The 288358-nt window shown below is 29.9% G+C and overlaps 4 protein-coding genes and 1 long non-coding RNA gene across 10 annotated transcripts; 2 read left to right on the top strand and 3 right to left on the bottom strand.

The window, feature by feature from the left end:
• Positions 1–11043: 11043 nt before the first annotated feature.
• SsRbeta (signal sequence receptor beta) lies at positions 11044–29319 on the bottom strand. Of its 2 annotated transcripts, none has more exons than XM_075361465.1 (5): positions 29161–29319; positions 24909–25056; positions 22266–22496; positions 18720–18803; positions 11044–11315 (listed from the first exon to the last, which is right to left on the bottom strand). In XM_075361465.1, exons 1-5 carry the CDS (start codon positions 29187–29189, stop codon positions 11187–11189), a joined length of 621 nt encoding a protein of 206 aa, XP_075217580.1. In that variant the 5' UTR covers positions 29190–29319; the 3' UTR covers positions 11044–11186. The 2 variants fall into 2 exon arrangements, with proteins under 2 accessions (XP_075217580.1, XP_075217581.1); XM_075361466.1 differs by lacking the exon at positions 29161–29319 and adding an exon at positions 28921–29072.
• A 325-nt stretch (positions 29320–29644) lies between these two features.
• On the top strand, positions 29645–139732 carry LOC142322412 (electron transfer flavoprotein beta subunit lysine methyltransferase-like). Of its 3 annotated transcripts, none has more exons than XM_075361468.1 (5): positions 29645–29840; positions 103155–103247; positions 118130–118363; positions 125884–126014; positions 139265–139732. In XM_075361468.1, the coding sequence occupies exons 3-5, from the start codon at positions 118134–118136 to the stop codon at positions 139606–139608; spliced, it is 705 nt and encodes a 234-aa protein (XP_075217583.1). In that variant the 5' UTR covers positions 29645–29840; positions 103155–103247; positions 118130–118133; the 3' UTR covers positions 139609–139732. The 3 variants fall into 3 exon arrangements, with proteins under 3 accessions (XP_075217583.1, XP_075217584.1, XP_075217582.1); XM_075361469.1 differs by lacking the exon at positions 103155–103247 and adding an exon at positions 105558–105754; XM_075361467.1 differs by lacking the exon at positions 103155–103247.
• Gadd45 (Growth arrest and DNA damage-inducible 45) lies at positions 35731–90121 on the bottom strand. Of its 3 annotated transcripts, none has more exons than XM_075361470.1 (4): positions 89906–90121; positions 38967–39198; positions 37186–37389; positions 35731–36089 (listed from the first exon to the last, which is right to left on the bottom strand). In XM_075361470.1, the coding sequence occupies exons 1-3, from the start codon at positions 89980–89982 to the stop codon at positions 37210–37212; spliced, it is 489 nt and encodes a 162-aa protein (XP_075217585.1). In that variant the 5' UTR covers positions 89983–90121; the 3' UTR covers positions 35731–36089; positions 37186–37209. The 3 variants fall into 3 exon arrangements, with proteins under 3 accessions (XP_075217585.1, XP_075217588.1, XP_075217586.1); XM_075361473.1 differs by lacking the exon at positions 89906–90121 and adding an exon at positions 66940–67126; XM_075361471.1 differs by lacking the exon at positions 89906–90121 and adding an exon at positions 46511–46832.
• Positions 139733–238452: 98720 nt separating the features above from the next.
• Positions 238453–254495, top strand: LOC142321087 (uncharacterized). The gene is made up of 3 exons (XR_012755574.1): positions 238453–238623; positions 251918–252030; positions 254365–254495. It is a non-coding gene; the product is annotated as an uncharacterized LOC142321087 (long non-coding RNA).
• Positions 253764–255979, bottom strand: LOC142321086 (dehydrogenase/reductase SDR family member 12-like). Its single transcript, XM_075359089.1, has 2 exons — positions 255691–255979; positions 253764–254453 (listed from the first exon to the last, which is right to left on the bottom strand). The coding sequence occupies exons 1-2, from the start codon at positions 255965–255967 to the stop codon at positions 254338–254340; spliced, it is 393 nt and encodes a 130-aa protein (XP_075215204.1). The 5' UTR covers positions 255968–255979; the 3' UTR covers positions 253764–254337.
• Positions 255980–288358: the final 32379 nt, after the last annotated feature.

Below are 288358 nucleotides of genomic sequence, written 5' to 3' on the forward strand. Positions count from 1 at the left end.
GCAGTGAGTATACTTCACAGAAATTTAGACATACCTCCAAATAGAAGGTATTAAATTGGTAACTAAGCAATTAATATGATGACTTAATATGATAAGCAAATCATACATATCGATATGTACCTCAAAAGTAACATTTGTCTGATAGCAAAACAAACCAAGAGAAAATAATTTATACATATCCTATTCTATTTTTCTATGCAGTAGAAAAATATTTCACTTTTTATGAAAAGTCTAATTACTTTTCATAAAGAGGAATAATGCTTTCTATATCCTTTGCATAATACCCCAGTCAAAGTACACCTAATTCAACAGTACATTTCTTTCCTTTGAGCCCAAGATTCAGCACCAGGTGAAGGAATAGTTGAAAGTCGTTAAGTTCAAGGTCTGAAGTTAGAAATAATGCTTTGTTTTTTCGTTATGACAAGTGAAATTTTGCCTTGATTTCTGCTCCCAAGAGTAAAATGAAGGCCATACTGAAATTCTTAGGATCCAAAATAGATTTTAGGATTTTTCACCTGCAAAATCTAATCGAACAGGTCTTAAAACTGTGTTTCTATCAGTTACCGAGAAAACTATTGCAAAACCCAAAATATTTAGTAGAAAGAAAAATTTTTTTAAGTTTTCCATAATTAAATTTGTTAAATTTCCAGTTAACAAAAAAAAATCTTTTTTACAAAATTGTATGTATGAGATGTATTCAAAAAGTAACAAGAATATTTGTTTTTTTTTTAAATTATTCTAAAAAGTCACACAGGGCTATGTCTGGTGAATATGGTGACTGGGGTATAATTACAGTGTTGTTTGGCTAAAAACTGACGAACGAGCAGTGAAGTGTGAGCAGGCACATTATCATGGAGCAAAAGCCATGAGTTGTTTCACCACAAATCCAGACATTTTTTTCGGATTGCTTCACGCATATGGCATTGAACTTGTAAGTAATACGCCTTATTGACCTTGTGGCAAGAACTCATGATGCACTATGTCGTTAAAATCGAAGAACCACGGTGAGCATAACCTTTACATTCGACCGTACTTGAGATTTTTTCGGTCTTGGTGATCCAGAATGCTTCTACTGGGATGGTTAAGCCTTAGTTTCAACATCATATCCGTAAACCCATGTTTCATCACCTGTTATGACACGTTTCAGTAGTTCTGCATCATTCTTGACTTCATTTAGCGACATCTGAGCAACTTCCATTCGCTGCTGTTTTTGTTCGAAATTTAACAGTTTTGGAACAAATTTTGCTTTCACAAATTTCATACCCAAAACAGCCGAAAAAATACATTTCTTACACAAAACAGCCGAAAAAATTTTCATGGCTTGAGCCAATTGATATCCCAACATCATCAGTGACCTCTGATTGTGATTTTGTGATCATTCATAATAATTTCTTTCACTTTTTCCACATTTTCATCGGTTGATGATGTGCTGGGGTGTTAGGGTGCTCGTCATCTTCAATTTCTTCACGACCTTCACATTTGGAAACACTTACACCACTCATAAACCTTTTACTCAAAGCAGACTCACCAAAAGCAATATTTAACATTTTTAAAACATTGCTATACTTTATTTCATTTTTATAGCAAAATCTAATACAAATTCTTTGATCCATTATTTATACAAATAAAAAATTGCCAATTTTACCAAAACATGTATTATTCTTTTAACAGACTAAGCATCCAATATGGCTAAAAATGTACAGATACTTTCAGATGTGTTTTTCCAATACAACAAAAAAATCCTGAGAATCAAACTAATACAAACTGCAAAATTCCAAAATTCTTGTTAATTTTTGAACACACCTCATGAAAATTGGCAAAAAAATTCAACTTAACAAACACAAATTACAGAAGGTTTATTTCAGTTTAAAACAAAACAGGCCAAAGTATTAGAATTTTAAATAAAACAGAAATATTCTCTGTAATGCTAAAACTGCAAATAAAAAGAAAAAAATAATTTCTAATACAATTAAATAATTAGATAATACTAAAAAAAAAGGCGGGCCTACAGCCTCCCATGAAAATGTTACATGGTTTATGTTTTGTTTAATTACACATGAATTAAATGTTTTTGCTAACTGTAACTAAAATAGTGTTTATGAATTTAGTGTACTAACAACTACAAAAAGCTTCAAAATCCTGAACAGTTTTAGCTGTTTCTTGAGTAGTGATTTTTTAATATAGCTCCAACCCCAATGTTTTCCTGTTTTATCTCCCAAAACACAAATATAATTTTAGATAAATTGTTCATATAAAGAAGTATAAATCATTCGAACCAATGAATGATTTGAGAATTATAAATCGTTTATGTGCTGTGCGCAGCTGCCTTGCACACCATATATTCTGCTGTGCCAATAGCAGGCAAAATAAAAATGTGAGCACATACATCAAACAAACAAATCCTCACGCCAACCTTTTTTATGAGAAAGAAAATGTTTATTTATGAATTGGCAGTAACAGCTGATCAGTCTAATTTTGTGTGTTTGTGAATAATTTTGAGCGATTTCATAGTTAAATTTAAACAAAATTGTTTAATATCTTATTATTCACAATGGGAGACATGAATACATTTACTGTATACATTTGGAGAGTTGATAGACTCTTTATTAGTTAATGTATGGTAAAATAAATAACAATGGTGTGGCTGTGGTTTAAGAATACTGACAAAAAATAAATCATGAATTTATAACATGAAGCTATGGGTAGACGTTTTAAGAGTAACAAATGTTACTCTAAAATGTTAACCAGTAGCTAGCCAAATCAAACTAGTCAATACCAGTAGACAACCATTTTTAAGAAATGCAGATACTGAAGAAGAAATACTTGATGCTATACAGCAGAAAGTTATTGTGCCATTTAAATGTTTTACAAACAAGCATGTAGCAAATAATAATGGAGCAACAACTGTACCTATTGCATATAATGCATGTGTAGACATTTTATAGCCAGATTATAATTAAAGGAATATTCTGTAGATGGTTAATCAGAAAATGCAGTTTACTTAGTATTTCTTTCATCTTTTATGACCGTATAGGATCACTTTAGTCTGTCCATTATCCAAGTCTCTTTGAAGGGACTCCGTGCCCTTTCTGGTGTGAGTTTCTTTCTTTTGAGTATTTTTTCCTTGGATTTTTTTGTTTAAAAATTTTTTCTGTGGTGTATGGTCAATTTCCTTCAGATCCTCTCTTATTTATCTGATCCATTTGCATTTTTCAAGCAGAGATTGCATTTTACCAGCTGTTTCAGAATCTTAGTCTCCTCTTATGCATAGCATCAGTGATTGGTTCTAACTCTTTGTACATGACGTTGTTGGGCACGATCCACCACTGCGCATAGTTCTCGGACTTCTTGTTGATGCAGGTTCTTCCAATTTTTCCGATTTTCTGGAGTCTGTTGGTCTTTGATTGTCAGGTGGAAGAATGTTTGTGCTGCATATGTGGCTTCCAGTTTTATAACTGTATTGTAATATCTTATTTTTGTGTTTATTGATACACATTTTTTACTGTAGGTGTACCAGGTTAATTTTTATGCTTTAGTTTGTTTGGATTGAGGTTTTTTTCATTTAGATTATTAGTTATTTCTCTGAGGTATTAGAAATGATTTTATGAAGCTGGTCTTTTGATAACCATCAAATGACGACAGATAGTGTCTGTCAGCATGAGGTATTTTTACTCTTCTACTATAATAACAGTAAGCTGTTGGTTTTTTAATCTCTGTGATGAGTGGTTGGTGTTAGTGTGATTTATTTTGTTGTTATATTTTAATAAAAGTTCCTTTTTTACAGTATATAACCTTTATATTACATTTTCACACCTTTTTTTTTAATACTAAAATTGATTGTCTTATTGGTATGTCTCAAGATGACGGTCAGAATAATTTTGATATGCATGAGGACTGGCTTCAAGAAAATAAATCTGTGATGAAAATGAATTTGAAGAGAGTGAACTTGACATAGCTTCTGATTTTCCATGTGATAAAGATGGGGAAGTAAGTGAAATTGTAAATTCAGGTACTGGTTTAGATTTTCATAACTAACAATTAAAGTGGTACAGAAATTCATTTTATGCTAAGACAACAAGAACTTCCATACACAATATCATTTTTCATCTACCAGGGGTCAAAAAGAGTGCTAATATTGTAAATTTAGCTGATCCAATGAATCTGGAAAAGACAATTTACTAATGAAATGATAGTAAGGATTACAAAATGCACAAATGTAAAATTGGAACGTAAAACTGCATATAAAAACATAAATTCTGATTTGTGTCGTGATGAAATTGAAATCATTGCATTCTTAGGACTCCTTTTTTTATGGCGATGTTCCAATCTAACCATGAAAATATTACATCAATTTTCGCTACAGATGGAACAGGCAGATATATTTCATTGTGTCTCTAGTAAAAACAGGTTTGCGTTTTGATAATCCTTAAGATGGGAAACGGAGGCAGAAACATCTCCTTTAGTTGCCATTGAAGATTTATTCCACAAATTACGTACACAATTGGTAAGTGTGCCACCATAGATGAAATGTTGGTCAGTTCAAAATGTACATGCCACTAAAACCAGCTAAATATAGGATAAAAGTCATGTGTTTATGCGATTAAAAAAAATAGCTATTTTTATAATGGTTTTATGTCGGTAAAGGATCAGATGGTGCCTCTCTGACCTCCAAAGAAATTTGATGTACCGTCACAAGCCCTGATTAGATTATCAATACCAATATTTCATTCAGGCCACAGTATTACCGCTGATAATTAATTTTCGCCAATTACAGGTAATGAATTTTTAGAAGAAAAAAAAAGGCCTAACGTATGTCGGCACTTTGAAGAAAAACAACTGAGAGGTACCCTAATCATTTCTTCAAAATAAAATATGACACGATCTTCTATGTATGGTTTTACTAAAGATCTCCCAATAAAGAATAAATATGTGTTTCTAGTTTCATCAATGAATAATGAGGCCAAAGTAAATGAAAAACCAGAAATTATTGAGTCTTGTAACTCCACAAAGAGTGGTGTCAATTCATTGGACCAAACGTGTGCTCAATTTTGTTTACGTGGAACAAGAAGGTGGCCCTATGGTGATATTTTTTTGCCTCTTAGACAGATGGAGTAAATTCATTTGTAATTTTCAATTCTTTGAAAAGTAACAAAGTAATCTGTGACAGAGGCCATTTCCTGACTTTTTTAGCAATATCTTTGGAGATGGAAGAAATGAAAAGGCATTTATACAGTAAGTTTATTTCAAGGGAAATAAAAATGGGTATTCGAAGAATCCTACAAATAAAAGAAGTGAAAACTGTAGAAAAACATAATGAAAAATTATCGAAGCGGAAAATGTGCAGGGTTTGTCTATCTAATGTGTCTTGAGTGTAGTACAAAAGTATTTAAAGACTGAGCCAATAGAGCAGAATAAATAAATCGAAATATTTTGTTGGTAGTTTTTTTATCATGTAACCTTTTATAATTATAAAAATGATTTTAATAATTTTTTTATTATAACTTTTCTAAATATTGTATATAATCTTGAATAAAATGTGATGAATGCTTGTGAAGATGGCTATATGAATAATAAAAGAAATGATACACTAAAAATATCATTTATAAGTTTTTTATTATTTTTAATTTATTGTGTATTATATTATTAATCTTTTAACCCTTTGACTGTGGTTGCGATGTTGCAATATGGTGCGGGCAGAGTATACAGTGTCTGCATGATCTTTTTTTGTAAAACAGTACTTTTGTAAAATTCCGCTCACTTTACATAGTTGTATTTTTGTTGGTTCTACGCTTCATTTAGTGTTTGATTTGTGTTCTTTTTACATCGTTCTGGTGCTCAACCATTTTTTACCAGACCAGACAGTTGATTTCGAAGTGTATACTCAAGGTAAGTTTTATCATTTTATAAAATTAGTTTAAGTTTATTATTTTATAACATATATATTATTATTATTTATTATTATGCTTTTACGGCCAACATGGGACCACTTAAGTCAATTTTAGTTGGATCTTTTCTGAGAAAAGCGTGTTATTTTACTCTTCCGAGCTGCCCAGTATTTCTTCATCCGTTCAGCTTTTCTTCATCCGTAAACACCCTCTTCGTTGTATTTTGTCGTTTGTCTGTCTTTTGTTTAAATCTAATGCTTTTATCTTTGTAATTTTTCCAGTTTTATTCTGTAGGTCAGTCAGGGAAATTCCCAATTCTTTCATATCTTCGCCAATTTCTTTGATCCATCCTACTTCTAGCTTTTGGAACCAGAGCTTTTCAATGATATTTCTTGACAGTCTTGTTTCCGGTGTCCTTATGAGATGACCAAGGAAAGAGATTCTTTTTTTCCACATAGTATCAGTAACAGGCTCTATTTCTCGATACACCACCTCATTTGGCACAATCCACCATTGGCCTTCTTTTTGGTGTTTTTTATTGTTACACGTTCTGACAATTCTCCTCTCTATTTTCAGAATTTTTTCAATTCGGTTTTTCTGAGTGATTTTGAAAAGGGTCTCGCTTCCGTAGGTGACTTCTGGCTGTACTACAGTTTTATAATGTTTAAGTTTTGTTTTAGCAGAAAGGCATTTTTTGTTATATGTTGACCAAGTTAATTTTTGGGATTTAATCATTTTATTTGTCCTGTTTTGCCATGTCACTTTTTCATTTAAATTATAAGTTATTATTTCCCCTAGATATTTAAATTGTTTTACTATTTTAATTTTCTGATTGTTTACCGTAATGTGCTCTATTACCAGAGGAACTATGGCCATTAGTTCAGTTTTTTCGAAAGAGATATGAAGCCCTATCTTTTGTGCTAGGTTTTGTAGGCTCATGATTTGTGTTTTGGCTTCTTGAATATTATTTGCTAAAAGAGCGAGGTCATCTGCAAATCCTAGGCAATTGAGTGTGATGGAGTTTTTCTTAGTACCCATTTTTATATTTTTGGGATTTATTTCATACCATTTTCTCATGACAAATTCGAGGGCGCAGTTAAAAAGGAGTGGTGAGAGGCCGTCTCCTTGCCTCAATCCAGTTTTTATGTAGAAGGGTTGAGAGAGTTCAGCTGTGAATTTCACTCTGGATTGGGTATTGGTTAAAGTTAATTTTATCATGTTTACGAGTTTAGGGTGAAGGCCCAGGTTTCTCAGAATATTCAGCATGGATGGTTGGTGTATACAATCATAGGCCCTTTTAAAGTCGACGAAGGTGATTATTAGTTGTTTTTTCCGTCTTTTATATAAGTCCATCATAAGTTTTAGGGATATTATTTGCTCCGGGCAACCTCTCCATTGCCTAAATCCCCCTTGGTCTTTGCATCGGTTGTATATGATTCTCGACAGGGTTTTGTATGTGCAATCCAGGAGAGATATGCCTCTGTAGTTTTCCGGATTAGTTTTATCCCCTTTTTTATGTAATGGATGAATGAGGGCTGTGGTCCAGTGTTCTGGAAGTTTTTCTTCGTTCCATATTTTCACGAGGCATAGATGTAGGGAAGTTTTGACTGAATAAACTGATGAGTGTTTCCAGAGTTCTGCGAAAAGCTGGTCTTCTACGCTTGCTTTGTAGTTTTTTATTTCATTTAAGGCTGCGAGAACTTCTTGAATTGTTGGCGGGTTGATATTTACTGGTGAAGTTTTAACTGGAGTTTCAGTGTCAGTCTCAAAAAGCTCTGGGGGGGTCGTCACAGTTGAGGAGTCTATTGAAGGTTTCTGCCAAAATTTCAGCATTTTCTTTATTGGTGTGGGCCATATTTCCTTTTTTTCCTCTCAGCATAAGGGTGGGTGGTTCATATCTTTGAAGAGCCTGACCAAAAATTTTATAATAGTCTCGGAAGTTAGTTTTCTTGGAACTTTCTTCTATTTGCATAACATATATATATATTTTCTGATTGCAGTATTAATTCATAAGTTCTAGCAGATATATATATTGTTTTATATGACTTAATTTTTTTATACTGTACATACATAAAAATATACTCTGTGTGTTCATACTTAATATTTTAAAAATATGCATAAATATTCAATTCTTTAATATTCTTCAATTTTAGATTTAATTTTGAGGAATTTATAATAAATTCACTATGATGAACAGAAAAGTTTTGTATTTTATTATATATAATGTTGACAAATAATTGATTTTTAATATTTTATAAAAAAATGTTTAGATTTTAACTTTTTAATATGTTTTACTATGTAAAACATATTTAAGTTGTAAATTATACTAATAATTGCAAATTAAAAAAAAAAAATAGTAAAAATGAATTTTATTATCATATTTTATGAACAGCAAAAAATATTCATAAAATATGTTATACTTACTTATTATAACCTTATTTTCACAGATGAATTTACGTACATGTGATGTATGGTTGCCTACACTGCTGGAGTAAAATCACTTTGTGAGCCATGCAACAGGTGTGTGGTGAAAGGTTTCCCAAATTTTCAGTTTTTATAGTCAGGTTTACCAAGAAATCAAGTCAATGCATAATCAAAAACACTGATTTAACAAAAAAAAGAATTCCCGCTCTTAAATTTAGAATTTGATTACAAGTCCTGTAGTCAAACGGTTAATAAAAAATAAAATAAAAATACACATTTCTTAATTATATTATATTTCATCTTGAATAAAATATTTAGTTGAAACAAATATTGTGCTAATTGAAATTAAGGGGGTCTTTCTAAAAAATTTTCTAAATATGATTGATTTCAATGTAAAAATATATACTTAACATTATTTAGAAACAAGTTTCTGTAAGTTTTGAGCTAAAATACAGATGTTCACATAAAAATAGTAAGTAGTCTCAGAGACTACATGTCTGCATTTATGGCATATCCACTGGTGTAGTTAGTTACAGGTTAAACTGGTTTACTATGTTGATTTGTTATCGTTTGTGTACTTTTTTAATTGTGTTGGTTTTTGGGGCATAATTTCTGTCTTTTCAAATGATATTTTAAAACCAATTTTATTTGCAATGTTTTGAAGTTCTGTGCTTTAGCTCTGTCACTGTCGTTTGGTAGCAGTGCCAAGTTGTCGATGAAACCAAGGCAGTTTGTTTTGATTTTTTGGCCTATTTTTATTTTTGGGGACATCTTTTGATCCATTTCCTCATTACAATTTCCAGGGCACATTGAATAGTAGTGGTGAGAGTCCATCACTTTGGTACAGTCCTGTTTTGATCTCAAATGGTTCAGAGATTTTGCCTCTGAATTTCACTTTTGACTTAGTGTTTGTGAGGGTCAGTTTTATCATGTTTACTAGTTTGGGATGTAGTCTGAGGTGTCTTAGAATTTTTAGTAGGGATTCTCTGTGGATGCAATCATGCTTTCTTGAAGTCTACAAACGTTGTCGCTATGTTGTCTCTGCTTCTTTTTCTGTTGTAATCCATTAACTTGAGACTTAAGATCTGGTCTGAACAGCTCCTCCAGGGTCTGAAACCTCCTCAGTATTCTACTTCTTTCTCAAGTTGTAAACTGATCCTGTTGAGGATGATTCTTGAAAGAATTTTATATGTTTTGTTTTTCATGTAGTTCTTAGTTTGTTTTATCTACTTGTTTGTGTAGCAGGTGAATGAAGGCTGTTGTCCAGTATTCTGGTAGTTCTTTTTTGATCCAGATGTTGACAAGCTGTTGATTAAGGATGATTTTTGCTGGTCTTCCTGCACGTTTCCAGATCTTTACAAAGGTCTGATCTTGTCATGCCACCTTGTAACTCTTCATCTCCCCAACAGTGCTTGATACACTTATTTAATTGTGGGAGGGTTATGTTTTCCAGTGTTGTTGTTATTGGGATGCTGGTATCAAAATTTAGGAGTTCTGTTGAATCTTCACAATTAGAAGTTTAGCTAAGATTTCCATGATGTCTTTATTGTTAAGGGCTAGATTATGGTTTTCATCTTTCATTAGTATAGTTGGGAGTTTGTATTTTTGGAGATGTTTTTGAAGGTTTTGTGGCAGTCTCTAGACTGCATTTTTTTGAATTCTATTGATTCAGTGTGTTTTGTCTTATTTTTTTTAGGGTTCAGGTGGTTTCTTTTCTTTATTTTACTAGATTTTGGAAGGATGTTTCTGATTTTTAGGATTGGTGCAATAGACTTTGTTATGCTTGACGTTTTTTCACTGTTTCATTACATTTGCTTTTCCACAATTGATGTTTATTATGGATTTTTACTGGGGCCATTCTAATGCAATTTGTTTAGGTTAACCAACCTAAAAAAGCATTTTTTTTTTATTCCAGCTTTGGGGTTTTGCAACAGTTTTCTCAGAAACTACTAGCTATATTTCTGGAACCTGTACATTACTGTCCCAAAAATGTTAAGTGGATGCAATTAAACTTGGCAGTGATAAACTGTATAAAATTTTACAGTAAAATGTTTTATAAAATCCTACTTCAAAATATTTTTAGTTACTACTTTGTCCATCCTCAGTGAGAGGTGCTGCTGTTCTCATAGTGGTGTCAGCTGATGGTTTTTTAATGCTGACGTACTTAGAATATGGTCAAAAAGTATGTTGACATCTTGTATTTCAATTTGTATTTTATATGGCTGTTTCAGAGTCGAGTGTGATTTTCATTGTCTACTCATTTGTTCTGTTGCACAAATTATATTTAAGTTCTTTGTTTATTTTCATTTCATCATTTGTGAATGTCATGTTTGTTTTAATTATTCATTCAAATAATGTTGGTCTGATGTTTAAGTAACTTAATACGTACATAAAGGATACTATATAAAACATACAAAAAGACATCACATTAATTTGTATAAAAGACTACAAGAAAAAATAATACCTTCATAAATTTGAAAATTTAACCATTGTAACATTCACAAATAAAGAATGACAATCATAAACAGACAATGAAAATCATCCGTAACTATGATTTTTTCCTCAAAATAGCAGATAGAAAAAATACTACAGTCTTCAAGAAAAATATCACATGCTTAAATTTAACTATATAGCAAGTGACAAAATAGCCAATTTTTATGTTTTTTAAAGTTAGGTTGATACCTAAATAACAATATTTCTTTTCAAGAGAATGACAACATATAAATAATACAAATTTAATTTATAAAAAATATCTGTTTAATTCTAACAAAACACAAGAATTCAATACAAATGATGTGGGACACAAAAATAGTGATAATGTTGACATGGATGACAAATATGAAAATGATCGGGAAAAACACAAATGAAATGATGTTTTTATTCTTTAGCACCCTTTTCTTTTTTATGCTTGCTGATTTTTTCATAGTTTGATTTGCTTGACCACCATAATAAGAAAGGAATTAGAAGTGAAGGAAGTGTCATAACAGCAAATGCTCCCCAATCCAACTGCAAAAAAATTTTCATTTATGAAATAATGACAAATTAAAAGCATAACATATTGAAATCAAATTTTACAGTTCTTAGATTAGTTTACTAAAAAAAGAAAACAAAAAACCCTTATTGACAAGTATTGTATGAGACTATGTCAACCGCACCTCCAGCACATATAAATTAGCTTGAAGCAGTGTGGTAAACTAAGCTATAAAAAAAAAAATCAAATGCACCATAAAACAAAGCTCGTTATAGATTACATATACTGTGTGCACTATTTTTGCCAGAAATTCACCTTAAAAAATTAGGATGCATTTCTTACACTGGGATTTCTTATCAGCAAACTTTAATACTCGTACATGAAATTATGAATACATAAAAATTACCCAGGTAAGTGTAAATACAGTCTTATATGTAACACTTCAGTAAATGACTCATACGTTTGATAAATGTGAATGATACCAAATATTAATCTAATAGTCTACAATTGAAGCTTAATTTGGTAAACAATATTTATACCACATTAGTTATATCTCAATATGAAAATTCAGTGTCAGACAAAATTTAAAAATCTGTAAAACTGAAAAATTGAATGAAAGAAATAAGGTTATTAATATAAAATTACAAATTAGTGATGAAGATTACAGAAAGGAAGACTTTTATGAGTAATAGAAAAAAGCTATATTTCATAGTTTCATGATGGAATATGCTTTTTCACAGATCCTATCATCCTACATCCAAGATACTTGGTAGAAAGAGTTTACTACGTCAGTGTAGATTTCACAGTTAAAGCCTGTGGAAATTGCAAAGGATCTCCGAATACCATACAATTCAAACTAGGCTGAGATCGAGTTGTATTCATGAATACATAGGTTGTTTGTAAGGATATGTATCAATAAATGCCAATAGCTGCAGGATGCTTACTAGAAGCATCTGTAGTAACAATCATAATATTTGATTTTGTATATAGAACATCTCAAAGACTATGATGCAAAAAACATTCAATGAACAAAAAGATTGCCATTGCTTATGTATACTGCAATAAATGAACCCTCTCTGTGTCCATATAAAGCATCCCACCAATTTTTATTTGACTGATTAATCAGCATTAAATTTTAACATAATCAATTTTGAAGCATTGTTATAGTTTTATTCCAACAGTTCTTGGCCCTGGAAGTGACAACTGTCAATTTTTCAAAACATACTTTGCTATTAATAAACTGACATTTGTTTACTTCAGGTCATGGCATATTCTTTATCATTTTCAGTCTCATCATTATACATAAATGTGGATTTTTATGAAATAAAGGATGTTTGAAAATTTTATAAGTAATAACTGTTGATTGTAAAAAATAACTTCAATTTTGTATGCATAGTCATACTAACCTTTATATTTACGTCGTATAAATTACGTTTTGTAAGAATAATCATTAAGAAAGTGATATATTTGTATTACAAAGTCTTTAGAAAAAATGGTAGATATGTAAAATTATGTATTGAATATACTTTTAATATCCAATTTATTTTAGATTACACTGATAAACATCATTTTTGTTTCCTAACACGTGATATATGATTTTACTCTGTTTCTTGATGCTAAAAACAAATATGAACTCAGAATATTTCTATCGCCCACCATTTTTGAAAAAATTTTTAATTTTAATTAATGGATTTTTTTCATTTTTCAACATATGAATGAAATCATATAATGAGCTAACAAAATAAATTTGTTAGCTCATTTTTTATTGTTTAACGTTCTTAATTTGTAAGCTATAAATAAACAATACTAGACAGAAAATTAATCATATCATAGTCACATATTATGACATCATATCTATCTAATACTGAAGAGTGAGCCTTCACGGACAAGATTAATCATATCATAGTCACATATTATGACATCATATCTATCTAATACTGAAGAGTGAGCCTTCACGGACAAGATTAATCATGTCTGTGCAGGTCAAAATACAGCTGTGTTGTATTAAGTACTGGATTTAGGAATGAATAAATTTTTGTTCAGTCTTATTGCTGTCTTAAGTTTGTTAAAAGTGTAGTGTCATGCCTTGAAATTGTGTAAATGATGTGGATGCCTTTTGTTATGTATGTGGTGAGTTTATTGTAAAATTAAATTAAAAAAACATTACACCTATAATTAAAAAGGCATATCATTTGTAGTTTCAGTATTGGTGATCAGGATAAAAGATATGGGCTCCTTATATAGTATGCAGTAATTGTTCTGTATATTTAAGAGGATGGCCGAAAGGTACACGGAAGGCTTTGCCGTTTGGTGTATCTATGGTTTGGCTTGAACCAAAGGATCATGTGATCGATTGTTACTTTTGTTTAACAAGTGTATCTGGAATTTCTAAAAAATTTAAACATACTGTAAAATATCTTTCATTGCAATCAGGCCTATACCTCACAGTGAAATTATTTCAGTTCCTGAGTCACCTGTGAATGTATGTTTCGAAAGCGGCGATGAAGAATCAGGCATTGCTGAAGAAGACAAAAATGATTCTCAATTATCTTCCAATCAGCTACATCTTATATCACAAGGTGAATTAAATGACTTGGTTAAAAATTTAAATTTATCAAAAAATCAAGCTGCACTGTTAGGATCAAGGCTGCAAGGTTGCAATTTAGTTCAAAAAAATACAAAAATTTCAGGCTTTTGAAGCTGACAAAAAGAACTTTCTCAGTACTTTATTAATGAAAATAATTTGGTTTATTTCACAAATATTGATGAGCTTATATTGCACCTAGGACAAGTTCGTAAACGTGAGGGCTGTCACCGTTTATAAATTCGTTCAAGTATAGTTTAAAAGTGGTTCTACTACACAACGGTAACAAACATCCTTTGATACCAATCACTTTTGGTATTAATTTGAAAGAGAGATATGATGTGATGAAAGACGTTCTTGAGAAAATAAATTATAAAAAATGTAGCTGGAACATATGTGGTGATTTGAAAGTTATAGTTATTTTGTTAGGCATGCAGTTAGGCTATACTCAGTACATGTGTTTTCTTTGTGAATGGGACAGCCGAGCTAGGGATAAACACTATGTTATCAATGAGTGGAAGAAATGAAACTTAACTCCAAATGGTAAAATACTATTCATGAGCCTTTAGTTGAACCCAAAAAATATTTTTACCCCCTCTCCATATCATTTATAACTAATGAAAAATTTTGTAAAAACAATGAAGGTTAGTCCTGGATTTTTGTACAGGCAGAAATTTCCGAATGTAAGTGAAGGAAAAATTAAAAAAGGAATAATTGTTGGTCCTCAAATAAGAGAGTTGGTCAAAGATGATGTATTTATTAACTCAGTGTTAAATAATGCAGAAAGTGCAACTTGGGGGCTTCATTTCAAGACGTTTGCAAAAATCTACTCAGCAAACAAAAATCTGACAATTACCACGATATTGTTAATCAACTTTTTATTTCATACAGAGCTATGGGATGTAATACATCTTTGAAAATATATTTCCTCCACTCACATCTGGATTTTTTCCTGGATAACCTCAGAGACATAACTGATGAATACTGATTGTTTCCACCAAGGCATTTCAATGATGGAAAGCCGCTATAAAGGAAAATTGAATACTAACTTGCTAGCCGATTAATGTTGGACATAAATTTGGGATGTACTTGAGGCTATTTATAAAAGGAAAGCATCAGCGAAATCATTCTAACACAGGTATGGCCATGCAAAATTATAAATTTTAGAGATTTTAAATATATTTTCCCTTAATAATTTTTGAGGCATAATTTATTTAAAACTAAGGGTGATAGAAAAATTGTATTTACAGATCTGTAATGTACGCCAAAAAGCAATTCAAGAAATGGTATCACACTTAGTGAATCATTAAAAATTTTTTTTTGTCTATCAGTGTTATCTATCAGCCAATAGTAAGGATTTACATAATAGTTACAGTAAATGTGCTTTAAAAACTTTTGAAAAAATTATCCTACTTAAAAAGTCTTAGGTTTTAGTGCTAAGATATGCACTAATATTTTTCGGGGCATAAGTTGATCCTACCAAAATTGCCACCATGGAACTTCTGTCCTATTATATCCTACTTGCTGCTTTTTATACATCAAAACTTTTTGAAGTTTTAGATAGTTAACTACAAAAAAGATTTCTCTACAGTGTTTTCACCATGTATTTTGTAATAACTTTTTGAAGTTTCAGGTTATATTGATTTTTGTGACTGGGTTAAAAATGATTTTATGCACAAAGAACAATACTGTTGCAGGTCAAAATTTGAACATTGTTCTAAAGTGCTATTGATGGAACAACTAAAAAATTTATTACAAGAAAGAAATTTTTAAAACTGATAATGTTAAAAATCTTTCCACATGGGATAACTCTTTCTGTATAGATAAGGAGCAATGGTAATCAAAATTAATACTGCTGAATATCAGTGAGTAGCACACATCCACAAGATCTTTTGAATAATTAAAACAAAAATTGATGAAATGCTAAGAATTACATAAATAAATAAAAAAAATTATAACCATGTTAACATATTAACTCACCTACTGAATGAGAGACATTGGTTGAGTTGATTCAGCAAATAAACTGAATATTATTACATTGAATGATGAGTGATTTATTTTATGAATGAGTTATTATCGAATCATCATAGCACTATTATGGTACCATACCTGTTGCTATTTAAGTAATGCAATAAAATGATAAGCACAGTTCAGTCTATTCAGTTCATCAGTATGCATGACTGTTCTATTGGTTTTCCACAAGTTTAAAAAAAAATGTGCAATTGGTTTACATAACGACATAACTTATACAATATTGGTGTGACAGTAATCCTCTGGTATATCAACAGTAAGGAGCAAGGAGCTGATCGCATCATGGTTTGTGGAAAGACTGGATCATTGGCCCCTACTTCTTTAACGGAACAGTTAACAGCAAAACTTAGTTGGCAATGTTAGGAAATGAATTACTGCCTGATTTGGATTTGCTGGGTTCTGGAAAACCAGAATGGTTCATATTATGTATACCCCTATGCTGCGTGACTTTTAGGACACTTGTACATTCCTTGTATTTAGGATAACATAAATCAATTATTTGTACCTGAAGTACAGTACATGGTTGCTATAATGGACTAATTGGGGGAGACTGTTGTTCATTGTTGGACAAGTCTGTTATATTGAATTTCAAGTACATTATTACATCACATCTATATTTAATGTACATCTCCAGGCCTACACAGTACATTTTTTCACATTTCATTATTAAATATCTTATATTAATACTGTACTTAAATTAATAAGTTTGAATTAATATTTTTTATTGAACGTGTAATACATAGTCCAAGCCCAGATTGGAAGCCAAGATGAAAATAGTAATTTAAGAGAAAAAAACAAAAATATGTAAATACAAAGAAAAACTAATTTTATTTTATTACACACTACACTACACAATGACAGTTCTAAAATATTGATTATGGTAGATTGAAAAAAATATTAGTTATGTACAGTGTTTGATTTAGCCTATTGACACAAAGTTGACAGAAATGGGGAGTACAATTTTTAATTACTTACATGACTGGGTTTGCTTCTTTATAATTTTACTTTACCATTTTATTTTACTTTATATATAATTTCTTTAAATTGTCTAAAATTTTCATAATACAGTGGCATGTCTTGTCCCTGCAATAAATCAATGAATGAAATTATTGTATCAACCACATACCATGAACACTAGAAAGGCTGGATTTTTATTAATTACTTTCTCTTTTTTTGCCACATCTTCAGAATCATTTTCAGTCTGCTAGAAGACTTCATCAATTATTTCTTTGTCATTCATAATTCTGTACACAGGATAGTAATGCCATCTTCTAATATTTCTTGCCCATCATTTTCAGTAATTTTTTAAACTGTCAGAAATTCACCCACTTCACAAAAATATTTTTTGAAATCTTTTTCAACATTTTCATTATTTAAGCAACAATGTTTTTCCAAGTATGTGTGAGGGTTGTCTTTTTCAATGACTGCCAAGCATCATTTAAATTAAATATTGCTGAATTTATAGAATATCTTTTTATATTGTTTACAATTTTCCCCTGATATTTATCTTCAATTAAATCATCTTCCTCTTCAAGTACGGTTAAGTACTTCATCTAAATATCTCACTTGGTTAACCTTTTGCATCCACAATCACACCGTGATCCATAAACTGTATTAAAGAGGTTATGTTGGGTGGTAAAAACAAGCATATAATTTTGCCTTCATAACTAACCAACTTTTCTGGTATAGGATGTGCCAGAGCATTATCTAAAATTAAAACAGCCTTTACTGTATCAGCAGGTATTTTGAGGATGTTTTCTTAATACTGTTTCACAGCAGGAATGAATTTGTGAAAAACCAGTCTTCAAAAATTGTTAAGTTAAACCAAGCTTTTTTGGAAGAATAGTAATGTACAGGAATATTTTGCATGATATCTTTTAAAGCATGCGGACGAGCAGCTTTACCAATAACAACCAACTTCAGTCGATATGTGCCAACAGCATTTGCATAAAATAAGGCTGAAAATCTATCTAGACTAATCTATATACCCTAGTAAATACACTTATAAAAGTACTATGTATGTGTAGATTTAACTAAACAAGAAAAATTATCACACAAATGAGTTTCTTTTCAATCACAACATCACTGTACTGTAATAGAAATACTGTACAATGTGTCATCTGGTGCATACTGTTGCCATAATTCTGACATGATGTAGGAAAGTTGGTGCTATTTTTTTTCTTACAGAGTGGCTAACTTGACTTAGTCTGTTATGTTGAAAATCTGCTGTATTGAGGTCTGTTATAGTGAGCACTTAATGTAATGTATTTTATGATATAAATAAAAGGCAGTAATGATGATCTGCCTAAAAGAAAATCTTAATTTGGTAAAATTATAGCAGTACACTTGAATTTATGAAACAGCTCAGATCTAATGAGAATGCAGATTAATTTCTAAAAGCTTGGTTGGCTTGATATAATTTTAATGCAAATTTTACTCTTCAGAAAGCATGAAAAGCTGATGTATGTGCACTTTACTGAATCTTAGAAAGTAAACTAAGTGTTGAGATAAAAATTTATTCTTCTTTAAGAACAAATCAAGAATGTAGTTAATGTTGATAATTATTGAATGTATTCCTTATATATTAAATATGTTTTACACAGTGTAATAAAGATATGGTATACTATGTAGGTAACCAACCTAACTATTTACATTTTATTATTACAAGAACATGTTTCATTTAAAAGATTCAATCTTTTCCTAATTTATTGAGGTACAAAATACTGATTGAAAATTTAGAATTAGTTTTTAATAAATCATAGAATAAAAAACAAACAGAAAGGGTAATTATTAATGTAATAAATTTAATAGAAAATTTACTAACCAAATGTGGTGAAAATTTCTTGTCAAAATCTTTATAAGCTATGATAAGTCCTTCTCCAGGTTCACTTGTAACAGCAATCTGGACCTAAAAACACATTAATTAAAATTACAATTGTTGAATACTATTTTTCCCTCTGACAATATATACTGCCTCCAAACGAAATTGTAACTATTACAATAAATATTTACTTTAAATAATTTTTTCAACTGAAATGGAATGTGGATATGCCAAATTAGACAACAGCTGACTATGCTAACAATCTAATCAAATGTAACACTATCTGGTTACATCTAAGGTAATATAACAGTAACTACACATAAAATTCTATATTTCAAAGAAATATTAATGATTTACAAAAGTATGAGGTCGATTAAAAATAGTACATTATGCAACAAGCCTATAATGATAGTCATCGATGCATGAGTGTTAAGTAAGTTCACACTCAAACTTCACAAGAGTGCATTAACGGCCATTATAGAAAGTTGTATACTGTATTTTTTCTATGGCTGAAAAAATATTAGGATTAATCAACGATAGAATAGATAGTTTATAGATTTTTTCAAAATGTACATAATACATTTCTGTGAAAATAGATTATTGGTCACGTAAATTTTACCTCGTATTTAATAATGATCATTGTTAAAGACATTTCTTCCTCAGAATCTGACATAATTAACAAAAGGATAAACAGTGTGATACAGCAACTTAGTTACCTATATTGGTGTACTTTAAAATTGATCCCTGTTTGCTAACTACTAAATTGAATTAAATCAAAGTAAAAAAAAAAAAAATGATACATTAAACAATACCCACTGCTTCTGACTGGTCAGTGGTTGAAAAGGGTAGGTTTTTGATTGGTTGACTAAGTGTATCATAATGAAAATCTGTTTTATATGACCTCATTATGATTGAGATTCCAGCAGCGTAATTCAAACATTATAATATAGCTGTAGAAAAGTTATTTTTTGCATTTAACTTATAGAACCTTGTTCCATTTTCTCCTCTTGGCTGCTACACCTTTTCCAATAGTGTTCATGAAATGCATTTTGGTATTGAATGCAGTTCCAATAAGGTTTTTTTACCTACTCTACTAACACAAACCCGTTTTCCTTTCAACAGAAATTTCAACTTTGGGAATAAAAATTTAGCCATGGAAACACGGTCAGGGGAATATAAAATATAAGGATAAATTTGTAAAAATCACAAATCAACAATGCTGTAGTAAGAAACAACTATGTTGTAGTAAAGGAACTATGTATGATTTGTACTTTGACAGTTAAGGCATCAAAGTAAAAATTTCTTCATCTTTGGGATATCTTGCTTCCAGAACATATCATTTATCAATAATTGATAACTCTGCCAAAAATGTATGATAGATAAACCCTGAACCTTTAAAAGTTAACAAATAAGGAATTACTTATACAACAAAAATATATGTAGTTTGATTTTTTACAACACTTACAAAAAATAAAACTGCATGCGATATGTAATAGGAAATAGAGTAGTTAGATAAGTTGAGGCATTATATATTAAAAATTAAGGAAAAAAAGTTGAACTTCTCCCCCATTCTAACTTATTTCTAGTTTTACTTAAAATAATATCAGTAAATTTTAACAATTTGAAATTTGTATCTTAGACTTATTCTCCAATTTATCCTTTAGTTCTATTATTACTTTTTTCTCTAATCACCAAGAAGCAAAGAAAAAAGACTGCATCCTTGTATTATTCCTTTCCCTTTCTGAGTTGAAGGTTGTCTTCTTTTTAAACACTATCTTATTCTGCATTTCTAAGATCTACAAATATCAAGTAGATAACTTTGATTTTCCTTCAGTGCCTATCCTTAGAGAATTACATTGCATTCCTATAATTTTCACATTTACCACTGCCTGATTTGTTTGATGTGATAAAATAATGAATTATTATCACAATTATTATTCATGAATTGAATAATTATCTGAACAACTTTGATGTTGGGTAAATAATTTATTTATTAAGATACAAAAACAGGCTATATGAATTTAAAAAATATTAAATCTGAAGTTTTTTTATTCATAATTAAAGACATTCAATGTGTGCACCATTAGTAATTTGCAAAATATCCAACTGGTAATAAATTCATATCATCTTCATTGTAGCTCTTCTAAAACCATTATCAATTTCTTTTTCCTCCTCCAGTATTTCAGATAACTTTTCCCCTCTGTACAGTCTTTCCATGTATTACTGACTTATACTACCTCTGTCTTCTCTTTCAAACAACTTCTATCTGAACATTAATATTATTATTTAGCTACATTTTTTCAAAATTTTCTCTGGTTTTTCTATAAAGTAAATCTACACACCTTATAATTATTGTTTTTTTCTAAATCTCTCCTTTAACCAATATTCTACGATTCACTTTGCAGTTTCTATTAATTTCAATTCTTATACATCAATAGAATTTTACCAACAACATTTGTGTTTTTGTATTTTCTCCATCCATCCATCACTGCTAAACTTTTATTAATCCCTTCTCCTCTGTCTTAATTACTTTCTTCATAAAACTTATAATGAATCTACTTTGTGTAATTTCTATTGAAACTATAATAATTTCTCAGTCCAAGTAGTTTTCTCTAAATTTTAACAAAATATAAGTCTTTCTTTTTGTCCGAAAATTAATTTTTTTAAACATTTTTATGTAGTTTCTTAAACTTCAACCTATTATCCAATTCAGTTTTTTTTGCATTCAGAATAAAAAAATTAATTGTACACCTAGTGCTTAAATAATCTTAGCATTTACATAAATTAAATTGATATTCTTATGCACAGTAAATAATTTATGTCACTTAAGCATCACCTCAGCACTATAATTTGGAAGTAGACAATAAAATTGCATTAGTTCATTAAGAGAGAAAGGGTCTAAAACAGCTATGCCCAATCCAAAATTGTTACTGGGCCAATAAAATATTTATTAGATGTGAAGTCAGCCACAGCACATAGACAATAGGTATATAGGGCCAGCTGCCTGTTATTATAATTTTATTATACAGTTCTCAGTGAAATAAGACAATTTTTTTCAAAAAATCAAAGTTTTAAATTTCAAAGGTTGTTTTAATATAATATAATGGTATATTTTAACAAATACCCCAAATCTAACTAAATGTGTTAATATTTTGTTTCTAACATAATTTTTTTTAAATTTCTTCTTAAAACATTATTTTATTTTTAAATCATATTATTTTAAAAATAAAAATCTTTTATAGTGTATCTTTAGCATCACAAGTTAAGACCATAGAGCCATCTGTAAAAGTTGTTAATAGTTTAATATAAAAAATAGCCATGAAAAGTGTATTATGCTGTTAAGCAGTCAAAACCAATATAAACAGATGTTCAATTACTTGTATACAAAGATTTTTGTTAGATTTTTTAATGCATAAAAAACATATCTATGTAAAATCTATAAGGGGAACAACTGGGCCATGGATTGGACATAGCTGTCTAAAATTATATTATTTATAAATGACTCCTAAAAGATTATTGTTAATAACTATGCCAATGAAGTGATCTAACCTGTTTTGCATTTTCTGTTGTTTTGTAATTAACTTCAGCAGCAGAAAAATTATAATAACCATACTTCCTAGGACGAATAACAACAACATGTGAAACATTGGTTGCTGGTGGAATGCGATCAATTTTAACGCTCAGCTGCCCACCTACAACTGAGAATGCTTCAGAAGGAAAACTGTTATCACTTAAAACAACACTCAGTGCTGCACTGCTCCCGATGTTGTATAATGTGTACTGAAAGCAAAACAGAAATTTATACATTTAATTATCAAATATTCACGGTATTAATATTTAAAATATTATAAAGTATATAGTTTTTTCTTTGTTGTTGATAAAATGCATGTTTATAGAAAAGAACTAAGGTAAGTAAAAACAACAACAAGAGAGCAGCAAAGATAAACAAATTTTATTTATATTATATAATTATATTTTTTTATTCATATCAGGTACTTTCTCATAGATCTCATTTTCATCAGAAACATTAAAACTACAAGAGGTATGTTTACTATCTCAGTTACTGAAATAGAATAAATTAACATCTATTCAAACACAAGAGTGTTCTCAGAGTAACTGTGCTGTGGTAGTGATAATCTAGTTAAACACACACACACACACACACACACACACACACACATCACTATAATAGCGTTGATACCAGATTGCTCCACAATAGCCCAATTTTCCAATGATGAACTTGCTGTCATAACTGTAATGCTTGATGGAGAAGAGGAAGAAAGCAGAAAAAAAAGAAAATGAGTACAAGATGCATGATTAAAAAGAAAAATGTGAGGAGTATGCTACACTTTATAAAACACTTATTTTTGATGAAGATAATTTTTCAAATACTTTAAAATGCCTTATTATACATTCAATTATATTATTAAATAAGGTAGCAGTGGGTGTCTGTTCTTATGGCAAGAATAATGAATATGAGGTTTTCACTCAATATATCAGTAAAGCACTTAAAAAGGTAGTTTGCCTATTCTGAAAATCATAGCTCTGCCAGGTACAACCAACAAAGCTCCATATATAATTGTAGGTAATGAAGTGTTTTCACTCATAACATATTTGATGAGACCTATGTAACAGTTAAATGACAATGACAAGTGCACATTTAATTATCACTTATGTCGTGTCACAAGAGTTGAAAATGTTTTCAGAATACTGATGCAGAAATTCAGAATATATCATTGCCGAATTCAAACAAAACCAGAAAATGTGGACAATATAAAAATATATAATGGAATTATGAATAAGTCTGGAACACTAGGTAATAAAAATGATACCAAGCAAAAAGTAGCTCTTAAAAAGCTTCCATTGGACAAGAGAAATTTATCAAAAAATACTTAAATTACTTTGTGAATTAATTTTACATATCTATGAATATATTGGTCTAAATTTGTTACTAAAATTAATAAAACTCAACATGTTATCATCATCAATTTTCAATTCATTATATATCTCATTCCAAGGATGGTATATTTACTGCTTCGCTAGGCATCAGAACTCAGAGCTTTTTCTTAGCTCTAAAGGTACAATTACCTCCAGTTCTTACTGTTGTTCAATGTTATTACCAATTTGATGTCTACAGGTATTAGAAAGAACTCTCAGCATATCTAACATTTTTTAGACATTTTACCTTCAAATGTGTTACCCACGTCAGTTGGCCAAATCACAATCCTAGAAATCTAACCTGCATGCATGCTTTAACTGGTTCACCACATAAAAACACTTGAGGGTCGTGTTCCCCAACCAGGAAAAGCAAATGCACTTTGTTTTTTCCTGGAAAAATGTGAATCGAGTCAACTTACACCAGGAATCTAAGTAGGTTATTGTTTTGAGGCAGCTTGATAAATCATCAACAAATAAAGAACACATAACGAGTTTTCGCACGCAGTTTATTATACTTTTTATGTCTACTGCAAACAAAGTAACACTTCCCTGTGGTATTCTGGATATCATCGTTCCAACTCGAACTGAAAAGGGTCGACTACTGAGGAAACCGCTGATAAATGCAAGGAGATTTCCTTGTTCACCCTGTTCATGAAGTGTATTTAGGATTCCTCTCCTCCACGATGTGTCATACATCTTTTACAAATAGAAAAATACAGCAACCAGGCATACACATCAGGTTGGAAACTGTAAATTACTCATGTTTGTACACTTCATACATGCATGTTCATACCCATCGCTGTCAACACAGCTAAATAATTTTAACTATGTTTTATTGGGTTGAGGGGTTGTGAAATAATCATCATAAATTTTTCTTTACTTTTTGTGGAGCAAAAACGATTGAGAATCATTGCTCTAATCTAATCATCACATTCAAATTTCAATTATTCATTAATTATACTTTCATTGCTGTTTTTAAAAAAAAAATAGAAATAAACATTTGGTTAAATCTTAATAATAACAAAAATATTTCAATTTCATCTGAAACTAGAAAACAAACAACCAAACTCTGTCAATCTCCATGGTGGGGTATAGTGTCTCAGCATTTTTCATTTTTCTTTAAAAATATGTCCATTTTCACATTACTATGCGCAAGCTTCAAGCTAATGTGATAAATTAATTTCATCAAGCCCAAAAAAAAAGGCAGAAATTAAATGACCATAATCCACAGTTTTGACACTAACAAGCATTTACCTGTATAACAATATCCATATCTTCAACAAGATATTTGTTTAATACTTGTTTTGATACTAGAAGTCGAGCACCAGATTCGGTTTCATCAGTAGAATGAACAAAAGTGATAAATCCCATAAACAACAATACTGAGAATTTTATGTCCATCCTGTAACACATTACAAAAAAAAAAGGTTCTTAATTAAGCAACTTATTTTAGCAAAGAACTTTGCAAATAAATAAGAGAAAGAAAAGAAATATACATATTTAGTTTAGTTGATAAATAATTTTGAAAAAAGATAAAAAACCACTGAATTTAAACTATTATCATGGTTAAATTACATTAATTGTTCAATAAAGCATGGTTATTTTCCAGACTGCTGTAACTTAGTATAGTTAGACCCCTTTATTAAGGTAGTAAGCAATGTAAATAATTATAATATCACATTTTTACAGTTACTTGAAAAATTTTAGGTTCTTTACAGGAAGATGCGTGCAGCCGATCTGTAGTTTAATCAGTTAGTTGTTAGATGGTGGCACTGAAAGGAGACAATAAATAAACAGTACATATTTTTTCTTTTTAATACATACACTGTACTGTAATTTCATTAAAATAATACAATGATACTGTAATAATAAAATAGAACAATAAAGTACAGTATTTTTTGCGTACAGTAATTTACATATATATATATATATATATCATTTACTGTATAACTTAACAAGAACCTAACCTGTATTTTTGCATTAAATGTTGAGTCTTAATTTATGCGATTCCATTATACGCAGAAATTTTCCAGAACATAATACCTATGTAAATTGAAGGTGCACTGTATAATAAATTTATTTAAATAAATAAAACACACACACATACACAGGGTGTTTCTAAAATGGAGGGCTGGCTATAATTTTTCAGATTCTACTGCAAAACTAAAAAAAAATATCCTGAGAAAAAATGGCAATTTCTCCTTCGTTCTACCCCTGTCTACGATTTTGTTATTTTTATATAAAAATTTATGATCGAATTGAATGTAAAGTGGAGGACATGAAAACAGACACAAAATTACATCTATTTTCTGCCATAATTTGGCTATTTGTTAACAGACTTAAAAAAATAAAATGTTGTGTTGTTCAAAATAAAAGACTTAATATTTTAGCAAATAACATAAATTTTGATAAAACTAATATTTACAGAGATATAATGGATTGAAAAATAAACATGGTTGCTATTTTGTAATTTGTGAAGGAATTTAATTCCTGATGTTTTCTAATTTTAAAACTTTATTACCAAGACAACAAATATTAATGTGATTCGTCTACTCGAGATATAAATTTCTATAACAAAATGGTGGACAGGGAGAGAACGAAGGAAAAATCCCTATTTTTCCTAAGAATAGTTTTTGTTTAGTTTTACAAGTAGAATCCAAAAAAGTATAGCCAGCCCATCATTTTGGAAAAACCTGTTCTATTTATATAATAAATAAATCTAATCTAATTAAACTTAACCTACACTCGCTTTGCATGCTACCTAAGGTTAGAAAGCAAAGTGAGTCTAGGTTAACTTAGGTTGGATTATATTTATAATTACATTTATTTATTATATAAAGTTATATAATTTTAATTTATTTTCTCCTTTCAGTGGTGCCATCTAACAACAGACTATCTACAGACTGGCTCGGTGCATCTTCTTTAAAAGCACCTAATTTTACCCATTATAATAAATTAATTTATTAACAGACAGCAAATTTTGGAAATATTTATCTACTACATCTACAGGGGTTGAACTTATTGATAAATTGGTAAATAAATTGGAAATAGGGGCAGGCTTGTAGTTGATTTACAAGGCATTTGATTAGCCTTATTAATTTGCTTTTAAAAAAACTTTAAAGAACTGATTTCAGAGGAACTCCTAATTATTGTTTTCTTGAATCGTCTTTTCTATCTAATTATTGTATCATAACAGTCAATGCTGAATCTCGTTTTCCAAGTGTCTTTCAATTGATGTATAAATGATTAATTTGTACTATTTGACCAAAAAATTAAATTTTTTATCTTGTGTATATTTGTTTCTCTCTGAAAAGGGCAAAACTAAAAAAAAATACAGCAATTTCAAATAAATAAAATAAATCTTCTATTGATCAGTACATAATAATACAATATATAAATCATGTCAGGAAATGTGAAGGTGTGCCTACTCCACAAATAAAAAAAGAATTACACCAGCAGTTCTGTGTGGGTGGATCAAGAAAAATGGGAAAATCTTGATCAACACAGCATCAAACAATAAACAATTAATTATAGTTTGTTATTACATATTAATTATTTAAAATATAAACTCATCTTTTTTCAAGCTATCTTTCTTTTTACATTTTTTCACATAATTCTAATTTGGTATGCCATTTCCATTAATGTGTTATTTACTCTTGGAAGAAATAACTTTTACAAAAAAAAAGTATAAGGATACATATTCTAACGATGGTGAAAACAGTCAACAATATTAGAAATCACTCTAGTTCACATCTGCCTGAAGAGTAATTGTAAATAATTCATGTAGTTATTTAAACATGCTATACTACCTTTATAACAGTGTTAATATTTCTATAAGAATTATATTTAAACAATATTCAATCTAATTATATCAAAGTAATCAAAGATAAAAAATATATGAAAGATTTTCAGCATTATTAACGCTTTGCACTCAAAAACAATTTTTCTAGTGTCCCCACAGTTCTAATGGCCTGCAACACATCCACTTGTCATATCAACGACAGCACACATCCTCAAACAAATTGGAGCTTACTTGCAGAACATGTGGCCTGCAATACAGGACACAGGAGTGCAAAGGGTTAAGAAATTAGGACCAGAAAATTTTTAATGCTTTATAGTTTTTTTATTTATTGAGAGGTCTTTAGAAATATTTTGTTGTACATACTGTGAAAAATTTATATTTTTTTAATGTTTGTTTTTTTTTCAACACAACTTTGCCTTATTTTATTTCCAAAATTACTCTAATTTATCTATGTAGTTAAACATTTTACTTTTAGAATTTTCAAAACTGAGTTTTTTTTAGAACTTTTAAATATTTTAACCAGAACGTTTTTCATGGTATCACTGTCCATATATCAATGCTGTAGCCACAACTATATTCTTATAAATAATTTATCTTGTTTATTTAGAAGTTATATTCATTATATCTGTCAAAATTAAACATTTCAGAAAAATGCAGCTTCAATTTTATTTCCTTTTAATTATTTCATTTCTAAACTGGGAGAGAGTAATTGAAACAGCTCTGAATTCACATTAAGTGCAAAAAAATCATTAGCCTAAAATTAATAATAGCCAACTTTGTAGAAAATAATGTAGATACAGTAGCAGGAATTTAGATATCTTAAAGAGATCTTTGAAAAAGATCGATTCCTCATACCTAAAAGTCTAAGGGCTGTTATGCATGAATTTATTTATGCAGTTATATAGAAGCTTGCAGCAGACTTTTTTTTTATTGATATTATACAAATAAAAATTTATTGTCAACTGTACAAATTATAGTTGAAAAAGACCATTGTTAGTAGGACCTGAGTAGTATTTTGAGTAAACTATTACCTTACAAGCTTTGGTGCTAAAAATCCCAATAAAAATGAGAAAGAATTTAATATAACACTTTCATACTATCTGTTAAATATTATGTGACCAATAACTGAATTTAAGTATAATTTTGATAGGATGTAGTGCTCAACAAGACTTCTGGAACTGAAATAATTATGTTTCCAGATAAAACTATTTCATATTCATCCAATGAGATCAGTGTTTATGGGACTATATAAATATTCTTAAATAATAATATATTATCTAAAGATTAAATATAAAGCAACTAAAGCAATTCACCTGTTACTGTAAACTGAACAAACCCAATTATGTGACAATCAATTATTATTAAAATTAAAGACTACCAATTTAGGTATGGTACATTTGTTCAATTTTCAAAGATAATAAAGTGAAATTAGCTCTAATAAGAAAGAAAAAAAATTTAACGCACCTTAAACTATTATTCATGATTGATTTTCTTAATTGTAATAATGTTGATTATAATAAATTCCTTGAAATTCAACACCAACTTAAGTTACTTAAAAATATCTAGAGAAATCCAACAAATGTTAGTTCGTATTATAACCTAAATATAAAACTGTTAAATTTACTTATAATACGAAGTATTCAAATTAGAAGTACGGTAATTATAGAATAAGCAATATAATAGAAGTCAAACACTGTACATTACCTGAGAGACTGTTTAAAATACCACCTCATCGCACCGAAACAACTTTCTGCCAACTCGATTCAATAACACAGGGGTAACCCACAAATGACCAGCTGAGTTTGTTCATCAACAACGTAGCCAACGTGGTTGTTATGGAGCCACGTGTGTGTGGACGACAGAAATTTAAAATAAAAATTAAAAAATGTGAATTATTTGACACTCAATAAAAGTTAAATGAATAGTATATACATTTATTGCGCGTTATGACTGTAAAACATAGAAATAATTATTTATTACTGTACGGCGAGCATTAACTCATCACATTTCATTGAAAGTATCAAGTTGTAGATTCTGTATTATATAATGTCTTTGAAAAAATATAAAAATTAAAGATGTATTTGACATACAGAATAAGAGGGATTTTGAGTTTTTGAAACCTAAAATTATCCGAAAACGTTTAACGTCAATAAAATATTTCAGTAATTTTATCTATATAACTCTTTGTAATGCTGGAAGTATGAATATAGTGAACGAATACCGCGTCTTCTGAAGTATAAATTTGCTTGCTGTATATGCTTTGTTATTCTACAAACTTCTGCATCTTTATCTCTCGCTATTATAATTCAGTTGATTAGTTCATTCTTTTATTACTTGGCCACTTCACCCAAAACTTTATGTTTTACAACAGTTTGGAAATTGAGGTTAGTTCAACTTAGACAAGAGGTGTTTATTTATTAATAATAATAGCGTAAAGATAATTTTAGACCCATGTACAATTATCAAAATATTTAGCTCCTTTGCAAAAATATATATGCTCCTTTTAAATTTGTTCTAACATTTCTGGTAACTATTACTAACCGGCAGTATGTTCTTATACTAAACTTTTCAATTAGTGTGTTATGTAGATAAATACATAAAAGAAAGAAGAGATTTTATTTCTTGTTATGTTTTTGATAAATTTTAACCTTCAAACTAGAATGTATTCTAAAGTTATGATTTTTTAATCCTTAAGTGTAAAGTAAAGGTAATTGTGTGTGGTTCTTTTCTTTTTTTTAGAATTATTTTACTCTTCTTTTTAGAATAGGTTTTAAATCATCTTCATCCTCAAGAATAACTTTTTCAGGAAAGAAATTAAGTTTAATTGAAAGGATATATGATTTATGGCAGTGTAGAGGACCAGCACTTGTTTTCCATCTGATAGGTAGACAGTTCCAGACCAGTTATATTTTAACTCTTATTCTTCTTAATATTATTCTGTTGGATTCATGGTAATGGTGATCTAAATTTATATCAAGCTACAAGTATATTTACTAAACGAACAGGGGATTTAGCTGCTTGGGCATTTCAGATCAGCAAAACTATTTAAGTTATCTGTAAACTTGTGGAATATCACACCACTCAATTATTTATCTTGAGTACAACCAACTTGTGAATTTGATTGTCAGAGAGGTTGGAACTATCTTACTATCATACAAGTAATAGATCTTTTGTTCCAACAAAGTACTTCCAACTGATCTGTTATGTACTTCGGTGACTAGTGGTGCTGCATTCTATTCTCTACTTTACTAGAAAATGTAAATTTTGTTGATGTATGAGGAATGTCCCTAAAGTAAGTGTACTGATTTTCCTACGGACGAATAAGTAATATAAAATGCCCTTGATGTATAACAGCACATAGGTAGTGACCTTGGCTACATTTGCATATTTGTTCAACAAATCAGTTTAATCAGTTCAACTGATCAATTTGATCAGTTGACTCAGTCGCAACTGCCAGTCTACAAGTCTGGCACAGAAACATTTAATTTTTTAACCAAAGTTTGTGGCGATGCCAATCTATCTGGTTTTAAAGTGGCACAAAGCTTTCAAAGAGGGCCGAGAAAATTCAGCTTTCAAAGACGACCCTTGTTCTGGAAGACCAACCTTATCAACAAACGATGAAAATGTGGAAACAGTGCAAGCTGTGTATTGTGTACAAAGAATTTGTATAGTGACTTTACCATAGATGTCTTGGAAAGACTTCGAAAACAGGTCTAGCGAGTCTGAATGGACATTGCACATGATTGGGTGCTGCACCACGATAACTCACCAGCTCACACTTTCCATTCAATTACCAATCACCAGATAATTTCTGGTGAAGATAAATATCGCCCTACTTCTGCAGTCTCCCTACAGCCCAGATCTAGCTCTGTGCAATTTCAATCTCTTCCCTAAGCTGAAGGGTCATGATTATAGGATGATGGAAAACATAAAAAAACTGTAACTGATGAGTTACACTAAGGAAAATCACTTCCAGTACTGCTATGAACAGTGGAAGAAACATTGGAACCACTGTACAACTTCCCAAGGGTCATACTTTGAACTTATAATTTCAGGTAAGTTCAATAGATAATTAAGTAAAAAATTAGTACACTTTCTTTTGGGACAAACCTCGTCAAAACTATTCATAACAACCCTCTTTGAATATATATAATATTGAACTATTTGATACATTTATTGTTAAATCAGTTATATTCTTTATCAATTGGGATGTTATTTTAAAAATTGGATATATACCTTTAGATCTCACACAAGCAGTGATGTTTGTCAGGACTTGTTCCCATATTACCTTATACTATTATTATACTGTGTCTAGCTAATTACTAATTAAAGAAGGAAAAAGTTATCTTTTAAATAAAGGATTGGCTCTAAAATACATTTCGCTAAATATTATTTTTTGTGTAGTGCATTATGTTATATTAATATTTAAGATATGATTATAAAATATTATATTAAAATGTAGATGACTATTCTTTATGAAAATAAATCAGAACATTATCTTAAAAAATTTGGATTTCCTGTTGGTTTAAGCTAGAGTTTTTCTTAATGATAATATTGTTAGAAGTGATAAAATGTTTTCAGATTGTGCGTTCTGGATGTCTTAATGTGATTTAGAACAAAACAATCTCTCTATTCATGCATTTGCCATTGGAAATTATAACAATAAAGCAGCCAAGTTTTTAAATTATGGAATTTCAGCGTGGTCCAGAAGTTATCAGTCATTAAGTTTATTATCAAGACACCTTTTAAGCTCTTCAGTCCTTTTCAATATATGCAATTTTTTTTGTAAAATATGACTGAGGTAAAATGGGACCTAACAGCAAAAGTACTAAATTGAAATCTAAATGCAGAATAATTTTTTTTTGCATTGTTATAGATATTATTATCCCATTTATATTTACTTTCCACAGCTGAATGAAGAGGTGCAAAAGATCATCGGTGTGGTCTACAACTGCAGAGATTGTATAATTATAATTCCACATTGTAGGGGTAATGAATGGAAATCTTTTGTTTACTTCTTCATAAAAAAATACAACATAAGAAATCCAACAAGTAGACTTGTAGAATGTTTAAAATGCAAGTCATCATACGCAAGATAAGGTGTTCATATGTTTTAAGTTTAACTTGTGACATATACTGTACTCAGTCCAGTTACCAGATGGAAAACACCATACTTTTATTCAGTTATTACTGGATCAGACTTCATGAAATCATGGATCTCCTTAACTCTGTTATTCTGCCCTGAAAATTTCCTTTACCTCATTCCTCTTTTTCAATGGTCCCGTGAACCGTTTACTGTAAACATAGTAATACATAAATCCTATTAGTTTATACTCAACACCTCCTTATCCAATTTATTACTAATTTTTCGATTGATCTTCCCATTCAAAGATATTTCATTATATAAATATTTTAAACTTTTGTCAATTTCCTGTGTTTCTTACTGTATTTGCAGTTTACCTCTTCAATTTTATTACTACCACTTTGCTTTTTTTTTTGATTTTTCCATTTATTTATATTACTTGATATGAAAACTGCATTTCTATATCATCCACCTAAGTGGTAAGGTAAGGTAAATTTAGAGTATGATCTTTTTTCCCAGAATAATGGTGTCCTCACCAAGTAACCATATTCTTGCCTACCTTTACCATTTATTTTCCTCTTCCACTTATTTGTAGTATCTTTTTTATAATGACTGGGATGATATTTAAAAAATATTCCAATAGAAACAAATTTGTGATGATATCCATGGCATCTTGGTAACCAGTACCATATAATAACACAGGTTTTGGAAGAACTGCAAGTGATTTTAGCATCTTTTTAACATTACTTGCATCATGTCTTGTTACTTATGGACATGAAGAGTATGCACTGACAAATAATCTGGCTGTACATAACTTGTTGTATATTCCTAGTATTCAGTGTATTTGCATCGGTTACCAGGAATTGGAAGCATTTACACTTACAAGATGTTCCTCACAAATGCCACAAAGTTAAGTAACATCCTTCCTACAAAATTAGATTCATAGTGGTTTTATAGTTGAAAACAGTGGTATAAGTGATTGAATAGTATTTGTTTATTTGTACACAGATTCGAAGCACAGGCTAGCAGGAAAGGACATTGAAATGTTAAAGTAATAATTACGCTTGTGTTTTTAAGTTATTTATTTTCGATTTATTAATATTAATAATTTATAATATAAAGCATATATTAATTAACAATATACTCGCAAAATCATAAGCTCTATTTATTACGTTTTATTCATATACAGTATTCATAATTTCTTAGCATTTAACTTTTGAATACATAATCAATTTTAAATAATATGTAAAAATGATATATTCTTCCTCAGGAAGTAAAAAAAAGATTATTTTCTTAATTTCAGAATACTAATTATACTTCTTATGTAGTTCTTAGAGAAGTACAGTGTAGCGTGATTTTTTTAAGCTGCATATTCTCTTTGTGGGTTTGACATATAATTGATTGATAATACATATTCATAATATAAAGTAGATCTTATATATAGATTTAAATCAACTACATTCATGTAATTCTTTAAATACAGAATCAATCTGAATGAATACATTTACATAATTATGTTAATTTTAAATTCCTTTAAAAGAATTAAATAGTTAAAGCAAAGTTTTTTAACATTTTATAAGTAGGCATCTAAAAACAGCTATGATGAAAACCAAAGTATACCCTATGTATTTAAAAATTCTATCAAAATATACCCTGTATATTTAAAAATTCTAAAAGTCACTGTACGTCTTTTTACAGTAAAACTAAACCCAAATGAAAATACTAAACTGGTAGTAAAATAAAACATAATTCAGTATTTTGCATTATAAAGGATCATATATATATATATATATATATATATATATATGCTTTACATTCTGAGCAATAAAGTATTGCTATTGTATAAACAATATATTATTATCACTAACTTTTCCTGTTAAATGTTTATAATAATTTCTCTTCTTGATTTTTTCTCCTTATAGTTTTTTGAAAATATGCTAAGGAGAAACAATCAGGAACAGAAATTATTATAAACATTTAACAGGAAGAGTTAGTGGTAATAGTATTGCAATGTTCATATATATATATATATATATACACATGCATGAGCCTTTATAATGCAAAGTACTGGCTACAAAAGAGTGCTCTTTCCAAATGTGCAAAATAGTAATAATTGCAAATGAACAAACCGATGATAATACACAGTTAATTTATACATTTATTTTAATATTTATGGATAATGGCTTATTTTCTACCACATAATTTGTTGTGGGAATCGAACTTAATATTTCCGTATATTATTGGAAATAAGCACACAAAATAATAATGGATGCATAACAAAGAAATTGTTGTGTGTAAATTAAAACAAAATTATTTAAATTTTTTACATTTTTGTTAACATTTTTTGTGACTGATATTTAAATTTCAAAATTTGACCACAAATAATGCAATATCTTTTTTAAATATTGTAGGAACAATATTTCTGTCATGGACACGTAGTTATGCAAGTTACAACTTTTTTTATTCTCTGTGTATACACTACTGTATATTGTAATACGAATTCATGAAAAATAATAATTTTTATGCAGCAAAATAATTTTTAATTCAACCATTATCATTTACTACTAATTATTTTCTACATTACTTAAAATTGTATTTGAATACAATTATTTAACAACTTTGTTAATTATTCAGCTCCATATGTAATTACTAAAAACATAATCCTTTAAACCTTTTATCTATAAATTATCTATATAAATTTATTTTTCAAACCTTTTTATTTATAAATTAACAAAGCCTTTTAAATAAATATATTTTTATACTATGAGTTTTAATTTTAAATGTATTGCTACTCTTTGTAATAAAATAATTTTTATGCAGTTGTATTTATATGCAATAATGTAAAATTGCATACTGTAATAACATTTAACATTTTAAAGCCATTACCATTTTTTTCATATACATAATTTTTATTCTTTTTTTATTAATATTATAAAAAGTAACATGGTCTAGTCATTTTTAATGCATTTTTACCCCATCTGTGTATTTCTATATAAACAGAACACAGTACATACATTTATTTATATTTTTGTATACTACCACATCTTTCTATTTTAAGCAATGGTGTATTTTGTGAAAACTGAATAAAGAAAACTTTTACTTTATATACAAATTAAATGAAATCACATTCAATATAATTGAGTAATAATAATGCATAAGTATTGGTATTTATGAAGCTCTTCAGGTCTAAAATAAATAAATAATCAATCATTTTAATAATGAACAAGAAATATTTTTAACTTAACAGACTTGCTTTTAACTTATACATTGATCATTATACAATCTTAATTTCAACATTCACCAATTTTATTTACTTCTTTGAACTCGATTTTACATTTTTTTTTTAAGCAAACAGTTTCTTAAATCATTCCTATAAACTTCGCACTTTTTTCACAGCTTAGTCTTGATCCCACACTATGAACACTTTATTTATGCAAACTCATTGCTGAATGATGTAGTTTGAATTTGATGATACAAAGACATCATATTGCTTCATTGTTGGTAAAGCAAAGTAGAAGTCCCCTTCTCAAATTGCCAGAAATTTCAATTTCTGTAATCAACCAATACATAACACTTAAAAAAATATTTAAACATATAGATATCTGTATTAGTTTACAGATTAATATAAAACAGAAAAATAACAATATTATAAGTTAGATAAAAATGTTAGATAAGAATGGGTTTTTATCACTTCTGAAACGGAGGTAGAAAAACTCCAAGGAGGTGGGCATGAAGCAAAACAGTTACACTGTAAATTTTGAAAAACATGGAACAAACATAATTTAATATGATACATGTAGTCAATAGACTTATCACATTTTACATTTGTACTAATTAATTAACAGTGCATTTTACTGTAGCATGGATGTTGTCTGTTGGAACTACTGATTTACAAAACTTACTTCCGAATACTAAAGAGATCATTATCACTGAGTTAATAAAAATTTCTTATGAACTTATTAACTATTTCAACACATCTGGGTGTAACAATGTTTTGCCATTTTGAATTGTATATGGTCAAAGGAACTGGTAGGTATCCAACCCAAATTACAGTTAAACTGGATGATTAATGCCTCCATTTTAATTAATAAAATTTTCCTGAATCCAATTGCAAAGATATTTTATTTTTCAAAACAAATCAAATTAAATATATATTTGTAAATATAATCCTGAAAAATATGCTGACCTTGTAATTGCTAAAAAGTGATTATTTTCCGTACTATAATTTTGTTTTGTACTATTGAAATAATACAGAAGTTCACATAAAATTACAATGCTGTTCTTAAAATACCTCAAGTAAATAATGTCTAAGTTATAATTATAAAACTAATTCATGTGTGAAGGTCAAAATAATATGCATAGCTTTTATTTCATTGCCATTTATCAATTATGTTTAATGGATTTATTTTAAAATAGAAAATTTTATGTACTTTTTTACATATTTTCTTCTTTTTTACTGAAATAAGTTGAACTTTATTAAGCATCATTCAGCTACAAGTAGCTTTAGTTGTCAGATTGTGAAGCAATTTGTGGTTAACAAATAAGAAAAATTTCATCTAGTAACTTAAAATTGTTCAGTATTTTAACTGAAGCGGCCGAATAGGTATTATTTTTAATTAATAATTTATGAAAACAAAAAAAATTACCATATTTTAATTTCCAATTAGTTTTCACTTTGCTGGCAATTTTATAACAGGCTGCACTGATTGAAAACATGAAAAATCATAAATTTTTCTAATTAATTCTTTTTCTGGGCTCATATCTTGATCTTTACCCCAAGGTTGTAACACTATTACACAACTACAGTCGCTTTCTTTTGTACACTGCTTCAATCTGTCTACGCTGTCAACCTGAAAAATATAAATTTTTATCTTAATATATTTATTTAATATAAATCAATACTTCAAAATTTATTACTTATGTATAAGAACATTTTGAAACATAAGAGTAAAAAAGAGAAAGAGCAGTAAATTGGACAGAAGGGAATAGAATAAGGAAAAAAATGTAATTAGAATTTTAACTGTTATTATATAATAGAATCCAAAGGTACTTTAGAATCATATATCATATTTCAGTGGATTCTTTATAACTGGAACATTCAGAAATGTAGAAAGATGTAAAGTTGGGATGAACAATTTTTAATAATGAATGCTATATTTTTACAAACTCATTTGTTAATATCACCAAAATTAAAAAAACGTTCTATTGGGTATTGTATGTTATTGTTATATACTAGCTAATGGTACAGATGCAACATAATGTCTATGTAAAAAAAAAAAAAATATTAAAACTGATATATTTTTCCATAAAATTCTTTCACAAATTATCCAAGGATGGAAAAACTAATTTAAAGAGAATTATAATAAGAAAATGTTATTTCACATCATTCTACCTACTAAAGGCATACACTCGATTATAGCTACCTACTTGCAAGCATTCAATAATTAAATTATTTACAAAAATTTGTTATTGAAAGCTCACAAGATAACTGCAAAACTGAACTGCAATTAAAATTATATTTAATAAACAAAAAAGCTTATACCATGAAAAACACCTTTGCAAATGTTTTTGTGCATAGGAATGAATTGTGTAAACACATCTTTGTGTTGTTATACTTTAAAATTAATCATCTTTACTGTCAAATAAAATTTCCAAATTTTTTTTGACCTACAAAAAGAAATTACTTATTTTCTATAAAAATTTACTTTCATTATAAGAACTGTGCTTAACAATATGATACAGAACCCACAATCTTAGCAATTTTTTAATTACACCAGCAAAGAAATATATTGGGATCTATACAACAGTGGAGAGGGATTGCTTGTGCTCCTGTGAGCACAAACTTGAAAGTAGCATGTTTGTATCTTCTGGGCAGCTTCACTGATCTTTTTGAAAGTTATTAAATAATTAATTTCAATTGTGCGAGTGGCAATGAGTACAAAGTGATTTGAAGAAAACAAGATGGTGAAAGATAAATACTAATTTTTCAAAGTTGAAAATCAAAACTTCTTCTTTTCTAAAGTTGAAAAACCAAAAGATAGAAAACAAATAAAAATGTCAAAGAATGTTGTCACTGTGACATTTTTTTTTTAAACAAATACTTTAAAAAATTTATTAATTTACAATATTAATATAATTAATAGAAAATATTAATTTCTTTTTTATACATTGCAATTTGAAAAAATGTTTGTATTCATATAGCCCTTAATTATTTCTAGGCTAGGAGATTCTGCCCTCACAAAACATGACCTTTCTTCTCCACTTCTTTCATAAATAAAAATTATTTATTCTCCTGAGAGCTGCACTGATATAATGCAGTAGTAAAGCCTGACTAAAATGAAGGTTTTTAGATTATTGGATTGTTTTGTTATTTTTAAATTTAATATAATTAGAGGTAATTTTAGAATAACAATAAAAAAATAATTACCTGAATGATGGCAATATTTTGTTCATAACAGAAGGCCTGTAATAACACTTTTTGGATGTGGCTTGCTGCTGTATCTTTGTTACCAGATTGTTGTGGTAACAAGCAAAATGCAATACGACATGGATCTAATTCCAGTTGCCTTACAGCAGCTAGTAGACCACATGTGACTCTCTGCTCCAAAATTGCCTTGTCAAGAATATTTATGACTGCTTTGCCGATGCGTCTGTTTTCCCTGTGAAAAACATATATTTAGAATTAATATTAAAACAAAAAAATGCACATTAAAACTAACTTAATTATTTACACAGTATACAAAAGTATTTGTAAAATATATTATAACAGCTAAATAATATACATAATCGATGTGTTAATTATAATTAAACTTTACTATGAATCATAAATAATTAAATATCTTGTTATTATTTTATAGCATGCATTCCTTTCATAGTTCACAGAAAGAGACATTTCTAAATAGTTTAAAAAAAATAATATTAATGATTTTTACCGTTTAAATTGATTTATTAAAGTTTTATTCAACACTTCAGCCCAATAGATTGGAGGTATTTTTTTATGTTTTTTAAAAATTATTATACTTTTTTATTGATGTTCTTGAATTAGCTGTAGGTAAATAGAATTAAAAAAATTAAATAGCTATTTAATAGATATCTGGTTGGCTGTATTGGTAATTAATGTAGTATTTCACAATATTGTGTGTTGAAGGATATAATTTTCTGTCATAAATACACATGGATATTTTTAATGAACTAGATAAATATATTAGAAGAAATATTCAAGCAGCTGTTATTTAATAGGTCAGCTGTAGAAACAATTTTAAGTACCGTTTCATAATATTGTACGTTAAATAGGATTTACAGTTTTCTGCCATAAATACTCGTATCAAACTGCGATAGTGAAAAACATAACAAGTTTATTTTGCAGAGTATGTAATGTGCAACTTGTTTTGTGATTTTATTAATGAAAAAAAGCAGATAAATTCCAAAAACAATAAAAAAACAGTGATTTAGATTATCAAAAAGAAAACAAAATTATCATTTGAATAATAGTATTGAGTTTAGTTTGAATTATCAAGAAACCTTGAAAGGCATTTTGATGTTTAATTAAATCGATAAAGAATGAATTTGCTGAAAAATTAATTATTGTGTAGTCATAAATGTCAGCTTCTGTTAATATTTTGTAATAATTATATATGACAATTTTAAAAAAATTACAATTTTTGAATTTTACTGAAGTAATTATGTAAAAATTAATAAAGTTTTTATTTTTATTTTGCCCAAAAAAATTGTTTTTAACAAAATTGCCTATATTAATTGTCTAACCGTAGATAAGTACACTAATAAAAAGAAAAAACAGAAAGCATTGTTTTTGATTTTGTATGTTTTTCCTTCAAGTACAACAAAATTATTTATTATCATGAGTGTACTCTGTTATTAATTTTTACATATATTTAATTTTAATAAATTAATCCTAATCATTTTAACTAACAACTATGATCTACGAGAAAAATACACAAGCAAGTTAATCGTTAGCAAGTTTAATTTATACCTATATTGCAAGTATTAGAAATTATCCTTGATAAAATATATTTTACGGTTTTTTTTTTATTTTGTGTAAATAAAATTTTATTATTTAAACATTTTTTTTTCTCTAAAAAAAGAAAAACGTTTAAGTAAAATAATTAATTCTTGTTTTGTTCTATAATTTCGAGTTTATTCTATGACTTTTATATCTTACTTTTTGCTAAGAAAAACTGAATATCTATTCATGTCTGTGTCTGATTTATAAATAAGTATTTTATGGGCAAGACCTCTTTATATAAATAGTGCTTATCAGTTTCTATTACGGTACAGATATTTTAACTACATTGTTATCATTAAACACTGCCTCCTCCATATGATAGACATGCTCATTTTTTTTTAATTTTAAGTACACACTGTTTCATTAGATAAAATATTAAATTAATAGATAAGATTCTTGTAAAAAACAAAAATTTAACACTTTTAATCTAGTTTATTGCATCATGAATTTGTTTTATTTTACAAGAAGTTGAAATTATTTCATCCCTGTAATAGTATTTTTATTTATAATTTGTTTAATGAATTCATTTTTATGTAATTAAAATTATCAAATTGTGAATAACTTTATTTCACGGTATTAAACATTTGATCTCACAGTACTTTAAATTAAATAAACAGTTCTTTGAGTCTGTTATTATTTTATGTACATCTGTTTAATAAGCCTTTTTCATAAAAAAAAGGCTTAAGGATCCCATATTTGAAAATCCGCTTGTGTAAGCACCATACAAAAATGATAATATATATTAATCGGTACTTTATGAAATTGTCTCTAAAATCTTTCTGCTACTTGATTAATGCAATAATAAAAATAATAATTTATATCAAACCAGTGACTGAGAATTAGGTAAAAATCAAAGTAAACATACACATAGTCATGGTCTTCAACTGTATACTGTTAATAATAATCATCAAAGGCTTAAATTAATTTTAAGAACTCAATGAAAATAAAAACTTATGTTTTTCTTCTTGGAATATATAAATAATGCTTTTTCATAAAAGCAGGTTTATGTCCTGCTATCATAAAGGAATTTGAAAATGTGACAGATTTAATGTTTTAAATGAAAATAAATATATGCAAACTATTTTATAAGAATATTTAACATTTTTAAACTTTTGCTCATTCCCCTCCAGTGATAGGATCTACCAGAAATGTATAGTTTTATCTACTTCCACATGGTAGATAGTACCAAGGATGGCTAAAGTCACATCATCAGTAGTAGATCTTAAGTACCAGATTTAAAATCCTTCTGTTATGAAATGTATTGAGCCAGTCTGTGCAAGATTGTGGGTAATGTAATTTTCTCATCTCTGGTAAAGATTTCCATATCTCCTGAGGGATTGTAAGTAGGGGATTGCCTGGAGGGTCCTTGCATTAAACATTTTGAAAATAGCAAAGAAATTTTTGATGCCTTTTTAACCAATCAATTACAAACAATTTAACATAAAAATGTATAAGTTTAAAAATTCTAGGTGTTCAGTGGGTCTTACCTGTATGCCCACTTGAGTCATTCTAAGAATTACTGCATCCATGTTATTTGTATTATGGACATCAAGAGTTGAACGAAAAGCCTGACCTGGGATTAAAGTGGCTAATGAATAAACTCTACCCTTGAGATCTATATTACATATAATACATAATACAAGAATTATACCCGATACAATATATAAATAGGTATAGTATGTTAGTGTTGAAAATATCATTATTGTTTTGGCCTTTTAGTCCTGGTATCATGATTACTCTAAAATGAACAAAGTTTTTTATTGGAAGGGGAGGGGATTTTCTGTAGAAGCAGGTTAACTGTGAAATAATTACGAACAAAAAGTAATTTCATAACTGTTTTATTGATGGCACTGCTTAACATTTTTACTGCTTTACTGTCATTACTGTGAATGAAATTTTGTTTTTGTAATGTTTAGAATCATTTCTCATAGAAATGGAAAGCTTATGTCTAAAAAAATTCATATATATATATATATATATATACATATTTCAAAAAATTAATAATAAAGAGATTTTTTTTGGAATTATTTATATATTCCAAGTAGAAAAACATAAGTTTTTATTTTCATTGAGTTCTTAAAATTAATTTAAGCCTTCGATGATTATTATTAACAGTATACAGTTGAAGACCATGACTATGTGTATGTTTAATTTGATTTTTACCTAATTCTCAGTCACTGATTTGATATAAATGATTATTTTTATTATTGCATTAATCAAGTAGCAGAAAGATCTTGGAGACAATTTCATAAGGTCCCGATTAATATTTATTATCATTTTTGTATGGTGCTTACACAAGCGGATTTTCAAATATGGGATCCTGGTTTAGTCTTAGGGTGAAGCATAAAACTAAAGTCTTATGCTTTAGTTTTATGGCGGTACCAATCAAATCATGTAAAAAAAGAGAGGAGCGTAATTTCTGCAAGTAAAATTAGAAGTCTGAATCCTCTTTTTTTTCTAATTATGAAAAATCACGCTGTTAGTTTTGCAGATCAAACAATCAGTCAGAGATTTCGTAGAATTTTTTTTATTGATAGCAGTTTTTCATAGAAAATTGCAAAAAAATTAATTCTACTGTTTGATTAATCATTATGTGTGGTTGAGTTTGAGGACAAACATCAGAAAACTTCTGTAAGACTTTTATAAAAAAAAGATTAAGTTTGTTCCAATTATATTTGAATTTGGGTATGAAATCCAAATTGATTTTAATGAAACTTGTTCAGGATACAATTAACTGAAAAAAAGTATAATTTTTTATTATAATTTATTTTTTTTTGTATAGGAAAATCTTTGTTTATCCTTTTTTACGATTCATTTGCTGATGCTAAATAAATGAAACTTCACACAGAAAAATCTCAGAAACAACTTTTATAAAGATTTTTTGGAAATGTTAAATAGGTAATAAAACATACATTAAATGACAATTAATGAAAAAGATATGTAAATTACCAATAGTTTTTTAAACTTAAATGCATGCTGAAAAAAATAAAAGAAATGCTTGGTTTATAAATGATGTAAATCATGTTGTAGAGGCAACTTGACGTGAGTCACAAGTACTGCTTCAACTCAGCCAGGCAAAGAAGCTGATAAGAAGTAACTAATCAGTATAAGTAAATAACTGAATTGTTTTTTTTTTATTTTTAGTTATTCTAGGAATTCTTACTTAAAAATTTATTTACATATTTTATTCAAATGTGATCTGTCTCTGGTTTTTTCTGTTAATTTCATCTTATCTTTCCTACTAGTGAAGTGTTCGGTTACTATACATTATGTAATTCACCTGTAAATGTTGTCAATGTTTAAACAGATAATATTAATCATATTATTTATTGATGAAATGATTTTTTTTTTAAATAATTTTAAAGTAAATGAGATGACAATGAAACTAATTTGCATTGGAGGTCTAAGCTAATACTTTTGCTTAACAATTTTTTTTAATAAAATAGAATTATGACCGTGTCATAAAAATCTTACCTGAAAACATTTTTCTGTCACGTGAACACATGTATATATGAATTTTTTTTAAATAACAAAATATATATTTGAAACATTTAATCGGAAACTGTAAACGTTTTATGAATTATATTAAAAAAAACAAGTTATTAAAAAATTTATAACTTGTGAAACTGTTTTTTCCTTATTATATTTTTATAACATAAAGTTTAGCAGCTATACAAAATGGAACAAATAAATATTGTACCAGTATGTATTTAAATTGAAAACATTTTGTCAATATAAAACCTAAATAGATTTTTTTTTTTTTTAAATTTTGATAAACTAATAATTCTAAGACTTAACAAACATTACATGGAATATTATTTTATTTCATGCAATATGTGTAACGCATAATTCAATTTGATCAGACACAGAATTGTACAAATTTTTCTATAAAATCACAGCGATGTATTTGTAAATTATGTGTCACTTTGTGCAATACTTAAAAAAGCTTATTTAAAATTTTTTTTTAACTGTAATTGATCTGAAATTAATGAAATGATCCAGTTAAATAGAAAGGTGTTGGAATTTATTTTAAATGCCTTTTCTTCTAAAATTTTGAAATTTCATACATTTTTTGTTTGAGTGTAAAGTTTTTGTAATATTTATGTTAAAATATGTAATTTTTACATGTTAAACTTTATTAACGAATTGACGGTTGTAATTTTTTTGTGGGGGCGATAAATGCTTTTGCGTTATGATCACCAAGGTAATTGTTTTTAGATTACTGCATAGATTAATACTAATTCAAATATATGAATCAATATCATTCACGGGACAGGTCCAGAAAGAAGTAGCAGGTTATAAACTATGAAATGTTTAACTACCGTACATGAAACATTCCAATACAGTACTTTGTAACAGTTTTTTGGAAGATTCCTATTTTCTACTAAAGGGTGAAGGTTATTGTTTGCCCCTTCCCTAGTTTTGTTGAGAATTTCCACCCTTCATTTAGCCTCCCCCTTCTAAGCTATATTATTTACTAGAAATACTACATTCCTCTTACATAGTTTATTGGCCATTTCAGTACTCAATAAAAACAAATACAAATGTTTACGTTTCTAAAATCTGTGCATACTTTACAATTAAACTTTTTATTTATATTTTTTGAAATTATTATATGCGGTAATTGATTTATGTCATACAGTGAATTTTTTTAAAAATTTCATAATTTCCTTAAAATAGTTGAAAAGTTAATGAATTTTGCTGGAACATTTCAGTTATTAATATTTTTTTTAAATATTTAGAATTAATGTTAATTCCAGCAATTGATAGCGTTTAATATATGTGTTTCCATTATACTTGTACTTCAACAAGTATAATTTGAAAACAAATGTTTAGCAAAGGATGAATCATTTTTATTATCAAGACTAAAAAAAATTATATAAATCATGTTAATAATGAACTGGCGTGACCCTCAGCAGTTAAAAATTTAACTTCCTTATATAGCATTTACCCAAAATAATTTCAAGGAAAACTTTTGATTAGAGAATCTCACAAAATATAAAAATAATAAGTTAAGAGAAAGTTTTGAAATTATTCATGCACATTTAATTGATGTACAAAAACAAAATAGGAAAATATTTAATTTTTGTAAAGAAATTAAGTTAATACTATTTTTAAAAAAATACACTAATATTGTTTTTTTTTAAAATAAGACCCTTTATTTAAATTCTAAATAATTTATTAAAAATGTAAAAGTAACCGTAAGATGGCTTCTTATAATATTTAATTTATTATAAAAACTAAGTAAAACTTGCAGCTCCGATAGTCTTAACAGTACCATAATATTTTAAAGAATAATCTCGTTAATTTTAATATAATACATAACACGTTTAGTTTCTCATTAAATATTTCGAATATTTATGATGTTTGTTTGTTAAATATTTATAACTACTCATATTATTTGTGTAACAATAAAATGATTTCTTTGCAATTACAAATAGAAAACAAAGATGTTTTGTTATACGTTAAAAAACGTTGTACCTTATTTATCAGATACTTTAAAGTTTTTTGTTTATTTATTCATTAATGCTTGGTATATTTTTTTTTTTGTAAATAATTTAAAGTTTTTAAAGTTTCAAGGACGTTTTTTTAAAAATTTTTTATCGAGTTTTTGAAAATGTATATTTAAAATGAACAATTTACCTAAATTCGAATCTTTATCGTTACGATTACAAACGTTTAATTATTAAAACGTGACTGTTAACTTTCATTCATATGGACTAACGATACGCGTATCTTATTTAACATTACAAAGATAAGTGATAAAATCGAGTAAAATTAAAGAGACACGTGTAAAAATAAACTGTTTTACTATTAGTAACTACATAGTAAAAAGTAGATGTATGAACGTAGTTTTGTTTACGTAATTTTAATAATTGATCGGTCACCATTGTTTACTATTTTAATACTAACTTACTAACTTTAATTTACTTGTACTCTATGTTTACCTGCTGACTTTCATTTTGACCGGTCGGAACGATTCAACTTCTGAATTATTTTTATTCAAACTTTTAAAGTCGACTCTTGATGGATTAATTTTAACTTTTAAAAAACAAAGCGGCGAAATGTGCTGCGAGTATAACGGAGGTGTTAAATATTCACTTGAAACTTTCTACTTTTATAAATGACTTTTTTTATAATATAAATTTAACGTTACGCAATATTACTGCGAATAAAAAGATCTTCCACAATTCGGTCACTGCACTCTTCAATACACAATTTTACGAAGTCACACGGTTACAGTCTCAACAGCAAATGACAATTTCACCGACCGGCGAACCGGCGTGTACAACACCGAGAGGCAGTAGCGCGCATGCGCCCTGCCCCACTTTGTGATTCCTAGAATCGTCGGACTTTCCCCTCGTTTAAGAATATTCTTGTTGGTGCATGCCAACGTTGGGTTTTCCTGTTGTAACTTGCATCGGCTAATCGTGTTTTTTTTTTTTTCTATTATGTAACTTTCAATGTACCGTGAAGAAACTAGAAATATTTCAGTAATGTATTCTACAGATCGAAAGATTCTTTTCAAGTAAAAGCCCGAAAAAATTTATTTTCCAGTTATCACTGCCGAAAATTAGTTCCAAAGTATATTTTAAATTTAAATTAATACCGTTCTCGCTCCAATCGCCAGCCGCGAGGAAAATGTTTTAACTGTAATTTTACTGGAAGAATTTAAAGAATCTGACCCGAAATCTTATCTTCATTATTATCGGACAATTTTTTTAAACTAAATTCTTTAAACACCTCTCGAAAAACATTTTATTATATCTCGAATAAACGAACGTATTTTAAAACTAAATAAATTTCGTTGGAACAGCAGGATGAAAAAGAGATAATACTTACAAATTATCCGTTACAGTAATAAAACAAATCTTTCAGGATAGTGGAATATTTTCTTCCAAAGAACTTTTCGAGTTAATTAGAGGCACCTTCTTTAGTAGCCACTATACTGAAGATAGGTGGATCCCTTACAGGAGGTTCTGCTAAGTAGCTCCGGAAAGTCCTTTGGATGAAAAGGTTCCTGTAATCCCTCCCGAAGTAAATAAAATTCAGCTCTTACGCGGTAGAATTTCATAGCTGATGTAGGAAATTAAAGCGGCAGTACAAAACCGCTTAGTGTATTATTCACGTACAACACACAAATTTAATTATTGATCTGGTGTTATTCACAACTCTGAAATAAATTTTCCAAACAATTTTTTATTGCCCTGTTTAAAACTTTAACGTTTTTGTTACACATTTTGGTCAGTTTTGTTTAAAAAATTTGAAGTTTTATAACTTATATTTGTTTTCTTTTGGTTTTATGTATATCTATTTTCTTAGAATAAAATTTATACAAATTTTGTATGAATTTCTATTTTTTTTTATTGGCAATCCTAAAAACGCGTTTTTCAGGCTCATTTTTTCTGCTTTGGATTAGATCCTGCCCGTAAGGATCATTAAACGTTGTGGTAGATTTTAAAGCGAGTATGGACTGTATTTGATGATGAAGAAATGAAATAACTCCTTGTTGCCTTTGAATTCTTATGTTTAATATGTTGTTACTCTTGAGATAATAACTAACATGACAAACTAAATTGACAATAATAAATGCTAACATAACTAGACTTGAACATTATCAAGTATACTTCAGAGTGATGTTTTAGTCCTGTTACCCAATTTTAAATGTAATTTAAGAAATGGAAATTTAGGTGGAATAAAGAAATGTATTTATTTCTTACAAAACAGATTTAATAAAAAGCTATTATTTACATAATTGTTTAAGAATATGCTCAAAATGCCCACCCCTTGCGGTTATACACGCACGGACTCTTTTCAGCATATTAGCAGAAACCTTTCTAAGAGTTGCATCGGAAATATTCGTGATTAAGTTTGTAATATTGACTTTAAGATCATCAATAGTGTAAGGATTGTTTTTGAAGGCCTCGGACTTACTATAGCCCCACAAAAAGTAGTCAGGAGATGTGAGGTCTGGGGACCTTGGAGGCCATAAGCCCTTGCTTATTATTCGATCATCAAAGAACTCTTGCAGAAAATCCACGGTTTCTCGAGACGTGTGGCATGTAGCGCCGTCTTTCTAAAACCAGCAATACCGTTCTTGAGGTTCCAGGAGGGACACAAATTGGCGCACACTATTCCTGTATACTTCACCATTTACTGTCTGTTCGAAGAATACGGGTCCGACTATACGATGACGAGATATCGCACACTACACCAATTTTTTCAGGATGCAAAGATTTGTCTTGTAAAGCTTTAGGATTTTCAACCGCCCAAATTCGACAGTTTTGACTATTCACATAACCGTCGAGATGGATCCAAGCTTCGTCATTAAAGAACCCCGTGTTTAAAAATTCGATTCCGTTATCGTTTACGAGAGACCTAAACCGACGGCAATATTGCAATCGCTTGTTTAAATCTGGAGGCTGAAGGTCTTGGACTAATCGTACGCGATTCGGATACAATTTCAATTTTTTTAGCAGCTTTCTGAACACTTCGAATATGACAAACCGACTTGCGTGGAAAGTTTTCGTTAACTTTTCCGTGGAGAATTGAGCAATCTTGTTTTCACATTCTGTAAAATGTCATCTGTCAAGCGAGTCGGTCGACCGCTACGTTTTCTGTCGCAAACACTACCTGTCTCTCGAAATCGGTTTGCTAGCCTAGAAATTGACATTTTTTCTGGCGGAGGAACACCAACAAATTTAATTTAAAATGATTCTTTTACGCTCGCGTACGATTTCATAGCAAAATATTATTCAAGAATGAAAACTCATTCTATGGTAAAAGACATTCTGTTCGTAACACAACCGGAAACGGCACAAAAGTTTACACAGCTCAAGGAGAATCAACTCACATTGCCGTATCTATACCGGTTGAGTAGCGCTACCAACTTCGTGTCACAAATCAAAATTTCCCTTAGAAAAAAATTACCAGATATTAACAATTGGGTAACAGGACTAAAAAATCACCCTGTACTAGTAACACTAATCGTCCATCCGGACGAAATGAAAAATGCGACTGTTCTTTGCAGGATTCGGGCGTCGAATGAGTACAGGTTACTTATACGATCATGACCGCTTCTTGCACATCATGACGTAAAACATCATATGATCAGAACTTGCCGGGAAGCTCTAGCTCTCGCTAGGTAGCAGCACCAGACGACTAAAAGTGGAACGGAACACTTTGCAACCATTTTCTTGTGAACTACTACACATAGAGTTCTGGAATATGTTTTATTAAACTTTTGAGGTCAAAAAACTTATAAAACTTTCGAATTTGCCCCTTAATTTGATTTCCAAGAATTTCATTACGGTTTCATTTTACCCTGGGACTAGGAATCAACATTCGCTATCTGTAATTTGAAAGTAAAGCGTTTTCGAACATCTGTTTATCGGAACCTTTTTGTTCATATTAATTTTCCTCTACCACAGATCCTCCTAAATTATTGGCATGTCATTTTGAATCATTCCGTGAAGTAAATGTTGAAAAAGTTGCGAATCCAAATTCCATTGTTTTCTAAGGATTGCTGTCGTGTCTGTTTAATTCATCATTAACACATCTTATAATTCAATACATTTTCATATCGCGACATATACTTTATTAAGAATTTATGGAAAATTAATTTTTGTTTTATGAAATTAGTTTATTCCAAAAATTAGTGCACGCGACACTGCACTTAGCCTTTGCGTTCCGCGTGTGTTTCGCCTATGCGATCGATACGATATTTTGTTTGATTATGAAAGTAGTATTCTAATAACGGTACAATAATATAAATAAACATTTTTACGTAATTTTAGTTAACAAATTACGATTATTAAAGATAATCTTGTTTGAGATTTGAAATTTAAATTTATCTACTGACGTTTGTTAATTTACATTTTGTTTACTATTTTAAAGTTTTATTATCCAAAAATAGCGTGCAACTATTACATTTTTATCCGTTGTATTTATTTTTCTCTTAGTCTTTGAACTTTTTAAGGCCTCTTTACAAAATAAAACGTAAATATTTTTTAACCGAGTTTTGTACAAAGTACGTCTAGTATGAATAAAAATACGCGCTGTAACATATTTAGAATTATGATTTCTTAAAGAAGGAGATTAATTTTGAAATATACCGCATATATAGATTTTTGTGTACGTTTTAAAAATCTTTCACGTTCTGTTTGACGTCAATATTTTTTGATGACGTATTAGTTTAATTAAATGCCTGCTTCAAGTTACATATTTTATTACGTTATTGCCGATTTCATTGACGCGATTTGGAAAGTTGATAGCCTTTACTTGTTGATAGGCACGGCACATTCATGAATGACTGTTAGCGCATATCTTTTTGTATGCTATTTTCATTCAGTATTAAAATCTCTGTGTGATAAAAATACTATTTTAATCGCTTGTTAATGTTGAATAATACATTTTTTAAATTGTAATTTTCGTTATACTGTTTGTTTATGTAGTGTTTTATTCGTATTTTAATGCTTTAATTTCTTATCTACGCGTGTATTAACATAAATTACAATTTACCCGATAAAAACCTCAACTGTAGGTATTATTTTTAAACCACTAGGATCCTTCTAGTACAATAATCATTCTCATTTTCTGATTCGATACGCCATAATCGAGTTCAAAATGTGGGTCACCCGGTAGTCACAGATATATTTTTTTGGTTTTATGATTTAACCACATAAGGTTGAAGCTTGTGCGTGGGATATGGAAATGGAATTTTTGTAGCGTATTAAAAATGCCGTGCCTGACCGGGATTCGAACCACCGGATGAAATGTTCAGACGCTAGCTACCACTCTGCCACGGAGATAGGCGTTTATTTATTTCCAAGTCGCTCGTTTAGTTCTACGAGTTTGCAATATGAAAATTTAATATTTTAATCTACAGTAGAAATTTTAATGTACTTCCGCAAAGACAATACCTTTTTACACATAGACTATCACGCTAATTCACTACATGTATGCTTAACTGCTGCACAGATAAGATAACTCCACCTTTGCTGAAAAATTGAAAAAAAAAAAATATTCGAAATTTAATAAACATTAATCATAGATTTTTAAGTTTTTTATTACACGTTAAATTTTTTTTAAGTATAAAAAAAAACTTTGGGATAACTTTATTTGCAATCAGATGTAAGATGGTGGCTCAGGTTTATTAAATATATATTCACGTTTATATTATACAGTATTTTGTAACGAGTTGTTTTATTTGTAAAATGATTTAAATGATTAGTAAGCTGCGTAGTTTTTGTACTCAAAGAAAGGTAGAATAATACAAAATTCGTGATGTTAAAATAATTCAGTAAATGATAAAAAGGTTAAATACAACCAATAAAAATGCCTTAATAATAAAATAAAATCATTTAAAAAAAATAAATTTTCTTTATTTTTAGTTTCTAGGCAAAGCATTAAAAAAAAATAATAATAATAATGAAAAATCATATCACGATGAAAATTTGTTTAAAATAATAAATTTTATAGATTAATGAAAAAGAGTTGCATTATACAGAGCGTTCGGAAAGTTGTGCGCTGAAATTACGGAAATGTAATGGCGAAACTTTCTTAATATGTTTTATTTCATTGTTTTATAGAAACGAATATTAAAATAACTGGAATAGTTTATAAAAGGTGTTGAAAAGTTTCAATTTATTTTCAAACTCTTTAATCAGTTGATGTACTGGAATTTCGCCTCGTACGTATGCCGTTATTGCGGTTTTTAGTTCGTCAATCGTGTATGTCTGTTACGATACACTGCTTGTTTCGGTACCCCCCCATAGAAAGTAATCTGGGGGAATCATATCGAGCGATCGTGTAGGCCACAACCCCTCGAAATGTTCGTTCACTAAAGACATTTCGTAAAAAAATTCATTGACCTGTTAGTTGTGGCGCTATCTGTTGTTGGAACCAATCGTGACTGATTTTCACTTCTGTTAGACGAATGAAGTTTGTTAAAACAGGAAAATCGTGATCACTATTAACTTCATTTTCAAAAAAAGATTGGACCCACTATGCGTGTTCTACTCACACCGACCCGGATTCCAATTTTCGCTTCATATAAAGATTTTTCGTGGTTGTTCATGGCGGTGGAGGTGGGGGGTTAGTTACCGAATACAGTCGTATATTTTGTGAATTAATATATTCTCCCAGATGAAACCATATTTCATCTGTAAAAAACGTAATCTCTAAGATACCTACAGAATTTTGGTCGATAAAAAGTTTAAACCGTTGATAATAATTAAGTCTTTTGGCACGATCTGTAGATTTAAGTTCTTGAACACACATTACTTTGTATGGGAAAAATTTCAGTTCTTTTCTTACAGCTTTATGTGAGGTAACAAGTCCGATATCTTGCTGCTGTGTTAACTTACGCGTCGACTTTGATGGACTTTTATCAAGCAGTTTCTGTTCGTTTAGTTTAGGCGGTATTTCACTTCGATCAGCGTCTTCAACAGAACTTGCCTGAAATTTATCGATAAGAATTCCAACTGCATTGCGGTGAGGAACAAGAGGTTATTTGGTAACTTTTCAGAAAACTTGTATTTCACTAAATAAGTATATTTTTTATCTTCACCAAAGACTGTTCAACGAGAAAAACGCGTCCTTCTAGCGATCGTTACGACCGTTACGTTTCTTGCAACTATTGATTTCGATAAACGAAACAACAGGAAATGAAACTAAGCACGTTCACTCATACAACTCGATAACTGGCATTTTGGTTTATTACTGAGCCCAACGAACCCACAGAAGAATTAACCTAACGCCGAAAGAACAGAATTTACCACGTAATTCTAAAGCATACTGTACAGCGACTTTCCGAACGCATTGTATCTTAAATTTAGACAAATTTAAATTTAATTAATTGTTGTCTGTTTTTTAAATTGATGGATGTATTTCAGCAGTAGTGGATTGCGAAACAAGTGAAACACTATAACAGTAGTCTCATGGCTTCAACCGGTTACGAGTCTCAGATTATTAAAATATATTTATCGCTGTTTTTTATCTCTTAACTAATTTTATTTGCTTTGATTGTAACAAGAAGAAATTTGTATTATATAAGAATCTCATTTTCATTTATTGAATTAGATCGTTGCAACCTGTTTTGATTTTGGTAATTTTTTTATTTTCGCCAAATTTATACATTTTATTTTTATTATTTGACATCTTTTTGTGAAATTTATTAATGGATGACGAATTTACCTGCTTTCATCTATTTTACGTAAAATTAATTTTTTCGCTCCTTCCTCCACGTTTTAATTTGAATTGCCGGTTCTTTTTCTATAGTTTAATAATTAAAAAAAAAACCATTAAAAAATAGTCTGCGTCACTTTTGTCCTTGATCTAAAATAAATCTACTGCCGTTGTAGCCAAGTTATATTTGAATACAGTAGTATTTTACTGAAAGTTCATTTTACTGGAAGCTGTCGCTCCGTATTAAGTAGATGAATATCTAATCATAATACGGTCGTTGTGTTAATTAAATAATACTTTTTACATCTACATAGTTACTCATTTAAAATAATGGTATATTTTAATCTGAATTAAATTAATATTCCCATTAAGATGACCCGTAATTTAAGATTCTCAGAATTTTCTTTGTTTATCGAATTCAATATTAATTGTTATTTCCACTGTATTAATAATATTAGTAACGATTAGTATTTGGAAAAGAATTATAAAATATAATAATTATAAGAGATTGTAAAATGCATCTAAAGATCGATTCTCAGTTCTGATTAAATTTTAGTTCTGTTAAAAGGTAACTAAGGTTAAAAAAATTAATTAAAAAAGGCAAACCAAGCGGATTCGGTATAAAATGAATGGATCAATAAAAAAATTGAAATTATTAAAGCATTAGATGGGACTTATTATAGTCCCTAATGCTATTGGATGAGGTGGGACTTATTAAAGCATTAGGATGAGATTATGTAATTTGGTCAGTATAATCAGTAATCAATATACGAAAAATTGTTTCTGATTAAAGCATATTGTTCAACCCGATTTTGGACTTTTAAATTTACACCTAAATCTTTCTTAAAGTAACCAAAAATATTATTCAACATAAATCAGAAGACCGTTTCAATTATAAAAAATACACTCCCTTATGAGGTTTTTTAACATTTCGATTTTGTATAACATTCGTTCGTTACGGAAAGTACGTCTCTGCTTAAAAGAGAGGAACCAATCTGAAACAGTAATTTTTTTAAATCGATTATACCTAGAGTACTGATCGCTCCTTTAAATCATGAAAAAACCCAAAAACAAAAGAGAATTAATTATCCCCCCCCCCGAATCGTGTAGCTCTTCTATTATGTAATTTACAATAGTGGTCTGCGAGAACAATATGAAACGTTAATAAAAAGTATTAAATTTTATCTCTTTTTCAGAAATTTACTGTGTTTTTTTCTAACTGCAAACCTCGCGTTAGGCCACAGGAGTATTAAATAATTGTACGGAACCTAACGGTAAATGAGAACACTGATTATTTTTTTTTATCGCGGCAACTTAAAATAAAGTGCCAATGCGAGTAATGCATAATTTTTAAGGATAAATTTATTCAAGGCAAGTTTTTAAAATAGTTTATTTAGTTATAAATCGAACGGAAAAAGTTTATTAAATCAATGTCATGATTAAAACAGCCATTATTTTTATTAACAGAAAAGTTTTGGTCCGGTTGTCTTTTAAGGCTAAGAAAAGAATTCTTCATCTAAATTTGCACCCGCTTGAAAATCATGTTCTGGTGCATACGAGGGTTGTCTGAAAAGTTTTGAGCCACAACATGAAGATGGCAGCACTCGTCAAAAGAAGTTTGGTAATATATTCGCGCATGCGTTGAAAGGTACTCGTTAAAATTTCAGCCATTTTGGACGCTCAATTGTTTGACAATTCTTTGAGTAAATCTTTGTAAGTGTTTTTGTGAAATGGAAAAAATCGAATATCGTGATTAAATACTTGCATTTGAAAGGGAATATGCCTACGCAAATTAAAATAGAGTTAAACGCTGTTTACGGGGGATTCTGTCCCATCATTTGCCACCGTGAAAAGATGGGCAGCTGAATTTAAGCACGGTCGTATCAGCTTGGTCGGCCAAAAACTGCAACTACCATCGATATCATCGAAAAAGTTCATCAAATGGACGACCGATGAATTAAGGTTAGAGAGATAACAGAGGCTACAGGCATATCGAAAGAACGTGTTTGTCATATATTAACTGAAGAATTGGATATGCGTAAGGTATCCACGCGTTGGGTGCCGCGTTTGCACCAAAAACGCATTCGAATAAACATTTTCAAGGCCCTGCTGAAGCAGTTTAAGCAAAACGAATCAGATTTTTTACGTCGATTCATGACTAGATGAAACGTGGATCCATTCCTACACTCCTGAGACGAAACAACAGTCAAAACAGTGGACTGCAAAGGGTGAACCTGCTCCGAAAAAGGCGAAGACTGTTCCATCGCTCGGGAAGGTGATGGCGACTGTTTTTTGGGATAGTAACGGAATTTTGTTTATCGATTATCTTCAAAAAGGTAAAACAATAAAGGGACAGTATTACGCATCGTTACTTGACATGCCGAAGGCAGAAATTTAAAAAAAAAAAACGACCGCATATGAAGAAGAAAGTCTTTCCATCAGATCAGGACAATGCGCCTGCTCACACTTCGACGGTCGCCATGGCTAAAATTCACGAATTGCATCTTGAATCGGATGACCACTCACCGTATTCACCAGATCTAGCCCTAAGCGACTTTTTCTTGTCTCCTAATTTTAAAAGTTTCGCTTTGAGGAAAGAAATTTTCATCGGACGAGGAGGTTATCGCATACGTAAACGCCTATTTTGCGGAGAAAGACGCCAGCTACTATTTGGAAGGATTATCGCTGGAAAAAGTGTATCGACTTGAAAGGAGACTGTTGAAAAAACTATTGACGGAAAAAATACGTTTTTCTATGTTAGGCTCAAAATGTTTCAGACATCCTTCGTATCTTACATCAATACCTGTAAAATTATGTCGTATTAAAATGGGCAAGCTGCTACTGGTAATTTTACATTTTAGGGAAAATTATATTAATTTCATTCGATAATTATTCCAGCTTTATGATAATTGTTTTCCCCTTGCTTCGATTACATCCGTTTCCGTTTTACAGCCGTGATGTATTTTTATCATCATGACGTACAAGTTAAATTGAAATTTCTGTTCGCTATAAATTCATAACAGTTTGATTTTATTATATATTTAAAATATAACAATTTTAATAAAAATAAGTGTCAGAAAGAAATTTATTTTTATTTTTTTAAGTAAAAATAAAGTAAGAAAAAAAGTAATAAAAGTTAAGAGACACATGTGTCTGTCTCTTTCAATTTAGAGCAAAATTGTAAGCATCTAACAAAGTTAGATAAAAGTTAAGAAAAAGAAAAGGAAAAAAGAAGTCTGATTCGAACCGATGTGCCTTCCCCTTGTAATATCCAAATATTTCATTAATTAAAAAATTTTATTTGGCTATAACTCTGGAACCGATGAAAATAAGTACCACTTACGATGTATCATTGAAAAGCTTTTAATGAGGACTTATTACTGCGGTTAAGAAAAAGGCCAAAATCCAAATATTTTGGATTTTGGTTTTTTTGGACACTTTTGGTCCAGTAGATTGCAATGAAAAGGGGAGGTGCACGAATAGATGTTACAACAGTCCTAGATCTATTATGTCAACATTCTACGGCTAATCGTTTTTGAGTTATGCAAAATACGTACGTACGTAGAGGTCACGCCGAACTAGTCAAAATGGATCCAGGGATGCTCAAAATGTATATTTTCGTTGAAATCTGAAAACCGAAATTTTTCGCGATTACAACACTTCCTTGTACGTAATAGTTATTAGTCATTTATCATAATTTTAGAATTTTTTTTATACGTTTAACGTGGGTGTAAGTTAAGTTAAAAAGTTACTAAACAAGGAAATTTCTTTAACTTTCTTCATTTTTTTGAAAATAAATTTCAGTAGTGAAATTAAATTATTAATGTTATCGAAAAAAGTAATTAGAGTGAAGTAAAACCGACCTTGACTTAAAAAAAGAAAACAAAAAAATATTTTCGTGGAAGTAGTTGAAGTTATTTGCACAGATTTAACATATTAACTTTCTGTATAAAAAATATTAATTAATCAGTGAATCTCCATTTTTAAAACTTTCATTTTATAAGCTATTGACTGGTTAATTTAAACATTATTTTATCCTAAATCTTCAGTCACCCGTTATTAAGCGTCATACGGAACTGAAAGTTATTGTTCTTGATAAATGTTATTTACGCATACTGGTAAAATATAGGTTTTTTCATATAATAATTTGTTTAGGTACGATAAAAATTTGTCTCTTTAATTTAATATAAGCTGACGTGTTTATAAATAATAATAATACGAGTAAATGATAGTTAAATGTTTTCACGTAACGTTATTAACGATTTCACGTTTCCGCTTTGTTTTTACTGGTTATCAGTAAATGAAAATATTTATCTATCTAGGTGACCTTATCCTTGTTCGCTGAAGGTCAAAATTTATGGATGTTCTTATTAATTATACGTTACGGCTCGATTTATTTTGAGAATTCATTAAATACCACCGAATATTGTATTGTGGGATCATTCTCCTGTTTAAAAAGTATTTTGAAACGTTTTTAAAGTATAGTTAAAGCCTTTAGATACGTAGCAATAATAATAAAATTAAAAACTTTTGACAGTCTTTTGAATAATTGTAACTGATGACTGCTGTTTATCGTATTCATTTATAAACAAATAATTAATTGTAGATTGACAAATTTAAAATAAATTTATTCGTACATAATTACTGACACAAAAAATGCCAAATTGTCTATGTGCTGCGATTCGTAGAACATTATTACAGCGTAAACCTTTTTATATTGGTATTAAAAATTAGATGTCAGATAAAGCATTCAAAAAAGATTTGTTTTCTGAAAAAATATTTTTATTTCATTGAATAGTTTTTCCTCCAATAAAATAAAGTTATTTGTAGGTTTATGATTACGTTTAGGTTTACTAATAAAAAACTGAACCTTTTATTAATTTCGGATTCAGTACTACTTGACAAGGTGAGGTGCATTTTCGGAGTTTACGAACTACTGCTGTGTACAGTCACGTTCTAGTGGTACTAGTAAAGTAATTGCGACTTCTGCCGTGAGATTAGACTAATGTTTTAAACATTATTGTCTCTGTGTATGGACGCAGACGCATATCATGATAATGTTACATAACATTATACAGAGTGTCCCGTATAAAACGCAACCCAACCTTATATTGGTAAATGTAATTTTTATTATTACCATCCATTACCTTACATTTAGAGTAAATGTTGGAAGTGGCCGCTATCTTCTTGAATACAAGCTTCAATTCTTTTTACAGCGTTTCTTGCAACTTTTTTCAAAGTTTGTGGCTGGATATTTAATACGGCTTGTTCAACATAGACTTTCAATCGTTCAAGTGTTCGTGGATTGTTGCTATAGGTTTTTTCTTTGAGGTAACCCCGTAGAAAAAAATCCGCCGCAGTCAAATCTGGAGATCTTGATGGCCACAAGCCTCGACCGATAACGATTACCAAAGAATTCCTCGACGAAATCAGAAGTTGAACTGCGTAGTGCGATGTCGCACTGTCATGTTGTAGCCAGCAGTATCTGTGTTCCTCTTCCAACAGTGCGATGAACTGAAATAATATATCCTGATATCGTTCTGTATTAATGGTGTACTCGAAAAAAATAGGACCGATTATTTTCTTCCGCGATATCGCGCACCACACGACCAACTTCTGCGGGTGTAATTGTTTTTTCGTGATAAACGTGGGGATTTTCAGCGCTCGAAATTATACTGTTTTGGCTATTTACGTAGCCATCCAAATGAAACCGTGCTTCATCTGTGAAAAATAACGAATCCATAACGTTAATTCCCTCGCGCAGAAATCGACGGAACCGTTGACAATATTGTAGCCGTTTTTCTTTGTCGGGCTCAAGAAGTCGATGAACCGTTTGAATGCAATAAGGTCGTAATTGTAATCGTTTGGTCGCCCGATTAACTGTTGATTTAGACAAATTAATCTCAGCAGACAAACGTCTGATCGATTTATTTGGCGAGGCTAGTATTCGGTCTTTGATTTCAGTGACTGTATCTGTATTCAACACTGACGCAGATCTTTTGTGTTCCTTGTTATTAACAGAACTAGTCTCTCTAACTTTTGCGACTAACCTTAATACTGATGTTTTGTTAGGAGCTGGTTTATCCGGGTACTTATGGCGAAACAAATCTTGCATTGCAACCACTGATTTCGTACTGAAGTACGACTCGACAATGATAACACGTTCATCTAGCGAAAACACCATCTTGTCTCTAGCAATACACTGAACGTTATGATTGCATTGTTGTTACTATCGGTAATGTTCTACTGCGTCGCCGCGATGTTCAGATGTTGGACGAGTCCATTTCAGTAACGAGTAAGGAAGTAGGCTTGACTTTTGAAATTTCATGGATGAGTGATTGATGGGTTGCGTTTTATATTGGACACTCTATATAATTTATATTAATTTTATATAAATGAGTTAATTGATGTCATTTTAATTTCAATGTTTAAAACATCAGTTTTTCTTCTGCTTAATTAGGTTTTTTTTTTGTATAAATAATGACTTTTATATTTTCCTGTTATTTTGTAATAAGAGCAATTGTTTTCTTTAGTCAATGTACTTTAAAACACAAGCATGAAGAAAACATAACGTACTAAAAAAAGTATATACAAATAAAGTAGAAATTTCTTACATTAATTGTTTTGGTTTAAGTTATATTATATTATGACGAACAGAGACGCGTGAGTCGTAGAATTGTGGATTGAAAGTTTAAAATAGTCGTGTAGTTATAAGCATTACGCAATTTTTGACGTGTTATTATTAACAAAAACAAATAGAAAAGTTTGCGTAATTAAATTATTGTAATTAATTACAGGTTAAACTTATTCATCTATGAATGTAAATTAATATTTTTAATCATGTTATTACCGTAATCAGAAAAAATCTCAGGTTCCAAAAAATACAGTAATCACCTATTTTAAGCAGGCAACATTTCTTGTTTAGAACGTATTGACAGGCATTTCAATTTGTTCAGTAGGACTAAGCCCAGACTGTACTATCGTGTTATATCTCAATGTCTGTCTATAGCCGAATAACATAATAGTGCTGCGGTTTTCCATGAATATGAAATTCGTCTTGCCGACTTGTATATGTTCAGCGGGTTTGTATTAATAAAAAAAAACTTCTTCCCAAATCAGCTGATTTGGAGGTTGAGAGTTCCAGCGTTCAAGTAATAGTAAAGGCTGTTACGTTTACACGGATTTGAGTACTAGATCGTGGATACCGGTGTTCTTTGGCGGTTGGGTTTCAATTAACCACACATCTCAGGAACGGTCGAACTGAGATTGTAGAAGACTACAATTTATTTACACTCATACATATCATCCTCTGAAGTAATACCTGGACGGTAATTCCCGGAGGCTAAACAAGAAAAATAAATAAATAAATAAAAACAAAACAAAATGTAGCGTAATCTTTTAATTGGAGATTTTGTGCAGAAGTTATAGTCATTGTACCCATCTACTTCAACTCTTCCACTTTAACGCATCACTTCCTAACACTTTTTTCACATTATAAACCGAACAAATTCAACAAATATTTTATAAAAATCCAGATACGGAATCTCTACATCGGTATAAAAACTTCTTACAATATGCATAGTCAGTATAAAAGAAATCATCAGTTCTGACGCGCGCTACCTACAGATGATCGTAACAATTGCGCAGTGATGAATTCCACACAGTCATCAAGTAGGTGTAGCAAACTTTTTTTTTCCTGTTTAGCCTCCGGGAATCGCCGTCAGGTATTACTTCAGAGGATAAATGAGGATGATATGTATGAGTATAGTCTTTTACAGTCTTAGGTCGACCATTTCTGAGATGTGTGGTTAATTGAAATCCCCAAAGAACACCGGTATTCACGATCTAGTATTTAAATCCGTATAAAAGTAACTGCCTTTACTAGGATTTGAACGTTGGAATTTGCGACTTCGAAATCAGATAATTTGCGAAGACGCGTTCACCACTAGACCAACCCGGTGGGTTAGGTGTAGCAAATCTAGCTTTCTTACAACATACTTAACGGGATATTTTTCTACTTATAGAGATTATGTTTTATTATATGACTGTTAAGTATTTATATAAAATTATTATAATTTTTATTGTATTTACATAGTATTTAAATGTAAGGAGCAAGGTCAAATCGCTCTCTTATCGCATTGCATTTCTCATTAAATTTACAAGGTTTATTTTTTGGTTTCTGTTTATTGATCTTTTTTTTAATTACACGACTTATATAAGTGTGTGTGTGTGTGTGTGTGTGTGTGTGTGTGTGTGTGTGTGTGTGTGTGTGTATATATATATATATATATATATTGCTAATATAATGATTTATAAGGTAAGACCTTATTCTACGAATTTGAACGATACAGCAAGGCCAAATCTCCACGTATGCTATTGATGTCTGCGGAATTATCACAAATTTCTGTTATGTTCAGAATAGTCGAAATTTATATGCGTATTTATATTCGCTTTTATGACCCAAATTCAATTTTTTCAGATGCCCTCTCAAATTTATTCATAGATAATTTTCCGCGTTTCTACCAGTTTTTAAAAACCGACAAAAAGTATTTTGAGAAAAATTAGTTATTAATTTTTGATTAATTTCATTTTTTGAAGGATAAAACAATTCTTTATCCTTTTCCTTTTCTTTATCTTTTGTTTATATTTCCAAAATACATGTTTAAATTTATTTTTTATTTTTATTAATTCATACAGTAATATATATAAAAAAAAAAAAATAATTTAAGAAAGAAAGTACCAGTTTGGTTGATCAGTTGCTTAGATCAATTTAAAAAAAAACAAAGTCTGATGTAGACACCATATGACTTCCCTGTACACCTAATAAATTACATACACATTTTTTTTTTATTTTAAATGAAAAATACGTAAAATCTTATTTCATTAATTACTTCCGATATTTTTTTATTATTGCTATTGAATTATTATTTATCGTAAAACTTTTTTTACAATCAGAGGTTAATAATTATTAATAAATCAATATATTTAAATTAAAAAAAAAGAAGATGAAGTCCGATATGCCTTCTCCTTCTAATATCCAAATATTTCATTAATTAAAATTTTATTTGGCTATAACTCTGGAACTAATGAAAATAAGTACCACTTATGATATATAGTTGAAAAGCTCTCAATGAGGGCTTATTACTGCAGTTAAGAAAGAGTCCAAAATTCAAATTTTTTTGAAAATGGAAAAAAGAAAAGAGGGGAAAAGAGAAAACTGGAAAAGAAAATGGAAAGGGAAAAGTAAGAAAAAGAAAAGGGAAAATAGGGAAAGAGGAAGAGGAAAGGGAAATAATAGAAAGAGGGGAAATATGGAAAATGAAAAGAGGAAAATGAGGAAGGGAATATGGTAAAAATGAAAATGGGAAAGGAAAATGTGGAAAGAGGAAGGGTGAAAGGGTAAAAGGGAAAGGTTAAATTTTGTGAAGTTCCGTAATGTTCATTTTGTTAATGTTATATCAAACTTTCAATTCTGTTCATTTAATATATATATATATTATACACACTGAAATCTAGCAATAGCGAAGCATTGCCGGGTCTGCTAGTTTATAATAAAATATCATTTATTTGTTTATCAGTAGATTTTTTTCAAACTAGAAATCTGTTTTGTGTTAAAGAAAAAAATCGTTTTGTGTTAAAATAATTCATAATTTAATTTTATCTTTATTTTTTGTTAATTATTGTGAAGGTCATATACAGCAATGTATTAAAGCTTATATTTTCCCGTGAATGGGTTTTCCAATTTATATTTATTTATTTTAATTCTGTAATAATCTGTGATCTTGGAAATTATATTTTCACATTTTAAGTAAATATCAAAATTCCCCATTGTATTATTTATTGAATAAGTGTTATATTTATTTCGTATCATTAAAGGAAAATTAACGATCTCTTAAAAATTGAATTCTGTAGTTTACAATGTAATTAATTATATTTTTTGTGTTCAAAGAAAAATTAACTAATTTTTCTTGGGTTATTCTATTGTTTAATTATTAAATTTTGTACGTAAATTATTTTTTATTTTTTTTTTTAACAGTTATACTACTTTTTATGTCTAGTTTTTTAAGTAATATCTGTACTGCTTTTTCCTTGCTATTATAAAAAATCTGATGTGGACACCACATGACTTCTTTGTACGCCTATAAATTACATATGCACTTGTTTTTTAAATGAAAAGTATATAAAATTTTATTTCATTAATAACTTCTCATATTTTTTTTTTAATTGTTGTTATTGAATTATTATTTATCGTAGATGTTTTTACAATCACAGGTTAATAATTATTAATAAATCAATATATTTAAATTAAAAAAAAAGGAGATGACGTCTGATTCGAACCGATGTGCTTTCCCCTTCCAAAATTCAAATATTCCATTAATTAAGATTTCATTTGGCTATAACTAAAACCAACGAAAATAAGTACCGCTTATGATATATCGTTGAAAAGCTCTTAATGAGGGGTTATTACTGAAGTTAAGAAAAAGTCCAAAATTCAAATTTTATTTTGGATTTTGGGCACTTTAGGTTTAGTCGATTGCAATCAAAATGGGAGCTGCACAACTAGATGTTGCAGCAGTCTTAAACACAAAATTTCAACATCGTACGTCTAATCCTTTTTGAGTTACGCGAGATACATACGTACATACAGACATCACGCCGAAGCTAGTCAAAATGGATTCAGGGATGATCAAAATGGATATTTCCGTTGAAATCTTAAAAATGAAATTTTTCGCGATCACAATACTTCCTTTACTTCGTACAAGGAAGTAAAAATGTACTTCTGTTAATATGGAGAACTCTGGTCTTCTAGATTAGGGGTGGCCAACTTTTCTGTATATAAGATCGACTTTTTATCTTAAAAGTGTGTCGCGATCGACTTGTCATAGGCGGAGTCTAAGGGTGAAGAAGGGGTGTGAAATGCATACTATGTTGTACACTTCGGTATAAGGTGCATTCCAGCGAGGTATAGGTAGATAAGTAAAATATATTATTTTTTAATTTACTTATTAAGTTTTCGAGATATACGCTCATGAAGAAAATAAATTTCCAGATCCAACTTTTGATAGCAGCATTCCGTACATGCGGTACCTAAAAATTCGATTTTCCGACGAGTTGTTAAATTGTTGTACTATTTGTTCGTAAATATGAAAAAGTTGAAAAAATCTTTTTCAAATTTTCTGGCTTGTAAGATTAAGTCAGTTTGTAAAATTATATTTTCATTTTCTAATGCCCTTTGATCCATATGAAATATGTCTTAAATTTTTTTGCTAATGCGTTTCACACTTTAATCTTTTTTAAAAGGAAAAGATATAAAAAATTCCACAATTTCTTTAATTTTTTCAAAATCCTGGAATCTTACCTCAAAATCTTCAATTACTTTTTGAATTTCCGCGACGTATTTTTCGATCTTATAATTAATATTTTTATATTTTTGTAGGTTATCTGCCATGTTTGGAAAACGATTCAGTTTATTTTGTTGCAGATCTTCTATTATCAAAATAAATTTTGTTTTATATGCGTCTATGCAGCTGATCATATCAATTACTGTTTTATTTTTACCTTGTAATTCTAAATTTAAATGACTATTAAGTCATTGAAGTAAAATCGGTAAGAAATGCTAAGTCACTAAGCCAAGTTTCATCATTTAAATTTTCAGTTTCCATCTTGTTCGTGAAGAAAATCTATAATTTCAGACAATAAATCACGAAATCGCTGCAGAAATTTACCTCTGCTTAGCCATCTGACATCGTTATGTAGTAATAATTCAGATTGGCCTTCATCGAGTTGCAGTTGGAAGAGACGCCGTTTGAGGGAATTTCCTCGAATTGAATTAACAATTTTAAATGCTATGTCCATTACCTCTTATGTGTTTAGTCTCTTGCTTGCTAACACTTGCAGGTGAATTATGCAGTGATAACTCAAAAAGGCTGGGAATTCATCTTCATTGACATAGGGCTATAAATCCATTTCTGCAACCTATCATTGCAGCTGCGCCATCCGTTGTTATTGAGACTAATTTAAAAAGTGGTACTTTCAAATCATTGAGCAAGTTTTTAAAGGCTTTGAATATGTCTACAACTCTAATCCTTTCCTTCAAAGAATCATACCCAACAATTCTTCATTAGATGTATAATCCTTAAAAACCATACGAACGAAAACAAGTAATTATGCTGTATCACTTATATCTGTCGATTCATCACACTGAAGGGAAAAACAAGAACATCTATTAATATCATTATGTAACTGCTCTCTTACATTCCCATTCATCCTTTCAATTCGTCGCATCACTGTGTTTCGAGACAATTGTAGATCTAGAATTGTAACAACAATTTCACTCTTGTTCTTAAAATCGTTAAAAAGTGAATCTGACATTTCCAAAAAAATTTCCTTTACAAATTCACCGTCGGAAAATGGCTAACATTTTTTTGCTAAGAGATAGCTTACTTTGAATGATGCAGTAATTACTGCTTGTGACTTCAACCTTGCCTTTTTAAAAACGCTTTGTTGATTTGTTAATTGAGTTTTAAGATCCCTAACTTTATGTTTTCTCAGTTCAGAATTTGGTGGATAAACTATTTGATACTTGTTATGTAAAGCTAAAAAATGTCTCTCCAGATTATCCTTTTTTAGCAATGGCTACCGAGGTAAGGCATATTAAACAACAACATTTATCATTCACCATTGTAAAATAGTAATCGAGTTCCCATTCTTCATTAAAGTGATAAGTTTTCGATTTTTTCGGTTTACTACTCATGTCCATGGGTATATTAGAATGCAAAGAAATATGAGAATTTAAAGAATAAATATTAAATTAAATTTTTTCCTAGAAAATTCAAAAACTCATGAACTGCGGCAATTTTCTCCGTTACATTGAGAGAAATAATAACAATACTGCATATTACGATCGGGGACAGCAAACAGCAATACAAGTATATTAAAATCTAATACAGATATATGCATATTTACAAGAAGTATGTTAAAGTTACAATATATTTAATACGGTTTACAATACTGACTTCTTAATTTAAATAGAATTATTGTTATTCCTAATATATTTGTAATACTGTCCCTTATTTTTCTCTCGGTGTAATGACCGCAGTTTAAGATCTGTTGCCGAGAATGCTCACTGATCAAGTAAATAGATAGGTAAGAAAAGCAATTTAATTTAAAACAAAGAAAAGGTACTTACATTTTAAACAGAAGAAAAATTGAAACTCAACGTGGTCACCGAGGATAAATAATATTGATTAATAATAATACTGTTAATACAAAAGAAAAGAAGCTACCCTATGACACTACCAAATATTCAGGCGAACTGACTGTGTTCTTTGATGAGTCCAGTCGATACTGTTGCGTCCGGTGACAAGTTTAACGCATAAGTAAAAATGTATTGTGCTGGATGGGTGGAGATCACAGTATCAGACTGTCAGAATTCTAGGAATTTATGACCTTGGCAAATTCCCAGAATGCATTAAACTATTGTTTGAAAGTTTTGTTTTCTGTAATCGCTTCAAAGTCCACGGTACACGGAATTCCACCCCAGACATTGCGAGCGATCGACTATCGACCAAAATTGGCCTCGCGATCGACTTGTTGGCCACCCCTGTTCTAGACGGATGTAACGCATACAGTCAGGTAATGATGCAACTAGAGCACCACTACTGAATAGAAACTAATTTTTTCTTCTTATTTCATCAGTAGTTTTTTTTAATTGACAAGATTTTTTGTAACAGCTCAACGTTTACTAGCACATCAAATATCTATAGAGATAAAACTACGTTTATGAGTATTATACAAAACAAAAAAAAATGAATTGTTTATACACTTTAGAGCTAGGTTATTCCAAATGTGTAAATTATTTATGCGAATAACACATACGATTCTACATTATATAATCTGTTAACATTGATTTGTTGTAAACAATTATGATTGTTGTTATCAATCGCTAAATAACTTTTACAGTTTTTTTAATTAATTATAATGTAAATAATGCGTTATGGATTAAAATTCTGCCTTACTAAATAAAGAATTAAATATACCATCAAGAGGTTTTCTCAAAATGTTTAATTGAACATTTCCCTGTTAAAACGTAATTTATTTCTGAATAGGAATTCGTTTAAACTCAGACTGTTATCGTTGTAATTAACAAATAATAAAGATAAGTTTTTGTTGTAGAATATATGAGCTAGTAATGTACTATTTTTAATATTATTAGGAATATATTGAAGAGTGTTCATCCGGACGGGTAGCGAGTTAACAAATGCGCACGCTGTTACCAACTTTATAAGTAATTTGATCGATCTGAACGTTCTTATTTTTATTTTAAAAAGTTTTTTAGAGATTAAAATTTATAAAAAAAAAAAACAACAAAAACTGCAATTATTCTACTCAAAAATGTATACAAACATTTTTCTTTATGATTACGCAGTTAAGGAAAATTGTTGCAGAATTGTTTTACGTAAATCATGTAAATAGATTAAAGCCATCATGTAAAATGCGGTCGAACGCTTTCTTTTAAGGTATGACTGTGGAAGAAAGAAATACTGTGGGTAAAGTACGTTATTAATGGTTAAAAAAAAAAAACACAAAAAAGACATTGTTTCGAACGTGTAAAAGAGAGCCCTTCTTTTTTTTAAACATTTGTCCCCAAGGGTCATATTTTTTCTGCTATGATGAAATTTATAAAAAATAGCGAGCATAAAATTTTTTACTCTGGAATTAATAGACTTAAGCGGCATATGTATTTACTACAAGTGACGTATCTCTTAGCCAGAAGTATATTTGTTTTATTATTTGTGATGAAGGAAAAACACCGTACTTTTAATGGAAACCCACCGGGTTGGTCTAGTGTCTTCCTAAATCAGCTGATTTGGAAGTCGAGAGTTACAGCGTTCAAGTCCTAGTAAAGCCAGTTATTTTTACATGGATTTGAATACAAGATCGTGGATACCGGTGTTCTTTGGTGGTTGGGTTTCAATTAACCACTCATCTCAGGAACGGTCGAACTGAGATTGTACAAGACTACACTTCATTTACACTCATACATATCAGCCTCATTCATCCTCTGAAGAATTATCTAAACGGTAGTTACCGGAGGCTAAACAGGAAAAAAGAAAAAAAAAGTACTTTTAATGGAAAGTAAGTGAATTTAGGTTAGTGTTTATTACTAGGTTCAATGATTCTATTTATCTTAAAAAAAAATTAATCTTGATTTTTTTTTGTTATATTATCGTCGGGTTTATATAAAATTATTATTTTTATTATTAGGTCATAACTACTAACACCATTTATTAATTAATTAGTTAATTAAGTCGAGTAAAAATAATATGTTAAAAAGAATGCTGACGGCTGTACTGCGTGCGTGTGTGTGTGTTAGTGTGTACATACGATCATAACATTTCGCAGAGGTTGCTGACTTTACATCATGTTATTACATTATTAGTTTTCAACAGAAGTCTGATGCAATAGCGTACGTTGTTTTAAACAACATATTCTGTAATTAAACTATAAGGCAGTTTTTAGACACGTTGTTCATAAAATGGAATTTTATTAACTTATATATTTTACATTAACATAACGATTATTAATTCCGTTTCCTGACATGTTTTATGTGTGACCTTGTTATATTACTTTTTCATTGAAGTTAATTTTGAATGTAATAGTAACAATAATATGATTTGCCAGCGGTCTTTTACCGGTTCTCTATCAACACAATAAATAAAAAAAAGCATTAAATATGTTTAGGTAATGCAGCCACGTAGCCAGAACGTTTTAGAGGTATCCGCAAATTCAAGTACCGTTTATACTCGTGTACCAATTTTGGAAAATTGAAAAAAAAATATAGACGTTGTTGCATTTTATTAACAAAATCATGGAAGATTAAAGTATAACGGTATTTATTACTCGCATAATGTCAATTAACATTATGCAAATTGCATATTATTTGCATAATGTTCTTTCGATCAAATCATCCGATATTTGAGACCAAGCCATAATAATTCTTTCAAAAATCTGTATCAACAACGGCGGTCTCTTAATTTTACCCGATGATTTAGTCTCATGTTGGCCATTCAGTTTGTATACTAGTAGTCAATTTGTATTTTTATTTGAAAATCCTTACCTACCGATTGATGTTTTTTTCATATGTTAGGGATGATGAAGGAAGCTTAACTCTCGATTTTTAACATCCCCCTCCCATAGATTTTTGAAATGCGTTTTTCTCTGAATCTATGCATTTTAGAGAAAAGTTTTTTCAAACAAAAAATGTAAATTACGTTCTCCTCTACAATTAATGTCTTTGCAGTTATGCCGTATAATTTGAAATTGAAATACTAGGTGGCGCTGAAGTTTTAAAAAAACGTGTTTTTTCGGTTTTTTCACCGGAAAAAAACTGTTTTTCGTTTGTATTGCATTTGGAAAAGTTAATCTCAAAAAAAAAAAATTTTTATTTAAACAATTTTCTTGTACGATTTACCGTTTTGGAGCTGTAGCTTGTCAAAGTGTGAAAATGTTGTGAATTGGGCACGTGTTCGAAACTTGTCTACTCGTTTACAACGTTTTTTACAACTTCAGCGCCACGTAGTATTTCAATTTCAAATTATACGGCATAACTTCAAGACATTAATTGTAAAGGAGAATGTTCTCTACATTTTTTGTTTGAAAAAACTTTTCTCTAAAATGCATAGATTCAGAGAAAAACGCATTTCAAAAATGTTTTGAGTTTTTCGAGTTTTTCAAAAATCTATGGGAGGGGGATGTTAAAAATCTGGAGTTAAGCTTCCCTCATCACCACTAACGCACGGACAAAAGATCAAACGGTAGATAAGGATTTTCAAATATAGCCTATTTTGATGACAAATTGCTTGTACTATACGGACAGTATAGTTTGTATACGAAGTTTGATTTTAAATGGTCGGTTTACGCAAGTATCTAGAGGTTGAAGAATATATGTCATTGCATCAGGAATAATAAACCTGATCACACTTTCCAGCTATCAATCTTTGCTTTATATCATCGGTCTTATACCCCCCCTAAAACTGTTCATGACAAGTACGGAAAGTTTTCGTAATAAAGCACCTTTTTTTCGGACCATTCTTACATATCCCCAAGGCAACCGGTCCTCGCAGTTAAGCAAAACTCAGTCACCTGAGAGTGTCGTGGCAGCAGTCTGCCCTTCCTGATTAACCTCATGTTGAGGTTTTCCCATCGGGGTCCTCCTTATTTCATTAAAGAATGCCGACTTCCCCTTCTGGTTAGCCGGCACCCCCTTCCATTAGGGGGCTACCCTTCCCGGCCATAACCTATCAGTTCCAGGCGTGCGTTTTACATGCTCTTCACTACACGCGGCCCTCATACACCTCGAGGGTGGTAATAAAGCACCTGATCAACATTTCCCGTACGCATTTAATCCGCTCCAGTACTAATTCATTAATCATCCGTCCCTTTTCTTGTGTTCGTACGACAATATCGGTTGGAAATTTTTCACCTTTCGGTAGTGTTTTTTTTTTTTTTTTTTCTAATTACATACAGATTAATCTTTTCTCGCCTGAAGGTATTGTCAGCATCACCGAACAACATTATTATTCGTAACCGGCAGTTCTTATGTGAATGCATTTACACCTGCGCTTTCAATTGTTGTTTATGGCGTTTTTTAAGTCGCCGGTATTTGATCTAGGGAATAGTTGTTCCTTTTTCATGAATTTACGGCATATCTTTGAAACTTTGTCGATTTGTCTTCTTGTGATTTTGGTAGCCGTTGTGCTATTGTCTTCTTTCATCGAATAGAAAGACTATGTCGGCAAAGAAATCGGCGTACCCAGTTAATATTAGCTTTAAATTCTTTTTTTATTGATATTTAATTCATCGGTGATTTACAGGGCTTTCATGTGTAACGTTTCAGTAGAAATCGCGTATTCAAACTGACACACCATATTACTACACGTTTTTCTTCTATTTCCGGGTATTTCACGTTTTTCCACCGAAAGCTCTCTTGTTTTTTTTCTTTCTTTTTTTTAGCTACGAGAAATTTTTTTTTCTTTCGCTACTCATAAATGCAGGACTCTGCGATGTTAAATTTTCCATGCTCCTTTGCGTGAGCTATAACACTTATCTGTAACAGTGAATGAACACAGTGTCTTTTTTATTCATTTTGTAATTCTATTGCACACGAAACCTTTACGTACCGAACGGTCTTAGTCACAATCAAAACTGATCGTAAAATGAGTACAAAATGATCGATAAAAATGTTTTCGTATGGTAAAAGTATATCATATGTAAGAGAAAAATGCAAAGGACAGCTTCCGGGTAGTCTAGAGCCATGTCCGTAGGTAAAAGTTTAATTTTCTGACACTGTAATTATTCAGGGCCAAGTTTTTTGTTTTATTTTATAGAAAAAAAACCAGTTTGTATTACAGTTTTGTATGGATTGATTAATAAATATATTAGTAATATTATCATTATCAATGTGAATAACTTATATAGTATTTATATCACTGTCTGTCATAATTATATTATCAGTCAAATTATGTTAAATATAAAATACTTTATTTTGATGTAAGTAGTCCTTATCATAATAATTAAATATTATTCAACATTTCCATGTACTATAGGTACATAAAACCAACCGGCGTTCTCGATCAACTACTATACTGATAATATTTTCCCCCGGGTATTTTATTGTAGAAAATATGGATATTTATTTTGATATGGAAAAAGGAAAAATGAAACAAATATGTCTTGAAATTTTTTTTCCAGTAATTTGAATGTTAAATTGAGTTAATTTGCGAGTTAATTTCCGTGGTGGAATGGTAACGACTTCTAGCATTTCATCCGGAACTCTCTGGGCTTGAATCCCGGTAAGACTAAGGATCTTTAAAATGCTTCAAAATTTGCTTACCGTGTTTCTGAATACAAGCTTTGAGCCTTAAAAATTAAAAACATGATAAACATGTCCCGCTCGGGACATTTTAAACATAACTTTTTTAAAATTTGATCTAGTTATGTGAACTAAGTAGAACGTTATGTAAAAAAGTAAATGTTACTAGATTACGCGTGTATAGTCTGTTGATTACGTTTGCGCGCGCGCGTTTTTGTATTACTTTACCGTCTAGCGCTATAGCTGTAGAAGGGAAAGTATTGTAATGAGTCCAATTTGGACATATGCGGTTTTCTCCAGATCTTGACACCTAAGGAACAAATAAAAACCGAATGGAAATTTTCTGGATGTTCGTATGTCCGTGTGTGCGTTTGCTATCTCATAATTTAAATTTCCAGAATTACTGGACCGATTTTGACCGACCTTGGTCAGATTACGTCTGTATATGGGGACATTGATGCCATTAAATTTTTAATTTAAAAGGTTAAAGGGGGTGAGGCTGTAGAGCAAGGTCACCCTCAGTATCTCAAGATTTCGCCTAATTGTCGTATTTTTCTTAGGCGCATTTGTTAAGAATTACAAAATAATAATATTTGAAAAAAAGAATCTTTTGAAATCACACCCCTACCCCAAAAAATGCTCTAGACTAGTAGCTAAATGGTATACTGTGTCAATAGTATTCCCTATCACCACAAGGACCGCTAGTGTATCACTGACGTATAGCTGTTGTAGAGAAATATTACATTTAAATAAAACGATAAATATTTTTAATTAAGTCGTGAGTGTATGTGTGTGTAAAGCCGTGAATCAGAAAAAACCGCGTGACCGGAAAGCCCTACAACTGAGTTGTCAGCTGTTTTTTTTGTTTTTAATTAAATTATTAATTTTAATCTGGCTAACTTTATTTTTTTTAAAAGTAATATTTACTTTAATAGCTTGAAATTTAATTTATAATAAAAAACGTGTGATTTAAAAAAAAAGTAATTTAAGTTTGATGATTCATTGCGGCTTGAAATGAATGCAGTTATCATAAGTGTTATTAATTGATGTAAGGAAGATCCGCGTCCGTAAAAGGTACTTAAAACTTGACAGGAATGTTCTTACGAAAAGTTTTTTTCATTATTTATTTCTAAAAACAGAAAAACTGATGACAGACTGATTTTTCAAAACCAGCGTATATCGCTTCAGTTGTGATTTAACACTGAATGTTTTCAGGAATATTTATTCCACTAGTACCAGAGAAATATTTACTTTGAGTCTAAGAATTTCCTTTAAATCTATTCTAAGAGAGTTAATTGTTATTAAGATTAAAGTTTTTGTCTTATTATGATAGAAGTGTCTTATTATGGGGAAGTTCCGTCAGACTTCAAAAAGAGTGTTATAGTCATGATACCGAAGAAAGCAGGAGCAGATAAATGTGAAGAATACACAACAATTAGCTTAACTAGCCTTGTATCAAAAATCTTAACTAGAATTCTGTACAGAAGAATTGAGAGGAGAGTGGAAGAAGTGTTAGAACACCAATTTGGTTTCTGGAAAAGTGTAGAGATAAGGGAAGCTATTTTAGCGCTCAGATTAATAGTAGAAGGAAGATTAAAGAAAAACAAATCAACATACTTGGCATTTATAGACCTAGAAAAGGTATTCGATAACGTAGGAATAAAATGTTCAACATTTAAAAAAAATGAGGGTCAAATACAGAGATAGAATAATGATTGCTAACATTTACAGGAACCAAACAGCAACATTAGTTATTGAAGAACATAAGAAAGAAGCCGTAATAAGAAAGGGAGTCCGACAAGGATGTTCCCTATCCCCGTTACTTTTTAATCTTTACATAGAACTATCAGAAAGATGTTAAAGAACAATTTAGATCCGGAGTAACAGTACAAGGTGAAAAGATAAAGATACTACGATTTGCTGATGATATAGTAATTCTAGCCGAGAGTAAAAAGGATTTAGGAACAATGAACGGCATGGATGAAGTCCTACACAAGAACTATCGCATGAAAATAAACAAGAACAAAACGAAAGTAATGAAATGTAGTAGAAATAACTAAGATGGATCACAATGTAAAAATAGGAAGAGGAAAGGTTATGGAGGTAGAAGAATTTTGTTATTTGGGAAGTAGAATTACTAAAGATGGACGAAACAAGAACGGTATAAAATACCGAATAGCACAGGCGAAACGAGTCTTCAGTCAGAAATATAGTTTGTTTACATCAAAAATTAATTTAAACGCCAGGAAAAGATTTTTAAAAGTACATGTTTGGACCGTAGCCTTATATGGAAGTGAAATTTGGACGATCGGAGTACCTGAGAAGAAAAGATTAGAAGCTTTTGAAATGCGGTGCTATAGGAGAATGTTAAAAATCAGATGGGTGGATAGTGACAAATGAAGAAGTGTTGCGGCAGATAGATGAAGAAAGAAGCATTTGGAAAAAATATAGTTAAAAGAAGAGACAGACTTATAGGCCCCATATTAAGGCATCCTGGAATAGTCGCTTTAATACTGGAGACAGTTGTGCAGGCAGGCAACGTTTGGAAGTATCTAAAACAAATTGTTAGTGATGTAGTATGTAGGGGGTGTACCGAAATGAAACGACTAGCACTAGATAGGGAATCTTGGAGAGCTGCATCAAAACAGTTAAATGAATGAAAAGAAAAATGATAGAAGTTAAATTCAATACAAAATGATAACTCCAACATTTTGTGAAAACATCTCCAGTTTTTTGTTTAAACCGTGAAGCAAGATCGATAGTAAATTTTTTAGTTTCCTACATTTTACGATCCAATGTTGATAAAAGCTAGATTTTAATTTTGAAAGTAATTTCAACAATAACTGAAAAAACGATTGGCTTCTATTTTACGAATTCTTAAAAAGGTAAAGAAAGATTAGGACGGGTTCCCTGATTTTATGCATCTGCTGATTATAACCGGTTGAAGTAAAACATAACATTTATCTTCCGTGTTATCCACGAAATTCTATGGATAAATATTCCAAAGCTTACATTTGAGTTTTTAATAAAAATTGAAATCGGATGATAGCGTTTCATATTTGTAGTCTCTACTAGGAAATTATCATACGAGTAGTGTATAATATTTAAAAAATACATCATGTTAAAGAAAAATTTACATATGAGATGGCCATTTTTATACAACTTGTTTTCAGTCAAATTTTTCACTTGGCTGTACAAATTGCTTATTTATTTGCAAATACAAAATTATTTTTTTCGGGATCCAAAAAAAAACTTAAATTTTTAATATTTGTTCATTTATGAGATATTTTTAATAACGGATTCACATTTGTTTACCGCTATTTGAAATTTGGTATCGTTAAGTGATACCAGATTTTTGTCCGGATTTTAGGGGGATTGAGATAAAAAGCCCGATGTTGCTATGAAATTATACTGACCTGGAAATGTCGTCGCATTTAATTTACTTTACATTTATTTTAAATATTTATAAATATAATTGTTTTTATAAATATATTGTTTTCCCTATTCGGTTTAAAAGTACTTTGGACTAATTAAAGTATTTAATGATTATTTTTAATAAATAATTTTTATCTTTCTTATCAATATAATTCGGTGAGATTATGAAATAGTAGAAAAAAAAATTATTGTTTAATTTTTGCTTATTTTGATGACGGATTTCAGTAATGAATGATATTATTATATTAACAGAACAGGTTTGAGAATAAAACAGTTAATTATTGTTTAATATTGTAAGGTATTAAGCCTCAAACTCATCAGCAGATATTTATCGTTATTGTTAAAATTTACAAATAAATTTTCCCGTTAAAGGGGAATATTTACAAAATTTCAAGAAGTATTCGATAGTGTTTATTTTATTGTACAATTGATGTATTTATTTAATTATTATTATACGCTTGATAACAATATATGAGTGGTTAATTGCCTGATTGTTCGACAAAATATTGCAACATTAACAGGAAAATAAATATAAATAACTATAGTTTTAATAATGTTTATAGTTTTAGCTTTGATGTGTTCTATGTAATTTTTTAAATTGGAATTCTAATTACGGTATTTTAATTTAAAAATGTATTTATCCTTAAATTATCAATCGCAAGTCAATTTGAGCCTCATAATGCTACGATCAACTGTAACACAAAGCCTAAATAGCACTGAATAGGCTTTCCAAACGGTTCAGAATTGTGAAGTTGTTGCTGCATGTTTCTTTTTCAGAATTCATATATCTCTGGATAATGTTTGACGCATTTGGTTATTACACTTTTTTTTTTCTTTTACGACCTCATAGGATCACTTAAGTTTAATTTCTGGGCCATTCCATTTTGTAATCGGTTCTTCTTATTCCCGAATCGTGTGAGTTGTTTTATTTTTGCTTCTTTTCTTTTTGCCCACATCTTTTTGAGGCGTTCTGATCTTTGGCGCCTGGCCTCATCTGAATACACCCTGTTAGATTTCTTTTTGATTTTAGGTTCAAATGTTATAATATTAATTTTAATTAGTTTGTCGTATTTTCCAGATTTTGTGGTTAGATCTTCTTTGGAGATTCTCAACTCTTCCGTATTTTTTCGGACTTCCTTTACCCATTTCGGTTTTGTTGTTCTTTCCCAGTATAAGTTAATTATTTGGTTTGCAATTCTGGTGTTTTCTGCTCTAAGTAGGTGCCCCAAGAATGAAATTCTTTTTTTCTGAAGAAATTTGTTAACGGGGTTATTATTTTATATACTTTCTCGTTTGGGATTATCCTCCACTGTCCTTCTACTATGTTTTTCTTGTTTATGCACTTTCTGACTATCTTCTTTTCGATCCTTTCTACTTCTCCAATTTTGTATGGGAAGAGAGTCTCGCTGGCGTACTGTATTTCTGGAAGAACTACTGTTTGGTAATGTCTGATTTTAGTTTTTGTCGATAGGCATTTTTTGTTGTATATGTTATGGGTATTAATGATTTTTAAGTTTCTCAGTTCTTGCTTGCCAGTTTATTTTCTCATTGATGTTACATGTTATGGTATCTCCTAGGTATTTAAATTTTCCCTCTAGTTCCATTTTTTCCGTTTACGTTTACATGATTAATGCATAGTGGATCCCCGACCGTAATTTTAGTTTTTTCGTATGATATTTTCAAACATATTTTTTCAGCAAGTTGTTCCGGTGTTTATATTTGGGTACTAGCTTCTTTTATGTTGTTTGAGAGGAGGGCTAGATTGTCTGCGAAACCCAGGCGGTTTACTTTAATTTTTGTTCCAATTTTTATTCTTTATTTTTCTCCGTTCTCTAATTATATATTCTAGTGCGCAGTTAAATAATAATGGGGATAATCCATCTCAATCCCGTTTTTACTTCAAATGCATCTGATTTATCTCTTCTGAATTTAACCTTTGACACTGTGTTTTTTAAAGTTAGGCTGATCACTTTGATTAGTTTTGGATGCAGACCAAAGTTGCTTAGTATTTTTAATAGGGATTCCCTATTTATGCAGTCATATGCCTTAAATCTATAAAGGATATTACTAGTTTTTTGTCTCTCGATTTATAATAATCGATTATGAGTTTTAGGTTTAGTATCTGTTCCGGGCAGCTTCTTCCGGGTCCAAACCCTCTTTGGTATTCCCCTAATTCATTTTCTAGTTGGTCTTTTATTCTGTTATAGATTATTCTAGATAATACTTTATACGTGCAATATAATAAGGATATCACTCTGTAATTATCCGGATTTGTTTTTTCTCCATTTTTGTGGATCGGGCATATTATTGCTATTGTCCATTTTTATGGGATTTCTTTATTTTCTCATATTTTTTGGATCGCTCCTTGTAGACTTATTATCGCTTTTTCTCCCGTGTTTTTCCATAATTCTGCAGTTGGTCTTTACCAATTGCTTTGTTGTTTTTTAGTTGTTTAATCGCACTTTCTAATTCTTCTTTTGTTGGTGTTTGTGTATTTTCTGTTGGGGTTTTTATCACTGTGTTTATATGGATATCAAATAGGGTGGTCGGGTTTACGCAATTCCAATTGCTTTGTTGTTTTTTAGTTGTTTAATCGAATTTTTTAATTCTTCTTTTGTTGGTGTATTTTCTGTTGGGGTTTTTATTACTGTGTTTATATGGATATCAAATAGGGTGGTCGGGTTTACGCAATTCAGTAGCTTTTTGAAAATTTCGGCCATTATTTCCGCGTTTTCTTTATCATTATGTGCCATTACTCTGTCTGTTTTTTAACATTAGTGTTGGTGGTGTATAAGTTTTGATCTCGTTTTTAAATATTTTGTAATATTGTCTGGAGTTATTTTTCGCGAAGTCATTTACACATTTTATATATATATGTATACTATTATTTAATAATCGGTTTTCAAGCAGGCGCATTGACTGATGATTTTATAATAACTTATATAAAAAAAACAAAAACAATCCGTTTTTCTCAGTTACCGATTAATCGTTGCCGATTATTCGTAAAAGCAATGTCAATATTCTATAAGAATGTTGACATTGCTTTCATCATTATTAAAAATCTATTTTTAATATTTAATATCTTTGTTTTGATATAACAAAAGTCTAGTTTTTAACCGCATATATTGAATTCATCTCAGCACTACGCGACAGCACTTACGATTTTTTTATAATTGATTTTTTATTCGCAAATTATTTCCGAAGAGTATAAAATTATAAAAATATAGTTCTTTGATAATTTTGATATTTCTTTGAGTCTTAAACACAACTAAGTTCGTTTAGGTAGAAAAGCTTGTTTCAGGTTATTTAATCATAAAGCACATTAGAGTAATAATTTTAATTATATAGATAAATCAAACATTGCGATAAAACAAAAATATGAATGTTTTAACTGCTACGTTAATTTTGTACAGTAAGTCGGTATAAATATTTGAGTGGTTTAGTCATCATTTAACTAGCATACATATAAAAGAAAGAATAATAAGGGTCCCTAGTTATTTAAAAATGAAAGTATGAGGCTTCACGCAAATCGATTAGTAAATTTCGTAGGCTTTGCGGACGATTTAGTCCTACTATCCCAAAATATAGAAGAGGCCAGATACCAACTATCAACACTGGAAGAGATTGGAGGAAAAATTGGTCTATAAATTTCATACGAAAAAAACAAAATTATGGTGAGAGACCCGCTATGCATAAGCAAAGTAAAAATAAACAATAATGACATAGAGCTAGTAGAAAACTAAATATTTGGGGGAAAACATCACGCACAACCTCCAAGAAAATTCAAACTGGAATGAAAGAATAAATAAACTCATCAAAGCCACAATAAAAACACAAAACATCTATAACAAAAAATCCATGTTCATAAACACAAAAATAAGACATTATAACTCAGTTATTCAATCGGAAATACTTTACGGATGCGAAACCATATTTGGACCGTACCAGAGGTTTACCGACAAACTGGAAAAGATTGAAAGACAGATTCTACGACGGTGCATCGGGAAAAACATTAAAAAAGACGGGATTTGGAGAATTATTCCAAACGAAGAGATTTACAAAACGATCATCCCGATAACTAATAAATTTAGAAAGAAGAGAATTTCCTTTCTAGGGCATATTTTCAGAACGGAAGAGACCAGACTTATCAGACGGATAATCAAACTTTTCTGGAACAAGAAAAGCAGATCGAACCGGTTATACGAAGTACAGAAAGACGTGGAGGAATTAGACATAACCCGTGAAAACCTAAAAACGAAAACCGGAAACTATGAGAAATTAAAAAATAAAGAAACAAGATTCCTATCAAAACCCAAGAAAACAATAAGCGGGTGTACTCTGAACAAGAAAGGGCAAGAAGATCTGAAACCCTTAGAAATTACTGGCAAAAAAGAAAAGCTGAAAAACTACAAATCAGCAAGAAAAGAAAGAACTTGCAAAAAAAAAATGAACTAAAGTGATCCATTATGGTCTTAAAAGTAATAAAAAAAAGAAAATAAAAAGTATAATATTCTCGAATTTATTTGTTCAACTAAACATTTGATATAATTAAAAATATAAATAAATAAAAACTGTGATTTCGAATTATTATTTTTAATAATATTTTTAGTTTATTTCACAAATGAGCTAATAAATCCATTGAATGAACGGCAATTTTAAATTACTTCCATTCCTTACATTTTGTGTGTTTACCATTGTTTTTTTTCCATAAAAATTCTTACGATAATCTCATTTAAATTCGTTATTGTCGTTTTCGGAAGATTTGCTCTCTGAGCCTCCATTTCAGAGTCAATTTCGTCTGTCAGCCAAAACATTACCTCTGTTTCTTTCGACGCATATATGTTTTTTTTATGCTTGTATTTAATGATATATCGAAAAAAACAACGGATATTTGCTCGGGATTATTAGTTCATACGATTTATGTTGTCAAATTTGAATTATGGGATGTCGAAAAGATCGATTTATTCGAGAAATTTTCCGTAGTCTTTGACAAAAAGATATTGATCTCAACGAAAAGTTATTACATTTCATTAATCTTGTTTATTCGCCTTTGCTTTATTATATATATTAAAGAATTTCCTATTATTACTATATATTTAAAGATCCGACCGCTTCAAAGCTCAGTACGAAAGAATGTTACGAGTGACGTAATTTCGTTTTGAACGTACTTTACAATTTACCTTTTCTAGTCTGGGATATTTTCCCCCGTTTTAAAGAAGAGGTTCTACGGAGGATCTCATTTAGTCGATGTAAAACCTGTTCATCGTTATTGCTGCTAAGATAAGGGGTCTTTTAGATTTTACCAATAAGAAAAAAGTTATTATTACACAGTATTTTCTTAAAGCAGGTCGACCCGTGTTTTTTCCGCGAATTTTATTACACGAACTTTTAACGCCATTTTTAAATTATTGTACTTATATTTATATAACTTAGATATCTGTTAATCCCTAAAACCTGTGTTTTAAACAAAACTGGACTAAGCTATTCTTTTTTTTTGTAATGTTAGTGTGAAGAGTAGGCCTACGTATTTATAAAGTGTATAAAATCCACTCTACTAGTAGTATGTTTAGATATAAGAAATTACATCTATTTTAAACCGTTTAAACTTACAGTCTTAAAATATACAGTAGTGTGATAGGAATTATATTTTTTATTCCAAAATATATAAAAATTTAGGGTATGTAAATTATGCGAGGGGGTAAATTACACGTGTGAATATTATATTACAAATATTAATTTTTGGGGAAAATTATGGAAAAAGAATTTTAAATTATGAAAACTTAAGTCATAAACCGTTATAAAAAAGTTTTTTATATAAAGTCTCGTTTGTAATGTATAACTTTTCAAACAAAAAACTTTTCTTGGTAGGTATCGTAGTGACATCTTAACACTGCACTGCTACAATGTACTGTATTAATACAGTTCAGTATACAAAACCTACTATGTTAGTTTGTAGTTTTGAATGAAATTTCATTCGATGAAAGAAAAAAAATTGTGTTTTTTTCGGTACCGCTGTTAGTGTTTATTATAATTTTAGCTTTTTTCAATGACTGCTGACCAATTTTCTTTATTATATGTACATTGACGTTCTGAATTAATTAAATATTATTTCAGCTTATGTATTTTTAACCTTTATTAAAACAATTTTTAAAATTAACAAAAATAATACTATACAAGGAAAAAGGTCATAGTAATATGAATTTATATTAATTTATTTTTCTCGGTAAAAATACAGACGTATCTACGTATATTAGTTCCAGTTACCATAGATGTAGTCTTGGAAAGAGGAATGAATTCCGTGAATCACTTATATTATTATTATTATTTGAACCGGTTTTGAATGTATGGAGAAAAAAATTCATTCACCTTCAGTTGTATTATAGTCGCCTTTTTTTTTTACATATTCTATTAATTCTTACTTTTTTAACATTTTATGAAATTTTAAATAAAACTAAACAAATTAAAGTTTAATGTCTAAATCGGCTCTCCATAAACCCCCTTTAACCGCATCATGAAAATCGTTAAAAAAACAAAGCAAATAAATAATAAGCGTGTCAAACACAGCCTTGCCGTACTCCATTGATGTCTGAAATAATTTCTAAAACCGTCTTTGGACCAAACGCAATATTTTTTTTTAAAACACCCAACTCGTTAAAAAATCTGTTTTACAAACTCATATTATATAATTTAAAAAAGGAGCTAATTTTTTATAAACATTATCGAAAGATGTTTTGAAATCGGTGAAAAAAAATAAATTTTCCATCCGGTTTTACGGAATTTTGAAGTAATAATGTTATAAAAGATAAACATTATCGATTGCGGGATATTCCTTGCGAAAGCCCATCTTACAGTTATTCAATGTATTATTATTTTTGAATACCCAGTCTTCTAATACTGACTCCATTTAAGGTTATTTTTGTGCACCGAAAAATTATTATATTTCGAAAAAGATCCTGAACTATTCCTAAATCTGTTATGTTATTGCATATTTTTAGTAATAATTCACGATATTCATCGGCGAATGACAGATTGTAAAATTCAAACTGGATTAATCCGAGCCTTATTGTTTTTCTGTTTAACGACGACGGAAAACGATTTAAACGATTTTATTCTATTGAAAACATATGTTACCAGATTATAATTGATAACTTACACTGTATAATCCATTTCTGTACCTTATTTGCTGAAATTTGAGATCAGACTTTAGCATTCCATTGAAAATAATATGCTTTTATATCTCGGCCTTGTATTGCTAATTCTAATGTGACAAATAATCACGTACGCAAATAATAATTTTATTATTATTATTATTATAATTGTTATTTGGATCCGTAATTATGTCGCTTACGTGACTTTTGTCGCCTACCTTCGATGTGTTAGCTAGTTGTCACGATTCTGCATCAAAAAAATTCCTGTTACAAAAAATGTAAAAAAAAAGGTTGATAGTTTTATTATAAATTTATTGAACGATAAATGAAATGCTTGGCGTTCCTTCAGTTATCTGTTCGTATCTATAAATAAATGGAGAACTTCCGTTCCAGATATAAGAAATACTTCCGACGAAATTTTTTCATTTTATTTAATTAAACTTTTGTTACTTAAATATTTTGCTAAAATCAGGCTGAGGCAAAATTATAGAAAAACAGTTCCCGTTAGAGAAAGATGGAAAGGAGTACAGTTTCCTTGCATTTTTGTATTTCTTGACTTTTTTGAATAAATACTAAAAATCTTACTAAAAATAATTCTAAATCTGTGCATTTACCGATTTTCGTGAACGGAGCTGAAAGATGCTGGATTTGAATCTTTGCGCTTTTCACTTAGTACAGAGTACTAGTAAGCGTCTAGTACTCTTAGTAGTATCTTGTAAGCCGCTGTATTACTCTATTGTAAAAACAATCTGTTGTGATTTTTGGTAAAGAAAAATAAATAACTGTATACAAATTTACGTTTACGTGTTGTAGATATTTTACTTTCGTACTCAGAGGTTTGACGTAAGACGTAACGTTTTGTGTGCTTGCGTATTAGAGGAATAGTATTAATTTATTGACAAATCGGATGAGGAAATGGGGAGATATTAATTTAGTGATGCACCTTTAAGGAATTAAATTTAATGTAAATTTTTCTTACGCATTTTTTAAAAAGAAGGTTCTCAGTTCGTACGTATTTTGTCAATTTTAATTATTTTTGCTAAATGTGGCGCATTTTCAAGTCACTCTTCTCTAAATGGATTGATTTCAGTGAATATTTTGTTTAATAGAGATTCCTTTGTAGCTTCATTGTATGTTTTCTCCTCACAATTTTTTGCCCAAAAATAAATCTGATATGGACATCATATGATTTCCTTGTACGCTTATTAAATTATATATACCCATTTAAAAAAATGAAAAGTATATAAAATTTTATTTCATTAATAATTTCTGATATATTTTCATTTATTTTTTATTGTTATTGAATTTATTGTAAATTTTTTTCCATCACAGGTTAATAATTATTAATAAATGTATATATTTAAATTTAAAAAAAAGTTAAAAAAAAGAAAAGGAGGTGAAGTCGGATTTGAACCGATGTGCCTTCTCCTAGTAAGATGGAAATACTTCATTAATTAGAATTTTATTTGGCTATAACTCTGGACCCAGTGAAAATAAGTACCACTTATGATATATCGTTGAAAGACTCTCAATGAGTGCTTATTACTGCAGTTAAGAAAAAATGCAGATTTTTTAGATTTTGGGTTTTTTTTGACACTTTTGGTCCAGTCGATTGCAATCAAAAGGGGAGATGAACAACTAGATATTACAACAGTCCTAAATCCAATATTTCAACATCCTACGGCTAATCGTTTTTTAGTTATGCGACATACTTAAATACGTACGTATAGACGCCACGCCGAAACTAGTCAAAATGAATTGAGGGCTGGTCAAAAGATATTTCCGTTGAAATAGGAAAACCGACATGTTACGTGATCACAATACTTCCTTTACTTCGTACAAGGAAGTAAAAAGAACAAAAAGTCCTTTTTTTATTAATTCACGACAGAAGCTTACAGGTAGATGCTTGTTCGCGGGAGTATTTAAATTAAATTTTGTAGCGTATGAAAAATATCATGTCTAACCGGGTTTCGAATTCGAGACCCGAGACGCTACTACTTCATGCAGATCGATGAACAAAGTTGTGAAATATTAAAAATAAATAATATTTATTTACATCTCTTGAAGCTATTAATAATATTTAATTTATGCAGATTTCTAGAAGTTGAAATTTAAAATGTAAAATGAAATTATTTCCATTTTTAGCGCGTTTTTTTTAAAATTTAGTTTTATTATTTTTTTAAATTTCTATTTAATTCTTTAAATTTATTATAATAAGTATTTTTTCATTTGCTTTATCAAAAAGCGGAGTCTTCGACAAAACCCCTATTGAATATTTATTGGGGTAATAAAATAATAGTTTTTATGGCTGTCCAATGATCTATCAATCTGCGTCTCTCCTTCTTCAAACAGACTTCCGATTATTAAGAATTTTGCTGAAAGTTTAATGGCCTTGGTTTAAATACCACTTAAGATTTATTAGAACAATTCGACAGTGAAATATCCTTTTCTCCCGAAAAGGATATAATTTGGCTGAAAGCGCGTGTGCAATTAGCTAGTAAATAAAATTAAACAAAAACAGCAAAGTATGCACAACATAATTTTGAGATGATCATATAGAAATTATATTTATCTACGTAATATAAGGTTACTTTCTGTAATTTGTTGATAAAATTCTACGTACTGTTGATTTTGTTTTATATATAAAAGAATTACAAATTCCGGGAAAGTTTCATTAAACTATTTTACTATCATCTATTTTTATCGGGTTGTGTATACAAATTTAAATGGTACATTGGACAATAGATAAATTAATTAAATAGATAACTGATGATTAAATATTTATGTATTAAATAAATAACATTGTGGTAGTTAGTTATGTGATTATAGTCTATTCTGTTATTTATAAATAAATACTTTTATGCAAATATTTACTTAATTTCTAAAAAAAAATAATAATAAATATTTTAGTTTTGGCCTTTTCGATTGAATTGGTGATGAGGTAGTAAATGTATTTGTACTATTCGCGGTTATCTTTTCTGATGAGTTTAAAGATTATTTACGTGCTTCATAATAATTATAAAATGTATAATTGATCTCGCTTTTTTTGTACCGAGTTAAAAGAAATTACGCTATTTATTTAATAAAGTAAAAATAAAAATTGCGGAAAGTTAAGACAGCGTCAAGAATAATTTTACTGAATCCTTTCTACGGAAATCGGAATTTAGTGGCTGATGGACTGTCGCGGAAGTACTTTCTTTTCATCCCCAAGGCCTTTAAAAATTTGTAATTTTTTTTTCGTAACTCTTGTATATTCAATAAGTACGCATGCGTTAATATTTATAAAGTAGGTGAACAAAGAGCACGCGCCTGATGATGACTCAGCGTTAGTTAAGAAACGGCGCTCTTCCTTCGTTCTCAGGTCCATTACCTTCAGATCAGCGATTTTTCGTAAAAAATTGGAGACTATCAGAGATGTAGATTATAATAGATATGTAGATTAAGTAGTTTTATAGAATATTTGATTTTACATTCTTGGCAACTTAGCTCTAGAGCTATGCTGCAAGAAGTATGGTAATCAGTCAAAAAATAGGATGCGGTTTTTTTTGTTGTATTTTCCACGTTTCATGACCCAGAGACCTCACAAGACAAACAAAAAAAAGGTGAAGGGCACCTTTTTTGGCAAGTTTTGACTGAATAAACCAATTTTAATGAAATTCTTTACAGAATTTTACAGTACTCATGTACTCGTATACGGGGCAGTTTGTTGGTAAATATTTGCCTCCTACTTTATATTAAACTCAGTACATGCATGCATGGTTATCTTACTATTTTTTTTTTAATTTTGCCTCAAAATTCCCTCCTTATCCAATAATCGAAAAAAGCTTTCGTTTTGTTTATTGCATATTTTTTAACAGATTTTTTTGTCTTCCTACGCATTGTAGTAGTGCAAGCGACCAAAAAAAAAAAAAAAAATACTTTGGGGGCAATATTGCGGGTGGATGAGATAATCTAAGTTTAAAAATATTGATTTTTTTAATTTTTCAATTTTTGTAGGGGATAATGTTTTTATGTAATTTTTACGTATTGGCGTGTTTGAAGCTTAAAAACATTTGACTTATAAACCGATTTTGTTGAAAATTGGAAGAGACTTGTATATGGGGCAATTTATTGGTAAAAGTTTGGCGTCAATGTCTCTAGAGGGTAGGGTAGATAGTTTCTTTGGGGTAAATTTTCTCAAAAGTTTGCAAAGATAATCTCACTTTATATTAAGCTCGTACTCTATATTAAGTTATTTTTTTTAAATGGTAAGATAAGCATCCACATGCGTGGATGCTTATCTTACCATTTAAAAAAAAAAATTTCTTCCGTATTCTCCCGCTTCCCCGAAAATCGAAAAAGTTGTTTTATTAATTGTATTTTTTTTATCCGATTTTTTATGTCTTCCTAAGCATAATATTACTGCAAGCGGTCCCAAAAAATACTTTGGAGGTGGGGGACCCGATCAAAGTTTAAAAATATGGATTATAGGAACTTTTTAAAATATTTTTATTTATTTAAACTGTTAATAAAGTACCTTCAAAAAATAAATCTTAAATAATCTTTTTTATTGGTTGTACATTTTTCAGTATATTTTTTTTAGTTTCTTCCATTTAACGAAGTAAACGTAGACAAATCAAAGAATTTTCTTGGGAGGTGATTTTAAGGATGTGGAGCAGAAAAAAGTAAAAGTATTTCGATTTTTTGAATATTTTTTCACGTAACATTATTTTTTTACTATATAAGAATAAATAAACAATGTAAGGAAAGTAAGACACAACTTTGTTGTCAGCTTTTTTAAACTGGAGGTGGGCTTCAAAAATTGATTAGATCATTCGCTAAGTTGTTAGTATTACAAGGACTAAACCTGTACTGATTGTTATTTTGAATTGGAAAATCGTTAAACGTACGTCCTTAACTTCTTTTGTTCTTTCTTTCTTTTTCCTGTTTAACCTCTGGTAATCACCGTTCAGATAATACTTCAGAGGATGATATGTATGATTGTAAATTAAGTGTAGGTCTTGTACAGTCTCAGTTCGACCGTTCCTGAGATGTGTTATTAATTGAAACCCAACAACCAAAGAACACTGGTATCTACGATCTAGTATTCAAATCCGTGTAAAAATAACTGACTTTAATGTAACTACGTGTATTAGTTAAAAATTAATATAACATTTTTTTTATTACTTAAACATCACTTCATCTTCGACGTAATAACGGTTACTTTTATCTATTATACACATTTTCATATTCAACAGAATAATTATTGGCTTTATATGAAAAAATATATTTGTATATAGATATAGTGATTCTTAATTTATTTAACAATGGTCAACGCTGTTATTACTGTTATCTTTATTAAGTAACCTACTTAATAAGTGTGAGAAAATTCCTTTAAAAATTTAATATATCTCATTTCTCCTTCAAAAATTCAGTGAGTTTTCAAAATTCAAAAATATTTTATTAGATCTTTTTTTAGTCCCGTTATATATGAATAAAATCTTTGGTAAATTAAAAATGTAACGTTTCTATATATTTATATTTATGTATTTGCTATCTAAAAGAAATTAATTTATTGATAAAAATTAACAACACCCACTTCATTCAATTAGATAATAGATAACAAACGTAGTATAACGTTTCAAGCTACGAAAAAGTGTGATATTTTCTCTTTCATTAAATACAAAATCATCCAACCGACTGAAATATTGTTCATCAGAATTATTTGAAATTAAATTAAAAAATCTCCTGTTAGATAAAAATATTACTGTATTGAGTAATTTTTTGGTAATACTGATTAAATAAACGTGAATTTTCTGGGTAGATTTAAACGTTTATATTTTTCAATTACGCCTTCAAAATTTCGCTTATCTGTGTCAATATTGTTTCATGTAATTATTATTTTATTTATTAGTTTAAGCTATATCAGTCCTTGTTTTTATTTATTTGTTAGCCCACATTTCTTACGTATAATTTGAAATTATGTACCTGGCTGAATAGAATTTTTACTTTCTTACTGATAATATACCCTAGGTGAATTATTTTACGAAGCTCTATCACTTCTTAGTGTTACTTAGGAAGTAGAATTACTAAAGATGGACGAAGCAGGAGCGATATAAAATGCCGAATAGTACTGGCAAAACAAGCCTTCAGTCACAAATATAATTTGTTTACATCAAAAATTAATTTAAACGTCAGGAAAACATTTTTAAAAGTATATGTTTGGAGCGTAGCTTTATATGGAAGTGAAACTTGGACGATCGGAGTACCTGAGAAGAAAAGATTAGAAGCTTTTTAAATGCGGTGCTATAGGAGAATTTTAAAAATCAGATGGGTGGATAAAGTGACAAATGAAGAGATGTGGCAAATTGATGAAGAAAGAAGCATTTGGAAGAATATAATTAAAAGAAGAGACAGACTTGTAGGCCACATATTAAGACATCCTGGAATAGTCCCTTCTTTAATATTGAAGGGACAGGTAGAAGGGAAAAATTGTGCAAGCAGGTAACATTTGGAATATGTAAAACAAATTGTTAGGGATGTAGGATGTAGGGGGTATACGAAATGAAACGACTTGTACTAGATAGGGAATCTTGGAGAGTTGCATCAAACCAGTCAAATGACTGAATACAAAAAAAAGAAGAAAATCACTTCTTAGCAAAGAGAAATAATAACTGTTTAATATCATTCATTAAAAAAAATAATGAAAGTAGATTTACCTCTCTAAATAATCAGCAAAATTTTCTTCGTTGTACACGGGGGCCGGTGTTTCGTCTTCAAGATTGTGCGGTGGCATGTTGGACGGTTGTTGTGGAGAGCTTGAATCGCTTGTGTACACTTAAAACAGGTTTAAATGAATGATAATGTTCTGTAGTATTCAGTTCTTTTAATACTTACTGTTCGTAAAACAATGCATAACATGGGAATTCCGACTCAAGGTTTACTAGAACTAGTTGCCTTTCTGATCGTATTATATATGTTATATTAACGTTAAAAAGATCCCCTCCTTATTCTACTTTTCTTACTATCTGTCAAAAATGCTATCTACGATCGTGTCTTATAAGATTAGTATTGGTCATTGAAACAACAATACACCTGGAATTCCCTCACCTTCGGTTCTCCCACCAGATGTTTTATAATGAATTTTTCCTTTGAACTACAAGTAGACGTCTACTAATGGGTTAATATCTTATGTGAGAAACATTTACTGATTGTGTTAAGCGTTGTTACTATTTATAAGTTTATATATACTAAGGAAAAAAAACAATTATTTTATTAAAGGCTTAACAGCTCATTATGAAATATAATTTAATCAATACCTGATGTTAATTGTTGTGTGAATAGTTTATTTTTAGAATTTAATTTTAAACTTTAACTTCTTTTTTTTTGAGTTCACAGCGGACCACTTTAATCAACTCAGGTTCATCTTTTCTTTTCTGTTTTTTTCTTGATTGCTTCCCAGTACTTCATTCTGTCAGATCTTGCTTTTTTGAGTTCTTATGAACAAACCCTTGTTGTTGTTTTCTTTTTTTAATTTTAAATCTGGAGTTTGCTTCTTTTAGTATTTTTGTATCGTCAGTTTCGTTTCGTAAATCTTCTATTGTGATTTCTAGTTCTTGCATATCTTGTTTAATTTTGGTTATCCAGGTCGGTGTTTGGACGTTTTCCAGTATTCTCGACCAGTTTCCTGACGAGCCTGTTCGGTTCTGTTCTTATTATGTATCCATCTTTTCTTTCTAAAGCAGTCTAGAGCCGGTTCTACGTTTTTATGTACCTCTTGGTTTGGTATGAGTCTTCATTCTCCCCCATCAGTAAATCGTCTTTTATTTATGCGTGTTCTTAGAAATCTTCTTTCTATTCTTTGCATCTCTGCTGACTGGGAAGTGTTGGATTTTAGTTTCAAGAGTTTTTCGCTCCCATATGATATTATAGGGTTGATTACAGTTTTTTAATATCTGAGTTTGGTATCTTTTGAGATGCATCTTTTGTTATATATTGTTTTGGAGGTATTTTGTGCAAAATTGAGTTTTTGTGTTCTTTCTTTCCAGTTTATTTTTTCTTTGAGGTCATGTGTGATATTTTCTCCTAAATATTTAAACCTCTTACGTACTTTTTTTTATTATACAATATATTTTAGTTAATTATTGCATTTTATAAATGTTTAAATGTCTGAGAGATAAGGATAGAAAATCGTTAAATTATTTGTTAAAAGAATTAGCGATTCCATTTTTACCTGATAAGCTCCTAACCCCCAATCTGGGCTTTTTTTTTTAGCAACCATCAGAAATGTAGTCTCCGGATAAGTCCGTAGGCAGAGCTAGCATGATATCAAACCGTACAACTTGTCTGTAAACCCCGGGGAAAGGCTATAGGGGATAACGCCACCGTATGAAAACAATTATCCGACTATTTCGCTCGATGACAATTCCGCATACTTTCTCTTTAAACGTACAGATAAGAGAGAGTTTTGACCTTGTTCAATCTTTTAGATAAAAGCTATATAAATATTGTAACGATATAATGTAATCATTTAAGTAAAGATATGCAAAACAAATGTGTACAGAAAAAAATTTCTATAAATAGAAAACATTGTAAATATTTCACAAAAGTTTGTTAAGGGACTCTGACTATGCTTATTGATTGAATCATTGCTACTTTATAAAAAATACTTAAATTTTTCAACAAATTGTCTCCATCTACCTTCCTGGTAAAGGACGCAATCTAATAACTTATTCCAGAAACATCTTTCTCAGCGGTTACTTTCAAATTTTATTGCATTTCTTACAAAACGGGTGTTTATAATTTTTCTAGACGAATGGTTGTTGTGAAACTGAGTTTTAAGATAAATATAATATCGTAAAAAATGAATTAAAATATTATATTTTTTTTATTTCTTTATACGAAGTACAGGAAATATTGTGGTCGCGACAAATTTAAGTTTTCAGATTTCAACGGAAATATCCATTTTGATCATTCCTGAATCCATTTTGACTAGTTTCGGTGTGACGTCTGTACGTATGTATGTATCTCTCATAACTCAAAAACAATTAGCCGTAAGATGTTGAAATTTTGGATTTAGGAGTGTTGTAACATCTATTTGTGCACCTCCCCTTCTGATTGCAATCGATTGGACCAAATGTGTCCAAATAAGACCAAAATTAAAAAATCTGGGGTTTGGGCTTTTTCTTAACTTCAGTAATAAGCCCTCATTGAGAAATTTTCAACGTTATATCACAAGTGGCACTTATTTTTATTGGTTCCAAAGCTATAGCCAAATAAAATGTTAAATAATGAAATATTTGGATCTTACAAGGGGAAGGCACATCAGTTCAAATCTGATTTCATCTCATTTTTTTTTAACTTTTTTTAATTTAAATACGTTGATTTATCAATAATTATTAACCTCGGGTTGTAAAAAAAATTTACAATGAATAATAATTCAACAATAACAAAAAAAAAAAAAAATATCAGAAATTATTAATGAAATAAAATTTTATGTTCTTTTCGTTAAAAAAAAAAAGGTGATATGTAATTTAATAGTCGTACAAGGAAGTCATATGGTGTCCACATCAGATTTTTCTAATTAAAGAATCTGAAGCTTAAATATTCTGTAAAGTGTGTATTGTAGTTGAAATCATAAACCTGTGAAAATAATGTAAAATGCCATATTATATGAGCGCAAATTTTAATAAAAGTCAACTTTGAATGTAAGATTTGTATTTTTTTCTGTATTTGTGTAAGAATATTTGTAACGTGGCATGACGTATAATGTATAACAATACGCATTCTATTCTGGATTTGATCTCGACAACAAAGAAAATAATAATTGTTTTTACAGTGTGCGGATGTGTATTGTACGCGATTGTAACGAAATAACTCCAGAAACAGCACAGTAGGGGCATTGTACTTAGGCCACCAGCCTTGTCAGTAGTCGTCTTTCTTTCTTAAAATATCTTTTTTCATTACCATATTAGCTGACCCTGGCTGTCATAGATAAACCCCTAATTTCTTAACCAGATACACCACCGAAATTTATTGCCACAAAGCAGGAAGAATAGAAATTAATCGGTAAGGTCGCCGATGGGATTCCTTATTTGGTATCTGTTGCAGAAAAAACAATCAAATTGCAGAAAATCCATTAAATCCCAGTGATCGTGTTAAATGAGGGGCTCTTTTCTACTTAAATGTTTCGCCTAGGATCAAATTCTGTAGCAAATCACTAAACATCACTGTAATTATGAATCCGTCGCTTCAGCACTCGGTTATGAAGTCATACAAATATCATTAACTAGGAACAAGCCCTCGCAACCTTAGCACGGGTTAATTGGATGTTTAACCAAAAATTAAATTATCGCCAGAAAGGAAGGTATTAAGGAGAAGTTGAATGAACGGTGAAAAGGGGACGATCTACCTACAAAGGGACTCAGAATTTAGTCAAATAACACCACTCAAAGACGTGCTTCAAGATCTTGGTGTAGAAAATCGATTTTGGTCAGAAGGACTGGCTGTTGATAAACGAATTTGCGTTGACCGGTTCACATATGTGCTGATAACAGATTCCTTTTCCTGCAGATATAAAAAGCCATCTGAGATGAGGTTCACTGTAAGAATAACTCTTTCAGTTCCCAGAATTGTGTGGTATGTCTCATCCAATTTCAATATAAACCGTTCAGACAGATTGGATTGTAGGATGATACTTCGCTAATAATTATATAAGAAGTTTATTAGCAATTAAAACAGCCTGTCCTTTGGAAATATAATTTTTTTGGGGTGTGTGAGAAAAGTAATGAAACTGACTTTTTACTTACCAAAGTTTTTATTTTTTTCAAACAACATTATTATCCCCTTCGAAGTAGTTCCCTTGGGCAGCTATACACCGGCGGAGTCGTTGATCCCACTCCTGGTAGCAGCGCTGGAAGGTTTCAACTGTAGGGCTTTTAACTGGTCGGTCACAGTCTTTTGAATGTTCTCCAGAGTTCTAAAATGACGTCCTTTTAAGACATATTTCGATTTCGGGAAAAGGAAAAAGTCACAAGGACTCAAGTCAGGTGAATAGGGGGGTTGAGGAACCGTAGGAATGTGTTTTGATATCAAAAATTCCCTGTTGGAAACGGCTGAGTGACACGAGGTATTTTTATGATGAAGCATACACTTGTCTGCAATATCTAGTCTCACGCAAATCACTCTTTTCCTGAGCCTTTCAAGGACACCTTTGTAAAACACTTGGTTGACAGTTTGTCCTGGAGGGACAAATTCTTTATGCACGATACCCCTACTGTCAAAAAAAAAGCAAATTAGCACGGTTTTGATCTTTGATTTGCTCATTCGACATCTTTTCGGTCGAGGAGATGACGGAGTGTGCCACTCTTTGCTTTGTTTGCCGCTTTGTTTCAGGATCGTACTCAGATATCCAGGATTCATCACCTGTGATCACACGATTAAAGAATTCTTGGTCTTTGTCAATCCTCTCAAGAAGATCAACGCACACGTTTCTTCGATTGTCCTTTTGTTCCGTTGTGAGGTTTTTTGGCACCAATTTCGCACAAACCTTTCGCATGTCCAAATCGTCTGTCAAAATTTGATGTACGGTGAAAGCGTTTAAATTTAACTGTTCACTCATCATCCTTATTGTTAATCGACGGTCTAATCTCACAAGAATCCTCACACGCTCAACGTTTTCGTCAGATTTTGAAGTTGAAGGTCTCCGTGCGTGAGGTTGATCTTCAATGTGTTCTCGGCCTTCCAAAAATGATTTGTGCCAGCGGAAAACTTGTGCTCTTGATAAGCAATCTTCCCCATAGGCCGGTTTCACCTTTTCAAAGGTCACACTCGCGGATTCTCCAAGTTTAATATAAAACTTGATTGCACAACTTTGCTCTAAATTCCGATGCTCCATTTTCGTAACATATAACAAAAATACAGCTTTACTGATGGCGCTGTCAAAAATAATGTGTTGGCTGAATGGAGTTGAAACTCGTACTGAGAATGTCGAAGGGATGAACAAACCGGTCTAGCACAGACCGATAGACACAGCGTTGCCAGATACCTCGCAGTGTTACCAACCGCATTAGTTTTCTCACACACGTCGTATTTTTTATATCGCGAATTTAAATAGTTTTCCAGTACTTTTTTAATCTCTCTTTACTTACTTTTTTCTGTTTACAACATTCTGATTTAGATAAAAGTGATGGGATGTCTAGCGGAAGAGGATTTTTTTTTATTAATCTCCAGCCCTTTAAAACAGCCAATGATATAGTATTTTCAGCGGAAAATGTTTTTTTAAATCAGTTATTAATAACAGATTAAAAGGTCAGACTAACGAAACGATCGCCTAATAAGACACACAACATTCCTTTATAGGCGGTGTCTTTATACAGTCATTTTGGAATAATGGTATCGTTTTACGGACTATTTGTAACTTACCTAAGGACTGATATATAATCTCTAATTTCTTTTAAAATTTAGTTATTAATTTACCTCGCCATTCGGTATGGTTTTACCGGGGATAGGTGGTTTGTAATCCGATATGTCTTTTGAGTTGAATTGTATCTGTATGTATGAATATGAAAATTTGTCTCTTTTTTGGGAGTTCCGAGAGCTTTTTCCATTGATTTAATTGTGACTCTGAAACGGGGTACGGCCTTTCTACGATCAGAAAAGAATTTTTCCATTTTCTTGCAATATGTGACTAGAAAAAGTGTAATGAATATAGAGGGATCACGAATATTAAATAATATTTAAAAAGTTTTTTTCGAGTAAATTTCTATTGATATAAACTTTTGTGTGTTCTTTTTTTTAAATTCATGGCTTATTTATGAAAGATAATCATTTTAAAATTTTTGTTGGATAACAATTGTTTCACGACAGAAAGAGATGCATTAATTTGGGCTTTACACTAAATGTCGCAGCCTTTCTTACTCTTGTGATGCACGTAAAGAATTTGAGGTACAGGATTTACCAGTCAGAATTGTTTTCTCTTAGAGTAATGATGTTTGTTGCACTTTAGTGTGAACAAAGTGAATGTGACTTATAGTACTGAATATTAACTACAATCCGGTGGGCGTGCCGATGTGAAACTCCATAAAAAAAAATTAAAAGAAAATTTGATGAATAATTCAAGTAGAAACGGTTTTACTGCTTCCTTTCCTGTAAATCTGACGTGAGTTAAGTATTATTTTTCAGAACGGTTTGTCAGTTTCGGGAGTGACTGAAAGTTCGTATCATATCACTAGCGATCATTATGGTACTTAATTCTTTTTTTATTGACTTATTTTAACTTATCTTAACTCATTTTTTATTTTGCTTTTTTCAATACTTTTCGAACTGCTGTTCGAAATACTTTCGAGTGACTCAATTTAAATTTATTTTAAATTTATTTTAAATTAATTTTTCTTTATTAATATTAAAATTATTAATTTATTTAATTAGAACTTTCTTTTTACTTCCTTGTACGAAATAAAGGAAATATTGTGATCGCGAAAAATTTCGGTTTTCAGATTTCAACAGAAATATCCATTTTGACCATCTTTGAATTCATTTTGACTATAGTTTCAGTGTGACGTCTGTACGTTATCTCGCGTAACTCAAAACCGATTAGCATAAGGCTGTAGAAATTTTGGATTTAGGACTGTTGTAACATCTAGTTGTGCACTTTCCCTTTTCATTGCAATCGACTGAATCTAAAGAGTCGAAAAAAGCCCAAAGTCCAAAAAATTGGATTTTGGACGTTTTCTTAACTTCAGTAATAAACCCTCATTGAGAGCTTTTCAGCGATATATCATGTGATACTTATTTTCATTAGTTTCAGAGTTATAGCCAAATAAAGTTTTGATAATGAAATATTTGGATCTTACAAAGAAAGGCACATTAGTTCGAATTAGACTTCATCTCCTTTTGTTTTTTTTTTTTTTAACTTTTTTTTAATTTAAATATAATGATTTATTAATAATTATTAACCCGTGATTGTAAAAAAAACTTTTACAATAAGTAATTATTCAATAATAAAAATAAAAAAAAAAATATGAAAAGAAAATCAGTAGTTTTTAGTGAAATAAAATTTTATGTACTTTTAAAAATGTGTGTATGTAATTTAATAGGGGCATTATTGCATATGTGTATATGTAATAATTTGGTGAAACATCTGATTTGAATCGTATTTTTTTCGGATTTTCTTGTTTAATTGTATTTAATTATCCTGGAATTTCTTTTAATTTTAACTACATTAAAGTTAACTTCAGAGTGACTGAAAAATAGACCCCCACAAGAACAACATGTACAGTGAGGTATACATGCTCGATCCTTGATAAATCGCAAAAAATTCTTATCTTTTATTCATTACTCCTCTGATATTGTCGGACAATATTTTCCCCAAGTCAAAGTTGATCATCTTTTCGTTTATTTTTTTTGTTGCCAATAATTTAATCGCTCTTTGGTTTGGTATAATTCTTCTGATCTTAATTTGTGTACACGTTCTCTAATTTTCAAATTTTCTCTCTTTATATTCAACATCTCTTAATCTATTTATTATTTCTTTGTTTTTTTGCAACATTTTCTTTTGCTTTTTTCATTTTCCTTTATCTTTTTAACTTTTTTTAATTTAAATATATTGATTTATTAATAATATTAACATGTAATTGTAAAAAAACTTACAATAAATAATACTTCAATAATAACAATCAAAAAGAAAAAATACCAGAAGTTATTAATGAAATAAAATGTTATGTACGTTTAAAAATGTGTATATGTAATTTAATAGGCGTAGAAGGAAGTTATGTAGTGTCCACATCGTTTTTTTTTTAACTTACAGTCTTTAATATTTTCATGATTATTTCAATTAAATGAATATGTATTTTCAACAAACAAAACAGTTCGTTATTGAATTTAATATTTATGTACGGGTGAAAAAACGGGTGTTTGAATCCTTTTTCTCTCGGATTTTGATTTTGATTCTGGATTGGGATTAAGCAAAAATACACGAATGGCTGTGATCGGCCTTCGGGTTCACCTCAAAATGGCCAAAAAATTAAAATTTTGTAGTAGTCATTACGCAATAAGCTTTGAAGTTGGTTCAAACGCAGTAATATAAGGTTTACTAAAATGCTTAAAAGATTTAAATATCAGTCTTATAAATTACGTGTAAGATTCCAAAATGGTGGGAAAACTATCTTTTTAATAATTAAAAAAAAAAAAAAAAATACTCGTATGCCATAATACCGCCAAAACACAAGATAATTAAATTATATTAACTTAGCGTATGTAGGACCCCAATAAAGATTTATTAAAACCGTAACGAACTCATTTACGCCAGATTTTTAATAAAACTTATTTAAAATTAGAAAATGTTTGTTCGGGAAAGTCTTACTAGACTTCGTTGATAACTTTTATATATGCTGAATTTATTCCCTTATTTGGGAATCTTATAAAAATGTACGTTTTTGATATCTTCATTTCAAGCGCTTTGTATTAACACTTTCATTTAACCCGTTACCTGATCAGGTTTTTTAATAAATATTTCACTCGATACACACTATACAATTGACTTGTAATTTTGCATATAAGTTCATTCACGATGATATCAGTTATTTATAACATCAATTATCTTTAGTTATTAATGATATTATATAATACAATTTTGAGCACAGCATAAAAAAATACTCTAGAAGTGTGTATGTTTAATAAATCATTTATTTAACACTTGTTTCTGCATGCTAATATAGCAGTATGTATTTTGGTAGCCTAATAGTTCAACACATCATAACAAAATTGAATCCGTTTACAATTCGATGAAAAAATCTGATGTTGACACCACATCACTTCCTTGTACGCCTATTAAATTACATATACACATTTTTTTACAATCAGAGGTTAATAAATCAATATATTTAAATTAAAAAAAGTTAAAAATAAAAAGGAGATGAGTCTGACTTGAACCGATGTGGGTTCCCCTTCTAAGATCCAAATATTTCATTAATTAAATTTTTATTTGGCTATTACTCTGGAACCAATGAATATAAGTACCATTTATGATATATCGTTGAAAAGCTCTCAATGAGGGCTTGTTATTACGGCAGTTAAGAAAAATTCCAAAATCCAAATTTTTTGGGTGTTGGGTTTATTGGACACTTTTGGTCCAGTCGATTGCAATCATAAGGGGAGGTGCAAAACTAGATGTTAGAACAGTCCTAAATCCAAATTTCAACGTCCTATGGCTAATCGTTTATAAGTTATGCGAGATACGTACGCACATACATACCTACGTACAGATGCCATGCTGAAACTGGTCAAAATGGATTCAGGGATGGTCAAAGTGGATATTTCTGTTGAAATATGAAAACCTAAATTTTTGCGACAATACTTCCTTTACTTCGTACAAGGAAGTAAAAATATCAAAGCCGTTCTCGCTATTTGTAACGGTGAACGCCTTACGATTTTAATTTTAATCATAAAAAACTAACATTATTATGATGGTTTGCACTTTTTTTTTGTAATTTTAAATAAATGTTTTTTTATATATATTTCTTTATTTTGTACTCCACCTGATTTTAAATCAATTTGGTTGTCCAATTACAGAAAAAAAAAATAATAAGTGGGGTTTACTATCAATCATTTTTAACAGCTGTTGAAATAGATGTTCTATATTTCGTAAAAATAGGGATATTTGTTTTAGAGTTACAAGAGAATAAATACACACACACTCGCACATTAAAAGTGGAGAGAGAGAGAGAGAGTGAGAGAGTGAGTGAGCGCGAGTGAAAGAGTGGAGAGGAGAGGAGAGAATCACCTAGCTCCCGCAGTCGTAAAAATAGATTATTACTAACTCGAGTAAAAATACTTCCTTATCCATTAGGTACACGATGGGAAGCTGTTATTTCTGCTACACTCTACTCGACGAAATTCTACTATAATCAACTGCTTAAATGAATTAATTATTTGTCTTTCCAATTATCTCTCAGTTAGTCTTTTTTCAATCCCTCCTTTTATTTCTTTCACGTATGAACGATTCATAACGAAATTCAAAAAATTGATGAAAAATTTATTTAATATTGTTTTTAACTTTTTGGCCTTTTTTTAATTAGAAAACGTTTTCAAAGATGCACAGGGAAAATTTCGAAAACGATTTACAAAACGTTCTACTTTTAAACTTTTATATAATTACCTTATATTGTGAAATTTTATTTTGTTTGAAGTAAAATTAAAAAATTTCAGACCTAGAAAAATAAAACTTTCTTTTTGGAAAAAGTATTATTTAGTTTCAGTAAATATAATGCATCCATATCATGCCACTTTGTATTTATTATTTATTATCTTTTACACCATTCCCCCTCAGTATCTGCTGATGATTGTTTAACAATCAAAATGTCCATTTTAGTTTTTGATTTTAGATTGATTTTTTGTGGTATGTTTTTGACAATTTTATTTTCAATTTATTTGAAGCCCGTGTGGTGGGCTTTTGGATGTAAAATAAATAGAACATTTTTTATAAAATGAAAAGATTTTTTTTTTTTTTTTTTTTATCAAAATTGTGCACTACTGTGATATAAATTTAAAAAAATTATCAAAAATAAAAAATATATAAAATATTTATCTTATTAATCATACATAATGATATTTATCATTTATTCATCCATAAGATCCTGGATTGGAATCCTCGTAAGGCTTGATATTTTTCATATGCTACAACTTTTATGTTCCACGATCTCATTTGAAACTTTTTAAATGATGAATAAAAAAAAAAAATAAATAAAACCAAGAGAGATATGATTGTAATTTATAAATCACTATCAAAAATTCAGTCTCTTTTTTTAATTAATTTTGGTTTTCACGCCTACTGAAACATTTATCATGTGATAATTACAGTATTATTGTTGTGCTAATAAGTAATATTTAATACTTTAAAACTTAGTGTAGAGAAGCATGTATTTTTATCTAAATTTAAAAATTATTATTTAATTGTGAATCATTTTATTCTTTTGTTATCATAAACTCTTTATATCATCATACTGGAATGAATCATTCGAACATATTGTTTTAAGATATGTCATTCTATTATCTATGCATAATTCAACAAATTCCTTGGCTTAAAATTATTATTACAATTTAATAAACAAAATTTACATAATATTTGCAAATTTTTTCTTTCAAAATATTAAATTTTACTATTATTACTTTTATTATCCGATTAACTGGTTTGGCTTATGAACTGTATTTAGTAGAATTTGTGAATTGTAAGAAATTACATGTGTTTATTACCAGTGATAATTAAGCCGTGTCTTTAATATCCCTAGATAGACTAATTAGATGTTAGAAATTAAAAAAAAAACACATCTACAAAAAAAACCATATTATATTAATATTTATTAAATTATGTCTTTATATTCATCAAAAGAGTAAATTTTTATAACAGAATTTCTGTTGGCATAAATCTTCAGAAAAATGGCTCATGAAGAAACATAAATATTGAATAACATTCTTAAAGTTATAATTTTTTTTCAAATTGATAAGAAAAAGATATTTTGACTGGTATCCATGAAAAAGAAAACAGCTATTTGAATTGACTTGGGCTCTCATTAGCATAATAAATTGCAGACTTTCATGCGGTTTTCAAATACGTGCTCAAACCATAACACATTATTCTTATGTTTCTTACAAAATATTGCATCATCAACAGTAATCATCATGTCATCCTAAACTTTTCATAGCATGTTACCACCATTGTATGAATGATCCTCGCCATTTTTTATTCATGAAATAATGTTTCAGAAATTGGTGAGATCCATTGAATTGATTGGTAAAGCTACCATTAGGAAGAGTGCTTATCTTTCTTGTCACGATTCTGATCTGTAACCATATTTTAAAACTACATATCTATTTTACTTACTTAATTTTGCCAATAATAACAAATATGAATTAATTAATATTAGTGATAAAAAATTATAAATCATTATGAAAATATAGTAAGTAATCTATGAATTATTCAAAACACTCTGAACAGTCTGGAAAATGGTATGGAATTTCTTTGTAACTCAGTCACTGATTCTTTTGCTGTTTTTCCTTGATAGATAATCATCTCTTTAGAGATCATATAATAAGGATGGATATTAAGGAAACATATTTTTTTCATATATACCAGTTTAATCCTGGGTAAGAAAATAAAGACAATAAACTATTCCAAACAAATGCAATCAGAGGGAGTCTTTCTCTGAAGATATCTCTCCCTTCCTCTTTTAACCCCTGGTCTTTGTCCTTTATTCCTTATTATTCTTTGAACAAAGTGGTGTGGAGTTGGGTCAGAATTTTGTTTTTCTGTGGGTTTTAAAACTCGTTTCCTAACCAGTAATTGGAAAAAAGCCAAACTGAGATTCCGAAAAAGCTAAGGATGAGGTGCTTATTGGATAATGACAGCCTCTTATTACTATTTATTGATCTATTTAGATACATAATATTTGGCATAAGAAAAACCAGTCACATAATTGCATGATAAAATTTCTCTGTTGATAAATAAAAAGGAATTAGAAGATTCTGAATTTTATATCAAGGATGCGATAAAAATTATTTATAGATTTCAAGATTGTTTCATCTCGGAATTAATTTACATTGATATGCATTTGGTGAAATATATGAAGATATTCTATAATTGAAAAAGATATACTTCATACTATGATGAATGATGAAATAGACAAAGTAGAAGCTTTGTTTAATGTTTGGACTGTCAGGATTATTATTCTTCACTTTCTTACATCTGTTGTGCTGAAGTTAATTTGTTATCAGATTTTAAAAAATGCAAAGATTTTCCTGCTAAATGACTTCTTCGTAATGACAATTTCATTGCAAATTATTAGGGCTGTGGAGCATAATGACTGGCAAAGAAAATAAGAACATAGCTACAACAAAAAGTCAATTTGATTATCAATTTCTACAGGTGTAAAAACAATGGTTTCAGATTTTTTTATTATTCTGATATTGTTTCAGGTATATGAGAAGTCTGGCAAGGCATTTTTAAAAGCTACAATATTTTCATTTCATTTTATCCTATGAAGCAGTACTGACAGTAAAGCTTACCAGGTTACTATTGAACTATAATTTTTATTAACTGATAATTTTGCTTGCTCAAATAACCCAAATAGTTGATGGATGTTCATTATGACATTTACTGTTGTAAACATATGTTTTTTCTTCAAAACTATTTAAATTAATCCAATTTATAATGGATAATAATAAAAAATTTCAGTAATAATTTTGAATTATTTAATTTAACAGATCATTTTAAATTTAAATTGCCTATTTCTATTAATTATCATATCTTATTGATTTATTAAATGATTTCAAATTTAATTATTTTTGTTAGCGTTTCATAACGTTAACTCTAATAAATGATTTATTTTAAATTTGTTTTAGAATTCTTAACTAATTTTCATGTATTGTAGAGTAACATATCATTATTATTATCGTATCAAATAGTTATCTGCCATAAGACAGTTCCTTGGAACACGTCTGATTTGATCTTCTTTATTAGCTGTTTTTGAGTTCCAGATAACTTCCATTTCCTTTCACATCATTTATAACGTTAACTGTTTTCCAGTTTCTTATTTTTGTATTTATTACTGATCCTATGGAAACCATTTAAAATATCCTTCTCCTTTTATGATATCTCCCAGACGATTAACCTTTCTATTTCTGAATTTCTCTGATTAAATCTCAGTTCCCATTTACTTTCATCATTATTTCTTCATTCTTCACTCTGGCCATTTAATGTTCTTCAGTCTTTTCGATTCCTACATTTTAAATACTTTAAGCCTTTCTTCTTCTCAGTATTCATTTTCATATTCTTATAAAAGTACAATCTAAACATAACACTTTACAAGGCATTTTTTCAAATCCAACTTTTTCTTATTAGTTAATAACTGTTTCTTTCCTTTATATGATACTCATTAGCTTATTTTGTACAGTATTGCTACAGAATACTGTAACATATATATATGTTACAGTATTCTGAAAAATGAATATATATATATATATATATATATATATATATATATATTCATTTATTTGGTACCCCACTTGATGAATTTTAAAGAAATTTTTTTTTTTGGGTCAGAAAACATGCATCTACCATTCATCATTTCATTTTATTCAAATTGACAGATATCCAGTGTCACTTATACTAAACATTATGGAGTTATAGGGTTGTAAACAAACAAAAATATCATCCAAATTCATTTCCTTCCTCTTAAAGATATATTGTAATAAATTGTCTTTTATTTAACTGTAGCAGCAGTAATTTTTCATCGATTGGATTGGTTGCTTCAGTAATGCTAAAGAATTTGATGTTAGAGCTGGATTGAGAATTAATTTAAATAAAAAAATAAAATCACTGTAGGAAATACACTACTGAAATTTTTTTTTAAGAAAAAGATAAAAAACCCTACCCCTAAAAATCTGAAGTTTTGCAAAATTTATAAACTTTAATAAGACATTAGGGAGGGGAACAGCTTTCAGTGCTAATAATGTAGGCAGTGATTATAATTTTTCATTCCTTTAGGAGTTGTAAAAGAACAAATTCTAAAATTAAGAATTGTGTAAGTTTTTTATTTTTTTTTATTTATCGACTTGGAAATGTCTTTATTGTTTCCTAAATGAGTGTTAAATGACTGTAAGGATGGGTGTTATTTACAGGACTCTTTTTATTCAAAAAGTTTTTTCAAATACCCAAAAAAAATTGACCTTCAGGCTTTTTATGTGGACTTCATGGTATCCCTTAAGAACTAATTATTTAGTCCTATTAGGGGCTTAATTTATTTAATAACTTTTTAAATTCACTCATTTAAAAAATCAATCTAGAATATCATTAACACTTTTTTAAAAAAGGAAAATAGATTAGGTTCATTTTCAGATTTATCAATGAGAAGGGATTAAATTTTAATTAATGCACTTAAAGAGGAAGTGTACACTTTTTTATGACCCATACTTTTTGATATGAAAGTATACTTAATCTGTTCCAGTATTTCTTATGGATGCGGTAAATATAAAACTCCTGAAGTTTAAGAAGCGCATACCAGGAAACCACTTTATTTGCGAGTGTGCTTGGTCTGGGATGTTTATTGTTCTTGAAAATGGTTTACAATTTTCGGAATTGATTTATTCATGCCGGATTTTGTACATTTTTGACTTTATGGCCCATAACTGATAATTCTAATTTTAAGATTTTTGTGTAAAGGTTAAAAAAAACTATTTTTTTCTCTAAGAGAAAAATAATTTTTTTTTAATTTCTCATAATTCTTCTGTAATATTTTTTAATCTTTTCCTATAATATTATTTTTAGTCCCGTGATGTAAAACTTATGGGCACCTTATTATCTACATCTTTTCTAAATAGATGACTGACACTTTGTGGCTTAACGTGTGGAAGGACGTCAGTTGCTGTTAGTAGACATGAAGGTCGTTACCATGGTGATACTCCAAGGTTGCCATTATCCACGGAAATGAGCGAGAATGGACAACAAATGGGGCACCACTCTTCTGTTGCCTTCTTCTGTTGTGAAGCGTATACAGCATTTTGTATAAGAGAAGCCGGTAAAATGACCAAATAAAATGCTGGCCTGTCGGTAAATCGCCTTATTGTATGAACTTGACACTCTGTATCAAATGTCAATCCCTTTAAAATATTAAGTGTAAGTAATAGATTTTTGTGGGATGATCAAATTGATTTCGTTTGCAGAAGGATCAAACCGTTTTATTTCGCTTAGAAGCGTCTTAATAAATCGCTGAGCTTGGCATCAATATGAAATATGTATTACGTCTACGTGTGTACGCTAGTCTAAAATTTCTTATTATTTTACGTCCTGAATTTATTTTTAAAAAATACGAACGACTTTTCAAGATACAAAAACGGGTTGATGATCTTTGGTGCTGGTAAATATGATTCACGTAGACCGATTTTTTTAATAAATTAAACACTTTTGTATTTCCAAGCTTTTATACAATAAAGGTCTAACATTTGCTAGAAGAAATTAGCAATGTATTCGAAAAAAATGAAAGTTTTTTTAATTTTATGAAACCAAAGAACGGAACTGTAAAGAATGTCTCTAAAGAATGTTATTATACTTCTTTTGTAGGCGCCGGAATTAGTCAGTCACCTAGTAAGCATTCTACACTAGTAGGCATATAAATTTTTTTTAGAGGATTTCCGCGTGGTTGAGTAAAACGTGTATAAGCTTCGTGGAGTTTGAACCTAAGTATCAATTTCAATTGGATTCCTGAGTTACGGTCTGTTTTGTACGCATGTGTGTCGGTCGGTTGATTTTTTCTTCACTCTTTCCTAATCTTGTGTTGTCCATCAGTTTTAGAGTTGATTATTTCAAACTATAATTGTATACGAATGAGTCAATCGGCCGTCGTGTGCAGTTTAGTCACAACAAACACTTGAAAAAACCTCTGTGAATTTTATGTCTGAAAAATATTACTTGGCATATTATTATATTTGATTTATTATCAGCAGGTTTTCTTATAATCATTATCTTTATTCACTAACAAGTGTCTATTTTTGATAGATTATCTGATTATATTAAAAAAAAACCTTACGATAAGTTTATTTAAAATTAAATATGCGAATTCCTTTCGTAGAAATATTATTACTTAATTGATGAATTTTTAAATATTTCTAATTAAATATACATGGATTTCCTACACACTTCTTTTAACGACTACTTGAGTACGTACTCAAATATTTAGCAATTAACACTTGATAATTTTACTGTTTGCCGATTTTGTTTACTTAATTATTTTTACACAGCTGAATCTCTTTTTGTTTCGTAAATTTTTAAAAATTGTAATGGTATGAAGGACTATAACCGTAACATTCAAATCAGTGGAAGTTTTTTAATTCATTCTTTTTGTATTTTGTATTGCTCTCTAATCAGTATTTGTCCACGGTTTCCCTAGGGTCCTTCTAGGAATATACTGGAATGGTTATCGGTTGAATTCCTATCATTCTTGATGCGTAATGTTTATATAACGTATACTTAATTACGTTATGTATGAATAAAGCATTTCGATATTTACATTTATATTTCACCGGCTAGCTAGCTAGTTAGGGTCATAAATCAAACCCTCTCTATAAAAATAATTAAAAATTTTTATTTAATATGCATTAAATTACATTATTTTGTAAATTTACAGTATTTTGTCACGCTATTAAAAGGATTACATTTCATTTACTGGGAATTGTTAAAGAACAAGGTAAATTAATTTTAATACTGTTTAAAATAACATAACACCTTGTTAAATTATTAAACTTAATGTTTATATGCTTGAATTCAAGCGGTTTATAAGTACAGTTACTTATAAATACTTAATAACTCTAATAAATGCTAATTAATGACGCCGAGTTCAATAACATTCGACAGTTGTTATCCAATCGAGGTAATTGAAAAACAGTACACTTGCAGGTAATTAATCCGATATAATTACAATTAAATGTTCTGTTAAAATTACTTATAATAGGTTTGTTTGGTTTTAATTAGAAACTATATTTACCTCTGTATATTCACTCTTTAATTATTGCAGTCACATACAGTTTATTTATAGCAACTTTTGCGTTGGTTATTTTAGTGTGCTAGTAGATCTGTGAATAATACACATGCTGATTCTGAATTTAACAAATTGAGCACCGCATCTAGGGATCATTGTGAGATACAGATTAATGACTATCGAGGAGGTATCGTCGCTAAATATCTTGCTTTTTTTTGTTTTATTTTTATATTCTTTGTAAATAAGGTATGAGAGAGGAGGTAACAATAAAATATAAATTTATCGAAAAGAACGTTAGATAAAGAATTCAATAATGCACTGAGAAAGGCATAATAATATTCTCAGTAGTCGGATAAGTTTTCAAAGACAAATGTTAGGCTTAAAGATAGAGTAAAATGTAAAAGAATTAAGTATTTATCGCGTTGTCGCTGAGTAACAATTAGAAATGGCGGGTTAAGAGTTAAAGAGAGACGTATTGTGATGGCTGGACGATCGAAACTTCCCCTTCAAGCACTATTCCACCACCTCAGATTAAGAAAAATAACAGCTGAAATTTGACACAGCAGCCTTTATAAAATCTTTCCAAACACGTCGTTCTGTCTAACAACAAGGAACCTTATTGCAATATTTCATAAAATTCTTAATAGGTATTTAGGTGTTTTCTTTACTTCAGTAATAAGCCCTCACTGAGAGCTTTTCAACCATGTATCATGTGGTTATTTTCATTGGTTCCAGAGTTATAGCCAAATAAGATTTTGATTAATGAAATCTTTGGATCTTACAAGGGAAGGCACATTAGTTCGAATTAGACTTCATCTCCTTTTCTTTTTTTTTTAACTTTTTTTTTCTTTAAATATATTGATTTATTAATAATTATTAACCCATGATTGTAAAAAAAAAAACTTTTACAGTAAGTAATTATTCAATAATATAAATTAAAAAAATCAGAAGTTAGTGAAATAAAATTTTAAGTATTTTAAAATGTGTATATGTAATTTAATAGTCATTGTTACATATGTGTCTATGTAATAGATTTGGTGAAACATCTATTTATTTAATATTAATTGAAAATTATTATTTATAATCGTATTATTTTCGGATTTTGTAGTTTAATTTTTGTTTAATTTTATTTAATTATTCTGGAATTTCTGTTTTATTTCATCTACATTAAAGTTAACTACAGAGTGACTTTGTTCTTTTTCGTGTTTAGCCTTCGATAATTACCTTTCAGAGGATGATATGTATGAGTATAATGAAGTGTAGTATTTTACAGTCTCAGGTCGACCATTCCTGAGATGTGTGGTTAATAGAAACCCAACCACCAATGAACCTCGGTATCCACGATCTAATATTCAAGTCCGTGTATAAATAACTGACTTTACTAGGACTTGAACGCTGGAACTCTCGACTTTCAAATCAGCTGATTTGGGAAGACACGTTCACCACTGGACCAAATTTGTGGGTTAACTAAAGAGTGACTGAAAAGTAACAACATAACACAAGAACAACATATACACTGAGGCATACAGCCCGATCTTTGATAAATTATTACAAATTCTTATCTTTAGGTCATTACTCATCTGTTATTGTCGGACAATATTCTCCCTAAGTCAGAGTTGATCATCATTTCGTTTATTTGTTTTTTGTGCATTTTCTCTAGTTTTCAAATTTTCTCTCTCTTTATATTCATCATCCTCTCTTAATCTTTTTATTCTTTCCTTGGTTTTTACAATTTCTTCCTCATTATATTTATCAGAAGTTCTCTTAAAAATGTCAGAAGTTATTAATGAAATAAAATTTTATGTACTTTTCATTTTTTTTTAAATATGTATATTTAATTTAATAGTCGTACAAGGAAGTTATGTGGTATCCACATCACATTTTTTATTAACGACCCAAGAGTCAAAAAAATACAAAATTCTGTATCTATATTGTATATGTGTTATCTATTTTGTCTTTATATAAAAACTAAACACTGAACTGCGGGCAGTTCACTGTTTAGTTTAACCGGGGTTAAACTATATAAAAGACTGAATTACCTCGTGATCTTTCGGGTAGCAGATCGTATTTTTATGTCAGAACTTTTTCTAATTCTTTTTTTTTTATTGGAAGTGATGCCAGCTCTCGTTGATATTGTCATGGGGACTCTAACACAAAATAATGATGCTGATAAATAAGATGCTGAAAAATAAGATGTGAAGCTTTAGTACTCGCCTAATGACGGATATGTCTGAATAAATTTACGCCTAAAACCATTATCTAAGTTCAGTAAATAATTGGGTAAAAGAATTGTTCAGCTCATAGGAGTGGTTCTTAAGTTTTAAGTAAATATCGGCACCCTACAAACATACACTCAAACGTGCTGATTTATGTATAAATGGTTTACCCGATATAAAATAATATATTGTCCGCATGATAGCGGTTCGACGAGAATGTTGAGAGATGGCACACGTAAACACGTAAAAATTCTTACAAATACTATTTGTTTACTCTCGTTGATTAATTACTATTTACAAAACAAGCCAATTACAAATCGTAAAATAAAATACTGGTTGTACTATAAACTTTACACTAGCTAATAGAAAAAAATTAGTACAAAATGAAAAGTTATTATATTACAATAACAACTAAGATAACAATTACAAAATCAATAATTAATTTTATACCAGAATTATTTGATTCTGATAGTTAGAAAAGGAAACTAGCTTACACTTTTATCTATGAATTATGTCACCTTGTCCCCTGTTCTCAACCAAATTTTGAACAGTTTCTCGTACTTAATCACAGAAAAGAACACTGTCCCAAAACAGAATACTCGAGTGACGCACTCTTCGCCCGTACGCTCGACTATTACCGCACACTCGCTTCGAATGCTCTCGCACACTTTTCTCGCATTTATTGGCCATTTGAACCAAAGTTTAGAACGCAAGGATAGCGGTAGAGTTTGTGTCTCCTTAGTAATCGCAGAACCTGGACAAACATTGTTGCTGTGTCTTTCATTTATCGGGTGAGTCATTGTTTATTTAGTGGCGGTTATAATTATTCTGTTTTATTTATAGACGGAATTGTTATTTGAGTTCTGATCCTTTAGACCGATGAGAATTTGTTAACGCACCGGGTTGGTCTAGTGGTGAACGCCTCTTCGCAAATCAGCTGATTTCGAAGTCAAGAGTTCCAGCATTCAAGTCCTAGTAAAGACAGTTATTTTTATACGGATTTGAATACTAAATCTTGAATACCGGTGTTCTTTGGTGGTTGGGTTTCAATTAACCACACATCTCAGAAATGGTCGACCTGAGAACGTGCAAGACTACACTTCACTTACACTCACGTACATATCATCCTCATTCATCCTCTGAAGTAATATCTGACGGTAATTCCCGGAGGCTATACAACGAAAAGGACGGTGAGAATTTGTTGACCGGGGCTGATCGTGGGAGACTAGGCGCATATGAGCTTCTTACTGCCGGCCCCAAGTTTGCTAATCCTCGGCAGTATTTATACCTCTGGGCCTAACCTACCCGACCTACCCTTTTGTTCGTTCAAGCGTTATGATTCTTATTGTTCGAACCGCCTCCACTATTCTAGAAAAGTATTTCCTGTTTCTTCTGGAGTTTTCTTTTTCGATCTGTTTGTCGATGTACGTTCTTCATTTTCTCTTTTTCTTATTCTGGCACTTTCTAGTACTAAAAGCTTCTCTACTAGTTACACTTCCGCCTCCTTAATTCTTCTCATCTCGTACAGATCCTTAATAAGGCGCCAGGCGGACCAGATCAATTACGATCTTTCTCGTTCTTGGATTGCGCTGAATTTTGTAGACTACGCTGTTGATTCTGTTCAGTACAGTATAAGATCGCTCCCAAATGGTTTAAAGTTTCGGACATTTTCTGACTGTTTTCCTTAGACGGTATAGCCTCACTCTATCTGCTTCTTGAAACCCGACGATTTTGCCTGTAAGTTGTTTCTTGTTTTCATACCGTCATTGGCCTTATTCAAATGTTGGTAGACTTAGATATGGATTCTACGCCAATGGTAGATTGCTGATTCTCAGGTGGTGAAATTACACGGTAGCCTTAGTTCTCTTCCGAATATCATTTTGGCGGCTGTAATGCTGATGGTTTCATGCGTAGCTGCTCTGTAAGCCATTAGAAAGAGAGGTATTTTTTGTTCCTGTCGCGCTCTGATTAACCGAGATTTCTTCAGTAGGTGCTCCTCTATAGTTTTAATGTAGCATTCTACTATGCCATTTGCACAGTTTGAAGCGACGTAGTTCTCGTTTTTTCGTTCACGAAGTTGCTCGAAAATCTTTTGCAAAAGACGAGATTCGAAGTTCCGTCCTTGTTCACTGTGTATTTCTCTCGGTACCCCGAAACGGCAGATAACTTCATTCACTAAAGCGTCTGTTATACTTTTTGGTTCGGTAAAGCGTAGACTTCCGGCCATTTAGCGAAATAATTACCAGCAGATATTTATTTAATTTACCGGTAAACGGAAAGGTTTACCAATTTTAATGGCGACGTGCTAGAATGGTGCTTCCACTTTGTACCGATGCATTTAGCCTCGGTTCCACAGTCTGGGTCCTCGACTAGCCGCACACATGTCACACAGCTTTTCCAGTTCTCAACATCGTCTCTAAATGGAGCCAATAGTAGTGCTGTCGCACATTTTACTGCATTTATTGACGCCTGAGTAACTTCACGACGATCCGTCATGAATTTCTCCTAGAATCTTCATTTTAGTGTTTGGGGGAAAAAAAGTTGGAGTACACTTCATCTTCCATCAGCGGTCTGCCATTTCCGTTAGCAAATGACATTCTTCATTATCAGAGAATTCCATTACGGTCAGTTACTTTTACACACCGGACTTTCATCGCCGACCTTCACCCGTTTTTGTTTTTCTCCAGCCTGTTACTACATCTTAGTTGACCGTTATCTACATCTGCTAATTGTGTTTCTCTCCTTTTTGCATTATTGCCAGCCTGTTGCTGCTAAAGTTGTGATTCGACGAAAATCTGAAATATCGAATCGTTGTTTATCCTGCCGGGGGCGTAGCATCCTCACGGCAGTGGCGGTCCTGATTGTGATTTGGTAATGCCACGCGAGACACCATGATGGGCCCGGGTGGTGGGAGGGCGGGGTTTGTCCCCGTCTCCTGCGCGGACCGAGGTTGCGTTCCTCTTGTTAGGTGACCTAAATTGGTCGACTTATTTGGGTGTAGGTCTGAATTTCTATGTTGCGTAAGACATAATTTGGATTGATATGAGTGTAGCACTGATTTAACTTTAAACTTGTTCGTTGTCAACTCGGTGTTGTTAAATCTGTACTAGGCGCGGGGTTCGCGCTTCCGCGGTTTCGGTCAGTTAGTTTGAGGGAATCATGGTAGGTTGGATGTGAAGATGTCCGTTTTACGCCTACGTGAAGGCGAAATTTGATATGTATTTTACTGATGCAAATGTCTGCCGAGGCGTGAGATGTAATTAGTTAGAGGTCTGAAGACGATCTCCGGTAAAGTCCCTCAAGGCTTGGAACGGAGGGGGTGGTGTGGCGACCGATAACGTCACAAGGTGGGTGTCTTCCCCCTACGGGGTTGGGATGTTCTATTCTGCCGCAATGACTAAAATCGAGTAATCTGGTAAGAGCGTCCGTAATTGATAACTTCCTCCGTACTCGATGCTCTGCCTTGAAATCGTATTCTTAACTATGTTCTACCCGACGTACTGTCGGGTAGAACTCGAGTTTTTAAAAGTGAACAGTCATATGAATGCCGAATGATCAATGTGAAGTGGTTTTCTTATAGATGTGGAAGTGTTCTGATGTCTTTATAAATTATGTAAATATCTTTACATAATTTATATTTGTATGATTATTTATTAATTTATTTGACAACATCAGGCTGTAATCCACTTACGGTCATCTTACTTTATTTATGATTATATAAATTTTATAGCGAATGAAAAATGCTAAGCGCCTGCCGGAATGCGAATCGAAAAACGTTCGAATGAAAGGCAGTGATGCTACCACCCGCCACGGATGACAGCAATATATAATAATAATATTTTTTATTATATGTACAAAGTTTTTATTCGAATGAAAAATCAAGTTAAACCTTCCTCGAGTATGCAACTTTGTGTAAGCTGAATTGTCAGTATTATCATGTGAAGCATTGTCATTGCGCAACTATCGCATACCTATTATTACAACATTTTTTATTGAAAGGTTATGTAAACGTATGTATACGTTTATAGTTATGAAGTTTTTGTTTATGAAGTTTAATCTTGCATTTCTATTTAAAAAAAAGTCTATTACGGTAACAAAATTTATAAGAAGTTGTTTTTTTTACATCGTAAAAAAATAATTTCAGCTATGTTATATACTCAAAATTAATCGCCTATTATAATGAAAATCAGTAAGAAAAGTGGGTAAAATAAAGAAAAAACTTAGAATGAAAGAAACTGGAAGATTGGTTGTTATTATGAAATGTATTGCACGCACTGACATCACTTTATTTTCGCCTTTATTTTATAAATTCTTATTTACATACTGTATCTTTTATTTCTTTTTTAACATTTATTTAAAACAGCATCTGCTGCCTAGGTCAAAAGTTACTACCGAGTATTAATAACACGAAGTCATTCGCCTATTTCTTAGGACTATTTAACTCGCTCTCGTATAACTTGTTAAATGATTAACGGAACCGGTTTATTATCACAGCTTTAGTCATCGGTATTTGAATTTGTATCCTTTTATTTTTCAGGATATCCCTGGCAATAAGGATGTGAATATTTTTCTCTTCTTGTGGTGCTGTATTATTTTTATAAGTATTTTTCACTTTAGTTAAATTGAATTTCAATTGCATTTTAGTAGTATTTTACCTTGCATTTTAATTATTTTGGTTACATATCTATCCATTATAAATATACAATATCTTAGAATTGTTTGGCTTTTTTCTTCAATTGCGAGTAGTTAATTTTTTATTTTAGTTGCTTTTGTAGTAAAGTCCCAGAGTATCAGTATGCCTGATATTGATAGATTTGTCTCTTACTAAATAATTATTGGTAATTTCTGTTATTTTAATAAAATCTAATTAAAATTACATATTAGTAATATAATATATATATATATATATATACACTTAGCGGGTATAGTTTTTGCAAAAATATTTATTTTCACGTAACTCATATTCATATTCTGAATATGAACCAAATCGGTCCATAAATGTAATTTTTCTAAATATCTCAACCCCAGCGCCATCTAGCGGGTTCACTTTTTTCAGAGATAATTCTTTCCGTGTAAGTAACATGTATTCTGAATACGAGGCAAATCGGACCATAAATACAATTTTTCGAAATATCTTGACGCCAGCGCCACCTAGCGGGTCCAAACTAATTCAGAAACCTTCCCTGGCATGCGTCCAACCATTCCCCAAAGTTTCATCGCTATCGGATGAACGGTTTAGGAAGGCATAAGAGACATACAGACAGACAAACATTTATTTATATATATATATAGATAGATAATATAAATATTCTAATAATATATATTACATACTTATGCTTGTTGAATTATTGACCACTTCTTTGAATACAGGTTCTTTGAATTTAGAAAAGAATTCTAAATTGCTTGGTGAAAACGTCAAAATTAATTCCTACAAAAGCTGTTTCTAATTACATATTTTTAATTTATACTTTGAAATCTTCTATTAAATCATTGTTCAAATCACAAACATTGTCCTGCAGACATCTTACTTTCCAGTGGAATGGCAGGTATCACAGGTGGTAATGATCTTGAAACCAGGGAAGCCTGCACAGGAGGTTTCTTCTTACAGGCCAACTAGCCTCTTACTGGTCATATCCAAATTGTTTGAAAAGCTGTTAACTTGCAGGCTGAGTCCAGTTTTGGAGGGTGAGAGGATCATTCTGGACCACCAATTTGGGTTCAGGTATGGCCACTCCCCATGGAGTCGTCAGGGTCATCAGTGAATGTCTGGAGGAAAGAAAATTCTGCTCAGTGGCATTCTTAGACATCTAACAGGCCTTTGATAAGGTGTGGTTGCCTGGCTTACTCTATAAATTAAAATTAAAACTTCCTCAACCCTACTACCTTGCCTTATGGAATTGTCTTGAGAGACATTTCTCTCTGGTAAGGTGTAATGATGAGTTACCGAAATTCTTTGACATTAGGTCGGGTATCCCTCAGAGCTCTGTATTAGGTCCTGCGTTATACTCCATATTCACAGCAGACCTTCCAGGCCTGGAAGATTGCATCATCTGCACATTTGTCGATGACACTCCTATCCTTGCCGTTAACGAAGATCCTGGCTTAGCCTCACAGGAGCTGCAAATGGCATTAGACCTTATCTGTGCATGGCAGAAAAAATTAAGATTAAAATTAATCAGAATAAATCAAAGCATGTCACATTCACTATGCAAAAGGTGATTTTCCCAGTGTGTACATGGGTGGTGTCTTGATAACATAAACAGAGAGTGTGTGTTAACTAGGACTTCACCTAGATCGGTGCTTGACCTGGAAGTGTCATGTGAGGATGAAAAGAAAACAACTGAATGTGAATTATGGGGAACTGCATTGGCTGCTAAAGAGAAACTCACGCTTCACGTTGTCCAATAAAGTACTTATTTACAAAGTTATCCTACGACCAATCTGGACATATGGAGTTGGATTGGTCTGGACCAATCTGGACAGGAAGTAATAGTAACTTAGATATAATACAACGTATCCAAAACAAAGTAACGAGAGCATTTGCAGAGACACCATGGTTCACACGAAATTCATGAATATCTAGAGCTTCTGATGGTTCGTGAGGTTGTGAAGTCAGTGTAGTGTTAAATACCAACAACGACTTGAAAATCACGTCAACCACTTTAGCAATCAATCTGCTTGATAACAGTAGGGATGTCCAAAGGTTGAAACATCTCGTTGTGCTTAACTTAGGGGCTGCTGAATGACAGTTTGATGTATTACAATGCCAAACCTAGTGGTATTGTTCTTGTTTACTTTTTTTTTTCTTTGGTTTGACTATTTATTTGTTTATTGGTTTTTTTATTTATTAATACTTTGTTTTTATGGACTGTGAAGTGTTGGCAGAAATATTTTTTCTAATGAACTTTAAGATTACTGCTTACTGATAACTATTATTATGAAGTACTTATTGTGGGAGTTCTTTAAGCCCTTATCATGTGCTTCTTATCAAACGACTTACTTATGGTTCCACTTAAATCAAAAATGAATCTAAAAATAAGACTGTTTTTTGGTTCAGTTCTGCCTAAAAGATAGGGAAAATGTATTCTTAACAATGTGTAAAAAAAAATATATAATTTTATTATAAATACATGATATTTGTTACAGAAAGTTACAATTGTTTACCTGTAAAAAATGTAAAACTAAATCTCTTTCTATAGTATAGTTTTATTACAAAGATTATAATAAATTTTATAAGTTGCTTTATATGTAATGTGTGGGTGATCATATAACTATAAGAAATAACTATATCTGTTGCTATCAAACGAGATAATGGAATAATTTTTGTTTATGTAGCACTGTATTTCACTTATGATAAGGGGCCTATGCCTATGCTTTTGAAGTAATTTTTAATTAATTATAGACTTATGTATAAGAATTTTCCTCACAAAAAAATTATCTTACAAAATGATATTACTTTGGTCGGGAATTTTTAAACAAAAAGACTTGAATTATTACATAAATAATATTATATGTTTTCATACAATTTCTATTATGTCCTGAATTTATTTTTTTTATATCTTAAAATATTTATTATAATATTATTAGATGTATTTATAGCAATTTTGTATTTACATGGATTTTAACTACATTTTTTTTGTGACAATGCTCTGATTAACATTTAACTATGGTTTCCTGGATCTATCTCCTCAAATGTATTCCAGTTTCTTAATTTTATCTATTGAGTCAAACAATGACCTGTTCCTCACATTACAGTATATATACTGGTATAATTTGTAATATTATATACTGGTATGATGACAGTTTGGTCTAACACATTTTGAAGTGTTTTTGCAAACTTTGGTGCTGTATGTACATATGAATAAACATTGATTGACGTTTTGCATATATATATTTATTTGTGAATATGTATGTTTTGGAAAAGGATTATCAAATTTTCAGGGAATTTCAACAAGGATTTTTTTATCTAATGAAGTTTGTGTAAAAAGATTTGTAAAATATGATAAAAAATGAAATGTTGCAAAATATGAAATGTGATTGTTTAGTAGACTAGGAATCAAATTCAGAACTCACTGTATGCCTTTCAGTATAGTGATCTTATTGAGTATGTTACTCTATTTTATTTAATTTAATTAATATTATTCAGAGTAATTTTATTATTAGAAAATTATTTGAATGTATTTATTCACCTTATTTTTTATAGAATAATGAAGTGGAGTTCAGTATGTATGAGAGTGCTTCAAATGAATTCAATGAAGTCGTGCACGATAAAAAAGATAAAGGAATGCACTATGCTGAGTCGTGATCATTTGACACCTGAAATTGAATTACATTTAATAACACCAGATTGTTATTTATGGTCTGCTTCTGAAGAACAATCTCCTTTCCAGGATCCATTTTGGGCATTTTACTGGCCTGGAGGTCAAGCATTATCAAGGTAAGCATAAAATATTTTTGCATTCGATTCCATGAATAGATTAAAACATCATAATGAAAGTTATTAGGATTTTACCGCTATATTTACTTAATATTAAGTTTAATCATTTTGTACTTATTTTTTATTATTGTTCTTATAATTACTATTGTTAGTAATACTTATATTACTTTCTGATAAATGAGAGCAAGTTGTTCTAATAGGACATTATCATTCTTTGTGTATTTAATTGTTGTATGTAGGTCAACAAACATAAATATTTGTTAAATTATTCTATATTATAATTTCATTTGTTATGACTATTTTTATTGTCTCGGATTTTTCTTTCATTTAAATTGTTCTAAAAAAATGTGTACTTTGTTTTCTACTTTTATTTCTATTTCTGTGATTTCTTGGTACTGAATAAAACATTCTGTTTAGACTCATTGTTCTTTCCCAATATATATTAAACTTAGTTAAAAAAAAAAATTTGTTTGTATTAGAAAAGTACTATAAGTACAGTAATTAAATTGTTCTGTTATATATTATAATGTGCATCAAAAAAATTATGTACCTCTCTGTATTGAAATTAGTTAGACTTTTAAACATTTTAGTTTGCAATATTATCACCGTATATAGAGATGATTTTTACACTTTTAGGTAGATTTCTTAAGAAAGGTACCTATTGGGTATCATTATTCGACTTCAAGAAAATTTTGACAGATCTTCATGTTTCACATTCCCCAGACCCCAAAACCACCATCAGTTCAAAAATGTATATATATATATATATATATATATATATTTCACTTTCTTGTGTACATGGTAACTGCCATAATTTTGTGCCAATCACTTTCAAATTGATACATAAAATATAACAACCCAAAATCTTGGTCAAGTTTGTTTTTGGGCAAAATCAGACCATGGGAGTGGAATGAGGGAATGTTTAAAAAAAAAACAAAATATTACTATAACTTTCATATTAAGTAAAATATCAAATTCATTTAAAGCTCCTACTGTTCTTTGGATAAGGACCTAAAACTTCTCTAAGTAAAGTTTTTTGATATCACCAACCATTGGCTCATGGGATGGAAAAAATGAGGTTTTGAAGACAAAAAAATCATACCTTCCTTAATAGGCACAGTATCAAATCGGTTTAAAGTGGTCGTTAGTTCTCTAAACATTACCTAAAACTTTTGTTTTGAAATAATTTTTGACATGACCAACCCTTACAGCAAGGGATGATCAAAATGTTTCTGGAGTTTTTCTTAACTTTAAGGTGGAAATCTTTTTTATCCCCTAATTAACACTGGTGAAATCTACTTCTGCCTTCTGGCGTGCTGAAAGGGATTTTTATTTTTGTAATATCTGTCAATTTGTCTGTCTGTGTAACTCTTATAATTTTTAATGCCATTGACTTTAACTGAATTAAACGTTTATTGTGTAAAGCTTGTCTATCTGAAGAAATAACATCGAATAAATTATTTCTCCTGGTGAAAAATAGCTTTTTTCTGTGTTCTTCCTTCTTTTGGATACTATCAAAATTGTTACTTGAATAAAAATTTAATTTAATATAATTTACAAGAACTTTTGTCAAAACACAGGCCAGGGCCTTGGTACTCAGGATGTGAACACTTTTTTAAATGTTAATTGTTCATTTATTTTTGTAGTCAATCAAAAATCTAAAAGAAAACAATTTTATACCACTTATTTAATGTACTATTAAGCATTTTAAGAGGCATTCATTCGTTTTAAACATTAAAATGTTTTGACATTTCCTTACTTATTTAGAAAGAATTTATTACTCTTGATTGTTTATTGAAATATAATCGAAAAGAAAAAAATTCTTGAATCAAATTTGTATTTGCAAAATTTTAAGAAATGCAAGTGTATTAAAGCAAAGTTGTCAAATAGTTTGATCAAAAAATTTTTTATTTCAAACAATGGAATTTCTTTCCATTCTTTAATACCGGGTGCTTATTTAAAAAAAATAATTGTAACCTTTTCACCGTATTCACAAAGAAATAGTATAAACAATATATTTGTGTTACAGAGTTCATAAATGTAAAAACTATTATGTTATCAGTCTAAAATTTTGTGCATGGGAAATACTTATGAGGATAATTGATAAGCAAATAAAAAGTATTGTGTAAGGTATAATAGAATAAGACCAATTCAGTGAAGGAAGAACATAAATATATGGGAGACATTCTGATCCATGTGTCTGATCTTAGAAGGCAGATTTAAGAAGAATAAAACCATATACATGGCATTTGTAGATCTGGAGAAGATATTTGTTAATATATAACGGAAGAAAGTGTTAAAAGATAATGGGGAAGAAATATTAGGAAAAAAGACTTACTGTCTGTACAAAAATCAGGTGGCAATGACAAGAGTAGAAAATAAAGAAAGGTTAGCTGTTTCAGAGAGAAGAGAGGCAGGAGAGCAGCCTGATTCTTTTGACTTTTGACTTGTGTGTATTGGTTGGGTGGGAAGTCCCTGTACACTAGTTATTAAATTAATAGGATAGGATCTTACCTTCTACGGATCTAAAATTTCTGTGTGGGTTCCACCATGTTCAAAGCACAGCTGTGTGCACCTCCTTATCCGGTTGTTCATCCATAAAGCATATCAGGGGTGATCTTTTCAAATGCTGACTGAACAGTGTCTTTGAGCTTCTCATTGTTGATATATCTGTGTTTTTTGATCTCTTCTTTTACAAAACCTGGAGTGCATTTCCAGGTGTGGTGAGGTCATGGCTTCTTGCTGGCCTAAGCAATGGAGCCAGTAACTTTTTTGACCCATGTCTGATTCAGCGATTTAGAAAAATTCCATTGAGGCGTCTGCAGATATTCAAAGCAAAATTTGCTGGAGCACCATCTTGTTGAATTGTAATGATGTCAGCGATCCCTTTTGGTGTTAATTCTGTAAGCAACCACTTGTCAATCATTCTCAGAACACTGTGTTGATTAATTGTGCCATCAAAAAAATAAGGACCAAGGAGATGTTCAGTTGACATCCCAGCCCAAATCATAACATGTAACAGATGTTATTTGATTTCCTCAAAAACTTGATGATTGTCTTTCAACTTTACTTTTGAATAATAGGGTATTTCTTGAAGTTTTTAGGTTTATCTTATTTTAATTTTTCTACTTTTATTTATTTTAAAGTAATTAAATTTTTCCATTATTTTATTTCCTCGATAATTTGTGTGTATGTGCATTGTAATATTTCAGGTTTTCCTTTTCAGGAACTTTTATTTTTTTCATTTAATTTAAAGAATTGTTTAAAAAAATGTTCTCTTTTGATTTATTAATTAGTATATTACAAATATAATTGAAAATACTGTATTCAGGCTTGAAAGGATTCTTCGGTTGCACAACTACAAATTGTTGATACCTTTGATATTGCTAGATTGAAATAATAAATTGATTTTCTAGGTTATTTTGGCAATGGATTTTGATGCTGTTTATAGATATGGCTTAGGTTAAGAATTTTTATTGGTAGCCAATACAATTGAAATTTGTCTTCTGACAAAGTTACCTCTATTTATTTTGAAATTATTTTAATTAATATATAACTAAAAAAATCCCTTTCTTTTTTTGTAGCTTTAATAATATATTTGATTTATTTCTACTCTTGGCTGGTTAAAGTCTTATCTTACCTACAATAAAACATGCATATATATAAGTATATATGATATAAATATAATATATTTTCTCACTACAAGTTGTAGAATGTGGGGTGTACAGAAATGTACTGGATTCTTTTTATTTATCAATAATCTTTTGCAAATTTCAGATCCTTTGTTATTACTCTATTTGCAGATGATATCGTTCTATTTGCATCAGAAGGTAAGTCTTATCTTACCTACAATAAAACATGCATATATATAAGTATATATGATATAAATATAATATATTTTCTCACTACAAGTTGTAGAATGTGGGGTGTACAGAAATGTACTGGATTCTTTTTATTTATCAATAATCTTTTGCAAATTTCAGATCCTTTGTTATTACTCTATTTGCAGATGATATCGTTCTATTTGCATCAGAAGGTAATCCAGCTTACAAAATTGCAAATCAGCAGTACAAAAATGCATCCATTGAATGATTGTAACTTTCTAAGTTTAATGATAAAAAATAGCTTAGCAAATTGTATCATAGGCAGCATAATAAGTTATATTTTAATATTAACTGTTTTCAGTTCATCATTTTTTTGTTCCATTTAACATTTTTACAGATCTCTGTTTCTTCAGGCTGCATATTTACAAAAAGTTCCAAATTATTTAAAAAATTAGAATAAATAAATTAAAAATTATCTACTTTTTCATAATATCAAATTGAACATGTTGAGGCTTAACACAGGCAAATTGTGTAAGGATAAATACAAATTTAATAATCAAATACATTACATTTATTTAAAATTACTAACATTTACAGATTTCATACTTTGAATTGATTAGAAATTTATCTGTAGCAGTATTGGAAATTATTATTTTTTTATTTAAAAAACCAACACTTTCAGAGTATTTCTGTATGAGATGGAAGCTTGGATGGTCTGTTAGGCATTATATAATGAATAAAACTGTTCTTGAAAGAATGAAGAAGAGTAGAGTATGTTGGATATGGTGAAAAAAGGCATTTGAGCTGTTTTAAATAGAAAGAAGAACCATATTGTATCTCATAATTTAGGGAGAAGAAGAAGAAGATATCATCATATCTCACCTGGAAGACATATTTCACCTAAAAGAAGAAGACATCGTGGTGTAGTGATTTGAGGAAATGTGGTCAGACATAAGCTGAGTTATTTTGAATGGCATTTCTCAAAGTTAAGATTGGCAACATGATTGCTAACGATTATTAAAAGTATTGCATCAAAAGAACACTATAAATAAAAATAAATAAACTAAAAATGAATATATAACTCTTGAGTTGAAAATAAGTCATACTTTTGGTTAATCAAACTGACATCAATCTGGAAAACAATTTTATTAACATTTTAAAAATACACTTAAACCACAATTGTCTAGGTAATTTTTTAAATATTTGACAACCAATATAAAAAATTAAGGCATTCACAAAATATAACCCCAAAGAAACAGAATTTTGTAGAACACTGATATAAAAATATAAAAAGACTTCTAAAACAATTAAGTTTATTTTTTATTTAATTTATTTTTTGTTAAATTAAATAAAAGAATGTGATTACAGTAAAAAGAAGCTGAGGTAAATGTTCCAACTAATATATAAAAATGATGATTATAAGCTAAAATTAATTAATTTTTCATTATTAAACTAATAAAAATGTATGAACAGACTACTAATAAATTTAACACAGAAGTTTTAAAAAATCCACTTCAATTGTAATAAAAATTATTAGCCTTTTTATTACAACTGAAATAAAAAATGAAATTATTTGTATAAATAACCTATACATTAATTCTCTCGTTCTTTTTGGTCTTTCATAAACTTTGTAAAGAAAATTACCTCCTTGTTCTTTAGTGAATTGTTTGAATGCCCCTTGGTATAAGATATTAAAAAAAGAGACTACTTAAAGCACACATCACAGTCAGTATTAGAAATAACCCAAATAAAAATAAAAATTGGATAATAATGACATCCCTTCTTGTATTGTATTAAGGATATGTACATAAAAATTTCATTAAAATGAGCTCTGAAAACATAAATAAATAACAAAATACTCAATAAAGCAATGTAAAAAAATCAATTATTAAAGAAATAATATTAAAGAAATAATATTAAAGAAATTAAAGAATAATGTTTAAAAAATTATAAGGCTCAATTGTTCAGAATCATTTTAGATTTAGTGGCAATTGTCGTTTGCAAGAAGGTTTAATAATGGGTTAACCTTTAAATAGTATAATATATATATCTATTTTTGTAATACGTGGAAGACAATAGTTAACAGTATTATAAATACCCAAAAAATTAAAGATGTTGATAATTTTAATTAAAATAATTAATAATATGAGATATGTGATAAATAAAAATAAAATGTTGATGACACTTTGATAATATAATAAGAAAATAATTCAGCAAATTATTTTGCTCAACTAGTATATAATGCTAGTCAAAGAAATAATTGTACATACTTATATACAATATTATGGTATATATTAGCAGTTTTACATCAACATGTATAACTATGTACATGATAATGTTGTGTTCATTGAGGATTTAATTCAATAAAATACATAACAACTGAAAATGGTTAATATTTCATCAAGCATTCTAATTGCTTGAATAGCATTCTCATTAATCAGAGTAGAATTTTCCATACATGGTATGAAATGATTGGATAATTAGGTAATCTCAAATATGAAATTATTGGATAAATTCTTGTGGGACAATGAAATTGATTTCATTTATGACCAAGACAAATCATGTGTACTAATGTGCCACAAATCATGTGGCTTTGATACATCTTTATAAATCTCCATCCAAGCTTGTCATCATCATTAAAATAAAATGAAGAAAGGACTGCTGTGAGTTATCTTATTAATACATTTTATTTGTTGTACTTTCTATTTCCTTGTATATGAAATGAGAAGAGTGTTATGATTGCATAGAAATTCCATATCCAGTGTTTGAGAGATCTTGTTTCGGTATATCTATTTAAAATTTTACTTAAAAAGAAATAGGATTATGTGCCTTCCTGCAAGAATGAATTGATTTAATTCAAATGAAAGAAAGAAAGAAAAAGAATGTTTTTCTCTAAATACTACGTTAAAAAAACTGAACGTTTCTTAAATTAAAATTCATTGGTGATAATTATGTGATAGCAAACTCATGGAGTGTCTTTAACTTTCTTACCAAAAACTATTTTATAAATAAATCTATTTAAACTGCCAAAAAAAGTTTTACAATGCCATCTCAGTTATGATTTGACATCTCCTATACTTATCTAGTTTATTTCTGTTTACAAATAGGTGAAGTATTGCATATATTACTTATTTCTTTAATACCTATTTTATATTTACCTACTTATTATGTATTTTATAATTTTTATTAAATAGTGCGTACTTAGAACACAAGATGGATTAAACATATTGGTAAATACAGAAAAAAATAAAGTAGCTTTCACTGATTGACATCGTGATCCTGTGAGAAAGTTTCTACAATATGGGTGAGGGATTCTGGCTTCCTTCATAATACTCGTAGAAGATGTTTATTTCTTTGGTTTATGGTAAGAATATCAGTTTATAAAGTCACATTGATAAATTGTTGTAATAACTTGCTACAAACTTAAAAAATTCTAATTCATTTATTAATTATGATCATTTAATTAGGATGAGGTAAAAATAATTTATTTTTTTTTAAAACTATTCAATTAAATGAAAAGAAGACATTGATTATTCATTTCAGATTGTGAATAAAAGCTGAACATGTTCAAGGAAAAAAAGATGTATATTGTGATTGTATAATTTTCACATGCAACACTTTCTCTGTTTACAATTCTCATCTTACATGTGTTGATACTTCTGCTGTCTTCTAATTACAGTTATTAATTTTTCTTAGGTATGTATTGGATAATAAGGAACTAGTCGCTGGTAAAAGAGTTTTGGATGTTGGAAGTGGTAGTGGGGCTTGTGCAATATCAGCAGCGATGAGTGGTGCTATAAACGTTACTGCAAATGATATTGATTATGGTTAGCTACTTACAGATTATTTTAATTTTATAATTAAATTATTTATTTAAAATTAAAATTTTTATTAATAAAAAGATGAACCAAAATGCTTAATAAAATCCTTTTAAAAACTTATTTTAAAATATTTTCAGTCATCTTTCTGAATTAAAATTTTTAATTTATCGTATAATTGCATGAAATAGGATCATATCTTAACATATTCTAATGTTTTGAGTTATATACACACAAAAACACATAACAGTGACATACTCAATAAACAGACATAATTCAGCTCATGTACACTTTTCAGCCACATTCCCATATTCTTAACACATGTCTAATTAAAATAAACCACAGTATCATTGACTAGTAGTACTAGTATCATTGACTGATATCAGTCTGAAAACAGAAATAGCATTCATTGTGGATGGTCACAAAAATGACTGAAAATATGTTATTATTTTCAGTCATTTTTGTGTAATGTTAATGTACATTGGTTCGGCTTAAATTAACATTATTGCCTATTATAATGGACAGGAAATTGTTAAATTATATATTTTAATATCTTGTAGAAAGTGAGTCCTTTGAACAAGAATCTGTGGTCCTGGTTTTACATTGCAGAAACTCTTTTAAATATATATTCATCACTAAAATTTTAATTATACCTAAAGGGAAGTAATTTAAAAAAAAAAAACTGTAAAGATTAACATTCTTTTTCTACCAAATTAATAAAAAAATTACATATACCACTTAATGATTGAGTTTAGCACTTCTTTTTAAATGTATGGTCCGTACATCCTTTCACTAAAATCATATCATTATCATCAATGGTGAATTTGTCTTCAGGCAGGTTTCAATGAAATCTTTTTCATCACCTTTCTCTATCCTGACCTCTTTTTTTGTATCCTTGTAAATTCTTTATTTCTTCAAATAGAGTTAATAATTGATTCTTCCATTTAAAGATTTAAAATCAAAGGGGCAGGCTACATTCGTTTTCTTCATTTTGATACTGCAGCTTGCTATTCCTAATTTCACTTTTTATTACAGCTACCTTATTCTACTAATAATTGTAAATGATTCCTCTTTTCTTATATTTCAATCCCTTCTCTTGTTTCCATGCCTTTCCTTAAACTAAATTGATTTTGATCTACTATATCTTCTAACATTCTAATTCTATTTCCCTCTAAATTATTCTATATCCTGAGACAGATAACTTCCAACACATATTTACCATTGCTCTCTAGTATTGTTTCTGCATTTCTCATACTATGTTATCCGTATCATAGATCTTGACATGGCTAGCATTCCTCCCACACTTTCCCTACCACAACTGCTCTGGCAGTCAGATTCTTCATTTTAAAATTTTGCTTCCTTCTTTCATAAAGTTACTAATTTACTTTCAATTTAACATTATAATTTACAGATGAGTCTATATAAATCAGTTGTAAATAAATAAAAAGGATTGAAAAGAATTATTGTTTGGTAAGGAAAATTTGTTTACATTTCTCTAAAAATATATACAGTAACTCCAAGTTAATGCAAGCATAGATTTTGGATAGGTTGGAAGAGATATTTTAGGTGCGGATATGGGAACTGTACTGTTACATCACCAGAATGGGGTGAAATAATCGTGTGCTTGTCTGAATGTGTGGGTGCCTGTGACTTTCTCTAGGCAGGAGAAGTTTGTTTCATTCCCCTCTACATCTTATAAACTTCCCACTTGTCCCTTTCACTGACACAAAACATGTACAGAAGTAAGAAAAATTAACTACTGAACATTAACTTTGCTTCCAAACTTAGACTTACGGTACATTCATATTAAATGTACATATTTGTTTGTTTAGTTTAAACATTATATAATATTAGGAAAAAGGATGGCCTACGACCCACTATGAAAATGTTTCATGATTTATGTTTCATTATCATGATTTTGTTAAATTTTTTGCCGATTGGAACTAAATAATGTTCATAAATTTAATGTACTAACAACAATAAAAACTTTTACAATGAAAAGCTTCAAAATCCTGAACATTTTTAGCTGTTTCTTAAGTTGTAATTTTTTTAACACGGCTCTTACCCTAATGTTTCCTTTTTTATACCCAAAACACAAATATAATTTTTGATAAATTGTTCGTATCAAGAAGTATAAGTCATTTGAATGAGTGAATCGTTTGAGAAGTATAAATTATTTGAATGAATGAATGTTTGTTCACTGCACACAGCCGCTCGATGCACCAGTATTGGTTCACTCTACGCTAGTAGCAGCTAAAATAAAAATGTGAGGACATACAACAAACCCACAGACTGTCCTTTTTTATGGATAGTGTTGCAGAGTGAAGGGAAGATTCTATGCTGTCTATAACAACAAAGCATACATAGATTCTATTGATGCTGTCTATAATACCAAAGTGTACATTAACAGTATTTGACTTAGATATCTTTATTTCTAGACTATCATAATTAAGATGTTAATTTTTTTTTTAAACTTATAAATTATCCAATTTCACTCTAACTTTTTTTAAAAAGAAAAGGCAGTAAAATGTGTAGGCAATATAATGTTTACTTTAACATTTCCGAAATTGTTTTCACTGTTACATACTTGCAACAGCAATGTTTGTCACAGCATTGTTAAAAAGCAAATAAATAATTTAAAATTATGTTTACTTAAATTTAGAGATATCTAAGCATCTTTATTTCAACTAATAATATTGCTGATTATAATTATGTGTGAAAAATATTATAATATAAATGGTCACTATGATCATCTAAAGATGCTTTGGTGTTTATAAACAAATAGTCATAATTGTATTAAAATTTCTAATGATGTCTGAACATAACGCTGATTAAATTTCATAAATAGGTATAAACCTTATTTTTGAGCTCATGTATAACTGTTATACTTTGAGCATACTGTTTGGCAAAATTCTGCCAGAACTTTGTTCACGATAGTCTTTACTTTGACAATGTAATATATCACATCATCTTGTTCGAATCAAATGTTATCCAAATTCATACTGACCAATTCTGGCTATAAAAAGTTATTTATGATTATGTGTTGGCCATTCAATATAATTATTTGGCTGACTTCATTTTCAAAAAAAAAGTAGAATCCAGTTACGCCTACAGTCCATGAACTGCACTAAACAGTGACACATTGCAAATGAATCATCTGCTTGTGGCTTCGTCTTGGAGTTTTGTTAGTATAGATGAAACAGTTTGCTTTTTAATTTATCTGTGACATAAAAATAAATTTTGCTGCTGAAAATTATTTTCTTGTAAAAATTATTAACTGCTCCCTTTCCAAGAATCAATATATGTGCACTGCTACCTATGATTTGAAGACTTTAATTATTATGTCAACTGAATCTTATAAGCAGTAAATCCATTTTTTTTTTAAATCTGCCAATTAGGTGAATTATGGCAAAGTGGTTGATAAATATAGTATTTGGTTAATTTTTTCATATGCATATGTATTTAGAGTCTATTATTTACAGTAATTGGTATAAAAATAAAGGTATTTATAATTCAGATACCTGTCAAAATTATCATTAAACTGTAACATTTTGAATAAATCACTTTATTTTTTAAAATAGACATTTCTGTAAACATCTTAATTATTGTAATCTAATTGCACATATTTACTATTTTCATTTTTGTTATGATAATTAATTCTACTGTTGCATTTCCTATTGTTTGTTTCAACATATTCAAAATGTAAACACTTTTAATGATGTAAGGTATTTTTTTCTCCATTACTGACTTACTATAATAGTATACTGACTTTTGTAGTTCATAGATTACAGAGGGAATATGAAACATTACTTTGTACACACGTCAGATACTAATTGGGCATTTTATGATATTCCTGGTTTGGAAGGACGGTCCCTGAAAATGCCTACAGGTATTTTTGCTTTTTTGTTATTCTCCTTGAAATAAAAATTTATTTACCAACTATCAAATGTATTTGAATTGGATCACAGGTGGACCCAGCATTGACAGATATGTAATTTATATGGATACTTAATGAGGAAAGAAAATAAGGTTATTAAATGAAAAAAATTTTGATTTTATACAGCTGAACACTCACTCAGCCATCACTTAATAAATTGCCCAGTTAGTCCAAAAATGCATTAGTGTAAATTACGTAGGACGTTGTATCAAGGTAATATTGTAATAAGCAATATTTTTAAAATATAGTCTGCAGTATTCTTATTTACTATATTAATTTAAAAGATTAAATAAAATAATTTGTTTACAAAATAGTTTATGTAATTGTCACTAGTCATTCACCATGTCACATTTAAATTGTCACGAACATATTTTCTTGCTTCACCTTTATAAATATGTTCTGATATTTTCAATTTTTGTTCCGTGGAAAGAACGATAAAAGTTTATGCCATTCATTTTGATAAATTTAAATATTAAAATTTATAACAACTTAGAAAGAATATTGACTGTAATAAAAATTGGTAACAAAAATAGAAAATGAAATGAACAATTTCAATGAAATCAGTTCACTGTCAAACTGCACATTATTAAACAAATGACAAAAAAACTTAATCAGTCACCTAACAAAATGAATGTCACTGAGCAGTGTTCATGTTTCAGTTGTCTATGATTACAATACAACAAACTCCAGGATTGGCCATCATAAAATAATTTAATTTCCGTTTCATTGTTTTGTGCTCAAAATAAGTTGATTTTGAAATTATACTAGAATATAGTAAGAAAAAACTCTGCTGCCATGAACAACAGTAACTGATGGCCAGTTAAATTGAGATCAGTCAAGAGGAAGACAATTGTACATTAATTAAATAAAAATTTTAAATGTTAAATTTTTAAATTTTAAATTGGACCAAATTTAATCACAGGAGTTCTTAAAACTCAAATATAAAATTTCTATTGCTTTTATGATAATCTTCACTGAGCGTTCTGATGTTCTCATTCCGATATTATTTTAGGAGTTTTTTTTTTTATATTGGCTCAATAAGTATTTAGAATGCAGTGAAAATTTATGTCTTTTTATTTAATATAATAATTTTTATCTGTTTTTGTATATTGAAATATTTCATAATGTTCAATTTATGTATAAGATCTGGTCCTCTTTTACAGTATATATTTAGAATATGAAGGATGTTAGGAGCAGTAGCAGTGTAAAAAGACACAGTAGAAAGAGTCCAATTTGCATTATAAAGAAACATTGTTTATGGTTAATTATGTGTGTCCTTTATGTGAGGTTGTTTGTTTTAGGTATGTTAGTGTGTTGCAAGCATTTATTTCAGCGTTACTAAAAAAAAAATAATAATAAAACAGTAACCAAGTTGTTTTGATTTGTAAAAGAAATTATGGAACTTCCTTTAATTTATTTTGTTACACTGTTTACTAATGAACACATCTTGCCATCTTTTGAAAGTAAACAACTAGTTGAATCTGTTTTTATTTAAAAGGCACTCCACTTTTATTGGATGTAACATAAATTATTTTGTTACTCCTCTCGTATAAAAAAAAAATTTCAGGTTCATTGAACGTAAAGAGGTGGTTATCTAGTTTACCTAAAGTGTGCTTCTTAAAAAAAAAATATCTTTTACATTTCTGTTTCTTTATATGGTTAGAGTCATTGCCATTTCAAGCAATCATCTTAAATTTTCAGATTCATTAAATTTAATTATCAGGTTAAATATTATCAGGTAGTTGGTTCACTGAACACAAACTTCACTCAAAGAATTCATTTAAAGTAACATTTATGTGAATCATCTGCATCTATACTGATTTCATTTTATTTGAAAAATGAAAAAAAATTAGTTTCATTTGTACTGGAATTTTGTGTTTCTAATTCTTGCAATTTTTTTTCTGTTGGTTTTAAATTTTTATGTTGAACGATTCTGATGTACATTAGCAGATGTTCCAATATCTAAAATACCGATTATGAACAAAATAACATGTGGTCAATCATATTTTCATCATTAATTATGACTGTTTTTATAATGATTATGGCTGGCCAGTTGGTATAATGAATGGTTAGCAAATTGAGCTTATATATCAGCTGTTCCCAGATTTGATTAATTTTATTAACCCTGACAAGGTTTAGGGGTTTTCTTCTTCTGTCATTTCATCTCTTTCATATTCTTCATTAAAATAACTGTATAGAGCTTAAGATTTTAATAAAAATGTAAAACATCAAAACAAGAAGAAAAAAAATTGTAAAATCAATTTCAATTAATTATATTTTATTTTTTATATAGCCATATTTTATGGGTGGCAATAAACATAAATTCATGAATTATGAGGAATTATTGTATCCCATTTAGAACATTATATGAGAAAGTTTTGTATAGATAACTTTTGCCATCATATAGAACAACAAAATACTGTGATACACACTGTTAATGAAATAGTCGATACAGAAATCTTATTGATCTATTTAAATCAGTCTGTGATATTAAAGGATTAGAGTTTGAAAAGGGATTATAATGGTATTAATAACTTGTAAATAATCAATTCAATCACCATTAATATGAAATGAGATAATGAACTTTATAATTCTAGCATTCATATATTTTACTTTAAATAACTTTTACAATTTTTAAAAAAGTCATTCTGGATTTATTTTTAAATATTTAATATAGATATATCAAAAAGGAGGAGAATGTATTTTATTTAAAAAAATCCTCTATTCAGTGAATTGCTTATATGAGTGTTTTTTCCATAATTTGGGTAGTATATGTCAGTGATAATATGAATTAATTGCTTTCTAATTAATTACTATTAAATAATAAAAAGTTCAAAAAAGAGAAAATTCATACTATTTTGTTTTTGTGTAATCTATGTTTAATTATAATTGTTACTGTGCTTTTTGGAAATTCATAGTACTTTTAAACCTTAAATACTGACTGATGAAATATTAAAAGTTTGGCTTTAGAACGTATTGTACTAAAACTGCTAAAAAAACACCTTTTTGTGAAATTATTTCTGATTAGGTATTAAGTACTTGAGCTATAAAGAAATTAAATTTTGCAATTATTAATTTTTTTAAATAAAAAAAGTTTATTTTTCATCATGGGGGAGATAATATTATAAATTATCAATTATATTTATAACTCAAACATCATACATCATTCATACTATAGATAATATTTGTAGATAAATATTATTATAGCTCTTATACTTGATCTGGTTGATATTACATGATGTAATTAGAGTACATGATAAGTAGGTGTATCATGATAAATTCACATGATCTGTGATTACTCTTTACAAAATAAAAATTATATGAATTTCTTTTTATAAATTATTAGTTTTTGTATCTGTGTAGACACAACACTGTGTGTGCTTGCCGCTTAGTCTAAATCAACTTTCAGTTTATTGTTTGATTTGTACTCAAAACATTTTAAATTAAATGGTCAGTAAAATGACTTAAACCATTTTTTAGCAATTTTAATGTTTACAGAAAATTTAATGAATAATATTTTTGTTTCTATAAGGTTTTATTAAAATAGATGCTATACTAAAGAAAAATAAAAATAAAGATGTTTTATAGATTAGAAACTGCATATAAAAAAAATGTAGCATAAAATTCAAGCCTTGATGAATTTTTAAAAATATAAATAAATTTCTTGATAATTAAATGAGTTTTTATCATAGTATTTTCACAATATTTGATTTTTAAAACTGTTAATTAGCAACTCAATTTTACTATCTGTCATTATTAGTCAGTTATGGTACATATTATATATATATAAATTCTATTAAATAAATCACCTAGTACAGAATATTGAGATAAGACATATCTTACCTTAATTTTTCATGAAAGTATTTTGCTCATCCTCGGTCGTGATTTAAATAATTCTGTTAATTGCATAATAAAAATTCAAAAATAAAAATACTAAAATAATGAAAATTACCTATTAATTTAAATGACTGCTGCTATCTGTTGCAGTTTTTATTACACTGTCTCCTAAATATTTATTTCTTCAGAAGATATTTAAACCACCATATAAACCTAATAACTACATAATAGAATATTTAAAAGATCAATTAATAATAATAATAATTTATTTATTTATTTGTTTGTATTTTATGTGCAATAGGACAGCTAACAGCCTTTGTATATTACACAATAGCACATAAAAAATTATATATATAATATATAAATTATATAAATTAAAAATAAAAAATTTAATGACTAATAATTATTAGTCATTGGTTCATAATCATAGTTCATATAATTATTAGTTCATAAAAATAAGAGTAATACTGGTGTTTTAATTATGTTACACAATTATATTATTATATGTCTTTGTATAAATACAAGATTACAGATAAACATGTACACATAATTAAAAATACACATAATTCAGGAAAAAATTTAAATAATATAGTTTAATAACAATAATAACATTAGTTATAAATTCAAAAATTTACATCTTATCACCTTCATCCAATTACATTTAATTAGTATTTCAGTTACTTACACAGCACTGTCAATATATATATATATATATATATATAATTTTACCTGCACATATATATATATATATATATATATATATATATATATATATATATATATGTGCAGGTAAAATAGACACAAAAGAAAATTTACATCATTGTTATACAATATCATTGATTTTAATTATAATAATATTAATTTATTTATTAATAGAAAATTGTTTTAATTTAAATAACTTAACTACGGTCAAGCAGAAGCGGGTTAGTGAAGTTCTGTAGTAATCCAGTATTATGGGTTTTTATAGATAATATCTATACTATATTGGAGTAAAACCTACTCAGTTCAAAAACAAAATTCTTCCTCGGTTGAAAAAAGTCAATTTTATCATATTTGTTAACAGCAGTTGATTCATCTCTCTGTGGGTGAGATAAGTTGTGTAGAGTATGCAAGAGGGCAAAAGTTTCGAATATTGCGTCCGGGTATACGTAACTGTATTTAGTTTTCTGTAGGATTACACCCGTATAATGCTTTATGAAAAAACAGTAAATCAAAGTATTCTCTTCGACATACAAGAGATGGTAAATTAAGTAGTAATTGAAGCTGTTGTTTGCCAAGTTGGTGAAGTTTAAATTTGTGAGTCAGCCAAGGTAGAAAGTTGTTCTGAATGGATTCAATGTTATTCGATGTATAGTCTCTTCGAAAATTCCAGGTTGAGGTGGAATATTCAAGCTGGCTTCTAACAAGTGACTTGAAGAGTAAGACACAAGTTCGAGATAATAATAATAAAATAAACAATCTGTGTTGAATTTATAAAATTAAATGCAATGATTGTGATGGTATTTATTTAGGAAAAACAAATAGATGATTTAAAACTAGATTTCTTTAACACTATAGAAATTACAAAAAAAAATAAAATTATGTTTATCTAATTTGGCAGATTATCTACTAAACAATAAAATTCTATTTGCGATAGTAACACAGATTTATAAATAATAGAAATTAATAAAGATATTAAGTAAACATCACACATCTGTGAAGTTTAGAAATATTAGAATACCAGAAATATTATAAATTAATAAAGTAAAATAAAATTAAATATATTGATACAAAAAATTTTCAATTTGAAAAACCATCAGACAGTGTTTGAGGGAGACAGTCTTATAAAAACTACAACAGACAGCAGCACTCATTTAAATTAATATGGAATTTTCATTATATTTGTATTTTTATTATGCAATAATGGAATTACTTCAATCTTGACTGAGAATGCAGGATCCAACAAAAGTACTTTCATGAAAAATTAAGGTAAGATGTCTTATCTCAATATTCTGTACTAGGTGGTTTATTTATAATAGAATTTACATATAATTTAACAGTATAGAAGAATATTATGAATCTTAAAAAGATTAATTTCAGTAAAATAAAATATATCCTTTAGAAAATTAATGTTGAAGTCTCCAACAACTAAAATTATGATAAAAAAAGATTAATTTATGTATCTGAATTATCACAGAGAAACTGAGGTAGAGTTCTGGTACAGAAACTGAAGGAGATTGATGAATACATTATATTAGAATTTATAGATCATTGATAACGAAGGCAGCTAATTAAATATCCATGCTGTTGGCCTTAGTGATTTGAAAGCTTTGAATGTATTGAATTGTTTAATGATGTGATACTAATGTATTGCCATTCCATATAACTTTATCTTGCTATCCTTATAATTCTCTTTCTTGAAAAGTAATATTACATTGTAAAGGAATATAACATTGTTGTAGGATGTGTTAATTTCATTGTCTTCAGATCAGTTTCAGATAAATAAAAGGAATCTGGGGCAACTTCCTCATTTTTTAACTGCTGAATATTAACATATGAATGTTATAATGAATAAAATTACATTTATTTATCACACAATTTAGTTATTTTATTTATGTGCAGGATGGCTGAGAAGTAGGTTAATTTGATAAATAAAAGATTAGTATTAATAGAGGCAAAGGAATGGGAGACTGATTTAAAAAGTGTGCTCATATCTCTATTGCGTGTTTTAGTATGGTCCATCCAGAGTTATGCTCTTACAAACATATTCCATAGAGTATGTGATTGATCTATCACATGAGCCTAAACTGTTGAACTCCAACCTGTTTATTCATCATTGTATATAAGTGAACCTCACTGATTCATCATTATATATAAGTGTTTATTCATAAATGACCATTATCAGTGAACTGTTTGATACCAATTGAGGTGGGAGTAAGGTGAATGATACTGTTGTTAAAATTCATTTCTGGAAGATGGTTACTTTCTTGTCATTTCTGAAGAGGCTTTTACAATCAATAATGAATGAGAATTCAGTAATTGTTCAGTGTATAAGGATTTCCTTTATTGAATGGTAAGATGCTTTTACCACAAACTGTAGCCGAGATCAATGATATTTGTCCATTGCAGTTCAAATGTAAACTGTTGTTTTTAGTGGTGGTAGTCTAAGATACCAAGAGTCTGGAAAAATTTAATCTGTTCCCCACATTTAAAAGCTCTTTAAATTGGTGTTTTAAATCAGGATTCTTTATATTACCCTTGTGTACTTTATCAAACAGTTTTAAAATATCAACTGCATTTATTTTCTGTCTAATCTATTGATTTACATTAAATCAGCTGACAGCTTTTTTTTAGATGTCATTAATTTTACAGCTACAATAAAACCATATCTTGTAATCTTCTCTTTGTAATTTGATAGGAAATTCTTTAGCTTGGCTAGGCTTTATGATAGCACCAACATAAAAGCTCCTCACACCCATCTGCTTTTAAATTTGTTGTCTTATTCCTTGTTCGTGATTAATGGTCAAAATTAAAACTTTATTCTATATTATTGTTTTGGTTTCATTGTGAGCCGTATCTTTTGTAGTATGTTACAAATTCTTCTCCATCATCTTTATTCAGCTGGAATGATTGTCAGTAGTTTTAGTCTGCAATACTGATCTTTTTTTGGAATTTGATAAATGTCTAAGATCTTCTGTTGGTTGTTTCCCTATTGTTATACACATTTTTCTTATAGTTGAAATACCCAATTTTTCATCTTGAATATTTGATTTAAATTTTTTTTTTAAATATTCCATTTCTTCCTGTTGTGAAGTAAAAACAATTGATAAGTGTTATAGGATTTTCAGTGTTGATAGCTCTTTAATTCCTCAATTAAGTTCTAAGAGTTTCTTTTTATTTAATCAGCTAACAGTTGGTCAGTAGTGGATTTAGGATATCATTCTTTTGATTCTATTTCGGTACGTGAGATTAAATTGAATTTGCCTGCTATAAAAAAAATTATAAATATTTTTTTTTTATATGGATTTTTTAATTAATAACTTGCATTTAGTTTTTTGAATTTGTGTTCTTGTTAATTTTCTTTTCTTCTAAAATTGTTTCTAGTCTTTTTTTGCAGCACTCTAGTCAATTCTAATCAATAGTTATTAGTTATTCTAATCAATAAATCTTGTTCCTTGTGGTCTTTCTTTTCTTTTTCCTGTTTAGCCTCTGGGAATTACCGTTCAGGTATTACTTTAGAGGATGAGTGAGGATGATATGTGTGAGTGTTAATCAAGTGTAGTTTTGCACAGTCTTAGTTTGATCATTCTCGAGATGTGTGGTTAATTGAAACCCAACCACCAAAGAACACCAGTTTCCACAAACTAGTATTCAAATCTGTATAAAAGTAACTGCCTTTACTAGGACTTGAACACTGGAACTCTCGACTTCCAAATCAGGTGATTTGGGAAGATGTAGTCACCACTAGACCAACCCAGTGGGTTTGATCTGGAGTTCTGTTAATTCACTATGACAATTTCAGGTAACATCAATTCTCACTATTAAGAAATCCCTTATCAATTTACAAAAAATAAGAGCTGAAGCTTGTTGTCTTGTTCTGTTGTACATGATCTAGTAAATACAATTATCATATTATTAAATTAAATATTAGGTAACGGGAATGTTAATGTAAATAATTACTGGGACGTTAGTACTGTGATAATGCCTGACTGGGTTCAAATCCCGGTCAGGCATGGTGTTTTTTCATAAGCTACAAAAATTCCATTTCAATCTCCCTTGTACAAGCTTCAAGCTTATGTGGTGATATCATCAAGCTTAAAAAAATTAGAATAATATAATGCCAATAGCATTAATATGTGGTGTCATTTACTAATTGTATTTCAGTGTTTGTATTAGTCATTTCATCATATGTATAAAATCTCCATCATTTATAAAAGTAAATTACTGTTTTGATATCTTGTAAGGACTACGTGTATGGACTTAGTTTTCACTCATGTTATTTACATTAATTTTCATTTAAATTTGGACTTTAAAATTTAAAGATCTTTGGCTTCGGTTGAATTCACCCGGCCCTTTACACTTCACATGGCTCCTTTCAGATGCACTCGGCTCCTACAGTGGTTCCATATACAGTATATAAGCAAGCTTCTCACTTTAGTCCGACATTCCTGTTCTAGTCTCAGTCTAGTCTACTACAATCTTTAAGAATTATTTCGATCATTAATACTGTAACTTATCACTACATTTATGCATACAATAACTTATATAAAGGTTCACATGTGTATGAATTTACAATTCACAATAAAAATAATTATACTCTACACTACATAAGACTTTATTTATATTTTTATTCATATCATTGATAATGATAGTTGAAGCTATCTTTTTGTGATTTTCAACATGGGATAGATTTTCTGATGTATGATTGTAATCATTCTTGCTTTGAAGTTGTACATATATTATTTTGTATTTAACTGAATCAAACATTTTTATTTTCTTGTTTCAGTTTCTTGTGTATCCATTGAAATCAACTGCAATATAAACAATGTGTTTGTTGAAATAATTAGTGATAATCTAGTCGGAAGTTCATGTGATTTATGGGATTGTTTATTAGTTGGTGACATGTTTTATGACAGTGAATTTGGATTTAAAATGTTTACGTGGTTAAAAAAACTATGTTTAAAAGATAAATTAATCCTTGTTGGGGATCCGGGAAGACATGCATTTAAAGAAACTATTATTAAAAATCATCTTCAATGTGTAGCAGAATATCCATTGTTAAAAAATACATGCTTGGAAAATACCGGATTTAACACGGCTTCAGTATGGAAGTTTGTTTGTGATAAATGATGATAGATATTTCCATTTAATTATTTGATTTATGAAAATAGCATGTTTTTATAACTTTAATATTTGTTTTGTTATTGTTTTCAACAGATATAGATTACTAGATATAAAATTTTTTCTTGTTTAAGGGTACAAATATACATCTTATTTACTGTTGCCTTTCAGTTACTATAGAATACATTACATTTTACGAGAATTCATTTTATTAGGTTCCATTTGTGTAGGCACTGTTATTGAGCTTTTTGATGAATTACTAAATTTTCTTAAGTTTAATGTTATTACTTTTATAGTAATTCATTTAAGAAAGAATTAATTGTATTTACTAAATACGGTAATTACTTTAAATTCACATTCTCTTTAATTAATTTATTTCTGTGACAACTCTTTGGTTAACATGATGGACCAATCACAAGGTTCAGGAAAAATTACTGCTTCAATAGGAACCTACTGTGTAAAGGAAACAGTATTTTCTTAATGCATATTTTATTACATTTTCAGCATTATAGTAGATTTTTTCACTTGATTGTGTTTTTTTTTTGTGGGGGGAAAAACATTTTTGTGTTTTTGTTGTCTGGAAAACAAAAATGTAAAATATAAAAAGAAAATACAAAATCTAATAAGAGAACATTAAAATTACAAAATAAAAATAAAACATTAAAAACAAAAAACAACATTAAAAATAAAAAAAAATTAGAAATTTAAAAACAAAGTTGAACTCAAACACTAAAAACAAAGACAAAATAAAAAAACTTTACCCAAAAAGTTAAATATAAAAATATACAACTACTGTACAAAAAAGAAAATGTGAAGAACACTGTTAAAAAGTATGTAAAACATTAATACATTGGAGAAATAAAAATACCCAGTCCAAAATGTCTTTATTATTACCCAGGATGTGACAAAAACTACTGGGCAATTTAAATTTACGATGCTAGGCTGCATAACATTTGCAATCCACAAGGATGTGGTGTACAGTCAAGCGATACTTGCATCATATGCATACCAGTGCATTTTCTGCAAGTAACCGGTACTTCAGTACTCATATATGTTACTTTGCTAAATTAAGTAAGTACTTAAATTAATACTAACGTGAACAATTTTTTAACCACTTTCAGAGTGCATATTCCAAGAACAATAACTAATGTTTTTTTCTTGTAGCAGGAATCACAATATGTAAGAAAGCGTTATTAATGTCACTAAGACTGATTGTAATTCCTTCCTGCAATTATTGCAGTCCATAGCCAACCCCTACATAATGCTTTCTCTTCTGATTATCTCATATAAAATAATTTTTTATTCTGATTAAATAATAGTTAATCATATAGATCAGGCCAGGAATGGGTAGATATTCTACCAGTATTTACCTAGATGGATAAAAGAGAACTGTAGTAAAACAAGAACAGCATTACAGAATGAATAATGAATTATAATATAGAAAATATATGTGATTAAGTACATATTAATTATTTAAAGTATAAAACACCTGAAATAATATTAAAGTAGATATATTGAGATAACTACCTGTTACATCACAATTTAGAAGGTATTAATGAAAATTACTCAAGTATATATTTTCGACCTTATGAAAGGAGATGCAGAAATTTCCTTTTTTTAAAAAAAAAATTATATTTTTTAACAATTCATTGTCAAAGTAATCTTGTTTCCGTAAAATAATTTTTTTAAATTTTATTTTAGATAAATTGGTGAGAAGATCTTTTAAATAGTGCAGTAATCTATTAAAAAGATTGGTGGAAGCATAATAAGGCTCTTCTCATAAACTGAGTTATTGTATTATGCTACCTGAAAACAATTCTGTTGTATAGTTTTATAGAAATGGGTATTGTTATTGTTTTTTTTTTTAAGAATAAGTGACTATTCATTTTTGGTAAAGATTATATATTCATAAACATAAACACATGGATAAATTAACTTTTTTAATTTTCTTTACGATTCTTATTTATGGGTGCAATATGATGATCTGATGGCCGAATTTTGTGTCTTGAAAACTCATTCTGAATTTTTATATTCTTGTTACCATTAATGGGAATTGTATCCATCTAATTATCAATATTTTGTTTACCTCAGAGCACAATGCAACAGTTTTATCTATATTTAAAGTTAAAAAATTTCAGTCCATCCAGTGAGTAATTTTTTGAACTCCTAACATAGAAATTTCAAGTCGTTCTAAATAATTAAATTTAGATGTAATAATAGTTATAAGTTTTTTAAAGATTTAAGTACAATTATGTCATCTTCAAAGAAGGTAACAATAAATAATTCAAGGTTTTGAGGTAGACCATTAATAAACAATAAGAAAAGTAAGGGATTTATATATATATATATATATATATATATATAAAATTCATTTTCTTGGTAATCATCAACTTGGGTAAACTACAAATAAAATACACAAGTTTACATCATACATTATCTAAACTCACATAATAAACACCTACTACCTGGGAGTTTAGAAATATTAAACAACTACAACAAATATCTGAGGCTAACTGAGCATCTATACATCCATTATTATTTTTTTATCCATTAATGACACAGTCCCTATGTATAAAATGCCCAATAATTTTTTCCAATCAAATCCTCAGCGTTTGATTGGAAAGATCAAGATCCGATTGTGGTAAAATCTTGCTGAAACCAATGCCCCAAATGCAAAATTAATAAACGAAAAGGAGATATCGTTAGTCATATTAATATGTAAAAATATTAAATGTGTTAAGCAATAGTAAAACAAATATATATGAAAATAATTATTTACGCTATTAAATCAAGACACTGTTTGTTAGCCAGAGTAAATTAGAATTATGTACTAAGCCAATATGAATAAATTTTTCACTGTTTAAAAGGTTACTTCCCCAGAAACACTGGCTTTTCTTTTTTCTGTTTAGCCTTCGGAATTACTATTCAGGTATTACTTCAGAGGATGAGTGAGGATGATATGTATGAGTGTAAGTGAGTGTTGTCTTGTACAGTCTCAGTTCCTGAGATGTGTGGTTAATTGAAACCCAACCACCAATGAAGACCGGTATCCGTGATCTAGTATTCAAATCCGTATAAAAGTAATTGCCTTTACTAGGACTTGAACACTGGAACTCTCAACTTCCAAATCAGCTAATTTGGGAAGACACGTTCACCACTAGACCTACTCGTTGGGTTAAAAGCCAGTAACACTGGCTGTATAGGAATTGTCACTTAACCTATTCACTCCTAATCTCATCCCTCTTTATATGAAAAGGGGATAACAATATTATTAATATTAAATAACATGTAAAAGTTTTATTGTGAAAACCTGGCCTGAGTTTTGACAATTTTCATCTATCATCCACTGTGGAATCTGATTGTATGGTTCAGGGGTGGATCATGACCAGATTTGAATGAGGGTTTAAACTCCTAAACACCTGAAACTCCTAGAATAAACATAGGGAAAATTTAAATATTGCAATAATGGTACCATTTATTTTTCAAAGCTGTTCTATATTCAGGGACAAGTAAAAACTAAATGATGCAGAAGGCAATCAGCCTCATTTGCCCCATCACATCATATAACTTTCTTAACTCCATTTAAATTAACAAAAAGTTGAAAGTTGAAATTAGAATATTCAACAGTTCTTTTCCTCAAATATGCTCCTTACCTTATGAATAAATAAGAAACTTAAAAATATAAATGAGGTTCTAGTCTTAATTGCTCCCAAGAACCTAAACATAATTTTAAAAAATACTGCGGTATTCAGTTTGCTATTATTAAAAACATTTTCCACTTCCAGTGGTAAATAAAAATATAGAATGTACAAGAATCTAAGAATTTGTACATGCCTGCATCCCCAGGCATACTGATCCTGGCTTCACTTAAATTTTAACAAAATATGAAATATTCCCTTATTCAAATTGCTTTTTTTTCACAATGCTTTTCTGTTTGTTTTTTTTCAAATGTGTTGTGTTTTCATTTTCAAGTAAAACATTTTAGTATTAAAAGTCTTGAAAATACTTCAGTCCTCAAATCCTCTAGCTCCTAGCCCTTTTAATTAAAAAAATTAAAAATATTATCTTACTCAAAATCTTTATTTTTCAAAATGTGGTCTATTTTAAAAACAAATAAAATTTAATCTCAATGGTGGTTTAGAGGAACTTAGCAGGGCCTCCAGTATCCTTTAATTAAACAAAATAAAGGATAATTTTTTTATTTAATGAAGGTTATTAAAAGTTTTTGCATAAAACGATTATAAAGATACTTTACAAAAATAATTTTCATAATATTAATTTATAAATTCAGCCTAATGCGTAATGTTACCCCATATGTTTAATGTAATTTATAAATTGATGAGCTGATCATCTCTGTGAAGGACAAGTACCGTCTAGTACACTAACATAATTATGTTAATATATTAGTTTCAGCAGATGATTTGAACATTTTGGCTGAAAGTAAATATGATTTACGGTTTAGGTTTTTTAACTTTTATTAAATTGCTTGGAAGTTTAAATTATTATTAATAAAAAAAAGGTGATGCTTTTAAGAAAAGTTTAAAAAACCCTGTAAGTTCAAAAAGTTGTTATAAGTATTATAGTTCTTGATGAAGTGAATTCTTTTAAGTATATGAGTCTTTCATACAACATGAATAAGACATTCTTGTGAAGATTATAATAGTTGTGGAACTATCAGAAGAAATTAAGCAATAATGTGTGGTTAGATAGCCAACTAAAATTAAGCGAGACAAAAGTTGCATTAATGCTTTTATATGGTTATAAGTCTTGGACTTTAGGAGATAAAGATTTGAGCTAATTAAAAGTGTTGGAGATGCTTTTTTATGTGGCATGCAGGATGCTATTTGATTGGTTACAGTTAGGAATGAATACATTAGTAGATTCAAGAATTTTCTTTATCCATGATATAATTATTGAAATTGAGGATAACAAATAGAAGAAATGATGAGGATGCCTGATGAAGGAATCCTCAAGTAGACAGTGGAGAAAGTGAATGTTCAAAGAAGTGAACTTAATCCACAAAATAAATAATGATGACAGGACATAATTACACGCCACTTAATTTCTGAATGATTTTTTTCATTTACTTTTATATAACAAGTCATTCTCTTATCAGTTTCTTCATTTCCATGTAATTTTTCTGCTTGTTTTTAAATCTTTTTCTTCCTGTCTCAGTGTTTGTCTCCATTAGGGGGTTTGGTTCAAATTTTCAAACAGGATTCAGATTTGATTCTTACTTTCTCTACTTGGCACAGCATGTCTTAATTTAATGTTCTGCTCTATTGAAGTCTTTTTGTTGGTAAATTTGTTTCTTATTCATACACTTTATTCATTAATTTTTTACACTAGTCATTTATTCTACTTTGAAAATAAATATAATAAAGAAATAATATAGCATTTTATTGTGTTTTTTTTTCAGTTTTTATTTCTGTTAAATAATTTTATCCTTCAACTTGTTTACGAGGTTTGAGTTTTGTGTACATCACATGCATATAAATAGTGTAATAATAGGAATGCAGTTTTATTATGTGATTTTCTGTTATTATTATTATTTTAATTAATTCTGCTGGTAAAGAATATTTACATAAAAAAAATCTTTTTTTATAGCTGATATATTGTACATTTTTATACTCAGTTGGTATATTCTATGAAATATTTAAGTAAATATTTTTTATTGAAGATTTAATTATTATAAATTATTTTCATTTCTTATTCATTTTTAAAATTACAATGTTTTTATATATTTTTTAAAATTCAAATTACAGTTTTGTTTAAGATTGGTTTAACCCCTGAATCTCTTACATTAAGTAGCTGACATTTTGCTAATTTACTTAAAAAATATGCAAGAATAACTTTTTTGAAGGATAGTATTTTTGTTATAAATTCCTTGTGATGTATGGTTTCAAAGATGACTTATTTGAAAAATAAAAAAAATCTTTTTTTCTATTCTACTCATGAACAATATTAAAAAAAGATAAAATTTAATTTAGATAGAATTTAAAACAATGAGTATTATATCAATTTTTAGTTTGCTTTAATAAGGTACATAACTGTAAATGCAGGGTTTATTTTTCATTGTATGCAACTTATCTATTATTCTTCATGTAGTGTAGAACAGACAGCTGAAATATTTGATGATATTTTTATTGGCTATTATAAATAATTTTTCTTTATTCTTAGTTGTTTCAATTCATTTAGAAAATTGTGTTGTTATTATAAAGGTATATATTTAAATGCCACTGATTTTTAATTTAGATTGATTTCCGGATTTAACAATAGATCAATTCTTGATGTACTAACTGTAACTGATGATTAAATTAAATTATTATATAAGTGGGGACAAATTTGTATAAATTAAATTAAATTAATAATATATAATAAGTGATTATTTTGTGATCCAACCCATCATTCACATATTAGCTTGATTCATAGGCAGAATCATCAGACAATACTTAGCCCTTGAAAACAGCTTGATACATAAAGGTATAAAACAGTTTATCAACAAAGTTAAGGATGTACACATCTTAAACAACTTTACAGTTGTAATCTTTGATATGACCGATTACAGTAATGTAATCCCCTTAAATAATAGTACCAGATACCATCAGCATATTAGCTACATGTATCATTAAAATAAAACTAACTACCATTAGAACAAATAATTGAAATCATAGTATTTTGTAAACCACAACAGGACAAAATTACTTAAACAATAAAAATTACAATATAACAATATACAATAAATACTACATTTGATAATGTCTACCTATATGATTCTAGTTATTTCTAGTTGTCTGATTGAAATGTCTCTGTTATCTTACTGAAAAAGTTTCACATTACACCATTAGTTATTTATGCTACATTTATTACGCTTACATTATGTTTATTAATTATGCTACTAGTATCAGTATTTTGATGACATCATACTTCTATACAAAGAAACAAACATAAGACAATGTTACATATTCTTACATTTATCAATAAATTATACTCCAATCTAAATTACATTGCAGAATGTGAACAAAGAAACAGTCAAATTTTTTAACCTTAATATATCCAAAATTGACAAAAAACATGTCATTAAAATTTATAGAAAAACCACTACAACTGATATGCTAATTAAAAAATACAGTGACCATAAAGTTTTCCCATGATTAAAAATTGTATTACAGAAAACTACTACAGTTACAGCTATGTGGTTTGGGGCAAAATAAAAAATTATCAAGTTTTTTTTTACAATGTCAATAAACTTCAACATGTGCACCTTCTGGTAACGGAGTTAGATCTATCTAATGTGCCATGAAATGATTCATTCAGAAAATCTTGAACTAGTAATTCCCAACATGATGGTGCACTACCCTGCTGGAAAACCACATTAGGTTGCAAGTCATTTAGTTGAGGTATAGCAAAGTGTTGCAGCATATCCAGGTAAATGTTAGCTGTTATGGATTGCTCAATCAAAAAGAAGGGACCTATGATTCTGTTGATATCATACCACATTACACATTCACATTAGGGGAATCTAATTTTTTCCTGGTAAAGTATGGATTTTCTGACCATGTGATAATGTAAGACCATATTCTCACATTATGCCTGTTTACTTTCCCTGAGGTGTGGAAAGTGGTCTTTTCTGAAAAATACACATGCTGCAGGTACTCATTGCTGTTATCAATCCATTGTAAAATCTTGGTCGCAAAGGCAGCACGATGAGGGCCATCATCGGGCTGTAGATGTTTCAATATCTGAACTTATATGCATGTAACCTTAGTTTCTTGTGTAAAATTTTGTGCACTGTTGACTGAGAAATCTAGTTCATGAGATGCATGACGGTTAGATTTGGAAGGGCTATGTAGAAATGCTTGCTACATAATCTCAATCTTCTCTTCACTAATGTATGGCTGTCCTGTTTGCAGAAGGTCGACTACACTTCCACTCTCCTTAAACTTTGCATACCACGCGACGATACTGTTACTATCAGGTGCTGGTCGTCTGTGTTCCCTTCTAAAATTTTGCTGCACAGTAATCGGTGATTCCAACTCGTGATACCACAACACATTGCGCTTTCTCCTGGATTGACATCATTTTATAAAAAATTGATCACAGTGCCTTTTACTGTCTACCTGCAACAAACCAATATAAAAAAAACTTGATAATCATTCTTTTGCAAACTGCACAGCTGTAACTGTAGTAGTTTTCTTGTAATAAATTTTTATAATTATGGAAAGACTTTATGTACACTGTACATTTAACTCATTGCCTAATACATATGGCTTTGTCAATTGAAAACTACTACAGAAAAAAATCAGAAACACATAACAAATGAAAATACGTGATACTAACTTACCTTAACCAACAATCATACATACAAAATTACTGACATTTTTAGGAAAAAATTATTTCATATTTTTCAAAACAATAAACAAAATAATATAGAATGCTGACTAACACAGCAACTAAGAAATGTACAAATTAAGCAGCAGTTTAGCAATAAATATATTGAACCCAATGAGTGCACATTAACTCATAGATAAAAACACAACACTACACACAACAGCAGAATAAAATTTACAAAACACCTTTTGGAAACTTGATGTATATACAAAGACATGAACCACATGTACATTTTGCACATAAAAGAACAAACATGAGAATGTTACACATAGTGCATAAAAAGTAAAATCATTACAGACTTGTACAGTCTAAAATTTACAAACCAAAATAATTTGAGAAAAATATTAAATGCATTAAAATAATGTAGGTAGAATATGTTAATAATCTACTTAAAGGGTTTCTTAATTCCTTTAAGATAGATGTAATTAACAGTAGCTCTTCCAGTAACTCCATTGAAGAGGTGCTACTGATTAACTCTGAAACATTCTATGGAAGAAAAAGTTCCAGTACTTTGAAAGTGAATTATTAATTGAGATTTCATAATTTTATCTCAAAAAGTTTGGTACATATAACATAAAATAAACTTCACAGCTGAATAAGAACATTATAAAACAAATTTTCTTGATCTTACCAGCAGAGTTAGGAAAGAAGTTAGAAAAACCCTTTGTTACGTTCCACTTTTGCCATCAGGTGCTGCTACCTAGCGAGGGCTAGAGCTCTCCGGCAAGATATGGTCGTACGATGTCCTACATCATAATACCGCAAGGAGTGGTCAGTATGATGTACGACCTGTATTCATTCGGCGCCAGAATCTGACCCAGAGTGGTCAAGTTGTACTTTCAGTCTGGATGGACACGCATACTAATGTTCAGATGATTGCTTATTTTCTTTGTATACTTATATTTTATTAAGTTCAATTATATGTGTTACATTATATGTTAGAAGTTCAATTACATGTTATCTAAACGTCAAAATGACAAGAAATTAAATACCAATTCAATAAGCAACAAGGTGTTATTTCAATTCATCACCTATGCATCTACAGTTCATACTTGCTCTAAAACCTACCACAAAGGTTTTATGGTCCTCCACATCGCAAAGGATCTAACGTACTTTTTATGATTCTCCGGGCCGGATAGTTAAGTTGCCAGATCTACCACCCTTTAAGTAGATTATTGAGTAATATATTCTAAATTATTTTAATTCATTTAATATTTTTCTCAAAATTTGTGTGTGTGTGTGTGTATATATATATATACACACATACACACACTTTATATATATATATACACATACACACACACTTATATATATATATATATATATATATATGTGTGTATGTGTGTGTGCCCGTGCATGTGTGTGTGATTTATTAGTCTCATATTATCTTCTTTAACATGATTATATATGTGATTTGATAAGTTCCAAATGGTAATAAATGGAGATATAGCAACTCCAGTTCTAAAAATTTGCTTTTTATGAATGTTGCTACTTTTTAATTGTATCTACTAATTGATTAGAGAATGATCATAGTTTGTAAATTTTGGATTGTATAAGTCTGTAATGATTTTAGTTTTTATATACTCTGTAACATTTTCATGTTTGCTCTTTTATGTGTAAAATGTTCATGTAGTTCATGTCTTTATATGTACATCCTGTTTCCGTAAGGTGTTTTGCATATTTTATTCTACTGCTGTTATGCAAAATGCTATCAGTAAAATATATAAAAGTTGGTAGTTACAGATACACTTAATCACATTTCAAACAATCTGACCTCAAATAATCTAAGTTTTTAAAATTACAATTAATAAACTAATCTATTTTCCCATATCAAGTGATAATCGTGTAAAAGAAGTCAATACTATATGATTTCTGCTGCACACAAATGATTATATATATAACAACTTACTCACTGACTTTCTTCTCCATTAAATACTGTAAAAATATGGACATAAAAAATGATAATCAAAACAAAAAATAAATCATGTTAACAAGTATTTTGGAAAAATGCAGTTCATAAATAAAAAAAAGACATTAATTATCTGTAGCTTTCAATGTAAGAGACAAAAAAAAATTATTAAAACTGTAGATATTCACCAGATAAATACAATGCTCCAGGAAAATATTTAATTGCTTTAATTTGACATAGTTCTACATTATGAAATAGAACATACTTCAAACTTACACAATGAACTCTTACAGTTTATACTTTATATAATATATATATATATATGTGTATTATATGCACTCTATAGTATCATAGAAAGAATTGCAATTCATTAATGTTAATGTAATGTCATAAATTCAATTCTTCTACAAATACAATAAAAGGAATACATTCTGACAATTGACTGTTATGAAATAATACAATTATATAAAATTAATACATTATTAATGAATAGGCATGGTTAAATCTAAGATTGTATTCCCATCCTAATCTTGTATCTTTCTACCCTGAAAAACTGTCTGTATAACTTCAATTGGAACCATAGTGCCAATGCTGATGTTTACAACTTTGATATCTTTATTCAGATTGTTAGATTTTAAGTGTTCTTTTATAGAAAAAATTCAATTTTTTTATTGTATTTATATACAGCATACATACAGAAATTGCATGTGGCTGAAAAATTCTTTATGATTTGATTTTTTGATCTCGGTCTGAATGTAAATCAGAGTACTGAAAAAAAAAAACTTTACTTTAAACAAGCAAATGAAATCAATATTTCATTATTTTCTTAACTGTTCTTCACTGTATTCTATTCGGTTCTTTTTAGATAAATCAAATGAGGGTTACAAATTGTTGAAAGGAAGTTGTAACATAGAAGGATTACATACGCTTGTTCATATAAAATGTGTTATTTGAAATAATGTCATTGAAAACATTTTAATGCTGATATCATTTGTAATAATTTTGTACAATTTACTTCAAAGAATGTAATGAATGAATTTACATTTTCCTCTTATTTCTCAGCTATTTGCTCACTATTTTTGCAAAAACATTGATTATGATTTTTTTAAGGCATGATAATGTCTGGTCCCACAAGAGTCAAATTCATACAATTTATGTGTACTACATGCTCTTGGGGGACTGATATGACTTCTTTTCTTTAAGGACTGATTATCATAAATATTATTGATTTTATAGTGGCTTGTTACCATTGCAACTGAAAAATTAGGTAACAGTGACAAAAATTGTCACAACAAATTATAAATGATAAGTTGTGCTTATTTAATAAAGATAAAATTATAAAGGACTTTAACAATAAAAATGAAATTGATGAGCAACAATAATATAAATTTAGAAAACCTTTTTTAGATCAAGAAGTTTATTTATGAAATGATTCTCAAAGAAAGTAAGATAATAATTTTTGCCACATGTAATTCTTTATACAGCTCATTTTGAAAGTTCAATAATCTTGTATCCAATAACTTACAAATAACAGTCTTGGTTACCAGCTGACTGTTATTGATGAGTGATTTGTTCATAACTTATTCATAAAAATCTTCTTTCTTTTTTATTTTTCTGTTTAGCCTCCAGAACAACTGTTACTTCAGAGGATGAGCGAGAATGATATGTATGAATGAGTGTAAATGAAGTGTATTCTTGTACAGTCTCAGATCAACCATTCCTGAGATAAGTGGTTAATTGAAACCCAACCACCAAAGAACACCGGTATCGACCAACTAGTATTTAAATTTTTTAGGATTTGAACCTTATAACTCTCGACTTTGAAATCAACTGATTTGCGATGACGAGTTCACCACTAGACCAACCCGGCGGGTTATTCATAAAAATCTAATATGCATATTTATAACTTAAGTAAAAGAAATGTTCTATAGCCACTCTTCTAAACTTTCTTTGTTTTATTCGATTTATCGTGCACAATCTTTTTCAGAATGAAATTCTCCACAAGTTTTGTTTAAAGGTTTTACATGTTTATTACCTATTTAACAAAGTTATTGTACGTCAAACATAAAAACGGGGTTTTTACCCTCATTTATTTTCACCCTAGATTTCTTAAAAACTATTGCAGATAGTTTTGGAAGCTTTTTTATTTGATTTTTAAGTTAAAAAACCATACAAATCTGTAATTCTGCCCCTTAATTAACGTCCTAAAAATTTCAGTACGACTTCTTTCACCAGGCTTACTGAAACTCGAGTGAAATTTTTCATTAGCCGTTACTCACAAACGAAGCATTTTAGGACATATGTTTGTATGAACTTTTTTCATTAATTTCACGAGCAGAATAGGTTATGAAAATCTCGGGAGAACTTTGATATATACTCTTTTTTTCTGTTTAATCTCCGTCAGGTATTATTTCAGAGAATGATATGTTTGAGTGTAAATGAAGTGAGTGTAATGAAGTGTAGTCTCATACAGTCTCGGGTCGACGATTTCTGAGATGTGTGGGTAATTGAAACCCAACCACCAAAGAACACCGGTATTTACGATTTAATATTCAAATCCGTATAAAAGTAACTGCCTTTACTACGATTTGAACGTTGGAACTCGCGACTACGAAAACAGCTGATTTGCGAAGACGCATTCACCACTACCAAACCTATTTGTGTAATCTCAATTTCAAAAAAAATAAAAATAACAAAAATAGATGTATTTAAAGTTGTATTACTTTTTAAGTTAATTTTTTCAAAATATATAAATTTTATAAACCATAGCGATTCTACTATAATAATAAATCCAAATAAATATCTTAGATAGACAAAGTGGCTATAGTTTAAAACGTGAAAACCTCCGTCTAGAATATATTGTTATGACCAACCGTTCTTTTTCTATTAGAGCTAAAGAACATATTAATAGTATAAAGAATGGCTATTTAGATAAATCCAGTTATGCTTAAAACATTTTACAAAATAAACATAATCACAACCCTGATAAATTTATTTAAATATTAGATTTATTCCAACAATTTTTTATAAAACCAGCATTCTCGTAAAATTTTATATATATTTTTTTATAACAATAAGTAAATAAATAAAGGAATATATCAAATTTGAAGATGATTATCTATTAAAATTAATAATTATCAAGTTACCTAAATTGATTATCTTATTTCAGCAATGTCCACCGGTTTATACAGTATTAATATATTATAAATATTTATTTACGTTTTCAATTTTAATGTTTTAAATTACAATAAAATCTCAAGTGTGAGTTTTGGCAAATGACCCAGTGCGTGAGAGATATAATAAAAATTGTTGGTAAGGTTTTTATATAACAAATTATTTAACCTAACTTGCTACTCCATAAATAAATGTTTTTTCTGATCAGATTTGAAAAAATAGTAGATGTATTTTGTATTAAGATTTGTATCTAACATGTTACACAACTTTCCTCACTAATTTGGATGCTGATCTCAAATATGCTATTGAAATTTTGTTACTATGTAAAGGTGTTACATAAATCATAAATTTGTAATTTGTTTTTACAATAAATTCATTTTGATCAACTATTTGTTACAATTCAGAATAGTTTCTGTATCTTTACTTTTAAACAGAATGCATACATGCTTAATAAAGAAATTATGTATACATTGTATCATGAGAAGTAGACATGTATGATATACAAACATCTGTTGTTGCCTACTACAGAACTTAAAATGTTATTCAGTCTAGCTTCAATTGTCTGTACTGTGTGTTGTGTTCACACAATTATTAATGTTTTGCTATATTTTCATAAATTCTTTATAATAGTGAAGAGCCTCCTCTATGAATCATGAGACCTTGCCGTTGGTGAGGGGGCTTGAGTGCTCAGGGATACAGAGTAGCTGGACCGAAGGTGCAACCATATCGGAGAGGTATCTGTTGAGAGCCAGACTAAGGAATGATTCCTGAAAGAGGGCAGCAGCTCTTTCAGTAGTTGTTAGGGGCGTGAGTCAGGACGACTTAAACGGCCGTATCAACATCACTCAGTCCTCTGAGTACTGCGCAGCTGAAAGCAATGGAAAACTACAGCTGCTTTTTTTCCAAGAAAATGTGGCTCTCTGCATTTTCACATAGCAATAATGGAGGCGCCTTCCTTGGTAAAATATTCCGGAGGTAAAATAGTCCCCCGTTCGGATCTCTGGGTGGGGACTACTAAGGAAGGGGTCACCAGAAAATTAAAAAATAACATTCTACGAGTCGGAGCGTGGAATGTTAGAAGCTTAAGAAAGGTTGGTAGGCTAGAAAATTTAAACAAATTGTTGGGGATGTAGGATGTAGAGGGTATACTGAAATGAATCGACTAGCACTAGATAGGGAATCTTGGAGAGCTGCATCAAACCAGTCAAATGACTGAAGACAAAAAAAAAAATATATAATAACTACTCTCTTCTCACTGTCTTTCCCCCCTCTCTCACTCACTCTCTCTCTCTCTCTATCACTGTGTGTGTGCGCGTGTGTGCGTGCGTGTGTGTGTCATGGGTGATAGGTGATAAGTTATGTTCATGTATGAACATTAACAACCAGAAAATTTTCAATTGGTTTTTTGGGTTCCTTAGGTGTCAAAACGTCAAGATCCGGTGATAATTGCATATGCCCAAATTGGATGACTTACAATACTTTCCCTTCTAGAGCTACAGCACTATTTAGATGGGAAAGTAAGAGGCAACAGATTCTACAAATATAACAATCGAGTAAATTATAAAAAAAAAAAAATTATAACAAATGAAATAAATAAAATACAAATAACGGTGAAAAAAGTGATAAAAAGCTACATAAAATGGTTTTAAAGGGAGGGTGCTTAACGGAGCAAATATCACTTATTCATAATCCATAGTGATTATTCCCTAAAAAAATAAATGAAATGTGTCAAGCATCATTTTTATAAGCATGATATTTATATTATTTGAATTAAGGGGAAGAAATGTTAACAGATGTACAAATAAATATTAAAACAGAGTTGTCACTATTGATGATTACTCTTATGACATCTGTTGGTAAATATTAACGCTTATTAATTTCTGGGTTTGCTGCTTTAACAATTCACGTAAACTAAATGACTCTACTATACGGTTATCCTGCAATTATAATTAACTGCTCTTATAATCAAATATCTTTCTCTTTGTCGTGTATTTACTGAACCTTATATTGTAATGCACTGCAATAAGATTACATATGACAACTACATTTAGGATTCTTTTATAATTAATAGAGATGTTTAATACGTGTATTTTTTTACACAAATTCCAAATTTTCAGTGCTAAAATATTACATGGAAGTGATGTTAATTTAGATATAAAATCCAAACTTCCAAGAAAAATTAATTCTATTTGTTACAAATGAATAAGCATCTGCACATGTGTAATGAGATGAATTAAGGATGGTTAAAAATTGTTACCTTCCGGATGGAAATACAGAACTAATATTCCCAGAACTTTCAGTTTACAAATCTGTTATTCAACCTAATAGTCTTAAACTTTTAACCTAAAAGTTTCTTACAGTTAAGTTATAAAGATTCCTGGATTAACATTAAAAATCACTATTGATACAAAACATTGAAAGTTTGTTAAACTACTTCATACAACCCCAGTGTGCACATACTTTTAAGAGATAAATGCAATTAGAACAAACATCAAATTTATTTTGTGACGCTAAAGGGGTTCCTAACACTTTCAAAAGAGCCAAGACCAAAAACACCGCTAGCAAAAATACAACAAATAAAGGAGCTGACAAAAGCTCTGTAAATATCTTTTGCAAGAATGTCTTCATTTTACTTAGAAAATTAATTTTAACATTTATTCTTTCAAAATTCAACTTTTATACAGTTGAGTAAAATTATAAAAATCATGTAGCGATCTGTTATTAAAGATTATGAAATGATTTCTTTTTAGATCAGTCAGATAAATACTTTTAAAGTAATAGAAAGGCAACCTTTCACCATCCTGAAACATTCATGACAAGGTAGTTCTAAGAACATATGTCATTAAATACGTCGCAATACGTGAATAAAAATTATTAAAAATGTAATTATGCAATATTTTTTTAATATAAATTGAACTCCTGTAACTTTTTTCTTTTCCTATAAGAGAAGATATTCGTTCTCTCTCTCTCTCTCTCTATCATAAGAATAGAGTATTATATGACAATCAGCTCCATGAATCTGGTTGACAGTGCTGATTGAGTAGGCAGGGTGAGGATGACAATTACTATACACTACACTACATCTACTAAACTAGTTAAAAGTATCTGTTACAGACTAGCTCACAGTACTGTAAAATACAAATCTACAGTAACTACTATGTTTTCACAAATGCACTACTACTCGTTAAAGGTTATTATTCTCAATGACATCGTGCATACTATTTATTATTCATTGCCCAAATTCATCGAGCTCTATGTTGCGCAATACGTTGAATGGAAATTTACTATAACGTTCAAAAAAAAAAATTTTTTAGGTATTAAATACCAAAAGGATAAATATACAATTCTGATTTCTATTTTCAGCTCAAACTTTGAAATATCTATTGGTTGTTACGACTGGCTACATATATGACTGACTGATGGTAAGTATAAATTGTTTGTTTACATTAAAGGAATTTACTAACGCCATCTATAATTTCATTAAATCATACCTTAGAATATTTTTTTATAAATAGAAAGAAAGTCTATCTATTTTATTGTGCGTACAGTAAAGAAGGTACGTAAAACTACATTTCTTATAGTAACATTTAGTATTATAATTTTAAGATGTTCTGCCCTCAGATAGGTTGCTAACACAAATGCATTTTCTGCTCCATATACTTGATTTTCTGTTATTTCTCAACACTGTCTGTCATATCATTTACAAATTTTATCTTAGCTGTATTCTTTTCTATTAGTTGTACTGCAAGGATTAAATGTTTAATCCTTGCAGACTAATATCTATTAATCCTTACAACTAATTCTATGTAAGTACTCCTTTTAGGACATGATTTAATCAGTTACTTCTTCAATTTGGAAATATCAGGATTCTCAATGAATTTTAAGATTATTTTTCCCTGACCAATTTAGCAAAAATTTCCTAACTCTTATAATGTTATGCTACTCCCATTTACTTTGCAAAATATCCAACTCAAACCTTTTTTTATTTATTAATTCATTTTTAAAGTTTATTTTTTAATGATGTTTTTACAATAAACATTTAAAATTAGGCTATTTTCTGTGATAAATTGTTTCAGTAAATTACATTGCAAAGCACAAAAAAAATCCAATAACATTTATAAGTTTCTTGCATAAAAAAATCACGGTATATAAAAGTAACAAAGAGAAGAAATAAAAACTTACTAAAATAATTTTTAAAAATAATTGACTTGCACCTAAAATTGTTTAAAAATTTTTCATAAAAACTAGCCTATATTAATTTGCGAAGTATATAAAAAAAAACTGTGATAACTTGGTTTGCAAAAAATGCTAAGAAAACAGAAAATAATGCAAAGAAGAAAACTAGAACAGAACACCTTATTTTGTACAGAAAACAAATGATATTAACATTTACTTGAAAAATATTTTGTCATTATTATTCTAGCGTATTTGCAGAATGCCATGATTTAATGACATAACAGCATTTAGTAGCTCCAAGCTGGAATTTTGACGCTATAAAACTGTCACATAACATGCGTTTAAAAGTTGCAGCAATATCTTCATGTTAACTTAAGGATAACTTATTTTGTACAACATTGAGAATCCGCATAATAACCACCTTATAAACATCATCTTTATAACAAACAGAAGTAATCATGTTGTCATTTTGTGTAAATGAAGCTGAGGATTCAATTATATCATTTGCTACTGAAATGCTATTACTCCGCCCAAAGAACACACAGATGTAACACAACCACCATTTTCACAACTGTTGATCAAAGTTTTATTCTGTTGAGTTGAAGTACCACAAGGCGATAAAAACATTTTCAGTGAAGGGTAGAGAATTCCTTGTCTTAATTATTTCATTACGTTGCTTTCCTTTACTATAAAAAGTCTAAGTTTATATAACCAAAAATCTTGGAAAATTATTTCTAGATGCCATTTGAAAGCAATTAATTACCTAAAATACAAAAAAAAATTCATGAGAATTACAAATTTTAATTCATTTCTCATGAATTAAAATTCATGAGAATTACAGTTGTTAATTGTTTATTGTTAATAAACAATTAACAACTTTTTAATTTTTCAACGGTAACTTTTTGTTAAACTTTTACCGGTGAAAAAATTAACCGCAATTTAGAATATTCCTCCTTTAATGTGAAAGAATAATTAGGGACTCTAAGTAAGAACAGGACATGTTAATGGCTGCTTGATGCACGTAGTTGCAATGAGCTGGGTGCATTGGGATCGCCACTTCCCGATGCCGGGAAAGTATATCAAACATATTTTGTCATTACGTAAAAAATACTTTATTAATAACTAACATTATTAAACTTAATTCACCGAAAGAATGCAATTTTCTGAAATTTTTTTGTAATTTTTCCTCATTTTTTCTAAAAATTCCTGACTTCCTGCCTGTAGGAACCATGAATATGCAAATTACTGATAGTATAAAGTAACAGCTTATTTGTACATACAACACGTAATATTGTAGAATCTATATTACAGGAGAATTCTTTAACCTTAAAAAAGATTATATCTTCTGCAAAAGTAGATAGATTTTTACTATTAAAAAGGGAAAGGATTTTATAAAAATAGCTGAAAGTTAATTTTAGAAAATTTACTAAGTTAGATTTTAGTTCAAATAAATCTACGTTTCATTATTTCAGAGTTTATCTGTTCATTTTTCTTTTTTACACAAAAGCATAATGTTAATTTTACACTTTGATTATGAATAGTTTCAAATTAATGCAGAGTCCTGAATGATTTATCTATGTTAGAAATAATTTTAACAATACACAGGGAAATATTTTGGTATATAACATTTTGATAATTCGTAAGATATTTCTTCTTGATAAATTTTTAATAAAAACTTTGATAATTCATAGCTGATAGCATGAAAAAATAAAAACTCTAACAATCCAAGAATTTAAATTTAAAAGACAAACTGTAAAATTTGTAAGTCAGCAAGTTCAAATACAGTAATAACACAGTTAATCAACTTATGGGAATTGTGTTCAGAAAAAACCACTGTATATGAAATAATTTATGAAAACTATCTGTTTAGCAGTATATCAGCAGTTATCAAAATATCTAAATTTGAATTTGTTGATTAAATTTTGTAAAAATCACTACAAATTATTTTCAATGTAATCAATAGAAAATTTAACAAGGCTGGATTAATAAAAAAATTGATTAACTAACACTACCTCTGCAAATAGATGAAACCATTCCTTTCTCTTTCTTTTAAATTATTTACATTTCTTTCTTTAAAATCATCTAATCTAAACACCCAGTCTTAAAATTACTTTATCCTAACTATGCAGCGAATTCCTCAGACTATCATTAAAGCTAGCCAAATGTGTGGTGGAGAAATGAGATAAAAACAAGATAACTGAATCCTTGCAAGCCAACTAATACCGCTATCTAAAAGATTAAGATTAAGATTGAACAAATAGATGTAGAATTTACTTAAATAGCACTGGCACGTACAAATATCAAATATGTTTTATAAAAAAAACGCTGGCAAAATATTGCACGACTTTGCCGCGCAAAAAAAAAAAAACAAAATTTAGACGCTTGAAAAATTAGGCAACACTAATTGTATGCTAGAAAATTATTTGAATTCCACTCGTTGACGAGTCAAAAAATCTCAAAACAGTCGATTCTTGAAAGCGTACAGATATCAATGGTGGAATTTTCGAACGTTTATTGTAACCGCAGTATTTTTTTATTTATAAGTAAAATTAAAAATATTCAAATTTTTCAAAGACCTCATTCACCTCAATTCACCGGGGGAACTAAAATACGGGTGAACTTTTCACCGACCGTAACTCGATAACAAAGCTTTTTCGTACATATGAATGAACCTTTTTCCTAACTTCAAGTTCTGGAATCGGTTCCCAAATATATTTTCCTTTCTATCATTAATACAAAATAATACTAGGAATATTCATTCATAATAGTAATAGTAAATAATACAGGAGTATTACAAATAATAATCATTTTTATACATAAAATAAACCTACATTATAAAATCATTCTGAATAAAATATACTTATTTTATAGTATCTTGTCCTTTCATCTGGAGGTCCGTGTTCGAATATCGGTCAGGCACGGCATTTTTTTACACGCTACGAATTTCCATTTTCATATTCCCAAGTACAAACATATTTATAAGCTACTGTGATGAATTATTTCATCCGTCAGTAAAAAAAAAGATTTTTTAACTGAAAAAGCCAAGATATAGTGTTATGGAGTAGTAATTAGTTAAATACTTAAAAAAAAAACATACCGAAGCGAAAACCATAAATGACACATTGTTTGGGATTTGGTAGGTGTGGGACAAAAAAGTAATATTATAAACTACCCGACAAGCTTTTACGATCATCGAGTTGAGAACAATACCAAGAAAGGAAATGATTACCTACATCGATGGTTCATCAGTTTGGAAATGTGATGAATCTTTCATTAAACAATACAGAGTATATCACAGTTAGCGACAAAATGTTTAAATTGTTTTAACTAATTTAGTAAGCACTTTTAAATTAATAAAAAACAAACAAATAAGAAATAAAGGAAAAGTGCAATAAACTAAAAACCAATCATAAATTTAAAAAAAACCTTCACAATTACAGTCACTGCAATATAGCGCGATAAACAATCTGTAGCTAGCTATACGAAATTGATTATTCAGGAAGCTAATAACCACAGACCCTCACGCAACAAGAAAAATTACCCTATAAATCAAAAGTAATACCGAGGTCTAAATTCAGTATAATGTAATACTTAAAAAAATTAAAGACTTTTTTTAAGGAGCACGCTATTTTTACTGGAATCTCTTTTCTCTTTCATATTTAACACTTCAAAATAATAAAATATAATAAAATGAAAGAGCATAATAATAAATAAAGAACCAAGTTACTATAATAATAATAATATAATTCCTTCACTTTATTAATACCTATTATCACTTTACCTTATTACACCTTATACCTATTAATACCTTATTATCACTTTATTCATACCTATAGAACGAACAATTTCATTATTTTAGCGATTCAATGTTAAAATTGTTATTATTAAAATAAGTACTCTGCGAGTACAATTAGTTTTGATAATGGAGTGGTTACGAAACGCGTCACAAGTGATAAAAAGAAGACATGGAAGGGGTCTCCTCCTCTTCACACTCTGGGCACGTATCCGAGCGATCCAAACCGAATAAAAACAATTATGACCTGAAGCCGCCTTGACCCACTAGGAACTATGTAATCTCATGTCCTAGAGAGCCATATGGCCGTCTGCATCAGTCAATGTTTCCTATGAGCCGATGGGTCCACCGGCCATTTGTGGTTCGATCCCACCGCTCTTGTGGTAGTGGCCCAAATTCTTTAAGTTTTTCCGTAAAATGATCTCAAGATCAATGGACAGGAGTGCCGCCAGCACCTCCACCGCCTCTCTCGACACGGTTCTGTATGCAGCATCTCCTTTGTAAGAATTTGATTTTCCTCTATAGTTTGCGTATTTAACTTCGCCGGCCCAGAGTTCCGCTCCGTACAGCAGGGTCGGGTACTCTACGCCAGCCAGCAGCCTTCTTCGCTGCTGCTTCGGTCCACCTGTGTTCGGAAGCAAGCCGGAAACCAGCTTCAGCATCTTTTCCAACTTCTCACATGCTTGCAGAGCACGGGCGCCAAATCTTAATCTGGCGTCTATCCGTATTCTTAAGTACTTGACCGCTGGCTTAGAGGCTATCTCTCTTCCGTCTAGTATGAATTTCAATGTTATCCTCTTTTTTGCAGAGGAAATTACCAGAGCGTAAGCCCTACTTCCAATTGTCATCCATCCGATCGTTAATCGTGTCGTAAGTCTCAGTTATTTTGGCCACAGCCTCGCACCGATTATTCGCCTCAACCGCAAAGGCGAGGTCGTCGGTTAACCCAGGAGAGTCACTCCTTGGGGAAGGACAGTCCGGAACACTCCGTTGTATGCAACATTCCAGAGTGTCGGCCCAAGGACCGACCCCTGTGGAACACCCCAGTCGAGATTCCTTTCCGCTATTCCATCCTGCGTACGGCACATCAATCAACATTCCGAAAGATAAGCGCGGAGCATCAGTTGCCGGTATCTTGGAACCCCGAGTTCCTCCAAGGATCGCATAATTGCAGTGTGTTGGATGCGATTGAAAGCATTCATTAAGTCCAGGGTAACATGAACGCAAATCTTGCTACCCCATCCTCTCATCATTCTCCTTCCTGCATCACATACTCCTCCTACTGTATCAAGGGCGGACCTACCCTTACGGAAACCGTTGGTCCACAGAGAGCCCGCCCGTCCCTTCAATCGCTTCTGTAATCCTTTTCTGGAGCATACGCACCAGCACTTTGGCAAGCCCGTCGATCATTGTCAGCGGCCTAAAAGAAGAGGGAAAAAGGAAACCGGGAAGGAAGGAATTTAAATAGAAAATCCAATTAAGAAATTTAACAAAATCCAAAATCTGATAAATTTCCATTTATTAAATTTTACGGGATATAAAAGAAGCAAAATACTATTCCTATAAGATTAATAACGTATTTTGCTTTTTTAATCAAATCAGTCAAATGAGAAATACAAAAAAAGCTTTTTTATAGTAACTTTTTTTAAAAAAAAAAGAAGAAAATAGGGTCTCTAACAAATGAAGATAACCGAGTTTGAGTTATAACTAATACAAAAAGTATTTATATGGACATTTACGTTTAGTATCATCAAAGGTAAGCTCGTTTCTGGGACAATGGGGCGTTTTTAAAAAAGGTTATCTTCATTTGCAGTATTTATAATGAAATAATTTTCCGACAGAAGTAAAGAGTTTTATAATAACAATTTTTAAATTGTCACCATTTCTTAACTTGGATGGATCATTGAAAAGAAAAAGTGAAATTAATGAAACTAGAAATTCGTTTAAAAACTGTCAGTTAACGTTGAGTAGGCGTAGCACACTCCTAAAGAATCATTTCCCGATGGAAAATCATTAATAACTGTTTTTATACAACCACTATTATTTTTTATTTTATTTTATTGAATAAAATAACTTTATTCCTTGGTAAGTAATAATTTTTATTATTATAATGTATTTCGTGTACGTGCGCGTGCGTGTATTCAACAAAATTATTTTATGTATACCTACGTACTTCTGTTATATATATTATTTCCTTATCCTACTTTTATCAAATCCGTTTGAACCCGAACAGAATTTTTATTTTTAAATGAATAAAAATTTTATTTTAATTAAATAAATAATAATAATAATAATATACATATACAACTGCAATAGTATCAACACAATATAAACATTGTGTGACCATTCACACAACTCATATTTATAATACATACATACTTATTATTACAGACAGTCGTGTAATAAATAATAGCGCCACTATAATAATGAAACTTAATAGGAAAAACTAGATGACGCGCGCGCGCGCGCGCGCACACACACACACACACACTTACACAGTTACAGCTGCCAAGCAATAAGTTTGCAGACAGTAGTACTTGTTTTTTACCCACCGGGTTGGTGTAGCGGTGAACGCGTCTTCCCAAATCAGCTGATTTGGAAGTCGAGAGTTCCAGCGTTCAAGTCCTAGTAAAGGCAATTATTTTTATACGGATTTGAATACTAGATCGTGGTTACCGGTGATCTTTGGTGGTCGGGTTTCAATTAACCATACATCTTTCTTTTTTTTTTTTAACCTCCGAATCCACAGTTAAGCATTACTTCAGAGGATGAGATGAATGATTTGTAGCGTGTGTGAAAATGCCATGCCTGACCGGGATTCGAACCCGGGACCTCTGGGTGAAAGGCCGAGACGCTACCACTCGCGCCACAGAGGCCGGCAACCATACATCATAGCAATGTCAAGCTGAGACTGACAAGACTACACTTCATTTACACTCGTACATATCATTCTCATTCATCCTCTGAAGTAATAGCTGCATGGTAATTCCCGGAGGCTAAAGAGGAAAAAGAAAGAAAAGTAGTTGTAGTTTTGGGACGTGAGTGTACCGCACGGAATTCGCGGATGTACAGAATGTTTTTTCAGCGGTGGCGGATAGAAATTGGATCACAGGAATAATTTTTGGGGGGGGGGGGGGTAAACAACTTGTAAGTTGATATCAGAACTCCGTCCGTAAAACATCGCGTCTACGTATTTTTCTGAAAACGTCGTATACATATTTTATAACCAATAACCGGATTTAATATTTAAACATTAAACTTTTTGTTCGCTACTGTTATTTTAATAAGTTTTATTAGTAATGTTAGAGTCGTTAAAGAAAAGATATTTTTTAGTTACTTTATTTGAATTGTTCTTAAATTTAATTTACTGTCGTGTAAACATAAATCCAAAATATCAATAAAACAGGTAAAATTGGTGGAACGGGAGATAACGATATGAATTTCATAATGATATGAATTTTAATAATCTTCAAACACGGGTTGTGTCTCATTTGCTACCGAATCTGTCACCGAGATCTGTAATAGTCATGAACAATATACCGTACCACAACGTTCAAATATTCTATCTCCTAATTCGAATTAAAAAAAAAACAAAACATGATCGACTTCCTCATTAAAAACAAGATACCATTTCATATGAACATGTTCAAATGAGTGGAGTTGAAGAAATAGTGTAACTTCGAGAGAAATTAAATATATTTTGTTATGTAATGTGTTAATTTAGCGAGTCCACAGTAGAAATTATTTATAGAACTAATTTGGAAACAGTGTAATATTATAATATGATTAATTTTGGAATTACGATAAGGTTGTTGGTATTTTAATAATTTCAATTTTTAGATTACGATTAGAATCATGATCGTAATATTTTGTAAAGAATTTTTTTTTGTTTTTGTTATTTCGCTGACAAATTAGATATTATTGACATCAAATGAGTTACGATTTTTATGAGAAGATTTATATATCGTATATTTTGTTTAATATGTTTGATTTGCATATAGTGTCGTTAATTGTGTACAATGGACATGTGCTAACGATTCTTTGAAATAAAAATAATCAAGAATTTATGTCACCATCCACAATTATATAGCTAAATATAGAGCTAAAACTATGCTATTTAAGAGAAGATCAAAGACAAGGTTTGTTTTACTGAAGTAGATTTATGATTAGCTATCCTGTTTGCAGACCGAAATTCCCTGTTACTGGATCGAACAACTCAAGAGTTCGCGCAGCTCATATGCCACTACTCGCCAAACAAGCAATAACAGCTATAACTCATTCCCTACTGCACGCATTGCGTGCAGTACACTCGCGTTCCAAAACTGCCGGTAATTAGAAAATTTTTCATAACGGTCAGTCTCTTCATATAAGGTAAAAATGAGAATAAATTAGGTTTAAATATATTTTAAGTTCTCGGCAAGTAGTATTGGTAGAGTAAAAACAGATGTGTTTCTACAGGCGATGAAAGACATATATATTTTACACGATTATTTTGTGGAAGCTATAGAACTTGAAAATAATATAAAAAAAGCTGAAAACAAAGTTGTAATACTTTCCCGACATTGGTTATTAATTTTTATATCGTGGAAAAATAATAATACGTGAAAATAAACAAAAAGAAATTTAAAAAAATTAAAAAATCGAAATTTTTAACTTTGATCGGCTCCCTCGGTCCCAAAGTATTTTTTTATCACTTGCACCACTACTATGCTTAGGAAGACGTAAAAATATATGTAATAAATAAAAATTACAGGGTTTAGATTTTTTGGGAAGGGAGATTTTGTGGCAAACTTTTTATAAAAATGGTAAGATAAGCGTGCACGTAAACTCTGAACTTAATAAAAGTGGGTTATGTTTGAAAAAATTTGAGAAAACTGACCCCGTAAAACTATCTACCCCGCCCCCTGAGGATACTGATAACAGAACTTTACCAAAAATTGCCCATATACACGAATTTTTATACAAAATTTCATCAAAATTGGTTTATCTGTCAAAAGTAATTAAGCTTCAAACACACCGACAGATGTGTAGGTAACGTACGTACAAACATTACCCCCAATTTTTTTCATGAGTCCCTGAGTCATGAAACATCGAGAAACGAAAAACCACAGTACCCCATTTTTTGACTGATTACCGTACTTTCCTTCTTACAGCATACCTCTTGAGATGATGGCAGGAAAGTGTCTGTTAAATATTATATTTATTTCATAGTTACCAAGTTAAAACAACCCAAATTTTCTTTCGCCAGCCAGACTGTAGTTAAAAACGAATACAGGTTTTATTTAGGCTTCACCGGGAAATTCTTTCCTTAGATAAATAGTACAAGTTCTGTTCAGTATTCAAATATATTACGTAAAGCGACTGTGTCTTTCTGAAATTTACATAGCTATAATAAAGGCATTTACATAAAAGACATTTACATAACTATTTTAATAATTTGACATGATAAATTTTAATCTCTTGAACAATCAAGAGAAAATGAAGTTAAGAGTTGAAGACTGCTGAGATTGTCAACAGTTTAATGGAAATTCTTTTTTCCTTTAAATCATTTTTTATAATGTTACTATTATGAAACTGCATACATCATAATATTGTTTTTTTTTAAATGCTTTGCTCAATTTCATATATACGTAAATAAAAATGAATGTTTTTTTGTCACGAATGCGTTCCTATGCATTCGATTGCAATGAAACTTTAGTGATATGTGCGCACTCCCGCGAAGGTTTCTGAATTAATTTGGACCCGCTAAATGGTGCTGGGGTCGAGATATTTCGAAAAATTGTACTTAATGTTTTATCGAACTTACAATTTGTTCATTTAATCTATATACGAGTATATACTCAAATCTACCGATAGCGAAGCATTTCCGGGTCTGCTAGTATTAAATAAAATTTCTACTTTTACTGATAGCCGAAATAATAATTTGTTTTAAAAATGGCTGCCATATTGAAATTACAGGTTAATCTCTGTTATCAAAATAATTAAGACTAATTTTATATCTAATCTCTTGACGAAACTATGAAATATTTAAATTGCAATATCAAACTGGAGAAAGAAAACAAAAAATAGAGCACTTTTAAGTAAATTTTTTTTAAATTCCAAAAACGTTTTTTCAAATTTATTGAAAAAGATAATAAAAAACACTGAAAATAAGTTTTAGAAAGATATAAAATTCAATTTATTTTTCCTATTAAGTGGTTCGGAAGACAAAACTACAAACGTTTTCTTTCGTGACGTACATAATCATTAAAATACGAAATCAATTGTTAAAAAAATAATGAGTCATATCAAGGATTCAAATAGTCTCTTAATGCTAGAAAGAAATAAGGAACAAATAATCATTATAGTAATCAATAATTCTACGTAGCTTAGCTTAACCTTGGCCATAGATTTAGAGGTATTCTATCTAATTTTAATCATTCATGCTAATGATTGAGCACAAAACGATAGCGATAACTGGTCGAAGAATTTGTGAATGAATAGCTGCGCGTAGGTAAGAAAGGTAGCTAATTTTAACTATCTAACTATCGTGAGTAGACATGAACAACAAGCTCATAAAGAAGAGTAATGAAAAATTAATGTTACTTTATTAGAAGAGGCAGAATTATGCTTTTTTGTATTATAAAAATGTAAAATGTTAGCAACACAATTATTTAAGTACACTTTATTTTTCTAGGTAAACTGCATCGGCTACTTTTTGGTTGTAATATTAAAGTCAACAAAGTTTTTAGATTTTTATTTTTTACAAATTAATGAACTTTTTTTCAGTTAACACCGATTTTAAATTTCTATAAAAAGATCATAATATTACAGTGTGGTATTTTACATTTAAATCTAAACACTACCCAGTTTAAACGCGTAATTAAACTTTCTTGCAAGGCGGAAAAAAGTATGTATCACCATTTTTGGATAAAAAGTTTATTCGTTGACAAGATAACTTAGCATTTTCCCCCCGTAGGTGTGGGGGTTGCCTAGGTGCGATGAGGCCAAGTACACTCTGCTCGTGCGTCTGATGGTGGCTACTGGTAAGTGGTGTGACTATTTAAGATTTCTATCTTGACGGCTGTGTGGGTGGGTAACGCGTAGATGTTGTGGATGTTAGTAGCGTGTCCTGTTTTCTGCAGGTTCTTGTGTGTTGTTGTCGACGTATGTATTTGACGTGCTGTATGTGCTGCTTCCAGTAGTGCTGTTGTGTGGTGTGTGACATGTTGGACTGTTATGACTATGTGTTTGGGCGGTTCCCCCTTCTTCTGATGAAATGTTTTTATAAGCAGTCCCAGGAAGGGGGAAGCCAGAGGTGGAGGTTTAGTCGGTAGTGCGCAGGTATACTATACGCCCTTGATTATTACTGTTAGGCGTCTGTAAATGAAGGAATCCTTTTATATATTTTTTAATTAATTATAATAAATTTATAGATGAAGTAAAAGAAAAAAGTTCGGTCGATTGGAGTTTTGGATTATTAGATATCGTATAACGAAAGTTTTAGGAAAATAAAGTTATCTGTTTAAATCCATTCTTTTTAGGTACTTAATGTTGATTTGGCTTTAGTGATTCTGGTAAGAAAAAATTAAGTCTATTTCTGTTAACCAAAATTTTAAGTAATAAACAGTTATTTTTACTTTAGAATCAACTCATTAGAGATTTGAAGGACTGTTTTCTTTTCTGCGCAAATTTAGGTTAATACGTATACATAAATACAGAAAAAAATAAATAGGAGAACAGACCCAAGAAACTGGCTATTATATACCCTTACATAATACAATTAATAAATATAATGTAGATTTTTTAGATCGGTTTCAAAAATCATCAATAAAACTTTCTATGAATTTAAAAAGAAATCAAGTTATTTTTTTTTTGCCGCCCGAAAGCATTATAATAAAATCAAAAGCCAAATTCTCCTCACTACTGCTGATTCAGAATACGAATAATACTGATAAGAATTAAATACGATAGTTTTTTTTTGTAAATATGATAGTAGGTATAAATTATTATAATACCAATAGCTATAAACCTTAAGTAAGCGATCTTTTTGACCGTTTTATACTTCAGTTGCAAACATCCACGTTCCATAAAATTCGAGTACAGATGAGGTTGTTTCCTTAGGAATCCTATAGTATTTCGATGAATGGATGTTTAATAACCGTAAAATAAGTTTTTTTGCAACATATCATAAAGCTAGTCGATTTAAAATTATTTGATCGGCATTGACGGAAGCAGAAGTACTTCCACCAAGGAGAAAATCCTCCGATATCCTAAAAAATTGTGAACGGGATGGCGCCCGTTGAACGGAAGGGTTTTAACTCTTCTTATTGGTGGACCACTAGTAATACATCATACTTTCCTTATATTCTACTCATTATTCCCTTTCTTCCACTCATTTCCAGAGGTAGGTCTAACCTTACTAAGTTCATGTTGAGGATGTAACTCTCTGTAGACCCTATACATTTCTTGGGACTAGCTCGAGAACTCTTTTCCGGCCATGGCTGCACAAAAACCTAAGTGCTGCTGTCCCTACTTCTTAATTAAAATCTTAAATAAAACAAAATTCCTACGAATATTTTAATGACAATTTATGATAATGTCGAAAAGTACGTTTGCAATTTTTTGAATAAACCGAAAAACTGAATCTAGTTGATATTTACATCTGCGTAATACAAGGGCCGTTCGGAAAGTTTCCGGCCTAACAAAAAATCAAGATTTTTTATTACTTTTTTAATCTTCACCTTGTCGTTCGATACATTTCACCAACAACCACTTTCCAACTTTTTAATACTCTTAGCATGTCACTCTGAAAAACTACCGATTGTCTTGGCTTTGATCTCATCATTGACAGTGAATCTTTGTTCAGCGAACCTTCTTATTTCAGATTTAGGATGACGAAGTAGTCGCTGGGAGCCAAATACGGCGCATATAAAAAAAGCACTATGATGTGTAGGTCAAGGAGTTTTGCAACATCACAGTAATGTGCTTGCAACGAGATGCAAGCACATTACTGTGATGTACGAGCACTTTCTTTTTGCTCAAATGTGCACATTAAGTCTGAATAGCACCCTTCAATCTGTCCTGTAGTGAAACATAATACTCCCTGGTGAAGATCCTACCTTTTTTCAGAGAATACTACACCACGAGAATCCCAAAAATAAACTGTAGCCACGGTTTTAAACTCATTTAAATGAGTTTCTTCGCGGCATTCATCCAGCGGAAAGCATTTTATATCCGAAAAATCGTGTAAAATGTAGTGGACACGATCTACTGAGATATATATTTTTTTCTTTTTTTGTTTAACATCTGGGACCACCGCTAGATATTGCTTCAGAGGATGAAATGAATGATTTGTAGCGTGTGTGAAAATGCCACGCCTGACCGAGATTCGAACCCGGAACCTCCGGATGAAAATCCGAGACGCTACCAATCGCACCACGGAGACCGGCACCGAGATAATTATATCAGAAGTTCACGTACCTTCCGACAAGGAACATTTAATACGGTATTTCTGGAGTTTTGTGACAATTTCTTCGGTCGTAGAATTTGTTTTTGGGCGACCTGAAATTTCATAATCTTGAATGGATTTAAGACCGCGTTTATATTTAGCAGCCCACTTTTTCCGTGGAAAGCAAAGGTGAAGAATTCTTTAAAGTAAAATCTAAGTCTTTTTGTATGTCCATCGGGGTTAAAACCTTTTAAAACTAAGTACTTCTACCCGGTCGAACTTCAATTTCATCCATTCTTCAGAAAATATCAAAAGTTATTTTCATTACTCGTTTGCCACTAATAAGCAACTAAATATACGCCTGTGAAAGTTCGCAGCACTTTGTGTAAAGGATCATACTTGATAAATATCATATCATATTTGGTCATACTCGCGCCATTTCTGTGTCAGCCGGAAACTTTCCGAACGATCCTCGTAAATGCGAATCATTTTACAAACGATGATACCAGTAAATAAAATAAACGTTCTTGTAATGCAACATCACAGAGACATGATACAAGTACAAAAAACCCGGGTTAATAATCGAATTATTCTATATATTAAAGCTAATTTTTAATAAATTAAGTTAATAAAGATACTATGAGCAAAGAACAGAGTTTTCTGTAAATTTTAAAATAAATAATACTCGTGTATAGACGAGTATATATATTTTTAATTGGGTTATCGGTAGACTGACTAAGGAATTATAATCAGTTGAAATCGATATATAAAACTAACTTTAATTCGGTTGTTAAAAATATATCGCGAACAGAGGTATGAAATTGAATTTAAAAAGATGTGTGACTGGTTTTAATGGCTCTGGCAAGAAATTAGAAATAGATTGAATACCTCAAACCGTAAAAAAGTAATACTAATTTTAGGAATAATACATCAAACTATAATAGAGTAACCAAACAAATGTAATATTGGAAATGAAAGAAACCTTTTACACAATGCACAAAATCTTGCGTCAGGTTATATGCAACAGAGGAAATGTAAAACTAATTTACCTCACTCTAATAAAATGAAATTATTTTGAAAAAAATTCAAAGCATTTTGGAGAATTTTTTAAACAGTAAAACCCATATGCGCACCAGTTATGCGTACACCGCCTATAACAAAATTATGTATCTTTACCCATTATAATTCTTGTCTCGATAAATTATTTTTGTCCTTGCTGTCAAGAATACTTTTTCTAATTCACCGAAAAGTTGAAATTTATTACTTAGTTTTGACTTCAGTATTTTCGTATACGAATTATTTGGATTAAAGCCCTTGCGACCGTTAATGTTTCTATAAAAGAAAATGAAGCAATCTTTTTTAGTTTAAGTACAGAAACTTGCTTAGAATTTCTCTAATAAGTTAGTATACCTGAGCTAACTAAATCCTCAAATTTAAAATATATCTTAGACACCAAGATTTTATTTCAGTTTGGTAGTATAAAAAAAAAACTTTTTCTAAACATTAACATTCTAGAATCGATTATCCAATGAAAGACGGAATTATTAGTAAGGTCATGTATATTAACAGCACGCAATTTATTCCTTGCGGGGACTCAAAGACAACGGGTGCGCAGATAGGTCACATCCAAAACCACCGATTCTGATACAAGTCTTAGTTTCCGTAATTTTCAGTTACGATCCAGATTGATAAAAAATGTATATCTTTATCATGGATTTATATTTGAATATCTAAAATAAATAATTTAGAATATTGTAATAAAAAAAATAAATACAACTAGTATATTAAAACACGATTAATTAACTTGAAAAAATTTTGAATTTTGAATTTCAGTCAAAATAACTTCATAACCACCCTGTAAGTAAGAAATAACGAAAAAGTGATATATTCTTGAATACAGCGTGAACAAAAAGAATAAAGATACGACTTATAAGTGATAAAAATCATAAAGGAATATAAATAGAAATAAAAACAAGGATTAGATTTTGCAGGTTGATTTATATCCCAACTTGTCATATATGGTACAGAAAGATATAAAGATGCTTAAATACCACAAATGATAAATAAAGCTTTATAAAGTAAAAAAAAAAAAAAATTTCGGGAATATGATACTTGAATGGATTGAGAATGAGATTAGAGAAGTTAGCACGTGTTTTAATTTACTCTTGTAAATTAAAACACCTACTAATTTTGAATACAGTATAATTACGAAGACCTGGAATATCTGAAATATGATATAATCGGAGAATTACATGTAATTATCATATTGTTTATTTTATAAATTAATTTATTTTCACGGTAGGAAATGTAAATAAATACATTTTTTTATTATTATCGAAACATACGAATAGATTGAACAGATTACGTTAGGAATGACTACGTGTGCTACAGCACGACAAAATTAACGGTTTCAGTGTCTCTTAATATAAACGGAATTGCAGAAAATTACTTAATGACTGTTTTAATTATTTAATGAGTCATCGACAAATTCATATGATTTCTATAAAATAATTTTTTTTAACATTATATTAAATAAATTTAAGAGATCTTTTTAAACGGGTCGTTAGTTTATTAAAAATTGCAACGGAAGCATAATAACGCTCTTCCTCGAAAGCGAAAGTATTCTGTTTAGTCATACGAAAACAGTATTGTGTTGTTTGATTTTATGGTATTGGATATTAATATTTTTTTTTTTTAAGAATAAACGGCTATTGTTTTTAACAAAGTTTGCACATTCTTAAATATTTAAAGCAAAGAAAAGTTAAAATTAAAATTTTCTAAATCTATCTACGTGATTCATATTTATAGGTGTCAAAAAATAATCTGAAAACTCATTACTTTCTCGGCGAATATAGCTAAAATAGCTATGTTAATGGCGAAAATATGGTGATCATGTCAAAAATGGGGTGTTGGGTTGTTTGAAAATCTTTACGTTTACGTTCAACACCCCCCAAAAAACCCCATATATATATATATATATATTTTTTTTTTGTCTTCAGTCATTTGACTGGTTTGATGCAGCTCTCCAAGATTCCCTATCTAGTGCTAGTCGTTTCATTTCATTATACCCTATACATCCTACATCCCCAACAATTTGTTTTATATACTCCAAACGTGGCCTGCCTACACAATTTTTCCCTTCTACCTGTCCTTCCAATATTAAAGCGACTATTCCAGGATGCCTTAGTATGTGGCCTATAAGTCTGTTTCTTCTTTTAACTATATTTTTCCAAATGCTACTTTCTTCATCTATTTGCCGCAATACCTCTTCATTTGTCACTTTATCCACCCATCTGATTTTTAACATTCTCCTATAGCACCACATTTCAAAAGCTTCTAATCTTTTCTTCTCAGATACTCCGATTGTCCAAGTTTCACTTCCATATAAAGCGACACTCCAAACATACACTTTCAAAAATCTTTTCCTGACATTTAAATTCATTTTTGATGTAAACAAATTATATTTCTTACTGAAGGCTCGTTTAGCTTGTGCTATTCGGCATTTTATATCGCTCCTGCTTCGTCCATCTTTAGTAATTTTACTTCCCAAATAACAAAATTCTTCTACCTCCATAATATTTTCTCCTCCTATTTTCACATTCAGCGGTCCATCTTTGTTATTTCTACTACATTTCATTACTTTTGTTTTGTTCTTGTTTATTTTCATGCGATAGTTTTTGCGTAGGACTTCATCTATGCCGTTCATTGTTTCTTCTAAATCCTTTTTACTCTCGGCTAGAATTACTATATCATATATATATATATGGGTTTTTTTTGTGTGTGTATATATATATATATATATATATATATAAAATGTGCGTGCGTGCGCAAATACATCTGTCGCATTGCTTTTGCTCTTACATCTCAGGATTTAATGACCAAGCCGATTTTCTTCAAATAACGGGTTTTCATGAAGGATTGTCCACGTAAATTTATTACAAAAATACTAATGTCAATAAAATACTAATACAACATTAATCAAATTTTAGCGGGCAGCGCATCGCTAAAAAAAAAAAATTGATAGATATTATAATATTCCTAGTACGAGTAGATAGACGACTAATTCAAACCAACAGAATAAGTTGAATCTTGTATAAATGAGATGACCTAAGAAAGTAATAGTGCTAATTTATTATCACACTCTTTCAAAACTTTATGTACTATTCAATAAGTCACAGTTTATTATCAATAACGCTGATACAAATTAGATATTACTAGAAGATTAATAGATCTATTTCATAGCGCTAATATTAAAGCTGGGTACGTTAAAAAAGATACTAGATAAAAATTCAATAAAAGGAAAAAAATTTGTTTCAAAATACTTATATTTAATTTAACAAATGACTGACCTATAAAAAAAAAAAACCAAAATAAAAACGCTGATTTAGTAGTTGATTTCCAATATTAAATCATTATGAACAAACAAATTTAATTTTCTCACCTTCAATAAAATTTTAAAATTCTAGAAAACTATGTACGATAAAAAATTTAATATATTAAATTACGTACACTTTGTAAAAAAAATGTAAGAGTAAATAAAATACGCAATGTATTATCAGAAATTTGTTGATCACTGCCAAGCGGAAGTTCAAAAGATTGACTGAATACAGCAGTAGGATATTCGTTTATGGCGACAGTAAGCAGCTAATCATATCGTTGACTCGGGAAGATGTATTGATGTTGTAAAACAATTACAATTTCGATACAATTTGGAATAATGAATAATCGATACTCTTTTTCTATGTAAACCATGGCGGTTCTTCGTTGCTACAAAACGTACATCTTATTATTACATTGATGAAGTATTTAAAATTGTATAATATCTACGTATACTACCACCAAATGTATAATATCTGTAAAAGTAGTTCATTTATTTAAGATTTTTTATATAAAAAAATCGTATAAAATCTTTCCCCTCACCGCATACAAATGTAAGTTAAATGTTTTACGGATTAGTTTGTAACCGTCTGAGTTTTGTTTCAATGAAACGCATAAACTCTTGTTCAAATTTAACATATAAAATACCCCCTATGCATAAATATATATATATATATATATATATATATATATGTGTGTGTGTGTGTGTCTGTATGAAAATATAAATTGTAGCATATATTCTGAAAGAGAATTATGTGAAGATTTTATCAAAAAATTAACTGTTAACTTTTAAATGCTTTTCCTAAAATTGTATATTTAGCAAAAATTCAATTTAAATTTGTTTCTTTTTAACCAACATTTAAATAACGATTTAAAATTAAAATGAAATTTAAAGAACTGAGAGATTTTTTTAGGACAGTTTAATTGTTTTTAATAAAATCTTACAGTTTACATTAAAAAAAACAATATCAAAAAAGGCTAATATCCAATTTCCCTTAACCAAAACTTTGAAATATTTGTTTGATAAAAAATCATAAAGTGTTCCAATACGGATCCTGTGAAAAAGTAAGTTCAAATGATCATCCAAAAAAATTAGTAGTCCACATCAAAAATTGTATTAAACCATTTTTTCCCCTCTCACCGAATCGGATTCCACAATCCGTAGGAGTGTCCTTTTACTGTAATAAGCCAGCCGGATCTTAACTATTAACGCCTGCCTCGTAACTTCCAGAGTAGGGTTACCAGGCCCGACTATGTCCGTTCCTGTTTTCCCCACCGTAGGAGCCGGGCTACCCAAGACGGGTGGACCGACTAAAAGAAAATGTAATTAGCTGGCTAATTTAATTCAGTTCTGTGTTTTAAAGAAATGTATAGAAAATGATAATTTCAGTCATTAATATACTATTTTATACAGTGTTAATTAACTGTGACGATCCTAAAATAACTTTACAGCATTTCAGCATAAAAAAAAATTAAAATTTAGTAAATGCTCCTACTTCAGAATTTTTTGTTTTCATTATGAAATAGACTCAAGTCAACCATCCCAGAGGGCTTTAATAGGTGAGGGTAACTAAAAAAATGTGTAATTTCGGGTTAAGACAATCTTATCAAAATGGCGGAAATTTAATATTTTATCGGCCTATCTTTTAAATAATATCGCTCCATAGTGAAACAGTTTGAAAAGATTTTTTAATTAAAAAATAAACATTAATAAAACGATGTTTTATCAACTGCTCCTAGAACAAAAATATTTTTGTTGTATATGAGATTATCTTACGCCAAAAAAAAATGATATATATTATCCTGTTCAAGATACAAAAAATGTTTTGTTTTGAATCGATGAACATTAAATGCCCTTCTCTTTAAACCAGTCTCAAGAAAATATACTACCGATTTGAATTGAGGTAAGGCATTCTCAAAATTACGAATAAGTATTTTTAGTTGCAAAATACAAATAAAGGAATCCCCTTAATAATATGAATATAAAGCCGGACTATAAATAAACAAAAACAAATATTATATGCTATAACTTTCTTCAAAGTACACGATACAACTAACCCAAAATACATCAGAATAAAACAGAATTCATACAAAAGATATTTTTTATATAAACAAACTGGTAATGTTTATTTCATAATAATCTAAACGTTTAAAGAACAGTAATATTAAATTGTTAAAAAACAAAAAAAAGCAAATCGATAAATCTACAAAGATTAAAAAAAAAAAAAAATAGAAAAATACGTAATTAATTTTTTTATTACACTTTTGAGACGATTCATCATATACAATCAATTTAAACGGTTAGCACCGTTTCTTTCAAAATGAAATTAGTTTAAATGAAGTGCAGTAAAAAATGTGTATATGTAATTTAATAGGCGTACAAGGTGGTGTCCACATCAGATTTTTACTAAAAGAAGTTATTTATGTAATAAGTTGTAGCAATTTTTAAACGTATTTTTATTGTTTGTCTCTTAGATGCTGTAACCAAATTAATATGGGTAAGGTGATACAGGAAGTCATTCCTCAAAACAAATCTCATTCTCTTATATAATCTCTGACTATCTCCTCTGATAATCTTAACAAAATGTCTTATGCGAAGTGCATTTCCGTACTTCATAATAAATTTTATTACTTCGTAATTCGAAAAATCAGGTCATATTCAGCAGTACAACATAGGAACTGAATTTGTTGTAAACAAACGAGAAAGTATTATCTGATTGGGTCTCTTGTATCTCAGGTAATGTATATATATATATATATATATATATGCTGTATATGTGTTACACTTGTAAAAATAAATTGAGAGTAAAATAACAAATTTGTATACTTTTTGCTGAGAAAAAAACGAATTATATATACTGTCTCTTTTAAATAGGAGAAGACTATTCACAAATTATAAGAACGTAAATTTTTTCATCAGTCTCTCTTTTCTTTTTTTGTTTAGCCTCCGGAACAGCCGTAAGGTATTACTTCAAAGAAGTAATTTACATACATACATATGTATGAATGTAAATGAAGTGTGGTCTTATACAGTCTCGAAGCGACCATTCCTAAGATTTTTGGTTAATTGAATCCCAACCGCCAAAGAACACCGGTATCCACGATCTAGTATTCAAATCCGTATAAAAGTAACAACCTTTACTAGGATTTGAACCTTAGGATTATAAACTTTGAGATCAGCTGTTTTGCGATGACGAGTTAACTACTAGACCAGCCCGGAAGGCTTTTTTTCATCAGTATAGAGTTTTGGAAATGAATGTTACTAAATTATAGAAAAAGTAAGTAAACTGTTTTAAAAAAACTCTATGATAAGTTATAAAAAAAATTAAAAACCTCACATAAGAAGGAATAAACAATTTATTGTTTGTACGTATGTTTTATAATAATCGAGTCGATACATTTGGCAAAACGATACAAATCTTGTTTTGATTTTTTTACGTGGAAATCTTTTTCGTTCTACAATAAGCAACAACGGTAGAAAATAAAGAAAAGGGTTGGAGTTCAAACGAATTTAAAAAAAAATAAGAAGCATTTCAAGTCGTGATAATTTTAGATAAATATCAAATAAAATAGACATCGGGTAAATAATAGTACGTGTTTTTGTCAGTTTCCTTTAAATATGCAAAACCTTTACACCGGATAACATCGTTTATAATTTTGCTTATATCAAGATCTTACGAAAAATAATTTTTTTTTAAATCTTAAGTAGTAGTTATATACATTTAAACTACGGGTAACCAAATTGTGTGTCTTTGTACACACACACACACACACACACACACACACACACACACACACACACACACACACACACACACACACACACACACACACACACACACACACACACACACACACACACACACACACACTAAGTATATGTATAATACTTATATTAAAATTATTTTCATAATTAAATTAATTTTAAAGATCAACATTTACAATGTTTACATTAAATTATTTGAAATAATCGCTTTCACGAAATATTACACTTAATTTAATAATAACATTTTAGGTTATATAATTTTTGTTAATAGAATCTTTACGAGATAACACGACTGCTGGCATTTCATCGGTGTATTAACACTTCACGCTGAATTATTTCTTGTTTTTAACTTACTTAAGTATACTAGCGATCAACATTCATATTTGTATCGGAATAAAAACTTTTGAAAAACACGATCACGCATTAGTGCGTAGTGCGCACGGGAAACGAAAAAGCACTGGATTTATGCCGTCCATGCTGAACACTCACGCGTTGTTGAGCTTATTCGTAAGTTTCTTATTTATTCATGCTGGCAATTTATATAAAATAATTTTCTAGTTGTAAATTAGATAATAATTTATTTCTTTGTTTTGTAGAAAAAGAGATCCATGTTTGTGGATTTTACTTATAATAGGTCTGAGTTAAATTTACGAGTAATAAATGATCAAAATATTCAGAATATAAGTAATTAATTTAGAATTTTTTTATTTTACTTTTGTCAGTTAGATTAATTTAGTTTATTTTCATTTGATTTTATCAGTCATCTGACTTATTTACGAGCTGATAATTATTTTTTACGTAAATTCCTCGAACGTTTTAGAATAAATCTGACAAACAAGTAAAGTTTATGTTTTAAACACGTAATACAATATATGATGTTATACAATGTATATTTAAACGTTTTTATTTAAAAGAATAATAATAATAAAATTAATAATATTTTTCGCAACCTACATTTTATTATAAAGGATATTTAATTGCCAAAAAGTATTAATTTTAAATGAAAATAACAATATCTACATATAATTATACAGCAAAACACAATATCTAACCAATACTAACTGAAATACAAATAAATTTATATATTACAAATTATTCCTCTTTCAAAAGTGATGAAAGTTCACGTAAATTTAAAATTCAATCAAAAAAGGTCGGTTTGATGTAACTAGGAACGAATTGCTTTGGAACAAAATATAAACGTTTCTGATGCATAAAATATGAGTGCATATTTTAGTGCATCATGCAACAGCAACATGCTGATACCCACTAATAGAGATAGAAAAGCCGCTGTACAACTACGCGTATGTGCGTGATCAGCATGTTGTATATGTGCATACAGCATGCGCCTGCAAGTGCTCACCACTGAATGTGATAATGAAGGAAGTCTAAACACACTTTAAACTGATATCATCAGTTTAATATTTTAACAAGAAATAAAAGTTAAGTGCCTTCATTCAAGTAAAAAAAAATCATATAATCCTTTGAAGGAAAATTTGGTAACCGAACAAAAACGTGTTTTACCCATGTACATAACTTTCTTTAAGTTTTACAAGTCTACTCTTTCATAATAAGTATCGCTTTTTTTTAATAATATACGTCATCGCATGCACAGAAGAACAATATTAAATCCATTCACAAATAAATTTAAAGAAGCTAGAAATAGAGTAAATTTATTTAATTTCAAATTAATACTATTGCCGGCCTCCGTGGCGCGAATGCTAGCGTCTCGGCCTTTCATCCGGAGGTCCCGGGTTCGTATCCCGGTCAGGCATGGCATTTTCACACGCTAAAAAATTTTCTCATCCTCTGAAGTAATACCTAACGATGGTTCTGAAAGTAAAAAAACTATTACCTTATGATTCTGAAAACATAAAATATTGAAATTTGCAAAATAATTTTACACTTCTTACCAAACTCAATATTCCACTTGAATTAAAAAAAAAATATGCGTATATTTTGTAGGAGTTTCCTGTGTAAGACGAGCTTATCAAAGTGATAGTAAAGTAATCATTTACTCTTCGTGATAAAATTAATTCTCGTACGTTATTGAAAATATAATTAATATTTCAACTATTTACAAAAATGTAATAGTTTAGCGGATGAAATAAGATTTACGGTTTTGTTTGATTAGTTAATACATGTGTATTTTTCAGTAATTGGGATTTATACTATTATTTTAATTGCGATTCATTTAATAATTAATTATCCTTTATTCTGATACGTAAAAGTTCAAAATAGAAATATAAAATTATCTTCTCGATTAAGAAATATATAAAAAACAGAATTTAATAAATCTTGTTTTTTTTTTTTTTTTTTGTCTTCAGTCATTTGACTGGTTTGATGCAGCTCTCCAAGATTCCCTATCTAGTGCTAGTCGTTTCATTTCAGTATACCCTCTACATCCTACATCCCCAACAATTTGTTTTACATACTCCAAACGTGGCCTGCCTACACAATTTTTCCCTTCTACCTGTCCTTCCAATATTAAAGCGACTATTCCAGGATGCCTTAGTATGTGGCCTATAAGTCTGTCTCTTCTTTTAACTATATTCTTCCAAATGCTTCTTTCTTCATCTATTTGCCGCAATACCTCTTCATTTGTCACTTTATCCACCCATCTGATTTTTAACATTCTCCTATAGCACCACATTTCAAAAGCTTCTAATCTTTTCTTCTCAGATACTCCGATTGTCCAAGTTTCACTTCCATATAAAGCGACACTCCAAACATACACTTTCAAAAATCTTTTCCTGACATTTAAATTCATTTTTGATGTAAACAAATTATATTTCTTACTGAAGGCTCGTTTAGCTTGTGCTATTCGGCATTTTATATCGCTCCTGCTTCGTCCATCTTTAGTAATTTTACTTCCCAAATAACAAAATTCTTCTACCTCCATAATCTTTTCTCCTCCTATTTTCACATTCAGGGGTCCATCTTTGTTATTTCTACTACATTTCATTACTTTTGTTTTGTTCTTGTTTATTTTCATGCGATAGTTCTTGCGTAGGACTTCATCTATGCCATTCATTGTTTCTTCTAAATCCTTTTTACTCTCGGCTAGAATTACTATATCATCAGCAAATCGTAGCATCTTTATCTTTTCACCTTGTACTGTTACTCCGAATCTAAATTGTTCTTTAACATCATTAACTGCTAGTTCCATGTAAAGATTAAAAAGTAACGGAGATAGAGAACATCCTTGTCGGACTCCCTTTCTTATTATGGCTTCTTTCTTATGTTCTTCAATTGCTACTGTTGCTGTTTGGTTCCTGTACATGTTAGCAATTGTTCTTCTATCTCTGTATTTGAACCCTAATTTTTTTAAAATGCTGAACATTTTATTCCAATCTACGTTATCGAAAGCCTTTTCTAGGTCTATAAACGCCAAGTATGTTGGTTTGTTTTTCTTTAATCTTCCTTCTACTATTAATCTGAGGCCTAAAATTGCTTCCCTTGTCCCTATACTTTTCCTGAAACCAAATTGGTCTTCTCCTAACACTTCTTCCACTCTCCTCTCAATTCTTCTGTATAAAATTCTAGTTAAGATTTTTGATGCATGACTAGTTAAACTAATTGTTCTGTATTCTTCACATTTATCTGCCCCTGCTTTCTTTGGTATCATAACTATAACACTTTTTTTGAAGTCTGACGGAAATTCCCCTTTTTCATAAATATTACACACCAGTTTGTATAATCTATCAATCGCTTCCTCACCTGCACTGCGCAGTAATTCTATAGGTATTCCGTCTATTCCAGGAGCCTTTCTGCCATTTAAATCTTTGAATGCTCTCTTAAATTCAGATCTCAGTATTGTTTCTCCCATTTCATCCTCCTCAACTTCCTCTATAACACCATTTTCTAATTCATTTCCTCCGTATAACTCTTCAATATATTCCACCCATCTATCGACTTTACCTTTCGTATTATATATTGGTGTACCATCTTTGTTTAACACATTATTAGATTTTAATTTATGTACCCCAAAATTTTCCTTAACTTTCCTGTATGCTCCGTCAATTTTACCAATGTTCATTTCTCTTTCCACTTCTGAACACTTTTCTTTAATCCACTCTTCTTTCGCCAGTTTGCATTTCCTATTTATAGCATTTCTTAATTGCCGATAGTTCCTTTTACTTTCTTCATCATTAGCATTCTTATATTTTCTACGTTCATCCATCAGCTGCAATATATCGTCTGAAACCCAAGGTTTTCTACCGGTTCTCTTTATTCCGCCTAAGTTTGCTTCAGCTGATTTAAGAATTTCCTTTTTAACATTCTCCCATTCTTCTTCTACATTTTCTACCATATCTTTTTTACTCAGACCTCTTGCGATGTCCTCCTCAAAAATCTTCTTTACCTCCTCTTCCTCAAGCTTCTCTAAATTCCACCGATTCATCTGACAACTTTTCTTCAGGTTTTTAAACCCCAATCTACATTTCATTATCACCAAATTATGGTCGCTATCAATGTCTGCTCCAGGGTAAGTTTTGCAGTCAACGAGTTGATTTCTAAATCTTTGCTTAACCATGATATAATCTATCTGATACCTTCCAGTATCGCCTGGCTTTTTCCAAGTGTATATTCTTCTATTATGATTTTTAAATTGGGTGTTGGCAATTACTAAATTATACTTCGTGCAAAATTCTATAAGTCGGTCCCCTCTTTCATTCCTTTTGCCCAGCCCATATTCACCCACTATATTTCCTTCCTTGCCTTTTCCAATGCTTGCATTCCAATCTCCAACTATTATTAAATTTTCATCTCCCTTTACGTGTTTAATTGCTTCATCAATCTCTTCGTATACACACTCTACCTCATCATCATCATGGGCGCTTGTAGGCATATAAACGTTAACAATCGTTGTCGGTTTAGGTTTTGATTTTATCCTTATTACAATGATTCTATCGCTATGCGTTTTGAAATACTCCACTCTCCTCCCTATCTTCTTGTTCATCACGAAACCTACTCCTGCCTGCCCATTATTTGACGCTGAGTTAATTACTCTAAAATCACCTGACCAAAAGTCGCCTTCCTCTTCCCACCGAACCTCACTAATTCCTACTATATCCACATTCACCCTATCCATTTCCCTTTTTAAATTTTCTAGCCTACCAACCTTTTTTAAGCTTCTAACATTCCACGCTCCGACTCGTAGAATGTTATTTTTTAATTTTCTGGTGACCCCTTCCTTAGTAGTCCCCACCCGGAGATCCGAACGGGGGACTATTTTACCTCCGGAATATTTTACCAAGGAAGGCGCCTCCATTGTTGCTATGTGAAAATGCAGAGAGCCACATTTTCTTGGAAAAAAAGCAGCTGTAGTTTTCCATTGCTTTCAGCTGCGCAGTACTCAGAGGACTGAGTGATGTTGATACGGCCGTTTAAGTCATTGTGACTCACGCCCCTAACAACTACTGAAAGAGCTGCTGCCCTCTTTCAGGAATCATTCCTTAGTCTGGCTCTCAACAGATACCTCTCCGATATGGTTGCACCTTCGGTCCAGCTACTCTGTATCCCTGAGCACTCAAGCCCCCTCACCAACGGCAAGGTCTCATGATTCATAGAGGAGGATAAATCTTGTACCGATTAAATAATATTGCAGGTACTAATTACCGTAATTTAATTTTAAATAGGACTTTCTAATGTGGAGGTTACTATGCAAGCTGGAGTACCCCAGGGCTCTGTCCTTGCACCTATTCTCTGGAATGTGGCGTATGACTCCTCAGACTGCAGTACCGAGGGTATATACCCTGTGGGTTCGCAGATAATCTATCCCTGGTCGTTACTGGGAAGACGGAAGAGGAGGTTATGGCCAGAGGTAATGCGGCTGGTGTACGACTGGTTACGAGAAAGGAAGCTCCGTTTAGCAGTGGAGAAGACGATATTAATTGTGGTGGCAGGACGTCGTCACATGCGACCGATAACACTCGGCGGTAGAAGATACTGATACTGCCCCTGTGACTAAGGACAAGTATTTAGGGATCTGGCTCGACAGTAGGAGGTCATTCTCGCCTCACGTGATCGAGGCTGTTAACAATGCGAGAAGGACGGTGGCAGCGGTCACCAGGCTGATGGGCAGAACCAATGGAACGAGCTCCTCGAAACGACGGCTATTAGTGTCGGTTAGAGGCAGTGGCACTCCCTCCCAGGGCCGAGTTAAGGCCCTTTACCAGGGCTGGTAAAGCGGGTCCGGCCATGGGTGGGCGGGTTGAACAGAGAAAAAAAATATCCTATAACCGCTAATTAGACAAATAAGAATTGTAGCCTATTTAAGCGTTTTCATTACTTTATGCGAAAGCATTATGTTGTACAAGAGAACATAATTTTCTCAATTAAATAATCTCTTCTATTTATCATTTCTTAAACCTCTTTATTTCATATATATATTACAGCTATCTAATTTTCAACATCGTCTAGTAACTCCATTTTCAAATAGTTTTTCATTTTATTTTTCATGTTCTGTTACCATTAAAATAACTGCAGAAAGATATATATTTTTAAATATCTTTCCGTTACCTAGATTAATATTTTACACAAGAGACCTCTTTTCTTCTAGATTGCTCGATTTTCTTCTATCATATTTTTATTGTCAACCTTACTTTATCCATCCTCTGGAGTTTTCCTTTTAAAATAAATAAAAAATAACAATTTGCAATTTCTGATATGTTATTTCCATAATCGTAATAATTAATTCATTACAATGCTTACTTCAAATTAATTTGTTTCGTTTTATTTTCAAACTCAATTTCAAATCCGCAGATAAATTCACGACATTTAGTACTCGAATTCAATCTTTCAGAGAAACTCAATTTTTTATTTTCGTTAAAAGAGAAGCATAGTCAAAATCAACACTCTAAATAATTAATTTTTTTTCCAAAACTGTTCTGAAATATTTGAAATTTTTCTTTTATACAGAAGTAGAAAAAAAAAATGTGGACACTAGACATTTTCATCTCATTATTATCTGAATGATGGCTGGATTGTGTATATTTCAATTCGATTTCTTTAAAACCTGTAAACATTCAACATTAAAAAACTTCAAAACTAAAAATGAAAATAGGACTTTCGTCATGTATTTTAAGATTACACCCATAGAATAAGGGGAAAATGCCTTTAGATCAGCTGTTTTTAAAAAAAAGACATCTAAAATATTTATTTGGAAGACAAGCATGACTTAGATACGTGGTGTGTGTGTGTGTGTGTGTGTGTGTGTGCACGCGCGCGGGTATGTGTGTATTTATGTGTTGGATGTGTGTCGACGTGCTGCACATGTTTTTAATTAATGAAAAAATTTCGTTTTATGAATTTCATATAGGGTATAACACGATTAGAAGCGACTCTGTATGAGCACCATAAACTTTTTATAGTGTAAGAGAAGTGCAGCGCATATTAATTTGCAATATCTCAATAAAATGGTTATTTTGAAATTCTTAATATGTATTATATACAATACGCGATCACATAAATTCATAGGTAAGTTAGATTTTTACTCGCTCTTAAAAAATAAATTCCAAATAATGAAAATATATAAAACAATTTATCATCAGAAGCTTCATTATAGTACTAAAAATGTATTAGGTCGATAAACTCATTTTGAATCAGGAAATTATTTATTTCAGCGCCTTAATTTAAAATAACTGTTTATTTTTCAATTTTTTTTTAAGAGCTAACCAAATAATAATTGATAATCAAAATTTTAATTATTTTTTTAAAATGAAATAAAACAATCGATTACATAATATAGTACCAGGTCTCGCCTTAAGTTACTATTTTTTAATAATTTCAACCATAACTTCACAGCGTCGTTTAACTTCCCATCAGAGAAGAAATTTAATTTCTATTTTTTATGTATAGTCTGAATTGAGACTCAACTAGTACGTATTTTAGGATAGTTCTGTTTGTTACAAGCGAGTGACATTTATTTACGCTAAGGTAACAGTTTTAAGGATGACTAGCCTGTCTCCTCGAATGAATACAGCAATGTGAAATTGTGTATCTGAAGTTAAAACCTCAACGTTTTAATTATTCTGGTTATCGGTAATATTTATTCAGCCCCTTTGCAATTGATACCTGTCCTTTTAATGTTTAAATAATATTGTTTGAGCATCCCAGATCAAGTTTCACACGGGTAACCGTCTGAGGGTTTCAGGTCTGTGATTTGGTAGCTTTATTGTACGCGAAATCATAATAACAATATGATCATTAAAAAAAAGAAAATATTAATATTTGTAAGATACATATCTTAAAAAGAGTAATATTAAAGTACAGTAAATTTAAAAACTGAAGAATACAAGAAAGAAGTGTGCATCTAAATAGTTACAAAATTACTTCTCTATAGTGTGTTGAAAATTTTTTCCCCATCTTGGATCTGCTAAATTGAATAAGCTTTTGTTTTCTTTAAATACGATGGAATACTATAGAGAAACTACGGTGAAAACCGTTCTACGATAAATGCCTTCGTTTTCAAGTTGTAAGCGATCAAATGTGCAAAAATAGAAAATTCGCGGTAGTAATAAAACGAAATGAAACACCCCGTTATAACTCAAATTACAACCGATAACAAATTTTAAAACAATTATTGTTGGAATTAATGGCCAACCCTTTTTTCTCCGTTCTAGTATTCCTTAGTTTTGAAATATGAAACCATTTTCATACTTTAATATCACTCTATATGTGTGACTTACATAAGGTAACTTTTCATTAAAAAATTACGAAAATTAAAAAATGAAATTAAAAAAAAAACGAAAACGGTTTTTATATATTTATCTGATATTTATTTAACCGGCCTCTATGGCGCGAATAGTAGCGTCTCGGCCTTTCATCCGGAGGTCCTGGATTCGAATTCCGGTCAGGAATGGCATTTTTACACGCGCTATAAATCATTTATCTCATTCTCTGAAGCGATACCTAACGGTGGATTCGGAGGTTAAAAAAAAGGAAAAAAATTATCTGCACAATATTTCTAAGTGGAAATCTAGAAAATATCTCGTTTAGTATAGTCGGAAACGGGGAAAATTTACAATAGTTGTTCAAAATGTTTTTCCTTTCTTTACTCCTTTCAAGATAAAATTTTGAAAAATCAAGAAACCGGTTTTAAATATTCCCACGAGGATTACACACAGTAAAATCAATTCGATTAAGTAATGAATAAATGAATAAACCTTTATTTCCCTTTTACAGAAAAAAAAAAATTTTGTGCGTATATGAGCCGCTTTATATATTATCTCTAAAACGGGAATTTAAAAATTAAAACTATTTAAAAAAAATTAAAGTACTTAAATAAATAAAAGTACCGACAAACAAAAACTTAATCGTTAAAGATTGAGATCGATTTAAAGTTAAATTCATTATTTTAAAAAACGACGAAAGAAAAAAAAATTAAAACACAAAAATTTATCAGGAATAAAATTCATTAGTTTACCAGAAACATACGTGAAATTTCTGCAGATCGACAGGTCATTTCGGGTTATTAAAAAAGATCATGGCGTCAGACTATATGATGAATTGCTGATTACATTTAATTTCCAGAAATCTGGGCCTTTTTTTAAGGCTGCTTTTATTAAGTGTTGTAAAGCTCATACGATTAAATACGTTTATTATCGTTAAGTGATTTCTGAATTTTTTGCCGAAAATTGTGACTTTATTATAACCCTTTAAACCGGGAATTTGAAAACTCCTTACATCGTCTGCATTTACACCATAAGTATAACGTGTACAAGTTTTCATCAATTTATCTTCAGTAGTTTTTGCAGAACATTGATTACGAATGTATAACGATATGTTGTTTTATAATGTAAACTAGCAGACTCGGCAATGCTTCCCTATTACTACATATATATATATATATATGATTGTAAAAAAATTAAAAAACTGAAGTTCACAAATTTTACCTTTCACTTATTCTCCTTCCCCTTTTCCCTATCCAACTTCTCCCTTTCACCCTTCTCCCTCTCCCATTTTTCTTTCCACCTTTTCCCCGTTTTCCATTTACCTCTTTTTCCCTTTTGCCCGCGCGTAAATCGGTCCATCGGTCCAAATCGTTTTTTGGTCTTTAGCGGACACAAATACGAATATGCCTTTTATATATATATATATATATATAGAATAAAAAGGTTTGTTTGTATATTTGTTTGTTTGTTTCGTAAATATCCCGACACCGGCCGCACCTAGCGGGTATAGTTTTTGCAAAAATATTTCTTTTCACGTAACTAATATTCAAAATTTGAATACGAACCAAATCGGTCCGTAAATATATTTTTTCTAAATATCTCAACCCCAGTCCCATCTAGCGGGTTCATTTTTTGCTGAGATAATTCTTTCCGTGTAAGTAACACGTATTCTGAATACGAGGCAAACTAACCGTAAATACAATTTTTCGAAATATCTCGACGCCAGCGCCACCTTTTTCTTTTCTTTTTCCTGTTTAGCCTCCGGTAACTACCGTTTAGATAATTCTTCAGAGGATGAATGAGGATGATATGTATCAGTGTAAATGAAGTGTAGTCTTGTACATTCTCAGTTCGACCGTTCCTGAGATGTGTGGTTAATTGAAACCCGAACACCAAAGAATACCGGCATCCACGATCTATTATTCAAACCCGCATAAAAGTAACCGCCTTTACTAGGATTTGAATCTTAAAACTATCGACTTCGAAATCGGTTGATTTGCGATGACGAGTTAACCACTAGACCAGCCCGGTGGGCTCCCCAGTAAATATTTGAAATTATATTTCGGTCGAACAACCACTGTCCCTTTTTCCAATTTTTTGTAAAAGTTTAATTGATCCTTTCCAAACCCATCCACACTAAAGGTAGTATTTATCTCCCGATTATGAAGAAAATCGGTTTACGGGACCCACATTAAGACCAAATACAGTCCAACGTAAATACAAACGTACGCACGCACAAACGTCATTCTTTCAAAAACAGATTTTTTGGACTTGGCAGATTAGTTTTTTTGCAGATTATTTGCAATTTATTTAAATCTATTTCTTTTTGTTAAATTTTTTAAAAATATCTCCTTAACGCCCAAACCTTAAAAAAGACCAGTTTTATTCGAATTTTTTTTAACGATCTGTATACCGGTTACAGCTGCAGCCGGTCTAGCAACATATATCGCTATAACCGGGAATGTAAAAATTAAGTAAAATTGGTTATTGAAATAAATTAGGTGACAAGATTACTTTAAAAAAAATCGATCTTGGTATCTAAACCTAGATTGTAATTTTAATTTCTAAACAATCCTCACCAGTACACTACGGAAAAATTACGTAAATAAAAAAAAAAATGTAAAAATAAACAAAATAAAAAATGTAAAAATAAAACAGTACTTGTCGGAACTTACAATACTGATATTTATTAGTTTTATCGTACGTAAATACTATTTTATATGTGCATATATATATATATCTAATGAAAGAACAGGCATCAACAGCTATGGTCATTAACCGGTGGAAATTGGTGGCGTATGAAAAGATGACCTGCCTGTCCGGGATTCGAAACCGGGACCTCCGCATCGATTGCCAATATTCTACCTACTCGGCCATAGAGGTCGACAATTAATACGTTATTAAATTTGATATCTAGTAATCGAAACGAGCAATTTAGTTTTAGATTTTAAATGAAATTTTTTATAAAATCTTTTTTGGCTTCGATTTTGTTTTGCAATTTGAAAAGGTAAAATAATAACGATTTTGTTAAAACAAAAAAAAATTGAATTATTCTCATAAAAAAAAACTGTGGTTTAGCTGAAAATTATGATTAAAAATATTTTATCGACAATGGTTATGTTATATACCATAAATATCAGATTACGGAACTTAACAAAATTTAATCTTTCCCTTTCATTCCCCCATTTCGCTTTTCCTTACTTCCTTTCCGTTTTCCCCTTTTACTTTTTCTCTTTTTCTTTCAATTTCCTTCTCCCGTTTTCCCCTTTCACCATTTTCAATTTTGTTTTTTTTTTACAGATTTATTATCGTGGTTTACGATTAAAATTGTTAATTTTAGTAATTTTAATTAGAAAAATTGATTTAGTTATCGGGTGAGTCACGATAATAAAAAAAAAAAAACAATATGCCGCCTTATCAATTTAGGCCTACGTTTTGGAATAACTCTGTTGTTTGTCGTCGGATTTTACAACTCGGTTGTTTTGTTCACAAAAAAAATGCTTCACGATTTTTATAATACAATACAATTTGGTAAATCTAATAAATCCTAAGATATTTAAGATTAAAAAATTGAAACGACCGCCATTTTTAAATTTATCAACGAAGAATATCGTTATTTTTTTTCCTATTAAAAAATATCAGTTTAAAATAAAGTACAAAATTTTACTTCGTTATCTCCAACCGTTCTTGAAAAATAATTTTTTTCTTCAAAAATACAAAATTGCGGACGTACAGAAAAATATGCGTTTTTGGATCTACGTTCAGTGGACATTTTTTCTTCAGTATGTTAAGCAGAATCGCTTTCTAGAGTTCGGCCTCACCTTTTAAGGACATTCTGTATAAACGTCTATTAAAACTCAAAAACTGTTGGCCCGACGTAAATGATTATTCTTACAATTATTTTACCGGATTAGATTCAAGGGTAAATCTATGACGGTAACTGTATTATTATTATCGGATAATATGTCTGATATTTAATTCACGCGATAGTTTAATAATCGAAAGAAACCTCATTGAAGACTAACACGAGTATCGCCGGTTATAAACAATTATTTTGGGGTATAATTTCTCATCGATAAATTATATAGAATTATGGATTCGCCTCCGATTTTGATGAAATTTAGAATATACCGTATTTTTGACGTAAGTTACTCGTTAAGATTGTAATTATGCGTCGAGTAATTTAGTAGGGTAAAATATAAATTATTTCACAGGGGAAGTGTCATATTCGATTTAAATTAGCTAGGTACGATGATATAACCCACCGGGTTGGTCTAGTGGTGAACGCGTCTTCCCAAATCAGCTGATTTGGAAGTAGAGAGTTCCAGCGTTCAAGTCCTAGTAAAGCCAGGTATTTTTACACGGACTTGAATACTAGTTCGTGGATACCGGTGTTCTTTGGTGGTTGGGTTTCAATTAACCACACATCTCAGGTATAGTCGAACTGAGAATGTACAAGACTACACTTCATTTACAATCATACATATCATCGTCTGAAGTATTATCTGAAAGGTAATTAAATTTTGATTTGATTTGATACAAAAGTAATTAAAGAAGATAATGGCTAAATAATTAAAAAATCTCTTTTGAAAGAACGATTTCTGCACAATTTCAAAAAAAAATTTCAAGAAAAAATTCAAAGTTTTAATTTAAATTCTTAAGTCGGGTCCCATGAGAGCCTATTTTTTAAAAAAAAAATCTCCCAATTATTCTATATTATTACTTTATACAGTCGGATTTTCAATGTTGAAAATTAAAATTAAAAAAAAATGTTATAATGAGTATGGGTCCCGTGCAGTTTCTTTGTTTTTGGGGTTCAAAACTTTTTATTTATTGTAGTAATAATTCATTTCAATAAATCAATAAATTGTACGTCTGATTTGTTGTAACGTTATTCAACATGGCTAAAACATTATACTTTAAAATATTTTTTTTTAAAGTCAGTATTTTCAAAATCTCTATCCGTCAGTCCTAATATATATTGTATACATAATCCAACTTGATCCACCTAAGTAAAGAAATTAAAAAGCAAATAAGATGACACCTTATTTTTTCATAACTTTTACAATAGCACTTCATAACCTCACATCTTCAGTTGCAATTTTTGTTGTTTAAATTATATGAATTACAATGATTACTGTTTTTTAAATGTTTTATTATATGATTATTTGTTTTGTATGCAGGTTTAAATTTACTTTTATCATAAACCTTAGTTATATTTTCAACAAAGTTATCAGTACCTCCTCTATGAATCATGAGATGTTGCCGTTGGTGAGGGGGCTTGAGTGCTCAGGGATACAGAGTAGCTGGAACGAAGGTGCAACCATATCGGAAAGGTATCTGTTGAGAGCCAGACTAAGGAATGATTCCTGAAAGAGGGCAGCAGCTCTTTCAGTAGTTGTTAGGGGCGTGATTCAGAATGACTTAAACGGCCATATCAACATCACTCAGTCCTCTGAGTACTGCGCAGCTGAAAGCAATGGAAAACTACAGCTGCTTTTTTTCCAAGAAAATGTGGCTCTCTGCATTTTCATATAGCAATGATGGAGGCGCCTTCCTTGGTAAAATATTCCGGAAGTAAACTAGTCCCCTGTTCGGATCTCCGGGTGGGGACTACTAAGGAAGGGGTCACCAGAAAATTAAAAAATAACATTCTACGAGTCGGAGCGTGGAATGTTAGAAGTTTAAAAAAGGTTGGTAGGCTAGAAAATTTAAAAAGGGAAACGGATAGGATAAATGTGGATGTAGTAGGAATTAGTGAGGTTCGGTGGGAAGAGGAAGGCGACTTTTGGTCAGGTGATTTTAAAATAATTAACTCAGCTTCAAATAATGGGCAGGCAGGAGTAGGTTTCATAATGAACAAGAAGATAGGGAAGAGAGTAGAGTATTTCAAAACGCATAGCGATAGAATCATTGTAATAAGGATAAAATCAAAACCTAAACCGACAACGATTGTTAACGTCTATATGCCTACAAGCGCCCATGATGATGATGAGGTAGAGTGTGTATACGAAGAGATTGATGAAGCAATTAAACACATAAAAGGAGATGAAAATTTAATAATAGTTGGAGATTGGAATGCAAGCATTGGAAAAGGCAAGGAAGGAAAAATAGTGGGTGAATACAGGCTGGGCAAAAGGAATGAAAGAGGGGACCGACTTATAGAGTTTTGCACGAACTATAATTTAGTAATTGCCAACACCCAATTTAAAAATCATAATAGAAGAATATACATTTGGAAAAAGCCAGGCGATACTGCAAGGTATCAGATAGATTATATCATGGTTAAGCAAAGATTTAGAAATCAACTCGTTGACTGCAAAACTTACCCTGGAGCAGACATTTATAGCGACCAGAATATGGTAATAATGAAATGTAGATTGGGGTTTAAAAAGCTGAAGAAAAGGTGTCAGATAAATCGGTGGAATTTAGAGAAGCTTGAGGAAGAGGAAGTAAAGAAGATTTTTGAGGAGGACATCACAAGAGGGCTGAGTAAAAAAGATAAGGTAGAAAATGTAGAAGAAGAATGGGAGAATGTTAAAAAGGAAATTCTTAAATCAGCAGAAGCAAACTTAGGCGGAATAAAGAGAACTGGTAGAAAACCTTGGGTTTCAGACGATATATTGCAGCTATTGGATGAACGTAGAAAATATAAGAATGTAGGTGATGAAGAAAGTAAAAGGAACTATCGGCAATTAAGAAATGCTATAAACAGGAAGTGCAAACTGGCGAAAGAAGAGTGGATTAAAGAAAAGTGTTCAGAAGTGGAAAGAGAAATGAACATTGGTAAAATAGAGGAGCATACAGGAAAGTTAAGGAAACTTTTTGGGGTACATAAATTAAAATCTAATAATGTGTTAAACAAAGATGGTACACCGATATATAATACGAAAGGTAAAGTCGATAGATGGGTGGAATATATTGAAGAGTTATACGGAGGAAATGAATTAGAAAATGGTGTTATAGAGGAAGAAGAGATTATAAGAGGAAGGTTGAGGAGGATGAAATGGGAGAAATACTGAGATCTGAATTTAAGAGAGCATTAAAAGATTTAAATGGCAGAAAGGCTCCTGGAACAGACGGAATACCTGTAGAATTACTGCGCAGTGCAGGTGAGGGAGCGATTGATAGATTATACAAACTGGTGTGTAATATTTATGAAAAAGGGGAATTTCCGTCAGACTTCAAAAAAAGTGTTATAGTAATGATACCAAAGAAAGCAGGGGCAGATAAATGTGAAGAATACAGAACAATTAGTTTAACTAGTCATGCATCAAAAATCTTAACTAGAATTCTATACAGAAGAATTGAGAGGAGAGTGGAAGAAGTGTTAGGAGAAGACCAATTTGGTTTCAGGAAAAGTATAGGGACAAGGGAAGCAATTTTAGGCCTCAGATTAATAGTAGAAGGAAGATTAAAGAAAAACAAACCGACATACTTGGCGTTTATAGACCTATAAAAGGCATTCGATAACGTAGACTGGAATAAAATATTCAGCATTTTAAAAAAATTAGGGTTCAAATACAGAGATAGAAGAACAATTGCTAACATGTAAAGGAACCAAACAGTAACAGTAACAATTGAAGAACATAAGAAAGAAGCCGTAATAAGAAAGGGAGTCCGACAAGTATGTTCCCTATCTCCGTTACTTTTTAATCTTTACATGGATCTAGCAGTTAATGATGTTAAAGAACAATTTAGATTCGGAGTAACAGTACAAGGTGAAAAGATAAAGATGCTACAATTTGCTGATGATATAGTAATTCTAGCCGAGAATAAAAAGGATTTAGAAGAAACAATGAACGGCATAGATGAAGTCCTACGCAAGAACTATCGCATGAAAATAAACAAGAAGAAAACAAAAGTAATGAAATGTAGTAGAAATAAAAAAGATGGACCACTGAACGTGAAAATAGGAGGAGAAAAGATTATGGAGGTAGAAGAATTTTGTTATTTGGGAAGTAGAATTACTAAAGATGGACGAAGCAGGAGCGACATAAAATGCCGAATAGCACAAGCTAAACGAGCCTTCAGTAAGAAATATAATTTGTTTACATCAAAAATTAATTTAAATGTCAGGAAAAGATTATTGAAAGTGTATGTTTGGAGTGTCGCTTTATATGGAAGTGAAACTTGGATGATCGGAGTATCTGAGAAGAAAAGATTAGAAGCTTTTGAAATGCGGTGCTATAGGAGAATGTTAAAAATCAAACGGGTGGATAAAGTGACAAATGAAGAGGTATTGCGGCAAATAGATGAAGAAAGAAGTATTTGGAAAAATATAGTTAAAAGAAGAGACAGACTTGTAGGCCACATATTAAGACATCCTGGAATAGTCCCTTCTTTAATATTGAAGGGACAGGTAGAAGGAAAAAATTGTGTAGGCATTCCACGTTTGGAATATGTAAAACAAATTGTTAGGGATGTAGGATGTAGAGGGTATACTGAAATGAAACGACTAGGACTAGATAGGGAATCTTGGGGAGCTGCATCAAACCAGTCAAATGACTGAAGACAAAAAAAAATATATATATACTTTCTTGTGGACACGATATCTGCCGTAACTTTGTATCAATCACTTTCAAATTCATACGTAAAATATAACCACCCAAAATCTCAATCGGGTTTGTTAACGGGTGAAATCGGACAAAAGGGGTAGAAATTACCCCTCCAAATCCAAAAGATTATAATCTTTTAGAAACGACTCAGATAGGAAAGCCGAGTTTTTTTCGCGTATTATTCTCACCGTGAAATCATCCAGACCGGCATAAACGTGTTGTATTCTCAGATAACTCTACTTTCTACCTTAACGGTACGATAAGCAGACGTAACCGTAATTACTACTACACGTTCTTGAGCAGAAGCGGCTTAAATCAAAAGGCAGTAGTGTTTGGGCAGCTGTTACTTTTAACGATGTATTATCTTACAACATATCATGAAACACAATGACTGCAGACACCTGGAAGCGTTAAATATCCTAAAATGCCTCATTTTACAGTTCCCGATATATTTACTATTTTTCAGTAAGATGGAGCCGCACCTAATTTTGCGCGCGCGCGCTGTGTGTGTGTGTGTGTGTTGCTATTAATGGATTTCAGTATTTTCTTTACTAATTCGTACACAAATTTCTCATAATTTTGGGAGTTGTTTTTATTTTGTAATACATCTGTATTTAATCATTTTTACCAGCTATTTTGCGACGAATAAAAAATGTGGTTTATCTGAAATCAATGTTTTTTGTTTGAAAGCCGCCATTTTTTTTCCTATAAATCCTAGAAGGCTGAAATGTTCATAAACCGTTTTTAAAATCTTTGTTAAAAGTTTTGTCGAGTTTCAATATAATCGGTGAAAAAATGGGAGAGTGATACTAAATCAAAAGCGCATATCTATTTGTCGAATAATATGTCGCCTGAGTTCAATATCTCGGGTAGGTTTAATTATTCTAAATGCTTATTATTTGTCGGTTCAATCAAATAAATAAAAGTCTTTATTTCATTTATAATATTAATTATTATCGTTATACCTTGAACTTGTAATTCATATACATCATTATTAAATCGATTAATTAATTATATATTCGTAACAAACACAAGTTGGGTCTTTGGAGGATGGAACTAAACCGACTAACAATAGAGCATAAACCGATTTAATTAATAAGAGTTACAAGAAAAGAGAGAATTTATAAATACTAACAAAAAAAGTGAAAATTTTTATTTAAAAATTTAAAAGTCCTCCAGTAATAAAATTTTAAGTTCTTCCTTTTTAAAGGTGGGAGGGCTTGATACAGTTAAAAAAATCCTATATATTTTTAAATGTTTTTTAAGTGTTTTTTTTTCTATGGTATGTGCTCTATTTAACTGTGTAATTATTTCTTTCTCCGTTGATCACGAAAATTTTAATAAAATAAAATATAAGCCTGTTTCCAAGGCAATATTTTGTATTTTCTCCGTGTAAAATATGGAATTCAATAGCTTGAATCTCACGAATGAAAAACCGATAGAAATATGAATATATCGCAGTTTTAAACCTCGTTTTTCTTCTATTTAGTTCACAAGTCATTCTACAGGTTAGGCCACTTTGATGTTTATAGAACATTGCTAAAACCGTGCGATATAATCGGCAGGTATATCGCGATCATTAATCTCTGTTTCGTTAAAACTAAAGAAATCATAACTTTTGTTGCGATTGAGATAATTACGTGAATTTTTTTTATATTGTACGGAAAGTATTTGTCTAGATGCAAGTGTATCATGCGATAATCCTCTTGTATATAAATTATGACAGGAGGTTGAAATTAAAACGGGGATGATTTTTTGTTTAAAAAATTCGTTACAAAAATTGTGCGAGAAGTATTTTTTGCGTATACAAAAGTTAATGTTCACGCAATTGAGTCTAATAGTGTCCACAACTGTAATCCATAGGATAACCTTGCGTAAAATAAAAAATGCACAGATTCACTTTATAAAGATTACTTGATATTTATTTGTTTAATTTTTATGATATTAATTATATTATGTTTTACATTGTTGTGTCGTATAAATGAAACGAGGTGAATATCCTTTGTTTTAAATGTGTGAGTGAACAATACAATAATGTTAATGAAATATGTATAATAACATCCCCTGTACTTAGCTAACTAGATATATGGTGAAAAAAGAAGAAAATAATTAACATATGGAGCTGAACCCAGACAGGCAGCATATCAACCGGTTAATAGACACTTATTTTCTCTTTATTGTGGTGTTTTTCTAAGTCTTTTTTCTTTAGTAACGAATGAAATAAATTTATTCTTGTCGAGAACCGTTTTTCCACACCAACCCCTGTTTTAGGGATTGTAATCGATGTAATTATCTGAAAATTTAGAAAATTACTTTCAACTGTAAGCTAAATAAACTAACTCGAGTGTAAACTTCCTACTCCTAGTTCTAAACAAAAATTTTTTTTGGGCATTCTCTCCCCTTAAAAAAGGAGCAAATGAAACCTGAATCTTAACACTCTTCGAGGGACATACTCGTATTTATATATTTATAAAACGATCACCGTTACTGTATTGTCGCCGCATAAATACAACCGGTATTATTTTTCGTAGGATACCTTATTGCCCTGGACTAAAGACAGTTATAATAAAAATATTTCGCGGAAACTCATAAATCGAATGAAAGACCACGCTATCGCGATGCCGATAGCGTGGTTCAATGCTCTTTTTATAGTGTTTTATAACGCTGCCTATTGGCGAAAATGTTCACTAGAAACGTTGTAAATTAATTTTACTTTCCTGACACCATATCTCTAAAGCTATGCTGTAAAAATAAAAACACAGTAATCGGTCAAAAATGGGATGTGGGTTTTTTTGCATTCCTCAACTTTTAATGAATCAGAAACAAAAAGTGTGGAGGATAATGTTCGTACGAATAAGTGTGTTGGCGTGTTTGAAACTTAACTTCTGACAGGATAAATCGATTTTGATGAAGTTTGATACAGAAACTCGTGCATACGAGGCAATTTGTCTGTAAATATTTGGCATCAATGTCACCAAGGGGTGGGGTAGATATTTTCTTTGGGGTCAATTATCTTTAAAATTTGCAAACATAACTCCACATTATATTAAACTCGGTACATGCGTACATGAATATCTTAAAATTTTTAAAAAACTTTGGCCCCAAAATTCTATTACTTTCCCCAAAATCTAAAAAGCTATATTTTTATTTAGCGCATATTTTTTAACCGAAATTTTTTTGTCTTCTTAGGCAAAGAAGTGAACCAAACGAACAAAAAGAAAAAAGTACTTTGGAGGCAGTATTGAGGATAGTAGAACCAGTCAAGTTTTAAAAATATAGATTTTTGGAACTTTTTTTTTTATACCTACTCGTCTGAGCCGGATCTACAGTCAAGTACGATTCGGCCCAAGCGAGTGGCCTTGGAACTCAAACGAGCCTTCCCGCCCGCCGGCAGAATATCCGGTACGGCAGGTAGGCTCACCGGTTGGATCTTTTTCCTTCTGCCAGCCTCTAATCACCAAAGAGGAGTAGAGGAGTTAACGAGGCCCGACTGTCGTCCCTGGGCCTCCCTCCAGGACCTCGACTCGGTCCATACTCTCGATTCATTACCTTTCTGCCTATCTCAAACCGCTGGCGTGGGGTAAATCGGGTCCGATTATATCGTTCCCTCCCACCAGCGACCAGGACTAGGTCTTTTAAATTTTGTTTTTTTACCTAGATCCCAAGTCCGTAATCCGTTCTCGAAAATCCTTCTCCTTCTTTGTTAAAATATCCTTGGCCAGGTTTTTTATCCCTTTCCATTTATCTAATCCCAGTAGCATATACGCCACAATATATTTCGGGGTGACGTCTGTCGCGTGTGACTTCTCTCTGGTTTCCTCTCACCTTGGACATTCAAAGAAGATATGTTGTGCGGAACCCGTAAGCCCGCAGTATACAAAATTTTATTATTATAAAACTGTATTTTTATTATTATAATAAAATGACATCATTAGTAACCTCCACAAAAAATAAATCTTTGGAAACTTTTTATCGCTTGTACATTTTTCAGTGGAATTTTTTTAGTTTCTTCTGTTTAACAAAGTAATCGTAGGCAAATCAAAAGGTTTTTTAAGAGGTTGTTTTCGAGGTGGGAGAGCCGAAGAAAGAAAAAAAATCGATTTTTTTGAGGTTTTTAAAATTTTTTCACGCCATTATTTTTACATTACATAAGAACAAATAAACCGTGCGAGGAAAGTAAACCTTTTTTTTGTCGACTTTTTTATATTTAAATCATCTTTTCTTATGGATGTGATACAAGATATATCAGTTGGAGTTCATTTCTCTGAAAGTCATGATGTTCGTTACAAAACCGGTTTTTGTAGAAAATAGATTGCAAGTATTACTTGTGTAACTGAATATAATTCGTATTTCATTCGGATTGGAATTCTGATTTATAAAAACTATATCCTTCGCATAATTTTTTCGATCGGTTACTAAAATACGGACAGAAACGAAATCGTATAGGTAAATTAGTCGTGGTAGAGCTATGTAGTTAACATAATAGTGTTTTTCGAATTATTAATGTATACATTTTTTTTACAGTTTTTATCAGCTAAGAGATTGCAAAAGCGAACTAACGGTCCTTCCTTATCGATTGTAAACCCGTTGGATGTGCTTCGTCAACGACTTTTGTTGGAAATCGCCAGGAGGAGAATGAGACAGTCTGAAGATCAGATTATTTCCAACAGAGAACGGTTGAAAACGATCGGAAAGCGATCGATCGGTTTCAAAGTAAGTACTATGTTATCGTGATGATAAATTTTAAATAATTTAATATTTACGTTATAAATTGATTGATCGATAATTAATAATTAATTATTTGATACCGAGGCATTTTAGAGAACACTATTAAAGCAATTTTGTTGCCTATGACGCATTTACATATATAATGCGATCGATCTTTTTTTTCAAAAAATCAACAGCGATCTCTTCAAAGTGAGACTAAGTCTTATGTTCTTTCACGCTATTTGGTTTAAACTAAAATAAATATGAAAAAAATCTGATATGGACAACACACGACTTCCTTGTACGCCTATTAAATTACATTTACATATTTTTTTTTTAAAATGAAAAGTACACAAAATTTTATTTCATTAAAAACGGCTGGTATTTTTTATTTTTTATTGAATTGTTACTCATCGTAAACATTTTTTACAATGAGAAGTTAATAATTAAATTAAAAAAAAAGGAGATGAAGTCTGATTCGATTTTGGATTTTGGGCTTTTTTGGATACTTTTGGTTCAGTAGGTTGCAATGAAAAAGAAATGTGCACAACTTGATGTTACAACAGGCCTAAATCCAAAATTTCAACATCCTACATCTAATCTTTTTTGAGTTATACGAGATAAATGCGTACGTACAGCCGCAAACTAGTCACGCCGAAACTAGTCAAAACGGACTCGGGGATGGTCAAAATGGATATTTCCGTTGAAATGTGGAAGCCGAAATTTTTCGCGATCACACAATACTTCGTACAAGTTAAGTAACAACTTACGTTCAAAACCAGTTTCCAAAACAAAATTTACTCAAAAAAAAGATGTATTTCTAGACTGAATTTCAGAATAAAAGGAATCAGACAAATAACTTTTGTCGTTCTAGGATATAACTTTATTTTTTGTCATTTTTTATGTCGAATGATGTAGGCCGTAATTAAGTAAATCTTTTATTTTGATCGGTGTTAAATAACCCGTTATATCAGTGAGGTCATGATAAAATGAAAATAGATACCATTAAAATCCATATTAATTATTTAAATATATTAATACGTAATAATCCTAAAATAAATATATTAAATAAAAAAGCCCTTTCTCGTACGGCGAGATATTGCGTTGAATTGTATTAAAAGAGTTCCGTTGTAAATTCTTATTTTTAATTCCTTCCTTGTCCAAAGTAAAGGAAGTATCGTGATCGCGAAAATTTTCAAGATTTCAACGGAAATATCCATTTTACAATCCTTGAATCAATTTTGACTAGTTTCGCCGTGACGTCTGTACGAACGTACGTATGTATGTATGTATGTATGCAATTATGTATGTATTTACGTATCTCGCATAACTACTACAAAACGATTAGCCGTAGTATGTTGAAATTTTGGATTTATTACTGCTGTAACATCTAGTTGTTTACCTTCCCTTTTGATTGCAATGAATGGTTTCCAAAATGACAATGAATAGTGATTTCACTGAATGAAAAGTGTCCAAAAAAGCCCGAAATCCAAAATAAATTTCATTTTGGACTTTTTCTTAACTGCAGTAATAGGCCTTCATTGAGAGCTTTTCAACGATATATCACAAGTGGTACTTTTTTCCATCGGTTCTAGAGTACCTAAAGGAAAATTTAATTTATGAAATATTTGGATCTATAAGGAAAATATCGGTTCGAATCAGACATCATCTCCTTTTCCATTTTTTAACATGTTTTTTTTTAAATTTAATTAAATATATTAATTTATTAATAATTATTAATCCGTGATTGTAAAAGGAATTTTAAAATAAATAATTATTCAATAAAAAAAATATGAAAAAAAAATCAGAAGTTATTAGTGAAATAAAATTCTATGTACTTTTTAAAATGTGTATATGTAATATATAGATGATGAAACATCTGATTATTTAATAATAACTGAAAATTATAATTTATCTTATATTTTTAGAAATCATCTCAAATTATTAGTTAAGATACCGCAACCGAAAAAAAAATATTTTAAAGAAAAAAATAAAAATAAATAATTTTTTGATTTTTTTTAATAATTCAAATGGAAGTGAATATATCTTTAAAGAAATGTTATTCTATTCATTAGAAAGAATACAACTGATTTAGTACATAACAAAGAAACTGCAGACTACAGAGTATAAAACATTACCGTTAAAAAACAAAGTGACACTGCAAGACAACTAAAAGCCATAAATCATTCAAAATAGTAGACAAAATAATGACAGCTGTCCAGTAAAAAAAAATATATATATATATTTGTGCAAAGAGATAGAGAGAGATAGATTGAGAGAGAGAGAGAGAGAGAAAATGAGAGAGTGAGTAAGCATGCTCTGTAATATAAACGATTTATTATTATAAATAACTAACAAATCTCTTCATATTCTCTCTTTTGGTTTTTGTGACTGTGATATAAGTGTGCGTCCATTATATTTCAATACATACACACACACACGCGCGCGCACGCACGCGTTTAGGCAAAGCAAATAAAATGTTTCGACTGCTATTCAGAATTAAAAGAAAGAACCATTATAATAGTTTATAAATGTGACCTTGATATAATATAAATATTTTTTCATTTCCAAGCATAAACGTAGAAGGAATCAAATATTAAAAGCTGATAATTTTTATTATATTATTATTTGTTATTAATAATTTTTATTATAATTAATGGAGAAAATAGAAACAGACAAAAAATTATCAGCTAGCAAAAGCGTACTGCCGGGTTAATTGTCTGCTATAACTTGATTGTTTGTCAACGGAATTTTACAAATGAGGTGTCATTTTCTTCAAAATAAAATGCTTAATAAATTTTGTGTTAGTAAAAATTATTTCAAATAAACAATCACAAAGATATTTAAGAATAAACAAATTAAGATGGCCGATCATTTTAAAGGCGACGTTTATAAAATTTTAATTACTGTAGATTTACCGGCTCCTGAGAAATAATTTTTTGTTGAAAATCACAAAATGGCGTCCAGAAGGAAAGCCGCTAGTACACAGGAGTGCTTAAATGATTATTTACGGTACTTATTTTCTGCAGTATACGTATTATGTATACCGACCGCCTATAATTTTACCTTCATTTCATCCGACCGCGTATATTATTTGTTTTCTGTCGGTGCCCGTCCATAATTCACTGGAACCGGAACAGATAAAATCCCTTTAAGTAAATTAAATTTAAGTCTTCATCGACTATTTCTGTTATTATTAACTTAATATTCCTCGTTTTTGGACTTCTAATAGTGAAAGAAATAGATTCGATCGTTCTTGATCGTATTTTAAACTTCGCTTAATTATCTTTTGTATTATTACGCGGTTATTATTTATATTATAAATATTTAATATGAAATATCTTGTTCGATTGCACTTTCGATCCGTACGAGGAAACCTTCCAGGTTTCCTCGTACGGATGACAGTCTTAGTTGTTCTAATAGTTGAATTACCTTTAAACTTTCGTTTAAATTTTCAAAATCGTATGGCTTTTTCTGTAACAAAAATAAAAAATCGCTCGTCAATTTTATTTAAAGAATAAAATTTAATTTTTTATATGTAATAATATTTTTAAAATAAAGAGTATTACGTGTTCTAAAGCAAAATCCACCGATATAATTATAACCTCTAATTGAAATTTCGAAAAATAACGACAGTAATAATATAAAATTATATTATTTCGATAAAAATTATTAAAAAATCCTAAAGATATTGCGTCAAGCCGGTGAAAAAAACATATACCACGATTTTTTATCATTAAAAACTGACCTAAATGTAGGATTAAAATCGATTTCTGTACGTAATTTGTATTATCGATGTAGTTTCTCCCTGAGTAGCGAGTAGGAAGTAAAATTCGCTGATCGGTCCGCTATCGAACTAAATCGTTTAGAAAGTGTCGTTAGTGCAAATTTGTAATAATTAAAATTAGTTTTTTTTTCACTGAGCGATGTCAAAAAATTGTCATCGCTTAAATAAAAAAGTCCTGACCATATATAAGATGTATAAACTATAAAACTGCGGCTACAGTTTCGAATATGAAAAACATTTCGGAGGTGGTCGCTATATTATCGGCGTTACAATTACGTCGCTAAACGAAATGTTAGAGCTGTATGACCCTTTTTGAGATAACAATTTTATTTTTTATTTATTTAATACCGGTATGCAAATGCGTACAAGTTACATCCGTACCGTAAACGAATTTACAAGTTTATCTGTACATCGGTTTCGAGTAGAAGTAAAAAGTAACGGGCAGAAAAAAATAATCGATAGGATGATTTTCTGCAATATGGTGATCGATGTAAGTTGTACGTAAATGTTAGTTCCACACAATTCGCGCGCTCTTATGTTTTCAGTACGTTCTTGTTCACGACTTATTTTCATTAAAGTTAATACGGAAAATTTAAACTCGATAAAATTTTGGTTAATTTTTATAGTAAACATTTTGATAATTTTTAAGGGAGATTTTATACCCGTCGGACCTGCGATTTACAAGCGGACGATGGATTTTACTAAAAAAATATCTAGGATCAAAACGTACACAGAATATAATTACGGTTACATTACAATATAATTACAGATACGGTAACGAACAAAATCATGAATAAAAGTCAGTCGCCGCTAAGGTGCGAAGAAAAACCAAAAAAATATTAAGCGATAAAGAAACTTAGTTAAAATTTGTAAACCTTTAAATTACAGAAAGGGTTAGTAATTACATACCTATTAAATAAAGCACGAGATTGGATTATTGCGTAAAAACATCAGGACCTACATGAAAAACAAAAGAAGCTGTTTTGGCTAATAATAATAAATAATGATAAAAGGAATAAATTGAAATTATGTTTTAAGATTTAACAAAACATTACTGAAAAAAAAAAACTTTATATAGATGACACTTGTATTAATGAATTAGTTAAATCTAAAAAACAAAATTGTTTACAAAAGATTTCATAAGAGGGGTTGGTTAAAGTCGGTTTGTATCAGGTGAAAAATACGCAATCAGATTCTATTTCGAATACCAGAAATATGAAACCGTACGAGAACTAAACGTAAATCTTCAAATTATCGTTCGTTGTAAATAATTAATTAAAGCGAAAGAATTATTTATATCACGGGTCAAAATCTCTTGTGATAAATCAAGGAATACATTACTCGTGACAATTAACAGAACTACGACACAGTGTATCACCGATTACAGAAGTTTATGATTTTAATAATTTAGCCGTTGAATATCTTTCTTTCTTTTTCCCGTTTAGCCTCCGGTAACTACCGTTTAGATAGTACTTCAGAGGATGAATGAGGATGATATGTATGAGTGTGAATGAAGTGTAGTCTTGTACATTCTCAGTTCGACCATACCTGAGATGTGTGTGGTTTATAATTGAAACCCAACCACCAAAGAACACCGGTATCCACGTCTAGTATTCAAGTCCGTGTAAAAATAGCTGGCTTTACTAGGACTTGAACGCTGGAACTCTCGACTTCCAAATCAGCTGATTTGGGAAGACGCGTTCACCACTAGACCAACCCGGTAGCCGTTGAATATCTGTTGGTTATTTTATTTTTTGTTATGAATTCTAAATATCACGAACAGATTTTAATTAATTGGAAATTATTTTTAAAAATTACAAAAGTACAGATTAAATGATTTGATCGCTTGTAAGAGCCTAATTACTCGCTTAGGTGCTGCTTGAATTCTGCATTAATAAATAAACATTATATGAAAAATAATCTATGAAATACGTATAGATAAAAAGCGTAAAATCACAACGAAAGTTTACTCAAACTGAATAATTTTAGAACTGCTATTTAATAATTTTGAATCGGTTTCCTTTTCTAGAAACTGCAAATGACAAGAAAAGATACGTATTACTGCCGAAGTATAGGATAATATCCACTGTCCTCATACTCCATTCGCGTCCGTCTATTTTTGTTTACTGGATTCAATTTTTGAAAGTACGTTTTTAACTCTTATCTAAATAATATTATTAAATAAAATGAAATAATACGTTTAAACTAATGTCTTATTTACGATTTGTTAATAATTTTATTTATTTATCTATACAAAGAGGCGCTATTTTAAATATTAATCTTCTTACAAAATTTAAATCGGCAGAAGAGAAAAAGGTTTTTTTTATCGGTTTTATTTAACGTCTGTAATTACTTGTAATATGATTTTTCTACAATAGAAAATTTAATAAATAAAATAACAAGTAGAGATAAAAAAAAAATAATATTACAAAAAAAAATATTTATTTCGAAATTTTAAAAATAGCCTATACATTTTTCAAAGAAACCCGTAATCAATTTACTCTGATAACCTACAACTATCTTACGTTTCGCGCTCAGTTTGATTTTTACTTCCTTGTACGAGTGAAGGAAGTATTGTGATCACGAAAAATTTCCGTTTTCAGATTTCAAAGGAAATGTCCATTTTGACTATCCCTGAATCCATTTTGAGTACTTTCAGCGTGACTTCAGTACGTACGTATGAATCTCGCATAACTCAAAAACGATAAGCCGAAGTATGTTAAAATTTTGAATTTAGGACTGCTGTAAAATCTCGTTGTGCACCTACCCTTTGATTGCATTCGACTGAAACATAAGTGTCCAAAAAAGTCCAAAATCCAAAATCCAAAACGATTTGGATGACGGCCTTTCGACGATGTATAATAAGCGGTACTTATTTTCACCGGTTCCAGAGTTATAGCCAAATGAAATTTTATTCGATGAAATACTTGGATCTTAGGAGAAAGCACGTCGTTTCGAATCAGACTTCATCTCCTTTTAATTTAAATCTATATATTGAATTATTAATACTTACTAACCTCTGATTACAAACAAATTTTTATTATAAATAATAATTCAATAATACACACACACACACACACACACACACACACACACACACACACACACACACACACACACACACACACACACACACACACACACACATACATATATATATATATATAACCACACATACACGCACGCGCACAGATACAACACTTACACACATATACTCACACATTCACATACGAAAACATACATACATACACATAAGCTCATACACACACTGATACAAATATTCATAGACATAATCACACATACGCGTGCGCGCAACCATTCACGCATACACATAACACATTCATACACTCATTATCACTCACTCTCACTCCTCAAACATACATATATATATATATATATATATATATATATATATATATATATATACAATAACACTCATACATACATACATACATACACGCACAAAAAAACACACACATAAACAATCATACGAATAAATAAATACACACAAAAACACACGCCCATACCCATCTATACAGCCAGACAGACAGACACACACACACGCGCGAGCGCGCGCACACACACACACACTTTCGCACTTTTGCAGACGCACACACACACACATTCACAGATGTGCATACACACATACACATACAAAAACCATACACACACACACACACACATTCGCTCACACATGCACACACCCATTCTCAAACATACATTCACACATACTCACACACACACACACACACAAAAATACACGTACACACGTTCACACATACACACTCTCACACATAGACACATACACATTCACACTCAGATACTTACGTACGTACTACATACATAAATACGTCACGCCGAATAATCAAATCAAATTGGGTTTACTGATGGTCAAAATGGATATTACCGTTGAAATCTGTAAACCGAATTTTTTCGCGAGGACAATATTTCCTTTACTTCGTACAAGGAAGTAATAACATATCTTTACATTTATAACATATTTTTAAAGTGTAACATAAGTTATAACATATTTTAATGAAGAATGCGATCGCGAAATAATTTCGGTTTTCAAGATTTCAAACGAAATATCCGTTTTGAGCATCCCTAAATCTATTTTGACTAATTTCGGTGTATGTATGTACGTACGTATGTATGTATCTCGCATAACTCAAAAACGATTAACCGTAGTATGTAGAAACTCTGAATTTAGAACTATTGTAACATCTAAATGTGCACCTCCCATTTTGATTACAGTCGACTGAACCGGCGTTACACAAGTGAACAAGTGTCTTAAAAAGCTTAAAATCCAAAAACAAATTGGATTTTGGAATTTTTCTTAACTGCAGTAATAAGCCCTCACCGAGAGCGTTTTAACGATATATCATACGCGGTACTTATTCTCATCGATTCCAGAGTTATAGCCAAATGAAATTTTACTCGATGAAATACTTGGATCTTAGGAGAAAGCACGTCGTTTCGAATCAGACTTCACCTACTTTTTTTAACTTTTTTTTTTTTTTTTTTTTTTAATACCCGTATATTGATTTATTTATTAACCTCTGATTGTAAAAAAAAGTTTTGCGATAAATAATTATTCAATAATTACAATAAAAAAATGAAAAAATATCGGAAGTCATTAATGAAATAAAATTTTATATGCTTTTCATTTAAAAGAAAAAATATATATATATGTAATTTAATAGACATAAAAGGAAGTCATGTGGTGTCCACATCAGATTTTTTAATATACCTTAGGCAGTTATTTTTACACAGATTTGAATACTAGATCGTGGATACCGGTGTTCTTTGGTGGTCGGATTTCAATTAACCACACATCTCAGGAATGGCCGAACTGAGAATGTACAAGACTACACTTCATTTACACTCATACATATCATCCTCAATCATCCACCGAAGAATTATCTAAACGGTAGTTACCGGAGGCTAAACAGGGTAAAAAAAAAGAAAAGAAAAAGGCATATTATCTACGTAATGTGAAAGCTAACTTGTATAAAAATTGTGCTCAAAAAAGTTTCAAATTCTAATTGTGTTATTATTAATTAATTATATCTAATTATATTAAAACTCGTTAAATACAAATATTATTTTCAATCTAATGTAATAAGGTAATGTTACTCCTTTGCTTGAGTTATGTCATGTATGTACTCGTGAAAATCATAGATTTATGAGAACGTACAATAAATTCATTTTATGACAATAAATAAATACCTATGTGGTTTTTAATGTCGGAATATTAGAATCGTTCATTCATAGACTTCCAAAATCAAACTAAGCTACATTTCCATTTATTTGTGTGTAATTTTTATGGATTATCGTGGATTTTTATATTAAAAAAAATTGTATCCTTTACATCGTGTGAAAGGCGAAGATACGTCGAAATTTCCGGGAAGTCGAATCACGGTACCATTACAATAGGTAGCTTTCTTATGAAATTTACCTAAAACATTTGATCGTCCAAAAATATAATGAAACAAACTATTTTATTTTAATTTGGGGGTTTTATCCATTTAATTTCCTTAAAATTGGATAATTAATTCGGTTTTTAAAATAGATATTTTACGTAAAATTAAAATCAATAATTTATTTTTAATTATTACAGATCTTTTACCGATTTTGAATAAAAGTCCACTTAAAACCACGACCTACTTTTTATTAGATTAAACATCGGACCTTTAATTATTAAATATCACGTGATTATTTTCAAGTCATTTAAATACTACGTGATGCATTGATATAGAGTGTAAGCTTCCATATTATATTTGTATTGTATTATAAATATTAAATTTAAACTTGCTTTTTCATATAATAATTTGTTATAAGCGTGTCATTACACGTGTATTATTCTTATTTTTTTGTAAATTTTGTTTTTATAAGATAGGCATTTTTAATATTATTACATGGTATTAAATGTTTTATCTATTTAATTTTTAAATAGTAAATGAAATAATATTTTTATTACTTTAGATCGGAACACTCGTTTATAATTCTATTTTATACGTCGATATTAGAATATAAACAAAAAAAATATATATATGTAACCTTTTACTTCAGGATTATTACCTTTTTTTCTGTTTAGCCTCCGGAACTACCGTAAGGTATTATTTCACAGGATAAATGAGAATGATATGAGTGAATGCAAATGAAGTGTAGTCTTGTACAGATTAAGGTCGACCACTCCTGAGATGTATGGTTAATTGCATCCCAACCACCAAAGAACATTATATAGCATGCAAATCCGTAAAATGTTATTCTTGCCTTTGGTAGGATTTGAACCTTAGAACTCTCGACTTCGAAATCGGCTGATTTGCGATGACGAGTTAATCACTAGACCGACCCGATTAAGCCTGCTACTCTTCAAGATCTGCGAAATCGAATTGTTACAGCAGTGAATTCAATAACCAGGGACCAGTTATCGATAAAAATAATTTGGGACGAATTAAAATAATTAACTATTATTTATAAATATAGATTTTTACACCCTTGTACGAAGGAAGTATTGTAATCGCGAAAAATTCCGGTTTTTACATTGCAACGGAAATTTCCATTTGACCATCCCTGAATCCATGTTGACTAGTTTCGGTGTGACGTCTGTACCTCGCATAACTCAAAAATTATTAGGCGTAGAATGTTGAAATATTGGATTTAGAACTGTTGTAACATCTAATTATGCACCTCCCCTTTTGATTGCATCGACTTCTGAAAAAGCACATAATCCAAAAAATAATTTGGATTTTTTTTTAACTGCAGTATTATTACTGCAGTTATTAATAAGGGCTATAAGGGTTATTAATAAGGGCTTATGCCCTTATTAATAACTTTTCAACGTTATGTCATAAGCGGTACTTATTTTCCTCGGTTCCAGAGTTATAGCCAAATAAAATTATAATCGATGAAATATTTTGCTTATACAAGGGGAAGGTACATCGGATTGAATCCGATTTCATTTCCTTTTTTTTTAAATGAAAAGTACATAAAATTTTATTTCACTAATAACTACTGCTCTTTTTTCATATATTTTGTTACTATTGAATAATTATTTATTGTAAACCTTTTTTACGATCAGCGGTTAATAATTATTAATAAATCAATATAATTAAATAAAAAAAGAGATTTCGCCGCTGCTAAGGAGGGGATAAAAACATGTCCACCTTAAAGTTAAGAAAACTTCAAATTTACTCGATTCGACAACGGTTGCATGCGAAAAAAGTTTCACGCGTTTAGCTTACCACAAGCCCCATCTTACAATTCCAGCAACATATTGGTCATCCCTTACCTAAGGGTTAGGGATAGAAAAAACTGGTTCGGACAAAAGTTTTAGGTACGTTTAGACGACTAATTACCGCCTTAAACGTATTTGACACTGTGCCTATTAAGGGAGGTACGATTTTTTTGTCTTCGAAACCCAATTTTTTCCATCCCCTGGGCCAACGGTTGGTGATATCAAAAGACTTTACTTATATAAGTTTAGGCCCTTACCCGATGAATAGTAGGAACTTTAAACGAATTCGATATTTTACTTATCGGTAAAAAAATTAAGAATTCACACGAACTCCATTTTATTCCGATGAACGGCATCGTAAAATTCTATAAAATGTAGAGTTTTGATAGCATCATTAATTTGGACTATTTAAACAACAAATTCATTTCTGTTCGTATAAATAATCATATAGAAAAAAAATATTCAGTCGATAAATTAAAACTTTAGTTACAATAATTTATCGAATTAAAATTTTTAAGGTTAGGTAAGTTAAAGGAAAAATTTCTAAAAATTAATTTACATAATTATTTTTTCAGTACTTACGCTAAACAAAGAATCGCAATATAGATATACCGTACTTTTATTACTTTCCAAATTCAAGCCCGATTGTAATTTTAAAAATGTACAGATAAATCTTCAGGAGGTCCCGGGTTTGAATCCCGGTCAGGTATGGCATTTTTCATACGCTACAGATTTCGGTCGGGGCTAAATGACGATAGTAGTCAAAGGTTAAACTGTTTTGCACACACACACACACACACACACACACACACACACACACACACACACAGAGAGAGAGAGAGAGAGAGAGAGAGAGAGGGAGAGAAAGAGAGAGACTCACACTCACACTCACACTCACACACAATCATTAAACATTAAGTGAAGAAATAAGAAAATGTGTGGGAAGATAATTTTTTACTTGTCAGCAAGACTGTTTGATAATAAAAGGAAAACAAAACCGACATAAATCGATCTGTAATGTTTATAAATTACACGATATAAAAATGAATCCATACTAACCGTCTTCTTTTATTCAATAATAAAAAATATTTTGACGTATTAGCTAACTCAAAGGTTTTCGAAGAGAAATTCTAAACAATTTACGGCCGCCTATGTAAATGGTTCTTATTTTGCTTATATAAAAAATAAAACCGTCATTCACTTGTTTTTATTTTCAAACGACTTCTCACGTACGTTAAAAATATCTATAAATCAGTTAAACGGAAGATGTAATCGCTCGATACTTTCGTTTTGTGTTTGTAACCTATTCCCTTATACATTATTTTTTAACCGAACCCCGTGCACGCTATAAACAAAATAGGAATGTCCTCTATCAATTTCAAATGTCATTTATATATATATTTAAATTAGTTTACAATCTATTTAATATTTTAATTAATTTTTTTCACAAAAACACTTATTAGTTTACGGTTTTAATTTTTTTTCCTGAATTTAAAAATTATTAAACTTCATAACAGGAAAAAACAAGTAATAAAAGATATATCGGTTTAAAATTCCGCGAAAAATTTAAATTTAAAAAATTTATTTCGCCCGGCCTTGGATAACACTCTTTCTGAGAGAAGTGACGTTGCAGGTAAACAGGAGTATTTTAAATTTATCTCGTATAATTCAGGTAATGCATTTTTATACAACTCCCAAAATTCCAAATAAATTTTTCCGTCTATTTAAGCGTGGCATTTCCAAATACCGTCGTATTTGCAATATTCCGGTTGTTCCAGGGGTAGTTGTTGTTTGCACTTTCGTAATTTTTCTTCAAATAAACTCCAAAGACAATCGTTAGGATTTGTTGTGTCTGAGGTTCTAAGATTTCTATTTACGGCCGAGTACCGACGTCCATTCGCTTTGAATCGATTAAATTTGTTAACCTCATCGGTTATCCGTTTTTTGCATTTTCTTCTACGTCAAACGCGGTTTTTTTTAATCTCGGATCAACAAAAGTAGCTTTGGCTACTTCATGAGGGCCTTTGCTACCCAATATTCGGCAGTTAGGGGTGTACACCTTGGCGCAGATATCAAACGTTGACTCATCGCTAAAAATTACATCGTCTTAAAAAGTATCGTTGTCTGCAAATCTATTCATCATTTCCACGCAAAACTGCAGCCGTGCAACTTCGTAGGCATCTGCGATGTGTTGAATCGCAGCCAGTTTGTACGGCTTCAAGTGCGATCGCTTACGTAATACGCGCCAAACAGTCGTTTGTAGAATGCCATTCTCTGGTAACGCAGGTCGAGTTGATTTTTTCGGATTACGTGCAAAGATTTCTCCGAGTTTTTCAACAGCAGCTTCAGAGACGCGTGGGCGACCTGGCGATTTAGTATGTCTACCAGAACAACTTATTTCAATGAAGATTTGGTGCCAAGAGTAAATTTTACGCCTACTAGGATGCTCCCTTTACTTTCTACGAAAACTAAATTGAACTGCAGTTGATGGTTTCAAATCGTGAAACCAAAACGAACAGCGAGCACGTTCCATACCAGTAAGTATCTATTTTTAATAACGATGGAGGCCGAATCCGGTACAAAAAAATTATGCGAGCCAAAACTTGATATGTTTTGCTATGAAATGAGACCTCAATCGAATTTGTAAGTTATCTAAACAAACTTTTATACGCTTTAAAACTTGTGAAGTAGTACTAAGGTAGTACTAAGCACACTCACTATGGGCGCTAAAATGGATTAAAAGATTTGTTATTTACCGATTTGCAAGCGTTTACAGGGTCCTAGATTACGGACTTAATATTGTTCCACTCTGGTTTTAAAAATTTATTTTTTAAAGTCCATATACTAGATTGCTTTTTCAAATTTTGATATTTTTTTTTATCTAACGAGAATTATTCGCAAACTTTGTTAACTTTGACAGTAAATGAATAATTTCAAGATACATTTAGTGCAATTTCAAAAAGCAAATCTAATAAGCCAATAATTTCATTACAAACAGTTTTCATTTCACGCAAATCGGTTAAAATATTTTAATATGTCCATCACAATATTGAAAAATGCGTCTTGACATGTTTTCTTTTTTAAGAATGCTCTTAATTATTAATCAAGTGTTAAATAAATTTAAAAAAATTAAAGGAGTTATGGAGATCAACCGATTAATATAATTTTAAGATGAGAAAAGACGATAATCTAGGAATCGGAAACTCAGTTTAGATTTTACATCTCCTAATCCATATTTCTAATTTTTTTTCTGCTTTCTGTATGAATGTGCAATTTTTGTTAAAAAGAACGGTCACTTATACTTAAAAAAATAACCATATCCATCTTTACCAAACCGCACAACGGGACTGTTTTCATTTATAACTCGATACTATATTTACGAGAAAGGGCCATATTATGCTATCGTTTTAATAAACTGCCAAATCATTTGGAAAATTTTCTAACCGATTTATTTAAAATACAATAAAATAAATTTCTTTTACGGGAACAATATTACTCTTTTCGTGAATTTTTAAATAATATTAATTAAAAACAAAAAAAAAACAAGATTCATCGGCATCCCGTTCAACGTATACTAAAAGATATGCTCAAAATAATTTTTGATACCGAAATTACGATTCGTTTTGTAATAATCTTTTATATTTACTGTTATACCTTAACATTAATTCATGCGTTTGCATTTAAACAATTAATTTGGATTTCAAACACGTCTATTTTTTACAGAATTTTCGACGAAAATTAAGGTTATACTTTCGGTTACATGGTGGGAGCGGGGGTTGAAATTGAATTTTCTTTACGTTTTCAGATATGAAAAAATTTAATCAAAAAAATTTCAGAAGAAAATAAAAGTTGATAACTTCCAAAGACAGGAATGTAAAGAGATATTCAAGAAAAATATTAAAAACTTTCAGGAAATGTTATAACGCTACAGGCACAAAAAATACAAACTCAGCTTACCGGTCTCGAACGTAAGAAAACCGTTGAATAAAATGAGTATTAGATCTTGTTTTTTTCCTACATGAATAGCGGTTTTTCAATTTTATTTAATACAGAAACAACCCCTAGCTAAAACTGTAAATTACCATTAAAACCGTACAATTTTTCGCTAATTCTCTAAAAATAAATTATAAAAGGAATTCCATCAACTTCGTTAACAGATTACGTAAAAAAATAGTCCTCAACATAAAATAATTAAACTACATTCGAATTCTTTTAATTCGACTACCGTTAAATTATTTTTAACATTTTTCCGACGGAGGCACCAATTTAGCGGATGTTTAAAATAATGTTATTTAGATCCTCAATAAAGGTATGAAAATCGTTTTTGGACTAAATTCTGTGTATCAGCGACACTGTTACGTTAATTAGGTAGTTTTTCAAAAACGAGATGGAAAAAGGGTTACGAAGGCAAGAAAGACTTTCATAAAAATACTGGAAAACTCTAAAATAATACGTCTTTAAAATAAACCCGATTACAGTAAAGTCGCTTTTCGTAAACGTAAATCACAGTTCGAATCTCTATTTGTATTTATCTGTATCGCTGAAGAGCAACGAGCAGAGCGGTATAACTGGATTTAGTAAAATAATAAGAGATCAGGATCCCACCTACGTATAACCCAAAGCTTATATATTTTGCTTATCTCTTATTTTTAATCGAACGAATAACGGTAAGAGAAAGGAAGGAAGAAAGAAAGCGAAAAGGAAGGCGATTGTGTGTATGTGTATGTGTATATGTGTATGCGCGCGCGAGTAGTATGTAATTTGAACAATGCGTTGGGCATCAAAACCCTAATCGTGATGTTCAAGCGAGTCGAACGGCAATTTATTGCAGTAAAATACAGAATTTTGTGAATACCTCTTCAACGGGAATTGTAGAAAACAAGTCTAGTATACAGAGTAGTTGCCGAGTAATAAAAACCGTCCTAAACCGTTTTCATAGCGTATGTTTTGCGTATCAAATGTCATAATAAAACACGCAACAACTCAAATAAAACTATCGATTAAATTTAACGTATGAAAAATACACAGCTATTGTCGTTTCCTTTCTCTCTCGTTACATCTCCTCATTCGCTTTCACTACACAATTAATTCAGCCGGCTGAACTCGTACGCCAATATATTCGGTTAATACGAAAGAGAATGACATAAAACTGACCTGAAAAATATTAAGCGAATAAAAATACATACAGTATAAGCAATATGCAGACCTAATAAAAATATTGCGACTCGGGTATTAGATTCCGTACGATATACCACCAACAATACTAATTTTTGAGGGCGAACTGTAAATTACTGATTACAAACGATCCAAAAACCTAAAATATCATGAAAACAAAAACAGAACAATATATTTCAACCGAACGCGAGTAAAATATTGAAATTCTCTTTTAGCTTTCATTCTTATCGATGAAAAAATAGGCTAGAAATGCGGACGAAGATCTACTGTTGTTCCATCCATCGATTCGTTGATAAAATCATCATTCGATTGTTTGGTCTCAACTTACTGTGTAACGCCTTACACAAGAACCGGTTACGAGTTCCTCTATTTACAATAATAGTTACCGTTTATCGACCGATCCTTCCAGATCTCCACTGCTTCCTTGTCGAAAATCTTGGGATACTGCGCGTTAACATCAAAAGGTACAAAACTTCATCTGCAAAAACCTTATTTTTTAAATTATTTATTAAACCGTCGTTATTTTGAATGAAAGAAGATGACGGTCGCTGAAATTCGAATCGAAAAATAGAGCTTTAAATAGAATAAAATAAAGCTTTATTTAAAATAGAACTGAAAAAAATAATAATATAAAATTAATGACTCGAAATAACAGTAGAAATAATAAATTTGGAAATAAAGTTTTATACATATAATTAAGTCCGATAATAAAGAATGCGATCGTGATTTTATATTGATGTGGCAAATAGAAACTTTATTACAATACATCAAGAATATAAAAAAGTTATGACATATGACTAAATTTATTTCAGTTGTGCAAGTGGTATAAAAAAAAATAAAAACATAAATCTGGAATTACAGAAAAATGAATCAGGAATAATAGAAAATCGTAATAAAGAAATAAACAATCAAATCGAAAAATTTTAAATGTTTCATATATATGTTCATTTAAACTTAAACAAAGTAAATGGACGGATTTTATTTAAAAATTAAATTTTTATTAAGACACACACAGTCAAGAAGTCAATGATATTAACATAGACAGTGATCGATATAGAAAATATCTATTTTTTTTTCTGCGATGCTTTATTGACAATCGATTCCTCATATTAGAAATACACATATGTAAATTGTATAACATATAATTATATGGAAAAAAAAATTCTAGGTTATTTATTTATACGTTTTTTTATTTTTTTATTTATGATTTATATAGTAGTGAGATTGGTGAGGTTAGAACTGTGGTAAACGGTAAGGGGGTCAAAAAAAAGCTACAGTTAAAATAATGATTGGTTCTCTAGTTTTCGCAATTATCGGGATACAAATACGAAAGAAGTTGCCTCTTTATATAGTGCTTTGTACTGTTATTTGATAATATATATATATGTATGTATGAGTGTGTGTGTGTGTGTGTGTGTGTGTGTGTGTGTGTGTGTGTGAGTGTGTGTGAGAGAGAGAGGGGGGGGGAGAGAGCGCCCATGTAATTTAAGTTTCGAATCGCAAATCCGAAACGGTCAAACCGATTAAAGAAATAATTTAAATAAGGTAATTATTTAAAAATTAAATTTCATTTTTGTATTCCCAGGAATATAAAGCATATTTGCTGCGACAGCAGTGAAACGTTTTAAAGAACAAAACGTCGTAACACTATCTCGTATAAAATAAAATATGTTTAACGGGATTATCTAAATATCCTGGTAATAGTCTTGACTTCCCCGTTCCGTTTCTTCTAGTGTAGAATAAACATACGTCCTACTACCAGATAATCAATCGATAAACGGTCGCGAATAAAACACTAGAGATAAAAAATTACAGATAAAAAAAACGAACTTAACTACAACCGACTACAGTAAATATACAATGTAAAAAAACATTCCGATTGAAAAAGAAAAAATCAAACTAAAATTGTTTTTCCAGAAACATGCTGAATTTGACAACCGACGTAAAATTCTTTAAAGAAATTAATAAGACAACAAGAATAACGCAAAGGAAATCCAATAAAAGAAATAATGCGGCTAAAAACCTTTAACGATTAATAAAAAATTGTACCGTTAATGAAAATGGACATAACGTTTCCTATCACTCGAACAGAGCAAATGATTTTAATGAAAACTTTAAGGGTGAAGTAATCCCAACCTCGATTCTATCTTACGAGATAAAATTTTTAATCCTTAGACACAAAGTATTTATCGAGGGCGTTCCCAATTTTTTGTGTACTCGATATTATTTAAGAAAATAAATAAAATACATGAAATCGTTTTTATTAAATACACAACGAGATAGTTGAAACATTTGAAATAGGCTCTGACCCTCATCCCCTTCCTTTTTTAGCAAAGAAAGAATTTTTCATATCTTGCTCAGAACTAATTTTATTAAAATTTCAGATTAAGAAAAATTAAAGGAGAAAATGTGAAACGTAATCTTTAGGAGACTATTTTTTTAATTTAGTCCTTTCTACGTGTGATTAATTCTGCAAGTTATTTAAAATTGTATTTTGAATAGATTTGTTTTTATACCATTTTTTTTTATTTTTTAAGAAATAATATTTGCCGTTCCTGGTAATATACACTGCGGTAGTTAGTGAATAACTTTACGTGTAACAAAATAAAAACATTTACAAAAACCTACGTGTATAATGATGTAGAATACACATTACATACCGGTATTTACGTAGCACACATTCTTGATAATGCACTGAAAGGTTTCATAAAATAAATGTATTTATAAATTCGCTTTAAATAATGTTCACATGTGTGTATTAAGGCATATCGGGACGATAAGGTCTCGGTACAAGAAATATTTTTCAGACGAGAAAGGCTTTTGTAAGAGAAAAATCCTATCGAGGAGAAAGAATGAAAATCGTTTAAAAAATGCAAAAATACGTATTAAAACAGAACGAGAAATTCTATTTCCATTAGAACTGTTAGGCCGGTAGCGGGTCGTCCTATTCTTATAGGAGTTGATGCGAACGCCAAATCGCTTCTTTGGCACAGTGGGATCACGGACGATGGCGGCGAATTAATAGAAGGTTTCATCCCGCAGCATCAGTTTGATGTTTTTAACGTAGCCGGCGAGTCGTCGGCTACCTTTGCTGTTGCAGTTGGTTTGCGGACTGCCTTCCACGGTACCAACATTGATGTTACCATCGGTAAGGATATTCCCGGTAGGATTCTAAATCGGTCGATAGTCGATGATTGCGAAAGCGATCACCGGCTAATAGTCTTTGATTGAGTAGGTGGGCTGCGCGATGTCTTTAGGGCGGACGTTCCTGTTCAACAGGGGCGCGGGGTGTTGTTTATCGAGTTCTCGGTCATAAGCGGAAAAAAGACATTCTTCTATCGGCTCTCTCGACCGAAGATGGTGTTGTTATAGATAAAGATCGTGTCCTCACTCATCTGATGGACGATCTACTTCCAGATGATACCGAGGTTGGTGAGTCCTCGTATCATTGACGTGTCCGAAGGGAAGTTGTAGTTTTTCGCTCTGAGATTTTGTCTTCAGAAATTACTGAGCCGGAAGTCCGTCGAGTAATTTGTAGCCTGGCTAGGAGCCCCCGGATATGATAGTATCACGGTGGAGCTCCTTGTTCGCAACTTGATTCTTGGTCCATTGACTAGGGTTTTCAATAGGTTGTTGTTCGCCGGGCGCTTCCCAGAATGTTGGAAACGTGGTGTGTTGAAATTGCTCTTCAAGGATGGCGACAAGGATCCCACTGTAAGTTCCTCTTACACACCACGTAACATGGCACGTGTAACATGACAATTAAAACTCTCTTTTCTGTCTTATGACTGCATGTCACAAGACATGCAGTCATAAGAAAGTCAGTACGGACTTATGTCTCCAAATATGTTTTTTACAAGCAGCAAATCGATGAAATATAAATATATTGAAGAACACCTTTCGTTAAACGTTATTCTTGAATACGTTGTAAGGACCTTTGATTTTGTCAAAAACTTTGCTTCGAATTGTAGAAATTTTTTAATTTTTTTACATTTCCTCGCTTAGACGGCTCAAGTCGAATAAAGAAAAAGAAAATAAAAATTTGAATTTTTGGATCTGAATCGAGCTCAATCTTAATTGCAAGAGAAGAAAATAAAATACAAGACTAAGTATACAACCAAACTCCGCTTCAAGTTTACTTGTTGTTACCCGTTCTTAAAATTATAACATTATCTACTACAATTTTATATTACAAAGCGTAGACCTTTAATGATAACAATAAAATTGACCTCAATGCTGTGCTATCTATAAACTGCATCGTATCATCGCTAACATTAAAATATTGTTGAATTATTTATTGCGGCCTCAGTAAATCGTCAGATACAGCACCGCTTTTAACCATAAGTAACATTAAATTCGAATGTGCCGTTCTATTTTCGAACATATTACGATGAAAGTCGTATTTAAAGTATAGATTAATTAAAAGTATTCTTTAGAAAGATTTCTGTTAACCCGTAATTACAAAACTAAATATATACGAGATTATCGTAAAACTATTAAACGTATTAAGTGTAAGTAAAAAGCAAAACGATTATTTAAGCGCTTTAAATTTAGAATTTAATAATGTATATTTTACAGGTAGTAAATGGTTTTTTTAATACTTTTATTTATTCTTTTAGATGTTGCTTTTTTACTGTTAATTTTCAAATAAATAACAGTAAAAAACAACAAAAACTATAACAAAATTATTCAAACGTAGAAAACAGTCGACGTTTATTAAAATCCTCAGCGATTAACAAACAGAAAACGGTAAACAACATCTTACTCCGAACGAATTATAACTGTAGCGATCTCTGCAACGATGTGATAAGCGTCCAAGGCTACACCGGGTATCAAATTCGAGATGTTTTGGAATCGGTCGGATCAGTAAAAAACGTTCTCTTTACTTACACAACGATTTTATAATACCGAAAAAATCTACTCTTTAAGTCATATATATTTACATTTTTTCAGAATGAAATATTCAGAACTTTTTTTACCGATCCGACCGATTCCAAAATATCTCGAATTTGATACCCGGTGTAGCATTACACGCTTATCACATCGTTGCAGAGATCGCTACAGTTATAATTCGCTCGGAGTAAGATGTTTTCTGTTTGCGGTTAATTGCTGAGGATTTTAATAAATCCTCGCTAAATTTCCAAACGGAAATCACTAAACAAACGTAGCTCCGCCTGTCATTATTATATCGATTGTCAGCGCGGTAAAAATTTAATCAAAGTCCAAAAATTATGATAGGATTAGTCCGACCCCAACGACTTTAACGTCATACAAATTAAAAAACCACCAAATTTTTGTAAACAGGTAGTATTTCACCCGAACGTAGAAATAAATTTTTTTAAAAGTTCAATCAATTGTTCAGTTTTAGTGCAACAGCTGTTTTTGTGCAAGACAGACGAGTCTAGTGATTTCTAGTGAATAATTTATCTTATACCGAATATCACTAGGAAATATATTGTAGACTCTATTATCTATATACTATATTGTTTATTATTATCTTAGTACTGTCTCAAGAAGGAATATTTTTATTCGGTGTCGTTTTTAAATAAGCAACATAACCATCTATTGAGCGTTGCTACGGACCAGCTAGAAGCTGTTATTCCTAGCAACAGCGAATCATCGCATGTAAACAATAACCTACTATCTCGTGTAAATCCTAACCTACAAGGTAATAGAATACGCGGGCTTCTAAAGTGTTCTGATAGGGACCCCTCAATAGGCGCGGCGTAATTTAATTAGAAACTACATTATCGATAACACGAGTGACTTTTCAGGAGTAGAGACTGAAAGCGATATTACGGATTTTAGTGCAAACCCTCCCCGATACAAGTATTGGGCATACAAAACGAAAATGTTGACAGAAGGATGAAATTCCAGCGGCAAAAAAAAACGCCAACGTACAAATTATACTGAACCTAATATTCGCGTACAATCAGCTAATATCGCGTATCTACTTTTGCTGTTCTACATCAAATAAATTTAGTCTTCTTGAAAACACTGTTGACAACGAAGCTAGTCGTGCAGAATCATTAAAACCTGAACCTATTTTTGTAACAGGCGTTAATGCGATAACCGAATTGAAAAATTTTCTGTCTCAATTATTTCCCAATTGTAATGTTATTAAATATAAACTGACAACAATGAAATCGGGCCACACGGTAAATGTTCTGCCGGTTGATATTGACATATATAATATTATAACGTCAAAAATGCTTGAAAACAATATCTGTCATTATACATATAAACTTGAAACATGAAAGAGCATATAGAGTGGTCATGCGAGGCGTGCATCACTCGGTAGATAAATCGGTAATCATTGAATTGAAGTTAGGCCACGAGGTAAGAGACCTCGTTTTTTTTTATTAACGTTTTCCATCGTCAAACGAAGGAACCGCTGCCACTTTATTTCATAGATTTGGAGCCCAAATCTAATAATAAAACAATTTTTGGCATGAAATCTCTCAAGTATACAATTGTAAGCTTTGAAGTTTCGTATTTTAAAAAAGAAGCGGTCCAATGCAAACGTTGCCAACGCTTTGGCCATACCAAAAATCTACGCAATCGCCCGCACCGTTGTGTAAAATGCGGTACAGATCGTGCCACAACAGTCTGTATTAAGGCACCACAGGTTCCAGCTTCCTGCGTCAGCTGCGGCGAGTTACAAAGGGTGTAAAATCTATCAACAGTATAAAACTAAGGTCTATTCTATCAAACCCGCCCTATCTTCCAGAATTGTAACTAATAACAATTCTACTGATAATAATAATTATACTAATGTCAATAATAACAATTTGAGGGCTAAAAGAAGAGGTGTTCGTGTAACGAACTCTAGTTATAATGGTTTTCATAATTATAGTAGTAGTAACATTAGTGTAACAATAATAATGAATATAATAATAGGCTGAATATTTCTGGTGATACATACGCTGAAAAAGTTAAAATGAATTGTCCCTATGATCAACAAACTATTGATAACCAAAATTTTCACGGGCCGATGAATGTCCTTGACCGTATGTTGCAAAGATTTGAGTGAACGTTTGAAAATATGAACTGGACTATTCATGAATCGTCTTGAAAAAAAATGATCGACTGTCTCAGACTAGCAATCTAGAATGATAACGGGTTGTCTGATAAAAAAATAGAATCAAAAGCTGTTTTAAATATTATACACGTAATGCTTATATCTGAAACAAGGTTTACTGACAGACATTCTGTCAAGTTTCATGGCTATACAATATATATATTTTTATTTGTATATATATATATATTTTACGCTAACTGTTCGACCTCCAACTCTGTTTAATAAATTGACCAGTAAACGACGTTTTCGAGATTTTTTGGAGGAAAATACAAGGTTTGGACGTGCCTTTAAAATCACCCGCCCATGCGGATAATGCAGTACACGAATTGACCAAATTTATTCAGTCAGCGGCACGGACCCTCAATCCCAATTTGGATTTTGCTCCCCCCAACCCTCTTTTTTTCCTGTTTAGCCTCCGGGAATTACCGTTCAGGTATTACTTCAGAGAATGAATGAAGATATGTGTGAGTGTAAATGAAGGTAGTCTTGTTCAGTCTCAGTTCGACCGCTACTGAGATGTGTGATTAATTGACACCCAACCACCAAAGAACACCGGTATCCGCGATCTAGTATTCAAATCTGTATAAAAATAAATGCCTTTACTAGGACTTGAACGCTGGTACTCCCGACTTCCAAGTCAGCTGATTTGGGAAGACGCGTTCACCACTAGACTAACCCGGTGGGTTAAATTAATATGTAACCTATAATATCTTTTTTTACCGATAAAGTACTGAAGTTACCTTTGCTGTTATAACAAAATGCAAATCTGTTTTTAAAATGTAATCTGATGGTAAAAAAGCATAACATACTTTAACTTAGATTGAATTTTTATTACTTTTGAAAATAATGCATTACACACTGGGTTCGTTCTTACTGAACTGTGAATTTAAGAGAAAAAATAAATAAAAATTGCAGTTGAATTTACTCGATATATAAACATAAACGATTTTTAAAATCGTTATTTTCATTTTAACTGTGTAAAATTCATTTTGACCAAAACACCAAAATATTTAAAAATTTAATTGTAAAAAAAAACTATAAAAATATTAAAAGTCGATAAATTAAAAACTTTAGTTAAAAAAATTTAGCAACGTAATTCAGATTCTTTTGTTACTTTATTTTAAATATATATAAACTGATTTCAACGATTAAACGCTTTTTCAAATAAAACAAAACTAATATTAATTTTAAAATAAATGATTTATCTTTAACGATGACAGTTTTTTACATCCTCTCTCTTGCCGACATGAACAGTGGTCATGAACAAGCGTTATATAGTTTTTATATATACTTGTCCTTGAATCGGTTACATACAATAGCGTTTGCGTCTTTGTTTTAACTACTGTCAGTTTTAACTGATTTTTTTTTTTTAGCACAAGCGGCAGTGTAATTATAAAAAGAATTTTAGACTACATATATCTAACAGTTCTATACTTATTCATCAATAATTTTATGTATATACAAAACTCATGACCGAACAAATACAAAAAAAATTTCAATAAAAAATCCTTTTTTCAGGCTTACTAGGGAATATAGAATGAGAAATGAAATTGTTTCCTGTCTTCACAAAAGACGAATATATATTTTAAATATCGATATACCGATTCAAAATGTTCATTATGATCAGCTAAATGGATTGTCTAGTTAATAAACATCATTACTTTTATAGAAAATATTACTCTTAATTAGTAATATTAGTTTAGCAGATATTTTACTTACATCACAGTCATTAGAAGAATAGAAATGATATCTAAAACAATAAATTAATATACTAGTTTTGCGCAAAATCCTTTAACTAACTAAAAGAATGACATTAGAATATGAATCATCACACTACAACAATCCAATGATGAGCCGATTACCTCAAATCGTTTATTTAGACTAAATGAATTTCCGTTCACATAAGTTATAAGAAAACTTTTCTCAGGATTACCAGAGGAATTTCCGCTACAAAATACATGAAATTATCATTATAATCATTCAATCTAATTAACAGTACGCCTTGAACATTTATCGTTTTTATTTTTTTCCGGGAAACTGGTCAGATTTGACCTCCATGATCAAATTATGCTTTTAATTTAAAAATGATGCGGTATTAAAAGCATTAATATGAAAAAATATATATTTGTAATAAAACATTTTGCGTCTCAGTTTTCCTTTTTACCAAATGAGGTTTTTACCGTCCAAATTACATTGTATTTAAAATTTAAATAAATAATATTTATTATTACTTTCAAACAATTTTTCTTTTAACTTTCCCCAAAAAATACTTTTCTACCAGGGAAGACAGTCGAAGTCGAACTGAGAATCTATTTATTTATTTTTTTGAGATATTTAAACGAATGGTATTGAACAAATTATATATAAAAGAGAAAAAACCCACTTACGAAAGTTAGAATCGTTAATCCCCCCAGTAGTTAACAAAAAAAATTAAGTAAAAATAATATATACATATACACACGCGCACCCAACCCTTCAAAACACAGTAGATTTACTTCGGGGCAAAAATAATTCAAACTTCAAAGAATCTCCTATACTTAATCGCAAATAAAATTATTTTAACACGAATAGAAAGCGCGTAGTTTTTCTTAGTGTTGAAATTAAACATTTAATTCAAGGAGTTTAATTAACTCGCCGTAATAAATGAAGGATATTAATTTTTTTTTAAAGTAAATAATTAAAAAATTAATGCGATTAATTCCTCAACAATTCTGATTAAGAAAATTATAATATAACCGAACAAACATACATATAAAAAAACTTTTTACAACAGTACGAATAATTTTTACGATCTTCGGAATTTTATTATGTTAAAAGATTTTCATGGAGCGCACAGTCGGGTAGAAAAAGAGATGAGAAGAGAAGTCGCAAATTTTCTCTAAGTTCTCACCTGTTAACTACAGAAATGAAAAATTGTAACATCGATAGTCCATAAAAAAGTTTATAGATCCATCCACAAAGAGGAGGCTTATAGAAAACTATTATTCTTGATTATGACAAAATATTTCTGGTTAAAACCACAAAATCTGTAGTTTTACATACGAATGTAAAATATGTAATTTAAAACGATATCGGTCCAATTATTTTAACAGTCTTCCGCATGAAACAGAAAGTAAAATATGAAATATAATATTTCCGTTATTACAAATTTTGGCAGAAACAAATAAACGTCATTATTATGCAGAATAACAATTAAACGAATGGTATATAAAAAAGCATAAATATAAGAGAAAAATCACATTTGCCAAATCTAAAATCCATAATGCCCCAGTACTTCACAAAAAAAAAAAGAAGTAAATATACAGTATATATATATATACGTAATAATTTAATACACAATCAAAATTTTATAAAACATTACGAATCATACTAAGAAAAAAATAAGAAGTAACAAACTTAATACAAAATAATTCCAAATAGTAATTAAACAATAAACTATACGAAATACTGAGCAGTTTAACCGTACAAATTACTTTAAATAACCGTAGGTGGAAGACAATATAATAGCTGTTGCTATGGCAACACACAAAAATTCCATGAAATTTAAAAATACTTTATCTTCAAACAATAATAAAAAATTTATATTTTAACGGTAGCGTCTACGTTAACTTAGATAAGAAAAATGACATATTTAAATAAATTCATTTAATAGTTTTTAAGACGTGTTTTATGTCGAAAAAGGGTTTTCCCGTTTTATGAAAAACCATTACATACGCAAAAGAAACGAACCGTTTAATTAAAATATTATTTAAATTTATACCGGGGAATCGAGTTAGAGCATTTTAATCGCTATCAAAAATATCGTGCGTTCACGTTTAACGATGAAATTTTAATTCAAAATAATAATAAACCGATTTTTAAAATTTTAATTTTTTGTAAATATTTTACCGTATAAAAAATCTGATGTGGACACCAGATAACTTCCGTGTACGCCTATTTAATTACATATACACATTCTTTTTTTAAATGAAAAGTACATAAAATTATATTTCATTAACAAATTATGATATTTTTTTATTATTTTTTTTATTGTTATTATGGAATTATTATTTAATGTAATTTTTTTTAGAATCAGAGGTTACTAATTAGTAATATATCAATAAATTTAAATTAAAAAAAAAAAATTATTTGGCTATAACTTTGGAACCGATGAAAACAAGTGTACCCTACTTATGATATATCGTTGAAAAGCCCTCAAGGAGAGGTGCACAACTAGATATTACAAAAGACCTAAATCCAAAATTTCAAAATCCTACATGGGAATCGTTTCCGAGTTATCCTTTTCGACTAGGATTAAAGAACACATCAACTGTATAAAGGACACAAAGAACGATCCAATTTTCCCACACATATTTTGGAACAGAATCGTAATTATAACCCAAACAATTGTATTAATATTTTCGAATACTCTAATAATCTTTATAAAACAAATATTTTAGAAAAATTTCATTTGTACTGTAAGTCATCACACCTATTAAAAAATACCGAAAACTATTTTTTCGATATGTATCTGAAGAAGTATTTGGAAGTCCCAATCTAGTGAATACGTATCTCGTTTAACATTGTCGGAAATGGGGAAAATTTGCAAGGATTTTCCAAATATATTTTTTTAATTTTCTTATTACTTTCAATGCTGATTAAAAAAAAATGTAGAAACTTGTTTTTAAATATTTAAATGAAAATTACATACATAAAAAGCCAAGTTGATATCTTCATTTGTTACCGATAAATTAGAAAAAAAAGAAATACTAAGTTTCATTGTTACTCCGTTGTAACGCTTTATATTCGCAATGTTAAAAAATCCATTTTATTAAAATGGAACACTGCAAGAAGAACATCATGTACTCAAATTTATTTTCATCCATTTTTCAGTGTTTTTGCTGGACATTGATGAATCAGTCGATCATTCAGAACATGTTCTTTTATACACACCAGGTGATATTTAAGTTCGGGAACAGCTTTTTGCTGCGTATCTGAGAAGTATCTGGAAACTGAAAGAAATGGATATAATTACAAATAAAAAAAATTGTTGGGTTTTTTAATTTTGTCCGCCGTATTCAATCAAACTTATTTTTTTTTTTTTAAATAGGAAGGTGGACCCGTGATTTCGATTTAAAATTTTACAGGAAAAACAATGGTGAAACCCGTTTTTCTGTTAATTCCTTCGTTGTCGAGCGATAAGCAATCAAATTTGCTATGACGAAAAAATCGTTTCAACAATAAAACGAGGTAAAACGCGCTTCAGAACAATTTTATTGTATTTTACATTCATAATGCATACAATAATAGTACATGCCTTCCGATAACTTGATTAAAAAACATAAAATTAGAAAAATTGACCGCGTCGGGAAACGCAAGATAGTGGCGGCGAAGCGGTATGGGGATACTAGCTATATATAAGCTGTATTTGTATGTTGAAATAAGAAGCCAAAATGAGAAGTTAATAATTTCCAGGTAAAATAATTTACCTTCTAAATCTGTAACAAATTTTTAAATTTCAAAACCGTTTAAATTTTTTCAAAGTTTGTTGTATCGAGTAATTTAGAACTGAAAACGTTTAACTAAATTTTAAAATTAAATATTGCGATAATTAAAGTAAATAATATCTCGGTTGTCTTAGCCGTTTAATTTGTAGAAGTATTGCAAATTATGTTATTTTTTATTATAACTACTGAGCAGGCTGTTTTTATTAGGGTTTGGGCCATAATTCCAACATTAACTGTTTAAAGTTTGTTATCAAATGTAATTCTGAACGGTATACGTAACAAAAAAGTTACTACGGGGGTTTTAACTAGTTTTAATTCTATCGCGATTTTTCCGTTGATTCAAGGCGTTGATGAGAAATCGTTATTACAATCGTGTATCGTTTCCTATTTAAAAAAAAAAATTGATTCAATATGGCGGATCGAAGATGGCTGACGAAAGATTTCAAACGCATCATAAAGTAGAAATTTTTTTACTACGTAGATCCGTATTTGTTTCTACCTCCTAGTATTCTACGGCTTCATAATACGAATCCGTTTCCATACTTTAATTTTAATCTGTACGGTAATATGGTCAGGCGAAACAAAATAAAAATCGTTGAAGATAGAAAAGGAACGTAATCGAAATACTATATATGCTTGCAAAACATATGTTATAATCTTCTTTCATTAATGCTGTTTAAAATAATATTTTTCTACGCTTCACTTTAAGTAATACTAAACATATTTTAATGTATTAACTTAATTCTCATAGATATACATTCCCGTTTGTACAGAATGGCCTTTAACTAACGTGAATATTTTAATACCGGGTTAAAATTGCACGATACTTAACGGTAGTTACAGTTGTTATGGACTCGCCTCTGATTTTTATAAAATTTGGAATATTGTTACCTTATTTAAGACGTAAGTTACGAGTTACAAAACAATTTTTTTGTTAGAAATCCCTTTCGCCCGAATTAAATCCCTCCTAATTCACGGAGTACCCGTACTAAAAATTTTGTTATTTTGCATTACACGCGTGTAATATACGTGTAAACGTGAAAGATCTAAATTTGAGAATATCGATCGACATTTCTCCAGTGAATGTAGACGCATACCAAATACGTAGGTGAAAGATCGAAATATTTACTAATATTATTATATATTCGGAACTTCACCGGTATATGTCGATAAACACCGATAAGCTGTGGGGGGGTCGAAACGATAACTAGAAATTAAAATTAAGAAAAAAATCACCCGATACCAATCTCTAAGGATAATACATTACGAGAAATCCTAGTAAAAAAATTAAGTACTAAAAAAAAGGAATAATCTACACTCACTTCGCTCGCTAACCTGGTTTAATTAACGTTAAAAATAATTATTGCGATTACAAACGGTTGATTTGTATGTATATAATGCATCTTATTAATTCTAGTCTTGAATTTGGAACCGAACATTGGGCAGACGCTTATAAATCTCACTTAAATGTGGAAATAGCATAAAAAAGAATAATTAGAATTATTGATTTCAAAAGTAGCTTCAACCCATCTCTTGAGGTTTCCGATAAGCTGAATATTTTACCCGTGAAGAATCTATACATATACAAATTATCAAGAGTATTTTTCAATAGTTGTAAAAATCATAAAATAGACAATGTGTACAATACAAAAAGGATGGATGCAGAAAACTCACAAATCCCGGCTGTATTTAAAAAACGGTTTCGAAAATCATTTGTCTATTTAGGACCTACAATTTATAACATGTTAGACAAGATTATAAAGCCTGTAACTGTTGAAGATATCTTCATTAAAGAGTTGAAGAAATGGGTTGTCATTTTTCAAGACACTACTGTTATGTTTTCTAAATTACATTGAATAAAATTAACATACAGTGAATAAAATTAAATACGTTCAAATTTTCAAGGTTTTGTACAACTGTTGAAGAATCGAACCACACTCCGCCTTTCATGAATTGATTAATAATATGAACTAGACTCGATGCGACAAATTTTAGATTAATTGTACTTAGATTAGGCTATATTTTATGAAATAAAACACTTTAAAGCGATGCGATACTGTGCCTATTAATAAAGAATAAAAATGAAAAAGAAAAATCAGAACAAAACTTTTGGCTAATTTTTTGTCGAAAAAGTTAATAAGTCTGACCATCTAACATAAAACCGACCGCTTTGATCTGCAGAACATAATGAAGGTTTCAAGGAAAGTGAGAAAATATTTGTAAAGTATTTCATACTAAACAACAAAGGCAATTTATCTTTCTAAAATAGGTAGCTAATTTATTAATCACCAAATGTAGACACAGGCAAAAGGTTTTGTTATTAACAGAAATCTAAATAAAAAAACAGAACTTCAAACAAAAAACTAGATATTGATAATATTTAAAAAGAAATACGTAAATAAAACATTTAGTCTACAAAAGATTCAGCAAAACCCCTGCTCTAGTGTATCGGAACTTACTTGAAAGCAAATTATTTTAGTTACATATTTTTATAAAGTAATCTGTACTTAATTTTAATTAAAATAACAAGAATAAAAATATATTTGACTAACCTAAAAATAATGATTTTTGCCAAAACAAAATGTTCAAATTAGTTCATTAAATTCCCATAAGTTAACCAATAATCACATTATTTGTGTACCATTTTTCTTATTACAAAATATTATTATTTGAAAGAACTTACCTAGTTTACACGTAGAATTATTTTCTAAACAGTTGTCTAGTTTCACGTAAAATACAAATAATCAAAATTTGATTATAGTAAAATGATTTAAAAAAAATAATATTAAGTTAATATAACTGTAGGTGTCGGTCGGTCGCTTGTTATGCGAGATGAAACGGTGCAGTGTAGGAATACATTTTAGACGGTGAGCAATTTTCATAATTTTGCTATGACGGTTGAACATTTTTTTTTTATCGGGAAGCTACGGTTGTTGAAGGGCTAGGGAGGGGGGTTGACAGAGAAATTACGTATGTGACGGTATGGAATCCAGCGGTCATCTCGGGTTGATTGCCAGTTCAGTTTGGATCCTCATGTCTGTGTTCAGTCATGTTTAACTACTATTATTATTATATTTATACATTGCTTATTTTAAACATATGACCCTCGTTGTTGATCGAGGTAAGAATTTCTTATATATATTATTTTAATGTAGTTTAAAATAAATGCTATTATTTTTGTTTGCCTGTTGTATCCAAACTTATCACGTAATGAATTTCAAAATACAATTTGCACTCTCTTATTTTTACAAAATAAATTAACTATTTCGTATACCCAAACATTTCTAACATTGTTTTATAATACCGGCGAAATAATATCCCAAAAATTAACAAACAGAAACAAATTATAAATTTTAGTTTAATCGACCAATAAAATAATTCACCGAGGAAATAAAATTATTGCACGATCTAAACGTAACTGAGATATACCAAAATAGGTTAATTAAACATATTTTGGTCCTCTGATCACGGATATTGAAGGTTCTACTATTCAATACTTAATTCATAATTAATACCAGGGAAAGGATATTGGAAATATTGCAGCAATTCATATTATCATTAATTTATTCATATTTAATTAATATCTTTATTGTTATCAAAAACAATTGCTACACAAAGAGGGTACTTTCATTAACTTAGAAAGAATTTAACATTTCTTCAGCTATCTAAAATTGTTTAATCCGGGTAGTGAGCACAATCATGTTTTTGGTATTATACACCTTATAATACACCTTATAAAAGTTGTTTCAACCACCTGTTGAAACAACTTTTATCAAATTCCATTGGTTTCAAGATACGGAGATTTTAATGTCTTCTATTCATTAACAATAAACAGAAATTAAATTTCCAAATACCTTTTTATGATGAAATATTACTTTTGAGTTCTTATATATTTACAATATAACAAATATTAATGTAAGGTTTTTATTGAATTTACCATTTTGTTTCAATTCACCATCATTTTCAACCAGTTATGAAGAATGATAGAAACATAAAAGAAAATAATTTTTCATCGATATTGGTCTGCTTATTTATTTAGATAACAATAAAGAAAAAACATTCTTTGGAAATTCAATACGGGCAAAAGAACAGTTATAATGAATTAAGTTTCTAAGGTCAACAATTAATGATATAAACCATTAAGGTTAGGAATGGATTAGACCAAATATAATCCTGATCTAGTAATCAATTATAAACCAGTATGCCAAATAATTTATTAAAATTTGAATTATCATTCATTTTATGGGTTACAGAGCGAATATGCTAATGCATATAAGTTTTTGCCAGGTTATTTTCAGTATTCAATAAAGATCTCAAATGACTATGAAAAGGTAACGTAAAGGGATGTTCACATCAATCTAGGATTTAAAATATTTCTTAATGTGGCTTCTAGTTGTGACATGAATTATAAATTTGACTTAATAATTTGTGACATTTATTAGAAATTCAGTTTTATTAGTATCATGTCCATTGATATTAATAATTGATGGATGATTGATCCATTGATATTAACAGGACATCAAATAATTGTAGATTTTAGATTAGTGTTGATCAAATAATCTTTAATAGTACAGAGATGGATCTGATTATAATTGAATGTTATTTTGGTAAATTTGGAAGTTTACTAGGTACTTTCAATAATGAATCTATTGATTTCTTATTTATAAATAGTACCGTGATTCAATCTGTGAAATGTTGAAATTATTCATGGCATGCAGGTGTTTAAAATTCTGATCAATTCCTGTTATGCTTTTTTTGTTTCATTACTAAGGCTTAATTCAAGCTTTGTCTTTCTAACAACATATTCGTCTGGAATTACTATCTGACTTGACTTATTTTATCGTAACCTTTAAATCGATTCATATCAATTAGTGGTATACCTAGTCTTTTCTCACAACAGTTTTGACAAAATTTATCGTTCATAATTTAATTATTCATCATTATCATTGAAACTGTTTATGTACAGCTATTCCAGCCGCGGTGTAACACGTTGGTTGTGGTAATAGAATACACTAATTGCCAGATAAATTATGGATAATACATAAGAATAGTAGAATAATCTTTGTAATAATGTACATAATAAAATAATGAAATGGAATGAAAATTAGACAGGCTTAAACCTGAGTTCAAGATTGTTTGTCCTACAACACAACATAGATATTTCACGCTTTTAATTGTACTTCCCATAAGTCACCAAAATGGGCTGATGAGGCTGGAATGAATGACCAAGATATATTTTGTTTGGATGAAAAGATGAATGTTTGATTTTAGATTTTCTGAATTTAAGAATTTAAATAGGTCTTACAAAATATTCTTGGCAAAACGGATGGACCATTATCGGAAAAGATTTTGGTAGGAATACCTCTTTGTGAAATAAATCTCTTTGAGTTTCTATGAATGACTACTCAAATTGGAGACTTAATTCTGTTGCACAGAGACAGAATGGATGGAAAGGTACTGTTAAAAAAGAGAAATGATTTTACTTTGTTTTCATTTGATATTTGAATTAAACATATGTTATAGTTCTAAGTGCAAAATGTTGATCTGGAGATTCACGCCACAAAGTGTGTGTATCATGAAGAGAAATCAATTAGTTATTATTTTGCATATTATTCTTGCATATACGCTGAATATTCCCCTTTGAGATTAGAATTGTTTCAATATATCTAGCCGGAGTTGGCAAAATAAGATTTAAATAAAATCGGGCTCAGATTAAAATATAAGTATATAAAGTATCGAGTTGAAGTCCCGATTTGCGAGCAAACATATGTGCAAAAGTTTGACTGCGTGAGTCAAACAAGACTACACAAATGAGAACTTAAAATCAGTTTTATCAGTATGAATGAGTGTGTTGTCTTTGTTAGTCTCTTCATTCATCAGATAAATTAAAAAATTTATAGCATTTTTTTAACTGATGATCGAGTTTTCAAAATTGATTCTTACAGTTTGATTCTTGTTCCAGTAGTGAATTGTGAGGTTATAGTACTTCTAAAATTTTACAGGATGTGTCATGTGGTCTCAAATTCTAGGAATTCTTGAAAATTTGGACAGCTCTTATTTGATAATCTTTTATTCCATAATCTGCCAGAATTATAAACTAGCTCTGAGGTTAGAAATTGAATTACAATGAATTCCAATATAACTGGAAGTTTCATCGCTTCAAGTGAGTTGACAAATGAAGAAATTCGATTCTCTTTTCATTGTTTTATCAGTAAGTTGTGATTTTATAATTCTCAGTTGTTAATTGAAAGATTTTTAGCAATGGCTAAAGCTTTCATCGCTTATCAACAAAAATGTAAATAATGTAATTTTTGAATGTTTAATCTTTTCGAGTGTGGATTAAGTCATTAAATATTAAGAATGTCATGTTTAAACAACGTTAAATTGATTTGTTGCAATTGCAATTGTTCAGTAGCTATCTTCAGAATGTTCTTGATTACTTACATAAATGTTGCCGTACATCCTATGTCGCATAGATTTTCTTAGACTTGTTCTCGATCTATAGCCAAATTATCAACATTTATTTCTAATTGTGATAGAATGGAATCATATTTGCAGTACAGTTCAAGCAGATTTTGTAATTTGACTTGCAAGGTGTGGCTGTGACCTTGCCGTACCAAATTTCTGTGAATGTTCCAATTCTTGTAATGGAGGCTTTAATTGATATTTGTCTTAATGATTGTTAATTGTCTTTAATATTAAGACAAATATTAATATTATTAATAACATAATAATATTGTAGATAATGTAGTGAAAAAACTCCAAAATAATATTTTCGTTCAATCAGAAGTTAATTATTATAATTGAAGATCACCGTCGAAGATTGAATTTGCTAAGCTGCAGTGTATTTATATATATCACAATATTACAACCTAATTATCTGGTCTATTCAATTTTTTAAGTATCTGGCCCGGATGACCAAAATTAATGTACAGCCATGCCATTCCAGCTGCGGTGTAATACATTGGTTGTGGTAATAGCATACAAAGTAATTGCCAGATAAATAAACTATGGAAAATTTACACTTCCACTCGTTAAATTTACATTAATCATATTAAATCCCAATAATTTCATACTTTAGTTTACACATTTTTAAATATATGTTAAACATACTGTATAGCTAGAACAGATATAAAATTAGTAATGATTTTAGGTAACATTTTAAAGGTGAAGTAGTAAGGTATTAATCGCTTAACAATAATTAAGCTCAGTCGATTCATTGTTAAAAAATAAAATGACAGGATATGTTTACACTTATCAGTAGAAGGAAACGCATTAATCTGAACAAATTGGATTCGATTCAGGTCTTTTCCTGAACCTAATTTCCAAAAAAATTCCAATTAATTGTTTAGGCCATTTGCAATTACTTCAAAACTTCATGCAATCTATTTGCAGCAACACCATTTATCATGTAACCTTTCTGTTGGAAATTTAGTGTTGATCATCAACAAGAATACTTCATCTTGCGTTGGAATCAACACACACATCCACATTGTGTAAGTTATCCACAACGTAGCAGGGTTGTTGATTTAAATTCTATTAATGGTCAGCTCTGAAGATCTATGCCTAAATTGTTTGCTAACAGTGTCTGACAATTAATTGAATATTAAAAGTACTTCACGTGTAACTGAGAATATTAAAATAATTTTGTCGATTGATAATATACTACTTTATCATTGTGATTTAATTATTGTATTGTATGAATATTCTTTAAATTGTGATAAATGTTACATATTATTAATGTAGTATTTTGTATATTTATATCTTACTCATACTTTTCTTTTTCCTGTTTAGCCTCCGGTAACTACCATTTAGATAATTCTTCAGAGGATGAATGAGGATGATATGTATGAGTGTAAATGAAGTGTAGTCTTGTACATTCTCAGTTCGACCATTCCTGAGATGTGTGGTTAATTGAAACCCAACCACCAAAGAACACCGGTATCCACGATCTAGTATTCAAGTCCGTGTAAAAATAACTGGCTTTACTAGGACTTGAACGCTGAAACTCTCGGCTTCCAAATCAGCTGATTTGGGAAGATGCGTTCACCACTAGACCAACCCGGTGGATATCTTACTCATACTGCTCTTCTAGCACTATACTCTAGACTAATTATTATATTAGGTTTACATGTACATTATACTACACACACATAGCATGCACACATACATGCACATGAATAAACACATACACACACACCCACACATGTACATGCACATACATGCAACACAGATATTGTGTGTATGTTAAATACGATAAGTTGCTAAAGGTGCAATAAGTCATCATTAACTTTCTATCCAATGGCACCATGGTTATTCAGACCATTGGACAGTCTTCTGCATCATGAACACATTTAAAGAAATCCTAGTTGTATAGACTAGTACAAGTGTGCAAGTATATATATATTTTCATATTATTGTAACATTTAATTTTAATGTTGTAAAAAATGATAGCATGATTTTTGGCGGGCAGTATGTTCAGATTCGAGTATCAATTCTTAATTATAAAAATTTCTGCTTTATTACTAAATTTATATATTCAGCTAGCCTATTTTATTAGTTGATATTTTAAATATTAGTGATTCATTATTAATGCATCATTGTCCAAATTTAGAGCTCTTTACTCCCAACATACACACCCATTAACAGATCTTTTTCAACAATGTAATATAAAATTTAAATGTTAACGTGTAATGATCGTAACTTGTATTTTATTTACTACGAAATATGAACCGCAAAGTTCATATTTGTAGATTAATTACACCGAAGTGGTTATTTATTTTGAAGTAAATAAGACTGTCTGATGTAGGCTTATTTATTGTACATTCCACACAGACTGGAAACTGTAACACATAGTTTTCTGATGAAAGAGCTCGTTAATTTGTCACATTCTTTTTAACGATTGAGATTTATGTAAACCGTCTGCGACATAGATGCAACTAATAATTTAATTGTAATGTAAGCGTAGTATATTACTGATTATAAAAATAAACAGTAAAAAAATGAATATACTTGAAAAATATTGTATTTATAAATTTAAACAAAAGTGAGAAATGATTAATCAACATAATCGTTTTTGAATATGTAATTAAAGATATAATAGTGGGTTGTAGCAGTTGGCAAGTGTAAGGTATTGGGCAATGGCGTTGTTGTTACGAAGTTTGTGGTCTAGGAGTTTGTTTTTTTTTAACTGTTATTTCGTTATCGTTATTGATTGATTTAAATCTAAAATTATGTGTACGAGATCCCGCGTTGAATAATTCTATTAGTTTTTTTTTTACCTTTTTCTTTTAACGAGTTTGGTAAGTTGTTTGATATATATATATATATATAAATAAGATAGTGTTCAAGGCAATTATAACAATATTATTTTATGAACGATTTTCTAGACGTCCTGTCATACGGACGTTGGCATTTTTCAAACAGAATTCTCAATTCGTAAATACCGGACCTTAGCATTTTTTGAATAAAATTCTGACGTTCGTAAAACTGGACGTTGGTACTATAAGTTCACATTATTGTAACGTAAATATGCTATATATCACCAGGCTGAATTTGTTCTAGGCTCAATCAACTTCTAATAAAGTATCTGTTGTCTTAATTTACCATTCTATCTTAACTAAGTTACTGTGATAGCATATAGGGATTCTTGTTTCCTTTCCAGAAGATTTCAAATAAAATCAGTCTTATTTATTTGTATAGTCAACTTGAATCTTATAAAATCAAGAATGTAAATCCTTTCCAATTTTGGTGTAGTACAAAATACTATAACTTAAATATTTAATAATGCTACTCCCTTTTCTATTTTACAAATAACTGAGTTTCTTAGTTATTAGAAACTAAGAAACTATATAATATTTATTATATATTTTGAAAATATCAAAATAATTTTCTCAACTTGTTGGTTGTTTGGTTAGGAAATTTTAGAAATATAATCCAACTTTCAAACTTCCACATTTTATCCATTTTTTACAATGCCAGAACCATTTTTTGTAACCTTTACCCCTTAATCTGGTTTCTTTCTTCACTCCATTTTAAAATTGGATTCGATATTTCCTCTTCAACTTGAGGGTTCTTTATTCCTTTTATCATACCTTTATAATGGAGATATGAATTATTTTAATAAAAATGTTTGAGTATTCTGTAATAATTTTACTTTAAGGAAAAGTAAAATAATGAAAATATAAGACGCATTGTAATTCCATGAATGATGTTAGAAATCAATTTAACAAGAATTGTGATTTACTGTTTACGCAAATATATTAGCTTGTTTCTTGAAATTTCCTTAAAATCTTTTAATTTTGAATTATCAATTCACTAATCATAAACATATTTTAGAAGACTAATGGAATTTTCTTTTCTAAATTTTTTTTTTGTTTAAATGATTTTCCAATTACTTAATTAGGAAGTTGTTTTGATTATAGAAAACAACCTTTTTAATGTCTTTTTTAAAAAAAAATGCATATATTTATTAAAATGTTAATAGCTACTAATATTTTACTATGCTCTTTCTTCTTCATGTTAATCCTTTATTCAAGGTCATGGATTAGGTGTTGAATTAATGTATCTCCCCATTTTAATGTCTCCTGCTTCCATTCTTCCTCTGTTAATCACCACAGCACTTCACATTTCTTGCTTATATCCTCATCTTAATTATCCATCTCCTGAGCTTTTCTTTTGGTGTTAATCCTACAGTCTTATCATTCTCTCCATTTACTTCAAATTATCTGCATCTACAAATTCTCTTCCCAACTTTTCCATATTAGTAATTCCTAATATATCAATTACTTTTGTAATTGATCTCACTTTCTTTTTATTATTTTTGTTTTTACTTATTTTAAAATTGAATTTGTTACCAAAACCACATTCATTATTTCATGTAAAATAAAAAAATCGGAGATTCAATTCATCTTGGTTTTTTTTAATGTACATAAATTTCATTAAATACATTCTTATATTATTAATAATACATTCTTATTAAATTTCATTATATACATTCTCCTTAAATCCTCTCTTTCATTTTTATTATTATTCCTAATATATTTTATGTGATTTGGGTTGTATTGTATCTTTATGTATGTTTTTATTTTTTTGTATAATACGTCAACCTTTTTATTAAGCCCACCCAATATTTAAAAAAAAGTATTTAATTAAATAAATTGACATAAAAAATCATGTAAAAAAAATTTTATCCAATTAACACTTTAACAGAGCTACTGGTCTGTAAGACCAGAGGTCTTATTTTTACAGTAGTGGCAATCCTGTTTTGCTAAGATTGCTGCTTGTCTCAGTAGTTTCTTACTACAACCCCCATAACCTTACCTAAGAATTTTTAGTTGTGATTAGTCATTTAGCAGTTACACATTGATTGTTAAAACTCCCATACCCGCTAGCTCCATTGACGAAACCTCCATACAAAAAGAAATGAGAGCGATCCCGGACAACATGGTGGAAGCAACAATGCAAAGTCTGAAAGATAACAGTATGTAGAAGTCGGTAGAGAATATTTGTCTTATATGTTATTTAAAAATTGCAAGTATTACCAATAAGTGGTATTATTTGATCTAATTATCAGGTTCCTGTGTATTAGCCGTTAACAGTAAATGTAACGTTTGCTTAGCATTACAAAGCGTATGTTACTGGTGTAGGTAAATATTTGTATAGGATACTGAACTAAATACTACGCCGATATGTTTTTTAAATGCAAAGTTTTTATTGTAGCTGATTATTGCTGTGAGCTTTTGGTGTTAAACTACAGCCTAATGTCAAACATTAGGCTGTAGTTTACACAGTTAAAGAGTATATGTGATTCACTCCCTTACTTGAAAGTGAACAATTATCAAAATGCAAATGAAAATTTAAGTTTTCTAGTTTTTTAATTAATATGATTCTGATTTTATAGAAAATTACATTTCTCAGTTCTTGTTACATTTTCAGTCACTAGAGATTGAGGAGATAACTAATTTCTTTTTTCATAAACCTGCTATGACCAAAATAATTCTGAAATTTATTTGATTGTCTGTACAAAATTTTAAATGATATAGCTCATATTTGAAGTATGTACTAACATGGATAACACTTACCTATTGACGTAACTGCAGGCCTAAAATTTTTTAACATATTTACATTTCTGTGATTTTTTTTATCATAAATTAGATGAGTTGAAAGATCAACGACTAAGCTTCCAGAGGTTATCAGGCATGGCATTTACCTTATGAAATCTCACTTCCTTGAGATTTCCATTCATCCTAAATTACAAATTTTATATATAACCTACCTTTGTATTTTATCCATTTTGTTGTCACTAAATATGCCAGTTGAGGTTATTACTTAAAAGTGTGATGTTTGACAGTAACATTAGGTCTGTGCATACTTTATGCTTCAAGTATGCGTCAGCACAAAAGCTTATTTACTTAAAATGTTTATTTTGTTTTTCGTAACTTGGTATCATATATTTCTTTAAACATCCTGTCTAATATGTTCTTCTGATAAAGCAGTTTGACATTTAAATCACATACTGTAGTCGCCTTGGGTTTGGAAACTAACCCTAAATACAGTAAATCTCCTAGCGTGTAGCATATTCTTTCTTCACTTATTATTCTTTTATATTCTTATTCTCCCATTATGCTAGTTTTTACAGTATTTTACAGCCATCAAATTTTTTTGTGAATGAACACAGTTTAAAGTAATTAGTAAGAAATAAGAATATTTAAAGAATTAAGGTACATGAAACTGTGTTTTTTTTTTACCTAGGACATTATATATAATGATAGTTTACAGAAAGAAAAAGGTGAAATGTTCAACCCCCCCCCCCCTTAATTCTCTGTACTGTATTTTTACCTGCTTTTACATTTTAATCAACTCTATGATTTAATGGCATTTTTTATTTTCCAACTGATTGCACTCCATTGGATTCATGGTCAATCGACCAATTGGAAAGTGTTTGTAGCCAATCGAGTTTCAGAAATTCAACAGTTGACTTTTAATGCTAAGTGGCATCATATTGAATCACCTTCGAATCCTGCCGATATACTCTCTCGGGGATGCCTTCCAGAAAAATTAATCAATAAATATGTTGATTATTTGAAGTTTGAATGATTATAGACGAATATGTATTAAGTTTATGCATTATTTATCGATTGAATACATTTGTTATTGAAACATTTTTGATTGAATTTTGGTAATTTTATTTGTCGTAATTGCAATAACACATTGAATATATTGAGTAGTATTATGTTAATAAATAGAATAGAATTGATGAATACGTTGTGTGTAACTGTACTACTACATATCATGTCTTATCTACAATAAAGTCAGCTGAGCGGCGAGAAAAAGAATTACGACAATTAAAACTGCCATTACAATATTTTTAAATGTAAACAAAATATGATATAAAAACTTTAACACCAACCATAAGTTAAAAATTATTTTTTTAATATAATGAAATTTTCATTAGTGACAAATCTGAGTTTTGCAGATAATTTAATGAAAAATCCATTGGTTTAAATCCATTTGAAAATCCATTGCAAGCATCGTGTCATTAAAAAGTTACTTAAATACTAATATAAGAAAAGACTGAAAAGATATTTAAAACTTAAGTTGAATCAGTAATTTCATTATAAAAGACTAATTGAATAATACTTAAAACCTTATGGTGGATATTTTGTAAAAATTATTGCTATAATTTCAAAACTATTTTATCCATTTTGTGAAAGATAAATTTATTACATCTTTCCACAAAGTCACTATTTTCCAGAAGTATTAATCGATAAGCTTCATTATTGTAGCATGTAAATTAATCCAAGCAGAGGGAATTTTTTGTAATTTCTATGTTGTGGGTATAACACTCATTCTTTAAGTTGTCTGTGTAATGTTAGGTTATCAGATATTCGTTATTTAACAGTTTTCATGTTTTTTGAAAATTTATTTCATTTTTTAATACAAAACATTTAGATTGTGTTTGACAATTGTTTCTCTCTAAGCATATCAATTGGACATGACAGATAGCTTCTGTGTGTTGTGTTGGTCAAGTGGCAGTGAATGCTATTTTAAAACAATTTAAAGAAACTGGTTAATTTTCATCTCAAAGGAAAGGAAAATTTGTCAAATGTGTCAAATTTTTCACTCAAATTGCAATATGCTGATTTAACAGAAATAACAAGTAGCCTACTGACATCTACCTTTGATAATATAGTTTTTTAATTTGCCTCGTAATCTGTTTTTTTGCAGATCCTGAATTTAATATATCAAATATAAATTGATGTCCTTATTGGAGCACAATTTTCCTTAAATTTTGTTACCCTACAAAATTAATTTGAAAATTTCTCCAAGAAACCAAATTAGGATATATTCTTACTGTTTGTTTGCTATTAAAAACGATTTCTATGTTTCTCATCTCATTACCGGTTCAGATAACCTAAATGGAGTTATTCAATTAAAGAACGATATCTCCAAATTATTACAACAGGATGGTTTGTCACTTTGCATGTGGTATTCTAACAATTGCGGTACTTCGACGTCTAATCATAATTCATCCAACAAAAAGTCAGATTCACTCAATTTCCAAATCACTCGTTAACAGTTTTAAAATTTATACTAAAAGGAATACACATTCCATCCCAGCAGGTGTCTGTGATCCTCTAGGACTCATTGGCCGTATTATGTTTTCATACAAACAGTTTATGCAGTCATTATGACAACTCAAGTTGACTGGGACAAAATATTACCCAAACCATTAATACAGTGGCTTTCACTATATAATCAATTATATCTAATAGTCATATACGATAAGTTAATCCATTAGGTTTAATAAAGATAGAAAAATTCATTCTATTAAATTACATGGATTTTCTGATGCCTGTATTAATGGCTATATGGATGTTATATTTATAAACACACTCGTACTCCAATCATGTAATTACATCTAAGTTACTGTTCTAAATGAAAGTTAGCCCCTTGAAACAAATCATATTACCCAGACTTGAACTCTGTGGTTGTTTACTATTTTCACGTTTATTTGTGAAGGTTATATAACTGCGTTATACACTTTGATGAGATACACTTATACTCTGATAACATCATAGCACTTTGTTGCATTCATGGACATTCTTAGAATTGGGAAAGTACTTATAGGTAATAGTTTCTGACATTCAACGAAACAATTCAATTACCAATTGGTATTACATCAAATTCTCTGATAATCCAGGAGACACATTGTCTAGAGCTTTTTCACCAAGCAGGTTACTTGATATGTCACTATGGTGGTGTGGTCTTCCTTGGTTATTTGTCTTCTTCTCATTAGCCAACTGATCACAATATTACGTTCAGTGATGATAATTTAAATTCTGAATGCTTATTAGAAAGGCGTCAAACTATATTTACTTCATGTATATCTAATATTGTATATGGTTGAACACAAAGATTTTCATCTTTACATACAAACAGAAACATTTAGTTTCTGTTTCAGATTCATTCACCATATTAAATCCAAACCGTCTGAATTTAATTTTAGTACTTTTAATTACTAAGGAGTTAGATCATACTTTTTACTTTTTTATATGAGATAAAGAATCAGGTCATTCATAAACAAAGTAAGCTTAGTTCACTAGATTTTTAGATGATTTAAGTCTAATCTGTGTAGGAGGCAGACTTCAATGTTCTCTCCTACAATCATGTTAAACATCCTATTGTTTTACATCTTGAGTGTGAACGTTCTGAAATTAATTGTCAACTCTGAACACTTAAGACTTACACTGAACAGATCATTCATTGCAACAAGAGATACTGGATAATAGTGCCAAAAGAATAATTTCATTAATATTTCATGTGTTTAATTTACGTTAGATGTGGTACAAAACTTAATCCCAACAGCTTTGTCAATTACCTCCAGTGATTCCTTCCTGAACATCTCTTGTGCAGTAGATTACTAATATATTTTCTGATAACTCTGCTAACTTTCATTCTGTTAGAAACATTTTGTACAACTTGTATCACCTTTTAAGATCAGACATATTTAAAACAAATATTCAAACCTTTTCTACGTTAGAAGGAATTAGTTTGTGAAAAAGTGCAGTCAAGTGTAATAGGAAAAACAATTCTCAACGTAGAGGAATTTTATCCAATGTTGATACAGATTGAGGTTTGTCTTAATTCTTGTCCAAGTTTTGCTATTTCCACTGATAAGAGACACTGGCTGTCTAGAACTCCAGGTTCATTTTCTTATTGGATGTAAGTAAATCAGTTCTTAAGAAGATGTTAAAAGTAAATTTATTTAAAGTGTTTTCAATTCTATTATAAAAATGTTATTCAATCAATGGTAAATGCTTCGAACAGATTTATAAAGATTGTGAGAGAAAGGGTTGTGACACAATTTCAAAACCAATTCCTGCAAGGCAGTGGAGTGTTGCAACGAGATTTAGCACCATACTATTCTGCCAAAAAAATAGAAAATGTTTTCAAAGAATGAACCATTAAAGTGTTCTTGTGGCCAAGCAATCCCACACAACACAAATGAAAATCTTTAGGCAATAGTAAAAAAACGACTCTGAAAGCAAAAACTGACCTAATTAATCAGTAATGTTATGGTTTCATGAAGAAATCAAGTAAATGTTTGGTATACTTGTTGCATGGATGCTAAATCATGTATGTTAAGTGATTAAGAATAGAAAAACATATTAATTAGATATTCACAAAACGTACAGCTATGATTTTGTATCAATATAAAGTTAATTTCTTATTAAAAAAACATCTGCTTTCGGATTAATTTGCTTGCTTAAAATAGATGAATATATTTAACATTTAAGATTATTTTACTTTTAAAGTCCAATCATTCTGATTTAACTTTTCTTTGTGTTTTACAGGCATAAAAATTTATCAACATTTAAGTAACTTGGGTGTAAGAAACTTCATTTATTATTCTCCTTAGGGAAACAAAATTTAAAATGAAATGTTTCATAAAAAAAGGTTAGTGAAATTGCATTTTGTTTTTTATAACAAGAGTAATGAACTTTATCTCATGATTTGTTATTTACAAAAGTACTAATAATAATAATAATAATACCTATTCTTTGCTTTCATACTTAGCTATTCTCTTATAAGATCGATTATAATAAATTCACACACAAATCTATGAACTAAAAAAATAGAGGGTGTAAATAATACAAACCTCTTCAGGATTAGAAAACCACACTATTGTAATCCTTTCTCTTATGGACAAGGAAACATTAGAAACATGTATGAAATGTTTCGTGAATGAACTTAAAGTAATTGGTAAAAAATAAGAATATTTATTAAAAGGATTAGGGTATGTGAAACTGTCAATATAAAGTATCATTACATATGATGATAGTTTACAGAAAGAAAAAAAAGGTTAAAAGTTTAAATTGTTTTTAAAGTTTAATGAATTTATCTTTATGATTTAGTGGCATTTTTGATATTCCAGCCAGAAGTTAAGAATTATTTTTTGAATATAAAGAAATTTTCATTGAGTTTTACAGATAATTTAATGAAAATTATTTGGGTTTTAAAACATCACAAGCATCGTGTTATTAAAAAGTTGTAGCAGTTATTTAAATACTACAAAAATAAGAAAAGATTGAATGTATCTTTAAAAGTTCTAAAATTAAATTAAACTTTTCTTAACTTAATTCAGAATTAAAATATTGATGCAGATTTGAAATTATATTCATGTTTACTTTCTTTAAGAAAACTCTGAAGGTATTTAGTGAACATGTTATACTTAAGTTGAATCAGTAATTTCAATATAAAAGACTAATTGAATAACTTAAAATATTATGGTGATAGATATTTTGAAAAAATATTGCTATAATTTCAAATATGAAACTTTACTTCTTTATATAATTTTTGATTCACATGTATTATCCATTTTGTGAAAGATAAATTTGATTACATCATTCCACAAAGTCAGATTATTTTCCAGAAGTAAACTGGCATTAATCGATTAGCTTCATTATTGTAGTTATGATTATTGTAATAAAAAACTTTTAGATTGCGTTTGGCAATTGTTTCTCTCTAAGCATATCAATTGGACATGACAGATAGCTTCTGTGTGTTGTGTTGGTCAAGTGGCAGTGAATGTTATTTTAAAACAATTTAAAGAAACCGGTTGGTTAATTTTCACCTCAAAGGAAAGGAAAATGTTGCAGTGAAGGAAAACCTCCTCCAAAACAGGATCGATCATAAGTGAGTAAAAGTAAACTTGATCCAAAATTATCTGCCTGGACTTAAATTGGTAATTATGACATTGTTAGATGCCTAATTCATGCAGCAGGATGGAAAGCTCATCAGGCTGCTGAAAAGTAGCATTTATCTCCAGTAATGTGCAAAAAACTGCTCTTGTGTGCTAAAGAATACTGGACAATGCTGTGACAAATTTTTATGTACAGGAGCAGTGGGTTCTGTACATTAAAAGCATTAGATGAAAATACATCACTTGCTAAAATCCAACAAACAACCTCAGGAAAATGTTTCAGGTTTGTACATTACTTCCAGTAGGTGGTGTATTGAAAAGTAATGAATTTTGTTCAGTCTCATATAGACCTTATTTATGATAGAGCGCAACTCTTTCTTCTTACTTATGTAAGCCATACAAATTATCAACAGCTGTTATAATATATATTTTTCTTTATAAATACTATTAAGTATTACACTCTGTCTAAAAATATAAAACAAATCGGTTCTTAAAAAGATGTTAAAAGTAAATGTATTTAAAATGTCAGTTCTGTTGTAAAATGTAAGTTAAAACTGTAAATCTAAATATAACACTAATAGTATAAGCATCTTAACAAATAAAATTTATCTAAATCTATTGTAAAAATATAATTAATCACAGTAACGAGGTATTTATTAAAAATATTATTGAACCAGCGGCATGTTCTTTTAATTCTGGTAAGTGCAATAAAAGACATATATGAACACTTTTTTTTGGTCGTCCAGGCCGAATATGTGAAGACATAACTTAAGACCAATTTATGTTTACAAATCTTTCAACATATCAATTATGGCTCTATAAACGAGTTTTGCGGTTGCCTATTATCCAATGAAATGCAGCCTACAACTTATTTCTTAATTATCAAGTAATTTTATTTAATTATCATTGTTAACTTAGACTATTAATTTATAATGAGCAGAGAACAATTAAGACAAAGGATCAATTAAATCCTTTATAACAAGAATCTGTACTTGTTATAGATATGTTATAACAAGATAAATATATTATGTACTGATAAATATGTTCCTCAACTTCATATTGATATTCATCTTTTACGAATTAAATTAAGAAACAAGAGTTGCTGCAAGGCAAATATGATGCCATTCAAATGCAACTTGAAATTTATGATATTTGTGCAGGTCGTGTACAGTTTGCAGACGATTTATGGAGTTTTGAATGTAAATTACAATGTGTAATAGATAATTTTAAGCAATCTACCATTGATCAAGAAGGTAGTTAGAGCAACTAAGCAAACTCACCTATAAAAGATTAATTTACAATTTTACAGAGGTAATGTTCTTGACTGGCAACATTATTATTGTTTTAGTAATTTAGTATATAATAGAAATTATTTAAGTAACTTCTTTATTTACATACCTCCTTGAAGGATGAAGCATTAGCTATCATTAAAAATTTAGGTGTTTCTCATAATGCAGATTGTATTTTACAACTAAATTCCATTAACTGAATCATTGGATAATTTATCCAAATTAATCATCAAAGTTAATCTTTCATATTTCAGTGCTCTTGAAGCAATGAATAATCCAATCAATACATATGAATTTATTATTGTTCGGTTAACATCAAAGTTAGAGTTTGTATTCTAACTTTGATGTTTACAAATATTTACATTTCTCCTTCCAGATTACGAAGGAGAAATCTTCACCTCAATTTCATAGAATTCCTTGAATTTAGAAGGTAGATGCTTGAAAATATTAATGCAAATAAGTCAAACCAGCAGCAAGACATATTTCCAAGGGACAGCAATACAACATTGGAACTAAATCCTGTACTAAACATTTTAATATAAATGCTGATAAACAATACAAGGAAAATAATTTTATTTATTCAAAATTTAATTATAATCAATGTGTAATTTGTATTTTAATCATTATTTACATTGTTGCAAGAAATAGTTTTTCTGTTGATGAACGGAAGGAATTTTTGTAACATCATAATTGTTGTTTCAATTGTTTAGTTAAGGGTCATTGTTATTCAACATACACGTGCGATTTGTTCTCAAATACATAACACACTTCTTAAAAATAATATTAATTCAAAATTATGATTATAAGTGTGACAATAATAATTGTACCTCGTTTAAATTGGTCAAATAAAACCATAATTTTATCTATTACATTATGTATTACCAATGATGCACATGGTAGTACTCAAACATCTCTGGTTTTACTAGATTCTGGCAGTCGAGCAAATTTTTGTACTTATGAATTCGCATGAAGATTAGAACTTCAATTTATGAAAAATGATATTCCTATCTTAGGAAAACACTTCCTCGTTCTGAATGTAGTGTTGAATTGACACTGCATCTTTATATATGAATTTTTCACTCCAATTGCAGTGTGCTGTTTTAACACCAGATAGCCTACTGACATGTACATTTGATAATATCGTATTTTAATTTGCCTGATAATTTGTATTTTAGATCCTGAATTTAATATCAAATAAAATTGATGTCCTTATTGGAGCACAATTTTACTAAAATTTTATTAACATACAAAATTTATTTGAAACTTAAAATATCCTGTTCTCCAAGAAACCAAATTACAATATATTCTTGCTTGCTATTAAAAATGATTTCTATATAGATGATCTCATTACCGGTTCAGATAACCTAAATGGAGTTATTCTATTAAAGAATGATATCTCCAAATTATTACAACAGGATGGTTTTTCACTTCACATGTGGTATTCTAACAATTGCAGTACTTGTTTGTCTAGTCGTAATTCATCCATACCATCTAATCAAGAACACAACATATGTACTTGTAAGAGTTCTATGGAACAAAAAGTCCGATAGACTAAATTTCCAAATCACTCATTCTAACAATTTGAACATTTATACTAAAAGGAATACTCTTTCCATTGCAGCAGGTGTCTGTGATCCTCTAGGACTCATTGGCCTTATTATTATATTCATACACCATACACCATTCACCATATTAAATCTAAACCATCTGAATATAATTTTAGTACTTTTAACTACTAAGGAGTTAGATCACATACTCTTTACTTTTTCATATGTCAATCACAATCCATGTATTTCAGTGAGATAAAGAATGAGGTCATTGATAAGCAAAGTAAGCTTAGTTCACTAGATCCATGTTTGGATTATTTACGTCTAATCTAATTGTCAACTCTAAACACTTAAGACTCTTACACTGCGACAGAGATACTGGATAATATTGCAAAAAGAATCATTTCGTCAATCATTCATGTGTTTAATTTCCTTTAGATGTGATGCAAAACTCAATCCCAACAGCTTTGTCAATTACCGCCTGGTAGAATGATTCCTTCCTGAACATTCTCTTGTGCAGTGGCCCAATTATAATTCATCATGGCAGGCAGAGATCTAAAACATTGAGTAAGGCTTGTATAGCGCTTTTTATATGTTTAGCAGCCACTAAGGCTATTCATTTAGTTAGTTACTGATTTGACTTTAATCATTTTTCCACCTTCAAAAGATTAATTTCACTAGATATACCTACAAATATATTTTCTGACTAAACTTTCATTGTTAAAACAGAATGTTTAAACAAATATTCAAACCTTTTTTACATCACAAGGAATTAGCTGTTCATTTATTCCTCCATCTTCTCATTGTAGTGGTTTGTGGGAAAGTGCAGTCAAAAGTGTCAAATATCATAAATCTTGAGGAATTTTATACAGTTGATACAGATTGAGGTTTGTCTTAATTCTTGACCAATTTTTGCTATTTCCACTGATCATAGAGACACTGGCTCTCTAGGACACCAGGTTGAACGGTACATTTTCTTATTGGATGTAAAGTAAATTAGTACTTAAAAAGATGTCAGTTTTCAAGATGTTTATCACAGATTTATCAAGATTGTGAGAGAAAGGGTTGTGACACAATTTCGTAACCAATTCCTGCAAGGCAACGGAGTGTTGCAACAAGATTTTGTACCATACCATACTGCCAAAAAAGTAGAAAATGTTTTCAAAGAATGAAACATTAAAGTGCTCTTGTGGCCAAGCAATCCCACACAACCCAAATGAAAATCTTTAGGCCGTAGTAAAAAAACTACTTGGAATGCAAAAACTGACATAATTAATCAGTAATATTGTTATGGTTTCATGATGAAGAAATCAAAATATGTTTAGTTTAATCGTGTATGTTAAGTGATTAAGATAATTAATATGTGAATAACTAATTAATATGTTTTTCTTTATTCTTAAAGTGTACAGGTATGATTTTATATCAACATAAATTAATTTTTTATTAAATATTTGTATTCGGATTAATTTGCTTGCTTAAAATAAATATTTAGCATTTAATAGTATTTTATTTTTAACGTCTAATCATTCTAATTTAACTTTGTGTTTTACAGGCATGAAAATTTATCAATATTTAAGCAACTTGGATGTAAGAAACTTTATTGTCCTGAGTGAAACAAAATTTAAATTGAGGTGAAAAATGAAGTGTTCCATTAAAAAAAATCAGGTTAGTGAAATTGCATTTTGCTTTTTATAACAAGACAGTACATTATAATTTTTAGTGGTATCAATAAAATTTCATTAGTAGTAATTACAAAATTATTAAAGTACTAATAATAATAATACCTAAATAATACTTATTCTTTGGTTTCATACTTATCTATTCTTATATAATTGATTAAAATAAATTCACCCTCAAATCTATGAATTTAAAAGAGGGCATAAATAATACAAACCTCTTCAGTATTAGAAAACCAGAATATTGTAATCCTTTCTGTTATGGACAGGGAAAGATTAGAAACAAGTATGAAATTATTTCACTGAAAAACACAAAACGTAATTAAAGAAAAAGCATTGTTATTTGTAATTTTAATGTGCGTTTTTTGTCAAGTGGCAATAGAAATGAATATTACTTAAAATTTGTTAGTCAAGCCAGACATTTTATAAATAGTGGAATTATAGTAATGTATTTCTAAACAGTACCACTTTTGATCATTTTTGGTTACTACTGGTGTTGTTCTCCCAGATAACAGGGTTAAGATGACTTGTCTCCACAATTGAGTATGTTAAGACTTTACAGTTTGTAGCAAAAATGCCGATACTTTTTATGGAATCGTCATTCATCCCGATTGGGGGTTGAATTACCGTACTGTGTATCCTTTACAAAGGTGTGGTGTCAGTGAGGCAATTATGCTATATGCTACACCTGTCTGGGCTCACCGCTTGGCTTTTAGGTGCTATGCAGACATTTTGCTACGAGCCCAGCAACTCCTCTTTCTGGCTGTTATAAGCAGTTACAGAACAGTCTCGCGGGAGGCAATCTGTGTTATAGCCAAAGTCAAACCCAAGATATCTTGGCTAATGAGTGTAAGGAACACTGCATTTCCAAGGTAAATAACCTATTAACATCAGAATGAAAGTAGGAGATGGAAGACTGGAGCCTTGTCTTAGCAGGTCAGGTGGGATGAATCCCACACAGGTTGCTACACGCATAGGGTATATTTCCTATAGTGTCTGTTGTAGGTACGATTAGATGGGTTTCCCCCAGTCAGTATATCGACGAGTTTGGCTAGGTATCATTTGGTGGATTCGAGTCAATGCCTGGATTTTGGGACTGATGATACAGTGAAGCATGTCCTGTTTGTCTGTCTCTATACGAGGTCGAACATTCATGAGTTGTTAGGGAACTTGAGAGAATGCATTCCTTTCTGGATCTCCATAATAACTGGATGATCTGCAAGGAGTATTCTGTAGTGGCTGGTTTTCTTCGAGCCATTTTCTTTGTTTTTTTTTAGTATGGTTTTTTTTTAAAGAGGTGGAAGAGAAACCCATTTATGAGTGCCTGAGCAGTGTCGAGCTCACTAACAGGTTTTGCAAGATGTTATTAAATATGTATGTGTTCCTGCACACTACAGACAAATCACCCCTGGCTACCCATCCTTCTTGATACAGCTGGTGCATTACTCATGGAAGGAGGAAATACACCCTCACAGACATTCAAACACCATAGTCAACAGATCCGGTTGGTTTTGTAGGTCTGCAGAGAGAGTTCAGTTGAGGTATTTGATGACGGCAGGATCCTGGGTGGCTAGAGTTCCGGCCTAGGCTTTGGATTGGTTGGAGGTAGGCGTATTGGCATCATGCCACGGTTATATTGGTATTGTTTGATTTGGGGATTTTACATCGGTGGCATCCTAACTGAGGCCTGGCTGTAATCTGTGAAAAAAAAAAACAGTAAATATTAATTTATGAATAAAGCGGATTTAAAAAACAAAAACAAACGATATGCTTACATTCACTAGTAGCACTCAGCAACAGATAAATAACAGATAACAAAATCATGCAAAAAGCACATGTAACAAGCCAAAAATTATTATACATCTGCATTATTACATCTATATAAAAGAGTGTAAAAATATAATCTAGTGATTTATTAGTAATAAAATATAATTTTATTAAACGCTAACAAATATTATTAATAAACAATATTACAGTACCTAAAAATAACTTAGCAGGTGAGGTAAGACATGAGCCTTAGGAAACATGAATAAAGGAATTGCAATTAAAAGAAATGACAGCAAACAGTTGCTGCTATACAATGAAGTCTACTACTCATGTCTAACCTTGATTGTTGTAATTACTATAAATACATAAAAATTATTGTGCTCCTGTGTATTTAATAAACATTACAATGTATCTAAGATTCGTTGCAAATTAAAAAGAAAGTCCAGCATAATACAAATAAATAATAAAAGATATATGAAATATTCTGAAAAATTTCTTTGTACAAGTGTGTAAACATATTAAAAATGATTTAACGTTTTGTTTTTCTCTCCATCAGATGATCCAGCTGTTTAATAAACAATTCCTCTTCTAAAAGCGAAGCTTTTGTAAAAGACATTGGCAAATGTGTTGGTATAGCTGTTCTATCTGTAAAAAAAAATTAAAAAATTTCAATCTAATATAAATGTATTTACGCAACAAACTTATTAAAAGAAATCATTAAATGAAATTTTAACATAAAAGATCTGAAATATTGTTAATTTTTTTTTTTATTTTTACGTCAAAATCCAATTTATAGCATAGTTTTAAACCAATGGGTATTATTTACAAAAATGTGACGACTTTTTTTCAAGGATTCACTAATGAGAATGTTATATTTGTTCACGTTAGCAACTGGCAACTTATTATAAATCTAATTCAAATGCAGAACTGAATTTTAGTGTTGAATTGAAAATTACAAAAGCAACTGGCAATACAGAAATTTTTATAACTTTTCACTCAGATTTATTTAATCCCTTAAATAATACATTTGCGTTGTAAATTAAAGCGGAACAGTTGTAAAATAGTATTTTTACGCATCCATATTAATATTTTTGTACTTTGAACCTTAACATTTTGTTGTAGTTATAGTCCCATTAAAAGCACTATAATTATTTTATACTAGCTTTATATTGCATATCTGAGAGGTATTTGGAGGGATAGAGAAATGGAGTTCTACATAGTTAAAAAAAAAACCTGCATTATGGTGGGCTTTAAATTCCACAAATTTAAGAAAAATTAAAGAGTTTCTCGCAAAGTTGAGAATTTAAAAGAATTTCTCAAAAATTTACAAAAAATTAAAAAGTTTCTTGCAAATTTGAGAATAATTTAAGAATTTCTCACAAATTTGCGAAAAATTTGTCTGCCATCTTGAATATAACTTAATTTATTTAAATAGTAAGGTGAACATATAACATATGATTGTGATTTAAAATTTGACAAGAGTAACAATGGTGAAACCTGTTTTTCTGTTAATGACTTGATTATCAAGTTATAAGTATTTAAAGTTACAATGACAGAAATATCAAGTTAGCAATAAAACAAGGTAAAATGCATGAACAATTTTATTGCATTTTACATTCAATAAAATGTTTTTACACTATTTTTTTTACACCATTTAAAATTTATTTTGCTTTATATCTTATGAATGATTATACATACAATTATAAAATTTAAATACTGAACAGATGAAATGTAAGATGCAAGTGCAATAGATGAAAATAATTACATTACACTAAAACAAAAATAATTGTAAAGGATTATAATTGTAAAAAAAATAAAAATCTGTAAAATTATAAAGGTTTTAATATAACCAATATTAAGTACAATAAAAAAAAATTAGTACCTTGATAAAAAAGGCCACTGGTATTATTAATAGGTCGTTCAGCTAAAGCCAGCCACACAACAGTATCAGCACCTTGTTTAGGTGTTCTCAACCTATCTTTCATTTGATTATAAAATTCTGGCATCGATTCTTTCATGCCATCTGTATCTACCCAACCAGGATGCATTGAAGCACAAAATATATTTGGATATTCTCTTGAATAAATTTCAGCAAGTACAACCTGCAATAAAAAATAAATAGTATTAAACTCACAGTACGAATGAACTGTACTATACATCTTGCATCTTCACTACAAATCTAATAAGTCCCCTGAGAACAAGAAAAGGCAAAGATTCTCTTACCAATATATGGATGTGATATCTGTTATATTAGGTCATCTTACAAAAAACCTTTGTTGTCAGCAGGAAGGAGTATGTGCAGGGTTCACTTCACATTTTATTGCTTCACTGTTCAGATTGACTACCTATTAATATTCACTCAAAGATAAGCAGCTAATGACTATAATGTTTAGTTTTCTTTTTACATTATACAGTTACCATCATCAGTTTTTGATAACTACAATCTGCTTTACTCTCGAGTTGTCAATGGAATACTGGAATGAGATGGAACTACCTTCATTGTGAGTATAAAGAGGGAGGGAGAAAAGTAAATATATATTTTTGAAATAAAATTAGTTAATATGATTGTGTTGAATTCTAGCAAATACAACTAACAACTACAACCTGTGAAAATGCTTGGTTTTCTGCACTTAAAATTTAAACAGTGCAAGTTGTACAAAGTAGGCTAGAAGGTCCTCAGATTGGCAAAGCTTTACATAATATTATGGACGTAACATGGACACATATTTTACATAAATATGTAAAAAAATCATATCACTGTTCATAACTTCTTTAAGAGATATTAAATACTAGAAATTTTGGTTGCCTGTTAAAAAAATTACAGTTGCATCAGACATATGTAGAACATTTTGTACAAACCTTTAAGTTGTAATCTTTTGAGGTGTATTTCAAAATATTTCAAAAGAAAGGGATGGTAGGTCATTAAAAAATAAACACAGCAAGGGAGTAAAGTATATTACTTTTACATGCAATGCATATGTGAATTTCACACAATTCACAGTGATTTGAAAGCATTATGATCTTTTGTGTTGAGAAATTGAATCACACTAGGGATTTCACAACCAGCAGGATTGTTTATTTTTGCAGCCATAATTAATCACAGATTAATCAAACAAACAACAACAGATTGCTGACAAGTAGCTTCAATTCCTAATGAAACAGTTAAAGCTACTGCATATGCATCATATGATTCATTATTGCAATAATTTTTTATTGGCAATCGGTCATTATTTTAATAAAAAATTATTAAAGACTTTACGATGCTTAAATAACAGAAAAAAACAATACTTTTATGTGTAATGTACTGTGATTCCTACATGTTTGTTTAAAATAAATTAAAATTTTCAAAAGTAAAATTACATAAATTTCACATTATACATATTTTAAATCCAAGTGTTTATTACATAACTTTTTTAATAGTTTAGTACAAAGTATATCTGTTAAGATTAATTCTGTTTAAATTACTATTATGTGAGTGTCAGTAAGCAAGTCACAAATGACTGTTAAAAACTTATTCAGCAAAATAGTTACTTGAAAATAATTTTGTAAATTAAAGTAAATTCAAAGTAAATTCCATGAAGATCGATAACAATTATGACTAGTTGTTTAGAGGAGGGTTGCTGTTTCAGCCATGATTGAACTTCTTATTCAACATCTTCATTACATTAACTGTTAGCCACCCAGATGTCGTTTTAATGAGTAAAATATCATAGTGGTAGTGCAATCAAATTTTTACTGCTGTTGATCATTTTCTTTCAATATTTAAACATTTTTATTTTTATTACACTAAGTGGTGCATACTTCCTTAAAACAGGAAGTAATGGTTACATATAAAAAATTTGTGAATTAACAGAAATTTTGATTTACTAATATTTTCATTGCGTATAAATTTTGATAGGTTCATTGTCTCTTTCACATACAAATATAAATAATGTTGATCAAAGTTAGTCACCATGTATTTCCTGTGATATTATTACTTTTCAAAGATTTCCTTTTTGCTGTATGCCCTACGTTTATTAGACCTTATTAATTTTATATTTTCCATTAATTATTATATCAGTATTTTTGCCACTTTAGAATAATTTTTAATTTTAAAAAACGTTTGTTTTGAAAATAAAATTTTATATTTTATTAACATAATTAATCCGTTTTAAATATGTGATAGCGGAAGAAAAATTTTAGAATAAATTTTCTCTGCATTATTATAATTTACTCAACAAGCATGATCATTTATAACCATTCTTGTGTAATATTTTTATCCATGAAATAAAATTATTATAATGTCCTTTAAATGGTAAAGTTGTGAAATTACTTTTTGTGAAACCTATGTCTTTACAGTGTTATTCCAACTTTTTCCAACTATTACAATTGTAAAAAGTATGTATGTTTCATTAGATTGATATCACTGTAATTTACAATTATTTTTTCTTGTGTTTGGTTTTATAATTAACTAACAGCATCTATTTTATGTTAAATTGTATATAATTTATTATTTATTACACTAATGAGTAATAAATTGTATTAATATTGAAAATAGCAATTATCATTTTGTTTAGAAATCTGGCTTTAAGAAATCTGTGCTTGTGTATGTTGTAGTTTTGGAAAGATTAATAAAATTCTTTATTTTATGATTTATGTGATTAAAAGGAAATCATAGTAGCGTATGCATTACATGTTTTAAAAAATACTTAAATGTGGTTGCCGTTTCAGTTTCACTGAACTGTTTCATCTGAAACTGAAACAGCTTTCGTTAGTAGGAATAAATAAAAAATGTTACGAATAATTTGAAATATAAACTTATTAATGTGCCAAATGTAAGGTTACTTCTATTTCTGGCAGATAATTTACTTACTTCTACTGTCACCGTAGAAAGAGGTCCTACTCTTTCCTAATATTGTTATTCATGTAAAGCACCTGCATTACTACAGGTGTTAGTAAGAGTTGCTTTAAAGTAATATTGTTCAATATATAGCCAATCACTACCATTATCCAAGTTTATATGATGCTTATGAGTGGTTGAGTGTTTTATATTTCAATGGGTTTGGAATGCTGATATGCAACATCAGTTTTTGAAGTTACTTGTTATTTAGGTCAGGTCACCTACAACCATTATAATTATGAAACACAGCTTATGTGTTTGTTGCTAATAAAAATGTATAACCTTCCATTTGTCAAATACATGTTGAGTTATACCTATACACAAATTTAAAATAATGTACAGAACAATAATCTCTCCTCAGTAAGAGAATAAGCTGCATCTCTTACAAACTGATGCAGCTTATTCCAAGAATGTTTGAAGAAGTAATGTTTCAAGAAGTAACTTCTTGGAAACTGGAGGTAATAAAGTAAGGTTAATTGCCAGTATCAGTGTTCAATTAATCCAGTAGTTTCTGTACATCACTGAAATTTAGAATGATAGACAGTTTGGCATACTATTGGCATTTTATAATACCTAATGTTAGCAATCTGTAAATTAATTTAAAATACAAAAAAGAAATAGGTTAATTCTTATTTTCCTAAGATAAAAAAATGAATAATGATAATAAAAATTAATAATAAATATTATATTTTATGCAATTTTTTATTTCATTACTACCAATTTATTACCATCTTTTGGAAATTTTACACATTTTTAGGTAAATGAGTTGTTCAGTCCATCTAATCTGTTATTCAATTTATAAATCATTGTTTATAAAACTAGTGATAATTACCAAATTTGATAAATGTTTAAATCAACTATGATGCAATTTCTCTCTACCAGTTTAATTGTTTGTTAAAAATATACATTACCTACGTCAAGCGAGTATATAAATATAGATATCAAGGGACGTGGATTAACACAAACAAGGATAATATCAAAAAAATAAAGGCAAGGATAATACAATACATTTATATGTTTTCATATTCATTTTTTATATATATTCTCCTCTATGGAAACGACATATCTACCCTTAATAATCCATAGACTGTAAGCCTCTGAGATTTGGTTACCCAGAAATGTTACAAATAGCCTAGACAGACAGGGTCATGAATGAAGAGGTCTTGCATATAATGTCAACAAAAAGATAATTAATAACTATTATAAAAGTACCCAAATTTGAATATTGTGATATATGATTAGAGGACAACATTATAGGCTTCTGAGAGTGATTATGCAAGGAAAGATCAACAAAAAGCAAGGAATCAGAAGACAAAGAATATTCTGGTTGTGCAACTTTATAAAATGGTTTAATTGCACATCAAAAAAGTTATTAAGAGTTATTGCTATGAATAAGATACAAATAATGGCAGCCAACCTTTGTTCAAGGATGGCACAATAAAAGGAAGAACTGTTTATTTATTATACATACCAGTTTAATCGTAATCATACGCTTATGTAAATAATTTATGTAATTTGGAGCTTCTTTAATTACATATGTAATTTTTTTATAGTAAGAATGTACTGTTTACTGCTGTAATTGGAAATGTTTATCTGTAATGTTATAACTGGATATATTTTAATTTCAAGGTAATGGTGTTTACAATAGTCTAAACCTCCAATTTTGATGAAACATATATTAAGTCAAACTAGAATAATAAAATTGACAATAGTCACTGCAAAAGCATTATGCCTTTGGACATTGCATAATAATAGTAATTTTAGATTGTAGTATCATAATTTTCATGAAATGTAAAATATTTGTTTTAATTTAATGAAACAAGTGAGTTAGTCATTGCAAAAACATTATGTATAAGATAGATCCTTCAGAAGTTGCAACTTCCTACAGTAGTTGTGTTTGTGATGCTCACCCTATTGGATATGTCATGCTCACACCACATTAAAACACTCCTTGCAAGATTTGCTCCAAAGTAGTCACAACTACACAACTTCTGCAAGATGCATTTTGGGTGTAATGCCCTAGAGACAACTATTATTTTATTCCAATATTAAATAATAAGTTTAATACAATCAAAAGTGAGACCAGTACAAGATAAATTTAAGGGTTATAGGTAAATTCTAAAGTTTATATTGAGTGCAATGCATTTTTAATAACTAATGAAACATTTATTATTTCATTTGAATCTGTTATACAGGGTTGATAATTTTTTACCAGTTTTTATTTACTCTACATATTGTAATAAATAATAGTAAATTAATAAAAATTATCACCTTGCATTATAGTGCACAAGCATATTGCCAGGTTAATTGTCTCCAATAACGTGATTCTTTGTCAATGGATTTTTACAAATGAGAAGTCATTTTGTTAAAAATAAAGTGCTTAATAAATTTTGTAAACATAAAAATTTGATCAAACAAATAAAATTACAAAGTTATTGAAGATTAAAAAATTAAGATGGCCACCATTTTTAAATTTTTGAAGGTAACATTATCAACATTTTTTATTTAACAAATAAAAAGGTCTTGGAATTAACAAATTTAATTAAAGTAGGTTTCCCCATTCCTGAGAAATAGTTTTTTTGTTGAAAATCACAAAATGGCATCCAGAACAAAAACAAAGTAAATTAGGACTTATGTCGATATGCATTTCTTAGCTCATTTTGATGTCCTGAATTAGTTCCTGAAATTCAGCTAATACGACCTGGAACACTCTATATATTTAAAGTTCCATCAAATCAGAGATATAATTAATTTCTAATAACACGACACAAAAAAAAAATTTGCAACCGAGATAAAAGTAGGTGAATTATGCTGAATGTGAAAAAGTAAAATGTATTTTTATGCTGAATCTTAAAATGAAATCAGTCTTTCTTCTTCACCATAAGATTTTTAGTTATGAGCCTTTAAAATATTAAGAAACCTTTTAAATAATAGAATACAAAAATAATAATAATTACAATTAAAATTCCTACCATTTTAAAGATTTACATTTATCTTACTTAATTTATTTTTTTATTATTTTCCTTTTGTGTTCAGTGAAGTCTTCTCTTTTTATCATTCAGCAGTAGATTCATCCCATCTGCTTTGTTCCACCTGCAATATATCTTGGTGAAACCTTTCTTCTTGTTTGTTGCTGATGTCACCCGAGTTTAAAGGGAAAAAATGCAAATGAGAATGTAAAAAATGGATTTTCAATGACTCCGCAGCCTAAATCTCTGTAGTTCACTAAGAGTTCATTTTATAAGCTGATCATGGTGTTTGTTTCCAAGAAAACCAGCAATGACATCTTTGAGCGACTTAACATGGTGCTAGTTATTTAGGATTCAGTTTGCTGTCAGATACATTTTCACAAATTTATTTTCTTATTTGTGGCCCAATGAATATTCCCTCTTTTAATTTGTCTTCACCTAATTGTGAAAAAATCTCAGTGAAATTTTTAACGTCATCTTCATATTTATGTAACAAAAATTCTTCATCGGGCCTAGTTTTACATGTAGAGGTGGTAAAATAATACGATCTGCTTCAACAAGGGGAATATTGATAAAATTTTCCTTTCCTGGGGTAAACTGATTTCTTTTTTATCAGTCTTTAACTCCACAGTGCTTATCTGTAGCCCAACTATCTCACAAACACAAGAAACACATATTATTTTGTAAAGCCACTCTGGAGATCGAGAAAAAGCCCTATCACTTTCAGGTCAGTAATGATTCGCCATGAGTGTTCATCATACTTAATAGGTTTTAGAATTGTTTACATACTTTCATATGTTTCTTTCATTCCTACAGCATATACTACTGGTCTAGAAGAAAACTTATTTGAGTTATACAACACTGTCTTTAAGCTCCTTTTTGATGAATATAATTAAACACCAATTGTGAAAAACATATTCAATGTCCAGTAAAGACATTAGCCTCTTAACATCATGGCAGGAACAAATTAAACCATCTCTTCTAAAGTATTTCAGTAAATGTTCATTTTGATTTCTATATACAGTACTGAAATTTTAGTATCCTTGTTTGATAAATTCAATTCTTTAAGATATGAACTTAGGAGTTCTGCATGTTATTTCAACAAATACAAGTCACAAATTAGGTTGCTCAGTTCTGCTGTATGATGAGGTGAGGTTCAATGTCTGATTTTACTGGAATGTAATATCTATTGAAGTTGAGAATTCATCAGCTGAGGCTTCTGTGGGATCAGAAATTTCTTTCCAAGAACTTGGAGTAATCGGAATCAGTAAATCAAAACCATGAAGTACTGGTCTCATAGCTGAACTAAAATTTGGGTATGCAATACTGCTTTTATTGTTTGAACTGAAAAATTTGTTCAAAAATGAAGCAAAAATAGCAGTCATCATAATCGTTAGTAGGCTCTCACCAAATCACAGGTTCACCAAAAGGCAAATGCTCTTTTTTTCCTTTTAACCACTGGGTTAGTTTAACGAAGCACTTGATGCATGCTACATGTGGAGCCCAGGATTTATCTTGGTCTCCCAAGGGACAGTTAAAGTAATGTTTGTAAGCAGATTTTGTGCTGGTTTTCGTTGATTTCTCATGGTGAATTCTCTGCGAGCGTAACAAAAAATATTTGGAAAACGTTTACAAGGCCAATTTTTGTTCATTGTAAAATTCAAAATGTTTTAATGAAGTAAACTGAAATATTACAGAAACTCTTAATTATGAAAATAATTAAGTTTTAATTTATAAATACTTAATTACTTAAAATACATGATAAAGTTGTTTCACCATGAAGTGCAATAAAACAACACACACACAACTTAACAAATCTTGATGTTCAATGAAATAATACCAAAAGTTGTTATGTCATAAAAATTTTTCACTAAGTTTACAGCATCACTTATGAAACAATCTTTATAATATGTGTATGATAAAACCACTACCACAACTAAAGTAACAAGTCATACCAAGAGCCGAACTAGTACCGAAGAAAATTTCATTACATTGAATTACACATTACTTGACTCACTGACATGTTTGGCTTGACATGAAATGACATCATTCAACTTATACATCAAATATAGGTCTACAGAATGCGCTACTGTAGACGTCGAACGATATCTCCTGCAACTGGTGGATATGAAGAAGTAGTGATGTAGAGTCCGGAAAGAAAACCACGTAAAAGAGTAATACCACTGAAAGATGAGATGATACACGTACGGAGCGAGAAGGTGGCAATAACTAAATGGTCAAATCCTCTTAGAATGGTGGCAGAAGTATATAGAATCTGATAGTACATTGTCCAGCAACAAAGTACGAATTGGCTGTGCACCATTTACAAGGAAGGTTCTCTTCCAGATGGTAAACCTCGCAACTACTGAACAGACTTTGTCGAGAAGAACCCATCTGGGAATGTGAACCTGCAATCTGCACAACTCCTAAAAATTCAGAAGAGAAAGTGCTGAATAAAAAGAGAAACAGCAGATGGGTAGAAACTGTCAAAAATATAACTTCAAAGCAGAGTATTGGTCTGGGAGGAAACATTCAAATGCAGCACCTCTTTCCAGATGTCCCTGTAATGTCAACTAGGTCGAATCACTACTATAGCAGCAACAGACTGGCAGAAAGAAGAAGTGAGAGAAACAAAATTAAGAGATGAAGATATCAATCCAAGTTTAAGTGAGAAAGAGACTGAAGAAAATCCAAAATGAGAGAAGATCAGCGATTGAAGCCAGCTGTACAGTGGTTATTGAGCACAATAGAATTCTCTGGTAGGGAAAGGATGGTGTCCTCTACCAGGAATGGCTGTTCATCAATGGAAAACAGTGTGTCCTACAACTTGTTCTCCCAAACATTTTTTTTTTTTTTTTTAGGGTGTGCAACAAATAAATATTGAAAATTTAATAACTCTATTTACCAGGCGACGTTCAGAATTGATGTAAGTTGTGTATCATGTGTAGAGCTAGTCAAGGACCCAGACAGCACCCAAGACCACATGCAACAGTGCAATGGGAGAACACTATTTGAGCATGTTGCCATCAATATTTCCAGACCTTTCTCGGTTACCAACATAGGAAGTAAGCAATTGTTAATAGCCATAGATTAAATGACCAGAATTCTATGCTTTACCAAACCAAGAATCATCGTCATTAGCAGAAGCTGTGGTGAATTAATTCTTCTGCCGTTTTGAGGTACCAGAAAAATACACAGTGACAAAAATGAACTATGAATTTTGTCTTTTGTAAGAAGTTTTTGAGAGTTTTGGTTTACATAATATGAAAACAATGTCTCTTGTTCATCTGCAGTCAGGTGGTGAACAACTCTTGCCTCAAATTTTAATAGTTTGGGTAATTCATTGTACTGTATGTCAGTTACTTAAGAAAAAAGTAACAGGTATTGTTAGGTTAGACTGCAGTTTTATTTTAAGTAACTAAAAGATTGTACTGTAGTCTTACACTTTGATTATTTAACTCTTTCGGGAATGCATTGGTCATAACATTAACACACCTTACCAGCACAGAAATATTTTTTGTTAATTTTGCCCAAATTTATTAGTATTTCTAACCAAGTAACCACAAATATACTAGGAAAAAATAAATGAATAATTATTTATTAGCTAGCAAGAGGTTCACATTTTAGATCACCATGCCATAAAAGTAATTTTTATATCTTCATAAAACTAATTTGTTCATCAACAAATAAATTTCAGTACACACAATAAAATAAAAATGTTCAGTAACAAACTGTTTAATATCATTATTATAATTTGTAAAGTAAAAAACAAGCATAGTCAAAACCTAAAAACTACTATGAACACAGACAGTTTATAAGGGACAACACCTCTATCATATTTCTTGTAAAACTATTTACTTACCTAAATAAATCTGTAAAGTAATAAAGCAAAATGGCTTATTAATACTTTTACTATACCTAATGCAATTAATATTTAAAATGTTATAGCCTATCATTAATATAATTACAATGCAACATAATTAAAAAAAATTTAATTTTTGAAAATTTATACAAATTGTCGTGTGTTTGCAGCTCAATCAGGATATTGAGAGATTGACAGTTTAGAATGATTGTATAGTTTCAGATTATTGATTTAAAATTTTCATAATTACAACCAGACAAATCAATAATAATAAGTGACAATAATAAAACAGTTAATAAAAAATAGTAAACAAACAAATATTAATCATATAACCACAATCATCAATAGGAAATAATAGTAATAATAAACAGCAGTAGATGATAACATTACATGTCCATAAAAAACAAGTCATACATAATAAGTAATACATAACATAATCATGACATAAACAGAGCATAATACATAACGTAATCAACGAAGAATAACAATAATAATATTACACATCAAATAGCTATAAATGTCAGTAGTAGATAGAGATTACACACAAGACAGAGTTTAAAAAAATAATCATTAGGAATTTATTCCAAATAGATAAATAGAAAACTATAATACAAACCCGGTTACAAAAGAAACCGCTAGTCTTAACTCTTTTTAACCACTAGTCTTGTATTAATTAATCCTATAAAGTTCACTTGCAAATACCATTGGAGTCTACCTTAACAGTTGAGAATGAAATTTGGTACATTATTTGTTGTACTTACAGTTTTACAGTATCTCACCAATAGTATTTCTTGTTTACTGGAATTACTCATGGCATCACCTTAATCATATCGAACAATTCAACTGGAATTCGCTCCCTTACTGTCTTCCCCACAGAATGCTCTCGCTGGACTGGTTCGCAGAACTCTGCCGAACTGATGTCACAACATCTCGCTGGACAGAACTGATTCACCACGGTAGAACAGGTGTTCTACCGTGTACCATGACATTGTGTGTCAGTAAGCAGTATAACAAAAGACGATTATTAAACGAACCCATATTTTACAAAAAGGGTTCCTTTCTGGATTCCTCCAATTATATTTTCTACTACTTTCATAATTATTCATGCCCGCTATACCAGTCTTCCTACAATATGATACTTTATTAGTATGATATGTTTGTTAGGAGTCTATTTTTTCCCACATAATGCAACATTTCAAGTACTACATGCCCAGTCACTTTGTATAGATTTGTCCTTTGCACTACACAAAGCACAAAATCTAGTGCTTCTTTCTGGTTGATGAGCTGATGAATTTAGTTGTGAAGAAATATTAGGTTTAGTGTGTTTAATTTCAGTTGATGGTAAAGCAGCAGATCACTTTGTTGACAATTCAATTAACTTGTTACTTATAAGACCATCAATGACCTCATGACAGAAGTCTTTTAGGATTTTTTTTGGTTTTACAGATTTTTGTATATAATATTTAAGCATTGACCACACTGGCATCTAAGAAGTGAAAAAATGTATAATGCCACCGCTTGTGGCTTCTACAATCTATTTCATACGCTAACTTCGGTTGATCAGATTTGTCAACCAAATTCATGTTTAAATTATAATCTTTAATGTATACCAAGAAGTATATCAAATACCAAGAAGGAACACTGCAAAAACGAACAAATCACGAACGCTCCCACCTTTTCATACAGATGCTGTTAAAGTATTAGTCGGCAAGAATTCAACACCGGGGAAGGTAACCACTCGACACAGATTTAAATAAACACCAAAGCAGACTCAAGTCACGGCAGCAACCTTTATTATACGCATCAGAAGGACCAAAGTTTAGGAAAAGGACGACAACATTTTTAAGGTCATAGCAAAACAATTTTTTCACAAAAAACATTAGCTTAAGAAAACCCTTCCCATATTTCGGCTATTAAACATTTTTTACCACTAATTTCAAAATGGTCACAGTACACCTCATGTTGTAGAAACTCTCACATCAAAAAATATATTGTTTTTCGATGTTTAATGATAAAAAAGTCATTTTATTTAACGTTGCCCATTCTTTATTAACATCATTCTGATGTCTTTCATTTACAGCTAAATTTAAGATATCCAGTTTAAAAATAATTATGCTTCACTTTAATTGTGAAGTAATCTATTTTCATTTCCTATTAATTTAACTGAAAATATTCCCCTAGGATTGGTTAGGTTGAAGTTATTCTAGGTTAACTTTTAGACTGTGATACAGGTATACAGCCATTTTAAGTGAAAATATGATCTACATTTAAAAAATGTACTAATAAATATAAATTTTTTAGACTAATGTTTTTAGTGTTTACAATTAATAGGAAGAATACAAAGAATGGAAGATAAAAATGAAATAAGAGCAGAGAATGTAAATTATCATACTGAGGAAGATGAATAAAAATCAGTTATTACTTTTGCCAACTCTTTTTTCAGTAAATTATTTATTAGTATTTCTGAATATAAAAGTAACTATTATTTCAGTTAATTTTACTTTAATATATTGAAATTACACTCATTTACCTTTATTAATAAGCAAATTCTGAAATTTAGTTGAATTATAAGTTTCTTTTACTTAAATTTGTTACGTAAAACCTATTATTATTACTTTATTGTTGTTATTTGTAATGAAAAACCTATGAAAAAGTCACTGGTGACCAGTTTAAGTAACTTTTTCATTTTGAGAAAAAATTGGTTGAGTTTTTAAGAAATTTGTTTTAAAAATACAATAAAATAATGGATATTTTTCTCAATATTATTTGTCATATCCAGGATTTCAGTGTATGTAGAACTACTTCTACATACACTACTGTTACATACTGTTCTACATACAACTACTTCTTTGTAACACTACTGTTACAAAAACATTCATTTAGTTCACAGCAACCATAAACCATTACAATTTCTCTATCTGCTAGGTATATTGATTATTCTACACAATGGTTAAACAATTCTATGGTGAGTTTTTTATATACATCTTGGCATGAAATAGACGCAGATGATCTCTGCATCTAATAAAGTTGAGCAGTCATACTAATAAAGGAGAATATTCAAATCTTGTAAAGAATGAGCCACGTTCGATTTTTGTAAGTGTTCCAGCATAATAACAGTTGCTCATTTACCTGACTGATCAATTCAATATTATTATCATATATTTATTACTTAAATATGTAAGTTTGCTCGGGAATGCATATCTTAATAGAATGTAGGAGATATGCTTTATTTGGATGAGTACTTCAGTACCAGATTGAGCTTTTTATTTAATTAAAGTATTGTAAAACAAAGTCCCCAGAAATTTTTAATAGCCTTTCCCTCAAATCACACAAATATCAAGGTCGCAATCAATCTTCTGGTTTTCACAATGAAATATCTTCAAAATGAAAGCAATCTTTCTCAAAATTATGTTTTATTACCTGTTTAATCAGACTTATCCTCCCTCTAAGTAGATAACTACTCCCACCATTTTTTTCTAAGTTGCAATGCATTCTGGTAATTGCTTGATGAATAGCATGCAGAGCCCACAGCAAAATGTTCTTTAATGTCTTCTGCTATCTAAAATTAATTATTTTCAGTTTGACATTTATTTTTGGAGTTAGTTAATACTAAATTAAATGAACCGAGGGGCTGAGGTACAACAATTACGTTGTGCATTATCACATCTTGGGAAAGAAGGAATAAATTATTCAACTATTCATGCTTCACCATAATTTTCTCATGAAAACACAACGTTGCTACCACCATGAGACACCCTTTTTCAAAAACTAATTCAGTTTATTTGTATACTAATATGCATACTTACATGTAAAATTACTATTGTCTTTTTTGTGTATGTTTAAATGCACAAATTGTACAACTCTGGGCGTAGAACAAATCTTACTATACATTAATATTTCAAAAACTCTTTTCCCAGTATTTTTACATAAAATAACATTATTAAAAACACAATAAGCAATACCCACCTCTGTTATTTATAATAGTTATGCAAAATATAATGGGATGATTGATAATGCAGTTGAGATTTAATAAATTTCATTAGGACATTACTTAATGTAGTAATTTCATCATTATCCTTTAAATAAACTAATGTGGCATTTGAACTGATTATTCCTTAGAAAGTCAAATATCATGATATTTTAGTTCATATTAAATTAATAAAAAATCATTTAAAGATATCGACTTTACCTGCTGGTGGACTGTTCTCCTAATATACATAATTGTTTTAATATTTTTTCAAGTATATTAAAACATTTAAAAAATTACCGTTCCTAACTCTTAGATTATAAATTCTTCCCTATCCTTGCAATTATGAATTTTGGATGAGCATAAAGTTTTATTTTTCGTGGTTTTATACATACTGGTAAATAAATAGTAATTGTTTTGTACAATGAATTCACTGCAATCAGCAACACATGAATGAACCCTATTCTTTTTTTCTCCATTTTCACGGAGAAAAAATCAGATTCCATGCCATTCAAAATGATTAACTCACTTTCCTTTTGTTGGATGGAGTAGAAAATTCACAAAAATGTGCACATAATTTGATTTGAAAAGACTTATTTCTCTGGAATTTGAAAATGAGTTGATTATAATTTTGAATAATTCTAGTGTTACTGTATTTTTCATGCTGCTCCATGATATGTTTTATTACTGTAAAACATCTTACATTTATGTTATACATTTCAATATTCATTGAATGTTTCTCCTGTAATAAAAGTTAGCAGAGGGAGATGTTAATATAATGCCATATATGAGTGAAGTGCGCAGAAACGTTTTCTATAATGCCCTAGAGGTACCATACCACATATTTCTTCTCATTGTTTGATTCAGTAAGTTATTGATACTTATCAGATTATAATGGGTTTGAAGACAATTAATGGTATATGTATGTATATATATATATGATTTTTTCAATTGTAATTAATTTACACAATTCTTATTCATCATTACAAATTAGTATTAAACTACTTTGTGATTCATGAGGATAGGGCAATACTTTGACAACTCATTCTAGAGGCTAAAAATAAGAAAAACATTCATATAAACATAGGTCCAAAAACCCTTCGTTAGCGAGTTATACAGCGTGAAAGATTTCGCCTAAGTTTCAGTTCCTCCGGGTAAATTAAGGCTTTCTGAAATTCTGGGAAGGGCAATTAAGGGGTAAATTCAATTGTTTATTATGGTTTTTGAGCTGGGAAATCGAAAAAAATAGGTCCCACAACTGTATCTCTCTTAGTTTCTAAGATTACCCATGTAAAAGGTCAAAAATAGGGTCAAATGTTTTTTTACGTTTGACTTACAATAACGTTGTTAAATTGGCAATAAATCATACATTTTTTAAACGTAAATTGTAGAGAATTTAATTATAAGAAAGCTGATGTAAATAATGTCAACAGAAATCAAATAAAATTTTCTAAACTTCCAGTCATAAGTTAAGTGAATAAATTAAAAGAAGGACCATTTGGTACCACAACATTTTTTTAGATAGTAGTGTGTGTGTGTGTGTGTGTGTGTGTGTGTGTGTGTGTGTGTGTGTGTGTGTGTGTGTGTGTGTGTGTGTGTGTGTGTGTGTGTGCGTGTGTGTGATTTATTAGTCTCATGTTATCTACATTAACATGATTACATATGTGATTTGATAAGTTCCAAATGTTAATAAATGAGGATAAAGCAACTCCAGTTTTAAAAATTGGGTTTTTATAAATGTTGCTACTTCTTAACTGTATCTACCAATTGATTAGTGAATCATTATTCTTCTCAAATGGAGCACTATCAGGATGGAAGAATTTTTTTACTTCTTTTTAATCACAGGGGTAAAAGATACTACTCTAATAAAGCCGACAACAAAGTTTTAATACTTTCCTGCCGTTGGTTATTTATTTTTATATAGTGGAAAAATGATGATACATGGAAAAGTTACCTAAGATTTTTTTCTTTTGGGAAGAATTTATGATGAAGTTTTATTGTAAAATTATTTATCACTATATTTAAATAAACCAAAAAATGTTTTTAAAATTCAAAAATCGGTATATTTTCATTTTTTCTGCTCCCATCTCAAAATCACTTCCAAGAAATTTTTTTGATGTTATGTTAAAGGGAGAAACTAAAAATAAATCACTAAAAAATGTGCACCCAATAAAAGGTTACTTAAGATTATTTTTTGGGGGTAGGGGTGAATTATGATGAAATTTTATTGTAATATTATTACTAAAAGTTTATTTTATTAGAGTGTGTAAAAAAAAACAAAAAAATTGAAAAATTAAAAAAAATCAATACTTTTAAACTTGGATTGGCTCCTCCACGTCCAATATTGCCCCCAAAGTATTCTTTTTTTTGGGGTTGCTTGCACTACTACAATACCTAGGAAGACAAAAAAAATTCTGTTAAAAAATATTTTATAAATAAAAAGAAAGCCTTTTTCGATTATTAGGAAAGGAGGGAATTTTGGGGCAAAATTTAAAAGAAAATGGTAACCATGCATGCATGTACCGAGTTTAATATAAAGTAGAGTTATGCTTGGAAAATTTTGAAAAAATTGAACACCACACCTGTCCCACTGTCTGGAGATATTAACCACAAACTTTTACCAACAAATTGCCCCATATACAAGTACATGAGTCTCTGTAAAGAATTTCATTAAAATTGGTTTATCCAGTCAAAAATTATTAACCTTCAAACTCGCCAACATATGTACATATCAACATTACTTTTTTTGTTTTTTGGGTCTCTAGGTGATGAAATTTGAACAAATGGAAAAAATCCTTATCCCATTTTTTGATGGACTACCATATGTTCCTTCTTGCAGCTTAGCTCTAGAGCTATGATCCAGGTAAGTAAAAATGAGAGTTACTATTTTTCTGATTTTGTGAATTAATTTAGAATTATTTTTACTTAAATAAGAAATAAGAAAGGTTCTAAGATAAAAACATCTGAGTTTATTGGAGAGAAGAGTCTTATTCAGCTGTCTCAGTTAACAGGATATTACAAAACAGAATTACTTTACTACACTTTAAGAATACTTATTTAAAAAGTAAGAAAATACATTTATGGTTTGCAAATAATTATTAATTTTTATTTCAATATTATGAAAGTTCAGGAAATTTGTCGCTAGGTTTTTATGAATAACTGATATTCATTTGTCGTCATTTTATAAAAACTTTGTCGGGTTAATAAAAAAATTAATTTTTCTAATTATTATCAAGTTCTTTATTTATTCAACATTAGCATAAAATGAATAAAAAAAATACTCATTATTGGTGGAAATTGAGTATAATACCCAGAGAAAGTGTTTTATTAATTTACACTATCTATCAGTCCTTTGTATGGATATGACGTATAAAGCTCTCAGGTAAAAATGGCACTTATCAGAGTTGCTTTCTTTAAAGGTAATGGTGTTAATTATACTGCATCACAGTAATCCCTATGACGAACAGAGAGGTGTCACTCATAGGGTTGAATATCATCTGCACTTCAGAAGGGATAGCATGTTGATATATGACAGAATATTCAACTTATAAGGTAATGGGAAATCACTTAAATCTTATTAATAAGCCTAGTATGGAGTGTTTTATTATTTTTGTAAATGGCTCTGCATTTTTGGGAGTGACTTTATCTCATGTCTGAAATCGCCTATAACCGCCACGGTTAGGGTACCTAACTTACATAAAATATAAAATGATAATCGCATTATTTCTTTCGCTTATAGAAAATTATGATTACCTAAAATAGAAAATGTAATTACACATTAACTGTACGTTTTTTTTTATCATCATTTTTTGTTAGCGACTAAACTTTTAATGATTTTTTATTACATTTTTGAGTTAAAGAAATAATGTTTAAGAGTAGGTAACTTCACCTGTCGCTTCGCTTTGAGGGGTTTTAACTAATGTGAAAGCGTACTTCTTTTCTGTCACTTGTTTGTTACTGCTGTACGTGTTTAAAATTATAATGACTATTAGAGCCATCTAGCGCCTACATCTAAGAAACTAGTTTGTAATACAAAACGCGCGCTTATACTAACTCGCAAATATGTGTGAGAGCTCTTGCGCGCATGCACATGAACTAGCCGATAACAAACAACGCGGCCTTCAACAACCTTAGTATACGTGCAAATTATTCCGTGTAGGAAAGGAATGTTTGTACTCTGATTCATAAATATTTCAGCAGTAATAAAAGAGAACGTTGTTTAAATATTCATTTTAACATTCTAACTTATACACCCGGGTTTGGAAAATTGTAAAAAGTAAAAAAGGTATTGTTAGTTTTTACATTTATTAAGAAAATCTCCATAGAAGACTGAACGTATAACGTTATTTGTTATTTGCATAATGTTATTAAATTAACCCTATTGTTAATAATTATTATAAATGTAGAAATTATATTAGGCACTATTAACAAATTAAAAAAAGTAGTATCGCCTATTTGATGACGTAATTTTTAATTAAAAAATTTTACACTTTTATCGGAAATAAAAACAACTTTTTATGGAACCATTAGCGAAACTTCTTCAAAGTCAAAAAAATTTTGGAAACTGATACATTTGGTAAAGAGTAAGACTTAAACATACATAAAAATATGCGTCTAAAAAGATTAGCCTCTTGTTATTAAAAAGATATTGGGTTATAAAAGAATGATGAGTAAATAAATATCAAGGTATGAGGGATATTTTGAGAAATTATGTTGATAACATTAAAAGTCTCCATCCAAAACGTTTTTGTAACAGTCATTTTAACCGCTGCATCAGTCTCTGTATCGTGTTTCTTTGTTTTATTATGCTTTCTGTTAAAGAAAAAGGACAGTCTGCCTTATGGCATCTTACGGTATGCCGGACTGAAGTCAATAATTTTTTGTAGATTTCGATGTACTACGAAAAAAGACAGAGCACGAGAACTCTAGATCATTATGTTCAAAGAGACAGGAACTGAAACAGAAATCGTAACGCCACAATATTAAGAAAGTGTTTAACGATTTGGACAATCTACAATTACAAATCCTAATAAATACATCGCTCATCGAAACCTTGAATTAAAAATTACAAAAACAACGATTAATAAAGTTACGTGTAAAAGGTTGCACTTGTACGCATAGAAAATTACTATTACAAAAAAAAACCATCTGATATAGAAAAACGTTTCCAGTTTTCTGTTGAAATTTTGAACAAAATTAATGAAAATAAATCATTTTTAAGAATGAAGCTACTTTTACCTTCATGGATAACAGAAATAATTCGCGAGTATGGGAATCTGAAAACCGATATGTAATTATTGAGAAAGCAAACAACACTGTTAAAGTTAATGTTTGATTTGGTTTAATGGAAAATTGTGTAATTGAATCTTTTTTTTTCCGAAAAGACTTACTGGACATTTTTACCTTGATTTGTTAAATGACTGCTGCTTTCTTCAACCGTATAAACTCGAAAGTATACGACAGATTAATTTTCGACAAGATAATATAACCCCACACTTTAATGGTTTTTTTACTCAAACTTAGAATGAAAAATCTGGAGATACATTTATAAACTGAGAAGGCCCTAAAACCGGACCTTCAAGAAATCCGGATCTAACCACTTATGATTTTTTTATTTTATTTGGTATGTATTAAACACATAATTTACCGCAAAGATTTATGTGACCTGATTCATTTAAAGGAAAGAATACGAGGAGTAGTTATAAATATAACAGAATATATATTACATCGTATATTAACAGAAATTGAATATCGATTGGATATTTGCCGAGCATCGAAGGGCATATTGAAATTTATTATGTAACAAAACTATTTGAGATAGAGAATCTGACAAATAAAAAACTATAACTAAGTATTATTGTTTTTATTAATTCATCCATTAGACCTCCCCGCTATTCAATTATGATGGGCCTGTATAGCTTCAAACTCTAACAAAATTATTTTCGTGTAATTTGACACAATACTTTGGCTTACGAGAAAGAGCCCTTTAATTTTCGTTACCATTTTTTAAATAAATTATCGACCACAAATTAAAAGATACCACAAATTTATTTAAAATAAAATTAAAATATTTTCTTTTATAGAAGAAAAATTTTCTTTAAGTAATACTAAATGAAATACCCTGAATTCACTGTATTTCCAGACGTTGTGAACATATTATATATGTGTGCTCATATAATTTTAAAAAACATCTTTTGATCTTTGAATTATATTATTATTATTTTTTATTTTTTATTAACTTGTTTGTACTTTAAATAATTAATATGGGCTTTAATCACAGCGATTTTTTATATTATAATTAATTTTGCATTTATGATCCTACTCTGAAGAAGGTTTCATCTCAGTTTTCCTCGTCCGTTCAGGCATATGCTAGGATGGTTCCTTTTTTATTTTGAATTATATATTTACCTATTCCAGAAGCGATCTGTATAACGTATTGTTAAACACGGATTACAATAAAATGTTTATTTATTTATTAATCTTTTTTATGCGAAAAGGCCAACTTAAGACCACGCAAATATCACTTCTTTCTAGCTTTTTTCTCTTCTCTCATGCGTTTCTAATTTTTTCGTCACGGTTTCGTTTTTGCTTATCTCTCCATTTTTTCCTGTTCTTTTTTTCTGCTACAAGAATTTTTATATTGTAGATTATTCTTCGGAAGTTATCTCTATCGCAACAGTCTTCTTTTAAGACTTTCCTTTGGAATAAATAAAAATTTATTTATTTGAGAATTTCCTCTTTTTATGAAAGAGATGTTAAATTATGCTAAACAAAAAATTGACGTTAAATTATGTTAAATATTATGAAACTATTAGTTTTTTTTTACGGTAATAAGAAATATTTTATTTTCTGATCAATTCATAACGTTTTAAGTCCGATCAGTTTTGTACAATTCATAAATATAGATTCATAATTCATAACAATGGGAAGTACGATGTCAATTTTACGCTTACTTCTAGTATCAAAAATTTTTTGATACAAACATTAAAAAATCATCAAATGTCCAAAACAAAAAGCAGCTGCGTCGATTTCAATAAGATTTATTTCAATCGAATTAATAGGAAAAAAGTTGTGCGAACAAGCAAACAAAAATGTGATGTGGACACCACATGACTTCTCCGTGTACGCCTATTAAATTACATATACATTTTTTTCTGCATTTCATTTAAACTTATTTCATTTGAAAGTGAGATACGATCCTCCAATTCTTTAATAAAGTGGCCAGTTACACAATTACTTTTTTTGTAGTGTCAGTATCAGCATTTTATATTAGTTTATATATTAATTTTGTTTAGCATCGCTCGAATAGTTTTGTATAGTAAGTCATAAAGTGTCGGATTCGTAACTATTGATTCATCGGTTCGAATCAGACTTCATATATATATATATTTTTTTTTTTAACTTTTTAATTTAAATATATTGATTTATTAATAATTATCAACTTCTGTAAAAATGTTTGAATTAACATGAAAAGTACAAAAAATTTTATTTCACTAATAACTTCTGATTTTTAAAATTTTTTTGTTATTATTGAATTATTATTTATTGTAAAACTTTTTTTATTGTCAATGGTTAATAATTATTAATAAATCAATACATTTAAATTAAAAAAAAAACTTATGTGGGCATCACATGACTTCCTTGTACGCCTATTAAATTACATACACATTTTTTTAAAAATTAAAAGTTCATAAAATTTTATTTCATTAATAACTTCTGATATTTTATAATATATTTTTTTTATTATTATTGAATTATTATTTAACGTAAAAATTTAAAGAAAAGTCCAAAATACAGTTATTTTTTGGACACTTTTGGGCTTTTTTGGTTCTTTCGATTGCAATAAAAAAGGAAGGTGCACAACAAGATATTAAAAAAGTCCTAAACCCAAAATTTCAACAACTTACGGCTAATCGTTTTTGAGTTATGCGAGATACATACGTACGTATAGACGTCATACCGAAGCTAGTTAAAAGGAATTCAGGATGGTCAAAATGGATATTTCCGTTGAAATCTAAAAACCGAAATTTTTTGCGATTAGAATACTTCCTATCCTTCCTACATGGAAGTTAAAAATATACTGGTCGAATATATAACTTCCTTTCTTGAAATCGGTTAAAAATAAAATATTAAACCTACGCTAAATTATGTAGCCCAAGGACAAGTTACACATAGAATCTCCACATTACCTAGAACAATTAGAGATACTTTATTTTTATTAATTTTTTATGATTAATTTACCTTTTACAAAAAAATTGAATTTTTGGTGATCCCTAGATTACAAAGCACTTTTCTTACCTACAGATATTGATAGTCTCAATAAGTTTTATAATTAATTTTTTTTTCTTTATTAATCTAAAAAAAAGGTTAATTATGTTAACTAAAGACGCACTAAGTAAAACGTTATTTTTATTTTAATCGAGATGGTCATCCATAATTCATGAATTTCCCTTCATCACCGATGTCGTCTTAGTTAATGAATTTTCTGTTTTAAATCACGGTTCACTGAGCATTGCGTTGACATCCCGTAAAACATAAAATATTGCGTTTTCCTACAGAATACTTCTTACTATCTTTCTATTAATATTTACTGAGGTCATCAACTTTATAACCGTTCTCAATATTCCCTTTATAAAATCTGTTGCAACTTTATCCATTTATAACGTCATGCATTTTTGTAACCCATTATTTATTGCGAATTTTGTTTTAGTTCCTCCCGACTCAAAATAGTAATAGTATTAAATCTGTCTTAAATTTATGTTCTCCAGTCTTCAAACGTTCTAAAAATAGCATAATAGAAGTAAATAACACAAATAAAAGCATTAGTATGGGAAATAACAGAAGCCAAGAATGAGAAACCTGATGTAAGTGAAAACGTGTCGGATGCGTAACCATACAACCTTTGTAAAGGTTTTTGAATTAAAATGAAAAGTACATAAAATTTTATTTCGTTAATAAATTCTGATTTTTTCAATTTTTTTTTACTGTTGTTGAATTATTATTTATTATAAACACATTTTTACAATCACAGGTTAATAATTATTAAGAAATCTATATATTTAAATAAAAAAAAGTTCAAAAAAATATATATTTATATGAAGTCGGATTCGAACCGATGTGCCCTCCCCTTCTAAGATCTAGATATTTCATTAATTAAAATTTAATTTGGCTATAACTCTGGAACCAATGAAAATAAGTACCACTTTTGATATGTAGTTGAAAAGCTCTTAATGAGGGCTAATTACTAAAGCTAAGAAAACATCCAAAATCCAAAGTTTTAGGATTTTGGGCTTTTTTGGCCATTTTTGGTCCAGTCAATTGCAATCAAAAGGGGAGATGCACAGGTAGATATTTCAACAGTCCTAAATCCAAAATTTCAACATCCTACGGCTAATCGTTTTTGAGTTGTGCGAGATACATACGTACGTACGTACAGACGTCACGCCGAAACTAAGAATAAAAACTAATAACACAAGTAAATAATACAAATAAAAGCATTAGTATGGCATATCCTTTTTTTTAATAAAAACATCATTTTATTAAGAAATAATTTAAGCAACATGAAATACGTTGTTTGAATTCAAAGAAACCAACTAAAATGGTTTTTATGGTTTATAATATATCCTTCATTCGGTATATGTATTTTCTGAGCTATAACTTCGATAAACGACACTATAAAATGATAATTAATATGTATGTGTAAAAATATGATTCTTCATCTTTATTCTCGTAAAATTTCACACTGTTGGCCTTTAAAAAATATCTCCGTATCCATCTGCAGTATCGAAATGCCTTTTTTTAACAGTAGGAAACAGTTTTCATACAAAAATAGAAAAAATCGTCATTAAAAGCTTTGATTTAATTCGCTTTAGGAATAATCAAATTTTGCAACTGTTATATCTTTTGATCTATCGTATGAAAATCAATGAAATTTGGTACACGTATGTAACTTCGATGACAATCAGCACTATGGTGTTGGAATTTGATATGACCCACACCCACGCCCTCACGCGCTACCTCTACGCTAAATTCATGCATTTAGTTGAAAATTTTAATTTCTCATGAACTATCGTATGAAAATGATTGAAATTTGATACGCGTATGTAACTTCGATGTGTAAAAATAAATATTTTTATTTTTTTTTAGTATTAAAAAAAATACAAAAAAATGCATTTTTATATTTGTTAATATATTTTTTTGGTTTAAAATTCTCAATTTGATTTAATTCTTATTTTTACTTTTTAGAGGGTTTTTCTAATTTGTTTCCTTTTTTTATTAATGTTAATATTAATATTAGTTAAATAAAAGCTTTTTTAAAAAATAATTTTTTATATGTAATCAAATTTATTTTTGTAATTTAAATATATATATATATTTTTTTTTATAAATTTGTTTATAAAAGCAAACATATTTGTTTTACGAAATGGTAGTTGATTAAATTTTTGTTTTTGTATTTATATATAATTAGTACTTTGTCTATATTTACTTACTAATCTATATACTAGTCTTTACTTACTAATTGGTTAACATCAAAATGCGCATCTAATTTGATTTTACTTCTCGATAACGGTTTTCGAGAGTTTTATTTATTGTTTATTTATTTATTGTTTTTATATCAATAACCGTTTAACGTAGTTTACATACTTGTAATGAATTTATAAGATAAAACTAAATAATTATGCGATATGTTATCAAAAGCCCAAAAATCGTAGAAAGGAATATGAACAAGCTCAAAATTAAATAACCGTGAATCGAGACTGATATTCAAAGTGACAATTTTCTTCCCACGTTTCGATGAAAACTGTATTATTTTCGATCGCGTGGTGGAAGTGAGGGTTGAAAATGAATTCTCTTTTACGTTTTGAGATATTAGGATTACGAAAATACCATTCACTTAAAATGGGTGTTTCCTTAAATAAATAAATAAATATATAAATAGTACTACGTATAAAATTTTGTGGTTCGAAAATCTCCAAAACTACTAAATAAATTTAGATATGCTGTAACTGTGTATCTGAAGTTGGGGATGTGAAAATTTCATGAAGATTGATCGAGTCATTCTTGAGTTACCTTAATTTAAGATCGACAAAATTTGAAGTTATTTCAACTGTGTAGTGGTGTATTTTTCATACGCGTTTAAATAGTGAGTAACAGCGATGGGTGAGTACAAAATTGATGCTTGTATGCAGGCTTATACTCTGAAAATTGGTGCGTTTTTTGATTGCGAAATAATAGGGCATCGGAAACGAAAAGTCGGTGTTTTTGCGCAGAACTGCGCAAGAATTATTTTAATTTAAAGCAGTCATAATAGTATTTGTTTTTAATGAAATGCATTATTTTTTTTTTTAAATAAACTTTATTTTTGCCAAGTCTTTTGCAAAAATTAGATGTATTTTAACAAATTTATAAATCACTTTAAAAAATTATTTTCCCAAGTTATTCAAAATGCCTAATAAAATACATCTTTAATAAACATATAAAGTAAAAAAAATCATGAAAATATTAAAAGTGCAAGTAAATAAAAGAAAATATATGAATAGTTTAATGAATATACATATTTTATGTAATTAGATATCTTATATAATAAAATAATAATATACTTTGATAATAATAGTGATAACATAGTTTCGTAATATTAATGATTTTGACAAATCAATAATCTAATAAAATAAAAAGTTACCAAAACATCGTGGTTTTACTTGTTAACCGTTTAATTTAAGTCAAGTTAATCTATCTTACTGGTAGGCATAAATTGTTTTTACTCCTATCGGCATAAAAGGCTTTTGGTATAATAGGAAAACTGACCTTCAGCCTTTAAAGTAAAGTTGTTTTTTACTTCCTTGTACAAAATAAAGGCAGTATTGTGATCGCAGAAAATTTTGGTTTTCAAATTTTAACGGAAATATCTATTTTGACCATCTTTGAATCCATTTGACCAGTTTCGGCGTGACGTCTGTACGTATCTCGCATAACTCGAAAACGATTAGCCGTAGGATGTTGAAATTTTGGATTTAAGACTGTTGTAACATCTAGTTGTGCACTTCCCCTTTTTATTGCAATCGACTGGACCAAAAGTGTTCAAAAAAGCCCAAAATCCAAAACCTTTTGATTTTGGACTGCAGTACTAAATCCTCATTGAGAACTTTTCAACGATATATCGTAAGTAGTACATATTTTCATTGGTTCCAGAGTTATAGCGAAATAAAATTTTTATTAAAGAAATATTTGGTTCTTATACGGAGAAGGCACATCGGTTCGAATCAGCTTCATTTCCTTTTTTTAACCTTTTTTTTTAACTAAATATATTGATATATTAATCATCCTCTGATTATAAAAGAGGTTTTACGATAAAAAATAATTCAATAATAACAATAAAAATGAAAAAAACATGTGAAAAAATATCAGAATTTATTAATGAAATTTGAATTTTATGTATTTTCACTTAAAAAAAGTGTATATATAATTTAATTGGCGTACAAGGAAGTCATGTGGTGTCCACATCAGATTTTTTTAACTAACCAAGATCAATCATTATTTTCTGATTGTTTTCCGTAATGTGCTCTATTACAAGAGGATCTATGGCCATTAGTTCAGTTTTTCGAAAGAGATATGAAGGCCTATCTTTTGTGCTAGGTTTTGAAGGGTCATGATTTGTGTTTTGGCTTCTTGAATATTATTTGCTAATATTATATTTGAAATGTAAAGGTCAGTTTTCCTATTATTAATAAGAAAACTGTTAAAACTGAAGTTAAGAAAAAAATATTTTTGTTACTGCGTATTTAATAGCTATCAGAGGAATTATAGAATTGCCGTCTTTCTTTCTTTTATCATCTAATCACTGAATTACAAAATATTTCCTATAAAATTTTATAAAATCAACTGCAATCTTCAGGGGGTTCAGGACGCTTATATCCGAAGAACACTCTACGTCTGTAATGATACATCAGAACGAAAAATGCAAGGTATAATATTACGTTGGCTACCATTCATTGTTTCTCAAAATACATTAAAAGTTTAATCAAAATTGTCTCTTACTTGAAGAGCTTAATGAGAAGGTAAGCTATCTTACTGCCAAATAGAGGGCCTGCCTATATCAAACACAAGGTTTTTTAATAGTTCGGAAATAACATCTCAAGATATGAATAGCTTGTTATACTTTTGTCGAAGAAATAGGTTCTACTGCTTTAATTAATTCCTTAATTCTTTTAGGATCTTTTGAAAAGCTATTCTGGATATTTCCAGCCTAACGGAATCATTCTGATAAATACTTGAGGGCTCTTTACTAATTCCTTCGCAACAATTTTTTTGTTTCTTTAAGTGCGATTAGTTCTAGCCATTTAGAATATTTTCAACACCTGAGAAATTTTGATGTTCATAGAACACAAATAAATGTTGACGGCCAGAAGAACACAATCGGGTAATCTCTCGTATAATTCTTCATGGACGGCAGCAGTGTCCTTATTTTTCCTGTAACACTGAAGCATAAAACCTCATTCTTGTTTTGTGTTCTTAAAAGCCATTATTCTCAATATACTAGTTTAAAATTAATAAAATAATAACTGATGATTAATATTAACGTCATATTCCCACCTGTTACATCTAAATGTACATGCAGAGATTTAGTCTATGATATATACATACGTGCGTGTATATATATATATATATATATATATATATACACACGCATGCGTATATTTATATATACGCATTTATATCTATAAATTATATTTATATGAGTTTTAAAAATAATAGAAACATACAAATATTTATAGACAATTAAAAAGGCTAAATTTAATAAATTTTTACTTTTAAGTATATTTATGAAAATCTGACAATCCATTTGAAGATAACTATCCTCATACTACATTACATACAATTTTTTAATGCGATTATAAATGTACGAGTTTTTAATTAGTAAATTCTTTTATTTTATGAAACCGTTCAGAATAAATTAATTGCACGATTTCATAATAGATTAATTAATAATAATCACAATTTTTTATTTACATAATATAAAAAAGGTCGAACTAACTAAATTAACGTTGATGACGTTTTGAAAAACGAAAGAATTTTTTTACAAAAAAAAATCAAGAAACAAAATATACGTTATAAAATTACGTAATATTTATGTAATAAAAGAGGCAAGAAATTAACTAAATTAACAAGAAAATAAGATTTAAAACAACAAAAAAATATTATTTTTTTTTTTTTTTATTATAGAAGATATATTTTATAATTATTTTACTGTAATAAAAATTACCATCATTCTTTAAGAAATAATTACTGACAGTCAACAATTAAAATACTTTTCTTAAACAAGTACAAGTACAGTGGTAGAGTAAAAGGTCCTTAGTGTTTTCTACACTAAGTAAAAATCGCGGTGATAAAAAAAGTAGTTATAAATGAGTAAATGTATAATATACATATTATACGTAAATATAAATGATATATATATATATATATATATATATATACAGGGTGTCCCATATAAAACGCAACCCAACTTTATATTGGTAGGTATTGAAATAATAAAAAGGCATGTGTAAATGTAAATGTAATTTTTATTATTACCATCCATTACCTTACATTTAGAGTAAATGTTGGAAGTGGCCGCCATCTTATTGAATACAAGCTTCAATTCTTTTTACAGCGTTTCTTGCAAATTTTTCAAAGTTTGTGGCTAGATATTTAATACAGCTTGTTCAATATTGACTTCAATCGTTCAAGTGTTCGTGGTTTGTTGCTGTAGGCTTTTTCTTTGAGGTAATTCCGTAGAAAAAAATCCGCCGCAGTCAAATCTGGAGATCTTGGTGGCCACAAGCCTCGACCGATAACACGATTACCAAAGAATTCCTCGACGAAATCAGAAGTTGAACCTGCGTAGTGCGATGTCGCGCCGTCATGTTGTAGCCAGCAGTGTCTGTCTTCCTCTTCCAAGAGTGCGATGAACTGAAATAAAATATTCTGATATCGTTCTGCATTAATGGTGTACTCGAAAAAATAGGACCGATTATTTTCTTCCGCGATAACGCGCACCACACGCCCAACTTCTGCGGGTGTAATTGTGTTTCGTGATAAACGTGGGGATTTCCAGCACTCAAAATTCTACTATTTTGGCTGTTTACGTAGCCATCCAAATGAAACCGTGCTTCATCTGTGAAAAATAACGAATCCATAACATTAATTCCCTCACGCGGAAATCGACGGAACCGTTGACATTATTGTAGCCGTTTTTCTTTGTCGGGCTCAAGAAGTCGATGAACCGTTTGAACGCGGTAAGGTCGTAATTGTAATCGTTTGGTCGCCCGATGAACAGTTGATTTGTGGTTGTGAAGAATTGTGGTTAAAACTAGCAGCTTCTTTTGATAATGGGTCTAGTTTCTATTTGTCTACCTGCAATAAATTCCAAACGATTATTTATTTTGAACTCTGCCTTGTATTTTGTAACCTGTATTTACTTTTTAATTATTGACATTACTATCACTGTTTGATGTGTAATATTTTGATTGTTACCTTTGTTGAATACGCTCTATTTTTACGTCTTACTTACTGTTTTGATTATGTATTATTTCACGCAGTTTGTTATGAATTTTTATGTTTGGTGTGTTGTTAATGACATGTAATATTAATATCGTTTACTACTATTACCAGCACTATTATCCTATTATCGTGGTTGTAATTGCTATATTATTATTTGTGTTCATTAACTGTTTTATTATTGTCCTTATTATTATTATCATTATTGTATTTATCACCATTGTTATTAATATTAATTTGTCTGGTTGTAATTTGAACATTTTAAACCAATTCTAAATTGTCAACAACCTCTCAATATCCCGATCGAGCTGCGAAACACGCGACAATGTATAATAATTTTTGTTCTTGTTTTATATTATATTTAATTTAGCTTAGTAGGATTAGACTGTGCATATTCAGTTAGTATTTTTTTTATTTATATATATATATATATATATATTTCATAATGTTTAACTCTTGAGATATGCCCCGTTTTGTGTGTGTGTGTGTGTGTGTGTGTGTATATATATATATATATATATATATATATATATATATATATATATATATGTGTGTGTGTGTGTGTGTGTGTGTGTGTGTGTGTGTGTGTGTGTGTGTGTGTGTACGGATTTGAATACTAGATCGTGGATATAGGTGTTCTTTGATGGTTGGGTTTCAATTAATCACACATTTCAGGAACGGTCGACCTGAGACTGTACAAAACTACACTTCATTTACATTCATACATGTATCTGAAATAATACCTTACGATAGTTCTGGAGGCTAAACAGAAAAAAAGCGAGACTATCAAGATGTCGTCAGTGTTAGTGGACATGAGATTTTTGACGTGGATAGTTGACAAATATTGACTGTAATGGTTTTGTAGGCTTTTTTTGAAGCAAGTTATTAAAAAAAAAAAATATATTTATTCAACTTGCTTGGTCTATATTTTAAATACTAAAATAAGAAATAAATCAGTATATAAATGTATATTATACGTAAATATTAGTATTATAAATATTAAAAATCAGATGTTAAAAATGAGATGGGTGGATAAATGACAAATGAAGAGGTGTTACGGCAAATTGGTGAAGAAAGAAGCATTTGGAAAAATATAGCTAAAGGAAGGGACAGACTTATAGGACACATATTAAGGCATCCTGGCCTATTAATATTGGAGGAACAGGTAGAAGGAAAAAATTGTGCAGGCAGGCCACGTTTGGAATATGTAAAACAAATTGTTAGGGATGTAGGATGTAGGGGGTAAACCGAAATAAAACGACTAGCTCTAGATAGGGAATCTTGGAGAGCTGCATCAAACCAGTCAAATGACTGAAGACAAAAAAAAATATTATTCCATGTTACGTCATAGGCAAACAGATTAGACTACTACTTCATGTAAATAAAATTTTTATTTAACAATTATACTAATGCAGGAATATTAATAATGACGTAAAAAAAGTGTTGAGAAAAAGTAGTATTTGAAAATATTATATTCTTAAAAAAGTCTTTTTGTTTTTAATGAAAAATGAATAATCGTAAAATTTACAAATTTTAGATTAGGCCTGGGAAGGTGGTTGATAACGTCGACAGATTCTGATAGAGAAAGATTTGTGTAAATAGGCTTCCGCCTATTTATACAAATCTCATTTATTTAAATGAGATGGAAATCTCATTTGATCTATTTTTTAGAATCTTGATTGCAGGAATGAGAGTTGTAATAAGCAGTAAAAAAAAAAAATCAGTTGAAAAAACATATATAGACCGGAGTTCAGCATAAAACAGTCAGGAGTATGAACTGAAGTTGAGTTCACTAAGGGTAGTAGGAATAAATTTCGTTGTCGCGAACAAAATATTTGGTGGTATGTTATTTATTATTCATTTGCCTCGAATTTTTATGTGACATTTACACACGAATTGGCTCTATAAATGTAGAACTAAGCACGAGGTTCGTGCTTCCGCGAGCTCGGTTAGATAGTTCAGAGGGGAACAATGTAGGACATTCAAGATGTCCGGATGAGGCCAGCAGCGAAGGCAAAAGCTGAATTTATAAAAAAAATGATGTACGTGTCTATGTAAAGTATTCAAAAAATCCCAAAATCCAAAAGATTTAGATTTTGGACGTTTTTTAACTGCAGTAATTAGTCCTCATCGAGAGCTTTTCAACAATATATCATGTTATATTTATTTTCGTTGGTTCCAGAGTTAGAGCCAAATAAAATTTTAATTAATGAAATGTTTGGTTCTTACAAGGGAAGGCGTATCCGGAGGTTCCCGGATTCGAATCCCGGTCAGGCATGGCATTTTCACACATGCTATAAATCATTCATCTCATCCTCTGAAGCAATACCTAACGGTGGTCCAGGAGGTTAAAAAAAATAAAAAAACAACAGGGAAGGCACATCAGTTCGAATCAGACTTTATATATTTTTCTTTTATTTAACTTTTTTCTAATTTAAATATATTGACTTATTAATAATTATTAACCTCTGATTGTAAAAAAATACGCTAAATAATAATTCAATAATAACAAAAAAAAAATAAAAAAAATAAAAAAAATGAAAAAATATCAGAAGTTATTAATGAAATAAAATTTATGTACTTTTCATTAAAAAGAAATGTGTATATATAATTTAATAGGCGTTCAAGGAGTCATGTAGTGCCCACATCAGATTTTTTTCTTTGTGAATTGCCCTAAAATGAGATGTTAAAGATCTGGAAGTAATAAAAATCTTCAATCCATCAAAATCATATTTCTGTTTAAAAAAACTTCATATAATCAGATGTTATTAACATCTGATGTAACATTGGTAATATGTAATATAGCGTGAGTTTTTATAGCCATTCTATACTACATATTGGAATGACATTGTTTGATTGTTACGACTGTGTGTGTGGGCGGTTCCCCCTTCTTCTGATGAAATTTTTTTATATGCAGTTCCAGGAAGGGGGAAGTCAGGGGTGGAGGTTTAGTCGGTAGTGCGCAGGTATACATACGCCCTTGGTTATAACTGGCGGAACCTGTTAGCGAGCCCGAAACTGCTTAGGCGACCGTAAATGAGGTTCTTCCACTTCTTTAAAAAAAAGAAGAAAAAAAAGAGGAATGACAATCCTTGAGGCGTTCGTTTCACCAATTTCTAGAACATTTGTTTATTTTATAACAGTTTTGTTTATCATTTCATTATTAGTACTTAGTATTTACTTATTTACAAAGTACATAGTAAATTTAATTCTCTAGATATAGATATTTTTGATTATACTAATTTTAATTAAAAAAATAGGATTTAACTAACAGGATGTAACTAATAGGATGTAAAACAGGATGTATACTAATTTGAATAAATGTACCAGTCGTCA

The sequence above is a fragment of the Lycorma delicatula genome, chromosome 3 (genome assembly GCF_047948215.1).
Source record: "Lycorma delicatula isolate Av1 chromosome 3, ASM4794821v1, whole genome shotgun sequence".
Classification (NCBI taxonomy): domain Eukaryota; kingdom Metazoa; phylum Arthropoda; class Insecta; order Hemiptera; family Fulgoridae; genus Lycorma; species Lycorma delicatula.

Excerpts from the sequence above, each read along its gene's own strand:
- SsRbeta (XM_075361465.1), bottom strand. The coding sequence starts at position 29,189 with ATGAGGTGGTATTTTAAACAGTCTCTCAG. Across the intron at positions 22,497-24,908 it reads ATATGGATATTGTTATACAG|TACACATTATACAACATCGG; the intron begins GTAAATGCTTGT and ends TTTTGCTTTCAG. Across the intron at positions 18,804-22,265 it reads CAACAGAAAATGCAAAACAG|GTCCAGATTGCTGTTACAAG; the intron begins GTTAGATCACTT and ends ATGTGTTTTTAG.
- Gadd45 (XM_075361470.1), bottom strand. The coding sequence starts at position 89,982 with ATGCCACCGCACAATCTTGAAGACGAAACACCGGCCCCCGTGTACAAC. Across the intron at positions 39,199-89,905 it reads TTTGCTGATTATTTAGAGAG|GGAAAACAGACGCATCGGCA; the intron begins GTAAATCTACTT and ends TGTTTTTCACAG. Across the intron at positions 37,390-38,966 it reads AAAATATTGCCATCATTCAG|GTTGACAGCGTAGACAGATT; the intron begins GTAATTATTTTT and ends TATATTTTTCAG.
- LOC142322412 (XM_075361468.1), top strand. The coding sequence starts at position 118,134 with ATGAAGTGGAGTTCAGTATGTATGAGAGTGCTTCAAATGAATTCAATG. Across the intron at positions 118,364-125,883 it reads GGAGGTCAAGCATTATCAAG|GTATGTATTGGATAATAAGG; the intron begins GTAAGCATAAAA and ends AATTTTTCTTAG. Across the intron at positions 126,015-139,264 it reads TGCAAATGATATTGATTATG|TTTCTTGTGTATCCATTGAA; the intron begins GTTAGCTACTTA and ends TTCTTGTTTCAG.
- LOC142321086 (XM_075359089.1), bottom strand. The coding sequence starts at position 255,967 with ATGTATAGTACAGTTCATTCGTACTGTGAGTTTAATACTATTTATTTT. Across the intron at positions 254,454-255,690 it reads CAGTGGCCTTTTTTATCAAG|ATAGAACAGCTATACCAACA; the intron begins GTACTAATTTTT and ends TTTTTTTTACAG.